Source organism: Trematomus bernacchii, unplaced genomic scaffold (assembly GCF_902827165.1).
Source record: "Trematomus bernacchii unplaced genomic scaffold, fTreBer1.1, whole genome shotgun sequence".
NCBI classification, from domain to species: domain Eukaryota; kingdom Metazoa; phylum Chordata; class Actinopteri; order Perciformes; family Nototheniidae; genus Trematomus; species Trematomus bernacchii.
In genome coordinates, this window is record NW_022987714.1 from 1,025,133 (window position 1) to 1,313,490 (window position 288,358).

Here is a 288,358-nt window from a genome sequence, read left to right on the forward strand (position 1 = left end):
TCATGCTGCGCTTCCATTACAGTTTAGGAACTGGGGTAGTTACTATAGTAACGCAGTGTAGGCGGAGCCGTGACGTCATCTTCAATGAGAAATCCAGAAACACAACACAGCCGTTAGCTGTTAGCACTCAGAGCTCACAGCTCCTTATATATGTTCAGAAACTCGACAAAAGTTAAACAAGTACACACCACAGACTGCCTGTGTCATGGTGAATACAGTCGCTGCTTTATTTATGTCTGTATAGGCCGTTGTTGTGAGTGTGGACGGTCGGGGCATATACTGCGTTAGCTTAGCCAATCTCCATCTAGAAAAACACGAATTTTAAAAGGTTTTTCGCCTGCCGTCTGTCTGCAGACTTGACAAAGCATTAATTCATGGTTTTTACTAACCGGTATCAGTATGTTGTTACTTCGGCATCATTTTGAAACGTGTATTACAATTAAATCACGGTCAAATATGTCCATCTTGTTGTAGTTCTAGCCCTCTTGCCAGCGCTCCTCTCTCTAGTTTAGCATACTCAGCCCGACTCAGCCCTGTTTGTTGGCCCCGATAGAACCACAATTTTCTAGGGCCAGAAAAGAGGTGAAAAAGTGGCCCCGCGCCGTGCCGCGCCGGTAATTGGCCTAGTGGAAGCACAACCAAAAAAGGGGACGGCACGACACGGCACGCTTAAAGCGAGCTCCGCGCTGCAGTGGAACTGCGCCATTAGACAGTCTATGGGCGGTGGTTATTTAAACATTTCAAATTAACACACAGGTTTCATGAACTATTTACCAATCCTTACATTAAGAATCCGTTTTAAATCATGTATTTTGCTTTTGCAAGCATATTTTGTTTCCCAAAGGATTAGCTAACTGTTTTAAACTAGTAAAAGCAAGTGTGCTTTAAAATAAGGTAGGTCAGTCTATCTATATACATAATTTAATTTAATTCATTTTTTCAGTTGTATCATGTGTCGGTTTCAGACATATATTTAAAAACCTGCCTTTGGTCTGTGTTTCCCAGTCTATTTTGGTCTGGGTCTGACTCAGCCAGTGTTTGCTCATGTTGTTGCCTCAGGTGTGGTCTAGCTCTCCCTTGAATTGCTTGCCTTTTGCCCTTGTTGTGTGTGTAGACTCTACTCTTTACCGATTAGCAACGTGGTATAAAAAGCTACAAACAAAGAACTGGAGGCAACAAAAACACGGTTTAAAGGCCCGGGGCCTTTCTCATTTCGCTAATTTCCCCTCCTCGACTCCTATCCTCGTGTCTTAAGGCCCGGACACACCAGTCCGATTTTGGGAGTCAGAGGCCGTCAGAGGCCGTCAGAGGCAGTCGGGCATTCGCGGCGCCCTACTCAGGTTTGTGTGTCCCGCACCGTCGTCTCTTTACGGCACCTTTTCACACCTCCGGACGCCTCCCGCGGCCGATTCAACATGTGCGGGAGGCGTCGGGAAAGTCATGTACATTTTGCGAGAAGTGGCCATTATTCAGATAGTGTTTCTGTCTGCCCCTCTATTCTTTCTCCCATTATCCTCCACAATCTGCCTAGAAGTATTTTAACGTTGTAGCTGTTCAAGATGGTCATTTTAAAATGTGTTAAAAATATACTGTTAGTAGTTAAACCAATAATAATGTGCGGCTGCTACTGGCAGTTATGTAGGCACATTTCTTATTTTTTATTAACGCTGTGTGATTAAAAGAATAAACACAAATAGCAGGATAGGCAATACAAAACTTTATTTCGTACCTTGATACTACAGCCATTGATAACACAGCATTAGACATATTTGGCAAACTCTTTTTTTTATTGTATTGCACACTATTTTTATCGTATTGTAGTCGATTGTTGACATTGTACAGTTCTTTAGACATATTTGCTATATCTTATCCCACTGAAAAGGCACTGCACCGACACCGTTAAAATATTGGCATAGTTCAGTGAGAAAGACCCGAAAACGGTTGGCTAGGATGCCAAAGGCATTTTCTACCACCCTCCGAGCCCACGATAGCCTGTAGTTGAAGATGCGTTGCTCTACAGCTAGCCTGCGGTTCGGATAGGGCTTCATCAGGTGCTCCTTCAGGGGAAATGCCTCATCTGCCACAATGGAGTAAACCACCTGGCCAGACGCTGGGTGTTTCTCAATCGCGAGTAAAGCTGCTTCAGAGCCACTATTTCAAGCATACTACGTCATCGAGTGCCGCCGAAGTACTGTTCCAATCTCCATCATACTTGGAAATCTACCGAGCCCGGCGTACCCGTTTGGAGAAATATCGAGGGCTGCACATGAGTAGACTCCGCGGTCTTAAAATCCCCACAATGCTTTGCGCACGGACCAATTTCCCCAAATCTGTGGCGGAAGATGTAAGGCGGGGCCTCTCATATGACGCACACCTGCACACTTGCTAGCGTGTTCCACTCTTCGTTTTCCGAATGCCAGGAAGTATTCTTGACTCGCTTCTGAAGCAAGATGCTCAGCAGACATGTGCTACCAAGCAAGCGTACTCGCGATTGATGAATGATTGAGAAACACCCGTTGTGTTTGTTTGTTTATATCACTCAGTCTGTTCTTCTTCTCTTGGTGTATAAAAGGCAGTCTGTCTTCCGGTTGTTGCCTCTTTTGAATGACGAATACACACTACCGCTGCCTGCTGGTAAGGACAGTTCTTGCCACTCGTCGACTGAAGTATTTGCGGTGTGTTCGTAGGCGGGCTGCGTAGTGGGCGACGTAGCCGACGCAGCCGACACAGGCGACGAAGCTGACGTAAAAGTCGGGACAGTGTAGTGCACTGTTTACAAGTAGTAAGCACTTCTGGACCCCGTCTCGCCTCAACAGTTTCGGACGTCGCCCATGCTTTCATCACGTGGCACGTTTCGGGACCCTGTCTGGCCTCTTCCCTCGCCTCGGCAACAGCTTTGGGCGTCGCCCACGCCTTCATCGGCCCGTGGGTGGCGCAAAGACTTCAGCCGACGGCCAAGAAGCACGTACGAACTGTGCATGCGTGAGTGGCAATAACTCTCCTTACCAGCAGGCGGCGGTAGTGTGTATTCGTCATTCAAAAGAGGCAACAACCGGAAGACAGACTGCGTGATAACCGAGAGAAGAAGAACAGACTGCGTGATATAGACAAACAACAAATAGCGTGTGCGTTCCATTTTCACTCTACAACGAGAAGCTCATGGGGCTTTCCCGAACCTGTGTCGAGAGCTGGAGTTAAATGAAATCTCAGATTTGCCTTCTTAACGGAGCGTCTACACAGCAGCGTTAAAAAAATCTTCTAACGCTTCTGCCCATTCACTTTGAATGGGGTGACGTCACTTTGCCTCACTTTTCGCCGAACTGCATTGTGGGAAGCAGAGCGGAGATTTTCAGGATTTTCAGGATTCAAAGTTGAGCAATGTTCAACTTTTGAAGCTGAGGTGGAAGCGTCAGCCAATCAAATCCCGTTAATGCAAATCTGACAGTTCAAGCGCTAGCCAATCAAACTGCGTGTAAGCTGGGAGTGACATACCGCAGTTCATTTCCTCATATTCCAAAAAATGGAGGAGAAATTAGCGGTAGGGAATCACCCGGTGCTTTAATACCAGTCCCTATTTACCTACCGGGATACAAACCGGAGGAGCCAGGCATGGAGGGAGGTGGCAGAGACAGTGGTAGGTTTTCGCCTGTTTGGGGAGTTTATATCCAGTTTACTTCGGGTTTTTTGCTTTGTATGTCGGGGGTGGGAGATTCATGTGATTGGTTGTTGGTCGCGTTGCTCGCAAAAAATCCCCAAGCTTCAAATACACCCACCTCCAAGATTTTTTTAACGCTGCTGTGTGGACGCTCCGTAATAGTTTGTTTGGGTCCCTCACTTCCGTTTCGCTTCTCATGCACTGATTCGCTAGCTGAACAGCCAATCAGAGTGATTTCTTTTGCCTACTGCCTTTGACCGACTGCCCGCCGATTCGGCGGGTTTTTGGCCGAAAAGGCGTCGGCACGGCTGAAAACGCTCATCGTCGGCCTGACGCCCACCGACACCGATAATCGGCCTGGTGTGTCCGTGCCTTAAGTCTCAACAGGCCATCTGCCTGCAAATGAATTTAAATGTCTTTATCTATCTGGCACACACATCTCTGGTTGAATGCTGCTATTCTGTTTGCAGTGGCGTTTTTATATGTACAAAAGTGGAGGGGCACGAACAACTAATGGCGCATTTCCACTACAGCGCGGTTTAAGCGTGCCGTGCACAGCCCGTTTTTGGTTGCGTTTCCACTTGGCGTAGTACCGGCTAGTGGGTACTATTTCACAGTTTTTCTGGCCCCATAAAATCGAGGTTCTTAGCGGGCCAACAACCAGGCTGAGTCGGGCTGAGTATGCTAAACTAGAGAGAGAATCGCTGGCAAGGGGGCTACAACTACAACAAAATGAACATATTTGACCGTGATTTAATTGTAATACACGTTTCAAAATGATGCCGAAGTAACAACATACTGATACCGTTTAGTAAAAACCATTAATTAATGCTGTGACAAAAAGGCGGAAAAAAAAAATGCGTGTTTTCTAAATGGAGATCGGCTAAGCTAACGCAGTATATGCTCCGACCGTCCACACTCACAACAACGGCCTATACAGACATAAATAAACCAGCGACTGTATTCACCATGACACAGGCAGTCTGTGGTGTGTACTTGTTTAACTTTTGTCTAGTTTCTGAACAGATATGAGGAGCTGTGAGCTCTGAGTGCTAACAGCTAACGGCTGATGTTGTTTTTCTGTGGTTCGCATTGAAGATGACGTCACGCCTACACTGCGTTACTATAGTTACTGCCCCAGCTACTAACTGTAATGGAAACGCAGCATAAAGTGAGCCAGTCCTAACAAGGCCTAACTATACTGTACTAAGCAGAGCGAGGCCCTGCAATGGACATGCGCCATTAGTCCCGCCCACAGGAGATGCGAGCGGAGGAGCCGTTGAGGAACCATCAGTGTATCCTCGATTATAGCTCCTCCAGAGAGCCTCCTCGATGCTTGATGCTCGGTCCTCGATGTGCATTTAGAGAAATGAGATGTCCTTCATGGCGCGTTGAAATCCATTTCCGGGTCACTACCGGAGGACCGAGGAGTCGAGGAGGGGAAATTAGAGAATTGAGAAGCCTTTATTGAATAGAAAAATACTCTGAGCATGCGCAGTGTCGTTTTTACAGCACCCATTCACTTAGACAGTGAGAGAGAGGGGCTAGATCGGGGCTTGACCCACGTCGCTCAAAACGGCTCAATAGGCACACTGTGGACACTAATTAGAAGAACACAGATTAAAACAGCAATGTACAGACAAATCAGATGATTAAACATGATCTTAAAATATATTTTAAGATGTATTTGTTTTGCATTTATTTGCATTTTTTAAAAATTATTATTTGAATTACTTTCTGCTGACACTAGGTGGGGCTGTGCCCCACCTAGTGTCAGCAGTCGCCACTGTCTGTTTGTCTTATCATCATTCATGACTCATTAATAGTATATATATCAAAAAAAGTGTAGCCTATATATTCTACATGATTGCATCTGTATGTTGCTCTCCAATTTTAACAAGACTTAAAAACAACAAGATATTAATTTGTACCCATGTTTCCTATCAGGCTAAATCTTTCTTTTGCATGAAAAATTACTTGAACATCTAATTTGATTATTGTCGATTATTTTTCTATCAATGGACTAATTGATAAGTGACACAACTGTTGCAACTCTAAAACATAAACACATCTACTGAGGGCTAGGACCATGGATGTCTGATAAGGACTTGTAGGATGTGGCTAGGACGTGTGCTGGTTTGACCCACGGTTTTAACCCTAGATTCAGTTGAGTAATTTGACAGAATAAGAATAGAACATAGTATTTATTTACACACATTTATAACAAAATATCATATAAAACATTTGTAATATTTGTGTTTTTTTTAGCTGTCCATAAAGTTGAATTCTCTTTTAACAGAATAATTTACACGGCCCAACTCTGAGTCTGTAATATGGAAGTTTATGGAGTTGAATGCTGTGGAGCAGAGTTTTTTTGTAAAGTTCGAGAAGGGCTTCCAGTGGGGCTTCAAACAGGTTGAGGTCGGACTTACAGTAGTGAGTAGAAGTGAACAAATATTACATTGCATAGCAAAACAAGATCTCATAGAATAGCCTAAATGTGTATAATATGGTTAAAGAGATAGTAAATATACAGTATTTTGGGGGTAGTTTAAGACAAACCTTTTTTTTACGTATTTGATCTAGTCTGACAACAATATAATGCTGTCTTGGCTGAATGGTTGAGTCTCTATCGGATCAAATAACATATTCATGCTCCCATTAGCCTCCAGGAATCGAGCAAATCCAAGTAAACTAAGAGGGCCTATTTTTCAAACTTCCTCTGATTGGAGGTCCACAGTCTTAAAATGCTTTGCCAAAGAGGATATACACTAACATCCAAAATAAATAGGCAAGAAAACTAGGCAGTAAAACAAAGTCAAATTTGAAAACAGACAAAAAGCAATCATGGCTAGTTCAGAGATTTCATTGCGATGACAGACAGCCTTTGTTCCCTGATCAGTGAGGATACTGACGTAAATAGAGGTTCCTCAACACATCCTCACTGAACTGGTAGGTTAGCTTCTTCTTTACTTTCTTAATCTCTCCAGATTTACCATAGTTCCTCAGAGCTCGAGCCATTTTTTGATAGGTCATTTTTTTGCGATTTCCTTTCTGAGTACCCCAGTGGCTGGCCAGGACTTCTTTGTGTTTTGTGGAGAACTGAAAGATGCCCTTGTCCTGGTCCACCCACCAGATACTGTCACTCATGTCACCTTTTCTTAGCAGGTCCAGGAGGAACTGGTACAAGCGGATTTTCTTCTTGTTGCCTGTGTTGGAAAATATAAAAGTTGTTTACACACTTTTGTCCGGCATTCATCAGGTTCCCCAGGTTTTATGTGTATGTGTGATTTCAGGACATTAGTCATGTCATAAGCCTTGGAAATACTCACTAGTGTCCCTCCTGAAGGAGTGTTTGTGCTCTTCTCGTTCATCCTCTCCTTCTGATACTTCGAACGGAGGGCTGACTCCTCTCTGTTCCTCTTCTGAGTAGTAACGTCCAGGAGAGGCAGATGCCTGGTACTGGTAGCACATGGATGGGGTGTAATATGGGATCTTTGGGAGAAATGTAAAGCATGTCATAGTTTGAAGTTTACACAGAGGAGTGATAGAGCTGCACATTTATTTTGTTTTGCAATCGCCCAACGTCTGACATTTTACCCCATTGTACTAAAAGAGGAAGTAAGTCTGCCAAAATAGAATTCAATGCTCTGTAAGACCATGTGATGTAGACGACATTTAAGCGAAAATATTCCAGACTGTCCAAATCATGCACTGTATTTGGAAAGATAAAAGTGCTTTTATGTATTATCTAAATCCATGTCGATTTCTTCAAGAGTTTTTCCTAAAATATATGTTGTTATTATGGTTGCAGCAATAGATTCAGTCCAAAGAACCCTCTCTGATTTACCTAGTAATTTATTCTGGAGCATATTCCACACTTTTATGTAAAGTATCAGCAAAAATGTTACGAAAGGAGTGTTTTTTTTGTCTGTGAAACAAAAATTCCCTGGTTTCAGCTTTTATTTGTGCATGCTTTGAATGAGTCAACTTGGGCTTTTTGAAAAATAATCCTAGACATTTTCCAAATTGTTCTGACATGTTATGGACTGAATGAATAATCAGTGGCTTCATTTGAACACTTGACAGACATATTGCTACCTCAGTGCAAAAATTAATGCTACTGTTTATAATAAGATTACATTGAATACATTCTTTAACTTACTGAACCTCTTCTTATCATTTCAAAAGTCACATATGTAAAGATTTAGTCTTTTCACAGTAGTTTCCTCTCATTTCTACACATGAACTCACCTGTGGTGACACAGAGAGAGGAACGAGTGGCGGGTCCAGGTGAAGGGGCAGCGACTCGCTGCTGAAGCGGTACGGCTGCACCAGCTGCTGAGGAGACACGGACTGAAGCTCTATGAGGTGATTCACCGGAGAATTCTCAAAGTCTGCCGGGTGGACACGCTCCGTGTGGAAAGTCCATCTGTGGTCTGAAAAGTGACTGAAGGTAAGGCACTCAGTAGTGTGATGATTTTTGCTACTGTTGAAACCAATCGTCTCACCTTCATATATCTCCCCCACATTAGTGAGGTAGGGGTACAGCTCTGTAGGGGGGCGATAACTCTCTGGTTCATTTGGAATGATTCCCTCTGACACCTTTTATTGGAGAAAAAGTTGATTTTGTTTGAGTCTCTTTGTACTGGCAAAATTAAGAAAAAATATTTCAATTAGCTGATGCACTAGAATTTACATGGCTTGATCGTTATTAATCTCAACACAAAGACAAGAACATTAATAGAATAAAGAAGCCGAACAGAGGTCCCCAAGGGAAATATATAAGTCCACATGAGGGCAAGTACTGCTAGGAGATAATTTCACAGCAACAATTATAATTTTCACAGCAAAAATAAATATACGTCCGCATTAAACACAAACAAAACTCACAAACAAAGCCTTCATGTTAATCAATCAACTAAATTCAATGCCACACTTTGGTCACTTGAATTACTTGATTACTAGCCATGTTAACCCAAAAACAGTAGAACAAATGGAAACATATCCTACATTTCACAAACTATGATCAAAGACAAGCCAATTAACAATGAAGCAGCAGCACTTACAGATGATATGACATATCCCTCCATCATGTAAACAAGACAGCATGAGAGTCTTGGTTCTTAAAGTTTGTAATGAACGTTAACTTTTTCCTATTGCTTCACCGAAACACGCGACGTCGATGGCTTCACCAGACAAAAGGGAACTGAAAGTGAGAAACAAGCTGGACCCTACACAGTCTGCGTTCATATCAACCAATTGTCGAATTCATATGATCAGATAGTTCCTGATGGCCGAATGTCATCTAGCCAATCATACGTACATACATTTCCTGCATTATAAAAGAGGTATTTGTGCAAGGGCTCACAATGATTCCTCTTTTTTGAGAGTAGATTATAGGCGGTTACAGTTGATCTTCAATTATTTAAACACTTTGTTATTGCAGAGAAATGGTTATAGCAGCAGGTATTGTGTAGTTTAAGCATTATGTTTTCACTTAACTGTACAAAAAAACTATAGGCATATATAAACTATCCAAAAATGATTGTGCAAACAGTCACGCTGTTAAAATAGACGTTTCTTGTTATCACACATACTCAATGGTGTGCCCTGTATGCCTCAACTTCCCCCTTTGTCAGGATGCAGTGATGTGACCTTAGAAAAACCTTAACACATTTAAATTGTTATTTAATTTAACACAAATCAGGCTTTCTTACACTTGCGGTACAGGAAAATATGATTTGCTTTTTTTCTTAATATTAATCACAACTAATCCCCTGCCAAGTTTACTCATGTAGCACATGAGAGCTACTGCACATAGGAGCTGAAACCAAAAATAAAGTTTGGATTCGAGCTTGTTCCTCTTTTTAGTTTGGCATTATGGTTTAAATTGAGGAAGTATTGACCATGAGAATGAAACCAGTGAAACATGACTGAAATGTCCGGAGCCACTGTGTCCTTTCTTTGTGTTGTAATATTCCTGTTAGATGTTAGACATTATGATCTTAAAAGTAATACTTTATGATTGTATTTAATAGATACTAGACGACTACTTTTTAAGGCTTTACAAAGAAATGATACTTTATGTCAAATCAAACAATGATAACAAATGATATTCTATTATTTGATATGTTTTGCCTTGTTGGGATGGAAAGCTACCAGAGGAAATCTGCTGGATGTGATGAAACTGTTTCCTGTTTACCAGACAGAGGACAATGAGGCCCAGTGTTTGGTTTCATTTGGACTGTCTTCAAATGTTTCATAACTGAACATTTTAGACAACAGCAGCCGAGTTGATACAACATGAAGCTTGAGCTGAGGGTGGGTACTTCCTGTAGTGACTGTGTCAAACTTCAGCCATCCTCTCAGATCATGCTCCACTGTAAGTGCAGCTCTGGGGCTTTTTGTGCTTTCAAACATTTGCTCTGGCTCCATCTACTGGGAGGAAATATTGGACTGACCAGTATCTAGGCTAGACTGAGTTCAGAGGCAGAGAGGAGACAACCAAAATAGCTCATCGAGGCCCATATTTATTTATCCCCCGCATCGGAATGTGGCTTATTTCGTCATCAGTTGACACATTTGAGGAATGATGGCTTCGGGGATTCATCGGAATTTCAGATTTCCATGTATTGCTGAAATTGCTCCCCACCTCAACTAGTATAGTGACAGCAGCAGCAGCAGCAGCAGCCAGGAGCGGAGCCCTGCTGTCCCGTGGATCTATCACGGTACCGAGGCGAGATACGTATGGAACATGGCTGCTATGAGGACTTTAACCGTGGCAGGTCTCTTTTTGGCATTTTGCGCGTTGGGACTGATAGCAGTGGCGATCAGCACGGACAACTGGTACGAGACTGATGCGAGGAGGCACCGGGAGCGCTGCAAGAATTACTCAAACAAAAGAAACGACCCCGGCTACATTTACATCTCCAACAACAATCTTCCACTTCGCATGTTGCCAAAAGAGAGAAATGTGGAGTGGAGGAGCGGCGAGACGCTGCTGCGGGCTAAGCGGCACTTCTTGCCTCCTGCCCCGGCCATGGAGTCCCTCTGCAGTCGGCAGTTCAACTCCACCATCACCGGGCTGTGGAGAAAGTGCCACCGAGGGGGATTTGACTTGGAGATAGAGGATTTTATCTTTAAAGGTTTGGCTTCTAATGGGCATATTTTCTGCTGAACTGTGTTTGTTCTGCACATCTGTGTTGTTGTGTGCGAGGCGCTGTCAGTGAACACTTTGTGCACGAATGCGCTATCCAAGGTGCTGATGCTGCGCACAGACCCTCGAGGCCTACGCAGTATTACAGTACAGGTTGACGTGCCGTGTTGTTTCCAGCACGAAATGGGCAAGCTATGGTAACAGAACCCGAGAGATGAGTACAATAAGCTACTCCACAATGCTGTGTGGGTGGATGGGTGGGTGGTGGTAGAAGGGGGTTGTGTGTGTTTTTCTTTTTTTTTAGGGAAGGGGGTGGCAGCAGAGAGCCTTGTGATATCCTCTTCATCTGATCTCAGTGCTTATGTGACATCCTCTTTGTGTTGTTTACATCCACAGGATTGGTTCCACGCTGCACACGAATAAAATACTACTACTCATCTTCAACGCTGCCCAAAAACCTGCCAATCAATCTGACTAAGACAATAAGGCAGGATGAGTGGCACGCGCTCCGTGAGTTGCTCATTATGCGTTTTTTCCTAATCTGATGAATACATGTAGACACTTGGCACCAACAAACACTGTCGCTTCTCTTTGCAGATCTCCAGAGGATGACTGCCAGTTTCATAGGCATGGCCATATCCATCATCCTGTTCGGCTGGGTCATAGGCGTGCTGGGCTGCTGCAAGGAGCATGATCTGATGCAGTATGTGGCCGGACTCCTCTTCCTCATGGGAGGTAAGGTATGAAGAGAGAGCACTACCCTGCATCACCACAGAGGGGCAGTAAAGTCTTTGTGAAAGAGAGGGTGATGCATCAGAGGAATTAAAATGGGTTGTCTGACTTTGTATTCCTTCTCCTCTCTGGCAGGGACATGCTGCATTATCTCCCTTTGCACATGTGTGGCTGGCATCAACTTTGAACTGTCCCGCTATCCTCGCTACATGTTTGGAATACCAGAGGACATCAGTCACGGTTATGGCTGGTCCATGTTTTGTGCCTGGGGCGGACTGGGCCTGACGCTGCTGGCTGGCTTCCTGTGCACGCTCGCTCCTTCCCTCTACCCTCCACACACCCAAGTGGTGCACAAGCCCAGGCCAGAGAACGGATGTGTGTGACAGGCCGACGCACATCTAACAGACACCTGTCTCATCCTGAAGCCGTGACGAGCCCTGCTCCACAGACAGTTACACACAGGGACTCAGAGCAGGAAAGCCTTCGCACAGCTTGGCACAGAGAAAGCACAGGACTCTCGCTCACATGAAAATAAAAAGAGGAGACATTTGGCTGAAGACGATTTCAGTTCCTCTGGTGCTTTCCCCCTGTCCTCTCTTTACGAATGAACTGTTCAGTGTTAATTGCTTGCTCTTCAAGAGGATAATAGTTATACAAAATGTCCTCCTGTAAAGTCTGCCAGTGGGAGAAGAAAAAAAGAGAAAAATAAACACTGGCAGACAATCAATAGCACAACTTTGAAATCTGTATCAAAATATGGATGTGTAACGTCACATTTGAAAGGGCAACTGTGTATCATTATGTACCCATTTAAAACAATTATACATGTACTTTTTGAATTGTATGCAGATGCATTTGTGTTTATTCAAGGAAAATATGAACATTAAGACCAAACTGTGTTTGAGGAAAATGTGTTGTTGTTCTTGAGGTCTTACTCCCATCAAAATATTTTTGAAAAATAAAACAGCCTTGCAAAACAATTCTTTCTTGCTGTGTAACACTGAACAGACGCCATATAAACGTATTTGAGGTCATCTTTTCTCTTGCATTATGACATGAGTCCACTGGTATGTCAGCAGAGAGGCTTGCTAATGGAGTCAAAGCATCAACAGCAGCTGTTTCTGTTAGTGTTACAAGGAGTCTATTTTGTATAACCACTTCTGAACACTTCAATGTGCAAATGTAAGCAACCCAAACTTACAAAACCTCCAAACTTAGTAACTCCTTTTTACTATTGCGTTGCTAATATCCCATTTTGTTATCTTTACAGATTTATAATGTTCCGCTGGAGCCTAGAAGGACATCCCTGTCGTTGGATTAAACCATAGTGGCCACTGGACATTGTTTTTGTAAGTATTATACATTATTTGATATGTTTTAAAAGTAAGAATGTAATTTGGAATAACATATACATCTTAAACCTATACTGAAGAAGAGGTCCTTTTGCAGTGTTACATTGCTGCATTGCTCTGAACTCTGTCTGGTAACAGTGACACAGAACACCTGCACCTCCTGGATGTGCTCACTGTATTAAAAAGTCATTTAAGGCCCTCTTACTTATACACAAAGTCCTGGCTATTTAAAGAGTGCATTCAATGTCATGAGCTCAGTCATATGTCACAGTTCACTCTGCACAGTGACTACTGCTGGCAGAAACATGTCGTGGAAATAATTACCCTGAACTGTGTTTTTTTAAATGCCCAGTGCTTCAAAAGTGAGCATGAGTGCATGTCTGAGTACATATGGCTGACTGAGCAGTGCTGGAAAGCAAGTGCATTTACACCAAGTGTTTTACTTAACTACCATTTTGAGGTACTTTGTACTTCTAGTCCACTACATTTTGGAGGTTCAATTTGACCTTTAACCCTACTACATTCAACTGATAGTATAAGTTACAAGTTACTTCACTTCAATACCAAATATATATATAATAATATTGTATACAAATCATAAATTATATTATAATATCATATAATGTATTGTCACCAAAAGTATTTAAAGTTATGATAAGCTCCACCTGTATCGGCTGCAACATTAATGTGATGAACATTATTTTAAGATGGGTATTTCTTCATAAATCACACTTTTACCTTTGGTAAAAGGGGGTCTACTTTATCCAGATTTGAATTGAAGCAGTTTAAAATGACTGATCTTAACTCAAGATCCACTCCTAAACCATTTCTAAAGCTTTTAACCACATTTCATGGTCTTCAGAGAATGTTTTTTGCCCAGTGGGAGTTTTTGAAAGCTCCGGGAAAAAAAGCTTAGTAACCAGGTTGATGAGGACCATGAGATAAGGTCAAAATCCTCCTGAACAAGCCAGAAAGTTAACCTTAAAGGGAAATGTATCTGCCATCTATGTGGATGTCCAAACAGGGCTAATGGTAAATACAGCCAATTGAAGCATTATAATTCTTAGTGTGTGTAATATTGAATAAAGAGTTCTCTTACGGGTACCAGAAAGCATTGCCTGAAGGCTCGGCTAATCCTCTTGCCTCAGCCTCAGCCTGTCTCTGACTTCTTCAGCCATACAGTCTGGCGCAAACAAATATGGCTGAGAATCTGAGCCAATGTGAATGCTGTCAAATGTATCTCTGTCCACAACATTGTCATTGTCTGGGGTGTTCTTTTTGCAAAATGAGCTAGTTTTCAACACGATGAAGTTTTGTTTTTGATTGCCATCGAGATCCCAGGCTCTGGTTACTCAGAGGCGGAGACTAAACTCTACCTAACAACAAATGTATCATTGTCAGGTCAAATGATGCTGCTGGATGCAGGAAGAACAACAGATTTTGCAGCAAAAAACTCATCTTTCTTGATCAATTTAGCACACACTGAGGGGCTGATTGCTTCAAATGTATACATTTACCCTCAAATCTGATTAGATATCAGATTAAAGGTGGAAACAATTTCCTTTTAATTTAGAATTATGTTGTCAAAATCATTCTATTGTCATTCAAGTGTGAGGTTTTTTTTCAACAAGGACTCCTGCATACTGTAAAAAATATAGTGGCAGATGTAGCTGACAGATGGTTACACTATTAGTAGTATTATCCGGTAGTATTCATTGCAGGGATAATAATGGTGGGACTAGTAGCAGCTCTCAAATAGCTCTCATCTTTCTAATAATAACACAGTAGAGGCCTGTGGTTTCGGGGCTTCATTTTCTGCACAGAGAGGGATCAGTGCTCTCAGGTCAACCTCGCTCTGCATTCCTGACCTTTCTTTGTTTGTCCTTAGAATTATTTCAGTGAGGAGAATTAATTCTTCTAACAGCGTCCTTGAGGCTCAGACCTTCCTCCATCTCAGCATAAGGGGCCTTAAACAAATCAATGGAAACATTTTTGTATAGGTGGAATGAACTGTTTGAGCCAAAAAAGACAAATTAAGTAGCATGCGTGGGTTTAGTGAGACGCTCTACCTTTTCCTTACTCAGTGGAAATATCTAACTTTCAATCATTCAATCAAATCTTGTGAGCCCTGTGCAGTAGCTCTGGAAATTAGGAGCCATATAGGGTTTCTCTCTGGGTTTTTTGACAGGGTTGGCCAACACTGTGCTGAGCTACAGAGAAATGTTTTTTAAAAAGGGTCCCCAAGGGGAAGCTGGGCTGTGAGGAAAACCAGACAGAGGAAATCACACCCAGTTGCGCCCATCTGGCTCCCTCACATCTGCACAGACACGACCTGTAAAAGTGGGCACGCTTATAGCAGTTACTCTGTGGTTGTTACAGACTTTGACTGGAACAAGAGAGTTTTAAACGGTATAAAAACAGAAACCACACTTATTTCTACAAAAGGCATTTCAAATATTAAATGAAAGACAGTGCAAATGAAAACATCCTGAGAGTAGGTTTATGTGTCTGTGTGGCCCTGCAGGGTAGAGTTAATGCCTTTATACGATTTTAAAACAACTTTCCTCCTATAAACAATGTCTCTAAACATAATTTGTATGTCGACAGCAGAAGAGCAAGAGAGTTGAATTTTTAAGAGATTTAAACAAGCTGCACGTCATTTATAAGTATATTTTTTAGTACAGTGACATAATCCAAAACCACTCAGAATTTCAACACAAAGACATTTCATATAAACCACACACTTTATAGATCATGAAAGAGAAAGGAATAGATAATGACGACAGTGGTCGCCTTGGACAAACATACTTTATATTCCAGTAGATGACTTCCAGATGGAAATGGGAGGCAATGACAGACTTTAGACGTCAATTAACCAAGTCCACTCGATGGGACAGTCAGGTCTGCCACTTTAAGTGCCAACTACACTTGTGACATGTGCTATATATATAGCACTTGATTTGATTTGATTTGATTTGATGTGACGGACAAATCAAAAGTTCCGATTTTTAACATTTTTATTGTTACTGTTTATGTAAACCTCAAACTTCAAAAGGTGGAGATTGTTTTAAAAAATAAAGTATAGTTTGTGTCTCAGGACAAATAAGTAAAGTATGAGTAACATTTGTTAAAGTAAAAGGGGAAATTAAGATATTGTATGAATAATAAACATTGTATCAGTTAAGTTGTATATACACAACATAATTTAAACCATTCAGACAAAACAATTGCTATAATATAGATTTAGATGCTGATAACTCCACTTGAAAGTCTTGGCTCCATGCAGATATAATTTATGTTCACATTTCCCTCATGACTCAGAGGAATGCCTTCATGTTTGTGTTATAGCTTCCTTCAATGTCACATGTTCAAGGGGTGGGTAACCAAAGGTCAGAGATATTCAAGATATTATTCATAAGCCACACATAACTTTCCAGTTGTTTGTTGAACTGGAGGGTCTGTTTCTCAAACACTCACACACATTCCCTCACAAACACACACACTAAGCTTTCAATAAGCACACTATGAGCCAACATTGAGAAATTCTGTCTTCAGGCGGCTCAGTCTGGTGCCATGGCTGCGGATGATGAGAGACAGCAGCTCGTGTTTATCTTTCAGCCCCACGGAGATGTCAGTAGTCTCCCTCAGAGCTCCCCGGATGTCACTCACTTGCTTCATCACATATCCGTTCAGCTGCTGCTCCTCTCTCAACTCTGTTTCCTGACTTTCTTTAAACTTTACCTCCAGCTCCAGCAGAGACTTGTCCACGTCTGAAAAAGCCTCGCCGATCTGAGAGATCTCCCTCTGGAGGAACTTGCCGTAGCTGTCCTCTCCGTCCAGGTCTTGCGTCACGGTGCGGCCGATGCTCTCCAGCAGGCGCGCCGTGTCCTCCGCCTGCAGCTTGGAGATGATGAAGTCGTCCCTCACTACGGAGTCCCTCTCTTCAGAGGCCCCACAGGGATAAACGTCCGAGAATTTAAACAGCATCTGGCACTCCTCCGGGTCTACCGTCTCCTCGTAATCTCCGTCCGGGACAAAGAAGTGGTGGAAGGTGCCATTGGAGATCTCCGGTTGGAGGGGCCCGGTGTATACTGCCGAGGCGCACGGCAAACATGAGAGTAGGACGAGCAGCAGCGGGACGGGTTCCATCATGCACCTCCTCTCTGTCTTTGGCGAACAGCATCTGCACTGGCTGCCGGATCCGGAGCATAGTTTTCATCCCGACTCATGTTACACAGTCCCCCGTCACTAAAAGGCGCAGACCGCCTGTTTAAGACCCGTGGGCCCCAGCGGAAGTCCCAATGAACATTCTGTCTCAGTTTACACGTTTTAAACTATTTCTTAATGTTTGAGTTATATTACCACGTAAAACAAATGTTATATAACCAGAGCTTGTCGTCATAATCATATTACAGACAGAAATCACGATCTTCAAGATCACCAAATGTTGACATGAATACTTTTTTCACATAAAACCATTCTCTTAAAAAGGATTTTTGTCTTCAAAAAGTTTTTCATTACAGAAAAGACAAGTCTTTTCAAACAACAACAACAGTGCGGTAAGATGCATTAAAAGGAAAATATAAATTACAAAGCAAATACAAATAACAGAAGACTTTAAATAAATATTTAAAAACAAATCCTTGAATGAAGTACAACCACATGTCCACAGTCCACTAACTTAGCTCTGATTTTAGGCTCCTAGCCATGGAGGAGTGTGAGGGGGAAAAGCTCTCCTTTTAAGGTGGTCCCTAAAAGACCCTGCAAGGGATACTGTACACTCATAGGAGGCCATCCAGCATTCAATCATCAGAAGTCTGGGGAGAAAGCAAATGATCAGTTAGGTCTCTTTAGCTGCAGTAAGCCCTGCCAGCTGCAGTCCACACTGCTTCGAAGAGAGGGATAAAGATGAGTCGTCATTAGGAAGACATTTATTGGTGTACTGCTGCAGTTGGACCATATTATTTTCCAATCTAGTTCCCGACCGTCGCTGCCAAGCTCCCTCTCCCATACCCTTTGGACAGCAGACATCTTAAGTGAGCAATCAAGTAGATTGTTAAATATGTGTCGCTGTCCCCCAAGAGCCTCGGGCCAAAGCCTTTTCCAGGACATTTATTTTACACTTTAAATATTCAAGGCCTGACTGAATTCAATCCACTGCACACAGTCAGTCCAAGTCTTGCATTTATTACCTTATTCTCACTCACTTGTAAAATAAATATAAATAAATAATATCTCTTATTTAATAATTCAGGAATGATGCCAAAAAGTTACATGTATGGTATATCTATTCTACCATCAGCTTTGTGTTATTGTCATAGAATACATACACACATTAATAATTTAAAAGGAAATTATGGATCAGTTTTGCATTTCATTTTCAATTAAATCGCGTAAATAATTCCAAAAAACCACATGCAATAAAATACTAGAGGGTGACGTTAATACTGTACATGGGAATATCATTTCCAAAAGGTTACTTTGAAACAATAAATATAGTACATTTCAAGAGAGAGGGGCTCTGAATTGATGCATTTCCATTGTATTCTCAGTCTTAGAGAGTGTAAGAGCCCACTGTGATTACTTCACTCAGGTGATTACATTACTGGCCCCTGGGCTGCGATACCCTCTACTGCACATCCTGTCGTGGGTAATTACACAGGGTGGTCTCAGATACGGCTCTCATCATGTTTTGCACAAACTGGAAACATATGGCAAGCTATAAACACAGAGCTGGATAAAGCTCCTCTGTTTGATCCATCCATTCATGTTACATCAAGTGTTTAGAGCAGCAGGGGGGATGTGTCTGTGTTGTTACACACAACAATATTAAGATGATAAAGTTCCTGGAAAAGTATATGAATCATCTGATAGTCTGAAACTAAATAGGATGGGAAATCAAATGTTTGATCACATTTAGTACGATTTTACATCAAGCAGTTGCTGTGTATGTTTTATTCTCTCCAACAGTTCTGACTTGAGAGGCGCAGCAGACTCCTCAGACAGCTGTAGAGGGATGAAAGCAGGATTTACCTCGTCAACAGGCAGGATACAGGTCAGCTGTCAGCAGCTACAAAACCAAGAGATTGTGCAGGAAGAAGTCCAACAACTTGCTGGGATCAAAGGCTCAAAAATAAAAAGGCAGTGCAAGACAACAAAGCTGGAACACTATGGCTGCGAGGCACAATCTGTCAGGAGTAATGTGCTGAAGGGCAGACCCACAAAGGGAACTGATGAGGTAATCAGAAGCAGGTGTTTATGTGGCGGTAAAGGTCAACAACTGGAGGAGGTGGGCCTTTTTTTTTAGACCAGACATGGGGGGTGTTGCTCAATCAAAACAATAACAAAGAAGTGACGTCAGGAAGTAGCGTAGCATCATGGGAGTTGTTTTCACTACCATTGTAGTCAGCTTCGAATGGTCAGGATTCCTTCAGTGTTAATCTAATTAAAATTAATTTAATATAAATTACACATTTCTCAAGGCTTAAAAAGAAGAATTTTGAATAATGTAAGTACACAACTAAAAAAAACCCTTATACAACGATCTTGTGGTTTTATTTGGACAATATCAGTGCACACATATCATACCTTTATAGGGTATTAATGAAACAACATACAGTCAAAGGGCCTTGAAACTAGCAAAGATAAATAGAGTGCACCTCATATCGATATTATTAATGAATACTGTGTGAGGAAATAGGCCCAAAGCAGACTTTAAAGATCAGGAGAGTTTAGTGCAAACAGGGTGATTAATCAGATGCAGATCTATGTGAGATGATATATCTGGCTCTTTAGCTGCTAAATGCTGCACTGTGTAACCAGACAGTCACTAACTGTGTTTGTCTTTGGGTTAGTGCTGAGCAGGTAGTGTACAGAGGGTTATGGAGCTGCTGTGTCTGGATGTGACGCTGGTTAGAGCGAAGGGCTGAAACCCAAACAGTGAAGTTTCTCTCAGACAACCAAAACACTGAGCTGAGGGATGAGTGAGGGAAAATGCTACTTGGGTTTGTAACTATAATCATCCTCTTTCCATTGGTAAGTCATGTCCTAACAGTATTAGAGCTTGTAAACCACCTAGACGTCAACAACAACAGACGTCAGTATCATGGTAATTATAAAGGTTGAATACACCAGAAACGAGCAGCGATAAACACTCAATATGAAGGTGTAGAAATATGTTGTAATCTTCACAACAAGCATGTGAAGCCTCGTACGTGCACATGTTTTGTATTTGACACAAAGCTTTAACTTTGGTTCACCAGAGTGGAGCTTTTTGTTTGTTTGGAAACCACAGTTGTTCTGCTTTACACTGTTGCATGAAGGATACAAGGAAAGACAGCTTCCCGGCATGCAGCCTTTCTCTGTTTCTTCTGCTTCAGTTACACACCTGAATAAATAGAGCGTCTCAACATAAACACACAGAGAGTAAACTGACCGGCAGTCAAAGCAGAGCCGCCTGAGGCCGATGTAGCAACAGATGTGACAAATATAATTTAGAGGAGTTGGGAGGGGTGTTGTTGTTGATCCTCTACTGTATACTGTTGTCCTTTGTGTTTGTGTGAGTGTGTGTACGAAGACCTGAAGACATGCAGTTTGGACAGATGCCTTTCTGATGGTGGTAATGCATTCCTCCTCAGATCTGATGTGAGGCAGCAGGAGGGTGAGAGCCTGCAGGCTGTGGGGGAGGCAGCTGACTCACTATCTCACTGTGACCCTTTATGACCCCAACATGATCATTTCAGACAAGTTTTGATCTGTGAAGCAATTGTTTATTCATGTAGACCTTCATTAAAACAAGGCTCTAGTCTAGAGGAACAGAACTCCTACTGTACTAATCAACAATCAATGTAAAAAAGCACACAGAGAGCACACACCTCTGCACGATGTTGTTTTGAATAATGCAATAATGAACAGACAGACAATCAGCCTGGCCGGTGGTCGTTGTGAGTTTTGGAGCTATTGGCAGTATTCAGTAAATCCTTATCTGTAAGCACACATTTCTGTATTTATTCCTAAAAATAAGTGCTTTTGTTAAGATTATTATTCTGTAACGATGTTCAACAGTGAGCAGAGGAGGTAATTTTACTCTGTCAGAATCTTCAATAGACTATAATGCATACAGGAACAAGACATATCATTTAGTGCTATCTTTCACCTACCATAGAGTTATAATCACTGTCACAGCATTTTCTCTCTCTTCCTACACACAGATCAGTGAATGATGACATGTTCACAAGCCCACACACTCACCATTGTTTAAAAGCGATAAAGTCATAAATGTTCTGCAGAGTGGGAGCACTACAAATGGCTCCGCTGCTACTGAAGGTTACATGTATGCATTCAAAAGAGAGTGGAGGTATTCATCATGCTGCTGCTATAGTGTTATTCAATGGAAGAGTTTTGATGATAAATGACTCTCTAAGCTCTCAACCTTGACACCAACTCAGAGAGGTTTACAGTACGTTTTCATCAGACCATCATCCAGAAAATACACCAGGCTTTGAGACCCTGACTCTGTTTATTATACGCTATGGATATATACAGAATTGTTTTGAAATAATGTCTTTGCTTATTCTTCACTACTGAAGATATTCTAATTGTTTGTCCCTCGGCCTCCTGCACTGCTCATCCTGCTTTTCAGTGATATATTATTTTCTCCGTTGACTAAATCTTTCCCTTTCCATGTCTGTTTACATAAAGTATGCTAGTGTTGTTTAACAAATGATTTCAGGTTCCCTGGCTCACCAGCTCATGCCTTATTGATTTTCAAAGAGGTTGTTTACAGGTTTTCAGGACTGATTTTTATTGGATTTTTATACAATTTGTCATTTAAAGTGAGGATGTTGATTTACTTCCACTCTTTGGCTGTATTAGCATCAGTGTCTTTACAAAAGGGTCCTAACAGGCATGTCATTTTCTCCAGCACTGCCAACACCTGGACTCAAAAACATTTGTGTAAACACAAAACCTGCTCAATGCTATTTACACATTATTCTGCTCAATGCTATTTACACATTATTCTGCTCAATGCTATTTACACATTATTCTGCTCTGCAGAGCATAAACACAAACCAGCAGGACAGGTCTTCAGACAGCCAATCAAACGCAATAAATTACATTTTACAGGCGAGGAAACGATGTTGGATCGACTTGCAGGTGTTTACTCTGCAGCCTGCACTTTATTGCCTCTGATTAGGAGACATTGAACAATTAAAATAAATGTGTATTGTTTGCAAAGGCACAGATGTTCATAAATTACTCATATGTTTCTAATTGTTTTGTTTTCCCTATAATATCAAATCCAAGATATGCTGAACACAAAAAGTATTTATTACACTTTTACTGCTACAACTTACTATTACAGCATTGATGGTGATGTTTCATATGTCTAGTTGTGCAGAATGTCTTTAAATAACTGTGCTGTTTTCTCGAGATTTGATAGCGGCATTTTGCCTTGACCCTCTGTACATGTGTCCGTGCATTCCTCCATCCGTCAAGCTCCGCAAAGTCATTTGAGTGTGCCACTTCTCCCTGCGAAGCTTTACTTAGGTCAACTCATCTGTCACTCATGCTTCGCATCTTAATCTCACCCCTCTTTCACCCAGCTATGGTAACACCATGCCTGCTGTACTGTTATCTTCACCAGCTGCTGTGGAAAATGCATTATGCACAAAATATTAGAATTTGGATGCATTTTTTATTGCTTGAAATGGCTCACTTATGAAAACAGATTTTCAATTTTTCCCACTTTCAACAAGCTGAACAAGGCTTGTCTTAAACTGTCAGCTCAAATGCTTATAGGTAATCTTGAAAGGACCTCACAGGAGCCGGTTTAGACTCAAATCCAATGAATTAATGAAAAATATGCTGACAGCCTGAGACAGGGATACGTTTTTTGAAGGTGTAACAACTTAACAAGACTTGACAGGAGTCTACAGACAGCGGCTCCGTGAGGCTTCACTCAGGCACAGTATTGCTTAGAGCTACTGTAAAGGCTAAATGCTGTTATCATGTTTACCAGGTTCACCATCTTAGTCTAGTAAGTTTACATAAAGTACAGCTCTGTGTCCGATGAGAATGTCAATACTTTTGCATGTATTTGCTCAAAAACAAAAACCTGAAAGTATCGGGGAACTTCGATAAGACATGTGGATGGCGCTAGATGTAAAATCAGGATATCACAAATCAAATTTATATTGAAGTCTGAAGGTGAACATCTACAAAATGGAGATTTTCCGATTGTTGTAGAGACAACGGGAATCAACAGTCAGTGGGGTTCAACCTCTGGAGATCATGAATGTCTGTGAACAATTTCATTGCAGTTCATAATAGATGCTGAGTAGTTGTTGTTGTTTTGAACCAAAGTGCTGGATAGACCAAAAGACCAACAGACTGACTCCAGAGCCAAGCTGCCACTCTGGCTAAACATTGACTGGGCCTCCTCAGGTGGAGTCAGTGAGACACATTTTAATCAACATTATTTGTCATTTATGTTTGTGAAAACACATATTTTCCATTCCTATAAAAGATCCAATTCAATTCAGGTTGTAGTCCTTCATTACTGTTGGAAACAGTTTCTTACACTCAGCTAGCTGATGATGATTTGTGGACGTCGTTAATGTGACTCTTTTGTCCCCTGCTGGTCATCCTTGGCCCTTATTCCTGTTTTACACCTTAGCTCTGTTGGATTTATGGCCACACTCTCCGCGAGCCCACTGATTGCCTTCCTAACCCGCACTGTAATCTCAGCGGAGCTATAAATAGGGAGGTGCTGTTAGGTACCGAGATCTAATGTCTACAGGCTGTATGAGACTGAGAGTGGTTAACAAAACTGATTTATGAAGCCTTGGTTTGAGTTACATCTCTGGAAAAATGCTCAATATGTGAAAAACGCCGCTTGAGGAACAGACCCACAGGTTAACCTTCGCCCTGCAGAAAGCCCCTGACTGTGGCAGCAATGTGCAACTGAGCTTTACAGTAGGTTACATTTTGTACATTTTGTGTTAAACCAAAGCATTTTTCTTTTTGAAGGAAGAAGATAGCAGCAGCTTCATCCTATTCGCCCAGCATCTGTTACTGTGCAAACACATGTATGTGATTATGTTAATCATAGCATGTGATATAACATAACATGTGATATAACATAACACATGTCTGTGTATTTAATTATTCAAGGTACACTGCTGATTGTTTCACCATTGAGTTACTGGGATTTCTTTAGGTTGGAGTCACACCTTTATGTGTTCCTGTTCCTGTCACAAAAAGAACAGATAAAAACCAGTGGTCCTTTTTCTACAAAACAAGTACTTTTACAAATGATACTTGGAATACATTTTGGTGATAACACATTGTCTTCTGTGTGCAGGATGAATGTATTTAGGAGGAATACTTGCAATGATGCATTTTTACACGTTACTTTTACCTCTCAAGAAAGTTTACTTATTTCTTTCCCCACATTTTAAGTTGTGTTTTGCCTCATTTTCATTATTTTTGGTCAAAGAATGTATCATGTTTGCTTAGATTGTGCCTACACCTAAACTTTTTCAGCATCCTCTTAAATGTTTTCCAGTACCACACCACGACATCTACCTTCCTTAATATGGGACAGTTGCACAACAAGAAAGAAACGCAATAAATCTTTATCTGAAAATGTTTTTCTGTGGGACCCAACAGTGGTACGTTTGTGAAATCAAAGATTTTTTAGGCCAGTTTGTGACGTCTGTTGGTTTGAGATGTGAAAGCAAATATCTGGGTGTAGTCATCCAACAGAAATACCGAACAGAGGAAATAATTAAAGTATTAAGCATTTTTCATCAGAGCTTAAAGTAAACCATTTAGTTTTTTCCTCTTTAAATGTCATGACATGAGCGGAAAAGCAGTCTGAAGTGAGGGCTGAGCAGCAGCTTCGCATAAAGAAGAGGGAAAATCCTACATTACTCAAATAGTGGGTTTCTTCCTTGTTTCAACAACATGTCATATGAACTCTCTCTGGCAAGAAGATTTGTGGTTTGTGATAATAGCGAGGGGGAATAAAGAAAACAATCCCTGCTCTTTGCTGCGCTCTTCTTTGTTCTGTAAGCAGATTTAGTGAAACTTCATGAAGAAGACACCATCCAGGCCCTGCGGCTGTTTGTCCGTTGTTAATATCATAACAGTAACACAAAGGAAGAAACCAGATTTGCTTTAAAAGATACAATCCATGATTTATTACAGAAAAGAGTGATATCCAAATAATTTTATGTTACATTATTTTTATACATTTCAATATGGTTTTTACATGTAAACAGGAACGAAGTAAACAATGTTATTGATACACTTCATGTCACGACTGGTACCACCTTATAGTACAGTTGAATCCACGCTCTGACTTCACTGTGCTTCCACGTCAAGTACATCACTTGCTCAAGCTCAATCCTATTAGGAGGCATACAGGAAGCATAATCCCCCTAGACTGCTATCTTTTCAGAGATGTGCAAGGTCATGCCATTATTACTCATTATGCAATACCCATATTGTGCTATCGCCAACAGTGGAAGGCATGAAGGCAGCCTTTCCACCACTGTGCAGCATGTGTTATTGAGAAAGTGAACATATGCCTTTAGACAGGAGAAGATAAGAAAGGATAAGTGGCTGGGTAAGTCAAACATCCAAGGTCTTTTACATTTATAATATTTATCTCTATCCCATTAGCTCAAACACAGCTGTTAGAAAGTAAACATTTTCTACAATTCTCATTCCCAGTGGACACATCTTAGGATTCAAAAGTGTTGTTTCCAGACCAAAATATATAAATCAGACTGAAACTTTTATTTAGAAAATACTCGTACTCTTCTGCTTCATCAAGAAACTAGACATCATGTCCAGACCTCCAAGAGGGATTAAATGAAAAAGGGGGGGGTGATATGTTTAAGACGCTGTTAATGACTTAACAGGTGTTACAGTAGGTCATGCAAACTCTACAGTACAAATGTACCAGGCCATAAACATCTGCATCTGTTCAAACTCAAGGATACCAACATGCATAGATCTTTCATGTTCACATAGCAGGGAAGAAAACCTGGACTAGTTTTTGTAAATACTGGAACGAGGATTAAAAAATCTCTCTAGTGAATGACATGATTGCGATCAATGGATTGAACACTATGACCTGAAAGCATCATTACTTCTTAACCAACAACCTGCAGTTTGTCTCCATTTTACCTGCGATTCTGCTCTGATATACTTTTCGGGATTATGCAAAGTAAAATCAAACATGCAGTATCTGTGAGTTTGCATTATAGTCATGCACATGGACTACAGTGCAGAAAGTATATTTCCTAAAAAGCAGGACACCTTTGATTACATCTTAGAAAATATAAAACATTCAGAGGACACCTGAGAAATGTGGACGATACTTTGTTTATCTGGGGGTGAATACGGATGAACTCATACTGATAGATCATAAAAGAAAGTATAAAAATATGACATACATCATAAAATGTACATACAAATGCAAAATAAATAAATACAATGAAATAATGTAAAATTATAAGTAAGTTTGTCAGTGTTCAATCTAGTGCAATGCGGTCAGGGTAGTGATATCTTTCAGTCGTTAGTTTGGTGTAACTTTCACATCTACTTAATATTATTTACTGTCATTTGATCAACATGACCTGTACTGAAGCTCTCGCGCCGAACCCTCTCATCAATACTACTCACTCTTCAACTATGTGTCTCACCATGAATGAAACAGGAAATCATTTTGACTCACAGATGGACGTGTCGCTCATGCTGCCCATTTTCCTGAGTTCCCAAAAACATGCTTCTCCCTAACATCAGAGGTGACCACAACAAAGGTCACAGCTTAAAATAAAACCTAATTTCTCAGTTTATCATGAGTAAAAGTCAGGAAGCAGCTGAAACTGCATTTGTCCGTGTGCTTAGCAAAGGACTATAAATGTATGTTGGTGTTCTTTGTGAGTGAGTAACAGTGGATGGATGCTCTTTGCAAGCTGAACATCCAAGCCACAGGTATGTCTAAGTGATCCAAGTTTCAACCATGCTCCAGGGCTTCCAACAACAAATGAAAAACAGGCTGCGAGTGCAGAACGGAAGAGCAGATTTGTGGCTCCTGCATGCGAGTGTGTACATTGTTCATGATGGGAGTCACGTTACAACGTATGCCGTGTTTCAGAGCCATTATCTGAGACCCGAGTAGGTACTGTGGTGTGACTCGCATCCAAAACAAATCCTAACAGGAGAGTTCAGAGAGATTCACAGAAGATCACACGACAGAACGACGAGAGAATATTTCTTGCACTTGAAAAAAGCACGTGCAGCACAAACAGGCACACGTGATGTTGGTGACACAATTGCGGTGCGCACAACTGTAGGCACAATCAAATCGCACTAAAGTTCACATTTCTTCACCTCAAGACAGTCAAGCTCAGCAGTAGCACAAACAGAGTAACACACAGCTCACACCTAGAACAGACACACGTGAACCAGGCTTCATGACAGACACGGTCTATCAAAAGATACAAAACAATATTTCCATGCACTTTATATATTGTCATAGATCATTCTTTGTCAAAGTACTAAATGGATGTTTCACATCCTCCACGATGAATGCTGTTTTTTGTTTTTCTTGCCACAAATATTAATCAGCATGCTTCAAGGGCAATATACAGTCGCTTTGCAGGAACAGTGTCCGTTGTACTTGGTTAGCCACATCACTAGAATCTCTTTTGCAACAAGAAACGCTAAGTGCTAAAGTAGCTCTGTCACATATAACCAGCAGAAGTGTGACAGGAGGAAAACACGGCCATGCTGCGAGCGGCACCAAACAGAGTCGAAGCGGAGAGCTAGCTGCCACATAGAGAGAGTGCAGGGTGGGTGCCAAAGGTGAACAGTGGTGATCTGCAGCCCTTGATCTGCATAGTAAACATTACAATTGCACAGGTTTTTCCAAGTGAAGCCGAGACACAGCACAGAGCCCGGGGCAACCTGCTGGGTGAAGCCGGGCGAGGGGTCGGGGGGCAGGGGGAGGGTCAGAGCTAGAAACCAGGAGCAGCGCCAACACTGGACGTGGAACAGATGGCGAGGGAGCGGTCAGTTCCAGGAGCCTGAAACAGGGTTCGGGGTGTCTTTGGTGTACAGAATCAGCCGAGTGGAGCTACACTCTCAAAGCTACAACACATAAGTAAGCAGGCAGGGGGAGGTTGTGCCTGTGAGTTGGGGGCTGTTTTAGTGGAGGGGTTAAAGCTAAGGCCACTCATGGTGATAACGCCGTCCTTTCTTCTTCCGCTCCTTCTGCAGGTGAGTCAGCTCTGATTCGTACATCGTCTCCTGCATCAGGTACTTCTCCCTCCTCATACGATCGCAGAGACCCTTGGGCATGTCTGGGATGAGGTACGCTATGAAGGACTTGATGCCATACACCAGGTGCTGAGGGAGGCATTAATCAGTTATGAGTTACCGTCCACAGATCTGACAAGCTTTAGTTGCCAGTATGTGTTGCACAGTTCGATAAGCATGAAAAGGATAACACTGTGGGCACCAAAAGAAGCACTTTTATGTTCCCTGTAATGTTTTATAGGTGTATGTTTTGCCAGTTTTTCGGACTATATAAATCATTGCACAAGGCAGTGTTGTTAGAGGAAAATCTTGACAACTATTCAAGGAAAGAAGAAAGAAACATGGGGCCTATTTTTAGCGGGACCACCATGCCATTTGGGATTTATTTCTGTGGGTTTTTAAGTGAAATTCCTCAAAACAGGATCACAGCTTTTAACTTACTAAAATTGGGCTTGTGAGGTTTGCACAGAACATCAATTCATTAAAAATAAAAATACAATCCTACAAAACAGTCACATACTTTGTACATTTAGTTTTAGCTGTTTGTTTGGCTGGAAACCACAAAAAGGAAATGCTGACTGACCTCAAAGACGATGATGAAGGCCAGCCTGGCAGCCAGGACGTGCCAGAACTGCAGCGTGAATTCGTACGGCACTGAGCTCCAGGGCGGCGCCCGGTAGTCTCTGTACCGGCAGTATAAGGACTGGTTATTCTTCGGGTCCCTCATCTCAAACACAGACAGGCTGCTGTTCATGTAGCCTCGCAAACACCTGAAGGAGGAAAGGAGAAGCTATCAGACTGTAACACTCTGCCGGATACACCTCAAGCTTTCACATTATTTTTAGTGCTTACTCGTTCTTGTGGTGGTGTCCTTTGTCCACACACGGGCCATATTTGAAGGCATAAACAAAGCGGGGGATGTAGTCTGAAGTGATGGCGATGACGAAGGCGTTGGTGATGACTGCCAACACGCCGATTCCTTCCAGGATCCCATGCCAGATACCTGGCAGCCCAACCAGAGGAGAGAAAAGAGTCAGAAACCGGCATGTCCTCATACACAACAATTTGGAGCTTTAGTTCTACGAGTCTTGCAAAGCCTTTTAAATAGAAAGTGCATAATGCAGAACATATTGATAAACAAATGAAAAGGAAAAAACCTAATGTACTTATGCACAGTAATAACAACCTAAATGAGTTTAACAACGCCCTGAAATGCAGACTCAAAATACTTGTTTTCTGGCAGCATTACAAAAAGTCTGTACAGGCTACTGTGCTGTCAGTGAAGAGAAATCATCTCTCTGCCCTTTCTGCAATAGATAAGACTGTGTGATCTGTAAATGTCAGCTTGAACTTAGAAGCAGCTTTTTTTCTCTTTGATTCAGTGTGAGTGAAAGATAATGTTTTCATTACAGCTCAAGAATGGTAAATGTTACAGCGTGGATTCCTCCTTTAATGACAGGGCAACGTGCCACAAAAAGCATTTGGTCATATATTATATGGCAGTTGAGGGAGTTGTTAGTAATCATATGGGGAGATGGGCTGGTGGGAGGCGAGAAGCAGCATGTGGCGGGCACAGAAGCAGAGGAAACGGGAACATAGCTAATTCCATATGAAAAAAAACGTGTTGTTCCTGCAGTGTTTTACTGTTAGAAGAAGTGTCTGTGATCTAAAAATACAACAGAGTCACAGAGGAGAGGAAGTGTGGGGGCAGTCAGAGATCACATTGACCTATGTCAGTGGCGCGGGCCGGCATGGGTCTCCTCCACTGAGTGACAAACTTGTAGGCGTCAAGACGAATCTCAATGATGTTGTTGAGCAGAGCCAGGAGAGGAGCCAGAGGGAAGGCTGCTACGAAGATGGTGGTGAAGCCAAACTGGAGAACTGTAGAGAAAAGAGGCGTTTGGATGAACTTCAGAGGAAGTCCGTCTTAACTTTGGCACACACATCGTACATTCTTTGATTTCTTCCATTCCTTCTTAAGAAAAATATGACATTTAAAGAGGGTTTAATGTTTTACCCATTTCAAGGTATTCATCCACCAGTCCATGGGCGTTCATGGGCTGCAGATTCCAGTCTTTGTCCCACTGAGGAAGCTGGGCTTTGTTCTCTACGTTCGGCCCTCCGCCACCTCCTTTCTTCATCTTCCTTCGAGACCACCAGTTCTGCAGCAAACTGAAAACGTAGCGAGTAGCTAACTGTCAACTCAAAGCAATTATTTCTGACAATTGACTGAGCATTGCAGGAAGCCTTTTCCTAAGCCGCACACAAGAGGATTTAATGTGTTTCTGCAGGAGAAAAAAACCTTTTCATTTGCTAATGAGCTAAAGGACAACAAAACTAAACAGAAATGACAAAAGGTTTGTAAACTGCCAATCACTGGAATATACAGCACTGGTGGCATTTCTAAACGGTTCATAGAAAGAGAAACACATGATTATAAAATAATGTTACTTACGGATAACCGAGCTCCATGAAGTTGTTCCAGATCTGTTTGAAGAACATGATGACTCCCATTTGCAGGCACAGATCAATCAAACAGCCACTGGGGTGACACTGAGAAAAATACAGTTAAATTACAAAAGTGTGAAATCCATATTTCATGCCCGATAATTCAAATCCATGACTGAATCCTGGGACACACTTTATCCCATTCAAAACCCCAGTAATTATATGGGAGATTAATGATTCACACAGTATTATATAGGCTGATCATTGGACAAATTAATTTATTGACAATTATAAATATATTTTATAAAAGAAGGCAATGACCACCCCTAACTAGAATTAGTGATGCCTACTTGCACTCACCTCCTCCAGTCTCCATCGATTAAAGAGTTTATTGTATTTTCCCGGCCGGCCAGCGAACCTGAACAGATTGAGATTGGCAATATTAGCTGTGAAATCCAATCTGAGAAAATGAAGGTACTTAAAGGTGCAAATTATGTCTGATAAACCACTGATTGGTTATATTTCTAGTCATGGCAGTTTATGGAAATACTGAAAGATGAGGTCCAAAGAACAATACAGTGAGGAGGGAAAGGGAAGGAGTCTTGGTGGATGACATGACACTTTGAAACAAAACATCTTTTCACAATCGCTTATTCAATTCACTGTAAACGGAAAGAGTTCATGGCAGCCAGCCTACCTTCCGAGAAAGAAAGCGATGTAAAATGTGGAGCTGTTCAAATTTACAAACTGGAACAGGAACATCTTCAGAGAAAAGCTGTTCTCCCACTCAGACTCTGTCCGTGGGTGCTCTGAGAAGGGGAGAAAAGGGGGTTGTTGGGGGTGGACAAGGGAGAAAATAAATCTTTGTCAACCATGTTAGAGAAAACAAAAGGTATTCATGCATGCAGAATGTGGACAACACTCACCTAAATTTGTCAGCAGATAGGCCACCTTTTCATACACCTGACAAGATGATAGTACTCGTAAGCATCAACATGGAAAAGGTTGAGGAGGATTATGAATATGAAAAAGAGAGGCAAACAGGAATCTCAGCAAACACAAAAACAAAGTCTCACTAATTCTCTCTGGCAGTGGATTTGATATTTCCTTGAACAAAGTTCGGAGTAAATCTTTCATGGCATTTGTTTGACAGGATATGTAAACATGCCAGATGATGCTTGTCCGGACACCCACCACATTGAGAGACATGATGATCATGAAGTTGATGCAGACGCCGGTGCCAGAGGTGGCAAACTGCCAGTTGTTCTTCACAAAATACCAGTTGAAGGAAGCAAACTTCTCCATGGCAATGAGACGGAAAACCACCACCGCAAACACGGCTGTCAGAACGAGGGAAATCTAACGAGAGGTGACGAAGAAAAGGAGAAATAGAGGAGGGGATGTTATATGCATGTGTGTGATGAATACTTTAGATTAGGTTGTTTGATGTCATCTTATAATGAATTACAGTGCAGAATAAAGAGGAATCCTATTGATTAAGAAACAATGAACTATTCAGGTAAACAAAAAACTCATCATTCAAATGTCACCAGTAAAAAATACATCATTAAGACATCCTGTTTATCAATTCCCTTTTCCTCCAGCAGGGGGAAATGTTATGCCGCTGCTGGCACATCACAACCCTCCAAAGGTAGCACAGGGAACACAGTGATCTCACTCTGAGCCTGAATCCCAAAAGGGGAGATTATTCAAAGATCAAAGGGTTTACCATGAAGAATATTCCGGACACAGACACCATAAGCCGGCTGAGTTTGTCTGAGAAGGGCTGGAACGGCTCGGGCTTCCCGGAGACGGGATTGACTCTTTCCACCCTGGAGTACTTGGCTTCAAACTGAGGCCTCAGCTCCTCCTGATTAACAACACACATTACAGTCAGTGCAATTCATTCCACTTCTTCTTTTTCATAATTGTGCAATCAGTGTCAAATTTAAAAGATGTGCTGCATGAATTAAAACTGTGAGGTAATTTATTTGAGGATATGGCTGAATGACCTCTTCCTCCTCCCAGTCGATGAGATCCCAGTCATAAGTCAGTTCTGCCCTCCGTCTTTTCCAGAACTCCAGAAACACAGTGGCTGCAGACGGGATCAGGATACACTCACATTATAGTTTGATATGTAACAGACAGGGTGATTAATATGAATGAGACTGCAGTTGGCCGTTCACTGTGGACACGATGCAGAACCAACACCAGATATCCTGAGTGAAACACAGGCTGCAGTGACGTCCATCGCCCATTAAAGAAACTGATTACACAGCCATCAGTTCACAGACCGCTTAGCTTCTGTGGGAAGATTGAGGAAGAGTGGCAATAGCATACAAGCTTTACTTGTACAATATTTCACTCTAAGTTGTGTCTTTGTCAGGCAGGCGCCTCTTTGTGTTGACTTCAAAAGTGAAGCTTTCTGTGGGCAGAATTCACTTGGGAGGCATTGTTCCCTTTGTGTGGAAATCTTTTGAAACTCAAGCTGCTCACCAGAACTGATGTTGGTAATCTTTCTCTGTGAAGATTTCTCATGTATTCTGGTTTATCACAGATATATAACACAGAAAGAAAAAACATCTTTCTAAAGGCTGAATGGCATGCACGCTCCAGCATCAATATTAATGTGGTTCAACGGTACCATTAGGGCAAAGGTAGTGACAGGCGGAGCTCGGAGTGGAAATGAATACCGCAATCACATATGAGCTACGTGAGACAATGTAACACTATAGTACTGATTCAGCCCTTTTGTCCGTTTTCATCGAACATACACATTATACACATGGGATTTTTCAGCCGAGGAAGCAACTTCTAACAAAGACTGACAGGAGTATTCAATCAGTGCTGTGCAGCCTTAACACAGCACTTTTATACATCTGAACATTTACATTTGCATTTGCTTAGTGCTTAAACAGTTAATCAATCTACGTCAATTAATCAATTAAGCCACAACAATCCTTAACAATTTGAACAATTATGTAATATTTCAAACAATATTGACAAACATATATAAGTTCCAGATACTGAGTTATTAGAATTAATAGCAATACCATGACATCGACTCAGGGGTTATGGCATTTTTTACCAAAATTACCAGCAGATTACATTTACAGTAAATGTTAGTTGTAGCGAGGTCAGCTCATATTTTCACTACCCTATAAATCATAGCCAAATTAATTCACAATAAAGATATTATCACAGTATTGATATATTAAAAAAAATATAAATAAAACGTTATTTTGATAGTCATATTCTTCTTTAACCAAGTTTTTCGGCCAATTAATTACACTACAAATATGAGAGTTGGGGTGTGGACAGTGCGCCTGAAACCATAACTGTAGAAAAGATTACAAAAAGAATAAATACCCTCAGGGATAGTGGAAAGACGATATTATAATATGTCCATTATTATCCTGATATCAAAATCTCCTGTTTAAATATCACAGTTATGGTCAATACCTGCATATTGCCACAGGTATATTCCAGCTGTACACAGGTGCAGTTATTTGTGATACAATTAAAGTAAATGTAAAGGATTACAGTGATAAAGATAAATGTAGGTCACACAAAGTAATTGTAGCGTTTAAAAGCAGCAAAAAGTGAATCCTCAGTCAGAACAACTTAAACTGCTGTTAAAGAAGTGTAACATAGCTTGACCCACTTTTGTGTGAAGAGAGAGAGAAGAAACGTTCTCAGATGCCGACATTCGGTCCCTTAGGCCAACACATTTTTCATATCTCTCTCTACCACACACTCACACACTCACACAGACAGCAGAACTAGTGCACTCACTGAGTGGTGCAGTACTGTTATTTTGGCCCACATTGCCAAAAGCCTCCATGCAGGGTTCAGAGCCGCGGACCCCCCCGGCCTTCAGTTAGCCCAGACACAAACACAAGTGTGTCCTCTTGTTACAGGTGATTATTTACCACGCTGTCAGGAAGATGGATGTGGGCCAGACGCTGCTCATACTCTACATCACCAGGTTATTATAGCTGTGGGAACCATTGCTGCAATATACTGCTATCAGTGTACAATCCCACAACTCTGTCAGCCGAACGATACCGACTCCCCCTGGAGAAATGTTTAATTATCCGACTAATTACATCAGGATGGCACTGGGAGTGTCAGCACAGACGTTCAATCAGAGAAAACCTGTCCACGATTTATTCGCTGACAAATGATGAGCAGAGGGAAGATTCTGTATTTGCATTGCAGAGGGTTTTACTTGAATATTGAAATCTCAGCTCATCGCATTTGAAGGAGTTGAGTGGAGAGTAGAAGCATGAGCTCGGGCACACTGTGGTAAAAATAGATTTGAATAATAGGAGGGTTTGAATCAAGCCAAGCATAGAGTTGGTGTCAGACAACAAGTGTTCACAAAGTCAGGAAAAAAAGGACAAAAGAAAGCCTCGACCTACCCCAAATAGCCATGAAGATGGCAAAGAACACAGTGCCGCCATTATCAAACAGATGGGTCACCTAGAAACACAAGCACAGGAAGAGCTGCTCTGAAAAAGTGCTTTTGGAAATGGTGGACTAACAGATGAAACAGAAATGTGAGTTTGAACATTTTCCAATTTCAACAGCCTCAAATACATGTCAGAACTTTGTGATGATCAACACCGTGCTGCAGAGGGGCTCTCATGAGACATTTGAAGGAAAAATGTTGACATTTAGAGGAAATAGGTTTTCTTGCCGAGTTAGATTTAGACTTGAAGAAGATTGATACCAGTCTCAAATGAGTAAGTAACTATAAGGTATGAAGCCACATCCTGCAGCTTAGGTTAGGGTGAATACACTGACATCAGTTTACAAGAGGTAGCTTCAAACAGACATACATGAAGGTAGTGTTGATCTTCTTGGTTAACAGTTGGTAAATAAAAAAATAAATAATTGAGTGTATTTCCAGAAATGTCTAACTGAACCTTTAAAATATAGATTTTGTTTCAAAATCTGAATTAAATACTTAAAAAGAAGATATAATCCCTTTAGAGCACCAGGCTTTTTTTGATAATGAAATACTCTAGAACGTTTTCAAGTAGAGTTAGCTTATGGGGTGGCGTTTTAGTCCTAAACATGTTTGTAACACGTTTGTAAGGTGCTAGAAGCGGATGACTCTTACACACAAAAATGTTGTGAGTACTGACCTTGGCGTACACACAGCTGTCACTCAGCGTCCACGGGTCACAGGTGTCCTCACACATAGGACACATGATGGTGTTGTTGGCCTCACAGATCTCTTTACTGGAGGGACAAGGAACCACAAAATGACAGCAACAATCAGGAATGTTCACGATTTATACATTTTAATAGAGCTTTCGATCTTTAGGTATCTCACTATTCAAATTCAATTGAATCAAAGTTAAAAAGATTCACAGATTCTAAAGTAATTTTTTTATTCAGAACATAGAGGTGTTCATTTCAGGATGTCCGGTCCACTGATAATTCAAAGATTTTTTTAAATGTCATATACACAGCTACAGTGTAGTTGTGTAATGAAAAACTTGGGTCACAGGTTTCTCAAACATTGCAATATAAATATATACATAACAATACAAAACTGTCCCTGGGTCTGGTGGTCTTAGGTTAAATAACCAAAGACAAAAAATAACATGTATTCATGCTGAAATTGCACATAAAAACACCTTTGAATAAAACATAAAAGTTGTAATCAAATGTTAGTGTCTGCAAGAATAACAAATGACCCATGCCTGTTACATAAATAAGATATGTAGGTTTACAGTAGGTTGGCTTTTCTACTCAAAACATTTCAAAAATGATTTGAACACTAATAACCCTTTATACTAATATTCTTAGTGATACTTCATCCAATCACACAATAATGCCTGACACACTTTAGACTTGGTGTTTAAGATAACTGTCCATCAGCAGCAACATCCTGGTTCTTTTGTAAAAAACATTTCCAAAAATCAATTTTTGGAAAGCGAAAATCGATTCAGAATCTTAAAAGATAAGAACGTGGATTCTTACACAAATAGATTTTTCCCCAAAAAAATACAATCATATATTGTAGGCAGGTTGTGTGTACTGACCTGACTTGGCTGGAGTCCATCGTGAAGAGACCGTAGAGGAAGACAAAAACACCGACCAGGGCGGCGGGGATCAACATGCCGGTGTACCAGCCCAACCACGCAAAGTACAGACCGATTTTCTCACCAAAGTAACGCCTGCGAGAGAGACAGAGAGACAGAGAGACAGAGAGACAGAGAGACATCGAGGTCAGAATTCACCAACAAACTGAGTTGATTAAAGCTGGCGGTGTTTACTTGCAGTGAAGTTGAGTGTGTCGTTAGTGCACTGTGACTGTGACTGTGGTGTTCTAATGGATGGAGAGGCTGCTGGGCTAAAAGTATAATGCTGTGGAGTAGCTGTGTCTTCTTCCTAAACCACAGCAGTCACGGTGCCCTTGAGCAAGACACGTATTTCACAAATGCTCCAGTAAATCAGCTCAGTATCAGACAACTCCTAAATCTGTACAGTATGCATCACTCTATTAACAATGAGGAAGTCACTCACGTAAATTAGTTTATATGCACACTAGTTTCAGGATAATGAAGTTACAAAGGTGGGAGATAAAGATCTTCTATCACAGCATCAATTTATAACTTTATAAAACAATGTTTAATTGAGTAACCATTTAAAGATGAATTAACAAGATTTAACAAGATTAGTGAACACAGCATGACATACAGTATCATCACCCATTTAGGTTGATACGCAGGTTGATAAGGTGCTTCTTATATGCACACCCAGGAGATATGTTGCCACAATAAAACAGTTTTTAAAAATCTCTCACACCAAAACAGTTAATCTCTAGTAGTGGTTGACAAATGTTTAAAATGTCAGGAGGAAATGAGCCTGTCCAAAAGGTAAAAATAATCTGCCTCCAATAAGAAATCTACATGAAAATGTGAAATTTAATAGGGAGTTATATCGTGCTCTCCCCTGTTTCCAGCCTTAATGCAAAGCTAAATTAATCATTTCCTGCATCCAGATCTGTACTTCACACAAAAGAGTGTTATCAATCTTTTCATCTAACTCTTGGCGAGTGTGTGAAGTGAATAAGCGCATATTTCATAATGTCAAACTGTGCTAAAACACAGCAGTGCCAAGGCAGCTTTAAACTTAAGTGAAGTCAAACTTCCACAATTTCTCAACTCGTAAACTAGCTCCATGAGTTCAGAAATATCCGACATACTGAAACATTAGGGAGGGAAAAAGCCAGTTCAGAAAGCCGACTGTGATCAGAAACCTCAATATCTTTATCATCAGGGAGATAAACAACTGGGTTACAACATGTTCTATTTAAACATCTTATCCTAGAGAGGATCAAAGACAGAACAAGGCTTATAACCAGGACACTGCAGCATGTGTACGTCTTCAGAAAGAGCTCCTGAAGCTGTGTTGGTTACCTGATGAGATCCAGAGGCTGGTATTTGTACCACATTCCCCAGCGGGCCCAGCGCTCGTACAGAAGATGCCGGTGGTTCTGGGCACCGTGCGTCTTAATTGGATGTCTGCTCTTGTAGCCGCCCTGACGAGACAAAGAGAAGGACATTATTAATTACAGGAGAAACTTTATACTTTGACAATCTGTTCATCTCTACAGCACAAAAAGAAAACCGTTCTCACCTCATGTGGAGGAAATGCAGCCTCATATGTGTTATTTCCCAACAACCGGTTGATACCTAAAGCAGGAAAAAAGCACGTAATGTTAAGAATGCAGAAATACCAGGTAGAAAAACACATACAAAATTCAAGACCGGTCACAATTACGAGAAGGGTCCAAGGGGAGACTCATTTAAAGCAACTCTTCCACAGTAATAACAATTTACTGCATTATGTAACCAGCAAGCTGCATTAGCAAACACTTCAAAATAACCTGCTCTGTTTTTGCTGGACCCTAATTACTTGGTGTAAAATGACTCATCGCAATACACAGTATGAATTGGCTGCAGGTACTGGTGATGAATGAAATGTTATGTAATGTTTCCCAGGACAATACTGCACTAATTTCCATTGTTGTCCCCGGACCCTGACTCAGACTGTAGTAGATAGTGCGAACAGGAGCTGATCTTATTTGTCTGAGAGAAAAGTGGTCAACAGTGTTCAATTATTGATGTGAAAGAGGTTCTTGCCTTTCAAGGCCAAACTTTCAGCAGCAAAACATGTTGGCGGCAGACAGAGAGGAAAGTAGATGTGGGAGTGGACGGGCAGTTTAACAACCGACACCAAAAGACAAAACATCCAGGAGCAAAGAAGGCCGTAAGTTGGAGGAAACCAAAAGCTTTTAATCATCCCAAAGCAAAACAATAAACAAATAAATAATTCCCCCTTTAGCTTGCATGTGCTCCCTGAAGCCGAATCTACAACAAAGTATAGACAGTCTCTTTCAGTGGTGCCCTGATGGCTCTGCTAGTGACACAATAAACACAAACCCACCAGCAGGAAAACACAGCGATAAAAATTAAGACAGCATTACTGTGTCCTTTCTTCCATTTCCTCCCATTGGTATTTATTATTCAACGATTATTCTACCCAACACCAAAGTTTCTTTTGAATACAATGAACCACATTTATTTCTGGAATATGTAGAGTCTTCTCAGTGAATGCAGTTTCCTAATAAGGTCATTATGATGGATACTTGTACTTTATTATATCCATATAAATGAGCCTAGGGAACCCCCCCGACACTAATGTGACACCAGTGGAAATATTGTTCAGTACATGAAGAGCAAGAAGAGAAAGCCTTACCCATCTTTGATTTTCCGTCCTCATACTTGGTGCGCTGCAGCACGTGATGAATTATTCTGCTTCTGGTGGAATTGGAGAAGAAGGACTCTCTATTGTTGATAGTGAAGCTGGAAAGTAACAGCACACTCCTTCAGTTATTCATCATGTAACAATATATCAATATCATCCAGTCACACCCTCTAATGAGTGCAGAGCCAGACAATGAAGCAAAGCTCATTAAAACTCAATTTGTGGGGAAAAGTTTGTTTCATTCCAGCAGCGTTTTTTTAAAAGAAAAGCCGTCAAGGTTGGCATGCAAAGTAAAAAATTAGATATGAATCACTGAGAAATGATTAGATGGATTCATTAAAGCTACATCAAAGTGAAAATGAAAGGAACAGGGAGGAATTGGGGTGAAATCCTATCGTGTCATGCACATCTGCAGCTGCATTTCAATATATTATTTATGATCGGCTTGTCTTTAGAGTTCTGACTCAAATATAAAATATACAAGACTGATGGTTTATACATTTCACATTCAGAGCTCAGGGGATGAATGGATGATATGGGTGAGAGGGGAACTAGGGTTATATCAGCTTAGACTACTGATACAGACCCAGCCATTATGTGACACCCTGATCATGTGCGTGAGTTTCTGAATGACTTGTGAACATTTCTGAATGACTTGTGAACATGTCCTCCTTACTGATGCATGCGGGCTCTGCTGAAGGGAGCGGTGTAGCAGTCCGTTTCCTCCAGGTCAGGCAACGCCTCTTTGTCCAGCTTCATGGGATTTCTGGGCAACCAGCTTTTTATCTGTCGGCATCTCAGATGAAACCTGCTGCACAGACGCACGAGAGGGTAAACAGGATTAAGGGCACAGATTAACATGAAGATTGAATTCTTTCATGTGGAACAGGGGCTCCTAACCTTGTTCTCTGACAACCCTGACAAGCTCGCACCGCCTCACACCCACTGAAAACAAGTTTACACACACACATGCACACGCACGCACGCACAGCAGGCATCACTATGCAGATGTTATTTTTTATTTTCATATTGCTCATAAATCTTGAGCCTCTGATCCAGGGAAACAGCTTGCTAAATCCAACTCAAAGGATTATTTATTTATTATGAGGCATTTCTTAAATGTGATTACAGTCATGATTTAAGAGTAGAAAATGTAAAGGCATGCATGGACTTCCTCAAATGTAGAGCTGTGTGTTAGCGGTTATCTGGTGACACAATATGGTTCAAGATAGAGGGATTATGAGTCAATATATTGCAATAGAGAGGCGAAGTCCCTCCCCTTCCGGTGGACCTCCATGGGACCTTATTTCGGAAAAATTATGTATTGAAGTCAATGGCGAGAGAAAGATTATCTTTCGATCCCGTTTGAATTGTGCCACGAATTACACATATGATGTTTGTCAATTTAAAAGATAATTTTGCAAGTCAAAAAAATTAAAATGTGTCGTAAAAATGTGAAGTAACACTTTTTTTTGTGTGAAACCGCTCAATGAACTACATCTCCCGTCTCGCACCACACATCAAGACGGCCGTCACGTTGGCACATTTCACTTCTTTCTTTCAGAATGAGGCGAAAAGTATTAAAAGAGGTGAAAATCACTACAAGTCTGGGCATGTTGAGAGCTGTACATACACAAAAGGGGAGTTAGTCGGTTCCGTAAGAGCCAGCATGCGGGACCGGGATTCTGGGATTTGTAGTCTTTCTAGTTGCGTATTTTTCATAGTCTTATATTTCAACAGTTTTACGACAAACTGTGACTTTTTTGACATGGAAATTATTATTTAAGATTGACAAACATCATATGTGCAATTCGTGGCACAATTCAAACGGGATCGAAAGATAATCTTTCTCTCCCCATTGACTTCAATACATAGTTTTTCCGAAATAAGGTCCCATGGGTCGGAAGTAGATGGGCGGGACTTCGCCTCTCTGTACTGTAAGCAATACATATATTAATATACTGCTAAAATATTATTAAAGTGAATCTTCATATTATAATAAACACATCTACGTACACATGATTACAAAGAGTTCACTTTTTGACTTAACTTATTGTATTTGCATCCATCACAGTTCCTGGCACTACTTTTCAAGCACTATGCCACGATTAATTGCATGTAAACGATTAATAAAAAATCAATACTGCTCAACTATCACAAACCCAATATATTCTTACACACCCACTAAATTAAATCTAATTAGAATGTTCTTGTCACGGTCTGTCTCTGTCTACCCTCTCCAGCCACATTTCTAATTCCCCAGGCCCCTTCATAATCAATACATACAAAGCAGAGTAAGAGTCTGCAGCCATGCACAGCTCTTTGAGGCTTTGAGCTGAATGCTAACATTTCAACCTTATTATGGTGCTGTGTGGAAAGTCAGGGGATCATAAAAGTTACAAGGATAAATCTCTGAGGGCACCTCACATCGGTGTACTAAATGTCACGGTGATCTATCCAGTAATTGGGATGTATGACAGTCTGGAACAAAGAGGTGACCCTACCATCAGACAAACATGAACCTCCGAGAGCTAACACGAGTTGGCTGAGTATATAGAATATTACAGATTTGCTGGAGAAGTCTCTTGTCTTGTCAGGCTTTGACCTGATATGGATCAAATTAATACCAATGTGAACTTCGGGTGAATAAACACCAAAGCCAGAGAGCGTTTTATAAATGTTCTTGTGAAAAAGACAGAAAGTAATGATATCCACCCAATGAGCTGTGACCGCCTGCACAGAGCCCATTTGTTCAGCTTCACAGGGACGCGAGCTAGAGACAGACCATTAGGAAACACATAAAGCATATTTACTACTCGGGTAAATAAGGTTTGGGAGCTTTGCAGGAGCTGTGAAGAAATCATAACGGTACTCATTGTTCACAGTGACTAAGATGCTTCTCACACAAGGTTTGAAAGTGCTTTGTTCTCAGTTGGACAAGTGGGCGAGAGATTCCTGCGATTTTGTCTGGTCTGTGTGTGTAGGTGTGTGTGTGTCCTGCAAGCACGACCATTTAAACAACATATAATACTGTATCTAAAGGTGAAAAAACAATGTTATCATTTTCAAATTAGCCATATTATCAACTCTTTAATTTTCTATCAATAATGTGTTTGTGAGTTTATTGAAACAGTATATAAAGCTTATGAAGTATCATAAAACACTAAAGCAGCCATGTTTATTGCAGTTACTTTGTCCTGTGGCAGCTATCTTGTTTATTATCATCAATAATCTCAGATCAAAACAGAGCGTTAAGGTGGAAGCAGCGTGAGTCACACCATGTTTGCAGTTTAATGACTAGCTGTCCTTCATGACCGGTAATATCACACTTCACTAACCGTTGCCTGTTCAAAGCTTTACAAGGCTCTTTCAAAGGTTACACATAAAAGTGTACCATCATTGGCGTGGTTCAAACATCCTTTCCATTTTCTTTCATCACCTGATGGACAATGCTGAGATAAAAAAGGAACAAATATCAAATGAGAAGCCTCTGAAAATGTTGTTTAATACGGATGTCGCATTAAAGTATGTGATAAGAAATGTTTCCTGTTCAAGTAGTGAGAAGGGCATGAGCAAAACTAATACAATGTCTAGATAATATTTAAATACTGCTCTAAATTTAACAGACGTTTCTTTTAGGTTCTGCATTACTCATTGTAAGATTGTAATTGAGAAACAGGTTTTAAAGGGCCCTCTGATGCTCATTTTCGGATTCATAATTGTGCTGATTAATGATGTAAAACCCCCAAAAGCATAATAATGCTCTTTAAGGGATGGTTTGTAGAGTTTGCAGAAATAAAATGTACATAGAGTTGAAGGTGTTTTAAAAAGTTCTCTCAGTGATGTTGTTTTCGCATTCAAGCAACATTGAGAGATGGAAATGTGTAATCCTTTCAGAGCATCTTGAATATTACATCAAAGCATGAGAGCGTCCCTCTAAAAACATTATGCTAATCATCCTGTGCAGCTCCATCTTTTTGATTAATAGATTACACATATTTTAGAGAAGAGCGCCGTCAGTGTTAAAGTATTGCACTCTTCTAAACAGGATGCTGTGCTTTTTTAAAGGTTATAAAGCTTAATTAATCACATTAATCTAAACAAACAAAGGTCAACTGCACTTAACCTTGATTTTTAAACACTATTTAAACCATTTTAGTTGCTGCTCTTTATCAGTGCTGCACACAGTGTGTGACTTTTCAATTAAAACTAACTAATCCCTGACGCATACCGTATATTTAATCAGTTTATGTAAAGGTTGATTAACCCTGGATTAATTAAAATGTACTCAATGGTTGGGTTGAAAAGGACAATAAATGTTTCACTCAAAGTTTCACAGTTTAAGTTTTTCACTGAGCTGAATGATAACTATAGTATTAAAACATTTAAACAGCATCCACAGCTCACATTACGGCTGACGCGTGGCAGCTGTGCCTCTCACGAATTTCATTAGAGGCAGTGAAGCATCCAGCTTGCTGCCCCCAGAGAGCGACACAGAAAAATAGTCCTATTCTTAAATCTACTTACCTGCCCAAGGTTTTGCTCTTCCAATCCGTGAAGTAACTTTTTTTCCTTTCAAGAAAAAAGAAGAAGAAGTTAGACAGGATGAATTAGGTTACCAGCCACTCAGAAAGAAACTGACCTTTCCATAAATTAACTTGTAATCGTTTTTTCTTTCTACAGTTACCTGAAAGGCATTCGGATGTTCATCTGCTCTGCATATTTGCAGAGTGTATCCCAAGGAGCTTGGACTTTCACGAACATGATGTCGTTGTTGGTCAAGGAGGGCTTTAGGATTAAAATGAAACACAGGACTTTGAGAACTGAGTTGATGAATCAAGGACATACAAGTCTTCTAAAACCAATATGCTTTACCTCCTTCTCCAGCATTAGACCCTCAGCCCGTAGATTCTTCTCAAAGGTGCACCTCTTTCCACCTGGGGACTGGACTTCTTGTAAACCAGGATGTAGTCGACACGCTTTTTCCCATCTCGGAAAAACAGCCCAGAGGAACCAGCTGAATTCTTTCCCTGTGGTGAGAAAACTTCATAAGACAATGCAGCAAGACGGCTCAGTAGATCACTGACAAAATGACTACAGTGTCATTTGTGGTAATAATGGTGGTTAACTGAGAGCCTGGTACCTTAACTGAGTCATTGCGGGCCTGTAGTTTAACTCGGGTTGAAGGCTTTTTCAGTGGAATTGACTCGTCTGTCTTTGTTTCACATGTCGTCACCTCCGACTCCTCCACGTACTGATCGTTCCCTTCCTCTGCTGCAAACAGCGTGATGAAGGAGACAGTTATTGAACAGGTAAGGCACCACACAAAGTATCCTATCAGCAATTACTCTTTTGTTGTTGTTAAAATCAATATTTTCCTCAATCCAGCTCCCACTTTGCAATCAGCTCTGAGCTAAATCCAAGTTATTTAATCGTGGTCGCCAGCTATAAAGGCGACACCTTGAAGCTATTTAGAAGACCCATGAATATGTTGAAAGAGGGCCAATTGTGCTTCCTTCCTTGCTAAATCTGTATGCATCCCACTGAAGTGCACAGACACAATAAAGTTGTGTTCAACCCACACTGTGAGGCAAGACAAACAAATCAGATTGTACAAATCTTTTCCTGAAGCTCAAAGTGTTTTGAGTCGTTCCAGAGAGCCTTTCTTTGCCACAAAAAGTCAGCCTTAATGACGAGTGATAACTATTTTGCAACTGAGCATACGGTGTGGATGTTTTTCTATTTTTAATGGTATGTGATATGCCTTCCTCTCATGTGAAAGTTGATTGAGGCAATGACTAAATCTCATACATACACTCTAATTGCGTGACATGGACATGCTCTTATAGCTATAGGGAGACGCATCATTTCACAGCACAGCTTGGCTCACATCTCCAGTCAAATGTGTCATGTGTGTACTTCAGCACCAGATCTGCTGAGTGAGACTGCAGTCAGAACATCTTTATACTGCTTTGCTGAAATATGGTGCAAGACATCTCAATTATTCCAACATGTGGAACTACGACAAAAAAAGTTGCATTGGTTCATTTGCTTTGTTTTTAGCACTTCATTTCACTGAAAGTACATTAGAGTCCCTAGACAATAATGCGTTTTTAAATGTGTAAGAATATTATTGGGACCAAAATAATTCAGTTGTAATGCAGAACCACTAGCTGTGCTCGTTTCCCTTTTTTCTATTTTTATTATCAACAAACACAAACTCTCTTATCTTCTGTCTATTTTAAGACCACAACTGAGCCCTGCTATTTTTAGATTCACTCAATCTCTGGTGAATAGTTTCCATTGATTTCATTATAAAAAAGTAAAAAAGAAAAATGCATCTTCAACCCACCACAAATCTGAACCATCAACTTCATCCAGTCACAAATACACACAATATCAAAGTGCATACAGTAGGTTTAGTTAAAAGGTATCCAAAAGCTGTCTGAATTCACACTGCTGGATTGTGCTGAGTTTTCAAACGCCAAGGAACCATGTGATGTGAGTCTATTGAAGCGTTTCAGTTTAAGGTGCTGCGTTACATAATTGATAACATAAGTGCAGGCAACAGTGAAATGAATACAACAGTACTGAAGCACTTTTTTGTGCACCAGTCAGTCAATGCTTGAATAAAAGATGGAGCTTAATTCTAGATCAAATGCATGTTAAAGGGCATTGAATATATTGTATTTGGTGATTTTAGTGTTGTGTTACAGTAAATCCTTGTTTCTCTCTGAAACCTCATTTTTGATGTTGAGCTGTGATGCAAGACAACTATAAGATCTGACATTAAAGTATTTGTATCACCATCAGACACATCTGTCACATAACACAGTGAAGAAACGGGTTGGTCTTTACTCTCTCCTTTTGTCTGCACCCTCCTCAGGCCAAGACAAAAGAGACCTGTTCCTCAGATGTCTATTTTCAGCACAACAACTGAGAGCCACTTCTTCCAAAAATAGCAGCACCTCACCTTGTGCTGCCTCATTTGCATGAACCTGCGTCTCACGTCCCACTTTGGCACCCTGCACGCAGCAGTGAAATACCAAAGGGTCAAATAAAGGACGTCTCAAGAAGATGAAAATATCCACATGATGAGTTGCTACATGGGTTAGAGCCCTCCCTGTCATTGGCCTCTGAAAATTCTTGGAGATATTATTCAAACTGAATAATTGTCTCTCTCCAATAGGCATTTGCATTTTTACCAGTTCAGGCTGTGATGTATTCGGAACAGTTTTCCCACCACACTATCTCACTGCCTCTGAACACGCATAAGACACATGTGATTATGTTTGCTAAATCCCCTGCGGTATTACCACAATCTGCTCAATAAATATTATGCACACGCCTTAAATATCACCAACATTATGAAAATCTGTGTTGCAACCAACTCTGTTTCTGTTGAGCACAGCATTCAATACAGTCAGGGCAGAGAAGAGAGAGAATACACATTCAACACGGACAAAATGTCAGTAACAATACATACAGATATACATAAATAACAGTGTGCATCACAGACATGATGCGGATTTGTTGCAAAAGGCTTCCTTGATGGTATTTTTTTTTTTAAATAGGAAAAATACTTTAACGTATCATAAAAAAGAGCTTCAACTTAGGATAGACTGCATACAAAGCTGGTTTATATGAAGTTCAATATTTGCCAGCTAAAAAATAAGTTTAAAGGGGCCCTATTATGCTTTTGGGGGGTTTTCCCTATCCTGTAGTGTGTTATATAGGTTTGTGTGCTTGTAAATGGTCTGCAAAGGCTAAAATCCCAAAGTTCCTTAACGAGGAAGTTTCTCTCTCGCACTCCCCCTACGCCTACTTTGTTTACTTCTGCGACATAGTGACATCACTATGTAACACTCTTGCTTCTACAGTATAGGCTAGCGCTCCAACACATTGTACGTGATAGGCTAAGGGGTGGGACATCTCTAAGTGGTTGACCAATCACAACAGAGCCAGCCAGCTAACCAATCAGAGCAGACTCTGGTGTCAGACAGAGGGTGAAAAGAGGTGCAGCAGCACAGGCAGTCTGAGGAAAATAAAGAGCTTTTTGAAAAATCTTTACATTCATGAAGCAAAACATATTTTTCTTTAAATCAACATAGAATAAAAGAAGTTAAATAAATAGTGTTATAAAAAGTAAATGTTATTTTTTTTTAAGTTGGAGGAAGTAACAATTCCCTTTTGGCTAGAATTGGTTATAATATGTAATTTACTAGCAATTTTAAAATATATTTCTTTAAATCTTTTTTACTTTAACTTGCCACTAAAGCCTCCAAAGTAAACATTACAATCCACACATGACATGATGCAAACTGACGTCTCCTCTCTCATGACTGAAGCATCTCATCATTAACAGCTTCAGGAAGACATCCGTCCTCCAGCAGACTGACCTGTGTGCGGCGGCAGGAGGCTGCAGGAGGTGCTGACGCTCTGACTCAGACCCTCGGCCTCTAGTTTGGGATCCGGGCTGAGAGGCACAGACAGGAAGTGGTTGAGGTTGAGTGGATGCGTCTGACTCTGGGCCAGACAGGGCAGGCTGCGGCGGGACGGCTTCGGGCTCTTCTCCTTCAGGATCTCGCTGATGCTGGTGTGCATGCCTGAGGACGAGAGGCACAGAGAGAGAGGGGAGAATATTATTATCACATTTCATTGGCTGACACTTTTAATAATGTGACTAACAATAAGTGCAATAAACCATGAAGTTAGAAACTCAGCAAGAAACATTACAAGTACATTAGTTTCAAATAAGCCATCCATTTAAACTGCTGGTACATTAGCTTGAAATAAGGAAAACCATTTCAAGTTCTAAATATATTTGTGTTTTAATAGGTTTTAATGGCCAAAAATGTGGGTTTTCAGTCTGCAAATAAAGATTCGTTCTGGTATCAATGGGGAGCTCATAATAGCAAAAGCCTTGTTTTTGTTGATGAGTATCTGAGTCTAATATATTTTTTTCATATTAAACATCATGTTGTTTCATTAATTTATGCTCCCACTGATGAACTTAAACTATATTTTAGTCACTAAGCCATTAACTGAAGGATTGGGTAAGGCCCTGCTCTTTAGTGAAGCTCTGCTGGGACATACCATTAAATCATGTTGTCAACAATATACAAATGTATTACATAGGGAGGAGGTCTGGGTTGGGCCCTGAATTAAGGCAGCAAAAAGGATTGCTCTCAAGGTGACAGAAACTCCAGTCCACAAGTTCCTTTTAAGTAATACTCAGCCTGTGAAAACATTTTTGTCAATGCTGCTTTGTAGCTCTGAAGGGAGCTCTAAAAAGTCTGTGAAAATAACCCTAATGATGTCTTCAGGTTTATCTCTGACAGATCATTTATAACAGATCTCCAAACAGACTGGGGGCCGTTGAGTTTGAAAGATGTGGGCAATCATCAGGCAAGGAGGGTTTCACTAAAGACCCTGCTGGATTTTATTATGGCAAATGTAGGAGCCAGTGATTTTAGAGTTGGCCCAAGGATTGAAGTTAGGTTTTCTCAGTCTCTGCTGCATTAATGTTGACGATTCCCCGAAGCCCGAGGCAGGTTAGCTCTGTTTCTACTTTCAAATCTCATTTTCAGAAGCGCTTTCTCTTGAACTGGTTATTATTCTGTTTTTATTTCTCTTGTTTTTGCTATATTTAATACAGTAGTTCATACCTCCCTTATCATTATAACAGGATGAGTTATATTTATATATAAAAGTTATCTGTTCATTACCCTTGTTTTTGTTATGTATTTGTAACTTGTTATTGGAAATGCAAATAAATAAATAAAATAATTATAATTATAATTAAAATGTGGCTCTTGTGAGTCAGCCAGCTGTATAAAGGTCAAACACTAAATTACTGGAGTGCCCTTAAAGTGAATTAGCTGTAATAACAATAAGCTAAGGGGAGTGCAACTTCAGCACTTCAATTCAACACGCGTCATGCATCATGAATATTTATGCATTTATACAGAAGCCAAATAATATTTTAAGGTATTCAGTAACTCATACTCAGGCGAAAGTATTTAGGATTAAGTTAAAATAACAATTCTAAAACTCCCCATTAGTATTTTCTTCTTCACTCATTTACATGTATAAAGCTAGGCTGAGTGTATAAGAATTCTTTTTTGTTATAGTCATCAAAATGTTGTTTATTTCTCCACAGCAATCAATAAATCAAATGCTTTTAAAAGAAGTCTGTACGACCGACCCGCCTGTCTACCTGTGCACACTCAGTTCATGCACGCATTGCACATCGCAGCAGCTAGCATGACAGCTACAGTATAAGTACTCACAAAAGCCATGTTTGTTGTTTAATTTCAAAATGGTAATTTGGGGGTTGCGGCTTTGCAGGAAGGACCGGAGGAACAGGCAGTCAGGGTTGCCAACTTGGGGACTGCCTCATGGATCTTCTGGCGTTTGAAGCTAGTGCTGCAAGCTACTTCATAGCAAAAGAGTTGGCATCACTGTGCTGGGCTTTAGGGTTAGATATATAATTATAGCCTACTTCCTGGTTTCTCCAATGTTAGCTACTCAAGCTTTTAGTTTGATTTGTCAAAGGAGCATGTTAACAACCAATATTACTTTTATAGTTTAATTTAGCATTTTCTCTTGTTGTTCAGCTATTTTGCATCTTATCATTTCCCATTATATCTAATCTTTCATTCCAAACCATAAAACTAACGAGTCACTTAAAAAAACATAAATGTACAATAAGCAAAAGAAGACGATAAACTAAATGTAGAAAAACCTTTTTACCATTCTCTATAGATCGAGTGCCTGAAATGAGCGAATGGAAAAAGGGGAGTAAAGGAGAAATCACTTCAACTTGTCCATCCTTTTATGGGCTAGTGGTAATGTATGTCCTTCATAGAAGAGTGCGTTAAAACCATCAGCCCTCCTCCTCCATCATCACACAGCTCGATACCTCGAGACGACCAGCGGGATGGTGCACCGCCAAACGTAAGCTTGCTAGTGCTTCAGCCAATTTCGATAGAAAGATGCACGTAATGACAACATTCAAGTGTGCCGTTACATCTTTCTCATTAGCATGTCATTGTTCTATTAATACCAGCAGAGGTCATTATCAAGGTTATTTCAGCAGTACAGAGCAATAGGCTGAATGAATAACTCGACGATGCTGTAGTGATGAATGGTAAAGAAGAACTCTGAGGTTAATAGCGATAATGGATGTCCAGCAACTGGAGCAGGTTATTGTTCCCGACCTTCACACCAGGCAGCAGCTCCTGACATGTATCCATGGAACGAAGGCACTCTCTTTCAAATGAGATCTTGACTCACTTTCACCTCCAGTGAGGGATTCTCTCAGTGACCTTCCTCTCGACGTTCAGCTGCATTGATAATTCACTGCCTGCATCCTGAGGGTTCCCGCTGCAATCTGGGCAATAACTCACGCTCACGACATAAATCCCAATGGAATCCCCAGAGCTGCAGGGTGAGAATCGAGCCGGTTAAAGATGTGAGTTTGAGGGCCTTTGGGAAACACTCGGCAGCCCCACATAGATTACATTAATACAAGTTCTGAGCTCCTGTTAAAAGCAATACAATACATTATTGAAAATGTGAAACTGTATAAATCTTAATGTGCGTTAAGACTCAAAAGTCTGGAACAAAAGTTTGAAATAAAGGCCTTTTCAATTAAACAGTAGCATTACTCAGCACAAAATACCACAGGAATAAACTTTAAATGGATCAATTAGTCCAAGTCAGAAAGTTAATCTATCTTCAGGGTAACAACAAAGCTTGTTTTCCCAGTGCTTTAATTATCTCGACACAAGTTTACACAAGCGTTCAGTGCCCCCCCGTTGCTTTTTCATATTTTAATACATTTTACGAAATCCAATTTCTCAAATCAATACTGAGCTGCAGGTTGTCACGCTCTCATTAAAGAGCCATATTGGGCCGATTACATCTGCTGTTAAATCGCAGAAGCCAGAGGTTTTATGATTCAATGAACAAGAAGGTTTGCATTTCTCGGCAGAAAACTCAGGAGCAACAACTTTTAAGAACCTCACAGATAATCGAGCCATTACATTTTACCTTTAGATCCAAAAACAATTACTCCCCTCCAACACTTACTGCTTTATTTCCTATAGACACACAACACGACAAGATGGGAACGCATCAATAAATCCATTTCCAAAGCACTTATTCCTGTACTGCCTTGCCAAAACAAATATGGTCAGATTTAACACACACTATTTTATACTGCAATGCAAGTCTTTTATGTGCTGCAGAAACGGAAACTGCTGTAATAATAATAAAACAACAACAACAACAATACTAATAATTATAATAATAATAATAATAATAATAATAATAATATTTATACCAAGAATACTACTACTAGTATAATAATAACAACAATACTAATACTGATAATAATAATACTAATACAAAAATATATTAAATACACAAAAACAAGAAATGCTTAATGACTATCTGGTAAAACAGTTTGATTGGTAATAATAATAATAATAATAATAATAATAATAATAATAATAATAATAATAATAATAATAATAATAATAATAATAATAATAATAATAATAATAATAATAGTAATATTTAATAAAAAATGAAATACATAATGACTGTCTGGTAAATCAGTTTGAGTTAAGAGCATCCAGTCATCAGGCTATGGAAACCTAAAGTGCCATCATTTCAGCGTCTCTCTGGATTTGACTGAAGAGTGGATGCTTTCCTATTTAATATACCTGCCCACTTTCTCTCCATTATTCTGATCAATACATAATGGCTGCTTGTGTATTTTCAAAAAGGTGCATTTACTGGACTAGCTGGTCTGGATAATCCCAACGGACGTCGTCAGGGTTCAACATGTGACTGAGATGATACATCAGAGCAGAGCGAGCTAATGGGCCTCTAATGAGAGACTCCCAAGGGTTTGCACATTTTAAAATAGACTCACAAATTGGACGGAGCTGGTGTTGTGTGAAATTGCTTACATGGACATTTCAGGGTGGATGGAAAAATAAATTCACAGGTTAAATCTCTCAGCCTTCGGATATAATAATGGTTATCTGAGACTGATTGCCCTGCTGCAAAGCTTTAGCTCTGATGCAGACTGAACTCTGTCCCACAGCGCGGTCTGAAGACAATATATAAAAGGGTTCATCTAATGTGAAATCCTGTGTTTAATCTCGCTGTGCACTAGCTAAAACTGGTTTATCAGGAGAAAGTTAATCCTGTGTGCGCACGAACTGCATATGTGTGTGTGTGTGTGTGTGTGTGTGTGTGTGTGTGTGTGTGTGTGTGTGTGTGTGTGTGTGTGTGTGTGTGTGTGTGTGTGTGTGTGTGTGTGTGTCTGTGACTCCAGCACAGGGAGGAGGGACGGAGGAGATGAATAAAATAATAAATAAAGGAAACAGATCAAAAGGCCCAGGGAGTGGATGCCCGCTGTGAGATGTGTGTGTGTGAGCACGAGCGCACACACACACACACACACACACACACACACACACACACACACACACACACACACACACACACACACACACACACACACACACACACACACACACACACACACACACACACACACACACACACACACACATCTGGTGGAGCTGGACGGGATTCAAGTAAGGTCGTGATCTGGGATTTAGAACTCTCCTGTGCAGCTTGTCCATGACGGTCTTGTAATGTGGATTACAATGATTTTTGTCTTTGGTCTATGAGCGTGTGTGTGTATGATAAACAATTGTAACTCTAATGTTGTTTGTTGTGGTCCTCTATATTATTCTGTCCTCAATAGTGGCTGTGTCACAACACTTTTTCACATCCGTCTCTGTGCCACTGTCGACAATTTAGCCAGAGCCAGCTGGAAGAACAAATATTTAATTTGAAAAACGTCAAGGATGTTATGATCAATTGCAGGGTGTTATATATCAGAGGGAGCAAAGCAACACTCTCCAATATGAACAATAAATACAGCGCAGAAAGTTAAGACATTATAATCAAAGATGTTGCACAAAGTAGCAACCAGAGAATTCAGGTCAGTGGGCTGTTTCCCATCATGCCTCTCTGTGGTTCTTCATTCTACCCCTTCAATAATTCAGCCATGTTCAACTCATTGCACTTTCCCTGTCGCAGCTCTAAACTGAGAAACATTCTGCATCAGGACCTTTTCAAGCACAGCAAAAATCTTTATTGCCTTCTCCAGAGGGCATTTCAGGGCATGCCTGTTACAAAAAAGAGTGGGCATAGACGAACAAAATAACACACACACACACACACACACGAGCTTAGAAAAGCAGGTCCAAAACACTGCTGCTGTGCATTTATAAAAAATGATCACATGAAGGCAGGACTGAGGCGAGGCCAGCAGCCTCTCTTTCAGAAACCCTTTCTAAGCAATTAGGAGTGTGTTACATCCTCCGCCTGGCACCTTATCAAAGAAAACATAGACGGAGCCGAGTTCACAGCGAGCATTAAGAATGGTATCATTAACGGCTACTGAATATTCAGCTCATATCTTTTGTACATGCCGAGTCCTCGAGGCAGGCTGATCATTCTTGCTGACCAAATATCAGTGAGAAAGAAAGACGGGTGTTCTCTGGTATGAATCGCTTGAGTGCTTCATGATGCAACACGTGAAAATTAATCACAAAATGTTGAAATTCAAACACTTTTGTGACTGCAAGACAGATCTAATTGAGGTTGGCAGAAACCCAGAATGAGCTAAATATATTCAGCATCTTAACAGTATGCTCAAAACAGTGTAAAAGCTTTTTGAAAGTAAAGGTATCTTTAAAGCCGAGTGGAGCGAATATTTGCAGAACCAGTAACACTGTGACTGCAGGTCTGCAGCTTCAGATTTCACGGTGAAAATTGAGTATCATTTATTTTCTATTCAGAACAGAGACATAAAGTACCAGTATTTTCTGAAATGCCCCACATCAACAAGTCACCAACATTACATTCCTTTCATCGAGTCCACAAAATATCTAACGAGAGAACTTCTGACCTTTGAACTCTTAGCGATTCAGAAACACAGACTGAACAAGTTATTCACTCAGAGTAGTTTGATACAAGCATTGCCACATGTGTTTTTTTCCCCGTCAATGTTTGTGGTACTAATTAAATACGAGTTGAGCCTTTTCATTTGGGATTTACCACAACAGTAATTCAGTCACTCAAGTACAAAAGCCTGCGGCTCATTCACTAATTTAATGGATATGAGTTATGGACTATTCAAACCTGATAGCTACAAAAGCTGTTGACATACGTGACTCCTATGATATTGTAGCAAATGGATGCCATGTTAATATCACAAGACAGCCTCTGAATCTGACCTGTAACTAATATAAATGTGATTAAAATATGAAGCATTATAGGGGCTGACCAAGAAAAACATTATTTATGCAGTGACTATATAACTATTCACCCCCTTGGACATCTTGCTGCTTCATTTTTTACCCCATTGAATCACAGTGGATGCAATTAGGATTTTTGGATACTGGTCAAAACTATATAAAAATATGAAAGAAAAGAGCCTCAAATAGCAAACAACGTGCTCAAACAAGACTGTTGTGGTCCGTCCGTCACGTGCAGCCGAGCCAGACAGGCTGACCGTGAACGCACCTCTGAGCAGCTGTCCCATTTCCCCCACACATTTAACGGTTCAGGACCCTATTATACAATCCTGGCACCAACTGTTGGTTGCATCATTTGAGCAGATTAAACATCTTCCTCCTATAATCTCTATATTTCCCCCCTGCTCCTTTACCCTCACACTATGTTCATATGTCCCCTGATTGCTTGTGATATCTTCTACGTCACAGGATTTTCCGCAAAGCCTCTGCTGTGCCCCCGCGGACACACCTCATCAGGGATTTCATATCAACACTGTCCACAATAAACACCAGCAAGCATAGAGGTCACAGTAATTCCTCCAAGACTCGCTTGTTTTTCGTAGACGTGATTAAACTGAACAATAACTTTGGGCTCCAGCAGAACTTCTGCCTGTGTTGTTCTTATAACCTAGCAACAAAGCGTCCGCTGACTATTTAAAGACCGAAAGTGTTAAAGCTGGTAACTGCAAGACCAAACACACACAGAACAAAACAGCCTCTTTGTTTGGTCATTTTATAAACTCTTTGTCTACAGTACATGGCATGATAGAAATTCAAAGGTACTTTTTATACAGAATTTATCAACTTCTATGATACTGAAGTCTGCTTAATATTCTGCAGCATCTTGTTTAAAGCACAAATTATACTGTTCATGTGCTCTCCCCAAATCTGCCCTGAAATTAATGTCTGTATCCATGAAACCATCTGCCTGCTTGCATAAGAGGACAGGTGGCCTGCTTAGGACTGTGCAACCAAAGATTTACACATCAACACACCCACACACCTAACACACACTGGCTGTATATGCACACACAAGTTCAAAAGTGTAATCTAACAGAAGAGGAATTATTGAATCACATCTCCATTACGTGTTTCCATGAGTATTTTGAGCAGTATATTGGTTCATATGCAATTGTTGGATTCTTTGGAAACCATAAGAGAAGTTGTTGTTAGTAATAATACTCAGGAGGTAAATATAGATGCGGCTATAAGTAATTTCTTATTTCCAATCAATTTGTTTGGTATTTTCCAGACAAATCAATGAATTAACTTTGTCTATAAAACAGTCAAACGTTGCCATCACAATATTCAACGACAAAATATAACAATGAATGTATTGTTGTGTTCCTTTTTCCGTAAATGACCTAAATGATAAATCAAATGTTTTTCATGGATAGAAATCAAGACCAAATAAACATATTTTTTCTGCAGCTATTGAATAATGCATTGAGTTTGTCTATAAGTTTTATCCAAAAAGTTTATGATTAGTCTGCCAAAGAACATTTGAAATCCAGTCAAATCCTGGAAAGATGGATCAGATGCTTGTGAGTCATTTTTGTATTCAAGTCCAAATGGAGCTGCATTTTCTAGTTTCTACCAACTGAGGGATATTTTGTTAAGGAAAGTAACCCATTTATAATCTTACTGTAGGTTTATCTTTGAAATCAGACACTGTCAAACTCTTTGTATTTTGTCTATACCCAAAACATTCTTTACCTGCAGCCTTTTAAAGAAAATTGGATTGCATTCACCTCCCCTACAAACCCCTAATCTCGGCTTCCAGTTGATAGACTCCATTTTCAGATTTCACTGATTTCCTAAAAAGCAATCAACATCTTGGCTCCAGCAACGTTAATAAAGGTTTTCACCTCTTGTGTACGGGAACACAAAGACACACATTTGAGCTCCCAGCCTTTAAATGCTCTCACAGGGTGATGCTGATTGTATTTGAGGAGGTGCAATATAATTTCTGAGATTTGCTTTAGCAGGACTTTGTGAGCCATCGCTTTGACATCAATTTAATGGTGCACTTAGCAGTCACTGAAATATTGAGTGGGCTTTCAGGCCTGTAGTCAGATGATTTTAAAATAAATCTGATATAATGTTGTGCTTTGTGTTTCCTGTTGGCTGGACTGGAGCCAGGAAGAGGTTCACTGTCAAATATAACAGTAAGCTGTACAGGAGGAAATTACTGCATGGGAGACAAATCACATAATTAAGCAAATCTAAAACATTATTACAAATAAAAGTAGTCAGTATGGATTTATGTGGTTCAGGCCATATTGCTCATGTGGGTCATAGGAAAAAAACCTTTTTGTAAATAACCTACTTTGCACTCTTTTTTTGGATCAACTCCATCCGTTTGTTTTCACACTCAAAACCAACAAACAAGCATGAGCTGCATCAGATAATGTAACCCCCTCCTCAGCTGGGCGTCCCTCTCTCATGACATTTCTACATTCAGCTCAGCTTCCTCTCATCTGGAGCCAGGGGAGAGACCCGCTCATCCTCCTCAGCCAGGTTCCTCAACAAAATAGGTCATCACTCCCTGGTTATGAGCCTGTGTCAGCATGAAAACAAGTTTCTCCACCATTTTTCCAAATTCAGACAGCTATCCCATTAATAATTAACACCAAGTATTAAAAAAAACACTATCATGTTCTCTAAAGAGCCCTACTTTGGGCTCTAAAATCAATCAGCGGTGTAATGAACATCGAATGGAAGACACAGGTCGATGACATGATATTTATTAATAGATTGAAGAAATCTAATGCTTGGGGACCAATTATCTTTCTTTTACTCAGTTTGATACATATTCTGGTTGTCCTTTGTTCAAAATCCTGATATGCCAAATGTACTGGAGTCTGCCTTCTTTTTTTAAACTTGCTTATAGAGGAGATGTTGACAGGTACTTTTGAGAGCCTCAAATCATTTTTTCATTACTGCCAAAGCTTGAGTGCATTTATTCTTGGCAAGCTACTTCACCTTATTCTGAAGAGATTTCTATGGAACAGTTTGTATCTTTCTTCGAAGCTCATGCACGATATAATGCAATCACTGAGTATACCAGCCCACTTGCTGGGGATGTTGAAGCAGACTCATGAGCTGAGGCGCATCACGACTTTGAGTGCTGTTCAAATCACTGCAAGTTGATACTAAAATCAAGCTTTCCAAGAGAGGCTTGTTTGGGGGAAAAGGTCATACCTTTGTGCAGCATTAAAACATCCACTGTATTATAACCATCGTGATTTCAACAATAACTCAAATTTCTCATAAATGTTTTGAAGGTTTTAATTATTAATATACAATTTTAATTTGTTGTAGCCTTTGTGCTTAACATAAAACGACCCAAGTCAGTGTAACAAAAACTATAAGGTACAATATCAGCGCGTAAAAGCTTCATAAACATGCTCCAAGTGTGCGTCACAATGACAGCAAGTAGAGACACCGATACCTCGGAGTTCCATTTAACACCACAAACTATTTAACTACAGAGAAAAAGTCACCACACATCACACCTAGTGCAACACATAATCACTACCGGACGCGAAATCATCAATCCGGACTAACCTTTCTGCTGCTTGAAGGACTGGATGGAGCCCGAGTGGTGCACCATTGCAGCGATCAGTGGCTTTCCAGCGTTAATTGAATCCCGTATTACGAAAAGCAGAACTGCAGGATACATGGGAAACTATGATGAGGCTGTGTGGGTGTTTCTCGCAGCTCCCATCCTGCCAAACCATCTCGCAAGCGATGCGCAAACCCCGGCAACACCTGTGTGTCTCTAAAGCTCCGCATGTGCCCCCCCCCCCCCCCCCCCCCCCGCCACGGTTGTTGTCATGGTGACGGGCGGGAGAGGAGGTCCTGAGATGGACGCCCCCCCCCCCCCCTGTCCTGATTTACTGACTCCTAATAAACTGCAGGAAATTACCAGGGGCAGCAGGTCTGAAATGGACCGACAAGGACATGCATTGATCGGCCATCAATCATCATCCCTTTTTAATCCACACGTGCTGTAAACTGCTGTACTCTAAGGCATGACATGGTGTAATGTGTGCTGCCATGTTGGAAAAACACAGTCAAGCTAATAAACCATGTGCAGTCAGTGCTGGTGTAAACAATTGCAAGATTATGTAATAGCATCTTCACATTTTAGACACTACAAGACCCTTTATATTTTTTCATCGGGAAGTGTTCTGCTTTAAATAAATAACTAAAACTTCATAATTTATATTGAAAGTCATTCTAAAAATAGGCTTTACAGACATGCATTATTTAAACAAATAAAGGATCTCATATGCTCACAAGGGGATCAGATGGGACATCATGTCAATATAAAATACAGATAATAGTGTTGTTGACTGTCAAGAACCAATAAACGAAAAGCAACAATAAAGAAATAATGTGGAACCTTTATATTTGTTTCAAGACTATCATTTGCTTTGGCATGCATTAGAGACTGCGAGGCTGTGAGAAAAACTCAAAACAATCAATACTACTTCAGGGCTCAGCTCAGCTGTGCTGACACACTGCTGCTGTATGCAGGGGGATCCCTCTCAGGAACTAATGCTACATCAGTCATAAAATCCATCAGGGTGTTACAGATGGCTGCAGTATTTGATAACCTAATGTTAAAGGACAATACTCAGCTAAAATGATGAGGACATTGTATTTAGTTATTGAAACTGTTTGCACGTTATTATGGGAATGTAAACAATACAAAAATGTTTTTTTCATACATTTAATTTCCTTCCAATTTCAGTTAATGGTTTCTTTATATGTTTTAATGATTTTACTTCTAGTGCCCTGATGTGCATCTGCTATCACCTCCATTTTGCTGTTGTTTTTGACTGCTTCTAACATGTATATGTCACATAGAAGAAAATGGATCAGGGAGCATATAGTAGTTCATCACACAGCACATTTATGTGGTATAAAAACCTACACCTTAGAGAGAATATATAAATTAAAACAATCCGTATTGCCCCGTTATCGCTTTGTCTTAGGTCTTCAGTTGCACAGTATTAACCCGAACGGAGATCTTATCATGGATTATCTGCAAGGTCACTGGTCTTATCTCAATGTCAACCACACAGAGTTACAGACCAGCAGACCACCAATCAATTCCTTAAGCTCATGAGAGGTAGAGCCCTGAGTCGTTCATGTTGTTGCTATGTGAGCAGACACTCACTGACTGCTGTGATCTGGTCCGTCTGCAAAGAGTCACAGTAACACGAGTTGCAGTTCGGTCTGTGACCTTACTTTTGTGTATCAGTCTGTGTCTGTGCTGGTATTCTGGGGAGTAGTCTGGTATCTGTCATACTGTAGATGAAAAATACCATCTGCTTTCTTGCTGCTCAGCACGCCTCTCCTCCTCCCTCTGTTCTGATGTTAATTAAGGACTGGTGGCAGGACTGCGTGTGCCAACATGTCATTGAACCACCAGGTAAATGCATCCTTCCATCGGCTGATAAATAAGAAAGTAGCTCTTATACAGTCGGCCCCGTTTATCTTTTCCATTCCTGCCTAGTTTAGAGATTTAGGTCAGATGATGGCTCTGCAGAGGGAGCAAGGTGTTAGGATGAATGAAGCACTGCCACCTTGTGGTAAAAATAGTCTTTTTAGGTTTTTATATATTATCATAGGAATTATAGGAATAATAATGTATACATTATGCATGTGCTTTCATAGAAAAGTTATTTTCTAGAATAAGAGATTTCTCTTTCTCTTGTCACATTGTTTTCATTTGTTTTCATTTGCATTTATCATATGGTAAGTCCAATTTAAATAAGACCAAAAGTTCCATTCCTGCTTAGTTTGGAGATGTAGGTCAGATGATGGTTCTGCAGAGGGAGCAATGCACTTGGCTCCAACTGAGAACCAAAAAGAGTTTTCGCATTATTTACCTCAGCCTATTCATTTAAATATAAAACTCATGGAATACTTTTGACAAAATGTAGGTCTTGCAGCCTCCAAACTAAATGGTTAGTCTTAGTCAAAAATGCCAATATGAGTAAACTAATCAACTTAGAGGGGTCAGCCTTATTGGTTTGTCCAACAGAAAGTCTGATGCAAAGGTTATTTCATTTTCAGTGACAAGACAGACAAGCAGTAGATCATCACCTGTTAGACATCAAAGACACTTTTTTGTGTATTTGCTTGATAAATTACTTTCACGATAAATCAATGATCAACATTTTTGCCAATTTAATCTGACTAATTGACTAACGCATTAATGGCAGAGTCAGCATGGTCTAAGTGCAATAGGACTCATCTTAAATCTTAGTATCATCCCGCACTTAATATTCACATTAGCTGTGCAGCAATATGTCAAACAAGTAATGGCGGATCTTAAATGTAATGCATTTAAAACCCTTTATTCACAAGTGCTCTGGCAAACTCACCGGAGAGTTGGTCGCTGTCCGTCTCCGTGTCTCCGGAGGGGAAGCTGTTGGCCAGCGAGGAGCTCAAGGACGCTGAGTGGCTGATGTTGGGATTGATATGAGCGTGCCTCTCCAGCAGAGGCACAAACATATAGTTGTCCTGGTGACATGATCCTGCAAACACACACAAAGTGAGAGGGTATAATATTATAATGTTATTAAAGTATCTTTACTGTTGCTTTTTCCTGGAGAGCATCCTGCCACTCAGCCTACTGTATGAACACTGTTTCTCAAATTATCAATGGGAATACATAACAGCTTGTACATTATGTTCAGATCAGTAAAAATGATAGGTGATCACAGCACACTCATTACTCAGCTCTCTCGTGTTCCTGCACTCATACATTTTTAACGTGTATTCAATATTCCTTTTTACCCTCTGATACTTGACACTAATGGGGAACTATTTGGCCTCTGTCTTTTCAAAACCAACGGAGAAGCATACTGATCAGGTTGGATGTCCTTTTAAAAAGCAGTTAAATGTAAAATAAACACTACACCAACAAGACACATGATCTTACTAATTCAAGCTGTTGTCCGATACATATTTATGATTTCAGAAATAAACAAATTGTTTTTTAAGGTTTTTTTAATGTTTATTTGTTTTAGCAAATGTAAAAAAAAGTCTTAATATGATTTAAAGTCTATTTTATACTCCTCTAACAAAGTGTATGCTTAGATTGTGCTGAAAAGATCAGCACAATAGGAAGATAAATGGCCAAATGAATGTAATACATGGGTATTTACCTTTTCCCCGAACAACCACTACCCATTTTGTTGCAGTAATTGCTTTATTACACAATGTAGAGGCTACCATTGTGAATCCAAAACAGGTCACTGCTAGGTTAACCAAGTTAGCATACAATAATGCATTTTCATTTGTTTACAATGGGAGAAAAACATCTACAGTCAGAGATTTGTATTCAGTGTGTGCTGATGATGTGTGCTCCCTCCCTCATGTGTGCATTCAGCTTAATTAAAACCAACAGGAAGAGCCGGGGGGGCTGCACTCTGAGTCCAAACAACATGACTCACCTCCATCCAGATTAACATTACATCTCAGAAGTTATTCAGCACAGGTCCAACAGCAACATCTCCCCTCAGCATCCCCTCTCAAAGGAGCCCACAACAAAACAACAAATGTCTGCCAGACATGCTGGTGCGAACAGTACAATATTAAAATGCTAATGTTTATGGTTAACATTGTGACAGCAACAGCAATTACAACCAGAGGGCTGTGAAACCAAAGCCTGCAAGAATGGGGGTGTTGTAATTCATTTAAAAATGCAGCAGTGATGTGTTTGTGTGAATCCAAAGTAGAGTTTAACCAGGTCATTATGCGTTCACTGAATAAGTGCAATTTCTCAGCTCAAACACCATTAACAGAGATTACTGCACATCATTGCCAAAGAAATAATATTGCCAGGCAAACCTCTCCTACCAGAGCTTCAGACAACTGGTCAGACAGAATAACTTTCCCTGAAGAGTGCTTGGATTGCATAACAGCTGTGTGGTCTAAGTGCAATCATATACTGTCCTGGACATGTCTGCAGATCAATTGATGAGCAGGTACTTCCTGGCACATTGATTATTTATTCAAAAACATTTAAAATCCCCAGGCCCCTTATTTCTCCCTTAAGTAGCCGTGAGTGTATGATGAGATGTGGAAGAAATTGTGACCACACATGTATCAATACCAGCATATACCATGACCACCACAGCCACTGTCTATTACTAGGACATAATCACTGATCTAAAATAATACCACAGAGACATCTAGTGCTTTTTTTTATAACCTTAGGGGATAGAATACTATAATAACAGTATGTGTGCATAATTACTTTACAATATGGAAATATCAACAGCTGATAGAGCAAATGTAATTACTTTGAGTGCAACCAGGTGGATATCCTCACCAGCAACTTGATAATTAAATAAAAGAGGCATCAGTGTTTATCACATATAAGACAAGGGGAGTACGGAAGGCATTTATACTGCAGTATTTCCATTACATGATGGCTGCTTCAATTTAGTCTGTAAGCTGTGCATCACTTAAACAGCTTACATTAGTCGGCAGTGATTACTTAAGGCCACATAAATGTCTCATAGCACTCTTGTCTCCTTCTCTAATGCAATGTGTGCAGATACAATCTTGGGTTCTTTCATATCTTCCAAACTGCAATAAGAAGCAAACAGTTGAGGCTTCAAGCATAATTCTAAACAATGACTTTAAATGTCAAACAAAAAGGATCAAGACTTCATGCAGAATGTGATGCACCTGTCATGTCCCCCAAAACACCACAGAGAGCTTTCATTGACAAAAAAGGGACATTTTAAGTAGCTACTTGACTGTTGAGAGTCTATCTTCTGCTGCTTCTAGAAAATAAAATTGAATATAGTTTTCCAAGTGTCTATTAATTATGTTGGGTTATGTTTTCCTAAGACTATCAATGTATTACAACAAAGACCATTACACAAAGGTTTTTTTTTTTCTTCCGGGTTCACTCATAACTCCTCAATTAGTCCGAGGACGCACTCTTTGCCAGGGATTTCTTGGATATCTTTGCTACACAGTCACTTCTTAGGAGTGACCCAAAAACATGGGGTAAGGGGGCAAAAGCTGAAGGATCGACACCAGTGGCAAATTCAAGATGAGGTAAACCTTTGATCCAGCTTCCAGCAGAGCCACCACTCAGAGTCTCTGCACACCACTGAACATTATCCACATGGCTCAACACAGATGAAAACACTGTCCCATTAGCTATCATGAAATAACCACAGTTTGGCCCTTTTCATCTTCGCCTGGGGGAGTGGTGATTTAGATCAGCTAATAAAAGCCATGGCATTCATGCATTAGCTAGCTCATTAAACTGAATGATGTTGGAGATGTTTGCTGGATTTACCTCACAGTCACGCTCCCTTTCCTTCATTTCTGTGACTGACTACATCATCACAACATTACAGTAAGCTTCCCTGAATGCTGCTGTGCAAACATGCCAGTGTAAAAAGAGCACACAACACTGAAATGACACATAAAGTGCCTTTTGTATCTTCTTATTCTATTTAATGACCAATTCATCTGGCTCTCATTAATGAAAATGACATAAAGGAGGCGCCCATGTGTCGCTTCATTAATAAATAAATCATAAAGGATCAGTTTTCATCAAGTACAGTTTCATAATGCTTACTGAATTAGTCTGCACTCATGAAGCTTCTACGATTTAATTAATATATATATTATTATGGACAACTGCTAACCAAGTTAAAAAAAAGTACATTTTAAATAATTATAGCGCTGAGATGTTCTTGTTGCAGAACTGAAGCTGTGTCAGAGAACCAACATTATATTGAACATTTTTAAACATGTTGTAAGACGTTATTAAAACATATTTTTCTTTTCTTTTCAATAAATTTAATGCAAAAACACAAATCATTAAACAAACATATCAGGTCATATTTAGTGCTATTTGTTAAAGTTAGTTTTATAGCAGCAGTTGTAGCCTATTGTCAATCATTGCTTAACTATTACTCAGTGTGAGTTAAACCTACCTGAAGAGCTGCCAAGAGCCTGGGACACCTTGACTTCCATTGCATGAAGACTACAGGTGCCTTCAGTACAAATCCCCCTTCAATAAGTTTCTGAGTGAAAACTTGTAGAAAAAGCTGTGCAAATTCATGATGCTGCCATTCACCGTGCAGCACTTTGAGCTGTGATGAAGCCCCGGCTGTGCAGCGAAGATGAATGGGTGGAGTTTAAAGTGTTGACGGGTTAAGCAGGATAGAAACAACACTAAAACTCTCAGGTTATTGATTGTACAGCATTGATTTGGACGGAACTGTTGTATCGAGAATCACTCTCATCATATGGGGCTTCCTCCTTTCGTCTAAGCCACATGATTGATAACAAATTATAACCAGGAGAGGAGGGATACACTCTTTTAAAAAGGTAAGTTTGCCTTGAGTTTAATGGCTTTCATTAGCATAATTATATTATATATTATATTTATATATTACTACCTGGCTTATAGAATCGATTATTTATTATTTGTAGTGTAATACCATCAACTAAAGCATTCAGCTGTCTCTGTAACTTTATTATTACTCTCTTTATGTCATGAGTGAATAGCTAAATAAACTTCATCAGCGGCATTTATGTATTAGATTATCATCATTAACATAGTGATTATAACCTTAGTTTTTTCCTTTGCCACAAGGTGCTGCTGTTGCATCAGCTATCAGAACACCGGTGTGTAGCATCCATCCACCCATCACCTGCCACACCGAGCTACGTTCAAAATCACACTATGAACACATGTTAACACAATAAGGTGGACCAAGTATGTTATAAATAAGACCACTGTAGCTTAAGATAAATCGTGTACAAATACAGTAGCAGCTTCGTATTGTTTTGATGCGGTATTATTATTTGGCGCTTAGTTATTTTTGTGCATCTTAGTAGAACAATGTTTAGCAATATCGTGTTTGTGAACATAGTTTACACTGGCAGATTAGTCAGCTGTGTCAACAAACTCGGGGATAAACATTTAGAATGGACGTCTGACTTTATAACACATATTTGTCATATGTCGATGCTTTTAAAAAGAGGTTTGGGAAGAAATGAAATAAAATAAGTGGCTGCTTGGATGAGAAAATGTGCTTGTAGCTAGTGGTAGCTAACTGTAAACTGGGATGCTATCGTTACCATGAGCTAACATAAGCTAACGGTAACGGTATGCGAACAGCAGCAGTCGCTGGGTGCTGCTTCCTCTTCTGCCTTAACCATCAGCACAGCGGTTTGACTGATTACCAGCTAGTAAGTTAGCTTGATAATCTCAACCAAGACACTTGTTTCCATTTGTTACGTGCCTTTTACTTCCTGGTACTCCAGTATGGGGATGTGCTTGCCGTGCCTTGGTGGAGCAGCGGACGACGTTGTTGCGGTCACACCAGATCCAGTAGGTTCATTTTACTAAAACTTTTATTACCAGCTGTGTCACTACAAAATTCAGAATGTCACACGTGTATAACGACATAAAATGTGTATTTTCACTAGTTAAATAAACCAAATGCCATGTGGATGTGATTAATCGTGTATAGGACATCAGTAGGCCCTACTAGGTAATGTTCAGGAGTTGACTGTTTAGCCTCTGTAAACACTGGTTGTAAAGCATGCTGCAGGCCCAACATACTCAACTAGCTAGCTTTATATAGACTGTGGCTAACAGATGTAGCTGACAAGACTAACTGATACAAGACCAAACATTTGTGTGTGATGATAGTTTAGCAATGTTATTTGTAAAGCATGCGTGTGTGCATGTATCTCTTTAGGGGTGTGGTTTTCTGTGTGGTTGAGTTTATAAGGATTTGACATCCATCAGGACAGCCCTGAGTTACTTAACTATTGTTAGGATAATGCACACAACTTTTGAGTGGTGATTTTGTGACACATTTCCCTGAAAAACTGAGGTTTTCTTTTAGAAGTTTTCATATAAAGTATTTAATGTTAGTTGTGGGTTGCTGTAATTTACCTATGGTTTCAGAAATGAATACAATAATCCAACCATAATACTTAAAAGGTTTCGATGTATTGTTACTTTCAGGACGCAAGGAGACGACAATTGGCTGAGGCTGCTGAGAAAAGACAGAAAGAGGTAGGTTAATTAATAAGTGTTTGTGTGTGTTTGTCTTTGTGTCTAAAACCCTTTTGATACTGTTTTCCAGATTATTAGGTACATATTCACTAAATCCACTGTTTTAATTGTTCCCTATATTGCCCCTATGCCCTGTAAGGTGTCCTTGGGTGCTATGAAAGGCGCCCCCCAAATAAAATGTATTATTATTATTATTATTATTATTATTATATTACTAAAAGTAATGTTTTCCATAATGAGCTCTGCAATACATCCTAACATCATGAAGGTTGGATTAAATGTAGGCTGTTGGTTTAATGTTGTTAAATTGTATTGTGTGATTTCAAATATTTGTCAGTATTACCTTTTTATAATTCAACAACAACTAAACACACCACAGCCTCCAAAATAACCACAAAGCTGAACAGTTCTCTAAATCGTTTGATCCAAAACTGGACATCATACTCTTTACAAGGATCACATTTACTGCAGGGTTGTTCAGACTAAATTAGTTTAAGTGAGATTTACACAATATACTGGAAACTGGGTGTGGTATAAATTATACTACATCCCATCTGAGGTAGATGCATGTGACAGTGTGGTGAGTGTTTTCATTATCATACAGAAATGCCACTTGAAAGCCCGTAAGAGCCATGCTAAAGTTGTATCAAGGTAAGTAGACATTGACCAAAATGAAAACTCTTTTTGACCAAAATGAAAACTTTTTTTTGGCCAATTGAATCTTTTGGATTGGCTCATTTCTAATCTACCACATGTTTCACCTTCAATTTCCCTGATGATTCACACTTTCAGGACTGCAGATGAAATCACTCGGCCCTAACACACACATGGCAGTGAGCTGCTTCATCCTTTATCTGGATTGCTTTATTTGGAAGTTGAATGCCATTTTGCTAGCTCTGATTGAACATACCTTGTGCTTTTTAAAGACGTTTCTTTATTAAAGTAATCTTTGGGGAAAAACATGCATGTTTTTTGGACTGTACATTATATATTTGAACGTATTAATAATATTTAAGCTCCTTTTTTTTAATGAAGCCATTGTCAGTTATTGCTTGACCATTTTCTACTCTCTTTTTCAGACAACATACAGGGGGGTTAAAAATCCAGAAGCAGTCGAGAGAAAAAAGAAGAAACAGGAAGAGATGGAAAAACAGGAGATGACCGGCTCTGTGTCTGGAGGCGGCGGCGGCGGGTTGAGGGTTAGTTTTGTTATTTTCCTCAAGCTGTGTGATTTATAGAAAAACAGGATGATCATGGGTGTCACTCTAGAAAGTCTGGTGCAAATATAACTTTGAATGTATCTCTCTATTTGAATAGTAAGATGTTAGCCAACAATATGATAATATGTTGTTGATATAATCTGTTACCCAGTTAGCGGTAACACCAAAATATCACACTAACCACGTTTTCTATATGACATCTACTCTCAAACGTGAGACATATCATTGATATATAAAATAGCACTTTGTCTCAAAGACTGAATATTGTTCTGATAACCTCCCCCCTCTTTGTTCTCTAGTGGCAGGTGGGCTGAAAATCAAGATGAAGTCAAAAACAAAGTGAAGAATTGAAGCAAGACGACTTGAAAGATGTTTGAACTGCTGTCGGGTTTTGTTTTTTTTTGCTTTTGTTTTGATATTATGAGACAAGTGGCTACAGGTGTCATGCTTTATGCAAAACAATCTGAAGTGCTTACAGACAGAACAGCAGGAAAACCCTCTTGTTGCCAAGTTATACAAGCCAGCACAGACGTTTGGACAGGGATAACAGACATGTGCAAGTAGATACAGGTCATACTGTATTAGTTTTATTTAAAAATAGATATGACAGTCTTACAGTGATCACCATTAGATAACACTAAATAATATGATGATTGAGTCCAGCTTTCACTCTGCTGGCTGTTGTCATATTAAGACAAAGCTGTCATTAACCACTTTTTAGCTTTTTCACTTCACTGCTTTTAGTTTTCACTGTGGAGGATTTGTAAATCCACATTGTCTGCACTGCTTTTTGTACGACTTTTTTCAACAATCTGTCAAGGAAAAACACAGTTTATGTTTACAAACTTGAAAGTGTGCTTATGAAGGTTTTTCATACAATTAAACAAGCACCCAGTTAACATGTATTTAACCTAATTGAGGGCTCTATTTATGGGCAACATAAAGACTTGTGCAAGAAGTGTTATAACGTATTTACCACCCGGTGGATGGTTCTGTGATCAGTGCAGTGCTCATGTCACATGGGAATCCCAATGAGGCATTATGCTGAGGAAATGTTTGATAACCAGGTCTGAACTCAATGCAACATCACTGAGTTACAAACTTCATACCTTAGTGATAAAATATACAGCAGCTTCCAAATGTTGCTGTTAATAACCCTGTGCACAAGTCTTTGGTATAAATCATTTAATAGAGCCCTTTTAGTTTTTGCTCTGCACAATTGTGTTGCATTGAATTACAATGTGTGCAAACCACTGATGTGATGCCTGCTTATTTATATGATATGATATGTGTTTGTGACAAACAGAAGCTTTTGTAAGACATCTATTTGCACACAGTGGGTGTGGGCAGCAAACATGCTTTCTAACACTATGCTGGAGATAGAAATGTCAGCTGTTATAGAAACGGGAGAAACCTTTGGTAGGAAAAACAAGTGAAGTATGTACGGTACACAGGGAAGTATTTACTTTGACGTGCTTAACTAAGTGCATTTCTTAAAGCCTTCACTTGATCCTTAAAGGCTTCTGGTGCTCCTACCATTTTGTAGAACAGCACATATAGCCAATGTTATTTGCTACAATAAATTAAATTTCTGCTACTCTTGTGTGGACTCTATGTGAATTACAGTTTTACAGAAAGTTAAGATAAGTTAGATTTGGTTAAAATGATCAGTAAGGACATTTGCAACATCCTATGAATATATACTAGCCAGTATATAAAGCACACTCAGTTGAACACACTAGTCTACACGTCAAATGGCTACTTACGATTTGAGCTTTGGGTCAGAAAACGTACCCAGTCCTAATGAAAAAATGTACAAACAAGATAGATATTTCAAATTATGAAGATTCAAATTTATTGAAAATGTACATCTAAAACAGAAATTGGACCCATCTACTTTACATACAAAGCTGTTTGCATAGCAAGTGATCTCATGCCAAAAATATATTCATTTTCCAGGTAAAAATGTCACAAACAATTAAATTGAATGATGAGGTGTGAATCTATTAATTGTAAGAAACTGAATTGAGATGTTCAAGTTTAAATGACTGCACTACCTCTAGAGGTCAGTAATACACAACAAATTGAAGAATTGCAAAACCTCAAAGTAAGACTATATAATTATCAATCCTAAATCAATGAGGATCTGTTTCACTACATGTTGCAACTTGTGCAACGGGTGATTGCTCATGCACTTACAATAGAAATGATATAAAACAGGAGCAATCCTAATAATGAATAATGAGTAAAGAAAAAATGGAAATAGTATAAAAATGCATTTCATTGAAGAATCATTCAACATGTAAACAGTCTAAGCTCTGCTTAAGCCTAATAAAAAAATACATCATGAAGAAAAGGGCCATAACATTTTATGACCAGTTTGGTTTCTATGGGACATGTAAATAGTTTGTAAAGTATATTTCTTTGGACTGTAAAGTTTCCACCTATTCTTCAAATGTCATATATATATAGTTTAATTTGCAATTTGTGTGAGGACCAGTAAATCCGTCTGAGTATTTCATGTACTGTTAAGGCAATAAGAATTACAATATCAGCCAAAAGGCAAATCAAAAAATGGGGTAAACAAAACATTAAGCTCAGGGAAATTGTCTAACTGCTGTCTACTATCACACACACCAGTTGTGTCTGTAGCCATAATAAGTAAAATAACAGGGACAGGTTATATAGCCACGTCCATAAGAGAGTAAACAATGGCAGGAAGTCCCCCTCCTTTTATGAATGAAGAGTTTCAGTCTCATGTCTTCACTTCTTGCTGCGGTAGTGGGAGGCCACCACCAGGTAACTGTCAGGGGAGAGGTCCTTGATGTTGGGAGACTTGGTGCAGATCGGGGACGACTTGCCCTCCACCCGGGAGATTTGGAGCATGCGGCACGGATCGTGTTTCATCAAATAGCTCTCAAAAGTCTCCCAGCCTCCGCCAACACGCACCATCACGTGCTTGTCGTGCAGCATCTGCAGAGAGAAATAGGATTACAGTGTCACTTCTGATGTTGCTATGTCAAAGGAGAGCTTTAAATGGTTGTTGCTGAGCCCCTTCCTTCAATAGCACTAATGTCATTTCACTGATTAAGGCTTTGGTCCTCAGGCAGAAGCTGAATGAACACTTAAGCATAGCCTTGATGTCAGAGGTTGTTGATTGATGTTAGGGGCCTCAGACTGGACAGTTTTTCCCCTGAGAGGAGCTCTATCCATCTCTCACCAGCACAATGCCATGTTGAGAAGACTAACAAACTCACAATGATTGATTTCTCTCACAATTGTATTTGTGAAATTACATAATAAGCAACACTTCCATGCTAGTGTCTAGTGTACCCTGCCCCTGCACTGGTTTCAGCTAAGTTAATGAAGCATTTTTAAAAGCTAATGCTATAGGAATAGTTTGTACAATGATTACCATCTTATTTTACAGTGGTATGCTGTCGGAGAGAAATCATTATTTATTTTATTTTTTTATTATTTGCTCACTAGCCTTAAACACAGCTGAGGCTCATGCATTACATGTCATGCACATGTCATTTGTTTTGCAGGTACTGTAGTATTGGAAGTATTGGGCATATACATGTTCTTGTATTATTTATTTCACTGATAATGGCAATAGATTAAAGGCAGATTTTCCCAAAAGTTTGAAAAGTTTGAACATCTGGGGATCATGAACAGCTGTATGAAATGACATAGCAGTCTAATCAATAGGTGTTGAGATGTTTCAGTTTTAACCAAAGTGGACGACTGCCTGACACACACACACACACACACACACACACACACACACACACACACACACACACACACACACACACACACACACACACACACACACACACACACACACACACACACACACACACACACACACACACACACACACACACACACACACACACACACACACACACACACACACACACACACACACACACACACACACACACAGTTAGCCTGGCTAAAAAACATTCAGACAAATGACATCTTTATCATCAATTTACAAATCCACTCTTAACCAACGTTTAACATGCAGTGTTTCTTCATCGTTCAACATTTACTTTGAATGTTGCCACCTGCCACCCATTCTCAAGGTTGGGTACCATGGCAACGTTGGCCGTTATAATAGAGAGCGGAGAAAATAAGGGCTCTGATATATTGGATGCGCCGACACTCGCATTCCCCAGAGGCTGTGCACATAAAAGATGTCCGCCTCAGTATGGAGCGTTATCACCTCCCTGCCTCATTAACACGACATTACACCTCTACTAAAACACGCTTGTTTAGCGAGGCCCATCTCTGATAAAATAGGGAGTAACATGTCAATATTAAGATTTTAATGATGCTATATTAGTCCTTAAAACAAAATCAGTAGGAGTGTGATTCAGACAAATACAAAGCTGAATCGTTTGATAAAAAGGGTAAACCACCTCATGCGATTGTCACCTCAGTCCGCCCTCCAGCAGCAAAACATGCAACATTTATAAGCCTCTCAGAAGAATCAATCAAAAGGGCACCAGTGGGGCAGCGCTTCCAATCACCAGCACCAGGCCTTCAGGCTGTGTGACTGTGAATTTAATGGACCTGTGCCATGCAGAGGGTTTCAATCATGCTGCTTTGGGACGAGACCAGCAGCCCAGAGAAGGACAGAGGCCCGGGGCCGAGCTCGGACAGCACTTCTCACAAAACCTGCGATTGTTACTCTGCCCCCTTGTTAGGGCTACAGCCACCTAATTTGTTCCAGGAGCTGAGAAGGTCAGTCTCAGGCCTGTACAGATAATTGTGGAGTAGACCCTTATGGGCGCTGCATCCCACTATTGTCCTTGCTCCATGGCTGCCTACAGACCTCACTGTATTCCTTTTCAGTGGAAGCAGCTGCTGGAGGGTAATACCACTGGAGGAATTTTAATTAAAGCATTTTGACTGTGAAGGCTGCTGGCTGAGAGACAAAGGGATAGAGGTTCTTTGGTCTGATCAAAATACATATCTCACACAATGTATCTGTGAGTACACTTTATAACGCATGGTAATACACATGTGTAATTTTACTGTGACTTCTGTCTTCTAGCCAAAGTTGCCATCAGTGGGGGTCAGAGGGTACATATGACCCTGGCCTAATGCCCAGGAAGGGTTATAGGTCTACGGTGATAACATTGCTACTTAACATTAGCTGTCAGCTGTTAGCAGCAAAGTCCTTAGCTTAGCTTAATAACAAACTAAAAGCTAACGCTAATGCAGCTCCATTGAGATACATTATGATGCATTCAAGCTCTATTCATGTTATAGTGAAGGCTATCATTTAGTTTCGGGCAACAAGCTGAAACACATAAGTTGTTTGAAGGAAGTGTTTTTAAAGCAATATTGAAAAGATACTGCTAAAGGAATTATTTTATTTATCACTAACTCAAAGCAACTAATAAATCCTGCGGAAAGATTTATTTTAATGAAAGCATTCAAATTAAAATAGAATAAATTGTGTGTTTTTATACAAATAATCACTTCAGATGACAATAACGGAATAAAAGCAAAACATTTAGAAGTTTTGCCGGTTTACACTTTGGGATGGTTAATCATTTCTCAGACGGTTGTGGGACCGTGGTGAAATAAATAAGTCTGGAGCCTTGGATGAAGGACCCAATTTGGAAAATGTTATTCCCATGTGCATAATTCCAAACGGCTGGCCTGCCTGAGGTTTCCTTCTTTTTCCCCAATTAAAAGCTTTTTTGTGGGGAGATTTTTCTCATTCAAATCAATGGTCTACGAATAAAGCAAGTCATATATTGTACAGATCTTAAAGGTTTAAGGTTCAACTCTATTATACCATGCAGGATTGCACAGTAAAATGTAGTTGTATACCTACTCTATGCTACACAAACAGAAAATGTATACAAATATTCAAATATAAAAAAGAAAACACAGATAAATTGAGTTGAGCTTACACAGAAGTAAGAAATAAAAAAGGAAAACTACATGTTATACAAAGAAGCCCACACAAGGTAGTGTGGACTACATAACAATAGGCAGGCTGCGTCGGACCAACACTCTCAAAAATGTGTCCTTGGTTGCTCAGCAACACAAGGAATTCAGAAGCATTCAGTCTTTGGACGAGCATAAAGTGATACATAAATCACAAATCTGATACATATTCAGAATAATACAGCATCACATGTTATATAAGCAGGAAAGTAGAGTCTTCATGTCTTAACTAATATTTTAAAACATAATTGTTAATCTAAACCTCACACTGACTGAGATTTGGGCGAGATTTGACATTCTTAGTTGCAGTGTGATGTGCTGACAGCAGAGGACATCCACGAGTAAACTCTCTTTTGAACGTCTCCACACCCGGAGCATACCGACCGCATGAATCACATTCTTAGAGGTGTGAATCCTGGTTGTGGGTTGCCAAGTAACCAGGATCCCAAGGGGACCAATGCTACCTCTTTAATCTGAATCTGTGTTAGCCTCCATTTATCCTCCTCCAACATCCTTTATCCCTCCACTCAGAGAGAGTCGAGTTACATTTCCTGGGCTGACGGATTCAGTGTCATTATAAGATGCAATTAATGCTACGGCCAGCATTGAGTGATGAAGCTCAGTTAAATATTTTCCTAGTAATAACTTTGGATCATATGGAAAGACGTGGGTGTTATTTTCCCTTTTATAGCCGGTAAGTCACATTGTGTTTGGCTGAAGATGGACATTGTCTGCATACCATTACCAGTATATGAGACCTCACGAAGGCGGCTCTCCAGACACAAAGGCTTACTTTCATCGCAAAGCCCCAAGTATCAACACACTGCCATACGCTGTGTGAACGCAGAGAGGCTGGCACTGCAGCGTGAGACCTTATTGTTATCAACCACCAACTGATTTAAAAATGAATAGAATGGAGGAAATTTGATGAGCAATAGTGTGAACTTTTTGTGAGGTTTTTCTCTGTCCTTTTGTTTTTTTAATAAATATTGCAACCCATTAAAAAACAAGGAGTAATAAACTGAGAAAAGTACATCTCCAGCCCTGTTCATTTTATAGACACGGGCACTTGCATGAGGTACTGCATTTTATTGGGCAGTAGTATACTTTTTACTCAATGATAGATATCAAGCATTTTCATTTATTATTTACTTTTTCAATCAAAGATGCATAGGTGACCAATAAGTTCGCAAACAGTATATTAAGTACAGTATGAAGCAGGACAAAGTATTTAGACTCTTTACTTACAGCAACTAAAAGTAGCTATTTGATGTTCAAATATTTAATTCTGATTAAAATATTTCAACTTTATTGTAAATACTTAAAGTACTCATTAGGCAGGTCAATTTTCAACTTTTTTTAAATACTCTTGAACACAATTATTACTTTAATTTTACTGTCAATAACTCACCCGGATGAAAAGCATCTTCTCCCCAACACGGTATCGACCCTGGGAATGTCTCTCTACACAGAATTTGTTCGGACATCTGCAGGGGGGATCATTGGAAATATGCCTCACCTGTAAAACATAAAAAATAAAATAAATGAAAGATGTGTAGTTACTGGTATTATAAGTTGAAACAGAGGGTATTTAAGGCTGACTCACAGCATCATCCAACAGCTTCCCTGTGCTTTTCTTGCTGGAGGCGACTTTAGTTGGAGTCGGTGATGGGGTAGGAGACGGGGAGGGAGATAAAGAGGGAGAGGAAGGAAGGGGCGGTGCTGGGGATACAGGTGATGGAGGTGGTGGAGGAGCTTTTTCTTCCTGTTCAATCTCTTTCTCCAGTTTTATGAGGCCAGGAGGCTCCACGTTGTACCTACACCAAGGAAACAACGAGTGATGTCATTCTATAAGTGAAGAAATAAGAAAGGGATGGTATGGATTTTTTTAAAAGCATGATCATACCGTGATGCTATCCGTCCCAACTCTAGAAGACAGAGACACACTTCTCGGGGCTGCTTATGAAGAACTATAGGAAGAGATCAAGTTTGAGCTTTACATCAAATGGACATTGTATGGTATCTGGAAAAAGGTAATGAGTAAGAATGAGTAGCTATGTGATGGTGAAATGCACATACAAATGAGCTCATGAACTTCATGCATTCAAATGATACTCTCCTCCGCAATTCTGTGTATCTCAGATGATTGTTGCTCAGAATGGAGGTGTAAGCTATGGCTTGAGGTGTTTATTTACACCGCATCCCAATAAATATATGAGCAGACAGTGAGACAAGATGTGTGATACATGTGACACACCACACCGTGCTTTACAGACACAATATTGACTGCATGATAGCAAACCTGGTGTTGTTACATCTACTGCTGAACTGATAAATCCATCCAGAGAAATAACAGAAGAAAGAGAGAAAGAAAGAAGACAGCTGTTACTGTTTTCTAAAGTCTTTTCACAACATTTTATATCACAATTCACCGCGTGTGAAGTTGCAGTGTTGATGAACTAATGTGTGTGAGTGACTTGGCTTTCAGCAATGATTTGCATAGTTGAAATTGCATAGCGATGGCCTAGTAGCCATTAGTCAGACATCACAGGAATGTAGGAATATTCTCGGTATTTCAGTTACTTGCAAGGCTGCATGCTGTCCTTCTGATCATAAGGGAAACATTTCAGTCCAGACATTTCTTAACAGAGAGCACATTTCAGTGACATACTGTAACACTCAAAAAAATCCTTGCAATAGATAGAAGGGACATTGATAGCAGAGTGTGTGAATGAGGAAGAGAGCAGAAATGGGCTGAGGAAAACATTTGCATAGTGTTGGCCTACTTTCTCTCCAACTCACACCCTTCTGACTGTGCTGCCTTTGTTTTACTCCTGAGGATTGGTGCAGGAGTATTCAAGATGCACACATCCTTATCTCCATGGTAGAGATGCTCCCAACAGACTGCTGCCCTTGTGAGCTTTGTGTAAATGTCAAAAGAGTTAAAGCACGATCTGGGATTCAGTCCAACCTGCGTGATACTCTACCTGAACAATCACGCCATTCACAGGAGAAAGACATTTGATTCCAATGCCCTGGTAGTGCCAGTGAGGCAAATTGTGTGGTGTTTATAGACTGCCCTTTTTTGTCTAACATTCAGATTTCATAGTGTTATGATGTTTATGGCAGAAAAATAGTAAACTTACCTAAATCCTCCGATTCAAACAGACATGTTTCTCCAACTCCAACCTTACGACACCAGGACAGGAAGTTGGCCGTGTTGTCCCGTGCAAAGAAGGAACCAGAGGGAGCGCTCTGCCGACAAGGTATCCTCCGAGAGGGAATACTATGCTGGAGACATAGAAGGGTTAGAAGACTTCAACTCCAAGTACTTCATGTACTTCATGTACAGGCGCCGTTAAGGAGGTAGAGCTCCAGTAATCGGTAGACTGGTGGTTTCCATCCCTGGTCCCTGAAGTGTCCTTGGGTATGATAATGAACCACAAATTGCACCCGTATCGTTGTGCGAGTGTGAATAAATGAGCTTTACATTGGATAATGGGCAGTTATGGCCTGCCATTAGTGAATGTGTGTTTGAATGGGTAAATGGCATAGAAAGTAAAGGCACTTTGAAAGAAAAGCGCTTTATAAATGCAAGTCATGCAAATTAACCTCAGCAGAAAGAAATATTCATTGACAAATAAGCTACAAATGAACTTTTACTTTTTGTTTGACATTGGAAAAAACAAAGGTCTGCCCTTGTGACTTGCCCAACCCAACCCCCTGAGTTTCCATCAAAGAATAGAGCCACATACTTCCTATCTACACTGATTTATTCTCCATCTGCTGCTTTCGGCTCCAGATCAAGGGCCTTATACAGATCAATATGGGAGATGGCGTGTTAGAAAAGTGGAGCTACTTCACCAGGCCTTCTATGATTTGGGATCAAATGACAAGCTTATGGGTTTCAGCCCCCACACGGTCTGTTCGGGGAGATTTATGCGCCTCGCTGTGGTTTTATACAGGATATGTGCGTCGGTGCTATGAGAAAGGTGCAATGAGCTCATGCTGGAAATATGTAGGCTTTTGTGGGTATTTTTCTTTTCTTTCCAGGCTCTCCTTTTGACTTTTTCTGGGATCCTTTCTGTTGTTGAATTACTTTGCATTCCTAGAGGAATAATGTCGACCACATTGCCAGTTTAGTTTGATCTAACAATCAAAATGCCACGTTGTTGTTTCTGTGGCGGCTTGCTGAATTATGTGCATCTTTACCTATCTAATAATTGCACAGAAGGCACAGTACTTATAGAAGACATTATGTTTAAATGGTTGGGAATGAATGATTAGTACAATGCCTAGAAATCCCATAATTTCCTTTCAATCAGAAAAAGTAATAACTTTTACAATTGTTGAACACTTTAATGGAATAGTTTGGCATTTTATAATGCTTTAATGCTGTTGTTTGCTTTTTGCTGAGAGTTAGTGGAGATTATACCATTGCCCATCTTTAAGCAGCCAGATAGCTTAGCTTAGCATAAAGACTTGAAACAGAATGAAATGGCTAGCCTGGCATCGGTTAATAATATCCATCTACCAGCATCTCTAGATCTTTGGGGGTTTTGTGCAAACTATTTCCTGCGCAGTAACTTTGTGGAGTCTCGGCTGGTTGCCTGCCAAGAAATAATCGACATGAAACCCCTTTTAGTTCACTTTAGCATTGATGGTAGGCAGATTTGCCACTTTGGACATTGACAAGCTAGCTATTTAAGTTAAACTAACCAAGTGTTGGCCGTACACTTTAGCATAACATTTAATGAACAGATGCTGAAGTGGTTTAAATCTTCTCATGTCATTCTCAGCAAGAAGCAAATAGGCGTATATCCTAAAATGATACTTTATCTCAAAATGTTGTATGTATGGTCATAAATTATAACAATAATTTAGGTTGTGTCACATGACAGGAGTTGACAAGAAATAAATATAATCTGATATTGATTGATGTAAACATGTGGGAAGATGTGCGAGAGACAGCATGTACAAAGGGATTTATTGTTTCTCTCTGCTGGAATCACTTAGTCCCTCTCCACATACACAACTTATAATGAGCTTTAAAACAGATGTGAGTCCTCTTTAAAGTAGTAAAACATAACAGTAAACAACTGTAGCCTAATAAAGAATGAGAAGCTGAAAAAGCAACAATTGTTTGATATGAATCATAAACCTTAAATGACATCAGGCATGGTGAACCTGGTTAATCTTTTAAAGGCACATTAAACTGAAAGTGCTTAATGGTAGCTGTAAGGACAAACTATTAATCATCATAATGCAACTTTGTTTGATTGTTTAGCATGAGTCGCAGGTCAGTGTCGACCACTCTCTCCTTTTTTATTTGCCCCAGGACTCTGGCTGTTGGCCTCCACGATCAATAGGCCCCTCTATTTCAGTGGATCATCTGCCGTCCCACGGTCGCTGACCTCAAGCATTTCCTCACATCTGTGCTTCTACACTCACACTGAGATCAGGAGACTCACCGTCATCAGTAGCATCAGGGAGCACAGTAATGCCTCAGTTCAAACATCAACAAAGAGCCAACAAAAGAGTCTTTTGCTTCCTTTCCTCTCAACAGGAACTAATCAGAGTTTCCCCCTGTCGGAAACATATGACCCCACTGAGCAGACCTCATGTTCAATGTGTAAGTCAGTATGAATATCTTAAACTCTTATTAAGCCAAACTTCAAACTATTTGAAGGCTTTGAAGTAAAATACATTTCTAGAAGGTCAACGCAAAAATGCTGAAAACGAACAATATTTAAATGTTTTACTCTGACTTGTCAGAAATAAACTGAAGACTTGGAACCCTTTCGAAGTAGCTGATACAATCTGGGTTTTTTAACCCTAATTGCTCTGTTTTCTTGAGCACTGACCCAGTAAAATATCTGATTACAACTTGCAGGGTTACCCTTTAATCTTATACAATTCATTAAACCCTCAATCAAGGGTCACAGAAATGAACATTTAACGTAGTTCTGCCAATTCTCACTGGGGATGTGGGGCCCCATCCGTTAATGTGTCGCTGCCAACCTTATTTTTCCTTTGCCTTTTTTGCAAAAGGCTGCAAGCCCCCATCCCCCATCCCACCCTTTGTGCAGTGCTTTCTGAAATCATGGAGCTCTTTGCAAAGTTGGGGTTTAAGGTCGCTGTCAAAACCAATCAACAAATAAGATCTATGTGGAAGGATATCAGTTATAAAGCTTTCCACCAGTTTTAAGCAATGGTATATTTCTTCGACATGGGAGGGACTCGCTGGTGTAGATTTTATTGATCTTATTGAGGGAAACCTGATGTCAGGGTATAGCTGTTCCCTGTTTCAGAGAGTCAATAAAACGTCAATACTCTTGTCTTCAAGCAGTCTGGTTGCAATAAATTATGCAGGTTTCAATGGATAATTTATGGGGCAAATCAAAACTAATATTAACCTTAGATTTGAGTTTTTTAACACGTCTGGATTTCACATTATTTTGTAATCAAGAAGGATCGTTCAAATAGTTAGGACCATAGTGATTGTAGGTCAAAATGATCAAAAATAAATCTGCTGTAGATTTATTGAACACTTTCAACATTTTGCTCCCAAATTGTTTTTTTTTTACTGTATCCTATATCATGCTAGACTTCTATAATCACCAGGTTTCTTGGTACCTTTTTGTCGCGAGATGCAGGCAGGTCTTCATTATTTTGCCTGAACTTCTCCTGGAGTGTCTCAGCCAGCTGGCACAACAGGAAGCCATTGTCTAAGCGATCCATGAAACTCTCAGCAGTGATTTCCAGACCTGACCAGGGGACACATAAAGAAAGCAAAGAGTTCAGCAATAAATTCAACAAAAAGAATCTCATTTAAAATATATGCATTCGGCATAAGGAAATAAAATGTATTCTCCAGTCCAGTCGCAGTTATAGCTGATTCAATGTTATTGACTCTCAGAAACCGCTTGGCTTGTGCTGCTGGGTTTAAGCATCTCTGCAGAAGCCAAATGTTCACATATTACAACTTGACTTTGGGGAATCGGTGGGGGATTTTCTGGTAGTACACTGCGGGGGGTGCAACAACAAGATCACATGAAAAGGGGGCATCTGATTGTACGCATTATTCATCATTATCCTGCACAGTTGCAGAGATAGATTGGTGATCAACATGTGGTGTCCAGTTGACTGACTTCCAGAGGACCATTCCTTCATAGTTAGATCATTGTGAAATGGGAGGTGGTGGCAGGGGGGTGTCTGTGGAAAGAAACCCGAGAGATTTTTTTTTTTATTCCCTTTTTCTTTTTCTTATAGGAGGAGGGGTCTAGGGGGTTCGACATTTAATGAGTTCCAAATGTTGTAATTGAGCCAAGAAAAGAGAGATTCAAATCTTGAGAAATACTCAGTGAGCGCCCGTCTTATATGCTCAAACTCTAACTTGCTCCAGGCTGTGTGAGGAGAGTCTATTCAAGAGGGAAACATATCAACTCTACTTACTCCTATAAATTGCTCTGTTCCTTCAGGCTCCCATCACAACAACATGACTCATCATTATGACCACGCATCCCGCTCCCACTCAATCAGTGCATTCGTTACTACGCACCGCTCCTCCCACCTAAAACTGCAAACTCTGCTAAGTTTTCATGATATCTTTCTTAGAATTATACGATGCTGAATACACAGGGCATGAGTCAAACCAACAAACTGATTTTCCACTATGTACTGTATGTAGCGTAAACATGTGGATGCACATCTTTTTCGTCCTTGATTCCTCACCGAGCGGACCAGACGTTTCTAGCTCGGCTGGTTCCAGTGCAAACACACACGCCGCCAGCGATAACAGGCGAGATACTGGAGTTGATTTAAGTTTTCCACACACTGGTAGGAGTCAGTTTCAGGAACTGAATTGGCTTCTAGTTGCCTTGAGAAATGATAATCTGCAGGAGGTCCCATGGAGTACCTCTCACTTTCACTAGATCAATGTTAACTATATTCATTGCAATTTGAGTTCAAGAAAAGTCTCAAATAATTGGTTGCTTCAGCAGACTGCCTCTCTTCTTTCTATACACTCGAACAAAACTTAAAATGCTGATGCATTTATTCCGATGCCTCTTAGAAATGCAGCGAACAATTGATGAATTCTTACACTCGGAGGAAGGAATGTAAGACTTTGTTTTTGCTAACGAGTACATTTTTGTGAGGACACTGTTGCCACATGAGCCGGCAAATTAGCATCTTTTAGAGGATCTCATGGAAGAAGGTCTTTAAGTTTGCCCTTTAACTATTGATAACTGACTTTAGTTACCAAATAAACTATTTTTTACGATGCTCAAATAATAAACCACAATGAGTCCAACAGATGTTAACCTGAAACTTAACGGACTGCACACACCCAATTAAATTCAGTAATGAAATTTAAATCAGATCCTCAGAGTGCCTTGGCATTTGTTTTGTGACTGCACTGTTGAAGAAGTACACTTCACAGGGTGATTTATTATGCAATAGCAACCTTGCACAAAGCTGCTGATGTTCCCTCTGTTGCTTATTCTCCACCACAGGCTGAGCATTATTCAAGAACTCCTAATGAGGGCCATTATTCAATTAAGGAAAATCTATGAGGGAGTGTGCAAACCTGGGACCTGGTTCACACATTGCACTTTAAAGTTGTTTGTAATGAGGTTCAGATGGATTTCAGTCCCTTGCAGAGCTGTTTACATCAGCAATACCTGTTTAACTTATGTGCAAGATGAGGAAATGCCGAGCTATTTCTAGAACAGTGATTTGAATGACTCAGCAATAGCACCTGGTATTTGCTTACAAACTTAGCAAAATAGCACCTGAATAATAGAGGGAAAATCACGTGTATTGCTACATGTCCTTCTTATGCATACCAACAAATGAAAATACACATTTCAACAGGGTCTATAGGCCCACTTTTTCAATGTAAGTCAGTGATTTAATGCTAATTGGACTGATACTGTGTTTCCCTACCGAGAATATGCGTGAGCCACAGGGCCAGGTCTTCCTTCATGGGCAGCAGGCTGGCTTCATGTCGACTGGCGAGCCACTGCTGGTACTGCTGCATGTCTGTGAGGCCGGGGCCCCCGGGATGTTTGGGGCTCAGGGTGCTGCACATGGTTCCTTATCGACAGCCTGAAGTAAGAGAGACAAAGAACAAAGAAAGATTATTACCTTAATGTTAGTTTGCAAAGAAAACTTAAGACATGTCTATATGCAGGCCTACTGTATTTGATAAGAAACACAATGTAAGTAATATCTGTGAAATACAGTACAGCAAATGTGCAGTAAGTTCTTCCAAAAATACATTGAAGAATATCTTCTGACAAAAGACCGATAATCTAATTCAGATAGTCTACATACAAATACACTGTAGTTGTTTATAAAACCCTTTTGTAAGGGTTGTGACATAGGCTTAATATGATGACAGTTAGAATCACTTTTGGAGAAAAAAACACCTGAACATGTTTGTTTTACACTAATAACCTAAATTATAATTTCTCCACAACATCTGACATTCAGGTGGCCAAATATTTCACAGAGGAGGATCAAATGAATGAAAGCGATCTGAGGCTTTTGTACTTTTGGCCAAATCCTGGTTTGATTTACATCCACCTGATAACATGAGACAGCACAGTTCCTGTCCGCCTCTTCACTGGACAAGAGCCACTTGTATACCAGTGAGACACTTACAGTTGGACTTTTATTCAACAATCAGCAGACACAAACAAAGAGCTCCTTCATATTACAGATACAGTCTATCATAGAGACTAAATCAATCCCATCCAGCAGGAACAGCAGCAGGCCTTACATTACAGCTTGATGGAGAGACTGTGTTTGACATCAATATTCAGAGCGACATTTAACAGCTTCTCACTGCCTGCAAAGTGAAGTCAATGAGTAAATGAGACATTCCTCGCAGTCTTTTTCCAATATCTCGCTGCAGTGTGCCAAGGTTTTTTGTCTGAGCTGTAAAGTGAAAATCTTTCACATAACAATCCAGTGTCACTCCATTAGTGCAGTGAGTAACTGACCAAACAACTGGGCACCAGATGTAAGATCTGACATGAAGAGTGTATGTGTGGACATCATTTTAACAAGTTAGAAGACAGAAATATGAATACATAAGCAAAGAGTCTTTATGGATTGTTTAAATGTTGGGTTGTTGTAAAAAAGTGTTTGTAATGCATCACAAAAGCATGGTCTTCTGTCATTACAAAGACATGGATGACGTTTTGAAAGATGATTTTGTTCCACCTTATCAATTGTGTGATAAGTGGGCCAAACATACTACACATGTTAACAATGGAATCAAGTTGCTGCATCTAAAAAGTGATGCCTCCAGCCAGGCAGCTTGGACACACGCAGGAACATCATACATAGTAGGCAAATACTGTAGCAACAGGATATTTGATGCAAATTACAAGAGGAGTTTATCAAACGAAGGAAGCATAGCTGCATGAACAATTACTTCATAGTGTGTGATAGCTACAAATGTCCTCTGAATACTGAGGGAGTGTCACACAATGTGAGGAATCTGACCTTAAAAAGCGGTGTAACATTTCAAGGTCCCTCTGGAGCTGGCTGTACCCGAATCACACTGTGGTGCAACGCAGGACCTCAGGACCTTGATGTCCGTCCAAGGTTGTCTTATCTTCCTGAAGACAAGAGCTCCTCGTTGCGTACACACACTAAACCCCGGAGCTCAGCACTCACACACAGGTGCAACATTCCCCCGTCCACGGCAGGCTGACGGACAGAACAAGGGCACTGGGATTCATGTCCCACAGTACAAGGCCCATTCATACGTTCACCGCTGTCCATAAAAACATAATGTCCTTGACAGGAAACATAAAAGATACTTTTTTTCTTGCACAATGAAGATATGATATGAAATATGTTTCAGTTATTCTTTGAATATCTTTTAATATGCTGTTGAGATACCAGTATTGATGATAAATGAGATATTTAGAATATGAACTATTGATATTATGTTAACAATGCATATATAATAATATTGTCTTTGCATATGTCCACTATGGATTTTTGGATTTTGGAGGTTTTTCTTGCTGCCTTTTCACTATCCGATGTAATATAGTGTCATTTTGAATGTTACATTTTGTACAATTATGGTAACAGACTCTCTCTCCACCTCCCTACGCTCTTCTTGTGAATGTTATTCATTTGCCAAAAGAAAGACAACATTCACAACAAACAAGTTAAAAATAATTAGATTTTTCTTCTCCCTGTGTTATATTAATTAATATCAAGATAAAATCTATATTGTGAGTTATTTTGGCCATATTAATCTTGAATTGAAATCTGATTGTGACAGACAGTCCTTCTGCACATTACACATATCACCACTGTCAGATGGAAACAGTTTTCTATGTTCTCCTACTTCTGAAGCTAAATAATAATAAATACATGTTTTATTGGAGTTATGAGTAAACATCTGTCAATGAACCACATAGCCAAATACTTAATCTTAGTTGAAACGCTATATTCTTCTCAATAGGATTATGAATAAACATCACCCAGGATTCCCCTTTTCTGTTCCAGGAAAGAGTCCAAAAGAAATAACCAGCTGTTGTTAAACATACCTGGTCCTCTCACCACACTGCAGCCTGACCTTTCCACTGCAGGCCAGAAACACAGCCAACACCATCTCTGTGCTACTGTAGGCTTCATGTAGCATATACAATCTGCTGAACTCAGTGCTTCATCTTTGTTAGTTTTCAGAATCAGAATCAGAATTTAGGCTAAGGATTAAAACTAAGAAATAACTCAACTCTATTGCCCAGAGATATTAGATCAAACTGATACACATGTACATTTTCTTACTGGGAAAAGCCTTGTGACTGCAGTAAACCTGTCACAGTGGGCTGCAGATTGCTCCAGGATAGACATATGGATGGGGATTTCGACTGAATCACATCAACTAGAAAAAACAAGAGTGGCTCTGTCCTCCACCCTCACCGCCCTTTATGCCTTTCTCCTCTACAACAGTAAACTGATACGGAGGCTAATTCGTCCATTTAAACTCAGCAGGCTTACTGCAGATAAGTACTGTTAGTGTTGGGAGTCGGGGATAAGCATATCCACTGTGGTCAGTAAAGTTCAAAGTCTCTTGCGAAAAATATCAACAAAAGCAGAATATTCTGATGATTCTGCATTCAACAAAATAACATGCATAAAGAACAATGCTTGTATGTGCACAGGAGTATATCACAATTTCCAATAAGATTGTGCTTGTGTGTATTTCTGCATAAATCCTCCACATCCATAAGCCATGATACTAAAATGATTTATTCCAGATTGTTCTAAATGTGCCTCAGGCCTGTAGTAAAAGAACCCTGTGTTGTAAACATTTTCAGCATTAACAAACTGTATTTCAGACTGAAAACATGTCTACACTTATCCTGCACCATACAGATCTTTCATTCTGCAATGTCTGAAGTTAGTGCAATAAATTAGTCATGGCCTGTATTGTCCCGTTACTGTAAAACCCTTGGCAGCACATTTAATTTACAACTGCTTTACGATTTTAAAGATGTCTCCTCCTTTACATCTGTCACAAATAAAAACAGCCACAACAGACACTTCACTTCTCTGAAAATAGGATCAAGGGGGGAACGCCTGATGAGTTATGACTGAAATCCAGCAGAGCACCCACTAATTAAAAACCAAAGAAATTGCTCTGAGCTGCAACTGAAGAAAATATGTCAGATTCTGTAAAAAAGTGCCTTGAATTGCTTTGAAAGAAATATAAAAATACAAGAATAAAAGAGTAAACAGTCAAGAAGTAATACTTAACTTTTAAACACAGAATATGACATTTATCTGCAAAGCTCACATCCCTCTGGTCAGAAGAATAAGTAGTACAAGGTACAAACTCAAACCTGAATATGCATGAAGACATTCCAAAGTTTGAACTTTATTTCATCAATATAGAGACTTTAAAAATGCTCCTTACCTGTGCTCACCCAGAGGGTTCAGCTCAATGGTGCACACCTTCCTCTCACACGTCCTTGGAGCTGCTGGATCCCAGTTTTCATGCTTTTCACCGCGGTGCACCGACCCACAGGTTAGACTCCAAAACAATGAACCAATGCAAACCGGGGAGGTCTTTTTCGCTGCGCATTTGCACAAGGATCTGACTGCACACACACACACACATGCACACTCACACACTCTGCTGCTGCTGATGATGATGATGATGGGAGGGAAGTTTGATCCTGCTGCAGCCTCGCTCGTCTTTTCGCTTTATGCTGTTGCCTCAATATGACATTTTTAGAAAGAATTCGGCAGATCAGCCCGAAAATTAAATCCTTCAATATTTTTGATTTAATGGATTATCTATTTGTTGTATGCACATGCAATTTAAGCCACATGAAAGACCCTGACTTTTTCAAATCTACAACTTATTTTAATTGATACCGTTTTACAGTTGTGACACAACACAATGAAGTAGCCACAAGAAATACATTCTGAAGTGCTCTGTTATTAAAAAAAATGTTTTCTAAGCTAAATTAGATGTTTCAATGATATCGACTACAATATAGAATGTATTAAATAAATACTGTATAACTGGAAAATAAACATTAAAAACTAAATGATCAAATGGAAATGCTGCTGTTACCTGATTAATTAACTATGTTTTTTGTTAGGGCTTTTATTTTGAAGGGAAAAAACAAAATCCAGCAGTCACTCACGCATGCGCAGTGGTGAGAGCGGCACAAGCGGGACGTGAGAAAATGAAAAGAAAAGTGAGTAAAACAACAACAACTATGTTTATAGCTACTAAGTACCCCTCTTCTAGTATGCCATACTGTCTTTTATGTATAGCTAGATATTACCTCAGCAACAATTGTTAGAAAGGGCTTTGTTTTGAAACGTGTTGCCGGAAGTCCTACGTTGGCTTCTGTAATTCGAATGTCAGTTAGCCAACCTGTTGCTAACCCACTAGCTAATATAAACAATGTTTAGCAGGTATTTCGGGGGAAGAGGACACTCAGGTGGATGTTTAGCTGGATAAGTTGTCTCTCCTCCACAGTGAGCGACCTCCACCGGCTCTCAGAGGCTGGACAGTGAACGGGGAGAGCGCCACATGGAGGCGGTGCTCAGAAACCTGTCCAGCACTGCGGAGCTGCTGGCCGTGGCGGCGCGAAGCAGCGCGGTGGAGCAGTGGGATAAACAAACCCTGTCCAGAGCCTTTCACTGGGCCCGCTACTGCGAACACCTATTCTCCAGGTTTCACAATAACACCACAATAAAGAAGGTGATGGAGAAGCAGCTAGAACTCACAAATGAAAGTTTGCGAGCTGTCTTTCCTGGATACACTGACATCTGTTTCTCAGACCTCTTCCAGTGTCAGCACCTGTTGCTGATGGGGCTGCTGAAAAATCCTGACCTGCCCATCTCCATCATGAAGATACTCTTTGACACTGCGAGTCCTGTAAACAATCAGCAGAGTGACTATCAGGATGTAACTGGCTTCTGTAGCCACATCATTCAATGCAAATCTGCTTGTAAAGTCCTGAGTCCTCTCACAGACTTGTCAGGTGCTGATGCTGAGGTGCAGGGAGCCGTGCTGATGGAGAGGCTGGAGGATCTGCTGAGTGGAGGCGGTGAGGCCAGCTGGACAGAGCACATTGTAAACTCTTTCCTCCAGGAGGGTGAAGGAGCATCGGGACATTTCTGTCTGGCCATCGCCGCTGCTCTGCTGACAAGGAAAAACTCTGCTGCTGCACAAACTGCTTCACAGGATTGTCTCTTAGACTGGCTGCAGAAAGAACAAAATGTGCTGCAGCAAATGTGTTCTGCACTGCCTACTACACTCATTATAGACTTGGCAAAAAGACACCTGAAATGTAGAGATGCATACTGTGATGTGCTAAAAAAGTGGGCCTCTAGTATGGAGTACAGCATGAGTGAGGGTGAATGGGTTCAAGCAAACACAAACCGGACCGTATCCTTCCAGAGACTTACGGAGCATTTCCTGGCCTTGTTTGCGGCCTGTCCCTCTCTCAGAGAGGATGTGGAGAAAGAGCTAAATGTTTTGAAGATTTCTGACGGGGACTATGATGTCAGAGGTCTTAGTGTGTGGGGAGACCTTCTGTCAGCAATAAACAAGTGACTGTCAGTCTCAGAGCTGAAGCCAAGATGTAGCTACATGTATTTGCCTATTTGTATCTGGATGCAATGGTTGAATGCAGCTGGGAATTAAACCTCAAAACGTTTTGATACCAAACACAATGTGTCTTTAGTACAGATTATTGAAAGCCAGGAATGACCATACACTGGCATCAAATATTCACATTCTTCTTTACTTTTGATCAGACAGTTTCTATTATAATGTGGCCAATTAAACGTACTGTTTAAGTTAAGTAAGGCCCTTGTTCTTGGGTTTAGACATGAATACAGACACTCAGTATTCATGTATACATTCATATCGACAGTCGTCCCAGTGCATACAAAAACTAAACTCAAAACAAACTGAAATTCATTCACAGAGGTTTCTTTTCAATTCAATTCTTCAATCATGATCATGAAATAATTGTATGCAACTATCACACATCATAAACACTTGCTGAGTATTGGAACATGTTTGATTTATATCAACATCAATAACACTAGCCTATTTATTTACAACTATAAATATTATTACTTTAAATTATGAAAATATTTTTTTTTTAATGTACAGCTTATACTATCTGGACAGATGGTAGCATCACATGCTGTCTTTTATTCACAAGCAGCGTGTGACTGAATTAAATGGAAAGTAAATGTCAGGCAGTGAATAGTTTACACTTTATAAATTGGCCTCTGGAGATATAAAGCTCCTTTATCATCATAAATCCCACCTTAGTACCAAATTATATTTTAGATGTGCTGTTTTAAAATCATTCTGTAGCAATTGATGTAATAGGGGAAACTAGACAAGAGAAGATCAACATTTTGCAAAAAGCAAAGAAAGCAATAGCCATGGTGGAATCCAATTGACCTTTTCTGACTGTACACACCTCAATTCATTTTCATTTTCACACACACAACCTGTCAATAGTGCCTCTTTGCCCCAAAGCTGCCTCCCTCTGAATCTAAAATGTTGATTTGCTGAATGCCAGTCATGTGACTTGACTACCAATTCACACATCTCAGAGCTGGCCGGTGTGTCAGAGCACCTCTGCGGCGAGGGATCAGTTAGTCAGATCGGGCGTCGTCAATCAAAGCTGCACAATAGCCGGTGTGTGACATAAGTGTGGCAGACAGCGGATTAGAGAGCCGGCCGCCGCGAGGAGGAAACACCAACACCACCACGGCTCGTTTAACACGCCATGAAAGCAATTCACGTTCAGACAGACAAGGGTCACTGAGTAAGGGGCAGCATGTACACAACCAATTTATTTCCAACCAATGAAGAACATATGCATCAAGCTGGATGGGGACCAAAAATGATTAAAGGGATCTCATCTGCTCCGAGGATAGAAATATATGAACATTTGTGCAATTTCGATTTTCATCATGTTTGATCAGCTTTTACACAAGTCTGGTATTTAAGAATGTGCGGAGATAATTGAGGCTTTTATTTTGAGATTACATTGAGAATTTTGATCCTTTATTTTACCGAGATGCACATTTCGTTCACCCTTACAGATTCTCTTCATTTTTAGATGTTGTGTTTCACACTCTTCATCACAGCCTCACACATAACTGGCAGAGCGAGTGAGCAGCCGTGATGATGATTCAGATGTGTTAGTCTGACTGCAAACTACAATCCTATAAATAAGTCCTATGCCTGTATCTTTATACTAAAAGAAAAAACGTTTAACCTATTATTTATAGGATAAAAAACATGTCTATCGTAAGATACTAAAAAAGAAAAGCATTTTATCGTTGATGTTCTTTCCAGGTGGAGGTGTTTTTTTTTCCATTTAAAATAGGGTGTTGTTAAGTAATAGACCACCCCTCTAAACCAGCAATTTACCTATCAGTTTTTGTCCCATAGATGTGAACAAATTGCCCTCTGCTGTTAACCTGCAAGGTGAAAATGACAGGGTTGTATCACTTCAAACAACAGGAGGGCCACACCGCCCCATAATAACCACCAGCCCACTTTAAATGTGTGACATTGGCTGGTAGCATCTATTATATTAGTTCAACTAGACTACTTTCAGTACGTTTAATAATTTAGGAATATTATGCCTTTCTGTCTTTCATAAAACCACTTTCTTTAAGTGTGTAATTAGAAATGAAACGTACAGTACTTCCTGCTCTCTTGTCTTCTCCTCGGCTTGTTTCTGATTCTCTGCAGTGTATTGTTGTTGTGTGTCAGCGTGGGGTAACACACTGCAGTGAGACGTGCTGAGGGGCGTGAAGGATGGCATTCATTAAAACTCACATCCAGCCCCCATCTGGTGGTGAATAGGGAATCCTCTGAGGGGCGGGGCGGAGCGGGGGGGGGGGGGGGTAGAGCCCTCCCTCGGCACGTGCCTAATCCGCCCCAGCCCGGCCCCGCGTCTGGCAGGAGGGCCCCTCCGCACACCTGTGTCCCACTTACAGGATGATCAGTGGCCCCCGTCACCAGGCATGCACCGAGGACCAGGCATTCAGGCTTTCATTTGGGTGGTTTTTTTCAGTGTAGCTTTGAGGACATTATTGGAAACTAATGTACTGAGTTGTGTGAAATGTTGGTGCAGCTTCTGGAGGATAAAAGAAGTTCACATCGTCCTCTCAGGACATCCCGTAAAAACTGCCCTGTCAGACACTCCAGTCTGGTGCTGTGGTTGCAGAAACACTACTGTTTTTTTACACAGGATGTAAAAAGAGGGAGAGGGTCAAGATGTGGGGAAACAAGGCAGAACCAAAGAAAGTAGAGCTGCAGTTAGTCCATTATGAGAATAATCATGAGATGCTACCCTTTCAGTAAGGTGAATCTAAGTTGTAGCTGTTTTATGGTCAAATAATGCTTATTTTTCATAAGGTAGGAGATTTAAAGACAACTTAAGCTTCAAAATATTTTCCCTTATCTGCAAACTCTGTCATCATTTTATCCAGATTTCGAAGCAAAGGACTCCCAGTAATGAGGATATCGTGTAAAATCTTATCAGCCACTCATCCTTTGTCTGTGAGCGATACGAGCATGATATGAGCATGTTGTAGAGCGGAGGGTATGAAGCTGTCAGCGTAATGTGATATGGGGGAGGGGAGATGGTAGGACCTGTGATAGATTACCTCACATGCAACTGTAGGAGACCAGTTCTGTGGAGAAAACACAATTGGATGTAGCAATCTGCCTCCTCTCCCTCTGATCGTGGAAAATGCAATTCTCCCTCTGAACATGGCGGGACTGAGAATGCAGCCCTTGTATGGCATCACGGTTCTCCTGCCTCAGTACGGTTTATCAGTAGCTTGGTGCTTATAAATGTAGAAACAAAATAATGATTCTTCATATTCGTTGTGGCTTTTTGGAGCTCAACAAGATTGACACTATTAGCATATCACAAAAGGATTGTTGTACTTCCCAAACTGAGAGTCTTAAGTAGAAGTGGAATGCAAAACAAGAGATCTTTGAAATAAATGATCACTGTGTGGCAGTGGATGGACAGAGGCATAAAACATGTCTGGTGAGACTGACTGATTTTGGGTCCAAGCTCTACATTAATAAAGCTGTTAGCAAGGGAGGAGGAGGTGTGTATACATTCAATTGCCCCGAGGTAGTGAAATGTCATGCCATGGGGTGCCATAAAACAGTAATTACTTCAATACTGCTTTGAATTTTTGGGCTCTAATTACTTGATCGCTTTGCATATGAGGGGGTTGCATTTCAGCAATTCAAAGGATATTCCTGCAGCAGTGTGGCGAGAACGCTGTGTACATGTTGGGCTGCAGACTGGAGAAGAGAGAAGGGATCAGGAGGATAATTGCAAGCAGGCAGAGTCCCAGGGGAGGAGTCCAACCCCGTCATCAAACACTCATTCGGGCTGGGCCTCATCCCGTTACAGTCCCCCAGGAGCCAAACTGCACCTGCCCCACTGACTGACAACTACTCAATCCCCCTTCACTTGCCCTCAGGATTACACAAACAGCACCAAAAGCCTCACAGTGACTAAGTCTGATGCTGCACAAACAACTGCAGGTAGAGGATAGAGGCAGGTTCATGCAGAGAGGAATCCCACCTATGAATGAAATGTCGACACACACACATTTTGTCCAATTACCGAGCGCCCCAACAGGCACGTCACCGGAGCAACAGCCATGACCGCCCCGGCTGGTTAGGCATGAGAAAACATGTTCCATGTGGCTGGTGACACAATTGTGTTTTCTGTCAAATTAACATGTGCACCGAGGAGTAGGCGGAGGAAAGCGTTAATGGTTTCCCTCCTCAGCCGGGGAGATAATCGGATAGGAGAAACCGAGATTTATTGTAATTGCTGCCACGGGAAGTGTTTCAGACATGGAGCCGCTTCCTGTGATCGAAGCATCAGTGGACACAGAGCCAGAGTACTGAACACATTTAATTGATTCAGACTGTCCATCATGTGCATAAAACTGACGGCCAACACGTTAACCCCCGCCCCAACAAACTTCATGCCTGTCTATCATTTCTCCTGAGGAGAGAGGGGGGCTCGAAGTTGCAAGAGGCTGCTGCCTGCTTATATTAACCCTGGCCTACAGTCAGAGGAAGGTGGACAACCTACCAAATGTAATGGTCACCAGTTGGTCACATTGAAATAATGAGGACCTTCAGGAAGTTGGTCAGACCTCTAATGATGGACTGCTCTCAGATCTGCTCCATATGACTCATGCCCACCTGCAGAGGCTGGAAGACACGTTCAGTCTTTGATTTATCCAGGAAAGTCCTTCCTGCTGTAAGGATGAACGTGGATGTATGGACGCCATGCTTTCCTGAATTATTTACCACCTCACTAACAGGCTGCACTTTGTCGATATCCAGAGCGTCGTGTTTCACAAACTGCAGAGCTGCAAAGAGGCGCCACAGACGGTTTCATCACCTTTTTTGTACACTCTGTACAGCTCTGACTTCAGATTGAACTGTGAGTCATAAAACCTCACAGTTCTGTCACGACTCCCTGGATGTGGAGTTTGGGGCTTGGAGCTGTATATAACATGTTAAGTATTGTATATAAGCATCTGTGCATACCAATATACAATTTCCTCTATACATATGGGATCTAGAAATTACAATCCCACTATAAAGCTTGTAATATGCACTACATAATTCATATTGTATTTTTCTATATTATATCCTCCCATTTTGCCTTTCATCGACCTTCCTTGTCCTTTTGCTGAATTCAAGCTGTCATTAGAAGCATTTTTGTTTTAAAAGTCCAATATGCTCTAGAGTTAAACAGTATTGATTTGTCACGATTTAATGCAGGAGCCGGGTCAATAGTTGAATATGTTACATGTAACACTGTTGACCTCAGCGGTGTAGAGGAGGACACACTGAGGAAAACAGGGTGGGTTTAATATCGCCACAGTTGTTTGTCAAAATGCGTGTTTGTTTCAGTTAGGCCTCCGATCCTTATTTTTTCTCTACAAGTGAGAGAGGTGTGAGATGCTGCTGACAAGTTTAACAGGCTGATCACACTTTGTGCAGCTACACAACACCTCACCATCTACACTGCATATCAAGTCAGGACTCTTTGGGAAGACAGACAATGATCCTGGTTTGTAGGGATGTACACTCCAGTAATAGCTCTAACATTGCTATTGCCTTTTACCAATTACCAAGCTACAGGGTCCAATACTCTCCCCTGGATTCCAGAGACCTCAGTCATTGATTTACTAATGAGAAACTTGGAGAGAATTGGAGATGCATAGCACTGATTAGAGGAGATGGTTAACTGGTGTGGTAGTCTGGATCCCATCTCTGATGATTGCCTTTAAAATAAGGTTTTACAGTACATCCAGTTGTGGAGGAAAGTATTTAGATAGTTAACTTAAGTCAAGGTAAAAATATCACACTGTAAAAAATTATAGTATAAGATCTTAATTAATAAATAGTACTTATGTAAATGTAAATATCATCAGGAAAAGTTAAGTATTAAAAGTAAGCAATGCAGATAAATGTCCCCTGTGACTGTTAAACTAGATTATTTTTCCTCATCAATGTAATTGTTTGTACTAGTTGAGGAAGAGCCCATTTTCATTATTGGTCAATATCAGATTTTCTTGTTAGTAAATTATAATTTTTTTGTTTGACCTTTTACACCTTTTACAAAGATTATTCAGCCAGCAGTTCAAACTTAAACAACACGGATGTTCTATCAACTAAAGAAAAAGGCCCACAATATAAATACAAATGTCATTAAAACTATTTTAAGAAAAATTACCAAATCTTCACATTTGAGAAGTTGGAACCATTCAATATTTTAAAAATAAAAAATGACTTAAACTATAATCATTGTCATATGGAGTAGCTCTCCACCTCTAAGCAGATCACATCAACAGACAAGGTGAAAAGATGACGAGGAAAGACCAAAACATGATTTTTGGTAAGTTTTTTTTTATAAAATGATACGAGTATTTTTTACAACACTTTTGACATCAACATACCTCTTCATTAAACACAATATTAGAAGCCATAAAATCACATTTATCTGTTTACATAAACTTTAGGCACAAAGCCGTAATAGCATCTTTTGGTCATCTTAAACATTCTTAAATATTCATATATTTTTAAACATCCTTGCAGATTTCATACAACAAATGAAGAAAGTGTTCAATATTAAATAAAGTCAGGTGGAAGAGCCATCTATTAACTCATGTGGTCCACTCAAACGTGACAATATTAAAGTGTCAGCAAAGTAATTTTGGTGACAATGAGAACAACCAAGAAACATCAAGAGATCACAACACCCTGGTCGTTCACATATATTACTGCATTCCTCGTGTCAAGATGCAACAATATGTCTTGCATCATGAGCACTAAAGCTGGATTCTCCAGACACTGGTAATTTGTTAAAACACACACCTTAATGTTGAGCATCACATGACTTCAAAACAATTACAGTTAGATACAGCAAGCTAGTGTCACATTACCAAACAGGATGTGATGGGTGGCGGCTGGTACACAGAATTTATTGCAGTGCACACCAAACATCAATAAACAATGTCTTCTGAGCAATCGCCTTCAACACTTTTTTGATTTGTCTCACATCACGACTGGCACCTGATTATGAAAGTTCATTTTATTATTTATAATGGCAGAAGACTTATCTAAGAACAAAGCATTGAGCCGGATGAGGACTATCAAGGACAGTGAGGCTGCTGCATCGGAAAACATTGATCTGAGCAAATTCATGCAAACAAACACACACTAAAACTCTACGGATCAACTTCACTCACGCAATTTTTGTCTTATAGTGTATTACAGGCCTCGCCCGATGAGAGGGAGACCTTTTTTGCAAGCAGACATCTCCCTGAAAAGGTACTGTCCATGAAAAATATGGCCTTTTATATTAATGTTAACACAGATCAACGACCCAAAATTCACAATAGTCTCACAGAAACAGTATACAGGTATATACAGTACATAAAACACACTTGACAAACAGAATATAATCTTGTTCTAGAATACCTAAAGTTTCAGTGCAATCAGAGTGGTTTTTCAGAGAAAGACCCTATATGATGGTCAGCTGCAGTGTCATCTGGCTCATGTTGTTCAAGTAGATTGATGAGGTTTGGGTGCCTAAGGAGAAGTACAACATAGGCCTGCAGCTCTCTGTGCAATCTGTATAGTGAAGCCCTATAGTAGGTAGATGTAATGAGAGACATGTGGTCATCTAATGAGGATTGTTCTGCATTGCAATTTACTACTCCTTTACATTGGCTTTTTGAAACTAGTTACCATTTTACTTGAATACACAGAATGGATTTAGATATCTAAGATAATGTTGTGCAATCTGTGATGGAGAGTCAGACTCACCACATCTGGCGGCTCTAAGAGTAGCCGCGCTCGGAATATATCTTTCCGGCCGGCTCCTGCACATACTCTTCCGTCTTATCCCAGTCCGACACCCACCCTCCGTTGAGCTGCGAGGTGGCCCCGTAGCTTTTAGCGGGGGCCCCCATGGCGCCGTAGCTCTGCGTGATGTCTCCCGTCTCCTCGGCCAGCTCGTCCTCATCAATGAAGCCGCACTTCTCATCGCTGGTTTCTTCAGGGTCGGCCCATGGCTGCTTCTCCCCAGATGCAAAGATCCCATAGAACACCACTCCCCCATAATGCACCAGGGCAGCAATGAGGAAGACGTACTGCCACTCGTCCCGGGTCTAAAGACAAAACAGTTGAGTCATTTCTGAAAACTTGTTTCTGTCGAGCAGTGGATCTTAAAGGTCCCCTATTATACTGTTTTTCATTACTTTATTATAGGTCTCACATATATACAAAACATGTCTCTGAAGTGCTTGGCTCGAAATACCAAACAGATCATGCATTGCAGCATCCCATAAACCCCTCTGTTTCAGCCCTGTTTCAAAAGTGCTGATTCTCTGTCTTTTATGACATCATAAAGTGGCCAAAATCTGATCAGCTCATTTTCAGCCAGGTTTTTATATAAATGGATCAGGACAAAAAGAGAGAGAATCTTTTTTCCTGAAACTTTCAGAATCTCTTAACACAGAGGGGACACATGTTTATATATAAAAGGTGATTCACATGATTCCTGTATCTGTCTGTGCTCATCCCACTGGTTGAAGTGAGTATTTGGACACATTTAAAGTCATGCATCCGATCTGAGTTTAGCTACATCTGAATAAAAAATCTGATGATGGTTGTGAGGTTGCCAGGCAACTGTTAAAGGTCCCATGTCATGCTTTTCTGGTTATTACCCGTCCCCTTGTGTGTTATGAAGGTTTTTATGCATGTAAACGGTCTGCAGAGTCAAAAACCCTCAAAGTACACCCTGTAGCGAGTAAAACTCTAACACAGAAAAGACCTGTCTATGCTGCCCCATAACGCCTCGTTGAAGATTTCTCTTTTTCCATTTGTTTCTTCCGGGAACCGCATGACGTCATGCGGTTCCCGGAACCAAAATGGACCAATCCGCGGAGCTCCTCACACACCAGGACCTTTAGCGTACATTTTCAACTAACAGGGAGTCCCATTGAGTTGCATAGAGCTCCCTGGTTGGTAATAGACGAGTTGGGATCGCGGAGAAATGCTCTCCGCAGACCCATTCTCACAGCGTTTATAAACCTTTTTCTTACTCAATATCAAGCCACACTTATTGTTTTTACTTCGGTTGTGAGTGTTTGTGTGTGCTCAGGATGAGTTTCGCGCTGTCTTGCTGTATAGCCGACCCGGAAACCACACCAGTAAGCCAGCTCACTGAGCAGCGAGCCTCGCAAAGTCCCGACCAATCAGAGCACACTGGGCTCACAGGGAGGTGGGGACAGGAGCTCCAACAAGCCGTTTAGGACAGAGAGTGAATACCTGGTGAATACACATACTTTACAGAGATGCTGTATGAGAAACCAATGTGAGTTTGGAAACCTCAACAATGGAATTATGATCAGTAGAAATGGCCATGACATGGGACCTTTAATATCAAATATCATATGTCAAATTTCATCAAACTACTCCCACTCAGTCCTGATAAAGCTGGACTCTGAGTGTTAAAGACACAGTGGCATGAAAGAAAAATGTAATACAATTCTGTGTAACTTTTCTTACATGATAGAAGGGGGGAATTTTAAAGTAGGCGTTATTAATTGTACAAAATGTCTCTCTTTTCTTTTCCAGTTTTACAACAAACTACTATTTACTACTATAAAAAAAAAACCTTGACATTAAACCACTTTTCAGTACAAATCTGAATAAACATTCACTTCACTGTACGACTAATGAATGGCTCACCTTGTTCTTTGTCATGGCTCCCACGATCAGAGGGCAGACCATCCCTGACAGAGTCCCCACCCCGTTGGAAATTCCCATGAGGATGCTGGCATAGCGAGGAGCGATGTCCAGATGGTTGACGTTGAAACCTAGGCAAAATAAAGCAGGTATTTTAAGTTTTTGGCTATTTTCAACAACACAAAGTAATTATAATCCATTTAGCTTTGAGACTCACCTGATATTGCAAATCCACTAAAACCCACCGCTAGAACTAAGAAAGAGATGGCCACCCCCTTACTGTGAGAAAACCCGACCACCAACAAGAAAGTGGCCTCCATACCAAACCCTAGAAACAACAAGAAGAGAGTTCAACAATCAGGAACACCTTTATAATTGTATGGTAACAGACAGAGCTGATTATCAATGCCTTACCTCCGCAGTTCATGATCTTCCGGACCATAGTGGTGGACATGATGTTGTGAGTCCGCAGGTAGTCGGCTAACATGCCTCCTAACGGCACGATGATGGTCATGACCAAGTGAGGGAGCGCTGACACTATTCCAACCTGAGAACCCATCAAACACTTTGTCTGAAGCAAATGTGACAACTACAGAGAAACTGTCAAAACAAAAGTGATTCTTCTTTCTATTCTCGGACCCAATCTTTGTGTCCGTTTCAACCTCTGACTGCAGCATCACATCTGAGCAATAATTCACCTGCAGTAATCACAGCAGCCCGTCCTGAGCCACATTACATCTGCCAAACCATCATGCATCACACTCTCCAGCGAGGGTAAAGATTACACTCATTTACTCATGGACAGCAGGTTCAGAAATGTAACAAAGCCCTTTCCTTTTCAATAGGTTATTCAAATTTGACAAGATAAATAACACAATTTGTTTCAAAAAAGTTTAAAATATTAAGAGTTTATATTTTGTCACATTAACCAAGCTAAAGTATCGTTCTTTTGGATTTATGTTTCTGATTCACTCTCTTTTAGCTCTGTTTTTGGTCCACACCAACTTCTACCTAATGCTTTACTACGTTCAGTTTACTGTGTCTATCTGCAGTTTGGTGTTGACCCTATAGCGGCCTTTAGAGTTTTAACACTGAAAACAGATACCTAAAGTGAGTGAACCAAAGCAGTACAGTTGTAGGACGGACAAACAATGAGCTAAAACTCATAGCGCTCTGTAAATTCAAAGAGCAGCCGCTTTAATAGTTGTGTTCCTTCTGCAACCTTATTTAATCCCAATATGGATTAACACTTCTCAAAATCTAGAGTAAAATTTGTTTGAACATCAGAATATATACTCCATGGCAGAATAAGACAGATCGTCATTAGCATCAAAAACATTCTAAATTTGCATTTTATACCAATTGAACTGCCCTGAAATTAAGCAATTCATATGTTAGACAATCTTAACTTGTAATCATGATGTTAAAAAAATATTTTTTCCTGAGACCAAGCATTATTAGGGATTTGTTTACCTTGCTGATTTCAAATCCAAACACTTCTTCAAAGTATGCAGGCTGGCTGATGAGGAGCAGATAAAAGGTCCAGCTCCTGCAGAAGTTGGCCACGATGATTGCATAGACGGGCATGGAAGTGAAGAATTTCTTCCAGGGGGTCTTGTATTTCTGTTCAAACAAACAGAGAATCAGCTGGGCGTACAGCACGTGGATTATTGGTACAAATGAATTGATACAGTTTGAGATCTCACCTCCATCGCTCCCATCAGCTGTGCACTTTCCCCGATGCTCTCCTCGATGTAGCGGCGCTCCTCGGTGGTGATGGTCGGGTGCTCCGCTGGGCTCTCATAGGACACCAAGACCCAGAAAATGTACCAAAATATCCCAAAGCATCCTGAACAGATCATTAGTCAGTCATTACAAACTCATGCTGTGCAGCCAAACATTACTCAGGGCTTCAATTCTAATGGAGACCCCAAAGTCAGCAAAGATACCAAATATCTGTAATAATGATGAACAACATATCTAAAATACTTAATAAGAGTCTTGGATTTAAATATTTCACTCACACACATTCTTTTTTATTTTCTTCAAATTGATTATCCATATTGTAATTGTATTATGTTGATCTATCCTGTACACACAACATCTATTGCACATATGTCTGTCATAGGAGAGGGATGCCTGCTCTGTTGCTCTTCTGGAGGTGTCTTTTAGCCTGTTATAGTTTTTTATGGGGGAATTTCTTTAGTTGAAGCAAGGGTCTAAAAACAGGCAAATGTGTGTATTGTGATATTGCACTTTACAAATAATATTGACTTGACAAAAATGATTTTTCAAACCTTAAATATAGAATTAAAAGGGGGAATATATTTTAAAGCTAGACAGGATGTAACTGACAGTGTTTCTGGCTGCATGGGACAGCAATTGACAATTATGGGATAATAGCTGCTATAACATAGGGACACAGCCTGCCTGTCATACCAGACCCTGTAAATCTCTAACAGCAAAACTCCTGAAGCTATTGGAGTTCAAAAAGATGTAAGAATAACTTTATTTTTAATTTGTAAGAAAATGTTTTTGTGCTTTTAATACAGTTACACTCACCATACACATAGAAGACAGAGGACCAGCCAGTGTACTGCACCAGGATCCCCGCCAGAGGCATGGCTATCACTGCACCAGCATAGGATCCTGAACAAGAGAAAACATTACGACCAGGCAGAATCTGATCCGGCTGTTTATTCAGAGAGCAGCGTTGTCCCAGTTCATGGTGACAAATGTGTTCAGTACATGTTTGCATACATTTCAGGGGCAATATTTTGTAAGTGTATAAGGTAACATGATGAGTTAATCTATAAGGAGAAAACAGAAACATGACGATATGTGTAGACTTTTTACCAGCGAAGGAGATGGTTGCCAGACGACTTCTCTCCAGCGGTGGAGCCCATTTACTCCAGATCCCGTGGCAGGCTGGGTAAGTCACTCCCTGCACGAAGACAAATGATATTACAGTCACAGTCTGAACACACAGAGATCATTTTATATTAATATGTCTTAATCAATCTGAGGCAACTCATCTTTCTGTATCAATATATTCTACATCTATTTGTCCACTTTCATTCAATAGAATTTACACAATAAAACTGATTCTGCCTGATTGACGTGGTCCGTTCTCTACAAATTGTAGTTAATAATAACAAACAAACTGACATGCATTGCAGCTGACCTTTCTAATAGAGACTAATGGGTTAGGTGTGAGTCAGTGCAGACTCAGGATGACTGCCCACTTCGGGGGGAAAAACCTGAGTCGCGCCTATTAAATCTTCATTATGCACTAAGTGGCATACAATCAACTATTGATAGACACAAATTGCTGGGGCTTGCAGTGGGAGACACCCTGAAATGCTAATGTTTAATTTGCAGTAATAAGTCGATGGGTGCTGAACGCAGGCGGCTCCCTCTCTATGGTCATGAGCTGCTATTGAAGCGCCAGCACGCAGCAAAACAGAATCACAAAGGAGGATGACCTTCAGTCTGATAATAGCCTCCCTCCATGAAATATTTTCTTGTCTGTTGAGTTGTGGGAGCCGCCCGAATCGAGCGCTTTTTATCTCTTTTGTTCTGTGTGTTTCTATGTGAACATGGAGCTATTTAGGCCAGGTAAACCAACACACATAAGCCCTGCTATTCATCATATTCTCTTAGCTTTGTGTGGACTAATATGATAATTGTATACAGTATAATTAAATGGATCTTTTTCATAATGGGCTTCATTTTCCAATGCAAATTTAAATAGAGAGCCAGGGAGTTTATTGTGAACAAGAGGATTTCTGTAAAGTGTGGTCAAATACAGAATGTCAGGACAATTTCATTGGGGGTCGAGTTTGGCTCTCAGCTTGATAATAATGAGGCATCAGTTTCGAGTATTTTAAAGGAGGCAGGATCTGATGTGCAAACTGTGTATCCGTACCTCCACCAACCCTTGTAATATCCTCACAAAGATTACACATCCATAGTGCGTCCGGGCGGCAGAGGGAATGAACATGTTCAGGATGGATGTCAGCACAATGGCAGCCCCGAAAACCCTGGATAAACATTGTGTAGGGATTATTTGTCAGAATATTATCAAAACAACACCAACACATTCATTCGAAATACATGGCAGCAGTATTAATTCAGACACTTCAAAAACAATAAAACATCAGATATGCAATACATAAGCGTACGCTGTTCTACTGTATGATTCTATGCAAAAAACACTGCTGAGGAAGATGGATCCTAATTGGATGCCACACACACACACACACACACACAGGCAGTTATTCAGTTTCCTTGGCATTGAGGACAGGAGGTGTTTGCAGCAGAAGGCTCAGCTGACTTGGCATGATGAAGCTCTTCAAAGATTTGCATCTTATTTTGGCTCCATTTCCCTCATGAGAAATATAAATGTCATATTATCTATATGTACAAGGCCTTATACTGGACCCCTTTGGTTACCTTTTTAAAGCATCAATATTATAACATGATTTTGCATCAGGTATTTTACAGATTGTTGTTAAAATGTGTTTTTTCTTCTACATTTGTTTTACATATATATTTCCCTTTTTTGCATTCTGTTCCTTGTCTAATTGTAGCTGACTAATCATCTGTTGGTAAAATAATGGGAGAGGCTGGATAATGCCATTGAAATCATTCTACAATCATTACTTAGACCCACATTTCACACTTTGGCTGGTGCGGTTGCCATGCCTCTGAACATAAAGGATTAGACACGGTGGTCCCATGGGAGCTCATTAACACGAGGAGGCACGCCTGGTGGGCATCAGCCAAATCCCCTATCTGCTGTAAGGTCAGACTCCTCCCGTCAAACCATCAGATATCCAAATATTACACCTACATTTTCATTGTAAATTTCAATAATCGTTTATTTATACAACAAGAAAAACTGGTATTTATAAATCTATTTCCTCATACAAGTGTTTATCGTAGATTTTTGTCCAGATATCGCTTGCAGTTACCTGTTAGCAGCCAGTCTTGAGGAGATATATCCTCCTGGTATCTGAGTCACTATGTAGCCCCAGAAAAACGATCCATGAATCATCCCCACGGTCTCTGGGTCCCAGTTGAATTTCGCTTTCTTTCACACACAAAAAAACAACATAATTAATTTAATTTAAATTAAGAGCTCTTAAATCTTTGAAGAGACAACATTTTATATAACATGATCGATCAACGAATTAAAGCACAACAGTATCAGCTTTTGAAAACATTAAAAAAGGAAAGGCAACTACATCTTCTAACTAATAAAACATAAAGGCTTAGCACAATAAATACAAAGTAAAAGCACATGCTCAATGGAGGTTCTCCAGGGTAGTGTAACCCTCCTCTTGTGTTTGGGTAATCTGACCGATTTACTCTTGTAAACTGTGTTACACCGTCGATGGTGTTCTTACAAAAATGACCGCCATAGAAAATGAATGGGTAACCCCAATCAGAAAGTAGCCTACACTAAAAAAATCCACAAAATGTTATTTTTGGAATACATTTTCAGTGTCTATTCTTTGCACTGCAGCTATTCATATAAACCAGTCTGAGACACTGTTCACAGCTTTATAGGGTGTTAAATAACATTTGGTGATGATTCATATTTTTTATTTTAATGTAAGAGCAGTTAAAACAGACCGGGAACACCAAATTAAGGGGGAGAGACGAACACGACATAATATCATGAGTCTATTGGCTGTGGCCCTCATCTTAATAAATATGTGGAGTGGCGGGGCGGGGTGTTCAGGCACCTCTAAGATGATGATCTTGCCGTCCTGGTGGATCGTGCTGTTATTAACCATGCTGACGATGGCCACACCCAGGTTACACCGGATACCGAAGGAGATGCAGAAGCCCAGGCCGCTCAGCATAGCGATGATGTATCTGCGCGGGGCCCCAAAGCACGTGCAGTCACACAGGGGGGTCTTCCTCTCCTGCTCCTCCGTGGGTCTCCCATCCTCTGTCAGCTCGATGCCCTCAGTGGTCTGCTGACGCTTTTCCAACCGCCTGCACGACACGTTTATAAATGTTGACACTTGGATTTATGAAATCAAACATCCATGCACGTTCAGCTGCATTTAAAGGAGCTATAACTATCCAAATGGAAATGTGTGATTTCGTTGATTTTCTGCTAAAAAACACACTATTAATACAAATGCATTTATTCATATGCCTCTTAGGACGTTTGCATCTTGGAAATAAGCTTGCATTTTTACTCTGTGCTCTTGTAACGAAAAACCTTTACAATGTCACATTTCCTGCATTGAATTTGGCTCAGGCCCCTCAAAGCCTGCTCCCTTTTACACGAAGTCAACTACCTTTTTTCGTTTCGTGCGGAAATTCTCAATGATTCTGTAAAAGAAATACTTGTTGGCAAACGAGGAAAGAATAACCTTCATACCGCATTGCAGCATTATCAGCATCCTCGTTGTTCAGAGTTAATTTCTCCCTTTTATTTTATTAATTAGATCTTAAAAATGTGGCTTTGGCTTTCCGATTTGGCTTTCAATGCAAATGTGTACGAATAATTATAAGGTTCATTTAGAAAAACTAAACATTGAAATGTGAAGGCCTCATCCAGTTAAATACCAGGCCTGCTCCATCTTAAATGAAACGAATAGATTTTTTTTGTAATGCTTCCAGTCACGTTTTTGTGTTGCAGCATGGAATCAAGTTCAACGACAGAAAGACATTCAAAGATTTAAAAAACAAAACTGCACAAGTGTTCATCTGGGCATATTTTATAAAAGATACGTGTTTCCAGATGATTTGTGTAAAAAAAAACGTATTTTTCGGCTTAATGTTCAACCGAAAGGAATTTTATTCGCATTTCCCATCAGAGTGAATAAATAATTCAATATAATATGTGTGAAAACGTCACCCTGCTTCCTGACCGTGATTTTAAATTAAAAATGTTTGCTTTGCAGTCTGATTGTTGCTTTGGATTACATTCCATGTAAGTCCTTCTGACAGTATACATAATAAAGTGAGTCAATTGATATGAAGTCAATCGATCTTGGATTAATACACATGGATACATAAGGTAATAGATATCCTCCGACCTTGTGTCACGACTCGCTCTGTTTCATTAATTATTAAAAAAAACACACACAGCAGCTGGTGGAGGGGATCATCCTCCAGGGAAATATCTGATCCTTAAATATTCGGGCCACACGACTCTGCCTTTAGCATCCTGTCCGTGATTCATCTCATAAAGAAGAGATTTCCCTCTTGATTTCATTGTAAAAGAGCAATAGGCTTATTTAAATCCAGTGCAGATGTTACGCTTGATTTTAACATCTGGGTATTTTTCTATGTTATAACAGATATAATTCTCATGATTAAATTAGAAATTGGGAATGTATTCGCCTTACTTGTAAATCTTTCCCAGGGCCTTTCCTGCGATCTGTTTTAGTCCCTCCTTAGTGGTAGGGGCAGGTTTCTCCATGCCAGGCTCCATATCCAAAATATCTTTAAAAATCTACAATACTATAACAAATGGAAGAGCTGCTTAATGAGCATATTGTTAAAAAAAATAATCCAAATAACGTGCTGCTGTCTTTCAAGCAGAAAACGTCTCGATGTCCTGAAAAGATGAGCAGGAAAATGGAGAAAGATGGGGGAACACGTTCAGTCGGAAAGGGCTGGTTTCACAGTCACAAAACAGCAGTCAAATAAGTCCGCTTTTGCCTTGCGCAATGTTAATCCATGCAGAGCCATTTTAAGATCCAGCCAGCGATAAGAAAACAGCAACACAGAAAATGGAAAGTTGAATTATTTTGTGAGTATTCTTTGAGAAATCGAGATGGGAAAAGTGGACAATCTTCAGTATGCGCACGTCAGTGGAGCTCGGGTCTAATCTGAGGTGAGGATCTCCGGTGAGGTAGCAGTCGGTTCAGCACCGCGGACAGCGCACAGCTCCTCCACCTGTCAGCAGCTCCGCGCAGCGCCCCTCCTCCTGCCGCTCCTCTCCCCTAATTCAATTACTAGCCTACTACAAAATACATGTTAAAGGCGAGAATGACCACTTATACAACCACTGTCATTCACAACATTTTTAACTGAATTAAAAACTATTCAGGATGAGAGCAGACCCCTTATCAATCACTTGCTGCAGCAGGCACTAAACAATGATCCCCTCCTCCCTCCATATCCGGCTATTTCTCGGTTTTTTGTTTGATTTACTACTCTCACATTGTTAAAACTTAGGGGAAGCATTGCAAAGCTTTAATTTCACTAAACTGAATAAACGGAGTATTGTATTGTTGCTCACGTAATGAAAGAAAGACACGCTATTCACATGCATGTGTTAGTAGCCTACAGTATATGAAATCAACCACGCAGAGGCAGTGTTGTGTAAGGAAAAGGGAGACCTTGATATGAGATGACATTAGATAAAGGAGACTGGAAACCATTGTTTTACGCAGTTTTTTAATCTTATCTCCAACTGATAAAAACATGTGATTACACATATGATTATTTAAATATTTAAACACATTTTCATTAACTTTTTATTAATTTATATTTCTCCAGCTCATCAGGAATCAGTTTCAGGCAATGCGCACACAGGTGTGACAGTAGACATCCCTTGCCTTTTCCTCACCGTCATCCGGGTCCTCTTAGATAGGCAAAACATGACCGCAAAAGTGCCATGAAACTCCTTCCTGAACTTGCGGCCAATGAAGCAGCTGAACAGAGGGTTGATGCAGGTTATCAGGCTGCAGAGGCACATTTCCAGCGAGAAGACCAGGTCTGCGCGCCCCCAGGAGGTGGGGCTGTTGGGGTACAAGACCCGCATCACTACGGCGGCGTTACGGCTCATGTGGTAGGGCAGGTAAAACAAGGCAAAGAAAACCAGCGCGGCGCTCAACACGCGCCGCACTCGGAGCCGCTGCTGCTTGTGATGCGGGTCGGGGCGGCTGTGCAGCTCCATGACGCTGCGCAGGCCGCAGTAGCAGATGGAGAGCAGCGGGAAGAGGAAGCCAAGGATGGAACACATGAGGGAATAAGGGAGACTCTCCTCAGTGTGGCTCAGAAATATGTATATGGGGCACACGGTGCGGTTGCTCCCGGGGCAGGTCTGGATCTCAGTCATGGTGGCAACAGGTACGCTGAGCAGCAGAGCAGCAGCCCACATCACCACACACAGCAGGTGAGTCTGCCTCCGGCCCAGCAGCACCAGGGAGCGCAGCGGGTGCACGATGGCCAGGTATCTGTCCACACTGATGCAGGTGACGAAGAAGATGCTGAGGTAGAAGTAGTTGTGGTAGAACAACCTCACAGTCATGCAGAACGACCGCCCCAGCTTCCAGTAGAGCTTGTCCAGGTGGTAGTGGATGAGGTAAGGCAGGGCCAGCAGCCATGAGGTGTCCGCCAGGGTCAGGTTGAAGAGGAACACCGTGCTGCGGGTCCAGCGCCCCAGCCGGCGGCAGAAGACCCAGAGGGAGAGCAGGTTGAGAGGCAGGCCCAGGATCAACACCGTTAGGAAGAAGGTGGGCATCACGTAGAGCTGGATTAGCGGGAGACCTCGGGTTGGGTTCAGGTCGCAGAAGGCTGCCTCTGGAGGCTGGATGGTCATGGGCAGAGGTTCAATTTATCCATATTACAAGATGGTGTGTTTCCTGTTATTCTTCATCGAAAGCTGCATTTAACTGTTAACACTTTGGCTTCAGTGTAAAAACACAACATATATGGACAGAATATTTGGCCTAATAGAAAACAAATCTTATAAACAATCATAATTACGACACAAAATTAAGGTTATTTGTAGTGTCATAAACCAGATAATTTTTTTTTAAATGACAGTGATCCATTACAGCCTACCTGCACCTGAGTGTTGCCCATGTCTTTGTAACGGTGGCTTTGCGGTGTGCCAAGTGAAACAATCATGCCAACATATTTTGGTGTAAAACACACCCACCAGTGTGAACAAACACTGAATAGTTATCAGTGTTCTCTCGGCCATCTGTTATGTAAATGGGAACTTTTCTGTCCTCAGCAGAGGAGCCCACGGCAGCAGGACGGATCCAAACAGGTCCAACACTTACTCAAGTTGAACAGCCACTTTATTTTGGAGATTTGTCTTTTTACATATTTGGATACATGACAATTACAAAAATTACAGCAACGAATGAATGAAACATAACATTGTAACTTAAAGCTTACAATAAACAGATTCACCTTTTCCCCAAGCACGATAATAGTATCAAATGAAATATTATAAGTAGAGAATAAAAAGACTCAAGAAAAGAAATATTCAATAAAATAAAATAGAAAACACAGGTATTAGATGTGTTAAGGCATCAACAGGTAATAGTTTAGCTAAGCGCAGAACATGTGTTAGGGAAACTGTCCAACATAACAGGATCTCATCTACATGCATCACGATCAAACATAGATTTATCGTTGCCTGAGTTTGTAGCACAGCAGTCAGCTATTTTACCTAACATTTAAATACTTCAACAACAGATAAGTATCACATGTTTTCATTTAGGCAGCCATGAAATGTCCTTCATATAATTTCAAAACAAAAAAGCTACATCTTTCTCCCGGTTGTCATTTAAGCACAATATAAATATCAAATTCAGACTTCTTTTTCACCTGTTCCATATTAGTGAACACAAAGTATCACACATTGTTGCTTCAAAACACTGATTATGAATGCGTAGCATCATGACGACAAAGACACTGACATGTTTACGTCTTGGTAATCACGTTTCATTAAGTGCTTTGTGCAAAAAAAAAGAAAAAATAATGTGTATCTTTCCTTCACACAGCTGAGGAAAAACAGAAGCACAAGAAGTGGGCGATGGCTGACGTGCTTTGTGTAATGGAGCAAACATAGTTCAGTAGGTAGGGGCAGCTTTCATTAGCTCTGACGTGTTGGTAAACAGAGGCACATTAAAAAGGGATCCCTTCACTCTCTCAGGGCTTCCCGCTCCTCATCTCCAGGCACAGGACTTACTGTCAACAGTCAACACACACCAGCTGCTGCTGCTGCTGCTCAACAACTGGCCACTGCAGGACAAAAGCCGCCTTCACTCACAGTACTAACAGCTGCACAGATTTCTCTTCACAGAAAGCTACTTCACATGTCAGATTTGAAGCTGGAGAAACTGCTGGGCAGTTATGAGATTAAATCTAAATGTTACTTTGCCAGAGAGAGGATAATAGTTTTGTTAAAATTGAGTAAGGGGTAAGGATTACCTCAATGTGAATACAATGTGTTGCTGTAACTTTACAAACAAAAAACAAACTCAAATTGAATATAGACTTACAGATACTGGAACTGTATATATCATATAGCTGCACATACAAACAAGGGAAAACTCAAAATCTCATAATAAGCAAGCCCTCAGTTAAATGGCTGTTATTCTACTGGCAATGATAAGTGTGTCATAAATTAAGGCACCTAGTCTTTGGTTACTTATAGTGGCACTTAAATAAATAGTCATATCTAAACAAGAGTAGTTGTCTGGATTAGACACAGTGTTTTGGGATTTTTTACAGCAAATGTTGATTATCATCAGCGCTTTCATTGCAGCATAGAGAGTGTAGGCCAGAGGTTTAAATACATGTGTTTCAGCATGCATGGAGACTTGGTCGATCCACTCTGTGCACTTTAACTATCAGCAGACTAGTAGAATAGGGATGGCTTTTTATATATATGTTCTTAGTTTTTGTGTGTATGTGTACTGGACAAAACACACAGGCACTACAGCAAAGTAATGGTCAGTATCATCATACCCCAGCAGGGTAATCTACATCATGTCCAGAGGATTAGCCAGTAACTCTCTGGGCTAGAGACACTCTGACAGCACCTCATGTTTGGGTAAACACGGGTAGATCATAGGCGAGCAGTTACACTCTTCATGGACGTTTTGGCTGAGTTGGATCTTCAGCTTCTCCACTTCATAGTTATGGAGATACTCCTGGACCAGGTAGCGCTCTCTCTTCACTCGAGCCCTCACGTCAGAGGGAACATCAGGAATCATCCAGGCAACAAAGAACTTGACCAGGAACGCAACGTGCTGTGGAGCAGAAAGCAGGTTTGTTTTAGTTCCGCCATTTCCTGGCAAACGCTTTACACAAGCTCTAAGTAACAATCTTTGATTATATGGACTATTGATATTGAAAATACTAATTAAACTTTTGGGGAACAATTGCTTATTCAGAAAGTTTTTCAGGTAAGGTCATTGGTAAAGTCAGCTGTCAGTCAGCAGTTGGCAGGAAGTTGTTCAAAACAAAAAGGCATATTTTGCAGTTGAAAAACATTAATGACTTTCAATATATTTCAATACATGTTATGCGAAAAAGTTAAAAATAGCAATAAAGATTGTATGGTAACACAAGTGTCAAGATAGTATCATGTCATGGGGCCTCTGGATATTCCCACCCCTATTAGTTTTACTTTTAGCTGGAATGAGCAAAAGACAAATATCTTCATAAAGGTATACCGAGGTAAGAATGTGTAGCTCAGTTCAAGTTGTCATTGAGTGTGAGTGATGCTGGTTTTACCTCCATGATAATGATGAACGCCAGCTTTGCTGCCAGAATATGCCAGAACTGCATAGTGTGAGTGTACTGCTTCTCGTGGCCGGAGGGGTAGCGGTAATCACGGTACCTACAGAGAAGGAAGAAATATGTAACACTCTGAAAGGGGACAACTTCCAAAATGATACTTAAATGCTGGTAATAAATCCCTACTTTTAATCCAGTTAAAAGATTACTTTAACTTGAGTATTATGTCATATTATTTCTACTTTCATTCAAGTACAGAATCCGAGTACTTCTTCCACTAGATGTATTACCATAGAAGTGGAAACATGCACTACCTCCACATGCACTTATATGTCACACACAGAGCATTACAATCACACACACCTGCAGGTATCGATGGTCGAGGTGTTGAACCAGGAAGGGTTTTCGTCGACATCAGGCCTGTTTACGTCTGGGATGACAGAGATATTAAAGGAAGACAGGCTGTTGCTTATGTAGCCTTTCATATTCAACTCCCCATCCGGCTGGTAGGCGTACATGTACACGAGCCGAGGGATCATGTCAGAGGTGAAGGCTACGATGAACGCCTAGAAAGCAGGGAAAGAAACCGTGTCAGGCAAAGTAGAGATACAACTTGGTGATATTGACAAGACTCAAAGCACACGGATGTTGTCCAGCACTCACATTTGTGACCACAGAGAGAACGGCCATCCCGTTGAGGATCTCCTCCCAGGCTCCGATGCTGTGAGCCTTTGCTGCCACCGGACGTCTGAACTGAGTGGTGAGCTTCCAGGCATCCACTCTCACCTCGATGATGTTGTTGATGAGTGCCAACAGGGGTGCCAGGGGGAAGGAGGCGACGAACAGCGTGATGAAACCAAACTGGATCACTGGGACACAAAGAGGGGAGAAGATAGTGAGAGACAGGAGGAGGGAACACAACCATCTGCAGAATCTCAGAGGACAGTGCAGCTATCATTTTCTATCTGTCTGTTGTGTATGTGTCTTATTTGATCTATCTTATAATATATATCCTTTATCCATCTATCTATCTATCTATATTTTAAAACCAGTTCCTCAGGGTTCTTTAGGCAATTTTAATTGTCTCCCAGCATTACAAATGCGTTTAAAATCAGTGTTTGTGTGTATTCCTTTACGTGGCAGCAGTATATTAAGGTACTTACTAATGTTTGTCTTGGTTTCGCTCTAGGTCAGGTCTCCAGACACTGGATTTCTCATAAACGGTCTTCACTGCAGCCAAGTCTGTCTCTTAATCTCCCTCTTTGTGTGTAAAGGATCGAATATGTAATGAATGTTTACCCATTTCCAGATACTCGTAGAAGAGGCCGAGCTGTCCGAAGCTCTGCAGGTCGTGGTCCTGCTCCCAGCGGCTGTACAGACTCTCTGGGTGGTTTCGTGCCTTCCTGCTGCCCCACCAGTTCATCATCCATCTGAAGGACACAAGGGGGCGATGAAGTCATTTAAAGGCAACATAATTCACCCTATAACAAACATGTTAGAGGCTGTTGTGAAATACAAATAAAAGCTGTAAAGAGATGAATAGTTTTTAAATAAATGTTGTTTCAAATGTAACAATATGTAAAAGTTAAGGTTTATTTCTGTAATCGTTTAGATTGGAAAATGATTGTGAAGTCACTGATGAATGGCTTTTTCACAGCAGACTCTTCAGCAGGAGCACAACTGTTACTGAAAATGAATGACGGCTCTGTTCTGTTTAAGTGTCACAGTAAGCAATGACAACAATGTGAGAGAGAGCCAACAAGCGATGCAGCTGAATGACATTTTGCCATCAAAATGTATTTTATATACACTCAAATGTTTTCTTCTGATACAAGTTAAAATCTACACATGACCCATCTTTCTTTAAATGTCCTAATCTTATTGATTTTGTGTTAAGAGTATGCATGAAGGACATTAATGTCACTACTTTTCCAAACCAGGATGCAGGATGACTACAGATGCTGAATTTCAAAATAAAATCAATGATATTGAAATAAAAACCCCAGCCATGGTCTATGAAATATGTGAAGCAGATGCGAGCCTGTAAACAGAGTGTGAATGTAACCATCTGTATGTTCGGACGGTTAGTTCAGTGGAGTACTCACGGGACCAGAGCCTCCTGGATGTTTCCCCACACCTGTTTACCCGTCATCACGATCACCAGCTGCGTGGTCAACTCAATCAAACAGCCACCAGGGTCACACTGAATGTAGATAGGTTGAGATTGAGGAGGGAAGGGAAAGAAACAAACTCAAATTCAAACCCAGGCTGAAGTACCAGTGCTAATATTATACAATGTCATGTTTTTGTATATCTGGTACCTCTTCATTTCTCAGTGAGCTGCCAAACATATAGGCATAATTTCCAGGATAGCCGACAAATTTGCCCTTAAAGAAAGCCACGTAGAAGCAGGAGGAATAGTAGTTGACAAATTGGAAGAGGAACATCTTCACCGTCAGTTTGTTCTCATACTCCAGATGGGTCTTGGGAATTTCTGCCACAATAAAAGATATAAAAACATACATTTTGAATAAATAATAAAAAGGAAGACATTTGTACACTCCAGGATCAATATGAAGATCATAATGGATACATAAAGACACAGATATGCAATACTCTGGCTCACTCTCACGCTCTGAGCCTCACCCATGTCAGTGATCCAAACAGCCACTCTCTCATACATGAGGTTGAGGATCATGATGATGACAAAGTTGATGCAGGAGGCTGTGACAGAGGTGGCCAGCTGTGGCGTGATGTAGGGGCCGACCACCTGCAGGTTGGTGGTGGGATTGTCCTTCATGATGCTGGCGAAGGCTGCGTAAACCGCTAGACGGTACGCTATCACGCCAATGATGCAGGCAATGATCAATGAGATCTTCAGGACAGAGACAGAGACAACATGAAAGACAACTACATGGCAAAACACAACAGTACAGTGAGAACACCGTACCGTTGTGATTCACGTTAGACACCAACACAAATGAGGCCATGCAAATAAAGTACACATAAAAATGATATATTGCCTACATAGTGTAGATGTAAGGAATAACTGTCATGCTAATGCAGATATTCCCAATGGAAGGGAATTATCTTCCCATTAGCACATTCACAATTTTCTTAGTAACAACAGTCATATTATGGGCCTGTATGTTAAAAGCATTTGGTTTAAAATAGTCCATATTTTTAAGAATGACATAATTTCCCCCATATTTTAAAAATGTAGATTAAGTGCAATAATCTCAGCTCCCAAATTATTAAAAACAGGTTCATTTCTCAAAAAGCTTTAAACATAGTGGCCCTGGTCACATGGAATTAGTGAAGTTGATGAACAGTATGACAGGAAAGACAAAAAGACACACGATGGAGGAACAGGTAGAGGAATGAAAAGCGTTTAGATTCATCAAGTTTACCAAAGAAACAATGCTCACCCATAACAGGACTGTGGCTCCAGACAGACACGTGCGTGCACACTTGCTTGTTATTGGTAAGTACGGCTCCATTTCCTACATCATAAGCAAGCAAAGCATGGACACAGGAGTAAGTGTTATATCCTGAAAAGACAGCTCTAAAAGGCCATGTTCCTTTAACTATCACTAGCCTCCGATGCAAGGCAGAGCCTGGTCACCCAATCACAGCCGTCTGTGTGTAGGTGTTTCAGTCCCAGTCCAATTCTTTCATCTCCTATTGAAGCTAGCCTTTCAAGATACTGTTCCACCAGACAAACAGTAATGCGGTGCAGGGGTACATTCGTGCCTATGGGTCTTTCCAAAAAAGTCTGTTATCCACACCGACTACACCACACCAAAACCTCCTTCTCAACAATGCGGCATTTCACGTTAAGTGCCACCCTTACCCAGAGTGTCACGGTGGCCCAGCACAGCAACAACTTCCCCATTAAATCTGTGGGAGTCCTGTTAAGAACCAACTCCATTTCCTGAATATGGGTGGGATGTGGTTCAAGTCACATTACAGCAGCCTGTTTCTGTTTATTTAACACTGTGTCTGTCACTTTATTAACTACACATTCCTGACTCAATGTACACAGTTTTAATAATAATAATAAAAGGGTCTCCCTTTACACAATCTTTTTGATGACTGAATGCCACCATCTAAGAGGGTAGTTATCCAGTAAAAACAGCAGATCCTGTAATCTGTCCAATGCTATCTACTTGTCTGGTAAAGCCTGTGAAAGTTACACAGACATAGATCTGTACATTAGAACATTATCATAAAGCATATTAGTATTCCATGAGCCCACAATCACCTGAGTGATTCTGTTCAGCTTGCGGTTGGTGCACTTGGTCTCATACTCGGGCCGAAGCTGCAGCTGCTGTTGCTCCTCTTCAAAGTCCACCAGATCCCACTCGTACTCGAGTCGAGCCTGCCGCCTCTTCCAGAACTCCAGGAACAGCGTCACTGCAGAGCATACGAAGTGAATACAAATATGTTTCTTTGTGATTTGGTGAATAGACCCTTTAATAAATAGTGAGTAACAGTGTTTAATAACAATATATCAACTCCCACTAGGTGGTGCACTGGGTTAGAGAATGGAAAATGCAGAGAGGCATATTTACTCACCCCAAATCGCCATAAATATGGCAAAAAACACCGTTCCCACATTGTCAAACAGGTGCGATTGCTGAAAGGAAAACAAGTTTGAGAAATAGTGAGATAAAGGAGAAAATGAATTGTTGAGATCTAGCTTCAAACCACTTTAAAAGTCAAAAGTAAAACATATTAATGATTAACAAAAGCAGATAATCCAGGATTTGTTACCCATGAGGAGTTGCATGTTGAGTTGAGTTTCCAGTAGCCACATTTCTTGTCACACAGCGGGCACATGACAATATTCCCTCCGATTTCAGCACTACATATTTCTTTACTGTAGGGAAATGAGAGTGATTATTACTATATACTAATAATAAAAGCAACAACATCTGAAAACCAACAATACAGGCGTGTATTCTTGATAAACTCACCTCCACTCGTTGTCACCGAAGGTGAGGAATCCATAGACGAAACAGAGTGTTCCCACTATCGCAGCAAACAACAGCATCTCAGTGTAGAAGCCCAGCCAGGCAAAATAAATACCTATCTTCTCCCCATAATACTTCCTGTTGAAGGGGAAAATTACATTTCCTTTAATTCTTTTAAACACATTTTGAGTAAACACACATCAGATATGACTTCTTGTTTGTGTTGTTGTACCTTATGAGATTGAGGGGCTGCTCCTTGTAGAAACAGAAGAATCTGGCCCAGTGTTTGTGGAGATGGTATCTCTCACTTTCGCAATTAGCATCTTTCGCTTTTGTCCAGTATCTACACTGTACGTACACAAGAGACACAGTTCACTACCTTTTTCATACAGTAACATCATTGAAGGAATTATTAATTATTGCATTGCAACACCGCACAGTGGACATCCAACAGAAGGAGTGAAGACTAAAAAGCTAAAAGTTCACCAAAAGACGCTCACATCATGCAGCGGGAAGGCAGCAGTGTAGGTGCAGTTGTTGAGTAACCTCTTGATTCCCTTCTTGTCTTTATCTCCGCACTCATCCTTGAAGTATGAACAGCGGGACAGGATGTAGTAGACCTGGGCAGAGAGAGAAATACAAGGAGAAATGTTCCGAAGCTTGCCAATAAGAACATTTAGTTATGAAGAAGTTTATTAAATAGTTATTCAAAAAGTATGTATGGCCTGCATGCACTCAGCATACTGCATTTTATGTGTAAGTGATGTTTCATTTGAAAGTCTCAAACAAGATAAGAAAGTCATGGTCAAAGAATCCTTACTATCCTGTTGCGGACAGATGGGGGGAAGAACGTCGCTTTGTCATCGATGAGGAAGAAGTCGGACTTGCTCTTGTCGAATGGAGCCGTGAAATAGTCGGGCTCGGGGTGCATGATGTGCTCCGGCAGACGGAAGGGGGTGGACAGCCAGTTCATGGGCATGTCACCGTTGTCTGGGATGTCGTTGACCTTGAATGGGACCTTGATCTTCAGCACGTCTGCGTAGGTGGCCAAGACTTCCCATGGAGTGTGGATCTTCACAAAATAAGTCTTTCCGTCGTCCGACTCCTAAATATAATGACAGCGAGACATGAGTGCAAGGATATTGGATCATAAACTTAATCAAATTCAGTGATAAAAAACATGCTTGAATGCCTTTTACAGGCTTTATGAAAAATGCATGGTTTATTGGCTATAAAGATAAATATCAGTGTTTGTTTTGGCTGCTTCAAAAATACACTTATTGTTGCTACTTAAATAAAATATGATTAACCATATATACATATTATAAACACACAAAAGACATTAAATGATAACTGGACTTTTACCGATTTATCTTCTGTCTCCAGTTCCAGGCCGACGTTCACTAAATTAGCTTCGTACATCTTCCTCCTCTCCTTTAAAAGAAAGCAAAGCATATACAAACATTCAGGGCCGGTTTTTGGCATAGTAAGTAAGTAAGTAAGTAAAGTTTATTTATAAAGCGCTTTTCACAGACAAAGTCACAAAGTGCTTGACAAAACAATAAGACATCCACATACAAAACAATGATCAATGAACCCACATGTTAAGAAGTCATAAAAGCACCAGAGCATAATTAAGACACAATAAAAACACAATAAAACAAAACGTACAAATGAAATTTAAAACAAACAAAATAAAAACATAGTATTAAATGGAATAAGATCAATAGGCGGTCGCCTAGGGCACCAGATCTGGGGGGGGGGGCGCTCCGCTGGTAGCTCTGGGAGGGAAAAAAACATTTTTGACCGTTGGTGCTCATCCTAATTTTCGGCCTTGACAACATTCATAATTAAGTTAAGGTAACACCCTTTTCACCCCGGTTACACTTTTCATTTGCCCTGTACGATGGGCGCTGTAAGTGATGAAAGTGGGGGATGTTGGCTTATCAGGCAGCCGCAGCTCACGGCCAAAGTGCGAGTGAGCGTGGGAGCGAGGGAGAGAGAGAGAGGGTGCACCGGTACCGGCGCTGTGGTTATTAGCATCTGGTGCTAGCTGCTCTAACGGATATAAGAAGAAAAATCTGCTAAAATCTCGCCTAGGGCATCAAATTGTCTAGAACCACAAAAAAAAAAACACAAAATGAAATACACAGAGTGTCAAATAACATTATAAATGTTTGAAAGGAAAGAGTCTGAATAATAGGAAACCTTTACACATGAAATCATAAGCATGTTTAAACAATTGTGAAGAATATGTATGTGGATAACATTGTACAGTATGGTATGATACACAAAACAGCAATAAGATTGAATGGATCCACAGTCAATTAGCTCTTTGCAAAAGTAGCAGTCACTGAGTGCTAACAGTCCTTGTTAGAGCTGAAATTTACGGTCATATTTAACACCACATGTGGATAACACACAGGAACTGGCCTCCCGTTTGCCCTTCCTCATGCAGTGGAACAAATGAGCAAGTTCCTGAAGAGGCCAGAGGTCTGACTCACTGAGGGCTGCGGGTAAAAAGTGAGTCGGCCGCTACACACAGCCTTATTCCAGAGTGATAACACAGAGCTGTGAAGACTAACAGCTCCGTATCAAACACTAGTCACACACAAGTCTTTCAGCACCCCACAGCTGAATAATAGATGAGCCACAAAACAAATCTGGCCAGCAAAAGTAAAAGAATACTTCAAATTGAATTTTCCAAAGAAAAAGGGCTGTAAGTATATCTCTAGAAGTGACCTTCTCAGGGAGATTCCTGGAGAGGATTACTGACACAAGCTGAAAATAACAGTTTATCTAACTTTATCAGTGTTTTGGTATTTGGAGTATGCCGCTGACACACACTGTGAACTCTGAGGATATCTTGTAAGAGACAGTTCTTACTGTTTAAGTCAAAACATGGAAATAACTACAGCTGCTCTTTTGTGCCATATTATGTCTTTAAGATCATTTCTTCTGGAAGTAGAACAATACATCTTAAAAAACGTTTGTCGCAAAACAAAATATAATAATTAATTAAAAACAACACATATGGAGAGAGTAAGCTAGGGAAATACTATACTGTATATAAAAAAAAAATGGCATAGAGTTTATTTTCTTACCTGCTTTCTCTCGCCATCTTTATCATCAAGATAGGACAGGACAAAATCAATCCTGCGCACCCCATCACGGAAGAACACAGAGTCTTTGCTGTGTTGTTGTTTGTCAATCTATAAAAGGAAAAGGAACAAAGGTCACAACATTTAAACACATACACAGGTCCAGTATCAGCTCAACAAGTCTTTGGATGCATTTACCACAGCAGACAGTCAATGGGTCAGTGGCAGCAAAACCCAAAGAGCAAGGCACCAAACCACTTCATACGGAACTGCTGGACTAAATCAGCAAAAATACTGATTATCAAATCTTCACTCCAATCACAAATAGCATTCTTAATGCAGGGCATCTGCTATTGTGTGGTGTTTCATTTTACTCATGTCTCATTTACAGGATGTATTGAACACGATGAGAATAGGCTTTTAGAGACATCTTTGTTCACAGAATTGAATGCAGAAAATGACATAAAATGTTTTGATTTTAGGTCATCAGTCAACTCATTTACCATAACCTTTGGTTATATGTCATAGCAAAGGATATGCAGAGAGGAGTACACATTAATTAAAAACATTATTTACACACAACAAAGACATGCAGCAGCCATATCTGGGTTAACACTCCAACATTGTTTCTGTATAATCTGTAATCTATAGTCTTTAAAAACACCTGTATTGGTGGCTAAAAACATTCAGAACATGTGCTAGCCAGTAAATGCTAGCCCCTGAGTGTGTGTCTCTGCAGCCACGGGGCTGAAGGGAAATTAACTACACAGAAATGCTTTGAGGGAGGAAAGGAAGGCATGACTGCTTGCTGCTTCAGCTGTTCGGGAAGCTAAAAATAACCATGTGCCAGTCGTTCTGTCATCACTACAGTAGCTACCTACACAGACAATTCAGAGAATTTGTTAACATTTAGCATCACAAATACTATGACATAGCTCTGTACTGTAATTCCGATAGAGCTGGCAGTTTACGGATAGGGAGGAAAGGAAGAGCACTCTACCTCCATGGTCCACTCCTTTTATGGTTATGATGCACCAGCGGAAAGGCTGCCTGTCTGATAGAGCAAAATTGCCTTTCTCCAGGGAGCAAGCTTCGGCCTTAAAAGCGCTACCTCCCTCACTCTCACTCCTCTGTTCCCCCGGCTCCATCCAGTCCCACTCCCCTCCCTGGACAAGCCCTCACTCACTCAGATATCCAGGAGAGAGAGAGGGAGAGACAGAGGAGGAGGGATAAAAGGAGAGAAGTAGAGGAGACTCCTAGAGATGACATCAGCACAGGATAGCATGGCGGCTGCCAGCTAGCTAACTAATGTAATAAGATCACAGCGTCAGGGGAAGCGATGTAACTGCACAACACTGACCATCGGGTTATATTTTTTAAATGATATACATATTTCAGGGAGAAAGGTCAACGGACACCATAAGGACATTTCCTCTGACAAAACTGAATGCTGGTGTATAATCTCCCCGAGTCTGACTGTTCAAAAAGAATCAATTAAACAATCTGGACCATTTCCCAACACTGTACAAAGTGCAAATGGGACACTATCAATACAAGTACTTTGCCTCAGCCAATCAGTGCTATACTGTAAGTATGACAGCTGTTTTTAAAACTACAGCTCAATCTACCACCCTGATTCATACTGTACTAACATGTAGAAAAATATGCATGTACGTGTTCAACCTTTCTGCGGTTCTCCCAAATCATGCACAGTGCTAACCGCTAGTCCACGTTACCTCCCAGACTAGATTGGACCATGTTGACCATGGCAGGGTGGGAGCTTTCTTTAACTGGGACATAGCTGTAAAAACTCTCTCATTTTCCATAATTACAGATCAGCCGCATGGAACCGGTGCATCTGCTTGGAGCCGCGTCTGCTCAGTAAAGCTGCTAGAGAGCAAACCCTAACTACTGGGTGTTTTGACATGTGTATGTCTTTTATCTTAATTAAGGAGAGTAAATGTAGAACATGCCGTAAGATAAATATGCTACTAGTTTCAGGGATGGGTTTCTATAAGATATCTCTATTTTGGGGCTAAAAGAGTTTAAAAAATAACTTCTTTGAAACTGGTCACCTCTTTCATTTTAAATAGATCTCAGCTGCTTAATTGTATAATAATGTATCATCTTCTCTTCAGCCAATGACACTTTTAGGGCCACAATACGAAATAAGGTGCAATGCTGTTCTTTGTGTTTATTAGTATATTATTTAGACAGAATATATTTAATTTTAAAAAACGACAACGCGTGATATTTGTTGTCAGCCATATGTAGTAACTAGTGGCCTCTAGATCTCTAAGTTATAGGTTCATTCATCAATGCAACCTCCAGATTTGTTTCAAACACAAACACATAATCCTCAATAGCTAAAAAAGGAAAATCGAATACTTAGATTTGCAAAACAAAATGGTATCTTGAACGGTGAGACTCCCTAAAGTTTCACAGAGGCAACCCTTTTGAAATGTTGCATGCATTTTAAACTAATTGTATTTCTATTCTTCATTATAGATACATTTATGCAGCTGCCTCCCCTCGTAAAGTCCTTGAAGTGATCTTCGTCTCAGCTAAATCGTAGTCTTTAGTAAAGGGAGGCAGATTATCAAAGTATCTTATTGCAGGGTTCTTTTTCTTAAAGATTAGCTGCCATAAAGGGGGTCATTGTTCCACTATTCATTAAAAATGGGCTGCACACAGTTTAAATACCACCACATTTTAGAGTATTCAAAAGAAGAAGCCTACAGTACGTTACATGGTTAGCCACAGCAAAGAGCAGTCCTGTCATGAGCACTGGGCAGGGTCATGATTACAGTATAGACTGTATACACTGAACACACGTAAATGCACACACACAAAAAAAGCTGGGCAAATGACAGATACAGTAAATGGTGCATTTGTGTGGGAGTGTGCACTTTCTAATTATGCTTTAACACCAGCAGGCTGTTGATTTCTCTTCAGTCAAGTGGACAATTATCAAAGGTGAGAACAAAGCAAGTGAAAACGCCTTTTCCATTTTTAATGAACTCCTATGATGCATCAACACATAGCTCATGCTGCGTTTTTCTATTGCTCTCTGCAGTAACAAGTGCTCTCTAAAAGCCAGTGTCAGCTCTCTTCTAAGAAATGTGTATTGATTTCAGCTCTGATGTCCAAAATGTATTCTCTGAACATCTAATGTCAGTGGAGAAATTCAACAAGGGAAAGACAAGAAAGAAAGAAAGGCTTGCAGCCAGACATATGCATGAAGTTGCATCACATCACAAGCCTGTTTTACCATGCCATACCCTGGAACGAAACTTCAGGAATAGGGCCCGCTTTCTCCACTGCTGTGAAGGAACCAAGATAGTGAGGGAAAGCCCAACAACAGCACAACAAATTCAACAACACACAGCTGAAACTGTAGCAGCCACCTTACAGAGGTCTTTAAATGCCAGACTACTTGCATTACATTTACACAGCATTACACATTATGTCCCTTGTTAACACTCTGGAAACGACTAACTGTTATAAGTCAGGGTCAGAAGGGTTCAGGTCTTTCTCCGTTTTAGGTTTGAGTTCAGAGACGGTGTGAGACGACACAAACACGCAGACACAGCAGCATGCAGCAGTGTCCTTCACTGGTGTCTTACCCCAGTCAAAGCTTCGATTCGCTCTAAAGTCTCAGACTCGTGCTGTGGACTGTCGCTGTGTTCAGACTGGGCCAGCGAGGCCAGGCTGGTGTTGAGAGAATCACAGGTCTCTACACACACATCAGGCGTTAAAGGAGACTTTAAGTGTGGTGTGAAAGAGGGAGAATAGACAGGAGCATGAGGGTTATTATATATCACTCTCATGACATTTGAAAACCGTAACTGTTATGAATGGACTGGAAAAAAATGAGTAGTGGGCTCTAATAAGATAGAAAGGTTGACCACAAGTGGGCAGGAGATTGATTCATAATAGAAAAGTCATTGAGTGTATTAAGTGTTATTATTTACTAATACACAATGTACTTCCTGATACAATTCTTTATAGAAGACATACTGGAAGTGATTATACTGTCAAACAGAAATCTGTCATGAATGCGTCTTGTAAAGCTGAATAGAGCACATTTTCACATATTTAAATAGCTTGAATAAATTCAAATCAGCCAAAAAATGTGATTACATTTCGGGTCACTTGCAAGCATGTTTAACTACATGGGAAGTATAGAAATGGCTATTTGGAAATTGTATGAAAATAAACTGTCTCGGAGAATCTAGGGGAAAAAAAGGTGCTTTAAGTCATGTCTGTTGTGTGAGTGTAAGCGTGGTGAATTACCGGTGATTGTTCCGGGTGGAGGGATCCTGTGCTCGATGAAACATGTTGGGGGTAGCCATTTACATCATCTGCAAGACAGTAAACAAAGCAACATTACATTAATATAAGCTATAATATTCTTTAACCAATGTAAAATGATCATAACAAGTCAAATGAACTTTAGCCAGGCAGGCTGGGGGCAGTAAAGGGAAGTTTCAGGCATATGAACAGCTACCTCAGTTAATAGAGGAGCACTCACAGACGTTGTGGTCTATATTTGAGCAGCATTCTGTGGCAGTGCTCCCATAGGCCGGACAGCATGACTTGACAGGATCACTGTGGGAGAAACGCACATCCATGGTGCTGTGCTTTGAGAAGTGTGGGAAACCCCATCCATGTGATGAAAATGAAAACTGCCCATGTGATGAGACATGACTTTAATCATTACAAAATACTGCTGTTACCTGCCAGTCATTGTTTGACGAGAGCAATTCAAGCCTTTCATTAATTCAGAGAAAGAGATTTACATAAACAAATAGCAGGAGAAATGGAAAAGCAGGGACAACTTCAAGTACAGTCTGTGACACTATCTCCCAAAAAGTAAAACAAGAACACAGAACAAGGTTTCAGACTCTGTGTCTGTGTTTAAATAGAAATGCAGCCTTCCTAATTGATGGTCTATGTGAGGTTATATTTAGTCTGGACTCAACACAGTTAAAAGTGCTTACACTGACCTGAAACAAGCATCGAAACCTTTCTGTCTCTACGTTATTACACACCAAGTCAGCCAAGTAAAAGTTAGTGGTTCAAAACTAAAATAAATGACATTTTCCAGAAACAGAATACCAAAAATGTTTAAATTAGTTTTGCTCTAAATTACTTTTTTCTATTTGCGTTTACTTTTTGAGTTAAGACAGGATGTGAAAGCTTACAGGGGACAAGCAGCGACCCCCTAAAGAAGACAATACGTTCTATACAGCACAATATACAGCATATTTTAAACGTAAATCCCATCAGCCACTGTTTTATGCAATATTTTATTGTCTTTAAAACAACATAAGATCCAAAAAGGATTGTGAAGTTGATTTTGATTGCCGTCAGAAGTTCCAAAATGTATTTCTTTTACAACATATGAGAATGCCTCTAACAGACGAGCATATTTGTGCACAGTTGGACTCAGTATTTCAGCACTCAGTATAAACCTCTCAGCAAACATTCTTTTCCAACCTGACCAAGAAGCCTCCACAGTTAAGGCTTTGTTCGAGAGACAGCAGCTGATCACAGAGGAAATGCCAAAAGGCAGCTTCTGTCTCATTCTTTTATTACCACAGCAACCCAACAGATTCCAAACTCCAAACATCAATATTTATCCTAAACAAAGAAAGTTATTTTACAACTCCGCTATACAAATACTTTAAGGCAAATCCTGCTAAATCAAAAAACAGTGCCAACAATTACAGCTTGTATATTGAAATAAGAGAGATATGACTCCCCCTCCTATCGGTGTAGATGTCTGCCATTTTGCACCTGTAGTTTTTCAGTGTTACAAATGCCACCTAGCAAGGTGTAAACGTAAATTCAGCAGCCTTACTTTCAGTAGATATTTTTGTATACAAATACAGTGGGTGGGTTTTGTCTAATTTCCTACGACAGGAAGCTGTAGTCTGTCCTATTTCGATTTGTACACCACAGGCCAGTTCACCAAGACAGTGCCAGATAAATGTAATCCATATTTACAGTAAGGATGCAACAACAAGGTATAATCCAAGTAAGTCTGAATCTAACCTTCTCTCGTCTGTGTGTTTTGACTCATGTCTTTGTGCAGTTGAATTTACTTTATAATGACATTTAAAAGAGTCTCAGATAGTTATGTTTATTTTGTATTCATTAAGAATCTAAATTGTTTGGGAATAATAGCAGTCTGGGGATATTTACCATTAACACTACAAGTTTTTGAGTGTATATTAACAACATGAAAAATAATTTTTGCAGGCACTAGGTCATACAATTATTAAGTTCTGATGTTAGTAAAAGTTACGAGAAAAGCGTTTTTTCATCACCATTGTTTAATCTATTTACCTCTAAAAGAATCAACATTTCTAGTACTACAGTCATTTTTATGTTGTAGAGCTGAGAGTGTGAATTGTGAAAAACAGTCTCCCACTTTATCACTACACACCATTAACACAGAGCATCATGTAACATAAATTATAGTTCATGATTCTGCAATGATCTGCTATAAACATGATGAAAAACAAAACTATCATATCAACTCCTTCAGATAAGGGCTTCTGGAAAGCATCCATGGTGAATCACCCTCAATTCACCAACACCATAAAAGGCTAAAAATCACAAACCTCTTAAGAGTTTGTTATAAAATCCCTTTAGGCCAGAGGCACTGAGAGGTTTGGGGTTTGTACTGGTGGATGAATGTGAGCCGGGAAGTGACAAAGTATTTCCAGAAAGCAGACCAGCTGCCAGAGGCTGGCTGGCTGGTCACTGTTGTGTCCAAATAAAGAAATACAAACTATGAGGTTGTTAATGCGTAAGGGGAAATGTACAGGGTGGGTCCATTTTAAAATAATAGCACTCTGTGATAAACAGTGTAGTAAACACTGTAATTTGCGAGTTATGCCAGAAAGGGCATGCCATAGCATAGCCAACCAGTGACATACATTACATCTAATTAACTACTTACCTTTTTTGTTAAATAGAAGTGTTATGGTTATGTTGTCAATTGCCATAGAGCAATCTTAAAAAAGGTTGTAGATTTAGTCCAATGTTTAGTAGTCCTTGACAAATACATTTAAAGTTTTTTTTAACACACTGGGGAACACCCGACCTCAGTTTAGTCTTAGTTGGTTTCCCAGCTGTAGGACAGTAACGTTATCTCACCAACACTAATGAAACATAACACATTTAGTTCATAGCAACATTTTGAATGCGAAACTACGGCAGGCTGGTTGAGGCTCTCCGCTAACTCACCATTGAAAGAGTCAGTTGGGCTCATCTCAATCAGACTGTCGCCTCCCGCTCTCCCCGTTATTCGGTGCATGTTGAGACTCTGGTGTACGGTCCTTATCGGTCCTCATGTACAGTACACCAAGATATCCCCAGCAAGACGGTTTAACTCCAAACAGTGCTCCTTCAGTCTCTGCTAGTCCACCAGGCTGCTCCCCACAGGCCGCCCTCCTTCACCCACTGACCGCCGCCTGCTGCATCACTTCAGCCCGGAGGGAGGTCCGTGAGGGCGGGGCTAACAGACCGTGTAACATGTCTACAGAGAAAATAAAAATAAAATAAAAATAAAAATGTCCGCATCCTGAAGTTGTATCGTTCAAAACGATACAACTTAAGGATGCGGACATTTTTATAGATTTGAAAGGTGATGGATTTTGATACTAATTGTTTTTTTACACAACCAATTGTATTTTAGGGAACACATCACATTCACAAGAAGAAATGGACTGACCCTAACCCAAATGTTGCACATTTTTACTTACAATAAGGACAATATGGCACCACTCTTACAAATATAAAGAATAAGGCAATAAATCAAAACCTAATGTGTATTTGCTAAATATGTTTACTTGAAATGTAACTTTTTTCTGTTTATAACTATTATCTTAATATTTGTTAATTGTTTTGTATTTTTTCTTCTTCTATTAACCCGTGTAGCTACCTCTCACATTTGATGTACATATATACATGTTTTCTTCAATAAAGAACAGAATTAAAAAAAAACGTACATGTCATAATTGTAGTTATTTAACATTAACGGACATTAATGGATAGGTGAAATACTGTATGAAACATTAACCTATAGCTGACAACATTGCTAACAATGTGAGCTGCATACAGAAGCTAACATTAGCTTAGTATAGCCTACATTTGAAGCCGAATTCCTCCATGGACTTTATTAAATCCAGACAACTGCAGTTAATGTTTGCACTTCAGTATTCTACTTACCAACAAAGAACATTACACAGAAAATCTTTCGTCGGCTCTTTTAGTTTAGTTTCCAGTAGGCATTGCAGAGGTAATTTTTTTAGTGGGAAAAAAGTTCGGAAATAAGGTTGCCACAGTAACCAGCCGTTGAATACAACCCAAAATACAAAGACTACAAGTCTACAAGTGTTTCTTGGGTCTTGACGCTGCCGTCCCTGTGTTTACCTTAGATCATTTATTTGCTTAGGCATTAATGACATTTGTTTGGCAAAATATCCAGAGAGTTTCTGAGACTCCCTCTACTGAAAAAAACAGCTTGGACCAGCTAAAGATTCTATGTTTGAAGAATAAAGCAATTTTAAATTCCTGCTTCTGAACTTAATGATATTATCTGCCCAATCTCCCCAGACCATCTGTCAGATAAAATTACACAATAGTCATTACGTATTTTTGTGCAAGGACACAGTCACTGTCTGCATCTTGAGTGGAGAATTGTTGAACAGCTCTTGAACTGTAGCTAGAACTTGTTAACTACTTAAACAACACATGTTGTTCAATTCACCATTTTACTTAACAGGAGACTCCCATTTCCATTTTCAAAAACAAAAGCTGAGTGTGCCCACAATGGATCCAAAAGTTTCACAGACTTGGCCAGATGAGTAAGGAGATGCATATTGAATGTGATCACACACTTCCCATACAAAGACTGACACCTCAAAACATATTCAAGGAGCATGACATTTGCTTTGTTCACTTCATCATAGGGAATTTTGACCTTCCACAGGACAAAAAACAGCTGCAACTCGTTTCCAATTGTTTGTTTGTTTGTAGCCTTTATTTATCCAGGTAAAAAATCCCATTGAGATCAACGATCTCTTTCACAAGGGAGACCTGCCGCACATTGGTTACACATGTAACAGAAAACAGAAAGGACACATACAACATAATGACAGGGGTACAATTTACAAACGTATTCACAAAGACAGGTACCAGGAGTATCAAATATCATTTCATCCAGCTGTGCTTTAAAATGATGCAGGGGAACCAAAATGCTCATTTTCAAAATGTTTTGCAGAGTGTTCCAAGCTAGAGGAGCCACGCACATAAAAGTTTTAGTGCCTAAAACAGTCCTAGCACTTGGTACATGTAAAAAAAAACACATCCTGGGATCTTAGGCAATAGCTACTTGCGACTCTCTGTGATATCAGTGAGCAGATGTAAGGTGGTAGTTTACCCAGCATGGCTTTATAAATGAACATGTACCAATGACTGAGTCTCCGAACAGTAAGTGATGGCAGACTTGCCCTGGCATACAGGGTACAGTGATGAGTAAGTGCTTTAAGGTTTGTAACAAATCTCAGCGCATTGTGATATGCGGCATCTAATTCATATATATATCAAATCACCATAGTCCAGCACAGGTAAAAAGGTCACAGAGACTAGCATTTTCCTGGCCTCAAGTGAGAAACAGGACTTGTTTCTGAAAAAGAAACCTAGCTTCACCCTTAGCTTTCTAAGCAGATTATTGACCTGAGGTTTAAAAGAGAGACAATCATCAAGCCAGATACCAAGGTATTTATAACAGGTAACCACTTCAAGTACTTTTCCTTGCGTAGTAACAATATCCAAGGTTGTCTCCGGTGCCTTTTTGGCTTTTGAAAATAGCATTACCTTAGTTTTATCCACATTTAAAAGAAGCTTAAACTCAGAGAGCTGCGTCTGAATAATATTAAAAATAGCCTGTAATTTAACAACCGCCTCCTTAATGGAGGGACCTGCACAATACATCACGGTATCATCAGCATAAAAATGTAAAGTTGCTTCATCCACATTTTGACCTAAACTGTTGATATAGATGGAGAATAAAAGTGGACCTAAAACAGAACCTTGTGGTACACCATTTGTAATGTTTAACCACTCAGAAGACAGCCCATCAAACTGAACACATTGGGACCTTTCAGAGAGGTAATAATAATATAATAATAGCTTGGATTTATATAGCGCCTTTCAAGGGACCCAAGGTCGCTTTACAAGTAATAGGGCAAAAACAAACATAACAAAACAAAAGTCAGACAGACAAAACAACAGATCGATTAGGGGCCGAAAGCCTTGGCAAACAGATGGGACTTGAGGGCCCTTTTGAAGGCGTCGAGTGTGGGGATGTTGCGAATCTCCGCAGGGAGAGCGGTCCAGAGGGTGGGGGCTGCCACACTGAAGGCTCTGTCCCCGAAGGTTCGCAGTTTGGTGCAGGTAGTTCACAAACCACCCCATTGCATGGCTGGATATGCCAATACTGGCCAGCCTCTGCTTCAGGATTTGATGATCGACGGTATCGAAAGCTTTGGAAAGATCAATAAACAGAGCTCCACAACTCTGCTTTTTGTCTAAGATATTAGCAATATCATTCACCACTTTCATTGTCGCAGTGATGGTGCTATGTTGCTTTCTGAAACCTGACTGATGTTTACATAGTAGGTCATTGTTACTTAAAAACACCTTTACATGCTCACTCACTAGGCTTTCAAGAACCTTGGCCAGAACTGACAATTTAGAGATGGGCCTATAATTATTTAATAAAGTAGCCGCCCCACCTTTTAGTAGAGGAAGGACATAAGCTGACTTCCATATTTTTGGAAATGTGTTCGTGCTGAGGGAGAGGTTAAAAAGAGAAGTAAGAGGTGGTGCAATAAAATCTGCAGGTATCTTTAAAAAGAAAGGTTCTAAGTTGTCCGGACCAGTCGGTTTTTTAGGATCTAACTTTGTTAACGCTTCATGAACAACTTCAATAGAAAAAGGAGAAAAACTGAAAGGGTTTTCCAAACCACGTTTTTCAGAGTCACAGACTGTGGTGTTCACAGTAGCAGAGTTAGAAACAGAATCAAACAGAGAGCCACAGGACACAAAATGCTCATTAAAACAATTTAACATAGTGGCCCTGTCCGATATAGTGCCAGATGCTGTGGTAAGGCAAGGAGGTAGCTCATTACGGATTTCACCGGTGGATAGCGATTTTATGGCTTTCCAAAAATGTTCTAGGATTATTCAGGTTCCTTGTGGTAACTGACAGATAATACTCAGACTTAGCACTTTTGATTTGTGATGTGAAGCTATTTCTTAGCTGCCTAAAACGAAGCCATTCTACCTCTAAGCCTGATTTCCTAGCCTTTGCCCAGGCCTTGTTTCTCGGAGACTAGACAATTCAGCAGAAAACCAAGGATTGTCTCGTCCCTTCACTCTAAATGTACGCATGTCTATCAATAATTTCCATAAAACCAAGATAAAAATAAGACCATGCAGTTTCAACATCATCACACATCGATTTTTCCCCAATCAAACCCAAACAGATCATGAACAAAACCCTGCTCCACAAAATGTTTTGTTTACCCTTTTGGACCTTTGTGTCCCTAATTGTTGCTACAACACAGTGATCACTCAAATCATTAGCAAATACTCCCACAGATGAGTATTTATAGGGAACATTAGTTAGAATGAGATCAATTAGGGATGATTTATTAGGGGACTTAATGTTAGGGCGAGTAGGACTGTCTATAATCTGAGTAACATTTAAAGAGATACAAAGGTTTTTTAAATCCTCTGACACTGCAGTTAACCAGTCCCAGTTAAAATCTCCAAGTAGCACTATTTCCTTGTAGTCAAGTTGAGATAAAAGTGTTGCCAATGAAGACAAGGAGTCCTTGACAGCTGAGGGGGGTCTGTAACAGCCCACCACCATGACCTGTTGACCCTTTGCCACTTCGATATTTAAGGCTAAAAATTCTAGTTGTTTACTAATTGATTTGGAAACCAATGTGGTTACACTAAACTTATTCTTCACATAAATGGCAACGCCACCACCTTTATTAAGTCGGTCGGTACGATATACATTGTAACCATTTAAGGAGATGTCAGAGGCCAAAATAGATTTATTTAGCCACGTCTCTGATAAAACAATGACATCAGCGTCAGTCGAGCTTGCCCAAATGCGGACAAAATCTAGTTTAGGTAAAAGACTGCGCACATTTAAGTGGATGAATCCCAACCCAGACCTAGATTTAAAATCAGCAGGAGTAGCGATCTGACTACTACTACTGGGCGGACCAGGGTTAGGTTGTACATTTCCTGATAGCAATAATAACAAGAAAACCAAGTCCAATAACTCCTTCACAACTACATTAGCCTATCAAGCCTTTCCAAGACCTAACACAGAACACATTATATATCAGACAGCTTTAATTGAAGAGTAGACCCTCAGTGAGTATTTTAGGCTATAATTCTCAAGGTAAAAATCATTTACATATGACACTGTTTGCTAGGAATGTGTTCAAGGGCTGTGAACTCTGGTGACTCTTTCAGCAATCACTCGGATGTTTAGTTTAGTGTTTTGTTCTGTATTGTTTAAAGCAGCGCAGTGTTTGGATTATCTTCCCAGTCGTTCACCTCGTCTGTCTGTTTGTTTCCTCTATAACAAGGAGTTCAGGAAAGGGTCCATCAGCAGCTTTTCCCTGCACCTCCCATCCACCACCCCTCTACCCTGTACTTCCACTCCAGGCAAATTTAGCCGCAGTGGCCCCCTCTGTCGCTTTTCAAGTGGTTTACACAGTCCTGTCCTGCTGTAATTATGTTATCCTCCACTGTGGGGTGTGGCTGAGTACAGAAATACAGCTGCTTATTTTCCTGACCACTTTTTCTTCAGCCTCACATCGCCTCTCCTCCTTGACATGTGGTTCTTCCTGGGTGTGCACGGCTTTCCAAGGTTTCCAAGACTAATGGTGAAACTCATCTTTAATAACAAGGCACGAAGGGCCACCCGTTTGACATGTTAGTCTTTCTTTTTTCTGTCAAAGAGAAGGGATGGGAAACATAAATAGGTTCACGGGACAGTACTGGGAATCACTTGGAGGACATTCAAAGCAAAACTTGCACAAGTACATAATCATAAACTACACAAACAAATCAAGTTTGCCCTACTGTATACAGAAAACTATATTGTGAAGCATAATTTAGAGCAGAAACATTTTGTTATGATATGTTTTAGAAATATATAAATGAACAGTTACATTCGAACAGCAAACCTTAACCTTAAGTAATTTTACTAGTAAAGTCTGAAGTAGCTTTACATTAAAGTCGTTTGTTTTCATGTTGGTTTGGTTACTGAAGTATAACACATATTCTAATGTAAAAAATAATGTAAAAAAAGTACATTTACTCAAAATAACCATTTTGGGGTACGTATGCTGCTTTTTTTCTACTTCTCCACTATATTTAAGATTCAAATATTCTACTTTTTACTTTACAAAATGTGTCTGATAACTTTAGTAACTGCCAGATTCCCAATATCAACACACAATATAATCACAGCCCCACCTAGTGTCAGCAGAAAGTATTACACATAATGATTACAAAAAATGCAAAGAGATGCAAAAAAAGAAATAAAAAAATATATAAAATATATTTTAAGGTCATGTTTAATCATCTGATTCGTCTGTACATTGCTGTTTTAGTCTGTGTTCTTCTAATTAGTGTCTACAGTGCCGTTTTGAGCCATGTGGGACAAAACCTGATCGTGCCCCTCCCTCTCACTGTCAAAGTGAACGGTGACTGTAAAAACTACACTGCGCATGCTCAGAGTATTTTTCTATGTAATGTGTGTGGCAAAAAAAAAGGCCATAGGGGCACAGAGCTGCCATCCCCACCATACGTCATCTCACATCATTCAGAGCTGATTGGCTGTAAGTACGTGTGCCGCGAAAAGTGTGGTGCTTGAAGAGGAGACGAGAGAGCTGCAGTGACGCGTCCTAAAACCAGGAAGTAAGCTGCAAAAAAGCAATGAGGTTTCTCCATAGGATTTTAGAAAATAGCTCGAAATAAGATCTGTGGGAAACGTACCTGTTAGATAAATGCACGTTTTGATCAGCCGGATAACATCCACATGTCTACCCTACTTTTATAATTTTTTTATCATAAATCTATCGATTAGATTTATGATAGACTTTTGAAACTACAAGAAGATAAGGAGGACTTTTACAAAAAGGTAATAGACATTTTTGTCCAGAAGGATAGGCAAATGGACTTCATCTTCAAGTCAAGGTAAGACCGCAATTTTTTGAAAATGGGATCTTACTAAGAGAGAACAATTCAATATTTAAATGATAAAATTACATTTTTTGGGTATCCTTTTGTTGAACTGTCTGTTTAAAATTAATCGAAGCATCAGACAAAAAAAGCTTTTGAAAATAATATTATATTTTGGTTTAGGTCAAAATATAATATTTGTAAACCTGAAGAGTCAGTGCCAGTGCCTCAGCAGCCATGAACCTCACTGCACGTCACTGCAGAAGCTTATATATAGACATCTAAGTTTTTTGTGCCCCACCACTTTTGTACATATAAAAACGCCACTGTGTGTGGTATGTCTTCAGGCGATCTAAACTCATGTGGATAGATGCCAGGTGTTGGGATCGGACGCGCCATCTGTAAAACATAATCATATGGTAGGCTACGTGATTAGTGCCAATTTATTTTTGCGGCTCAATCTACTGTAGGCATTTATAAAAAACATAGGTGTTTTCAAAGGAGTTGGGTCCGTTTTTGTAATGATGTAGATGTATTGAACAGCGTATCATGTTCCAAACACTTACCTGTAATCTCCTAGCTGTCTCAAAACTCAGGGTGCGCGATTAAAAACACCTCTTTATGGTTCCGGGTAGGGCTACACCAAGTGAGTATAGTGAATATGTTAAATATATGTTTGGTAAATAAACAGCTTAATAGTGTATGTTTTGTGATGTCATGTCCGTTATGTTTGACTTTTGTTTCAGTATTTAATGTAAAACGGGTCTCACAGACTGTAAATGCCTCACTGTAGCACCCCTGTGTTTTTGGTAGCGCCTAAGGGTGGGCTGTATAAAATGCTGCTTTTTGTACTAGCAGGGCTTGCTGCATATGCCTTGTACATTTAGGTTAATGGTTGTTAATAACACATTTGGGGTTTGCTGTTTATCCTGCATCATTACTTATGGTCTGGACTGCTCCCAAGGTCAGTCTAAGAGGGACATTCTGCAAACTGAGTACTCTTATTTTTGATACTTGAAGAAAACCCTATATTGCTGCTAATACTTCGGTACTTCTACGCAATTGTTATGAGTTTCACAGGCTGTTGGCAGTCAATAAAATCACATCCAAGCTCTTAGTCTTAACCAATGATGTTCACCAGGATCCATCAATACATTACCGTTTGAATTACAAAACAAATGTCATTTTCAATACCTCCATGAATTTGTAATGCATGTATCTTATAACTGAATTCATGAAGTAATTCATTTGTATTTTTACCAAAATAGAGAAAATCATTTCAGTTATTATTGCTTTTTCTATTTAATAAACATATTATTATCGAAATTCTGGTGTTTTTTATTGGAAAGTTTTTATTTATTTCAATAAATGTCATGTGACCTTGTGACTCCAAATAAATGCAGCTTGTATTACAACTCTAGGGGTTATGACACATTTATTGGATTTTAGTGCTTATTTTTTATAAATATTATATGAAATCAAATTTTCGGGGCGGGTCTCATTTCACTTCATACCCATGGTTTGTGACCCATTGACTCCCAATCCATACCTGATACTAAAACAACACTGGGCAAGTAGGAAACACCTTTTTTAAATTAGATTTGAGTGCTTTTTCAATATTGAACATGTTGTGAAAATTCATATTCTGTATTGATTTGGAGTCATGGGTAACATAATGTACATAACAATACAATATAATAGAAAAAACACTACAATCTGATGAAAAAAACCACACAGTAAACACTAACTTGACTGGGGTGGTGAACCTGTGTCTGGAAGCTTCAGACACAGGCAGTGATTTACTTTAACAGCCTGTTAAACTCACTGCTTCCACCTAGTGGTGACTATATGGTATTTTTGCAACAGTGAGGAGGAGGAAACTAAAATATTTAATTCCATTGCACCTGACAAACCACATCGAGATTATCTTTGTACCTACTCTGCAGCATCTGGAACATACAGTACACCTGTCACTCAGTCTCTCAGTCAGTCAGTCGGTGTGTTTGTTTGTTGACCGCACTGTTGAACCTGAGAAAAAAAGGTGGTGGCGATAAATACAAATGCAGTGACACCAGCAACAGGTAGAGTCGCTTTTACATTCCTTAGCTAGGAGGAATACAACAACACGTTTGTTCATAGAGGAAGTACGGAAGTATACGACTGCCTGTTCAAGAGGACTCATGTCATATTATAGTTGAGCATATCGTTGAGCTCACAGAAAGCCTCCGGGATCATTGAATGGGCACTGGAGATTTTTTTTGAATCCGGGAAGTCGCATCTGCATTCAGAGACTACTCATCATGCGCGGCCACAGGAGGCAGGTAGGTGATCCCATTCACATACACTAACATTATATCGATACATTATAGAGCTGTTCTGAATCCAGATTCTTCTTCAAGCTTCATGTTTAACATAGGCCTGATGTTTATCCAAACCTGCACTTGTCAGACTGAATACAACAGAGGCTCAATCCAGTGCTGTAAGAGCCACCTTTAAGAATATATAATATGAATTAGCAGTGTATGTTCTTCCATTAGTATCACACTGCTCAGATTGTATTTCTATGTATGCCACACCTTCACTGTACGTGTAAGTGAATAGCATGGATAGGCATGAAGGTTAGAGTATGACAACATGCCATGCTCTTTGTTCAATTATGTGATATTAACCCTCTACTCTGTCAGTACACTATAGTGAGTCAGGATCACCACAGTGGCATTCACTGACACATCTCTACTGTATGTCAACTGGATTCTTTTGGAATGATGACTTCTGAAATGATCACACCTAATTATCTCGTAATAGAATCATTATGTGTCAATCATTAGAGCTGTAAGCATTAGTCGAACGAAAAATAATGGTAAAAACAAGACATTTAAAGACACATTTCCCTGTTGTGGGACTACTAAGGGATTATCTTATTTTATCACCTTGGACTTTGAGTCACTGGGAGGGAAATGTTTAACTTTTATCATACATTTTATAGACCTTCAAGAAAAAAAAGGTGCTATATAATAAAACACAATCCTCAGTTGTAGCCCTATCACTCATGCCCTATATAACATTTTCAAGAAAAATTAGTTTTTATTCATGATGTGTGGAATTTCATATTTTGTGCTGATGACATCTCTTTGTATTATTTTTCAATTTGTTGTTGTACAGCCCAGTATTGATCTACTGGAATTAATGGGTGTGGTGAAAGAGAATGGCAATGATCAGTCATCAATCCCTCCTGTGGTAAGAAATGATTGTGTCCACTTTAAAAACATACAAACTACTGTAGTACTGGCCACCTTAATTCACAGATTAAGATCGATCCCTATAATGTCAGAAAGTCTGACTTTCCATATTCTTTTTGTCACACAGCAAACGCCTCTATCATACGATTACGTCCTGGTTGCCAAAACAAATGATCACCAGGACAGGAAGCAAATTGAATATATTGAGGAACTGAAAAAAAAGAAATTAAAAGTGACCGTAAGTCTTTTGAAATAAACAAAAACGTTGAATGAAATTAAAGGTTACACAACTCTTGAATTTGTCTTGTCTTTATTCATCCCCGTTAGAAAATTATAGATGATGATCTCGTCTTCTATGGGATCCAAGCGCCTAAAGAAATGTTCGAGAGGTACAGATATCTGCTCAAAGTGTCTGATGCTTGTAACTGGAGCTCGGATCAGAACATTGTACCACTAAGCACCAGGTAAAACAATTTGTATTTTTAAACAATCACAGATGCTATTTGAAGTATCTGTGACGGTTTACCCGCTACATAACACAATATTCCTTTTCAAAATATGGTATTTGGACATGAATGAATGTGATATTCTAAATACCCTCTAAGCCCTGCTTCTCTTAACCATTACTAACAATCAAAATGTCAAATACTTCATTGATTTCAATTAATGAAGATTTGTTGTTGCAAAATCAGCTTCATAAGCGATACTTATCTTTGTTTCAGGATAAGGATTGTTCACTTCATCTTGAATCACACCCCTATACATTCAGGAGGTGAGCAAAGTATCTTGATTTCCAATCCTCTTAGAGTACCTGGCACCTAATCTTGTTGTTCATGTTATTCTTGTCACCTGTTATTCTCCTCAGAGAGTTTGCGGAAACTTATGAAGATGAAGGTTTTTGAAGCAAAGTTCTGCTTGCACGAGGTAAAAAAGAATCCATTCCATTTAAACCTTGTTGTTGTTCAGCATCTATGATTTATCACTATGGTTGCAATATTGTCACCATAACTGGCTTGATGAATGAATTATTACGAAGTCTTGGACAAGAACTGCAGATAAAACCGATTGTATGAATAAAGAAGTTGAATAAATCTTTTTCTTAAGGTCAGGTGTGAATAAAATGATTAAACCCAGTATCTTTTCTCCGTCATCCACACACGATTAACATCTTTTATTTAGCTCCTCATTCTTAAGATAGTGAAACTATTATCTTCTGATAAATCTTTCCTCTTCATGTGGCCACTAAAGTGTTATGCTTATATTAAAGAGCATCAGTAATTATGACATGAAACTTGGCAGTGTCCTTCCAAAACAATACTATGCTGCCAAACAACAATCTTTTCAAAGAGAAGCTAAGGGAGTCATATTATTGCAGTGAGTCATTCAATGCTGGGGCTATGTGGGAAAATGTGTGAACATACATTGACACATTTGCACATGTAAGCATGTACAAATGTGTCCTTGTGTGCTTTACAACACCGTGGGAGGTGAAGGAGTTTCTACCAAATGTAATATCTAGGAGATTAAATGTAAATATATTTTGTCTTATGATATAATATAATATAATAACAAAATATAATGCCCATACATAATATGTAGCAGCATTAATTGTGGATTTGTTTTCATTGTAAGCTCAAGTTTTACTGTACAGTATGTTGTGTTTTGAAACATGTACAAAGCTCTTCCTTATGTTAGAGATTTATTTAGATTTTTCTTGTTGCTCTTGCTTTCAGAAAAAGAAGCAGAGAGAGCTGAAAGAGAACTGGGCTCGATGGACAGCCTGTCTCCAAGGGCAACCCATCACTGCTGTCAGGTTTGGACTGCAACACAACAGCCTGTTCATAATCCTGTTTTTCTTTTCCTTTTTTCTTCAGTTGTGGTTATTCAATTTCACCTCACTGTGAAGTGGGTTCAGCTTTTAGAAAGACAACAGCATGCATGTCGACCCCCACGCATGATGCAGGAATTGTTTGGAAGCATTGTTCAAAGATCATGCTCAGTAATTACTGCTGTTGTCTTTAGTTTCAGTTGTTTACTTAGTCCAAACACAATGCAAACATACATCAAGTCTCCAATTTCATGTAGAAAGGTAATTGGATATGTGTAAGCTTTATGTAAATATGTAAGCTGTGATATTACCGCACTCAGCTTTCAGAAACCATAGAGACAAGATGTGCTGAACATCATCACTCGACCTTTAGGCAAAATCATACAAGTACTTGTTGTCGTCGAACATTAATCTTCCTCTTCTAAAAACCAGGAGGCTGGAGTAGAATGAAAAGAGAATTCATGTTGTAAAGTGTAACATTATATTATCATTGATCAAATATAACATTATAAACTGTACATACACAAGAAAATGTACATTTCTTAAAAAATGGCAACATTGTGTGGAGGTACACACAAACTACTCCCGTATATTCTTCTTCTGCCTGGTTTTGCCGCATTTTGGCTTGACTAAAGGAAACTATGGATACCATCTTTCAGTGCACGATCCTTTTTGGACTCAAACAATTATGACTTGGCAGAACAGCGCAGCCACTCTCTCAACAAATTGATTAGTGTCTCACTAACATTTAAAGAGCAGCAGCTCTTAAACAGATAACAACAACTGGCTAAAACCAGAGGAGACAAACTACGCCAACAGAAGGACACATTTCATGCAGCTATAAAAATGAAGGTCTAGCTGAACTATGTTAGATAGAAGAGGATACAGAAAACAAATATTATACAAAAACCTGTATAATATAACATGCAGAGTTATACAGTAGCTATTATACAAAATGTTGACACCCTTTTTCTTCTTTTATGAGATATTTCTACTGTAAGGGAGCACAATTCAACAAATAAAGACTATGTGTTTTTTTTGTTTACAGTTTCATAAACTTTCTGTATAATTTGTTAATATTGATTTAGTACCACATTGTGTTTTTAAATGTATGTCTTAAACAGCAAGAAATGTAAAGAAACAAAAATGCAAGGCTTTATCTTAAATGCAAGACAGCTACAGTTTATTTTTTTGCTATTTAAATCTCCCAGGCTCCTCCAACTATACAATTCAATAAACTTAAGACATATAGTGCAATAGATAAAATGGTGCAAGTGAAATACAGGAATCAGAAAAAATATGTACATACAAAAAAGAATGTAAAATACATATGTAATTATGATTATCCTGTGATGGACATATTATACACATTATGTATGATATTAACATTCTTTGTCATTTTCTCCATCTGTGTGTTTTCATGTCAGGAACTACTTTGGGGAGAAGGTGGCCTTGTACTACCTGTGGCTGGGCTGGTACACTTTTCTGCTGATCCCGCCTGCTCTCATCGGGGTCATCGTCTTCCTTTATGGCCTCGCCTTCTTTAACAGCTCACCCCTCATGTAAGTTTCTCCACAATGCCACAGTGTCACAGCAGACCATTTCAGATGTAACAAATGAAGTGCTTGCTGTGTTGCAGAAAGGAGGTTTGTGAGGCTGACACAGTCATGTGTCCACTTTGTGACAAGAGATGCAAAGTGTGGCAGCTCTCCGAAACCTGCACATACGCCAAGGTACATCAGTGCTTTTCATTAGACGGATGAGTGTTGTATTTGTCTGTTTGTGCTCACTGCTGGTCTGTCTGCCTACAGGTGAGCCTGCTGTTTGATAATAATGGCACAGTGCTCTTTGCAATGTTCATGGCAGTGTGGGGTGAGTTATTCAGTATGACATAGTTATTCTTGTGATGAGAGAAAATGTCACATGTTTTTTGATGATGAGATCCCTGTTAAAGATAGATTAGAGTGAAGATGCAATTTTGCCTCATAGCGATTTAAGCCCATGTATTAGACAGACACATAAAACAGAACTGTTCTCCCATTCTGTCATTTATTACTTAAACATGTTTGGCTTTACTGTATTACATGTACACATTGGTCTGTTTTATATTTGGTATATCTAACTGTCTGAAAGCTTTAAGTTTACTGAGATATGCACTGCCAACAAGATGCCCCAGAGAAAACCTACCGGCCCTGGCTTCTCACGTCTTAATCAACCCAGGCCATCTGGCCGTGGGGGTGGTCAGGCAGTCATCTATAAGAACATTTAAATGCTCTTTCACTGAGTTTTTCAGTTATTATGCTTTTAGTATCTCTGTGTTTTAGTGGAGTTTTAAAAATATGCTGTCTGTTATCAGACCTCTTCTAAAATGCATAATATGTAATAGAAAATAAGAATCCAGGCAAAGTGACAGTGACATTATGGATTTGAAGTGAAGTTTATAAGAAGGGTATGATTAACTAGAACAAACACTAAAGTGACTGCATGAGTGCATTTTATGAGAGGACTTGTGTAAGGTAGTGATAAGATAAAATCAGAGTAGTGCATAAATGGGCTGAGAGAAATACATTAGAATTTTGAATCATGGTCTAAAATAGGGCTGGAGCTCAGATGGTGCAATTTCCCGCCAAGTATTTCAGACGCAAAAATCTGGATTGGTCCCAAATTGGCTTCCTGCTTTCATGTTTTTTGAATAAGCCCTGTGTCAAATGCTATGACCAAAAGCAAATATGTAATGTTAAGCCTTGAATGAAGGCATGTAGAAACTTTCATGCATTCATAAAAGGGTGAATGCAAAACTGTTACCAAATATCCCTAAAGTTGGAACAGGCATAACCCAGATCTATGTTTACAAAAACTCTCCCTGTGCATTTCTTATGATGTAGTTCCTGTTGGCTTCATGATCTCATAACAATCCTTGATCTTTACAGCAACATTGTTTTTGGAGTTCTGGAAGAGACATCGAGCTTCGTATGTGTGTGAATGGAAAGTGTCGGATTGGTGTGAGGAGGAGGTATGATCAGTTCACATGTTACATCCCATTTCAGTAATACCTGCTCAGTGCTCATTGGAATTATAACTGTGTATATTCTTTTATTATATTTAACTGTAGGAGGAACTGATTCTGGAAATTGTGAACAATGCCAACTGTGAACCAAAAGAATATAAGCACTCCTATCTGCGCAGCACTCTGGTTCTGATCTGTGTCACAGTAATGGTGGGTGACTTGTCATTTTTACATTTGTTACATATGTTCTTCAAATGCTTCGTCATCTTTGGATTTCAGGTTAAAATAGGATTCAGGAAGGAGTAGGTTCAGTTTTTGGTATTTAAATGGGAATTCTTAATTATTCAGTCCTGGTTCATTTTAGTAATTTCAATGAAAAGAATGGGATACTGCACTCAGGAGTGTGATATATGTGCGTCAGAATTGTGTGCAAGGTTTGCAATACAACATTTTTTCCAGAGAATGTTGCCACGGACACTGAATTTGTAATAATGTAAATATATCAATATTGCAATATTTTCAGTAGGCCATAGGCTCAATCCCCATTGTGTTACCTCTTTTGCGGAAACATAGTGGCATATCAGACATGCATTTAAATTAAAATATGTTGACTTGCTAATTTAAAAGTAGTTGAGGGTACTTGTTTGGATGCCCTCCAAAATATAGTGAAACAAATGAGTGTTTTTTGTGTTTCCTCAGATATTGGTGATCATTGGCCTGACACATGCCTTGGTGGTGTTCAGGGTGATCGCAGCGGTGCTCCTGGCTGAAGGATCATGGGAGTTCCTGAGCACCCACTCCAACAGCGGAGCAATGATGCTGGGGGCCGTCCTGCATTACCTCATCATCACCGTCATGACACGGGTGCGCAGGTCTCTAACTGTGTCTCTGTTTGACTTTTACTTATATTCTCTATGGCTCTTACAATATTTGTATATTTGCAGATCAACAGGATTGTTGCCATGAAGCTCTGTGAAATAGGTATGTTAACTGTACCGAATTACTTTTCCTTTTTATATACTACATTTGAAAGAGACGCTGATACACTAATATGACAAAGTTGAATGTTTGCTTTAAAAGCTTTTCATTTTTATAAAATGATTTGATAATATAATGTGTTTCAGTAATTGAAAATGTAAATGAGCAGTTATTTTAATAGTCAACAGCAGGTTTGCAGGTGTCAGTGTATTGGGCAGTGAGAACTGGCAAACACATTTAGGAGGGCTGATGCAGCCAAGCATGTAATCAGACAGGAAGCAGGAGAGACACACAGATAACACACTGATAAGTAGTAATGCCTTGAACAATACAACACCTTTGCAACATAGATCATGTGACCAAAATCCAATGTCCACACATAGACCTTTCTGCATGTTTTTTTCAGGGTTTAAGGCTGAGACTCTGGAAGGGCTTGAGGGCTTTGATGTTATTTATTTTTTACCCCGTTCTGCACACTTTCTCCCAATTTCTTTTTTTCTTTATTCCCAAAACTCATTATATAGACAACTTTACATTTCCAGAAAGCACAGTGTCACCTGAAGGCATTATACATCAGCTCTATATTGGACATTGGAACTGGGCCACCATGTACTCTAATCAGGGCAAATAAACGGGAGTTGTAAAAACGTGTGATAGATCAGGTGATATTCAGAAATCGGAAACTCACTGAGAATAATTGAACTGAGGTGGAAGAGGAAGATCATCATGAATTAACTTTTACGAGGGTCTTTGTGTTTAAATCTAGTCTATTGGCCCTGTCATGTAGAGCCCCCAAAGAGTCTTTTTCGAAAACTAAAGGTTACCAAGATAAACAAAATTGGCTAAAACATCTCACGTTTGCTTTTGTAGGGAGCCAGTCGTGTTCAGATGGGTTTCTAAAAGCTTCCTGTAGAAATGGAAGTTTAAAAATAACAATATCTGAAGATTTGAACACTACAAATTAAATTGTAATATTGCTGTATGTGCATCAACATAACATTATTTTGAATAATAACATGTATATTAAGGCAAACTATATAATAGATGCAAAATTATATTCTCGTTTGTGAGATTGTGCCATCCATTGGCCATCTTTTGAACTGCATGGACACTGACATGAGTTTGTTTGTATTTTTTAGAGGAAACAAGATCATTTGCAGCCACAGAGAAGAGTTTCACCGTCAAGATGTTCACCTTCCAGTTCTTCACCTATTTCTCCTCCCTGTTCTACGTCGCTTTTTTTCTCGGCAGGTAAGAACTAGTGAATTGAATTAGGCCTGTACAATAATTCAGTATTCACATTTTGGAACTTTTGTTGTTACCCTTAAGGACCCCTGAATATTGTCCTTTTGAAAGAAACTCATATCTATATATATTTATTATAATAATAATGTGTTTTTGTTACACATACAAAAGGATAAATGGCCATCCTGGTAGTTATGTGCGAATTTCAGGAAAATGGAGGCTCGAGGAGGTTAGTAACAAAACTCTTTATCCCATTCAGAAAAACATAATTTTTAAGTAATAGTTGATATTTAACATTTGAATGTTGTTAATTATTGTTGTCCTATCACTTCTTCTGTCCTCTGCAGTGTCATCCCAGTGGATGTCTAACAGATCTGTTTATCCAAATGGCTATTATAATGGTCCTTAAACAAACCATTAGCAATGTCTTTGAGTTTACTGGCCCGTAAGTATAAATCTGATTTTAGATTATATACTGTATAAAACGTTATTATTCACTCTTCTCAACTAGCTGTGTCTCTCTGTTCAGCTGGTTCTGCAGGTGGTTTAAGAGGAGGAAAACCAAGAAGCTGCAGAGGAAATGTGCCCACTGCTACCTGAAGGATGATTCAGAGGTCAACCATGGAGCGGAGCTGTGTGAAAACTGCAAGCTTCGAGACTGGCTCAGCAACTACCGCCTCAACGACGTGGACTCCTTCAGCCTGTTCCATGAGTTCCTGGAGATGGGTATGTACTGTAGTATGCATACAATTTTAACAACAAAAACAGGACCCATTGGACAAATGCTAGACTGGTTTTCATTAATAATATTCTTCTCTCCCTTTCCTTAGTGATCCAATTCAGCTTTACCACCATATTTGTGGCAGCGTTTCCTCTCGCCCCTCTGCTCGCCCTCATTAACAACATCATTGAGATCCGCCTGGACGCCATTAAAATGGTCACTCTGGAGCGCAGGCTGGTCCCCAAGAAAACCAACGATATTGGTGAGCACCACTTTCAAACTGGAAGTGTAAATGTTGTTGGCGTGTTAGGTGTTTTGTAGGTTGTAAATATTTTGGTGTAATAAAACAACATTGTTTCAACTTTAGATGTGTTAGAAAGATCATTTTAAAATGCTCTCTGTTCAGTGTCTGTGCCTCTTAAGCTTCGGATAGCTTATCGGGGTGTCCCATTTCACACTTCTCTATTATGTCTTATTATTTTACTTGTTTGTGAATAAAATGAATTAAATCGAAATAAATTGATTACATTTTCATCACATCAACCTTTTCTTCCCTCAGGTGTGTGGATAGACGTGTTGGAGGCTATTGGTGTCTTAGCGGTCATTGCTAACGGGCTAGTCATCGGCGTGTCATCAGATTTCATCCCTCGATTGGTTTATCGTTACCGCTACGGCCCATGTGCTAACGGCACAGAAGCAGATATTGAGTAAGAGTACTTCTAGAAAATGTTTTATTCTGTCAACTCATGCGACACACTTTAAATATATTCTCTCTATATTCGTTTTTTTCCAGCTGCATGTCCGGATACATCAACAACACTCTCTCCGTTGCACATTTAGATGATCTAAACTTACGCAATGAGTTTTCGGCCAGTCAGATGATCACTACTAGTGGCCTGAATGTAACTTCTTGCAGGTTTGTTATTCTTATATCTTTTTTGTTCTTATATAAAATCTCCCTTTTCTTTGGATATAAAAGCCTGCTTTTCTTGTCTACTTCTCTCAAACAGGTATAAAGACTACAGGAGCAATGAGGACTACAATCTAACCCCACAGTTTTGGTTAATTCTAGCTGTGCGTTTCGCTTTTGTCATCCTGTTTGAGGTGAGATTTAACCATAACCAAAAACACTAACCTCATCTTCCTACTTTGATTTCTTTGAGCAGTTTTTCTGTACAGTAGAAGCAACCAATAGAATACACACAAAGTCATCCCAGCACACTGTGAATGTATTTTGATTGACAGTATCGATCTAGGCCAGGGCTGCCCAAAGTGGTCCCCTGGAGGGGCAGAGACAGTGGCACACAGACAAAAAGGGAACTTGGCATTCTTGTATCGTAATGATTCAAAACAATACAAAAGGTTGCTTTTGGCTCGTGGCCCATTATAAAGTCTCAGCTTTGACACTCGAAGAAAAACATGTTTACGCAACCATTATCTAGGCAATAACTAAATCCGGGTGTGTTATCTTATCTTTAATGAAACCACCTATTCATTGAGAGGAAAGATGATAACATTCCTAAAATACTCTCTGTTTTCAGCACGTTGTCGTCATATGCAAGTTCATTGCAGCATGGTTTGTGCCGAGTGCTCCCTTGCAGGTGAAGAATGAGCGGCTCTTTGATAAACTCAAGAGACTGAAAGAGGAACTCAGGTGAGTCTTAAGCAGTGTGAAGTTACACTGTAAAAAAAGAGAAATCAGGCTCATATAAAGAATATTACATGAGCCTTTTAGGATTTTATTTAAATATTCTCAACCTTTTTCTGTGGTGCCCTAACTACGCATTCACCAATCATAAACTTGATCCCTATTTGAGATAATACTGATCTTATTACGTCGGTTGGGTTGGTCCATGACGTAACACATCATTACCAGTTTTAACACACAAAAGACACAAGTTGCTCCCGCTACATTTGCAGTAATCGCAGGAGAAGAAAAAGGCTTCTTTGTATTTTGAATTTGCCTTTTGTGTATTGTGGATTAGCATCTCCACTGTACTTATTAAGCTGAAAAAAGTCTGTCTATATATATATATATATATATATATATATATATATATATATATATTTATGTAGCTAAGATGAATCAGATTAAATAAATCAGGCTCACAAATGATTTTCATTTTTTTCAACAGACATTCCAACTTGTGGGAACCAGTGCATTAAAACATTTCTACCTGACACTTGAAACTGTTACCACCACATAAGCACTTGCATGTAACAGTGTTACGTCTTAAGAGTTTCTGAACTAAAAATAAATTGCAGTGCGATAGATATACTTACAGCCAGTATTACTCTACATTAATGCGTCATAAGAGGTATACATTGACATAAATATTCCACTCAAATGTAATGGTTTATAATTTAACTGAACCCTAATATCCCAAATGATGACTTTAGTTATTTTGTAACTCAAATAATGTGTGCATTATATACTACTAGTATATATTAGACGTTTTTAAAGATTTGCTTTCCAGTGTTGTGACCACAATTATTTTTCTGCTGCAACTCACCAACCCTTGTTTTATTTCTCACAGTTCATTTCAAGCCCGACTTCGTTCAGACCACCCTTAAAGGTTACACATTTTCTCTGAGGACATGAGCACAGTGTTGCCATTAAAGTGTCCAGACTGTCACAGAATTGAGTCAACGCCAAAGGCATTAATCATCTCTCTGAAGAGTTCAGAAGGAGGGCTCGCACTCTCTTTACATTTTTTGCAGCCAAATGTTAAGTGCTGCCTATCTGGATCCTCATCTCTGAAATGGACTTTGAAGACAGACTCATTTTTCTTGGATGAAACCAGTGGACAGTGTATATACAGTCTATGACGGTGACCAATTTTACTGATGATGAGATTGTTCTTATTGGATTGTATGAATGCACTGATAGCTTACTATTGGATCTCTTTATTTGTGAGACGCATGTGAGTGTTTTTAAGAAAAGCCTAATGATAATTTATACTGCTACGGCACATACAGTACCGATTATGTGTTACATTGTTGCCTTATATTTTAAACAAGCGATGTGATGATTGCCTTTACTGCAGACAAATAATGGTGGTGTCTTTTGTGAAGCAGACACAAGAATGTTTTTGCATTATAATATTTTATATTATTGAATAAAAGAGGAAACATTTGGCCTCATATTCTGTAATGTCTACTGTATCTATTTTTCAGCAAGATTCAAGTGTAAATACAGTATTATTTCTGTGATAGTTACAATCATGACAGGGTTGTCTTTGTGTCACGCCATGGTTTCTTTTAAGGGCGGATAGTAAGCCTTAGTTTCAATATCACACGATACAACCACATGTTTTTTTCACAAAAAATGTATTTCTGGGAATTTGAAAAATACCTTAAAAATGCAGTTTGAACATCAAATACATGGATCAATTGTGAAAATGTTTTAGTTTATCACTCTACGACTATTATAAAGTCCCATAAGTTGTAACCTTATTAATGGTAAACAGAAATATTACTAATGCCTCATGGATATGTTATAACCAATAATAATGACATCATTTGGGTTGCCAGATTGACCCCAAATAATAATATTTTATAATAATATGGGAGCCAATCTTCATAATGAGTAATTTTGAATGTTTACTCCTCTGAGAAACGTTGCTGATAAATCTATAGTTTTCTTTAAAACAAAGTTTAAATTCAGGGCTTTAACATGTAATGAAGAATGTTCAGTAGTGATGTGTCGGTCGCGAACGAGCCGATTCTTTTGAACGGCTCTTTGGTACGAACGAGGGGAACCGAGTCGTACTTGGTGAGAGCCGTTCTTCTTATCGTTCAATCAAAGTTGGTCCGCACTCACTGCCTGCCAAAATTCACTCGCCTTTTAAAAAGCTTGATTTTGTTCCCCAAACGTATTCTGTGAAGACCCGCCCCTACTCTGATTTGTAGGTTTCAGCACGAGGAGTTAGGTGGGGTGGGTCTTAACGGAATACGCGAGAGAGAGAAGTCATAACAAGTGGTACTGGACAGATAGACGACGTGTTTTTCGGATGTAAAATGAGCCAAACGCGAAAACGCAGCAGCATTTGGATGCACTTCAACCAAAACCCAGGCAGTGATAAAGCGCACCATTTGTAAAGGCAAAATATCCTTTAAAGCAGGGTCAACAAATAATCTCCATCGCCACTTAAAAACACACTACTAATATTAAGAGTTGCGTGAATTTCATTCAAGGCAAGGCAACTTTATTTACTTAACACATGCAGAGGGTAAATTCAAAGTACATTCACTGACATGAATGACATGGATATGGCGCCACCTTGTGTCATGTTTACAATGCAGATTATTGACATTAGGTCTGGCAATGCAGTCAATCATTATCCTGGTGATTATTTCGCAGATAAACCTAGTAACCCCGCCCCCTTTTTAAAAAAACGGCTCTTTTGAACGGCTCTTTTGAACGGCTCTTTGAAAGGAACGGAGCCATAAGATCCGGCTCCCTTCAAAGAGCCATAATTCCCATCACTAATGTTCAGGCTGCTGTATTGTTACATTACTAAGGGTAAAGTTGTGAGTAACTTCCTTGAAAAACTGGAAACTGGGATAGACGTAGATCTACTTTTCAGAATTTCCTAATATTATCCATTCCCAGGTTTGTGTAAACCGGTGCACACGTCACATGACCAAGTTCAGCCAATAGCAAGTCGAGTTTGAGGTACCTTACCAGGTGCGTGCATATAGAAGGCTGTTGTTAGTCACCTCTGTGGCTCCGTACAACGTTACAAAACTGTATAAATCAACAGGTACACTCATAGAGGTTTAGTTAATTCGCTTCAATCGGTTCACCTGTCCCCTGAGGAAGGAGGAAGACGAACACTGCGGCTCATGGCTCTGATTTTAGTCGCCTGCATTGTGGCATTCTCCGGGAACACTTTACTGGCAGACGGTAAGGATGTAGCCTACACAATAAACTCTATTCTCTTGTTTAGATTTCACAGGTTTACACGATATTTAGAAATCTAGTTTGACTTATGACTTATAATGTATTGTTCCTGGTTTGTTTTTGTCTATTTAAAACGTACTGACAGCCATGTTTTCGGGATGCTGGCTGGGTAAATACCAGGTAATGCACATGTAGTTCGTGAGGGTCACTTTATCTGTCACAGTCACATGCTGTTGCCTGGCAACATAAGGTGACACGGACTTTGGACCCGGATGTGGGTCACCTTTTATGAAAAACTGTTAAAAAACGGTGGAATAAATCGAAAGTTTGACAGAGAGGAAACAGGGAGGAAAGTTGTGCAAGTGTTTTGTGATTTTAGTCATAGTCATAGGCACGATGAGCGCATGCGCTGAATATCCTGAAGAACAGGTCCAGATTCAATAGAACAATAGATCTCGTTAGAATTAGTTCTATTGTCTGGGATGTATTTTACATCTGTCCTGAAAAGGGAGCAGTTAGGCGTGATATTAACTTGTTGTTTGCTTGGAACATGTCCTCAAAGAGAAACCGGTATTCAGTGATCTTCTCTTTTCATCTAAGTCAACAAAACAGCCATTAGAGTCTGCTAGGTTGACAAAAAGTGTAAACAGGTTCACCTTCATGCACCATTAGACACTCAGTCATTGCTGAAAGCTGCCCTAACACTGAACTCAGCCTCATGAAGCTGCACAGGCTGTATGCAAAACACAGACACACGGTAGGCTAAGTGTTTTCTCCAAAGGCTTATTGTTTGATCACACAACATAGAGTAGAGATGAATTCAAACCTTTTTATGCCTTGACCCGATATGACCGACACACACAGTTGTATTGATTCATGTACTGATTATAATTCAGGAAAGCTCATGGCGAATAGTTCAATAGCAATTTGTAATCTGCAATTTTCTCATATTAAAGTGAACATTTTAATATTTCTTTCAATGATAATAACATTAATGATTAGATTCAAAAATGATAATTTCCTCCGACAGGTTAAAACGGGTAAACATGTTCACTTATAGTACAACACTCGCTGAAACATTTAGCCTATTGTATTTCTTTTTTTTGACACACATATATATATAGTTTACTTCATCTGCATTACTTGAACATTGGTCTTGCAAGATACAGTAATCTTGCACTCAGTTATTCTACTCTGTTTCTTCTTGCACTATTTTATTGTTTTTAAATCAGTGTTATTGTTTTATGACTTATATATATTTATGTTGCATTGTTGGAGGAGCCTGGGACCTAAGATTTTCATCGCCACATCTACACTACACCACATCTAGCTACTGTGTAAATGACAATTAAGCCTTTATATCTTTGAATCTTTGAATCTTGAATCTTTAAATAGTATCACATTTGCAATATCAGTCAAAAATAATCACAATTAGATATTAGTTGAAATAGTTTTGACCTAATTGAAATATAACAATCAGTTTTGGGATGGATAAAGGTGACTTGTTGCATCTCTAATGTGAAGGAGACTCTGAACTCGCTCTGTGTGTCTCTATCTGTAGCTCAGACGTGTGTGGATGGGAGCGTGTTTAAGGAGCAGGTGCTCTATGTGGGGCAGCAGGAGCCCCCATACCGGCTGACCTGCCCTCTGGAGCCCCAGAGCCCCCCCCTGCCCCGCCTGACCTGGCAGAAAGACTGCCGGCCGCTGCCATCCATGGAAGGGAAGGCCTACCTGGCGTTTGCCAACTTCAGCTCGGCAGACCAGGGGAATTACAGCTGTATGCAGCAGGGCAACAGCTCATCCTCATTCACTACGCGCCTCATAGTTAGTAAGTACTACGTCTATGTTTAAGTGTAATGGAGGCTATTTGAACAGGATACTGTAATTATGTGGCTCTCACAGTAAGCTATTTCTTGCAGGGTTTGGAGGCAACAGACCACATATATAACTTTCCAAAAGATCTGTTAGAATCTCTCCTCAGCCCAGATTATATTTGAATTGAAGTATTGGACATGTTTTAAAAGTGCTTTCTATGTTTGATTTTAAAGTATAGAAAGGTGTTCAAATCAAATGTCCTTTTCTTCTTGTAAAACAATTGATTATGTAGCTAATTAAAACACTACCTGTCCAATTTGAATGCAGTAAATAATTGCATTTTAAAGTAATCCCCCCCCAACGTTGATCTTGTTATCCCTGTACCAGACATAACGTTTGTATGGGGGTTTAGGGAGCTAGTTGAGTGAGTACACCTACAAGAAGGCATTTAGTTTCAGCTCGCCTTCCAGCTGCAGTCTCAGCCTGTGCACATGAAAGACGCTATTGTCTGCGTTTCCTACAGCGAACACAGATACCGCAGGTCCTTCCTCCCTGCAGCGGTCAGACTATACAACCAGCACAGGCCCTAGTAGACCCCCCCCCCCCACACACACTCAACAACACAACAACGCATATATATGCCGTTAATAACTGTGCAATATATACCTGGCTGCTCAATCCTAAGAACTGTTACAGGATGTGTATTTTGTAATTTGTGTAACTTTTAATTTGTTGTATTATATTTTTTATTATATTATAACTTTTTTTTAACTTTAATACTTTTTTATGCATGTGTAACATATGTAACATTAAGCTGTCTGTGGCTCTTTTTCTGCTGTAACTATGTAAATGTCCCCTCTGTGGGACTAATAAAGGTATTTTGATTCTAATAACAGTGGTTTGTCTTTTCTCAGAGTCACGGTGCTCCAAAGACCCAGAATTTATGCGAAATGAAGACAGACTCCATGGAAATATAGGATCCACTGTGACACTGAACTGCACGGCTCTTCTCTTCTGGGATCCCACAGAGGAGCACTGTGACACCGCGCTGCAGTGGAGTAAAGATCACTTTCCCCTCCCCAATCACATATATTACGCGCTGAATGCCTCATGGTGATTTGAAGTTTTTTAAAGTCAGGTTCAAGCATCTTCATAAAAAAAGCATTTGAGAGTGGAAGTAAGATTGAGTTTCCTTTCCATCTCATCAGGTCTCCTGCAGCCGGCCAGCTGATGGTAACCAGTCTGCTGGAGATCAACCTGGTGCAGGAGGATTTTGGGCTGTACATCTGCACAGTGAGGAACTATTCCTCTCTATTTAGAGTTTCGGAAGAGGGTAAGAAAACTACTTATTTATGTTGGTTTCTTACAATCCGTCCTGCATCTTTAGATACACTCTTTAGATCAAATAAACTTCAATGTTCTGCAGGAAAATGTGTCTTGGTTTCAGCCCTACATTAATATTGAGTATAGCACTTAATTGTTTTAGGAATCAGTCTTACAGTCACACTCCACTGACGGAATTCATATTCTGCAGTTTGCGATGATCAATTTGAATGAAAGTATTGGTTTATTGGGATTTTTCCATAGGCCACATTATTTCATGCGGTTGGCCCCACGGCCCCAACCACATATTTGCTGTTTTGGCAGCCATCGTCCTCCTCCTGCTCCTGGCTGTCGCTGCTGTTGTGTACTCCAGGTGTCACCTGAACATCAAACTCTGGTACAAGAATTCCTACGGAGACTATGAACTCAGTGGTAAGTGACATAATGTTGCTATAACCATGTGAGACTGTAAGAATATAAAGTATCAACATCATTGGTTTGTTTTTTTGTGTCTCTTCAGATGGCAAATTATTTGATGCCTACATCTCCTATGTGAACAATGACCACGACAGGAAGTTTGTCAACTTCATTCTTAAACCTCACCTGGAGAATAAAAATGTGTACAAAGTGCACCTCAATGACAACGCTATCCTACCTGGCTCAGGTAAGCCTAATGTCTGTTGTTGTTGTGGAATTAATGGGAGAGTGGGAAATGTGGACTCTCTTTTAACTAGTTTTTGTTCTCTTAACAGTCAAGAATGTTCAGATCCTTCTGAACCCGTTGCTACGAGTTATTCTGGGGCCCCTTTCACCCAATATGCCCTTGAGCAAGGCACTGGACAACCCCCTTCCCCCCCACTCCCATTGCTCCCCGGGCGCTGTACAATAGCTGCCCACTGCTCCTAGTACTAGACTCCTGGTACTCGGATGGGTTAAATGCAGAGAACACATGTCACTGTGTGTGCTGTGTGCTCTGCATGTGTGACCATTAAAGAGGGGTTTCATCCCTCCGATTCTATTCTATTCTATTCTCTGTTGCAATTTGCAACCATGAGTCCATTTTCTCATGTTAATCTAAATAATCTAAAAACAACAAATGCCATAACAATTTGTAAACAGCAATGATTTGTCTGACTATTTGTTATCTGTGTGTAAGCACTTTTTTTCTTTAGTAGCACATTCCTTGGTAACACATTTGAACCTAAAGCAGCCCATTTTTAACAACGCTCTACAATATTTTGTGTCTCCAGAACCGTCTGCAGAGCTGCTGATGAACTTGAGTCGCTCTCGGCGTCTGATCGTGTTGCTCTCTCATGCTTACCTCGAGCAGGACTGGTGCTGCAATAACTTCAGGTCACATGAATTCAATGTTGAACTAACACTGTTCAAACAACCAATAATATATACAGAATAAAGCTTAGTAAAATGAGTGTGGCATCATCACAATATACCACTTGAGGTCAGTGTTGCTGTCTCCACTATGTCCTATCCTGACACGGTGTGTGTGTGTGTGTGTGTGTTTTCAGACAGGGTCTTCTGCACCTGTTGGAGTTGTGTCCGCAGCCCATCCTCATCCTGTTGGAGGGTCAGTCCAAACGCATGAGGCCTGAGATCAAGCAGCTGCTCAATGATCACCAGCACTGCCTCACCGTCCTCACCTGGAAGCACAACTCTGTGGTAAGACCCACAAGAGTACCTAGCAGAGCGATCAATTACCACCAAAATACTATAGGACTTACTTTAAACAGAATTGTGTTTCACTTTTTACAAAAATAATAGAGATACATTATATTTTAGCAAAAATGACAGCAATATGAGTACAAGAAAAAAACCTCTTTAATTATATTTGTGTTCTACTCTTTACCGGCCATTTACATCTACGCAATTAAAGATATGTCTATACTATATATAATGGAATAGGGCTTCTACAGGTGAGACTACAGTTCAGTTTGACTCTTAACAGCGCAGTGTAACGTGTCATGTTTGGTTTCCACAGACTCCTTCCTCCGTCTTCTGGAAGGAGCTGGCCTTAGCGATGCCTCGTAGAGTCGTCTTCCGCAGCTCGTCTGCCTGCGAACCGCAGACTTTGCTACACAATGACAAGGACCCCATGCTGACCCTCGACTCCAACTACCGGGACTCCTATTCAGACACTGACCCTGCTGGAGATCTGGGTAAGAACAACAGTCACTATTAAGTTTGGAATAGTCTTACCTCTATCTGCACATAAAAGTAAAAGTGCCAGGTGACTGTTGTAATTAAAAATGCCACAACATGCTAAAGCAGGTTTATTCGTGTTTAACAACCATCTGGTAGTGATCCAGAGGTGTTAACACTAGTTGGTTGTCATGTACTTTTTCTTGAATAGCGATTCAAATATCAAACGTAATGGCCTATATTCAAGTCTCAACCTGACAGAGTCTCTTTTGTCTTTTTCAACATGCAATACAAGCTGACCTAGTTTGAATAATCAAACACAGATTCAACAGTTCATCTTTAACTAAAATAAACAAAATCCTTCGACATGATGAGCTTGCACATATTCTCTTTAACAGTTTGTCTGTCCTGTATCATATCAGGACATTCCAAGCCGATATGAGACAAATGCTTTCATGTCAAAGGAATAGCTCAGTATTAGCATAGTTGCCGAGATTCTTGATGAATAGATTAGTTCAACTTTTATACTTTACCTAAATGTGAAACTACAGTCAGTTATCTTAGCACATTAACTGGAAACAGGGTCAAATACCTAGCCTATCTCTGTCTGAAGCTCACAAATCTACACCCAAGATCTTTTCTTTCTTAATTGTTTTAAAAACATAATGGTTTAGACTAAAGGTTGTCTCAAGGTGACTAAAACATTTAAAAAAAGCTTCTCAATAACTATTAGTCAGTCACCAAACCCCATGTATACTACAACCTGAAGTTTTTGCACTGCTGGAGATGCTGGTTGATACATTTATTTATCTTTGTGCATAGCCAGGCTAGCTATTTCCCCCTGTTTCTACTATGTATGCTAAGCTAAATTAACAGCAGTTGTTGATTCACCAATGTGAAACTGATATCAACAATGTTATCTTCCTCTTGGCAAGAAAGCAAAAATGTCACCAGATGTTAAACTACGCATTTGATGTCTTAAAACAAAAGAATGAAACAGCCCTAACATGACAGCATTTCCGCAAATGTGTACTTTGCATTAGCATGTCTCACTCTTGTCTTCCTGCTGCAGGCCTTCGCCCCCCGCTATACAAGGCTCTGGCCTCTAAAGCTCCCGTCCTGCCCGTCGCTCACATCCCGTCCGCCGAGCCCAGACCCACGGACATCGACGTGTCGGACCTGGGAACACGCAACTATGGAGCGCGCTCAGACTTCTACTGCCTAGTCACTGAGGATGACATCTGATCGAAACCCCCCCACTGATCTCTTAAAAACGACTCTACTGATGCATTGCTTTATTGTTACCCAAGTCAATATGGGATATATGTGTGTCTTTTACAGTGTTGTGTTAAATCAAATGGTTAACTTCTTTTACCTTGTTTTTTCTATTTACCAAAGATTGATTTTTACATTTTTTATATTTTTGTTTACTGTTGTAAAATATCTAATGAGAAATTGTACAAGTTATTATCTGCTGTATTTGTGTGAATCAGGGAAAGAACTGTCATTTCACTGCTTTGATCTCTCATGAAGTCCCCAGCAGAGGGCAGAGGGCTGTCAGATAGATTGAAGGGATTTAGCTTTTCAAGCAGTATTTCAAAATATGACAGTTGACGGATTGGGAAAGAGAAACAATAAATGTAACAGTCTTAAATTATAACTCCGGACATCTGTTTGTGCACGTGAGGCAGGGCAATGCTCATGACCGATGAACTCGTAACATTTCTGTACATATGGGAGCTTTGTTTGTTTAATGTAAAAACACTAACAACGCAGCAATAATGCTAATAAAGCAGTTTGACAAAATACCTGGCTATTTCTCTCTTTTGGGATCATGATCTCTGTCTTCATGGGGTGATGATAGCAGTACCTGCAGTGAAATGAGAGCCTGAATAAGGGTGCAGCAGGGCAGGTCTGGTGCTGTTCTTGTCTGAGCAGGAGCAAATATGTAAACAGGGAGTGGCGGGCATTTCATCGTGATAGTGTCCCTTTATTACAGTCACAGCGAGAGTGTGCAGCACACACACAAATAAGACACACTTAATAAATGACATTTCAAATCGGTCTCTTTATTAGATGAAAAATATCATGATGATACATCTGCCTGTACACAACAAAAGCAAATCTTAAAGCAGTTAGAAATCCTACAAACTAAAAGGGAAACCATTTATGCCAGAGCAATAAATATTATTAAAAATGTAAGTTTTGAACAAAAATCTTTGTATGAACAATTACACATTTAATTAGAATATCCTACTTGCCAATTTATGAGTTTCAATGAGGTCTGGGTTCCGAGTTAGATTTTGCTATAACACCTCAAAAACAAAACATCATTATCACCATATGATATGTTTTGAAATAAAGTGAGCACTGTATTCTTTGTACACTCACACCACTTAATAAAGTACGCAAACGGGCTAATGAAGAAACATAAACAGACATAATGAAACTATGAATTGTGTTTGACAAAACAACTACAAATGTATGACATGACTGCGATTTTGCAATTTTAAAAAGCACATAACTAAACACAAAAGTCAACTTTGGAGATACATTCATTATTCCTAGATTTCTTAATCATAAGTATTAACATCCAATTTGCTATAAATCTCTGTGGCTTACATTCAATTATAACCATGTTATAATATTGACTCATTTATAAACACATTTATCCATCCTTAAACTAAAAAAACTAAGTACATAGTGTAGGTGCAAAGTATAAAACATTTGATTTCTTTGTAAAAGAAGAAGCAATATTTACAAGAACAGTATGTTTGTACCACACTTCAATCCATTCATTCTGTGCTGGAGGTGCGACAGTGAGCGGTCCATCAACAGTTGTCATCCGCAAAAGAAAACAGCTGAAATTATATCTGAATAAATGTTGCTCTGAAAAAAATAAATCCCTGATTCCACACTAAAACATACAGTGTTTAAACAAAAAGAGTAAATGGTTAAGGTAGTCGTGCCGGATCTTGAACGGTCTGTTGAGTAAAGAAAATACACAGGAAGTTGTTTTCCTCTGTGTAGATCCTCCATCACTTGTGTGTCCATGTTCTCATCCTAAAAAAGTATCTTTGAATAGTACAAACAGTCTCTTTGCTCCACTGGGGGCTGGTGGAGAGCAGGCCTCTTCACCACTGCCTTTTGTTTTAGATCATCATATCTACAAAATCTTGTCTCGCATACCCTTTCTGTAACACAGAGAAACAAACAAGACAATGTTATAACGAATACATAAACACATATTGTGTTTATTTACATTATAGAACGTATTCAAATACCACACAGTACACCTCTGTAACAGCTCCCTTGATTTTTAGAATTGACCTGAAGTTAATACCCTACTTTAAAATGTGTTAGCTGTAATTTGGCCCTTCATAGTGTTTATTTGACAGTCTACGGATTTGTATTTTTCATGGTCAACTTGTATTTACATTTTTAGTTCTGTTTAATTTCTATTTTGAGTTGTTTATATTTTACGTTTGTTTATTTACTACTATTTATAGATTTAAAAAAAGTATGACCAATGCCTTGTTGCCAATGCTGCTGTTACAAAAACATGTCCCAATTTAGGATCAATAAAGTACATCGTACCGTATCTTAGCGTAAGTTACCTCAGAACTCACGTTATAGCACAATAGTCAAATAGTCTGATGTTTGCCTACGTACAAGACAAGCTTTAATGCATTTTTGGTTCTGTTGGGACCTGTTTGTTAGGAAATAAATCTGCACACCGCACCCTTTGGGAGGGGCAAGTTGGAATCTGCAAAAGTCAGAACATGTAGGGCACCTGGCCCTGCCCAAGACACGCCCGAGTGGCTGTGTGTGTGTCGGTGTTGAAAGATAAGCAGTGTGAGCAGTCAGAGACAAAAAAAATGGTTTTGAACATGTGTCACCCAACTATTGAGGGAAACAATAGTTACTAACATGTCATGTAAAACATGAATAGAGAGGAATGTACATAGGCACACACACACACACACACACACACACACACACACACACACACACACACACACACACACACACACACACACACACACACACACACACACACACACACACACACACACACACCACACACACACACACCACACACACACACACACACACACACACACACACACACACACACACACACACACACACACACACACACACACACACACACACACACACACACACACACACACACACACACACACACACACACACACACACACACACACACACACACACACACACACACACACACACACACACACACACACACACACACACACAAGAATGAGGGTGTGGTTCAGTGACTATTGTTCGTCAGTCGACAAACATAATCGGACCTCTTGTTACTTCATTACATGTATTAATGTTTAAAATCTTGTTGAGTGATTTTATTGTTTTGTGGCATCTGAATGGATTTGAATAACACTTAAAAACTCTGCCTAAACTCTTAATAGACTGTTAGAAAAAAAAATCATAACTGATGCATTATCTCTAATATGTTATTGATTATCCCTCAGTTTTTTGGAGGGGAAATCATTAATCATGCAGAGCTCCTGTTTACTATCTTACTATCTTACCTCTTTGTAGCTTTTGTGCAGTTTCTTGTACTGGAACATGTTGCTGAGAACTGTTGATGCTGCTTTGGCTGCTTTCATCCTCCCCGTGCTAGGAAAAAACAGATTTATCCAAGGTTAACACTTGGTACAAATAACTTTATGTGAGAAGACGGGCTGAAATATTTCATGCAACATTCAACATGCAAATGTCATGCGGATGGAGAAATGTCAGGGTGAGAACACATTTATTCAATACAGCATGTTTATGCCACATTACAAAATCTTACCTGCAGGTGCCCGCCATGGTCTTGATGCCGATAAGTTTTGGCAGGCCGTCAAAGTATGTGATGTCTCTGGCAGCTATAGAGCTGCTGGTCACCAAGTTATTGAGAACTCCACAGATGTTCACCACCACATCGTTAGAGGGGTCCTTCTGGTTCCCATCGTCAGGCAGCTTGGTCACCAAGTTGTTCACCACCTTTGAGGCTGGATAAACCAATAAGTAATGTTAGATTATTCGTTGGAAACCTATATTTACAATCAACTTCCTGTTAAGGACTCACACTTTTCTTCTAATGTTCAAGAGTTTGGTTAAAAATGGTAAATTGTTATTTTTTTTAAATGTAGGCTTTTTCAATAACTTAAGAAAAAAAACTGACCCATGTCATTCTTATCCCTGGCATGGCGGGACAGATTTCGTAAGAAGCCTGAGAGGGATCGCAGCTCCAGGTCATTGGTGGTCTGCATGCGGTTCTGCACCTGCGGCAGGATGCGCTCCTGCTCCAGAGCCACCAGGCTCAGCACTGACGCCCACTGCGGGACAAAGAGGGAGAGACAGTTTAAATATGATGTAGATTGTTGCATTTGAATATGGCAAGATGAATATGCTTCTCACCCTGTTGTCTCCAGCGGTGATGTTCTGAAGAGCTCCAGCAGCCGCCTCGCGGGTGGTAGAGTTGATCTCGCAGTCTTGCAGCACACGGTTATAAACGCCCACAATCTGTGGATGCCACAGCCACTCTGCGCCTTTTGGCACCCGGGCCACCTCGGTGAAAGTGGAGATGTCCTGGTTCTTTCTCTGTGGGGAACATTTTAATTGACCAATTGGTAAAATTGGTATTCTCCACAAAGAATCATGCCATAGCACCACTTTAAATGTTGTGTTGACCAAAAATGTGCTCATAAGTAAGGATTGGAAATAATGAGTTCACCATGAAAAAAGTACAACCTATTAGTTGACTACAAAGGAGCAGACCTAACATGCACACAAAATGCTGATGGGTAAATCTCACGTGTGCGTACATTTTTGGCTTTCCGTCCCTGAGGTGTATAGCAACCAATGGCGTCGCCCTTTCCTGAGCCCTGAGCTCTAGTTGGTCCTTCCAGGCGCATCAGAGTAGTTGGAGAGATCTCGCTGTACAGCTGGTAGGAGAGGTTCCTCAAGACACACATTGCATTTTCCACCCCCTAAGAACACACAGACAAATAAATACACAATCCTTGGGTTGAACCAAAAAAAACGGATTCAATTCAGCTCCATCTCGTTTGATCTCACCTTGTCTTCTGCCTTGCTGTCCTCGAGGGAGTTCTTGATGTAGCAGACCAAAGAGTCCACCAGTCCGGATTGTTCTCTCATCTGCTGACGGGTGTTCTTGTTCACAGAGCTCATATTCCTGAGCAAAGAGAGGGGTCAGAGAGATATTTTAGGTAAAATCCAGATATCATGCATCATATTATTTTTAACAAACTGGGCTGGTATAAATCAAATATCACAATATTTTCTACAAAACATTATATTGATATTTTGACAATATTGTTGGCTTTACTATTAATGATCTCATAAAAATATTAACAGAAATGTTGTTTTGATAATCAATCATTAGTATTGTGGGTCTATTCACTTAAGGGTTACAGACAAATAATACAAGTTATACAAATACATCACTCTACTGTAATGCAGCTTTTAAAACCAGGAAACGAAAACACTTATGAAATATTACAATTTCAAAAATCTAAGATGATATCTAGTCTAATATCACACCATCAATATAATATCTATGTATTGCTCAGGTCTTAACCCAGCCAAATATTGACAAAATGAAAATGAGTTTAGAGATTAAAAACTCTTCAGCATGCACATAAACAGAGTCAAAGCGCCGGGGGCCTGGAGTGGCGCAGGCTTTCACACACAACTGTGAAAATAAATGGGTGTGGTAGAAGCTCCACTAGCCCGGAGCCAGTGAGTTGGCGTGCACTACCAGAACAAGTTCCCATACAGAAAATGTGTTCATGGGAAGGAAATCAAACCCAGGTGAGCCAGGAAGAAATACATCTTAATCAAAGGAGCATGCTGCAACCACACAGAGAAGACACAAATAGGTGAGGTGTACCTGAGGCATCCTGTGGTGTTGTAGAAAATGTCTGCCTCAGAGGCCGTCTGCTGGTAGCCATCAGTGTCTTTGCCTGACATAGGGATGAGGATGTTCTCCGTCAGCTCTGGGAGGGTCTCCTTGGCCAGTTTCTCCTTCAGGTTGTCTTTGGAGGAAAGGTTCCACAAGATACCTGCATACACACGAGAGGAGAGTCAACAAAACAGACTTTTATGCTTTATTTTACATATTAATTTGTGTTTTACTTCTCAACCTGGATGTGAGGATATTTTCACTTTAATCTTGGAGTTTTTGATGCTTCACCCTAACCTTATTTTAAATAAACAGTTCAACATTTGGGAAGGCAGATTAGTCACTTTCTTACTTAGAGCTGGATGAAAAGCTCGGTACCACTGTTATAGCTGTTTGTTCAGTATTTACCTAGCAGTTTGTTAGCTTAGCTTAGTAAGAAGACTGGGGGGAAAACAACTAGCCTGGTTACAAAAAGTATCTACCAGCAACTATACAACCTACAATAGTTGTTATTATAAGAAAAGACCTCTGTGATAGTTGGCAAAACTCCAGAAAAAAGGTGCACAGGTAAGCTACAGTTGCTCTGACATTTATCACATTCTCACAGAAATGAGTGATTAAGCGCCCCATCAGTTACAAATCAAGGTGTAACGGCTCAAAGGACTGACAAGGCCATCAGTCATAAAAGGGAGCGGCAGGTATACAGTACTGTTAGACCACAGGCCCAGACAACTCCCTCATATATATTACCCCTCTCTTCAAACTCCATATAGAAAACCTGCAGCTCCACCTCCTTTTTCTTTATGCCTTCAGACACACAACATGTCAGGCAAAAATCTCTACACTGTGAAGTTGGAGTTGTAAGATCAATTTCCAACATTCCTACAGTCTTCATTTTATGAGTGAATGACTGCCAGTTCTGCTGACAACAGATAATTGCAATAATGTCAGCGACTGAAGTTGTTGGAATGTAGTGCTGAGGGGTGGGGAGATGAGTCAACTGCAAACAAGAGTTATTCAGTTGTGAACTGTAAATATACATAAGAACTGAGAATAATCAACAGTCTAATAATCCAATCTCCTCTATCTATCTTAAAAATATGGAAGTAACTATAATTAGTTTAATTAAATGCTCACAATGTAATGTTCACTCAGGTATTGTAAGGACACCACTGTTAATATCATGCTGTATTCAAAAACTATGATAACATAATTTGCACAAGTTCTACTTGAGGCAAAAGTCCCAGCTCAGCTCTGCTTGTTGTATCATGTTTTTTATGTTTTTCCTACCAGTGATGTTTTTGTGGAGCTCATCATCTTTTTCCTTCAGTGCTTCGACCAGCTGTGGGATACCGCCCTCCTCGATCAGGGCCACCTTGTTGTCCATATTCTCATAGATGAGGTTGCGTGTTGCACCGGTGGCATAACGCTGCACTTCCTGGTTTTTGGAGTTGAAGAGCTTCACTAGCTCACTGATGCCCTTCAAATGACGCACCTAGAGACGGGGTGGCAGGGAAATAAATCGTCAGCTTAGGATATTTCATGTTTTTCACTCCATTTTACCCCATAGCTAGGCGATCTAGGTTAGATATAGGTCATGGATTAAAGCCCCTATGTTCCTGTATATTTGTTGAACAAATTATGGCACTAGGATTTGCCAAGTTCTGCAATAGGTTTTGGACGAATTGTTCAATTGTTCCGAAAGATATGCATGTTTTTGCTTTCTACCTGAGAGTTAGTTGAGAAAGATATTACACTGTAGATTTTATTAACTTGAGACAAAGCCAGGCTAGCTATTTCCCTCTGTTTCTGGTCTAAATATTAAGCTAAGCTTTACAAACATGCAAGAAAAGGAAATGGGTTTATTTGCAAGTAACTATTTGTAAACAAGTTGTTACAACACATGCCACATACCACAATAATTTAATAATCTTCCAACATTGGGACCTTTGTTGCATGTCGTACCCCTTTCTGTCCTATAACACATCTTTCTTTCCTTTTAATACAAAAACATCTGGATTTATTTTTTACAAAACTCATTAAACACCGAATCCAAACCTAGAATATTCTCAGAGGTAAAACACAGATGTAGCTCTCTATCACATAAGATAAGAGTGGTAATCCCTTCTGCAGTGTATAACTGACACTCAAAACAGACAGGGCAGAGTCCAGGTATGTTGACAGTGATAATACAAATGGACCAACATGTGAAGCAACCGGAGCACACCAGACCAGAAACAAAGGCGTAGCTACTTTATGACAAAATAAATGAAATACCCAGAGTTATGACCACAAGTTTAACTACCTCGTTTTTGGCATCGTTGTCACTGTAACACTCATGTTGAATGTAGGCGGCACCCAGGACCTGCAGGTCATGGTCCTCCTCTCTCAGGTTTTGCACTGCTGAGGGCATGTCCAAGGAGTTGATCCTAGTGAGGGAGCAAAAACACAAGTTCAACAAAAGAATCTAAAACATTATAATGACCCCATTACCCTGTTTTCTCATGTATGGAAGCACAAAATATGTCAGCAATAGTAATTATTTATGGATGATTTATTTGTTGTATGCAAAAATCCAGCTTCTGGTATTTTTTCCAAAGCACACAGTGGTCTGCAAATCTGCTCGGGAAACCACACGCTGGGATGTGTGAAATGTGAGGCCTAAAACTGAGCTGCCACACCCAAAACCAGTCCTGCAACTACGGAGCCTCCTCCCAATCCACAGCTCTTGTGAAATACTGCGCTCACATCACACACTCCCTGACTTAAACCTCCAGGCACATGGAGGTTGTGACATTTTCTATCATATCATTAATGTAAGAGAAAAAGTCAGTATTTACAGCAGCAGGAAAATGCACGGGGGACTGAATCAAGAGAAACTGCAGTTCTCCAGTTCATCTAACCTAGGGACATGTCATTGCGTGCAAAAGTGTGCCTTACTGATATGTTTTTAGGTGTTATATTAATAAGTGTTTGGACAAGTATGAAGGCTCTCTTTAGCAGGGGGGATTGAGCTACTGTATATTAGGCTTTTCTTTCACAAAATAATTCAGGATCAGTTGATCAATTACTGGATTTCTTAGGATTTGTTGACAAAAGGAAAAAGACTACACAATATCTACACACAAGTTACCCTCTAAAGATCTGTCAGTAATACAGTATGAAAACAAACAAATGAGTCATCATTGTTTTAAAAGTGAAAAAGGTGGGGACTTGGGGCACAATGGGATGTAATGTAAGCTTCTCACCCGCTGAGGTTTCCCATGCTGGCTCCCATCTCCATCTGCCCGAAGACGTTGACGTCCATGCCCCTGCCCACACTGTGCATGCTTTTGATTGACTGGGCACGAGACATAGAGCCCTGACGCTGGGCCATTCCATATCCATCCATTCTGTCCCCCCCACTACTATACACACTCCCACTGGACATGATCTGCTGCCCAGGCAAGGAGCCAGTGCTCATCCGGTTTCTGTTTGTAATCCTGCTGATGGTGCGGTGGGCCGGGCCTTTGTAGGAGTGCTGCTGGGTGACCTCCACCTCTCCTCCTGTCATTTCTTCGCTGCGAGCAAGAGTGCCACTAAGAGATCGGCGCATGGGAGAGGTAAAGGTCATGGAGCCTCCTCCTTGCCTGACCTGGGTGGCGTAGCCGTTGACTGCGCTTTGTGCATACTGGCGGCCATAGGTGGCGTCACGCTCCGAGACCATGCTGCAGGCATCGCTCATATCAGCCCACCCGGGATTCACCTGCGCCGTGTGCTGCCGCACTGCGTTCGTGGAGAGGGTCTCTGGGTCCACGTGTCTTGTTTGCATGACGGTCGTTTGGTAGCCGCCACCTTGGTAGCCGCCACTTTGTAAGCCGCCAATTTGCATGCCGCCAGTTTGCATGCCGCCAGTTTGCATGCCGCCACTTTGGTATCCCCCACTTTGGTATCCCCCACTTTGGTGTCCCCCACTTTGGTGTCCCCCACTTTGGTATCCTCCACTTTGGTATCCTCCACTTTGGTATCCCGCACTTTGGTGTCCGCCACTTTGGTATCCCGCACTTTGGTATCCGCCACTTTGGTAGACAGCCCCACCGTTCCCACCACCACCTCCCATTCCCCCAACACTGATCCTGTGCAGCGTGGCCAAGTCTGCACCAGCAGATCGGGCACTGAAACCCGTTGTCTGGGAGATGCGTGGACCCTGAGGATGAGGGAAGGAGTGACGATCACAATCAAATGTGTAACCAGAGATACTCATTAAGCTCTAGTGAACTGTGTGTGTGTGGGTGACTTTGTGGGTGACAGAAATGGTTCCTCAATCCGATCACAGCAATTCTACTATCTTGCAGGTCAGCCCTAAGACTGTTTTGTCATTTTAGTTTCCTTCCCTCATACAAAAAATTATTTAGTTTAATATGCAACTTCAGGTTTCTCTTAGGCGAAGAGCTCAAATATCTGTGGCCCAAATCCAGCATCTTCCTGTTGAATCACTAAAATGGAGGAATCTAGAGGGTAGACTTGAAAACCTGAGGTGATCTCATCACAGCGTACAGTGAAATACCACACATGCTGTGTCCTGGGAGACCCGCTCAAGCACTGGCAGAGAGTCAGTGATGTGTTTGTTTTATTAAAACACCTAGTTAAATGACATATTACACGATCAGCTGAATATTTTTATAGAAAGTGTGAATACACGCTGAAAGAGTGAGATAATGCAGCAGTACTCACCATTGTTTTGGAGCCTGAGTACATGTATGATGACTTGGAGCTGTAGTTTGGATTATTGGTCTGATGTTTCAATGTTGAAGCCCCGCCGTAGTCTGGAAGGAAGCAGAGAGAAAGAATAACAGATGAATACATTAACACGATCACATTGATTTCAGTGATAGGCTTTACTGAAAGACTAGCTGGTTTAAATGACAAAATAAAGGCAATTGTACTCAGATACAATTACTGAGAACAAATATTTTATTGAATGTTACTAATGAAAATGTTTACAAAGGGGGATACATCTGCATATATTATTTTTGGTAAAAAGCTTATAATATAGATAATTAGCATTCATCTTGTTGATCCTATCCAGAGTTAATTCCAGATATTTCAAAGAACTATTAATAGAAGTTTGACAGTTTTCAGTGTTGAGTACTCTTAAACTGCCTGGTTTAACTTTTAATGTTTTAGGAAATGTCAGCTTAATTGCCTGCTCAAAACATTTGTTAGTTAAAAAAATAATCAAATGTAATAAGAGAACTTTGATAAATTAATTAAAAATAGTAAAAATGACCTCTGATATTTTAGAACAGGGGAACTAGTATCTGTAGTAACCTTTGCAAAACCGTGAATTGTTAGTAATTGACCCTGAAAATAGATTTATTTGACAAATGCCTTTTACTTTGGTTTAATACGTTTTGTGAGGTCATCCTTCAGTGATGAGATAATTTTCTTTTTAAATTGATTGATTGATCCAAATTTCTCAAAACATGGAATACTAAACTGGTTTTATAATGATGTAAAAGAAGGACAATGTTGACTACCCTGCCAGTGGGAGCAAATAAAACGTTTGATTAGTGCTTTGTGTTGTGTGTTTGATGTGTCAACTGATCATTGAGCTCTGCCACAAAATAACACACATGAATAATACAGCATCAAGTGAAGCCTGACCTTCAGTGGCGCTACTGCACGTAACCACGCGATCAGGAAAACAGGGAAAATTGAATCCTGTTAACTTTACAATGTTGTTTCCAAATTAAAACAAAAATCCTTTGGGTTATTGTTCTTTCATCCATTGACCCTCATATAAGCTCATTTGAATACAACAGAGACTGACTTTTTTTTGTCTGCAAGGGTAACTGTAAACATGGAAACAAATCTAAGTAAAATAATGATGGAACAAACAGCACAGTGGATGAAGAATTCATCACAACATGACAGCCGTAACAAGGTGTGTAACGCCCTTACATTTGTGATGATTTGCATGAAAAACATACAGTTGCAGGTGTCCTGTTGCCCTGAAGCCTGACGTTTCAATTGCACACAGTCAGTACCAGCAGGACCGACCGGTCTCACGTCTCTGGTTACCCTTCACAGACATAATTGTCTCTTTCTGGTTTAAATGGTTGCATAACAGTCATGTGATTTCACTTTCTAAATGTAACACACAGCTAAAATAAAGTAACCTGCAGTCAGTGTTTGAAGAAGATCTTTAACATGATCTTAGCCAATGATCAGTATTATCTCCAGGCAGCATATCATGTTTCAAAACCAACTAATCCCTTTGCATTTAGGAAGTGCAACACTGAAGGACCTCCTACTCTAACTGGAGAAAAAAAATGTAATTGTACTGTAGGTGGGCATCTGTTTCTCACATGTCTTATGCTTCAGAGGGGTGGAGTGAACCGCCTTCCACGCCTTATTGCTTTAGAGCACTTACACCACTTAGTGTGGGGGAAAATGACTGACATGTTCCCTGGCCACGTCCCAACCTGGCAACGCCCAAAGCACCTTTACAACACACAGAGGACACACCTTGAAAACTGAACTTTCCGATTTCATTTGTTGTTGTTTGAAAAATTAACTTTGGACATGAAGTCAAATCTTAAGCATACACTCTCTTTTTCTCGCTCTTACTCTCTGCCAGGACTCGTCCACCTGTAAACATTGGTCCATACATGCACATTTTATTGCAGCATTTAAAACACAAGAGGAGGCGTTCCTTCCTCTTGGCGTTTTCCTCATGTATGAACTGTGATGCATTCATAACGAGTCCTTCTAAAGCCACAAACCACTGAAATGGCAGCATTCCCTGTTGTATTGTCAGGAATCCTTCTTTCTCTCTTATTCAGGTTACAAAGAATTTGACATAGCCACAATTTATGACTGTCCATCTTCCTCCCCCGGCAAAGCCCAGAGCAAAGGACAGGCAGAGATAAAAGTGTGCAAAATATCATGCTCAGACACGATTTTCATAAATTGCGGCAATATTTGACTGTTTGTTCCAACAGTTAAAATGTCACGAACAGTATGTGTTTTCTTTCAAGGCAGGTGCTGTTTGTGCCTCCGGGAAGTGCTCAAACTAGACGAGTGAGAAAACATTCTCCTGCACAAACCAGAGCTGTAAATATGATGCAGACAAGGAGCTGTCATTGCACTGCTCCCTGTAGTTTGGGGCAAAGCAATGAATTATGGGACAGGAAGAAATGCCTTCATGCATCAAGCAGGCATACACGTTCTTCTCACCATTTTGTGTAGCTAAACATGTTACACTGAATCAGCTTCTTAAATTCAGTAATGTCACAACTAAGTCTACTCATTCAAAACTCCCATGGAAGACTTTCCCCTGTGAGACTCTGGGGGAGTCTCACTGCTGCTTACGTAACAACCCCACCTTGGCTGTGTCAAGCTGTGTCAGACAGATGCTCTTTCACAATGTACAGTATTTTACCAGACACACAACTGGTTCTCACCACACCGTCATCTCTCAGTATCTCTTCAGCCCTCACCTCTTAAAGCTGAGTAAGACCTGAAACCCAATCCCACAGTGGAAGGCTTTTACCTGGCTCTGCTATCAGGGAAACTCATGAAAGCAGGGCTTGTTTGAGCCTGTTACACATTAACCCTTTCTCGTGTGAGGGTACGAGGCATAAACACTGTAAGATCAAATGTGAGGATTCAGATTCAGGTTCTACCGCTACGGACATGCAGAGGAGCCGAATAGACAAATTCCAGACAAATTGTGCTGACGGCAAGCAATGAACAAACATGCGCATGAACACACACACACACCCAGATGAATGATAGCTTTTACTTTCAAGAGTGTGTACACTCTTGAAAGTAAAAGCTACTTCACTGATCTGAGTCACCAATCTAGGAACATTATAAAATCGTATCCACAAAAGATAAATTAACTATTTTCTACCCTAAACAATAAGTATATTAATCTATTTGTCAGCCAATAGGTAATTTATTGTCCCCTCTTTTTTAATGTATATATTTCTTTGACTATAAGTTTACTGGTTCCAGCAACTTAACTGAACCAACTGATTTATCCATTAATAATCCATTTGTATAGCAAATATTTAGTGGAATAACAACAAAATGAATAAAGTACTTTGCTTTCACAATCTATTGATACTGTATGCGGGTGTGCAGTGTGACTAAAAAACAGAGATTGGACCTTACACTGTAGGGGTTTGACATTTTTAAAACACAGCAATATGTTGGGATGTCCAGTGTCTATTTCAGTAGTTTGGAGTAAGGCTAAAGGAAACAAAACACGTCTGACGGATCAGATAAGAACTTCCATTTCTCGTCTGTAACACAGTTAAGAGGTCAGTTTTTAGGGTTTTAGTGTCGGACCCATGCACCTGTTTTTGTTCCTGAACTTTGCCAGTCCCTTGCAGAGCACAGGTCATTCCTGTTCAGGTCATCCCTGTACTCTGTACACGGAAATAAGCAACTGTCATGACGCAGAAGGTGGAGACACTTGTTAAAAACAACGAAAAACACTTGTTGGTGTTTACCTGACATGGCGTAGTGTGAAGTTGATCCATTTTGACGCGGAAGTGTGGACTTCTCCGCCAGTCTCATCTGGACCTGCTGCTGCACGCGTCGCGCTCGGGTCATCTCGTCCGACATCGTGCCCCCGTTCCCCAGGTGGATCTCCGACGGGAGCCCATAGGTGGTGACCGAGGTGTTGGGCTGTAAGGCGGACAAAAACACACTCTCAGAGCCCACGATACTCATGGTGAAAAGTTAAAAGACGCGCGTAGGGCGTCCTGGTAGAAACAGTCCGTGCTGCGGCAGGTTGTTTGTGCAGCTGAAAGTGTGTGAGGGGCGCAGAGAGAGCAAGGCGATCAGAGTGAGCAGAGCTGCCCATCAGGGGGAGGAGCCTCGGGGCAGCACTACCTGCACAGGTGCTCTTCTTCTTCACTTTTACCTCTGGGACGTTACATTACTGCCTCCCTCTGGACGGTGTCCCTCTCAATATTCAGCAGTTTACATAAAACCAAATCGCCATTATCTTCCTGTCCTCCTCACTGACTCTACTCTCTAATATACTTTCGACTGGCCTCTACTTGACCTGGTGACCTCAATCACACATAGGTCTATGCTGCTGGTTGAGTCACATTCTTCCCGCACACACTGTTTAACAAATACTCAGTTTAGCATGTTCAGTTATGGTTGACGAAAGCAGTAACTGGATTTTTATTTCATTTGAATTACATTAAAAACAATTTTTATTGGAAAATAACTGAAACCGGCATGAATCCATTTCTGGGGGAAAAAAAAATATATATAACAATAATGTAAATATGAATATGAAAATGTTTTCATTTTAACTTTATTTTTTAAAGGTTAAATACATTGCAATCATGTATGTGACAAATAAAAGTAAAACAAAGATCCATCTTGTAACACAGTGAAACAGGAAGTGTCAGTGAGGATGAACCAGGTCAAACAGCTGTGAATAGACCTGCCTGTGTCAGCTCTCTGTGACTAATTCATTCACACTATGATGCCACATGTCATCCAGTGTGACGGCACTGTTATTAACAGTGGTGCATAGCAACAAAGTTATTTTACTCAAGCACTGTACCAAGAGATATTTTAAGGTACTATTTCCATTTGATGCCATTTTATATTTCTACTTTTGTTAATGTTAATGTTGAATTTCAAAACCCTCGTTTTTTTTCATTTTTTCACTGCATAGTTACTAGCTCCCAGTCGTATATGGAGTTGACACATTGGTGGTGCCTCCACATTATGCCTACATTTTCTTTATTTAATCATAGTTTTATTCTGTAATGGGCCATTCTTGTTAATGCGTGATTTTGCTACTTCAGTAATATTACAATACTTTTACTTAAGTCACTTTTGGAATGTGGGAATATAACTTGTAACAGAGTATTTCTACACAGTAGTATTGCTGCTTTGACTAACGTAAAATATATATGAGCAGGCTACTTTTCCTTCCAACGACTTTTTCGTTTTTCAAACATTGTTTCATTTATTGGTATATTTTGGGAATTAAAGATATTCCTCTGGTTTTTTTCAAACTGCAAAAGTTAAGTTCAGACATTTGTACCCTATGCCTCAGTGTTCAGAGTTGAAAAGCTTTCGGCTCTCAGTAATTAGATAGATTTATCTGTGACGTTTTCACAAACTGGCCTGAGATTGAGTTCAATCTTGCAAATGACGTTGAGTGTGAATGGAGGACTGTTACCAGGTGTGGCGCAGTCTCACTCGATTATTAAAATGGAGCTACACCTTAGTTTTATCTGGTTTGTTTTATATGAGTTTAGCAACAATGAGTCATCACAGCCGTTATGAAAGCAACATGAAGCGTGGGAGTAGAACATGATACATGCCGAATGCCTGCAGTATACTGTACACCTGTCTAGATACAGACTATATGAAAAAGTCACTGTTGGACAGAGATGGGAGAAGTACTCAGATCTTGTACTTAAGTAAAAGTAGAAGGTAAGGTAAGGTACGTTTATTTATATAGCACATTTCAGACGCAGAGGCTATTCAAAGTGCTTTACATGTTCATTAACACATAATAGTAAGACAACAGAGAGGAACACAATAAATAAACATAATGGAATAACAGATTCATAAAAACAATGCATTAATGAGATACAAAATTGTTTAAAAACGACATTGTAAATACGGTAAGTGCTAAAACAAGTTAAAAGGCTTCTGGGTAAGCAGCTCTAAAAAGTAGTGTTTTTAGCCTCGACTTAAAAGAACTCAGCGTTGGTGAAGACCTCAGGTTTTCTGGAAGTTTGTTCCATTTGTGGGGAGCATAAAAACTAAAAGCAGCTTCGGCGTGTTTGGTTCTGAGCCGGGGAACAATGAGTAAAAAATGAGTAAAAAATAAGTACCAGAGTGTAGGAATACTCAGTTACAAGTAAAAGTCCTGCATTCAAAATGTTACTCAAGTAAAAGTACAAAAGCATTAGCATAAAATTACACTTAAGTAACTCAAGTAAAAGTACTCATTATGCAGAATGGCCCATTTCAGAATAATATATATTATATGTTTTGATTATAATTATTGATCAATAAAGTGTTTATCAAAGCTGGTAAAGGTGCAGCTAGTTTTAACGACTTTGTATACTGCAGGGTAGCTTGTGAATTTACTCCAGGTGGAACTAAAGTCTTATTTAAGAGTTGATTATATTTCACATCATAAATCCAAATCTGCAAAGTAACTAAAGCTTTAAGATAAATGTATTGGAGTAAAAGTAAACGATTGACCTGTGATTTGTAGTGGAGTAGAAGAACAAAGTAGCCAAACATTGAAATACTCAAGTAAAGTACAAGTACCTTAAAAGTGTACTTAAGTACAGTACTTGAGTAAATGTACTTAGTTACTTTACACCTCTGCTGTTGGACCAGTTAAAACATCTGTAATTGAATTCAAAATACACATCAATGCTCTTGTTGCCCTTCTTCATGACTGCCTTTCTTTGTTTAGGTGCAGCTAAGGAGAAAATGTTAAACTGCAACCTCTCTGAACCTTTCCCAAACATTTCCCTCGAAGGTAGAAGAGGATTTCATTTCCCCAAAGCAGATCAAAGTTGATAGGTTTACACTGGATTGGATGAAGAAGGAGATGTATAGAAGACACCTTCCTATGCCTATCATTTCAATTATAATCCTCATTTACCCGAAAAAAAATCACCTTTCTTGTTTTGACTAATTTCTTCATACTCTTTCCAGAGTCTGACTCCACCCTCATGTATAATGTTTGTTGATGGAAACAATCAGTCAGCGGAAAAAGGAGAACTCACAGCTTCACACGCAGACGCCGAATGTCTCATTGAGTTTGAGATGGTGACAAATGTTCTTAGTTTGTAGTTGATACTTAGTACTTGATGATTCCAAAAGATTTAATTAATTTGCTACACTTTTTCTTTAAATCACAGATTTTGACTTACCATAACCATTGAAGTTGCGTTGATTGAAGATGCTCTCCTTTCTGGTGAAGTGTTCCTTCTCGTCTCACCGAAAGATCTGATATGGTGGGATTAATTGAAAGTATTAAAAGTAATACGCAAAGTCACCGCCCTGAAATGTACTATCCTCCTTTCCATCCCAGGTAAATGCAGAGCGTGCACAAGACAAAGAGATGAGTCACCGGAGAGCATGTCACCGCAGGGTGTGTACAGAGGAGGGGGGCAGACAGTCTGACTGCCACAGAGGACACAAACTTTGATTTCACTGTTGAATTTTGTTTTTTTTACCATAAAGATATTTACTTTCTGCTGTATAACTGTTCTGGGAATGTTAGGGAGGTTATGTATTATAAACTTGGACAATATATTGTATTTATGGTGTGTGATTCAACATCAGTGCTGATTTTTTTAGGATGTTGCAACATATCATTTATGACTCGCGTGTGTGCGTCAAAGAAAGTGATTTCATCGGAGAGAGAGAGTGACACCCTGATTCTAACTGTCGCATGTGTCAGGATCCAACTGTCTGTCTGACTGATTTACTTGGTAATCTTCGAAACCTTGCAACATGGCAAAGTATGTGGACACTCAAAAATGAGAAAAACCTAAAAAGAACAACGTGTCAAGTAATGTTTAAAAATCTTCACCCAATACACATAGGAGACTCTCACAGAGGTTTAAAGAAGAAATATCTGCAAATATGGCAGCAGATGTGGAAGGATTATGAGACAATGTGCACAGAGCTCAACACCTGCTAGAGGACTGACGTGTCAATATTATATTAAAAAAGGAACTATTTTGTGTTTGTATATGTTGTTCAGGCAATACACGAACAGATATGTATTTCTCTTGTTTGCCAAAAGTATGTTACCCTACATGGAGCTGTCACAATATGCTTTTTGTAGCTCCAACATTAAATTAATGTTCTTCTTATTATAGACACAGGCATTTCCAAACATTTGGTCTACCTACGCTGTCAAATGTATTATCTCTTCGATTTACACACGGCATCTATTGCACGTCTGTCCGTCCTGGGAGAGGGATCCCTCCTCTGTTGCTCTCCCTGAGGTTTCTCCCATTTTCCCCTTTAAACTGTGGGGTTTTCTTTGGAAGTTTTTCCTTGTACGATGTGAGGGTCTAAGGACAGAGGGTGTCGTATTGTCATACTGATATTCTGTACAAACTGTGAAGTCCACTGAGACAAATGTAACATTTGTGATATTGGGCTATATAAATAAACATTGATTGATTGAAATTAATATGTACAATAAAATGTCAATAAAATAATAATAATTATTATTATTATTATTAACAACATATTATTATTATTATCATTATGCATGGGGATTACTTGATGCTAGTTTGTATTGAATTGAAGCAATTGTTTGCATATTGATCTTGTCTTTTACATAAAATTGTGATTTTTCCTCTTCCTGCACTTTTTTATTTGTTATCTGTTTTGTTTGTGTATTATTAAATTGTGTGCAAAACCAACACAATAATTAATCCAGGTAACATTTGGATTTAAGGACTTTTATTTGTAACACATTATTTTTAAACTGTCATTTTGCTTCTTTTACTGAAGAAATGTTCTCAATCCTTCTTCATACACCGGTATTAAGTCTAGCCTGGAAGATAAAGAGAAAACGAGAGAAGTTCAGCTTTTGTGTATTGTGTGTTAATGTACTTTAATTCTGAGTATCCTGAATACTAGTTAGAACTCAATCTTCAGTACCTGAGAGCTGTGTGACCTCTGATGAGAAAGTGAACCTGTGAGCAGAACAAACACTGAGTGTGCTGGGTGTGTCCGATGCGATGCCACAAGGCCAGAAATACAAGTCTGTTGAGTGTTTATAATATTCAAATGTGCTGCTGGGAGAAATGTTGTGCTGATTGAGCAAGAAGGGCGTTGATATGACACTCACTGCCCCCCTGTGGTGACACACGGCAACATACTCAAGGCCTTTGTGAAGGTTTAAAGGGCCCTATTATGCTCTTTTGGGTTGTCCCTTTCTTGCGCATGTAAATGGTCTGGAAAGGCTTAAATTCCAAAGTTCCCACAAGAGGGAGCTTCTCTTCTCTCTTCTCCTTCTTTTTCTCTTTTCCTTGCTCCCTCTTTTCATAGTTTTGCCCCATATGCCTTTAAAATGATTAGAATTAGATAATCTGAGAAGTTTAATTTCCTCTCTGATTATGTGTATTTCATTTTGTAGATGTAAAAAAAGAATTTGCTTCATCTTTCGGAGTCACAAGCAAAATGAAACCCTGTGAAAAACCAATGTGTGTACTTCAGCAAGGAAAATAAAAATGACAATTTATTCGCATTATTAAAAAACAGGTTGAGTAAGAAGACTGTTTATTTAAGGACGGGTGTTTCACAAGTATGAAGATGGTTCACTAGACACAAGGAAGAGACAGTCAACTAAAAAACTCACAGGTTAACTTCCTGAAAATCATTAGAGTAAGACGGTACATGAGCTCAAATTATATTCTAACAAACAATCAATCAGGGAATACATGCACCCTCCTTAGTGTTATTAACATACGACAAGTATATATACAATTTATACATCCGTAAAAACAGCATTATGACCTCATCGAAATATTTCACAACATACCGTACATATAAAAGATTAATATGAATCGTTGTGTGATAAATTAAGAACATCTGACTTAGAGAAGCTACATTATTAAGTAGAAAATGTGAGTTTCGATGGATAAGAAATATTAAAAGCAAGTTGTATTTTCTAATCTAGAATAAAAAAAGAGAGGTATCCATCTTGTCGTGTCATATTCATAAGGAGGAGGAGGTGATGCATAGAACAAATGATAAAGAATCCCATTAAGGCTGATGTTGCCTGTTGGATGGACTTCTAATAAACCCCCGGGCTGTTCCGGATGCCGCAGCACAGCACCATGGTGAAGATCATCTCGAAGATCTACATGGGAAAAGGACAGAATGACTTAATTCACAAGGTTTAACCTTTAGGGCTTCAATAGATGATTATTTCCACTAATGATGAATATGCCAATTATTTTCTGGATTCATTTATTCTTTTAATAAGAATTAATTAATTTAATCTATAAAATGTCAGAAAATATTGAAAAAGGTCCATTCAAGTTTACACAGTCCAGGGCGATGTGTATAAATGTCTTATCAGTCAAAAAACCAAAGATATTCAATTTAATATGATATAAAACAAAAAGTATGAAAATATCCATATTTGAGAGGATGAAAATAGCAATTTCTGCTTTTAAAATTACTTTAACGAATATCAAAACAGCTGATATTTGGATCAAATGATTGATTAGTTTAAATAATAAACTACGACCTGATCAAAGCTGATAAAAGCAGTAATGTTTCAGGGACGTTGGCCATGATCTGAGCCTTTTCACACTGCAGCTGTGTGAAATATCCGTCACATGTCCAGTCTGACACTCACCATGATAACAGCAACCACCAAGGCAGCCAGACCGATCAGGTAGAGCTTCTCTGAGAACAGCTCGATCAGCTTATAGTGACAGCTCTGGGAGGACACAGAAATAAAAAAGTTGAGCGTGACACTCGGATAAATGACAAGTGTTTACCCCTCACACTGTACACACACTGTACGGGAGCCCATGTAATGGAGAGCTGCGTCTGCTGTCAAAACAATGGGCTGAATTTCAGCAGCTTCTGACCGCATGACTCTGAATAATTAATGATGTAATAATTATGTTATCTATAAGAAACATAAATAGAAGCCAGGAGTGGAAAAGGATAAAAGTCTTGCTTTGCTGCTTTTGGTTGAATATAGCTCCAACTCAATACGGGGTTACATTTACCAAGAATACATAGGCAGGAAAAATGTGATGTTTTGAGTGAAATGTGAAGTGTTCTGTTATCTTTTATATTACTGTAAGATTATTTACATAAAGCAAATAAAGTAGTTGTGAACAGTTGTCTTTTTAAACATTCATGTCAATACGTGTAACTGCTTAATAATAATCTCTGTATCTGTTCCAACTTTCAGCATCATATAAACATTGTTGACAATAACATTAAAATAAATACATTTGTGACAGTCTTGAGGTAAATGCTGAGTTTTTATTTTTAACACTGGATCATAATGTTCATATTTCGGTATGTATTAAAATAATACAACATTAACACAGTGTCAAATTAGGCCATTTGCACTGTGTAAAGTTATCTAATTTTTGCATAATAATCAAAATATTTGATGTGTAGAACATCTTCTGGAAATGTAAATGGACAAAACTAATCAATAAACTAATCAGAAAGGAATTTCTATTCTTGGCAACTATAGTGAATTAAATATCAGACAGTGTAAAAAAAAACAATATGGCCAAAGAGCAGTACTGCTTATGCATTTAAAACATTGCCTAGTTTGTTCTTCCTGAAGATTTATTTATAGTAAACTAACTGGAAAAAATTGTCAAATTGTTTCATAAGTTGATATTTTATTATTGGCCACGATACTACTACTACTACTACTACTACTACTACTACTACTACTACTACTACTACTACTACTACTACTACTACTACTACTACTACTACTACTACTACTACTACTACTACTACTACATTAAAGGTAATCAACATATTTTCCCTTTTTCAACCAACCAGATCCTTGCTATTTCACAAAACCATAAATGTATCTCTTTCTAAAGTTGCTAATAAATAAACGTGAAATGTATTTCCGGGAGGGTAGACATTCACCAACGAAAACCATTTCTGTACCAGGTATTGTGAAAATGTTTTAAGCATACCTGAGATTTCAGAAAATCTTCCTGAGTCTTTCTGGGACACAAGGTGCCGACGACTTGTTTGAACAGAGCGGTGTCGTCTCCTTTACCGCAGCAGTCGAGCTGAAGGGGAGACATAGGAACATATAGCATGATCAAAATAATAATTTCACTTATACATGTTACAAAATATCCGTAAAGTGATGTTGAGTGACGTACCGTAGAGTGGAAAACCTCCAGCACCTTGATGGCAGAGTCTTTGCTGGGAGAGCCGGAGACGTCCACAGCTTTGATGTATGCAGAGTCGTAGAAATTGATCAGTTCCTTAGAGATCTGAGTGTCAGAGACAGGAAAACAAACAGAGCAGGTTCACAGGAGCGCAGAGGTGGAAAATCAATGGATACATCAAAGATTCAGTGGAGTTTGTGTTGCTTACCGTGTCCTTGTTCATGAAACCCCACATCGCTGCAGCCACTTCACAAGCGAAGAGGATAATCAAAAAGAAGAAGAACTAAAGAAAGAAAATAAAGGGGAAAAGATTATTTATTTAAACAAAAACAACAATTTCCTGCTGGATAAAAGAGAAATACTCACAGTCCCCAACAGGCACTGAGATTCCTGAATGGCACCGTAACAACCGAGGAAGCCCACAAGCATCATCACAGCCCCCACAGCTATCAGTATGTACACACCTGGAAACACAGAAACATAATAATGTAAAATAAATGTATCTCATCATGGCGGCAATGTGTCCTCAGCACCACTAGGGGGCAGCAGTGTCAGAGCAGTGTGCTGATCATTGATCCAAGTTTTGTTTGGTAATGGACTTCCTGCATGATTTCCTTGCCTTCCCTGTAGGATGACATGACACTATCGACATCCTGAAGCAAAACGACCCCAGGATACTGAGTAAGAGCTGACTCTGTTCAGCTGTCAGGCCACGAAATGCCTTACCCACAACCCCCTCTGCTGTGACCTCTGCCCCCAAGCATTATTCTTCCCCAGGAAAGAGGGGGACCCACGTGAATATACAGTCGCCCACCCACGTATACACGCTCATCATGGTGTGATTAAACTGAAATAAAGAGAAGTGTAAACACATTTACACTCGGAGGTTGAGCGATGTTTTGGCTGTTATACATAGTGATGACAAAAATACAGTTTCCATGACTTTAAAAGGCACAGCCGTGTGCAACAAGCTCCAGTTCAGGTAGTCATGTTGCAGGAAAAAGTCAATGAAGAGAAATAAAGCTCCAGTTACAGCAGAGGTCTGGATTATGTTTACACTTAAAGGAAAACGTTCAGGACGGAGTCAAGCTGGAATGAAATATCTGTTGTAGAACAAGGACGCACTTGGTGACATGAAGGAATTCATTAGTGGCTATTTATATCTAATTTCCTGCAGATGGGAAACATGTGAAATGTGTTGTCAACTGCTGTAAAGACTGCAGACTGTTGCATATATTAAGAGACCAAATGACTAACTCCTCTGATCTTTTTCTTTTGGTGCAGTGAGGTTAGAGGTTGGCTGGCTCTGCTCCAAAAGGAATTAATACAATCAATAACCTGCATGAATAAATTACCTGAAGGTGATGAAGTTTCAGAGCGGTTACAGTTTGCTTTGAATAATCTAATGACGCAGCAACCTCACACCTTGAACATTAAAACTCATTAAATGTAAAATCCCTACGGCCAGCGGTGACAGATAATCAAATGTGTTCAGATTCATGTACAAATTTGAGATGTGGACATTTTCGAGTTATTTCTTACTTCACTAGTTACTTTTCAATTTCAAGTAAAGGCCGCTATTGTTCACACAGAAATAAAAAAGTGTAAAAATAAATAAATAAAAGTAGGACTGATCAATTAAATAAACACATTATTTACAAAAATGGAGCCTTTTACAAAAATAATTAAAAAAAAACAATGATTAAAGCTTATAAACTAATATCTCTCTACAATAAAACACACATGATTAAAACAGGTCTTACATTTCCTTCTGATAATGCACAGGGGTTTGGTTTTTACAAAAATAAAATCAACATAAGTACAAAAAAATAGAATTACAAAATACATTGTTAAAGATTAGATTGGTTCTAACAATGTTGGCCTCTTACATGAAAGCTAGTCGGGGCCTTTTATCTCGTATTTCCTCTCATCACTTGATATCATTTAGATAATCAATATTTCACATAAAAAAGCAGGATTGGAGAAAACTATGAATATACATTTATGTTGCAGCAGTTTCATTCCCCCAAATAACTACCTGACAGTAGGTAAAGTATCGTTGCTATGACTCAAGTGAAGGATGTGGATACTTTTAGGAAGACGGTGCGCGGGGGGGGGGGGGGGGTCTGTTTCTGGGTTTCTATACTTACTCACAGGCGAACGAAACACACGCAGGCTCTAAAGTATCCTGACAGAGAGCGACAGACAGGCCCGGGAAGAGATCCTGACTCCTGCTGTACCGCACACATCACCTACATCTACACTTTCAACTCTGTATGTCTCTAATCAACACCCCTCCTGCTTTATCCCCCTCCTCTCTTTCTCTCTCAGGTTTTGTTGTAGTGAGAAACGGCTACCAGGGCCAGTTACCCAGCAATGCGGCAAAGCAGCCATTATTTCCACTGCCTGCCATTACTATGACAACACCCTTTGAGGTTTGAAGGCCATAGGGACTTTCAGGGAGACGGGCAATCTTATTCCACTGGGGAAGTTCATTTATTTCTTGTTTCCCAGTGTAATCTCGAGGGGGAAGAGGGGGAGGTTAGGACCATCTAAAAGCACCGCTCGGACTTTTCTCATCCAGTATCTTAAACAAAGAGCCAGGAGTCTTGTTCACACTGTCAGAGCATGACACCAATGAACTAAGATGAACACAATCATACTGTGTGTCACTGAATACATGTTGAGTAGAAGATTAAATATATAAAAAAGGCTCCATATATGCATTTCCTGTTGACACAGTTGACTTCCTGCAGCGAATATACTCTCAGTTAAAGCTACAGTATGTCTATAGCCCACCTTACTGTGTCTTTAAAGTTTAACCCATTGACAACTCAGACATCATTGAAGAATGTGTACTGTAAATAGTTGCTTTGTAGCAGTAACGCTTCTATAGCTTAAAGGAATAGACAAACGTTTTTATCTCTGCCAAGTACATTATGTTTTAGGCCGGATGACAGAAAATAAAATACAGGCCAGATTTCATGAAACTTGGTGGGATGGTGCAGCATTGGCTAAGCAAGCACCAATTACATTTTGGAGCGAATCCAAAACACATGACAGATACTTTAATCATTTCTGATTTTCTAACCATTGCAAGATATGGGCGTTTTTGCTGCATTCATGTGGTTTGGGACTAATTGGAAAAATTAACTACAGAATGGGAACAAGTCAGAACAACAACCAAACATTTACTTTAAGCTGATTTAATTTATTTGAATGACGGCAAGTACCAAATGTCCAACCAACTACCGACATATTACTCTGAAACTATGACAAATGGTGACACATTTATCATACAAGAACATTTTCTTTGTGTCAACGTTGTTTTACTTTTAAGGTTTAAAGTACAAACATGAGAGTGGAATACTCCTCATTAATTTCTTGACAGTAAAGCGAATAAGCACATTTTCATAAATATGAACCTTTTCTTTAGATATGAGGTAAAGTACTTCAAGTTAAAGAGTAGGAATCAGTAAAGTGTCAGTTGATGTAAAGACAGGGAAAGCAGTTGCATGAAATGAGAGAGAATCAGAGTACAGCTGTTTGAATTTTAATATACAGCTTTTTTATTGATACATTAAGCTAACGAGGCAACATATATGACTTTAAAACCCCAAATGTCTTTGTTTATTGCCATTTCCATGTGGGAGATGTTAGAAATGTCATGTTTGGATTAAGCTTGTTCCAGTATCTGTGAGACTTCAGAGTAATGTTTTGCTTTTGTGTACAAAGACACACAACATTTTTCTGTCAAACTGTTTCCTCACACTGCATCCTTCTAGTTTAGCACTTTGGGCTATGAAATATTGCAGAAAAGTCCTTCAGGCCGAGGCTCTGCATTACACATACAGTGTAAGGTACTGAAAGAGCTTGTGTAACAAAATCTGTCAGCCTTTCTGCAGCTCCTAGAGTTTGAGCGGCTGGAGCCCTAACCCCACCAGACTCCTGACAACTGCCACCGATTTCAGCCGCTGGTTAAGAGGTGGGAGTATGTATATTTTCAGCCTTACATAAATACCACTTTGGTGTGCCAGTGTGCTAAAAACATCCACTCCAAACTCTAATTTGAAGGGCAATGTGCAGATGTACAAGGTTATTTGAATTATTCAAGGGCGTATGTTCAAGGGAGGGTTAAAAAAAAAAGAAACAGTCCCTTGATCTCGTCTGGGTGGGCCTCTCTTGCCGCCCTGCCTTTAAAATCACGAGTGTGCTATTCCTCTATAAAAAGCACGGGCTCGCATTCGCTCTGTATACTTACTGAGGGGTAAGTATGGGAGTGCAGCAGGAGCCCAAATGTAAATTAATGGGCTCACTAGAGTTCACCACCACAATACACCGAGATGAGGGACCTTTGATATGTTCACATCGTGTATTGCAGGTTTTAGGGCCAAAGTCTGGCAGCAAAGGAAACATGATGATGATTTATGACTTTAATACATGATGTGAGCCAAAATCTGAGGCCCAAATCCCTGAATTAGTTTACAAAGACATCAAAACATGTATTAATACAGAACCTCTTAGAATTCCTCAGGTTCAGATAGTTTAAAGTGCGAGCGACAGTAGGCACATAAAAGCTTTGTTTATGCACAAGAGCCCACATGTCTCAACATCTGTCTGAAACATCTGGCCCTCTCTCAAGAAAGGAGTTTGAAGCTGAAGTCATAAACATATTTTTGTATCTGAGTTAGAGAACATCACCTACAGTATGCAGTGATCGGAGGGACAGCTGAGTAAAAACACTGAGGTGATACCTCTACGCAGGTCCTGTCTCCTGGTCTTCTCTCAGACGTCACACCACTGTTACTATTTGTGGACTGGATCCAGCTGAGTGTGAAAGACAGGTATTTTCTGTCAATTAGGTAAATTGCATCACTCTGGTAACAGTGAGCTTCCTGACGACAAGGAACAAGGACATAATTACCAAGGACCTTGCAAGGAAGCATATCTAGTGTCTCACAGAGGACACACGCTTCTGAGGAAATAGGAAGGAAGTAGGAAGGTGACCAGGCAAGTCACAGGAGGCTGCATATAGTAGCCCTGAAGTAAACACTTATCTTGTAAGGACTTGAATCCAGTAATGTTAGGAGGAGTTTACATGTATGGTATTCTTTTAATGTTCTGTTGTAGTTGACTGTTATATTTTAAAAGACGTTGTTTATTTTGTTGCACCCTGTTTGTTTCTCTAACCTGGTACTCCACTCAGTGAACATTTCAAATTGAAGTGGTAAATATGAACAGCTTTCCCAACATTAAAAATGAATAAAGTAATGGAAGGTTGAACGTTGATGTGAGGGTGAAAAGAGAAACTTCTTCTCGTGTTTGGAGTGGTTGTGATGCGTTTCTCGGGGTGTTGAATACTCACTGATGTAGAAGGTGCCCGGAGCCTGTTGGCCTTCAAACTGCAGGATGAGGAGGTTGCTGGTCTGACTGTCATGGCGGAGCCACAGGGCCACTGCTAAGATCACACCTCCGGCCAGCTGTCCCAAAGAGAGAGAAGGTTTTAATTGATTTTCTTTCATGTTTCTTCACTTTGATATTCAAGAGAGACGTTAGCATGAATATTAAAACCAACCTGTAGTTATCAATTTTTTAGACTTGAAAAAAAGACCCATCAAGAGAGAACGTACAAGGCCTGACTCTCCTAAGATCAAATCAGTGTTCAAACCTTTCTGCTAAAGCGTCTCTGTGTTCAGCAGTGAACTGTCCTCTAGTGATGAGAGGACATCCTGACACCTCGCTGACCTACAGCACAGACCACGTCAGCACCACATTGTTTAAACCAACTCAAGAACTTTGTTGTTCAACTGTATCCCTCTTGATCTCTCCTCTACTTCACATCCATTAAGGCAGAAACATCCTGATAAACTGTTATCTTGTAAAAGCTGATGGAGCATAACTACTGAAGGATCAGGGCCATATATTGTTCACATGCTGTCGATTTCTTCTATGTTTATATCAAGACATATCTGCACATTTATTCTGCACTCCATTGTTCTCAAAGAAACAGGAAACTCAATCCTCGACATGAAAAATAGCAAAACAAGGAAGAGAGGGCTCATGGTTTTCACAATGACAGGCACAGCGGCAAAACCAACAGAGGAAACACTCCATCAAGTGCGGCATGTCCAGGATATGGTGACTTGTCTAAAAAAAGACGACTGTTCTGTACGGGCAAACTCAAATGGAAATTCACAAACAAGTGATCCATTCAGTGGGTAAAGGGTGAAGTTAACATCTGCAGGAAGTCTGATATGATGTAACGAAGTGTAAAATACAGACATGCATTAGGAACAACTGTGGCAAGTCCCTTGTTGGTGACATAACTTTTTAGAAAACAAATCTCAGATCAATCTGGATGGTCAAAACAACAAATAAATAAAAAATACACCAATGCAGGAGGTGTTTCCTGAGCTCTTTAAAAGCTTCAAAGGCACTAAATGAGTCTGGTGACCAGGTAGGAACAAAGGAAATGACAAGAGGAAAAACAGCCGCCCCCCTCCCCCAGAAGCCCTTTTAGTCCTGTTCAATCTCCCTCTTCACATGTCTGAGGAGAACAAGACTTAGTTAAAAAACAAGAAACGGTCCAATATTGAAGGAAGTTTAGTTCAGTGTTTCATCGGAAACAACTTCAGAAATCAGTGTTTGGAGTGTTTCAATAATATGAACACAAGTTAATGAACTGAAACGATTGATCTAAAGCAGAGTTAATGTGAGGAAAAAAACTGTTTTATCCCAGCAGTGACAGACTGAAGCCCAACCAGTGTGAAGTGCTGATCTCAGCCACCTTGCCCTGCCACTCGGTCATGCAGAAAATACGTTTCTGATGAAGCGCGTTACCACTCCAGCCTGGACAAGGTTTGTGCTGTGCCTCTCCTATTGATGCTGAATGTCACATCAGCATAATTAGTACAGCAGGGCAGGAAACTCTCCAGAATGTATCATTTATTAACCTTAAACTCTGAGCTTAATAGACTATTAGCCTTAACAGGGAGAACAGAACAAGTTAAAAGAAAGCAACTCAGACAATAAAAGAACAAACAGAATAGAAATCCAAAGTAAAATATGTTCAACTCACCCAGAAAATAAAGTTAAAGAAAAATAACATGTATTTGATGCATTTCGTGCAGCCTGCCACAACCATGTTGCCAGTTTTTACCAATTCGTCCTTTTGCAAATCAAACACACTGTGAGGTCAGTCTACTGTCCCGGATCACACAGTCTCTGTCTCTGCCAGGTTTTATTCAGGCCGGCTGGGTATAAGCGCCTCTGTGTTGCTAACTCCTCCTTGATAATGAAGATTGAAAACCGAGACCGGGAACTGCCCACCGAGGGAAGAGGACAGGAGGAGAAGAAGGCAGAGGGAACAACACTGAGAGCCCTACTTTGTTCCTCTGCAACTTTAAAAATGGGTTATGGTGAGAATAGGACAAAACCTCCCTTGACTCTCAATGGGGGAATGAGTGGACAGAAAGAAAGGAAGGAAGTGAAATCCACAGTCCATTTGAATTATTAAACCAGTTTTAAAAGACAAAATCGACATCAAATATGTATAGAAATAAGACATCTTGGCACAGGATTTTATTTCATAAGAAAAATCTGATGTAATGACTCATTTTACAAAAAACATTCAAATGTTGTCCCCTTATGGTTATGGAGTGGTGGATAGAAAGTACATTTACTCAAGTAAAGCATCATTTTGAGGTACTTGTAGTTTACCTGAGTATTTTCAGCTTACTATTTTACTTCTTCTCAACTACATTTTAGAAGCCAATATTGAACTTTTTACTACACAAAACTTATTTGACAGGTTTGACCTTTTAGGTTTAAATTATTAGCTAATAAAAAAACAAAATCAATTATTAAATCAACTTTGACTTTATAGGTTAATATATCCAGCAGCAGTATACAGTTATTCAAATTAGCTCTACCTTTACCAGCTGTAAAAAAAAAAAACAATAATAATAATGGGGTAACTCAATATATTTAGATTCTGAAATTGGCCATTAAGCATAAGGAGCATTTTTTTGCTACTTTAAATTTGCTTTGATGCTGATACTTTTTAACTTTTACTTAAGTAAGATTTTGAGTGCAGGAATTGTACTTGTAACAAATTACTTTTCAATGTAGTATTGTTACTTTTACTAAGTTAGAAATCTGAGTACTTCTTCCATCACTTTGCTTGTGTTTCATATTTTTTATTTAACAGGCATACAAAAGGGGAGTACAAATGACTAAGTGACTAAGGGCGCCCTCTGCTGGCACTTTAAACACAGGTGGAGGCTAACGATTACAAGCTACAGACCAGGCAACACAAAAGAGTTGTGCAAAAACAAAAATAATTTTCTCAACTTTTTGCTTCAAAATATTTCCACAGTTGGTGCAGCGACCTGCACATGCAGACTTTCAACACGGGTCTGCATCTCACATCCATAAATCACGGAGCTACTGTATAAGGAAACATTATGATCAGACTCTTTTGATGGTATGGGCGGATCTGCGCGTGCATGGCTCCAGGGTCACACCTTCTCCAACCAGCTGTGCATGCGATAAGTCCCTCCTGACTGTGACAGACGTCCACCGACCATAACCCTCCGAGCGACGACGTTAAGTGAGAAAAATTGGGCAGCAATGACACCTGCTGCAACAGCTTTAATTTGAGGACTTGACAGCGGGGTTTAACAAACGCAGGGTCCACTGGGCATGCTACATGTGATCTGAGAGGAGAGCTGGGCACGGTGTGAATAAACAGGCAGTTTGGGCGTTTTTTAGGAGGCTTGTCGTCCTCTCATCTCTGACTCTCATTTTTTTTGTTTAACCACGCAGCACAGAAAGCAGCGTTTGCCTCCCTTCAGGCTGTGGGTGTATTTTTCTTCATCAGCAGTGCATGGAGGAAAGGGAAAGTTCCTGATCTGGGGAGCATCTTTGTGCTGAGACAAAGAGCTGTGTCGTTACTGAGCGTCGGTGTGAAGGAGGTGAGTCTGTAGGCAGCAACAGAGGAGGCTGTGAAGGCGCTGTCCGCTCAGCACCACCGCAGTCACCTTGCTGTGAAAGTCACAAAGAAGCTCAGCAGTGATCTGATCAATTACCGCAACTTGGGGAGTGCAATGAGCTGGATGTGTTCTGCTGGCGGGGGGGAGATGTGTCAGCGTTAGTGCTTTTATTTCGACATCTTGGATTTACAGACTATGTGACGTCCATTCTTAGGGTACTGCCGTTGGCTGCAATGATTTTTGGATTTCATATCCTCCAGTGAGTCCGGCAGCTATAAGCGTCTGCAGTTGCATGACAGACCTGTATAAACCACAGGGTTTAGAGTGGATGTAGCCAGGTGCGTGTCAAGCAGCCACGATTTCTTTATTAGTTGGTGAGAAACGACAGGTTGTTCTGAGCCTCATTTGTGTAATAGTTTCCATCAGTGAGATCCCTGTGGTGCATGGTTTCACTCCTAGACTTACCTTTGCGATGAAGGGAACTTATTGGAGAAATGCCTAAGGGACGCAATGGGCCTGAGCGACGACAAGGATCGCATTGTGATAAACGTGGGAGGGATCAGACATCAGACATACCGCAGCACCCTGCGTACCCTACCTGGCACGACCTTATCCCAGTTAGCCGAGCCTGATGCCCCTAACCACTTTGACTATGATGCCAAGATCGACGAATTTTTCTTCGACCGCCACCCTGGCGTGTTTGCACATATCCTTAATTATTACAGGACAGGTAAACTGCACTGCCCGGCTGATGTCTGCGGGCCCCTCTATGAGGAGGAGCTGGCTTTCTGGGGCATTGATGAGACAGACGTGGAGCCATGCTGCTGGATGAACTATCGCCAGCACCGGGAGGCAGAGGAGGCCCTTGATAGTTTCGGCGGGGGGGGGCCTGTTGGACCTGGTGAACGATGACGCGGAGCCAGATCTGGAGCATGGCGAGGAGGATGTGGATGAAATGACAAGGAGGCTGGCGCAGGGAGACACTCACGATGCCCGGAGTGGAAGCCTGTGGAGCCGGTGGCAGAGACACGTCTGGGCTCTGTTTGAGGACCCTTACTCCTCTAAATATGCAAGGGTGAGTTGCATTTAAGTAGTTTTTCTCATCGAACCAAAGATCTGAAACTTCATTAGGAGTTGTCATGGGAACATTCTGTGGTAAAACAAAAACGCAAATGTCATAACTTTCAAAGTTGCATTACGAGAACAATTTAGTTGTAATTAGGGGAGCAACTTGAGTAGGCCTATGTCAATTATCGATTTATCTGGTCATTTTCGAAATGAATTGTTTGGTGTACAAAGTCAGACAATGATGAAAAGTGTGCTTCCCAGTTTATCAAAGTCCAAGGTGTTGACTTCAAATGTTTTGTTTCAACAGAATTCAAATATATTCACTTAAATATGATATTCACCAAACGAAATCAGTAATTGTCGATATTAGAGAAGCTAAAGCTTTTTAATTACATTTTCAATGAAAAATTAATTTACCATAAATCAATTGTGAAAACATTTAGTTGGGGATTACTTTTAGACGACTAATGGTTGCAGCCCTAGTGTATTTGACTGCCTTTGTCTTTTGATTGTGACACAAAGATGGATGGCTATATATAGGAGGTTTAAAGAGGTTCACAACAGTGAAGTGACTGTACAGAGAGGGGGGGGGGGGGCGTGAAAATCAACCAAAGAGCTCATATGTCAAAATCATTTACATGCAAATCATGACTCCCTCCTCCTCAATTTCACAGGGAGGGCTAAAGAATGATTGTGGCTGTCATCAGTTTTTGGATTGATATTTTCAGGACAATCCCAGGCTGCCTTGTGGTTAAATAGGTTAGATACACTAGGAAACCAGATATTTGGCACCATCAGGATTTTAGTGGTAGACCTCCAGACAAAAATTGGGTTGGTCAATGTTATGGGCACTTTTCCATCTGGGTGTAATGCCTCTACGGTGACAATGAAATGACTTTACTATGGAGCTATATCAGGGTCATACGTTTTGATCATTCAAAAAAATACAATTTATTTGAAAGTTCAAGTTTTTATCCTGAACTTCGAAAAATACAATGATGTATTCAAAATAAAAATAAGTATTTGAAATAATTTTTCAGGTTGAATATTATTTTTGATTCAGTTCAGCAATTCTTTTGAATAAAATATTTATTTTCATATTTCACTTTTATACATATTTTGATATTTGAATCCTTGTTTTGTTTTTTTTCAAATCTTGTTTTTTCAGGTTTCAATTTTTTTTTCGCTTTCAGATCTTTTTTCACTTTCAGATCTTTTTTCACTTTCAGATCTTTTTTCACTTTCAGATCTTTTTTCACTTTCAGATCTTTTTTTTTCGCTTTCAAATGTTTGGCCCTAATGTTGCTTGGGGGGCGGGGCTTACCAAAGAGTAGTTTGGCATCCTGAGTGACAGGCCTCCCTCTGTCATGTTGCCTTCATGGATATTAGGTAGCGCGAGAAATATAACTCAACACATTCTATACACAATACTCCCGTGATTGGTGGTAAACAAAACTGATACCAGCGTCAAAGTTCTGTTAAGCGAGCTGTTGAGCATCGTCAGAATCAGATCAGAATCAGAATACCTTTATAGTCCCACAGAGGGGAAATGTACGTTGTTACAGCAGAAAAAGAGCCACTGACAGCTTAATGTTACATAGCCTATGTTACAGATATATGCATAAAAAAGTATTAAAGTAAAAAAAAAGTTATATAATAAAATAAAAAGTTATACAATTTACAAAATACACATCCTGTAACAGTTCTGAGGATTAAGCAGCCAGGTATATATTGCAGTTTTTAACGGCATATATTTAAGCAATAGCTCACGACAGGCCGTGGTATATGCTCATTATATCACAGCTAAGGGGCGTGGTTCAACCCCGCTGTGATATAATGAGCATATATCACGGCCTGAAGTGAGCTATTACCAGGGCCGTCCCTCCCTACAGGCCGATCATGCAGACTGCGTGGGGCCTCACCTTGCGGAGGGGGCCTCATCTTGCGGAGGGTGCCTCTGTCGCTGCGAGGCTCCACGAGGCTCCACTAGCACCAAGCAAGTTTGAAAGCGAAAGAAAAAAAGATCTGAAAGCGAGAAAAAAAGATCTGAAAGTGAAAAAAGATCTGAAGGCGTACACAGCTTGGGGATGTCTTATTGTAACGCACCTTAATACATGGGGTAAAGGGCACCATCACAAAGTAATACTTAGCAATAACAACACCCGTAATGCTTCAGCATTAAAACACCATAGACTGTAAATATAAGGAAAACACAGACACTCATCACCGAGGTCACAATCGATCCAGCAGAGCAATAGCCTATAGGCAAAAGACAGAAGATCAACAAAATATATGACATAAAATTAACTGACACTAGGTGGGGGCTATGTATTGAAGTCAATGGCGAGAGAAAGATTATCTTTCGATCCTGTTTGAATTGTGCCATGGATTACACATATGATGTTTGTCAATTTAAAAGATAATTTTGCAAGTAAAAAAAAAACGATTGTCGTAAAACTGTGAAGTAACACTTTTTTGTGTGAAACCGCTCAATGAACTACATCTCTGGTCTCGCACAACACACGTCACCAACACCAAGCTGGCCATCACGTTAGCACATTTCACCTCTTTCTTTCAGAATGAGGCGAAAAGTATTAAACGAGGAGAAAATCACTACACGTCTGGGCATGTTGAGAGCTGTATAAACACAAAAGGGGAGTTAGTCGGTTCCATAAGAGCCGAGGTGAGTGTTAAACGAGTGTAATGTGTAACGTTAATGTCAGCTAGCTAACATTAGCTAACCAGCTACACTCCTGTGTTTTGTTTCAGAAACTGGTTTTCTCGTTAAGAACTGCGTGATCGCTGTGTATGCTGTGGATAACATTAGTGTTGGCAAGGACAAGGTACACAGAAAACTAGTTGCTAAAACAAAACACGAGAGTGTACCTTGTTATCTAATGTTAGCTAGCTGACATTAACGTTACACATTACACTCGTTTAACACTCACAGAAACATTGTACAGCCGGTCCCGCATGCTGGCTCTTACGGAACCGACTAACTCCCCTTTTGTGTAATAGCAGCTCTCAACAAGCCCAGATGTGTAATGATTTCCACCTCCTTTAATACTTTTCACCTCATTCTGGTGTTGGTGACGTGTACTGTGCGAGACCAGAGATGTAGTTCATTGAGCGGTTTCACACACAAATAAGTGTAACTTCACAGTTTTACGACAAACTGTGACTTTTTTTACTTGGAAATGATTTTTTAAGATTGACAAACATCATATGTGTAATTCATGGCACAATTCAAACGGGATCGAAACATAACTTTTCTCTCGCCATTGACTTCAATACATAACCCTTTTCCGAAATAAGGTCCCATGGAGGTCCACCGGAAAGGGAGGGACTTCAAAATATGTATAAAAGTGAAATACGAAAATAAATATTTTATTCAACTGAACTGAATAAAAAATAATATTCAACCTGACAATTTTTTTCAAATACTTATTTTTATTTTGAATACATCATTGTATTTTAAGTAAGTTCAGGATAAAAACTTGAACTTTCAAATACATTTTTTTGAATGATCAAAACGTATGACTGATATAGCTCCATACTTTACACCTTCTGACTCTTTGTTTGTTTTTTAGGCCACTGCCCCCTACAAAGACCGCTGTGCTGCCTGCTGGTTTAACAGATGTAGCACTGATATGTGTAATTAGTTACTGGGCCCCATCCAGCAGGTGTAAACTGTATTGACATGTTCTCACTAAAGAAAGCATTAGTGAAAGCAGTAAAATCAACACACACACACTTTTTCAGTGTGCATGCAGGGACATTTCCCGAAGCTGAATACTCCCCTGATGTGTTCCACATTTAGCAGTGAGCAATACAAAGCAGAGCGAAGATTGACAGAGCTCCACCAAGACAGGCAAGAAGATTAATTATAAGTGGCCCCAGAGTTAATTACAGACTCTATTCACAGTGGATACATCAGTGGAAAACCCTTTCCCTGCATATCACTGTAGGCCAGTGGGTTGCCGGCAACAGTGAGAATTAGCCAATAAGAAGCAAACAAATCCTCCGCCTGTCACCCTCCCTCCAGGCCACACTGTTGCTATCTGTCACAAAGAGACACAATTTACTGGAAGAGGCGATCACGTTTGTTTAACAGTTTGAAGAGCGGGATGTTCAGAGCCAGTCAGGTGTCAGGAGGCTCGACATATACGAGGCTTTATCACACTGCTGGCAGCAAGGGTGATGTTTGTTTTCCAGTTCCCCTGCTAATTGATGTAAATAGGCTGGAAGAATAAAATACCAAGAGCACTAATCTATTATTTATTTCAAAATGTCATGTTGACTTATTTAAATAGCTTGATTTGTCAGTCTAAAAACAAAATAGATTCAGTTTACAGTCATTGAAAACTAGTAGACCAACAATAATTATTAATGTAGAAGGTAGAGACAGTTGATTTTGGGGCATTTTCCCAATTATTATCAAAGTTGTTGCCAATTTATTTTTTGTGCAATTACAAAACAATGAACGCTCAATGGATTATCATATCAAATCTTCTGTCAGTATACATAACATTTCTGTTAATGCTGTATTGATAAGGCATTGGCAGGGCTATATTAAATCAATAGGAAAGGAGCTGTGTTATTAACCTTTTGATGTGACTTAGTTAAACTTATTTAGGAGTATGATCTATTTACATTTAGATAGATTAGTTGACAATAAACCTGCAGCTTTTATGGGCCAGGCACAGTTACCCACTTTGCTCAGCTGGTAATATAGCCATTGATTTAGTTAGTTTTCCAATGTGGTTGAATTTGATTGTATTATAGTCTAGAATGTGTTATTTTGGACAGTACATGTTATAGAGGGGGTGGACAAAACAACAATATTATGCAATCCAATAAAACACTAGATACACTGTACTCATGCCTCTTTCTCTCTCACTGTACCAACACAAATGGAATATCTTTAACTCGATAAAGGAACAGCTTTAAAAAAAATTAAAATGTATCCGACTGCATTGAAATATTAAATCTCCACATTATCTATCTGTACTGTATGTTTAAAAGTCGGACATTTTGTATCGAATTCAAAGAGGATTGAACGAGTCATTCACATGCCATACTGTAAATTGCAACAAGTCTCCTTCTCGGTCTAAACTGCGTCCTCTTTGCTCAGCGTGAGTCGTCTCTCTGAACAGAGAGGACAGCCCTGCTGACAGAACAGAAGTCAGTCAGCGTGCTGCAGTCTCTGCTAACACACAGCCTCCCTGCAGACCACCATGCGATCACGGATGGGAAGCAGACATTCTTAAGCAGCAGTGATTTCCTCAGCACAATGCGATGAATGGCCAGTGATGAGATGTTATGATGAGGCCTGTTTTATATCTGGTGCTGCCTGCCTGCCTTGGTGAAACGCTGTGAATAAGACACTGTGCTTCCTTTGCTCAGTGGAATTCATGTTAGACGTCCTTGTGCACAGACCTCCTGATAATACTCCTCCCTGCTATTAACAAGGCAGTGCATTAGTTTGAGCAGCACAATAAATCGTCCTTCTCTTATGAAGACATCTTCATGCATCTAAAAGCTGATATTGATCGAATTGTTTTATTTAAAAGGATAATTAATAAGCTCAATTGACCTCCGATTATGATATCCCAATACTTCTGATCATATACCTTGGAATCGATATTGCCACAATATTGTAGGGTTGACTGTTGGTGCTTTCACAAAATAATTGCCCAATCATTTATGGATAAATAATCATACGCAAGGTGGATGTATAGAGAACCACAGTGACGCGTCCTAAAACCCAGAAGTAAACTTCTTCCGGTTCCTTACAATGCAATTTCTCCATAGGATTTTGGAAAATAGCTTGAAATAAGGTCTGTGGTTGACACACATTTAAGAGACAGATCACGTTTTGTTCAGCCGGGTAATCTCCACATGTCTACCCTACTTTTATAATTTTCTAATCATAAATCTAATCGATAGATTTATGATCGATAGATTTATGATTCGAAAATTATAAAAGATGGGTAGACAAAACGTGATCCGTCTCTTAAATGTGTGTCAACCACAGACCTTATTTCAAGCTATTTTCCAAAATCCTATGGAGAAATTGCATTGCATTTTTGTCGAAGGAACCGGAAGAAGTTTACTTCCGGGTTTTAGGACGCGTCACTGCGGTTCTCTATTGACCTAGTGGGTAAAGACCAATAATAGAACAGCTAAAACAGTCTTAACTGTCAACATAACTTAACTTTAAAACAAGGAAGAGATACTTTTGCGATATTACAATATCATAATTTCAAAGACGATATCTCGTCTCAAATCATGATTTTGATATATATCTGTATGTTGCCAGCCCTATAAGCCCTGCGTTTTTTTGACATTACAACTTCAGCAAACACAGTTAAAGCAGTTTGAGGAGCAGGATAACATGAGGGTAGCAATCAATACCCAGGAGAGAATACTGTATCTGTTACACCCATGTAGTTTGCATCAGACATATCAGAGCCTAAATATGATGAAATGTGATCATCCAATCAATACATAATGAAAGCTAAAGTACACGTTTTCCATTGAGGGAAATGTATCATACAAGGTTCTCATCAGCTCAGCAAGCCTCTCAACTCACCACATGTCCCAAGAGTTGATCACCCGGATTGTATGACCTTGTGTAGGGAACACCTTCTGTAATGAAGGGAAGAGCCCCAGCTAAATGTAGTCATGTGGGTTAATGTCCTGTCTCCTCCTGCTGCTGCTGCTGCTGGCTCTTTGTAATTATAATGTGGCAACCCCTTGAAAATGCCATGACCTTGAGGTACAGCAGGGGGATGAGAAGCAAGAGCATGCATTGATTGTCCCTTTTACAATGACATTTCTCAATCAGCACGCATAGAGTCGCAAAGAGAGGGAGTGGGGGTTGAGAGAGTGTTTCGATGTCACAGTCACTGTCAGATTGTCTCTGATAATAGATTGAATTGCATTGTGTTGTGCTATGAATGGCTGCAAGGCGTTCAGCTTGATTACATTGCATGAATTACTGTGCTCCTCTGTCCTTCTTCCCCCTCCCTACCTTCTCCCTCTTACCTCCCCTCTATCTCTCCCCCATGTCCTGCTCAGTGGGTGGCACTGGCCTCGCTCTTCTTTATTCTGGTGTCCATCACCACCTTCTGTCTGGAGACCCACGAGGCCTTCAACCCCATCATCAACCGCACAGAGGAGGAGGTGGTGGACAACGTGACAGTGGTGCGCACATACCAGGAGACTGAGACTGCGCTCTACCTCACCTACATCGAAGGCGTCTGTGTGGTGTGGTTCACTTTTGAATTTCTAATGAGAATAACTTTCTGTCCAAATAAATGTGACTTCATTCGGAACGCCCTGAACATCATCGACTTTGTGGCCATCCTGCCGTTCTACCTGGAGGTCGGCCTCAGCGGGCTCTCCTCCCAGGCAGCTAAGGACGTGCTAGGTTTCCTGAGAGTTGTCCGATTCGTTCGGATCCTGCGTATCTTCAAGCTGACGCGTCACTTTGTAGGACTGAGGGTGCTGGGCCACACGTTGAGAGCCAGCACCAACGAGTTCCTGCTCCTCATCATCTTCCTCGCCCTTGGTGTCCTCATCTTTGCTACTATGATCTACTACGCTGAACGGATTGGAGCTAACCCCAACGACCCTCGAGCCAGTGAGCACACGCACTTCAAGAACATCCCGATCGGATTCTGGTGGGCTGTGGTGACCATGACGACCCTCGGCTATGGCGACATGTACCCTCAGACGACCTCTGGTATGCTGGTCGGAGCCCTGTGCGCCTTGTCGGGCGTGCTGACCATCGCCATGCCCGTCCCTGTGATTGTCAACAACTTTGGAATGTATTACTCTCTGGCCATGGCAAAACAGAAACTACCAAAGAAGAAGAACCGGCATATCCGTGCCCCACAACCAGGTTCTCCAAACTTCTGTAAGTCAAGTGTCAGCTCCCTACAACCGAGCCCAATACCCCATGACGACGTTTTCGAGCTAAAGTTTCAAGGTAAGAAAAACAAATAATTCTGCATTCTGTGTTGTCTCATCACTCCTCTTGATGCAGCCTCATCACCACTCAGCTGTTTCATTGTTTAGCGTTTATTCCACGCTTCAATCAGCTGATGATTCAAGCATGAGATTAAATAAATGAGTTTCCCACAGAAAACAATCAATAAAATATGTGATGAAAAACAAGTTTGACTTTGGATAGAGAATAGAGAGATTGAGGCAGACCCTGAGTAATCTTGATATTGATTTTGCAATTATTAATACAGTGATTCACTCCGCCTGTCGTTAAAGACTAACTAAGGGTCTGTAATCACCATGTACTTGTAATGTCAAGAACATGCAAGTAGACGCAGGAGTCACTTGAATTACTCTTGAATTCCTCAAGATAAATTGACCTTTGATACAAATGATGCTAAAAAAAAACATGTAAAACCAGAAGAGTGCTCAGAAGAATGCAGTCATCCACCAAGGATACATGCCCAATCTTGCAATGTTAACGAAAATGAAAGATAATTTGCCCCATGATTGGGATCTGCTCTGATATTGAATGGGTTGTTCCTTTGCCAGTTTCATATAAATCAGGCGAGTATCTTTTCAGTATTTCTTGCTAAGAAAGAAATAAATAAAAATGAAAACACAGCCTCATGGTGGACAGCAGAGTGCGAGGCAAACATTAGACAACAGCTGTTCTGTATGTAGTAGTAGTCACGTATTCCAACCTGATTTTTCTTCTTAAATTGTTTTCTTCTAAGATTCAAAGTTGAACGGAGAGGCAGCTAACGCAGCGCTGGCTAATGAAGATTGCCCTCATATAGACCAGGCCACATCTCCGGAGGAAATCTTCAGCCCCAGCGAGAGGGAGCGGCCCTGCTTCTTGGTCACCACTGCTGAACGCCCCAACCACACAGGGGGCAGAGTGAGGAGGGGTACGTACAGTAACAGCCAATCACAGGCCCCTGTAAGACACTGACACCCTGTAGACCGTAGACAGGACACGCTCTTTTTTTCCCTCTTTGCTGAGTGTTACGCCTCAGTTTTCCACAGGCACACACACACATACACACAAACACAACAACAAGCCTCTTATTACACGCTTTCACAGCAGCTGCTTCTCTTCTATCATCCCTTTGGGAACTGTATATATATTTAGTGTCACACTAACATCTGTTAAGGCCAAGCACAATCATCACAAATGTCAATAGTATTTGTCCACATCTACATATTATATTTTTTGATACCATGCATAATGTAATACCCCTATTTATTTACAAGAAAGAAAGCTATTTTCGAGATTTATACGATCTAGAATGTGTTGTCGTATAAGACAGTATTTATGTCTTGCGTGAGTGCCATGTATGTAAATGTATTTAATGCAGGATCCTGAATTATGAGTACATTGCTCTTGACCATAACGGTGCATGAAGTGTCTTGCTGATGGGTGCTATCAGTATGGTGAAGGAGCACAACACAAATAGATATTGTCAAATGTTATTATTTATGTTATTAAAAGCCACATTCTAATCTACTTAATTTACGTTTTAATACTTGGGTTAAACCCTTTGTACTTAATGTAATATTGCTAATCTTCAAAAACATTCCTCTCTCACTCACGTGAGTCCAACCAGCACATCAATAGTACATGGCGTGCGGTTTGAAATTCTACCTGTAGCTGAGAATACATTCTCTGCCTGAGGTGCCTACCTTTTTAGAGTCTGTTATGGTGTTATACTCCGATCCATTCCAGTACCACCCGGTGCATGCTGTACTCCTGATGCTCTCAATGCATGGAGAATAATAATCTGTCGCAAGTCTGTGTTGACCTGTTTCTTTGGAGACAAAAACAAGAAAGCAACAGGTGTAGTATAACCAGTGAGGAGCAACCAAAACAGTGTCATGGATTCAGTGCTGAAGTGTACTCAGAACGTTCTCTGTTTTTCAACTAAAGGTTATGAAAAGCCTTGGAGCCTTAACAGCATGTCTGGCATGAGCGGGGACGCCTCTGGAGTGTCCTCAGTGTCCGCCCTGCCCTGCAGCCCACCCTGTCTAATGCAGCACTCACATTCTCCCATCCCATCCATTATGTAGCATGGTTGAGTAGCAGACACAATGACATTGGAAGGCCAGTCAACACTCCTCCTTATCTTACCTGTCAAATTTTGCTTTTACACTTGCCTTCACTCTTGTTTTTTTCCATTTTTATTTCATTCTTTTTCTGGAAAACTGTACCTTAACTGTGTCTAATACTCAGCGTTCCCAAGTGTTCTCCTTGGGTGTGTCATCCTATCCTAGACTAGAAAACATTGGCACATGCCACTCTGCATGGGTCACCTCACTTGTAGACAAAGCACTGTTCTACTTCTACCACAGGCTAACCCCACTCTTTCCCTGTGTTTACATCATTGCCTGTTGCTCTGTTGCTTTTGATCTCACTCTTTTGCCAATAACTTTTATCATCTGCTTTTTACAACTTTGTGAAAGAGTCTTTCATAAGATGTAACCCCTGCTAATAATATGCTGGACATTAACAATACATGGCTCTGAAACATATCCAAAAGATCCCACTACCAGCTGTTAAGGGACCTTCTCTTAAGTGCTTTGTACGTTGCAAAGTAGAGACGTTATCATTCTGAAAGTGCAAACCAGACAAAGCTCAATGTTATCCGCGAAAAAAAACAGTCAAAATGATGCTCATGGTGTCCAATGCAATATGGAGATGATGACGATTCCTATCATAGTAGTGAAGAATAAGTTTAATGTTAGCAGAACTTTTGTTCATTTGCATGAACTGCATGAGAAATTATGTTCAACAAGAAGCTAACTGTATCGCAGTACCTGTAAGAAAAAAAAAAAGCTTTTTTCTTTCAAAGACTTCTAAAGCTTTGTCGTTTGTTATGCATTTTGAGACAGCTTTACAAGAGACTCAGTCATAGCAGAGATTTTTATGTAGCTGCCATTCTTTGCCTTTCCCTAAATTCATATTTTATTTTTTTTTGCATTCATTTAGCTGGGGCCTCCAACTAAACTAGCATAATTTGACTTGAACAATCTGTTATAAAACCAACAAATGCTGTTATGAGCATAAATAGTTTTTATACAAATATATTTACTGGTAGTTATTAGTTTTTAAACAGTATCCGTAGTCTGCAGCAACTTCTATTACTGCTGTGATGCCTAAATTAAGGCATTTAAAACAATGGTGCCTTTATACCTGGTGAGGCAAAGTAAAAGTGAGTTATTATTGACATGATGTAACATAAGTCCTCTCAGTGTAGCATCAATACACTTTATATCATGCTCATAACAGTGTAAGGTAAGCTTTATTTATAAGGTGCACTTTTTACACCATCCTCGTACCTTAAATCACAGTAAACTGGTTATTATCGTAACACAACTCCACAAACACTAGGATTTAACCCTAAGCTCCAAGCATAAATAAATAAATGAAAATACTAATTTTATATTCCTCATATCAAGATTGTTTGTATGATAAAAGCACAAATTGTTTACAAAAAAAGGGACAAAGCTGTTATATATAGCTGTATATATCGAGTTACAAGATGACACACTGGCTGCGGCAGTATCTATTTCTATTGATTTAAAACGTCAATACTGTTTTTGTCCCAAAAGAAGTATGCACAATTATTTTAGGGCACTTTAAAAGAAAAAATGATCAGAAGTGTTCATTTCTAGAAGAAGATATAAGTACTGCAACTCATTTAAGTGTTGTTTTTATTCTGAGAGAGCAGAGTTTTACTTTTTGAGTCATGTCTCTTGTGGTAATTAATGGACGTTATATATTTAAGAAAAAAAAACCTTGTGAAGATTTGATGTGAAGATGGAGATGAATTCTATTCTCATGCAATTCAAGTGGGGGGAAAAAAGTACAATGCGACACAGCATGGGATGTGGGTCTACTTGGGGAAAGGTACATGCATGTATTTTCCATTTATGCAACAGAAAAGTATTAAAATAAAATATGTAAATATAAGTCCTTGCATGAAATAAATTTTATACACAACTAGCGCTTAGACTCCGTTTTTATTCACCAGCACATGCATACTGTACATCTTTCCTTTCCCACTGGCTTACAGCTAGTACTTTGAACTGTTGTTCGACCCTCTGTTTACCTGTGTCGGGGTCAAAGAGAGTGTACAAAAACGAGGGGACTGAGAGAGCATGACGCAAAGTTTACAAACGCATGACAATGACCGAACTACTGTACATCAACGTGTAACACGCAGCATGACCGGGCATGTTTATTAACCGACTCAGAGTGTGACCTCTGCACACAAACAGTACACCGTTGTCTGATGCCTTGGCTAAGCATGGGAAAAACATGGTAAACCGGATGTTTACCATGAGGAACTAACGGAGCACATTTTCTTTACTCTCCAAGCTAGTGTCATGTCTCGCCTCTCGCCTCTCGCAGAGGTATTCATCATCGCCATCATTTCCACCATTATACATAATTTGTGTAATAATTTATTTATGTTATTGTTTTTTATATGTTTATAGAGACCCAGCGACAGCACCGGAGCAGACAACCAACAGAGTCAGTTTGTGTTATGAACCATGGTGTCCCAACCACTATGTGTATGACCCATAATGGCCGATCACCCACCTGATAGTGCTGTAGCATTGTTGTGTGTATTACTTAGTCTTTTTAAATGGGTGTGACAGTGACAACCTGTACATCACAAAACTCAGCATAGATGTAGCACTGAGGAAGTTTTGTTGTCAAGCCTTATGTAGCTCAGTATCTTTGACTGGTTACTGTGTTGTAATTTGTGTGCCTATTTTCGGTTTGTGCCTGTGCTGTAAATACGCTTTTTTGTGTGCTAAAGTTGTGTGTACCAATGTTTTTGAGTGATCATCAAATATCTGTGTGCTTCTTCTGTTGAAAGAAAAAAAAATGTTGCTCCGATTTTAGTCACCCAGCAAAAAAAGACAAAAAACACGTGTCATGTCAGCCAGACAAAACAGTAGAAAACCAATCGTTAACTTTGCACTGTCATCATCACATCTTTGTAGACTTTTGCACCGTTTTGCACTATTACACTTTTAACAATCCTTTGATATGTTTTGCGGCATCAAAGAGATCACATCCACAAAAGAGGTCCTACTTTAAACACCACCACTCTTACCTTATGTTTAAGAGGCATTCAAATGGCAAAGTGTGCAGTTAGGAATGTGTAATGAATTGCTTAGTTTATCAGATCGTATAAAGGGTTATCAGAAAGGAATAATGTATTTTTAACATTCATTAAACGTTGATATATTTTCATATATAGCTACACTTTGATTAACAAAGATAGCTCATATGTAAATTACATTAACTCATATCTCAGCTCAGACATTCATTATTCTGTAGTTCATTTGAATATTAATTGACAATCATGTAGAATTGTTTTTTATACTTTTTCTGCACACATGCAAATTGGTTAGTATGAAATGCAAACCAATGCCAGAACATTACACACATACTGGACAAGTGCCTCTGTTATGCAAATTCTTCTAACTGTTCACCATGTTGAATTCATGTATATTTAATTCGACATTACTCACCAGCCACCAGCCATTGAAAACACACATCAGTTCAGTACTCAACAAGCACAAAGATACAATACGTACGTACCCCCATACGCATCAGCTTCTAAAGGCAAGCATTGAGCATACCTAATTAAAAAAGAAAGGAGAGCCATGCAGTTTAAAGTAGAGCTTAATAGTTTGTGTGTAAAAGTTAGTGAAGAGGGACCAACTTTTTACCAAACAACTGCAAACACACTGCCAACAACTTACAGAGATCTGTGTGCAGTCAGGTTCAGCAGATATGAGTCTGCCAATAGAGCTGAGCAGGAATGAGGGGACAGTGTGCTGGTCATTGTCCGACACTGAATACAAACAATAACAGCAGCTGTTATTAAACGAACCCAATAACGCAACTGAGAGGCAACCAATGTGCCGCGTAGTGAGACATGAGTGTGTGTTTTGAACACCGTGCATTTTGTGGTTAGTTATCTCAATAAAAGGTGTACAGTGATCGTTTGGTTTGTTGTTTAGGGATTTTTGTGTCTTTTTTATTCTATACAGTTCAGGCTTGTAAAATAAATAGTGATAAATAAAAAAAAACACAGAAATGACCATTTTTCAACGAGTGCTGATTTATTTTTTTCAAACTAATCCAGGTACAAGCATATTAATTGACCTTTCATTAATGCATAGCTTCAGTGATAAAGATGTTTTTCATGTTTAATTTGCATCATGAGGATAAAATAGAAACCTTTAAATGAATTGCATCAATGAGCCATCGCCCTTTACTACTGCACAGCTTCAACCTAGTTTGTCCCTGCACTGCGGGCGCCCACAGCTCGTAAATATGTAGGTCGGGTCAAATACAGCGGACACATTTCCCCCAAGAGGGATTTCCGAAGAATAGAGTTTGAAAGTGGTGCAAATGAGACAAAACAGAGCATCACACAGGGTATGACACAGACTGCCAAGTTAATAAATAGGTGATGGAAAGTTGCAGAATAAAAATGTACTGTATGAGGAAGTGGTAAATCATGTGATGAACAAGATATTTTCAGTATGAAGTGCAGAGATTGAGTGCCTTCTGACACTCAAGATCACAGCAATAAAACCGCTGACATTGAAAGATGGAGCTCGAGCACCAGTCTAGCCCATCCCTCACATGAGCCATAACGGCATCCTTTAGAGAGAAGACATGCAGGTGCACCAGGAGCCTAGGCATGGCCCTGTCCTGAAAAGCCATCAGGCCAAATCATGTCCATTAAAGTGATGGGCTGGTCAGAGAAATGATGGCCTGTGTCCACATGTAACATAACTCAGCCGGTGTCCGGCCACACCACACTATTTATGACGACTGCAGTTTGAAGGCTGATCTTCTCAAGTAGCCTTTTAGGAGGTGAAAGTCAAAGTAAATTCTAAGGCTCTTAGGCTAATCATTTGTTGGCTTCACAAAGGCATCCTGCTCTGCTATATGCCAAATGAATGTTCCTGCTCCGATGTTACTGAGGTGGTTGCAGAGTTTTGAGTCGAGTCAGTCGTCACAGGGCTCACTGCCATAGAGTGTCCGGCTCCGCAGCCAATGAGAAGAGGTCTGACACCAGAGACGAGCTGCGGCTGAAAGACGTCGCTCTGGGAACCGTCGCCACACATCCCATGTTCGTTCCAGCCCCAGGAGAGGAGACGCCCCCCTGAAAAGGAGAGGGGTCATGGGTCAGTGGAGCTGACAGGAGGAGAGGGGGACAGGGCTGCAGAACTGCACCCTAAAATTAGAAGCCTGAAGAAAAAAGGCTGGGTACAAAAAAGCAGAAGGCATGCAATATCCCACACATAAACACACACACACACATAAACACACACACACACACTTCTACTTCTCTTTTTGTCCCCAACACTGACACTCAGGCAGCACAAAGCCTCACTGCTCTTCACAGCTGGTGAGCTTGTTGGTGGGTGTGGTCAGGTCTGCATCACCGAGGAGACACGTGCCATGGCAACACAGTTACCTAATAGGCTCCATTGCCATGGCAACAGAAGCGAGCTTGCTTTCTCAAGGGTAACACATCTTCAAGCTTTCCCTGTCCTGCAGTTGTGTGTCTTTCATGCCTTCTTCTCATTTCTTTCATCGTGGGGTTTCTTTGTCTCTCTGCGTTTTCTAGCTCGTCTCTCAGGGGCTTGAAAGATTTGGATTCTCCATGTGACAAATGCTTTCCTTTTACCAGTTAAAAGACTGAGACATCTTGCCAGCAATTAGTGTCAGTGTGACAATCTACCAGTAATGGCTTGTACATAACAAACAGAAGCCACTGCATCTATTTATAAGTGTATTATCCATCTTTGATTAAGGTTGCTCAGTAAACATCCATTAGCTGGTGAGCAAAGTGTGTTGATATGTTTGCTTCACTGGGGGAAAGCCTTGTTTTGGTGCCGTGCTTAATTCATGGACTCAGTGACTGGAGTAATACACATTGGTGTTTCCATGGCAACCAAGTGCTGCACAATATTCGGCACAACAAAAGGATTAAAAACAAGACACTAGAGCCAAAAGACATTTCCTTGTAAACAAATCCTGTCTTTTGGTTTTATATTCAACTACTAATAAATCTCACCCCTGAACTAGCGATAGCATCGTAACAATATCTGCAGGGATTACATCATACAACACTTATGAGTTTGAACAGGATCTAACATTCATGTTAAGTTCAACATTTTCACATAACAAACAAATCTTTCCTCAGATTGGATGAGCTGTGCCCACAGCGTCTTTGGCCTTACTCCCACGTCTGACCACGATGATGAATTTCATACATGAGGAGCACTTGCTCAGGTGAAAATGGGCAAGGGCTGAGCAGGCAACAGATATCATGAGCAGCATGCAATGCTCTCCGTTCCTTTCCGCCTGACCTACTTCAGGACCAGAAATAGCAGCACTCAGGTCTCTGCTTCCAATCCTTTTTTGCCATTTCATTGCTCCTGCCGCCACGCTCCAGACAGGAGGAGAGGAGGAGAGGAGGAGAGGAGGAGAGGAGAGTGCGGCACAGGTTCACAGGAGCTCTGCTTTCTCATCACATCACTGAACTTTTGAAAGCACAGAGCAATGCTTTGTGAGAACTGCCATAATGACTGACACTCAGCATTAAGAATTTCCAATGAACTCTTCTAATTGGTCCAAATATTTAAAGTGGGGCTTTGCCTGCAGCAATACCAACAATGTCAGGAGTTTCCTCTCAAATGGAACCCAGTGCCTGTGTTTTCGTGTTCGTCTGCGGTACTTATACTCAGGCTGATGTAAAAAAAGTGGGTCAGTGTTTAACATTTTATGGAAAAAAGATTTTACTTCCAAAAGATCTTTGGTGATTGTCGCTGACTATGGAAAAGCGGGAGACTTTGGGCAACCCTGTAAAACACGCAAATTAATTTCATCTATTTTTAAATTGGAAGAGGAAGCCCAATATACATCTGTGTTTGTTTAGTATTATTTAAGGGATTTGAGCAGCTGCGATGTCTATGTTCTGTTCTTATGTAGACAAAGGGAGATCGCTCTCCAAACACTCTGGAACTGGAAAAACATGCCTGTAAATGTTTGCGGGTAATTCAGCTCTTTTGCAGGCCTGTGCGGGTCATTGCCTCTGTCAATGATACCCATCTGTCCATGCTGTAATTACTTCCTGATGCAAAGGCCACAGAGCAAAGAGCTGACCTCAGAAATCCTCCGCAGCATTAGCAGAAGGATTAATATTTCACACATGTCTAACTGTAAAGTAGACAGTTCCCTTACTCAGCCTTTGAGCCAATATGTATTCCCTACTCTTTTATTTAGTAGGAGCCAGAGTCATGTGAGGACAAAAGTGGAGTGTCTTGTGTAAGGCACTTACACATCCTGAAAACAATACTGTATATTTAAAACATTCTGCTTTAATTCCTCAGAGTGATGCCCTGATTTATTTTTCGAGTACAGTTGTCTATCATGTTTATGCTTATATTGTTTCTAGCAAGATGACAGGTTCTGATACAGGAAAATAGAGCACATTTTGAAAAGAACATACAAAAGAAAAAGGGAAAGAAACGCCAATAAATCATGTGGATATTTTTTTTTTTTTTTTTTTAAACACTCACCTAAAATGGCAAGGTTATGTTCAGATCCACACGCAATCTGTGGAGAAAAATATTTGAATTGTATAAAATGTGAGATAAAAGCAGACAATTTTACAATTGTTATATTCACAAAATACTTTACCACCATGGATACTGAGATGCTTTGTAACCAAATGTTCTCCAAAACTGAAATAAAATTCCATGTTTAAACAAGTAGACTCCCAACTTTTATTCAGAACTGCATGGAAACGCAAATTACATGGGTAAAAAAAAGATTCTGTAAATAAAAGCCCCACACAGCATTCTCAGAGAGCAGGGCAGAAACTATGACAGAAAACCTGGATCATTCATGAAAGCTAGAATAAAATGCACTAGTAATGCAACGGTCCTCAAGGCATTTATTCCAGTCCTTCTTAAGAGCACACTATTAAATGATGATCCTGAAACAGGAGAGGGCGCTCTCTAGATTCCAGTTTAGATAGATAAAACGTAGTCACTAGCAATAAAAGGTCACTGAATTGAGTATATATCATTGCTAATGCAGTTTAAAGCTGCTATGATGAAGCAATGTCTTTGATCAAGCATAAAGCTGTAGCAAGCCATACATTAAAACAAATCCATTGAGTCCTGGACCCCTGACAGGTTTTCATTTGTAACTCCAATAGTGTTCATAGGCTTCATTAAAACGTGACAGTTTAATAAATATTGACTCAGTGGGTGTGTATAGACGGTGTTATGAGGACCAACACTGTACGCTGGACTGAAAGATTCATAATCCCAGCGGCTAATCCATCTTGCCTTTAGCTTTACACGCAAGGTGACTACGCCTCGACATCGCCTGTGCTGCTGCATCATGTGTGCATTGGAGAAATGATCTAGAGCTGCTCCCTGACATCCACTTAGGAAGTAGGAAACAATCTCCTACAATATAGCTGCCATTTAGGCTTCAGTTAAACTGCTGCAATCCTAAAATGCTTTCATATAATTGCCCTCGTGGGAGAAGAGATCTCCGCCTTCCCTAAATGTAAGTGGTACTCTGAAAATCTGTGTGTGTGCTTTACACGATAGATGTAGAGATGCAAAACATTAAGAAGCTTTTCTCAGTGGGCTTGGCTCCCCCTCAGCTTTGTTTGTGGGTCTCTGTTGCCCCCTGCTGGACTGAATCACTTATTTTATACACCACAAGGGTGATGGCAACAACAATAGGATCCAATACAGTATATCTTCAAACCTGATAAGAATAAACATATGCAGGTGAAATAATTATTAAGATACGTATTTCTTAAGTAAATGTATAAATACCACAATTTAAAAAAGACTATGTTCCCAGTTAAGCCCTCCATTGAAAGAACTAGTATACGTGTATGTGGGATAAATGTTTAGAAGTAACAGTAGGCCTACTCATACCCAGTGTTACATTTTTATGTTACAATATTTGGTTATTATTGTTATTGATGCAAGCAGCACTTCAATGATGTAGCAGACAGAAGTAACTTTACTCATTTTACATACCACTAGGGGGCTTAATTAGCTTTATAACAGTGGGTTTTATTTTATAGGATCACTCTTGTTTTTTTCATTATTAACCTGAAAAGTATTTTAAGCTGTCACATAAATTAGTAAAAAGTATAATGTTGGGAAATATAAAGCATCGGAAACTTTAAATACTCAAGTGCAATATTAGTTCTTAAGGGTAAGAACTCGACTAAAGTAATCAAGTCACAACGATGTACGGTCTACATATGCCTTAAGGTGACTTAGAGGTGAAAAATAGTGATAAATCGTACCTGTGTTGCTCCACAGAGGACTTTAACCTCTGCAGGGAGGCTCACCACAGTGTTCCCACTTCCTGCTGAAGGACCAGTCATCTGCCGCTCTGCGTGATGACAGGTTTGTCTGCCCAGCTGTCCATAATCTCCTCTGCCCCATGTGTACACTCTCCTGCTCTCTGAAATGAATAGGGACATTGTTCAGATATGGCAACTGTCCGTTAAATCTCAATAAAAACCTGTGAACATTGAAAACATAATATCTGTTATTGTGTTTAACCTGTTTGAGCAACAATGTGTGTCCAGCCGCTACACACGAGGACAACTTTCTCTCCACCCAGCAGGGATCGCTTCACCAGAGTGGGAGAGGACAGGAAGGGCTCTGTGGAGGTCAGCTGGCCATGCTTGTTGCTTCCCCACAGAAACAATTCTCCGTCTTCTGCACAGACACGACAGGAGAAGCATCATTCTTCCTCAGCAGAAGCAGCCACAGATAGGCAGTAATTGAGTGTTGCCGTTCAACTAATTACAGACAGACATGATGTATGACCATGAAGTTGAGGACAACATGCTCGTAGAACCTGAAACTCTGAATGCTCCCTCTGAGGAAGAACAGCACAAAATGCTTTACATATCTGCTTTTAAATTATAGCCTTGCTTCTGTCCAGAAAGTACAATGATACACTTCCAATGCATCAATAAAATGTTTTCCCTGCTGGAAGACCTGCAGAAAACCCTTTCAAACTTAACTTGAACTGTGCGGTTTTCTTTTGTCTTTGGTAAAAAATGTATTGCTGCCTTCATTGCCGAACTGCCTAATGCCTACAATCAAAATCACAATGCAAATCAAGCCTTTATTTGTATACCTCAACATGCTAAATAAAGTTTGTTTCTTGTCTGTGTCAACAATCTTCAGCAAGTTGGGAGGGTACAAACTTCCTTCCTGCAATTTCCCAGGTAATATAAATGTCATTCTCCATAAGAGGTTGTACTTAGGCTAATTACATTTCTGGTGTCATACCTGTGAGGCACACACAGTGCGCTAAGCCAGCAGTTACCATGTGTACAATCTTCTGATCCAGACCTGCAACAGACACATTTATCGATCATTACTGAAATACATAAAAACATTCCTTTCATCAACTATTTCTATTCAGTAGACCACTCACCTGGTACCAGAGAGGGCACCGTAGAGCTGAGGTGGGGGGGGACAGGCCGGGGGCTGAGTGCTCTCTTAGCGTGACTGCAGAGGCCAGTTCCCCACTGATATACACAGCCTGAGACTGAGGGTTGAACAGAACATTAGGATGTGTGGATTGACTGCTTAATGAAAAACACTGATGATGTTTTGGTGCCAGCTTACCTGTAACAGCTAATGAATGTCTGAGTCCTGCTGCTACACTCACTACTGGATCCTTCAGACTCTGAAAGCACAGCAACATCTGCTTAGTAACTGATCATAAGGTTAAGTAAGTCTGTAGCAATTTTTGCTAATTTAGGATTGATTAAATAAAAGGTATGGCAAAAAAAGTAATATTGTGATTTAAATATGTAAAATATATACTGCTCATATGCTCACCTCAACAACCAGTAGATCTGCAGAGTGTGATACAGCTTTTCCAACACCTAGTTGTCCAAATGCATTGGAGCCACATGCCAACACTCGACCAGAATCTGTCAGTTTGACAAAAAAAGAATATCTTTATAAATAAAAAGTACTGAAATATTCAATATTTTTGGATGGGTGGTTTTAGGTTTTGTCTTTCATACCCATATTTAACCTCACCCTGATATGGATTCTGGGTAACTCCCTGAAGTGGTGCCTGAGGGGTGAAGCTAGTGTGCATGAGAGCCCTCCAGCTATAGCTGCTTTTAGGACAAACCCGATCACTTGGAATGTGAGTCTCATGCTGCATTTAAGTCGTGTGTGTGTGTGTGTGTGTGTGTGTGTGTGTGTGTGTGTGTGTGTGTGTGTGTGTGTGTGTGTGTGTGTGTGTGTGTGTGTGTGTGTGTGTGTGTGTGTGTGTGTGTGTGTGTGTGTGTGTGTGTGTGTGTGTCTTTAGACAACTGAACACAGTTGTATGGTTGCAATGCAGAGTCTGTTGTGTGAGGGTTAAAAAAACGTACACAGAATATATTACCCTCCAAACCAAAAATGTGGGTTGCATTAACTTGAAAAGTGTAAATAGCTGACATGAAAGTCTGTATTTTGTGCTTTTTCAGGCATGTCTGTATTATTAAGAAGTTCCAAGATGGATATGTCAGCGCTTGTAAATAAATGACCTAATTGTAATTTCAACCTGGATGTTAACATGAATGGTGTTTACAAGTGAGAGATTGGTTATCAGAGTAACCTTCTTATGAAATGAATGCAGCATGATGAGTTTGTTGGTCTGTGAGAACTGTTCCTTGTTCCCCCTTACTGCCCTCTACTGTAACCTACTTGCATTACATTTTTTATTATCAAATTGTCACCTAATTGCATTATTTTAAATATCCAACCGTTCATTTTACCAACTGATCATATGCTATTGCAAATTATCACATAAAATAAATCTCTTTGTATGCATTTCTATTTCTCTCGGTCCCCTCTTATATAATGCAGCATGAGACTCACTCATATAAGGCTGCTCTGATATCTAGATTTTTAACTTGGCTAATGCCTAATATTTTTTTTCATAAAACGTATATGGCCCTTACCTACGGAAGGGGATTAGGGCCACTTGAAAAAAAAAAATCATAAATCATAATTCTGAGAAAAAAAGTCAGAATTATAAAATAATTTGGTTGTGGCCCTAATCCTCTTCCGTACTTACCCTTATGGCACAAGTAAGAGATCAACACATACTTAAATACAAAAGTTCTCACCAGTAAGACAAATTGTAAATTCCCAACCACAGGCTACTTTTGAGACCCTCTGAGTCAAGCTGGGGCAGATCTGAAGAGTTGTGATGTCTGCAATGTGGCCAAGTCCCAGCTGGCCTCTGTTATTCTGTCCGCACACAAACACCTCTCCATTCTCTGTTCAACACAAAAACACACAGAATATCTTACATATTATTCTCTGTTAAAGTAGCATAACTATAGGAATCTTTACCAACTGATCTAAAAATGAAGCACAACTGTAATGTTTTCATCATGTCTGAAAGAGAAACAACATTACCCTCTCTAGACCTCCCTGTACTGTTTGTTTTTTAAAAGCCTCCTGTGAACAGGTGTTGGAAATTAACCGTTGGCTACAAATACCTACAGTATATCACTGATATGATATCAAACTTAATGTCATTTAATGGCCTAACATAATCTCAGTAGGGCAGTTTCAGTCAGTTTGCTCGGAACTTTAAGTATATTTGAAGCTAATACTTTTCTACTTTTACTTGAGTAACATTTTGATTGTAGGAATTGCACTTGTAACAAAGTATTCCTACACTAGTAGTTATAGTTTTACTTAAGAACAAGATCTGAGTACTTCTTCCACCTCTGCTCAACACAACACATGTTTCAGTCTTGCAAGTAAGTAACAGCACAGTTGAGGAGCAAACGGTCAAATACCGGTGATAACCACGGAGTGTCCCCCGCCGCCGGTGAGAGTCCGTACCGCCTTGTGTTGTAGAGCAGTGATGTCGGAGAACCGGGGCTCCGGCTGGTCGTCCACATGTCCCTGTCCCAGCTGGCCGTAGCTGTTGGCTCCCTGACGGACACCAAATTATGATAACCGTGTTAATATGACCGACAGTACTCCTGCCTTAACGTTAACCGAATCTTAACGGCTGTTCCTTGTCGCTGCTCTTGTACGTTAGAGCTAGTTTGCTAACTGTTTAGCTAACGTTAGCAAAAGTGCTACGTTAAAGTCCCCCAATTTAGTGTCACTGTGTCGTTGGTGAGTATTTTAGATACATCAAATATACGTTGAATCAAACAAACCTTTAACGGTGAAGTTAAATAACTTACCCAAGAGTGTAAACAAAACTCAGTCCTCGAACTCGTTTCCATGGAGAAATACCGTATACTGCACGGTTTGCGACACTGTCGTGAACCATGCTGCAGATAGAGGTTTCTCGTTTTTTTTCCTTCTCATTTCATAGTAAATAATAAAGACAACTTATATCTTACAATGACGTTTAACATATCAAAAGAGAACAGATAATAAAGAAAACATAAAATACATATTTATGGCTAAAATTGAATGAATGTTGCACCTATATTTTAACTTGCTTAATTGTATGTCTTATTTCTCATGTTGCTTTAACTTGCATGGTTTTCTTTTTAAAAATACAAATTTTATCAGCATTTTTCAACAGTGAGACTAAAGTATTCCCTGGAAATCGGGACATACAGTAGATCACCAATCTTATTTTTTATTTTGAATAGAAACTCCCCTTTGAATAGAAGACCCTTGCAACAATGGGATGTTATTCTTTCGACATTTAATTAAGATTACACAAACTATAACCTGAACTATTGTCATCACTATCAGTGTCCTCGCTGCCATTCTGCATCTCAATGATGATCATCAGCCATCATTATCCATAACATAACCACCAATATGAGGACATTGAAAAGTACCAAGTCAAAAGGTAACAAAACCATTTCACACGCTGAAGACACGATGAACATATCATTTATTTATTTGTCTCAATACATATCCCACTTATAATGTCTATATTTCTTTACAGTACAAAAATAATGTTTTGATTTCAGGAGTACTATATAATCACTTTAAGAGGAGGTATTTCAAATCATCACTGTAAAATGAAATGGAACAAGGGACAAGTCCGTCCTAATCGATCAAGAAAACACCAGGTACATTTTATAATTTCCCTCAACAGCAGACAAATGGAAACATGATAGACACACCAAAAGAATACAAACAAGGTACATTTTATTCAAATCACTGAAGTGAGGAAGATTAAATGTTAAATGTGAAAGAAGTACAAAAAATTCACATGATATTACACAACAACAGAGTTAACAATTGGATGAGGAAACCACATCTGCATTTATCACAGCTGGGGATGTTTTAAAAGGTTGCGTTGCCTGTTTGCAATACAGAAGCGGTTGTTGAGCTATTTAAAACCGAAGCAAAACTATTTCTCAGGTTAAGCAGATCTTTGGGTTTGTGCAATTTACTGATTTCAGCCTTACCTAATGTGTGTCTGTAAATTGTATAAGCCATATACCATGCAGTGAGGACAGCAGAGCTTATTGCCAAAAGCAGTGCACATTCATTGTACTGAGGAAAGTCGATACAACAGAAGTATCTCTACAGCTTGGGGCGGGGACACGGTGAGCGTTGATGGACTGTAGGTCATAAACTTTAAAATATGTGCAGTCAGACTCCCAGCTGCTTGTTCAGCCGGCTGAGGGCGTCACCGACGATGTCAAGCTCGTGCCGAAGCTCCTCCACCACGCTGTTGATGCTGGGAGTGTCCTTCAGCACATCCACACTCTGGGTGTAAGGGTTGTATCGGACTGTGAAGGGACGCTTGATGGTCTTGGCAAACTCCCTAAAAAAACAAAATATCATCCATGTAAAGATATGAGGGAAATATTTTATAATGTACATCTATCCGTGTAAGATACATCATTATGTACTGTACATCTTACTGAGAAACCAAGCTCACCTCATCTTGACTTTGGCCTCCTCAAAGCTGTCTGACACAAAGTACACATCCTGAAATGTTGTGATGATGCATTCTTGTTTGGATGTAACTTTGGGGTCAAAAGGCATTATCCTTGCCTTGCCTGAAAGTGCATGCTGTAAAAGAAAAACAGTGTTGGTATTGCAACCATTGTACCATTTCCATTGTTTCTCAACGGTTGTGTGTATTTCATTTTATAATTTTGACAACAAGAATATATCACGCAGTTTACGCAAAATACGAAAAAATTAAATATTATAACCCCTTTATCATGATATCGTATTGCTAGATTCTTGCCGAAACACAACTCTAGCTTTACCTTCAGCTCACTGATAGATGACAGCAGTCCTGCTCCATATGCTCGCAGCTGCCCTTCTTGTTTGCATAGGCCAAACTCCACCGTAAAGAAATAGCACTGTAACATAAGAGTGGAGAAAACAGAAACAGATATGACAATTATATTAGATTATACATTTGTGAATAGGAAATTGAATTTGAATTGATCAGTGTCACTCACTGTGGCCAGCTTCTGAACGGAGTCATCTGAGGCCCCGAGGGAAGCGAGACCGATCTCCTGAGAGAACTGGGCGAAGCTGGGCTCTGCCAGCAGCGGGACGTGACCCAGCAGCTCATGGCATGTGTCCCTTAAACATTAAGACAAACTATTAGGACCAAAGGCTTTTATAAACATTGACATCCCTTATTTTAGAATATAGTACTGTATGTTACTCACGGCTCTGGGGTGTATAAGGGGTCGGAGCTGTGCCGCACATACTGGGTACAGTGGAAAACGCGGAAGGCCAAACCAGCGAGGAAGTCACGAGGGGACAGATAACCAGCCACAGGCCTGATGGTGAATCCAGTGCGCTCTGAGAGAATGACACAGACAAGTGAGTGACTACATTTGAGTTGCGACGATTAGTGGATTGATTGATTGATACAAATTACATTTTAAATTATTTTAAGCAAAACTTAAAAAACGTACCCTTGAGGAAGCGTGACACATCTTCCAGTTGAGGAATGTTGTCCTCTCTACATTCACAGTATTTGGACAACAGTGGCAGGTTCTTCAGGTATTCCCGGCAGGCGTGGGTGGGGTACAACTTGTTGAGCTCCCTGTACACAACTCCCCACGTCTTCACTTCTTCCTCTGTGAACTCAATCCGAGAAATGGGATCCCCACTGCCACAATAGAGAATAATTCTATGAGTATCAAGTAAAAACTTCACAGATGTTCACAATAACCATTAGGATATACAAGATATACTCACTGTTTGTAGGCCATGGCAAGATCAGCAAAGTACTTTCGCCTTTTCCGGTAGACATTGTCCTTAAAACCCTGTTGCGGAGAGACATAGATGGATAAGAGAATGCTGCAAATGTAAGAAGTTTGCATTTTTTTAATTGAACCAGTTGTCTGAATTGTGCTGACATACCGGATGATCCGCATCCAACTCAGAACCGTACATCAGGACACGGTTTGCACACTTGTCCAAATCCGAAATCTTCTTTGGAAACCAAGGTACGTTAGACATATCTGAAAAAAGAGGGAGAATAAAAATGTATCTTTTTGCGGATAGTACAGCCTAATGTAACATATTTGTAGTACAGTATATTCGGGATTTAATTTACCTTCCTCTTCTATACAGGAATTATCTGGAGGATCCATATCAACCACGTTCACATGGCTACTAAGCAGCTGGATTATTTCATTCAGTTGTTCGTGGTCACTGTCGCAGTCCACAAAGATTTCAAACTCAGAGTTGCGTCTTTTGGATTTTCTGGACTCTATGTGTACAAGGTTGACATGGTTTTCCTGCAAGAAACATGGACAATCATTTTCGAGTTATCTACATTTGCTTTAATGCACTGTACACCAAATAAATGTATACATTCTTAAATTCACAGGAAGGAACTGGAAACAACTTTGTCCACACCTGGAAGAGTTTGAGCGCCTTTACTAGTCCTCCCACTTCATTCTTGAGGGAAAAGATGATTGTAGCTCTCCCTTTCTCTGATGTATTCTTTTTTTCAGTGTTTTCTTCAATTTTTGTGAAGGTGGATTTGTTTATCTGAAAAAAGTAATGAAATACTTAGATTTCCATTTGAGTAACCGCAAGAGATCATCCTCATTTAACAACCAAAATTGGTCATCTGATAATTAACGGTTCTTTTTTGTGCATTATGTGAATACACCCACAAATGTATGGACAAAATGTAACATGCTCCCCTGCTGCATAGTTTTGTTAACCCTTCATCAGTACAATTAAAGAGAAGTACACTGTTGCCTTATTTGGTTTTTACCTTACTTGCAATGGGAAAGAATTATAACACAGAATACATGAATCCATAACTTCAAATGAGTTAAGAGCATCTATAGCCAGCCAAAACATCAAATATGAACATCTTAAAGGACATGCAACACCCACAACAGGTAGCCTGTATTAAGTAGGGATCCCTACAGAGAACTGCGGCACAAGTATCTAAATATTGTGTCCCCCTGTTAATAACTAATAATAAATAATTAATAACTAAAATTACATTCATACTAATGACACAGGTATCATTAATGCATTATACACTTGGACACACGGTTGAGATTAGTGAGGCTGCCCACCCTCTCCTGTGTGTGTGTGTCAACACCTTGGACAGCGATCTCACGTTGAGGCATAGCTGTACGCGCAATGTAATCCTGTATCACGTTTTAGATGCAGGACTGTGAAATGGCAAAAGCTCATAGAAACTAATCACGTTTGATTGACTTCACCGTGTTCTAGTTCACTTTGGTCGTGTTATTCAGACAGACTTTATTCCTGTAATGCGCATTTTAGGCTCTCCAAATATAACATCTACACAGCCTAATGGATAATGCTGACTTTTGGAAAAGCAGTGTTGAAATTCATTAATATGCTGCCTACCATATTCCGCCGTTCGAGTATTGTGTAGACAGCGCGGCATGCCAGATTTCGGTGGAGCCCTGTCAGTATTGCTGAAAACATTATGGACGCTCCAGGGTCAACACTTTGCGTCTCGGTTTAACGAAGATGAACTTGTCCCGGACAAGTTCATTAAAGTAAGGCGATTCATTGAGACGGACAAGTTGTCCGTCTCAATGAATCGCCTTACTTTAATCTCATTTACACAGCGGGGAAGCCTATTATTAGCCCCCTGCATGTTGTGATCTGACCAGACATTAGGCAGCGTTTAATCAGCGCAGCGCGCAGGTCTGCAAAGTGAGATGATTTTACGCACAGACGTTTTATCAAATCGTTATCGCTAAACACAACAGTCCCTCTTTTTACCTTATATTCCCCTTTGGGCCAAATAAAATTCGAAGGCCTAAAAACAATTAACACATCATTTCATTTAAAGTTGAATATCAATACAAGTTCGCCACTAAACACGTTTGGGTGTTTTCGTCTCAGACTCTTTGTTCTTAAAGTTTATGTGAGTATACCTTCAAATGATAAGTCTCCTGTCACGTCCTTTTTCGTGCGCGCAATGGAGACACTGCTGGTTGGCAGTTTATCTTTTATCTCTTCTGTCCTTCATGGGAAAATCAGTGAATGGTGTATATTGAGCATTAAACGTATTTTATGTCATGCAGTTTGGAGGTTTGCAGCTTTAAACCTCTTAACCCTTTGACGCAAACCCCACTATAACAAAACAGCTTAACTTAATCTGCGCTGACGAGAAAGTGAAGGCTTATTCATTAAGACGACCTCTGTCAAAGAAAAAAACATGAGAGAAATTTGACCTTCTCGGGTAGCACGAAAACATGATATATTTGTTATCGAAGGTCTTACCTCATTGTTCAGCAGTTTTTCTTCTAAACCAATGTTCATGGAGTCAAAAGATCTTCCTCTACGTGGTCCTTCGTTTTTGTTTGAGTACATGTTAAAGTGATGCTCGGTTAGTCGCCTTTTTATGTATTTCTTGCAGGTGGAATAACCCTCGCTATGTAAAGTGGGATATGTACCCGCGAAGCAGCGGGCTTTGCTATTTAACCACAGAGGGAAACAGGAGGGGGCAATAATCTCACCCACTGCAGCAAATGGAAAAACAGCGCAGGTCTCACGTCACAAGGGACCTTTTTTAAATGTTACATTAAGGCCTGAAATAGCTTGAATGAGATACATGAAATTCTTGTTTTATGAGATAATAACACATCCAATATAAATGTTTTTATTAGATATATCAATGTGTTTCTAAACAAATATAAATGTGTATGCAGACCTGATAATTCACTGTGGACTCATGTTGACACAAGCAGTCAATAATCCTTGTTTGTTGACACCTTGAGACTATGACAAGGTCAAGGTTTAACGGGATTTAAGCATAGCCTTCATTGTACAGTGTTCAAAACATTTCAAAATCCTCTGACTGTAAGCACCTCTGGGTTTTTGTCCACATAACACAAATAGTCTGCATGTTTTCTTGTCTTAAACACTCTGAAGCCTTTTAATAAGCTCAGGACAATCAGTGGAAAGAGCTTTAGAGGCCACTGCAAGCAGAATCAAAATGAGGGAGCCCTGTACTTAAAGAGGCCTCATTACTTTAAACAGATAACACCACTGTTCCCTATAAGCCCAGTCCCCTCATAAGAAGAGCAGGTGTGATGTCTTTGTCTTTCAGTCAGTGTGTTTAGCTTCTCACAGCTCTAATGAAAACATGTGGCTGATGCACATGCAGTGTGTCTCAGGTGGTCCTGTCCTGTGTCACTCGTGACATGGACTGATGCTTTACACAACAAAGGAGGCAGTGAAGAGGACTTCCGCCTCCAGGGACTGAATCTAGATCTACTCTCAGATGTTGTGTTAGACAGTAGCAAGGCCCAGCTTTAATTATGAAGCCATGTTTCAGAATAGTGAAGCATTGTTAACTTATGGCCTCCATTTTGTTGGTGTTTTGGTAACTTAAAATGCATCGTCTCGCACCGTTAATAACAGAGAAATCCTTCTTCTTTTGTACAAAGAGCCCCTTCAACAGTCGACCTCCCTTTAACATCAGCAGCACATGAGAGCACATGTTTACTGGATTGTTATCTTAGCCTTTTATCACCTCCACCTACAGAAGGCAAACATTTCTGCTTCAATATGCAAACACAATATACACTAACTCGGCGACAAGACACAACCACGAGTTTGCAATAATGACTCCAAAAAACAATCATGTACTATCACAAAGTGATCTTTTAAAACATAAACTGGCACCCAGCAGTTACTCACTTTCTGAAATGTTTGCATCACAGTAATTATTATGGCTGAAACTATTTTACGTTTAATTGACCGGTTGATAGATATATAATAAATTGGCAACTTCATTCAGAATTGATCAAGTCAAATGAAAACTCAAACATTCTCAGGTTTAGTCGTTCCACTTTTGTATTTGCTATATAATAATTAACTGAACATTAATTTCTGCACTGTTGGTCTGACAAATAAAAGACTTTGAATACATCAACACTCACCACAAATTGTGATGTTCATTTTTGACTTTTCTGATATTTAATAGACTAATCGATGAATCTGTTGATTGAAAAGATAACTGTACAAAAATCAATGTTGTTAATCATCAGTGAGAACATTTAATTGCAATGCTAACAATAATAATAATGATCATTTGCTGTTCATTCACCTCAGAATATGCAAGTGAACGTCTCAAGCGTTAACTATGCTGCTGCTGCTGCCTAAAGCAAACACGCTGCAGACCTTATAGACACGTTAACACAGTGACTAATACATGGAAGAGGTTGACATTTTTTTCCAGGAATGGGTATTGTAGCATATAACCAAGGAGAGAGAAAAGGCAGGGGAGAGGACAATGCCTACTGACCGTATGGCCGTGGTATTGTTAGTGATTCAGTAATGAAGGGTTGCTTTCAGGACGCCTCCACTCAGCAGCATCATAAATATGTTTGCACTTTTATGTCGCACATGCTCTGGTCTTTGATCCTCTCACCCCTTGACAGCTCCTGGATCAGATCTCCTTTATTTGATGTCAGTCGCCCAGGTTTTCAAATCAAGCATTTTATCTGTTATGTTCTGCAACACACTTTATTTTATTATTTATTTTGTTATATAAATGTGTATTTAAACAGTAATGACTCTTATTGATAATGATGTGATCTTCAGTAATTGAAGCAGATGTTTTGAGATGCTTTAAGACAGGGGTCAGAGAGTGCAACATGAATAAGATATCTAGATGTCTCTTTGTGGGTCTCTCGTCTGACATGACATTATGTGGATGGTGGTCTCTGGATAATTAGCTTTAAGGATGAGAAACTATAGCTGAACCAGCCATTACAACACTCTCAAAGGGAAAAACATGCTTTGTTGTCACCACTGGTTTATTTAACCAAAAGCTAAATATTCTTCCCCATTACATTCTATACATTTTGCCAGAACTATACGTTACAAATTCAAAATATCTTAAGTTAATTGTGTTCTTTAAATGTTATTTTTTGTATTTTTTATCAAAAGACATGTGCATGAACTGTCAACAAAGTCTGCCTTAGTTAAAGCTGCACATACAGTATTGATTACTTGATCCTCCTAATGAAGCTCTACGTGCTCTACTGCAGTGAGACAATGAGAGTACTCAATTCATTCACACATCTTATTATACATAACCTACTTTCGAGGAAAAACAGCCATGGAAAGGCTGCCTCTAATGCTCCCATATATTCTAAAATATAAACAAAATGTTCTAAAACATTGCAAACACCCTTATTTCTGATCTCTTTCTGTGTGTTTTTGAAGATGCTGCGTGCGATCGTGAGGGCTTCAGCGTGTCGGCCAGTCTGTCCCAGTCCTGTTCACTTCAATCACAGGGATTTACTCTCAGAGTCTGAGCATCAAGCTGCAAGAGATCTCTCCGGCTAATCTCACCCCTGGTACTTCCTGGAGTTCAATGACCGCATGAAGGCGATACACAGGGTTGGCAGCATGTCCTTTACCCCCGCCCCTCAACGACGCCCACCACAATAACCGAAGCAGAGACGCGCACCATCTCCCCCGTCTTCATCACCATGCCTACGTCAACCACCCCCCCCCCCCCCCTTCAAGACAGCATCTGCTGTATCCGAAGCCTGATAAGGATGTGTATGTACAAAACGCAGCAAACTCTAACTGATATGTGCTGGGTCCAGGCTCAAGGGCGTATGGCACTCTCAACTCTTTCCAGGACAAGCCGGGGCCCTGCCTGCCAGTAGCTTTGCCGATATCTGTGTTGATAGGTAATAGATTAAGAGCGGTGAATCATCTTAGAAACAGGAAGCGCTCAAACGTTTGTGAGTTTATCAAATTTAGCAGTGATTCCATGTCAGCCACAGCTTGTCACAACAAATCTGACTGATAGTGTATTTAACGAACTTAAACTAGCTTTATTAAATGTCAGGTCTTTGGCAGGAAAAATATACATTTTAATCAATGATTTTATCACTGAGCACAATCTCGATTTTATGTTTTTAACGGAAACTTGGATTGAAGAAAATAACAGTGCAGCTGTTCTTATCGAATCAACCCCTCCCAACTTTAGTTTTATGAGTCAGGAAAGAATGCATAAGAAAGGAGGTGGAGTTGCTATTTTGTTCAATGATTCCCTTCAATGCAGGAAGACATCTTATGGGAACTTTGCTTCTTTTGAATATGTGGCCCTTCAGCTCAAATGCTCCTCTCGAGCTCTGTTCCTAAATATCTAGTCATGGACTCTGACCTGAGTTTCAACAGTCACATTAAAACAGTTACTAAATCAGCCTACTATCCCCTAAAGAATATATCTAGGATTAAAAGACTAATGTCACAGCAGGATTTGGAAAAACGTGTCCATGCTTTTATCTTCAGCAGACTCGACTACTGTAATGGTGTCTTCACAGGTCTCACTAACAAATCAATTAGAAAGCTGCAGCTGATTCAGAACGCTGCTGCTCGAGTCCTCACTGACACTAAGAAAGTGGATCACATCACTCCTGTTCTGAAGTCTTTACACTGGCTTCCTGTGTGTCAAATAATAGATTTCAAAATACTGCTGCTGGTTTATAAAGCTTTGAATGGTTTAGGCCCAAAATACATTTCTGACCTCCTGCTAAATTATGAACCATCCAGAACTCTCAGGTCATCAGGGACTGGTCAGCTTTCTGTCCCCAGAGTCAGAACTAAACATGGAGAAGCAGCGTTCAGTGATTATGCTCCAAATATCTGGAACAAACTCCCAGAAACCTGCAGGTCCACTATAACTCTTACTACTTTTAAATCCAGGCTGAAGACTTTTCTTTTTGTCGCTGCTTTTAATTGATATATTCATATCTTAAACTGCACTGTAACTTTTATTCATGTATTATTTCTTTTAATGTTTATTTTATTATCTTTGCTTTTTAATGACTGTTTTTAAATGCCATTTTCTTAATGTCTTTCATTTTTGTAAAGCACTTTGAATTGCCTTGTGTTGAAAGGTGCTATATAAATAAACATGCCTTGCCTTGCCTAATAAACTGCCCACCATGAGCATTACAACGTATTAAGACTTCACTACATGTCACTGGCATTTAAGAAATCCAGACTCAAGTAATGACATTCACACTTTCTACTGTAATTGCAGATACACATTGAAAAATAAGTCTTACAACAGTGAAGCTTTTAGATATATTTACACATAAGAAAAACAGAAAAAAACGTGTTTTCTTTCTAATTTAAAAATAGAAATTGTTTACAAAGATTACTCGATTATTCAATAAGTCAACTACTCAAAGAATTGCATGTTTGGTGTGTAATCTTTAAAGAAACAATTTAATGTGAACATTCCCTGTTGTTTTTTTTGTACTTCTCTATGATATTTATATCTTTAGATTGTAGACACACACATTTCTACACTTAACTGTCATTTTATGACCAAACAACTGAACGTGTATTGAATAAAGTAATCACTGTAATAATCACTAAATAAAATAATAATCAGTTCCTAGTTTACATGTAAATCCTAAGTTAGCCAAAACCAAACAATACAACACTATGAAAATACCTAAGTATATTCCTTTCATATATAAAAATAGGGCAGTTATACATTTTCAACATCAGATATTACATTTCACACACTAACACGTATTTGCAAATGAATGTATTGTAGTAGTTTGACAGCATCTCTCTGTTAAAACAAATCTAATGACAAAAACATTTTTTAAATAATTTGTTTAATTAAACAATTTGGTGGTTCTAATTGAGTGCATGTTCGGTCTTTCTTTCCGCTGCACACTGGTGTTATTTGAATTTCCAGAGACTTCAAGGCCTCCAGGTCATTTCTCCTGATCTCTGGGGACATTTCCAAACCAAGAGGGTATCCCAGCATCACCGTGTCTGCCTGCTTCACTGGATGACCTGTGAGACGTACACAAGACATTCTCAACATGTTATGGTGTGAGGAAGCGCACACACTCCCTCACTAACATTTTGGCTTAACAATTTGTTTGTTAAGAAAGGTAGTACACGTTTCTTCAGAGTTGTCTTTATTTCAGTTAAAGTTATAAAAACAGTTTACATAGAAAAACTAGTAAAGTGCATCTAAATTAATTTGTCAGTCTGTAAAACACACAATCACAAAGTAATCACCATTTCCTTTGTTCAGACCTGGAAGCCATTTTGTGTCACTGCTCAAAGGGGGAGCACGCCTCCAAAGTACTCCTTATATGTGCCGTATGAGTAGGCGGAGTCTTGGACGTGATTGGTCAGGAAATGTGTGATTTTATGAGTGTCAATTAGGTTAAAAACTATCCGTTTTAAGCATAACTTGTTGTTTTTGAAGGTACAATGTTTATGTTGATGCAATTATGAATTTACTTAAGCCTTTAGGATTGTATTAAATGTAGACCACAGTGTTTAATCTTGTATTTAACCCTTCACTCCGCTTTCAGAACCATGACCTGATTGGCCAGGTTGGATTGGGAAGGCGGGCAGTCTCCTATAAATGTGGTTGGGAAGAGAGGGGAAAGGGGATTTGGTGTTTGTTCCTTGCTGGTGAACGCAGCACCAGGCATGCAGTTTTTGTTTCTGTGGAATAATGTGGAAGGCTAAGAATAAAAAGCCTGTCTATTTTTTGCAAGAAAACCCTCTCTCCACGTATCGTTCTTTCACCTGCACCTCACTTTGTAACAATTGGTGGCAGTGGTGGGATGTCATAGTTATAAACATGCGTTATGTCATGGACCTCCCAACACTGAAGAAGAACTTTTACACGGTGGCAGAGAGTGTTTCCATACTCTCAGCGGAGGAAGTCATTGAATGGAGGAAAGAGAATAACAATATCTTTGTGGATGACCTTCTGGAGGATGGGGAGAAGCGTCCCTTCCCAAATCCCTGTCGCACCTTTCTGGAGGCCTTCAAGCTTTTCCCAGAGATCATGGAAAATATTGATCGAGTTGGCTTTGAAAAACCAACACCTATCCAGTCTCAGGCGTGGCCAGTGTCTCTGAGCGGAGACGACGTGATCGCCATCGCTCAGACAGGAACGGGCAGAACTCTGGCCTACCTGCTGCCAGGCTTCATCCACATGGACGGACAAGTTGTGCCCAGAGCTAAGCGGGGGGGTCCGGGCATGTTGGTGCTGACTCCCACCAGAGAGCTGGCACTGCAGATTGAACGGGAGTGCAGCAAGTACAGCTTTAAAGGCTACAAAAGTGTCTGTATCTATGGCGGAGGGGACAGGCGAGCTCAGATCAACGCGGTGAGGAGCGGCGTGGACATCGTGATAGCGACACCAGGCCGACTGAACGACCTCCAGATGAACAAGCTCATCAATCTGCGCTCCATCACCTACTTGGTCTGCTGTCGGCTTTTATCTGTGCTGGACGAGGCCAACCGGATGCTGGATATGGGCTTTGAACCCCAGATTATGAAGATTCTGCTCGACATCCGCCCCGACCGACAGACTGTCATGACCAGTGCCACCTGGCCCACATCGTGAGACGATTGGCAAAGTCCTATCTAAAGAACCCCATGATGGTTTATGTGGGAACCCTGGACTTGGCGGCGGTTAACACAGTGGACCAAACGGTGCTGATCGTCCATGAGGAAGACAAAAAGTCCTACTTGTTCGACTTCATCAGGAACATGCTGCCCGAGGAAAAAGTCCTCATCTTTTGGCGCGTTTCCACTACAGCGCGGAGCACGGTTTAAGAGGGCTGTGACGTCAGCGGCCCGTTTTTGGTTGCGTTTCCACTTGGCCTAGTACCGGCTAGCGGGTCCTAATTCACAGTTTTTCTGGCCTCATAAAATCGTGGTTCTAGGGCCAGGGACAACCGGGCCGAGTGTGTGACGTCAACACTCTCGACTGCTGATTGGTCGGAGAGAATCGTCACAATCGGCGCGCGACATAATCCCTAGCGTCGCATATATATATATATAGCGAAGCTTGCAGCATTTTTGTTAACAGAGGAGCTACAACAATGGCAAAGAAAAGCACGCCATGGTCGGTCGAGGAAGTGACGACGTTCCCCCATTATATTGCAGATGATAAGGTCCAGCGGGAGCACTGGACTCTGCAACGGTAAGTTTTTGCTAACGCTCTGTTATTTGCTTGAAAGCTTTGTGTCCCTATCTGTTCTAAAGCTCACTTCTAACAAATAAGTCTATTTTATCCTTACATTTATGTTCGACAACCCATGCTTTTATGGAGCCCCGAAGGCTAGCTAGCTAGCTAAGGCAGATAGCATTAGCTAGAGCTATTGTTTGCTAACACCATATATGCCATTGTTTACGTTCAGTTTGTCTTTTCTATAGTTGTTGTTGCTATTTATAGTATTGTGCTGCAGTAGTTTGTGGAATTTACAAGTCATGTTTCTGTTCTAGATGATTACATTGGGACTAGCGAGGAGGAACAGTTCCGAACAACGTCCTCTGCATCGACATCCTCCACATCAACAGCACAAGCTCGACCACAGACACCAACACGAGCACAGACACCAACGCCGAGTGCCAGCTCGACACCGCTGCGTGTGGTTCTAGGTAAGAAATAGGCTGGAATTGTGACTTTAAAAAAAAAAACTTTAGACCATCCATCGTCAGTAAGTAAAATAAGCTGTACCACTGTGTGGGAATGCTCTGTTACAAGTAAAGTAACTAGCTAGTAAGCAGCTAGTATCTAGGGCCGGAACTTTCTTTAATTCATCCTTACTGTTGTTCTGTTTATACATTTTATTCTTATATCCTTTTGTGACCTGTACCTGTCCTGTGTTTTTTCATTCTTATTGCTAATTATTATTGCTATAATTATCTTGTCACCCAGGCAAGAGGAACCGAGGAGGAGAGGATCTGGCCCTGCAGGAACGGCAACTGGCCCAGCAGAAGGAACACCAGGAGCAGAACCTGGCCCAGCAGACACAGAACCTGGCCCAGCAGAAGGAAGACCGGGCCCTGCAGGCTCAGCACATGAACCAGACCTTGGTGGAGGCGAGGCTGTTGGAAGCAGCCTTGAGAAGGGAGGAGATTGCTCACGCAGAGACCTTTAATTTATCCTTCCTGCGCACTCTTGGCCAGATGCTAGGGGGAACGGGCAGCCGACGTGCCCCGTCTCCTCCGCCTCTGTGATCGAACAAATAACCTCTGGCTGAGATTATATTGTTTATTTACATTTGTACTTTCTTGTTTATTTTTTATCTTTAAAATGTTTATTTTTTATCTTTAAAATGTTTATTTTTACAGTCAATGCCATGTCTTTTTATGCTGCTGCAAAACAAACATTTTTCTTTATTTGTATTGTACAATGCCATGCCTTTTTTATGCTGCTGCAAGAAAACACTTCCCAAATTGTGTTAAATAAAGTACTTCTTTGACTTATCTTATTGCTTGTTGATAAATAATTGCACCCAACAGTGATCACACAGAAAGATGGCATCATCTAGGCGTCCCTCTGCAGTCAGAAATATCATAAACACCATCATCGTCCACAAAGCACTGTACAGGGGTTTATGGATTTAAGAGAATACTTATCACAGTGAAACCTTTATCATCTGTTGCAATTAAAGCAAATAAGAGAATAAATACTTGGTTAAATAATACATTTTAAGTCTTTAGCAGGACAACTCTGCATACTGTTTGAAATTGAGTTTGCTAGCTTGAGGTCCTAATATTACATATTTTGTAATGGTATTAAGAATACATGATTAATACATGTAACAATTACTCAATTGTAATACCCTCGTTGTGCTAGACTCAAACACATTGCTTGTATATTTCGAAGAGAACAAAAGAAAACACCTATACAAAGAGAGCGGTGCACAGCGCTTAATATTTACTTGCACTATATTTCTGTTTATCTGGGTTATTGTGTTGCACTGTTGGAGGAGCCTGTGACCTAAGATTTTCATTGTCATAACTACACTGTAGCTATGTTCGTATGACAAAATAAAAAACCTTGAACCTTGAGGCTTTGTCTTTCAGAAAAACCATCATAATCATATTATTTTATGCTGTGGATACTTTAGCCTCCATCCATGTTAACAATTTTTTACACTTGCATTTATGAATATAGTTCTGTGTTTTACACTTTTGTATTTATGTTTATAGTTTGCTTTGATATTTGCTTAATTTATTAGATTATTATTATTATGGGGCAGTAAGTACTGGTGCTTGAAATTCAAATATTTACTAAATAGTCAATTCTGATAACATTTTTTTGGTTTAAATAATTTGACAAACACATGTATGTGAAAAAAAAAAGATTTATTTATGTTCAATAGCACTTCATCAATAGAGTTGCGGTCTTTCAGCTTATCCTGAGCCTTGTTTGAACAACTAACTAATCAGAGCAGTGAATGGTCTGCTTACGTACACTTCCTGTGGCAGCACTACATCTCTTTAATTAGCTCCATTTCTTTCATTGCAGAACAAACAACAGCATATGCCGCTTGGTGACAGGCGTCAGCGGTACACAAGGACAGGACAGGATAGAGCTGTGCCCGTAAACACTAGCCACATTCAAAATAGAAACATGATATGCAAAAAAAAAAAGCCAGTGTTGAAGAAAAAAAGGGGTCATTGAAAGTTTTCTACATTTCATCTGAAAGGCTTTCCCTTGCGTTTTAGATACACATTGGTCGGATGATAATTCGAGAGTTATGTTACATTTTACATTTAATCTCCTAACACTTTATAATTTCTTCAATTAAAGCAATTTGCAAATCATTTTAAAAAAGAAAGTCAGTTTTATGGAGCATACTTCTTTTAAAAACATGTACATGGATTTATTGTTATATTACATTTCAATCCTGTTACCACAGAGTTGTGCTCACAAACTCTTACTATCTCCAAGTTTATTAATGTCTTCAATAATGAAAACATAACACATACATCCACACTTAAGAATAGTGATACAATTATTTCATTAATTTTAATTAGTAATTTAATTGTATACACAACATATCTTTCAGTTTTTATGTATAGGCAAACATGAGATTAATACAGTTATGAAAATAACTTGGCATAAAAGAGTGTTGGTGACGAAGGGGGGGAAATGTCCTGCTATTGACAAAGGTTGTACTCTACATCGCGTCCTTGCTGTATAGTTTATTGTAACAGCAACCTAACAGATACGGTGGTTGAAGAAGCAGAACCGGAAGTTAAAGCAATGCAAACACAAACGTCACCGCCTCACTTTTTCACGAGCAGAAAACGTCAGTGTCTGTGATATTCTGTGTTCAGGAAGAGGAAAGTTTCATTGTGATTCTGTTGACAAGAGATAGAAAGCCAGGGGAACTCAGGAAATGAGGAGAAGGGGGCTTTGATTGCACCCAACAGCATCATGTGTCTTTATTAACACGCCTTGGCCAGGTGGTTGTGAATAGGCCGGGCCTTGGAATCAAAGGAGAGAGGACGTGGCGTTGCGCATGCATTCTTCATCCCTTCATTATCCCTCCTCCTCTCCCAGCAACAGGTATTAAACCAGCGCCAGGGCCATTTTACACACTCAAGAGGTGTTAACATGGATTATCAAGCCTTCACAAAATAACACATTGGAAACATCAGTCCAAATTTCAGGGTATGACTGAAGAATGCTTGAGAAGCCCAACAAAATGTAAGAAAACATTCTTGTTATGTTGAATGACTGTTTTCCCTGATGAGACTTGATCCCAGGTTAGCCTGTTAAAACAGAAGTGTATTACCTATAAAATTACTTTTTGAACCTTATTAAAATGTTCAAACACAAAATATGTATGAGCTTCATGGCTACATCATGCAATCATTTGTGAAATATTCTTTCCAGTTTACATAAGAGCTTGTACCGGATGCGAATTTTCTTACAAAATTCTGAGACAAAAATAGAACACATTTCACTGTAAGGCAAAATGTCAGCGAACAGCGAGTTGTGTGGGCAAACTGAAAAATAAGTAACTGACATCCAGCATCAGCGTCAGACAGCCCTGATACGCCTCAGTGCCTTTGATGTGAATAAAGCACTGCGTTTCTGCATGGAGTCAGGTCATATCAAGTTACTGTGAAGAATGGCAGACTGACAATGAAGTTTGGCAGGGAAGCAGGAAACATCCGGTCTTCATCCTGATCTCTGTGACATGACACGCCCGGGAGCCCGGCCTGAAGATGGAGCCACCCGACAAAGTTTAAGTCACTGGCCCCGAGCAACTTTGAAAGGCCAAACATGATTACATCTACATCGCTCTAGCCATTTACAGAACAAACAGGACATGACTCGCAGATCAGGGCACCAGCCACCTATGTGCATCACACGTCTAGTCAAGGTTCAGATCGTGTCTGGAGAAAGCAGGATTAAATAAGACAGTTTTTTTCCCATAGGGGGATCTCTCTCAAGCCCTATGACCATCTCGGGATTTCCATTATAAAGAGTGTTCTACATATCAATCCAAGCTTTAATTAAAAAGCTGCTATATTCACAGAGCCTTCTTAAGCTTGCTGGAAATGCGCAGGTTGCCCTGCTCTTCTCCATGAGTGGGCGAAATGGTGCATTTGGAAACCAAATGAGCTCGTTGTTGCCAGGCTCGAGCCTTTCATCTCATTTTATTGTCGTTACCGAGTGACTGTCACCCTCTGGTAAACACTTGATGTCTCATCAGCATTAGTACCATTACTCATATGCTTGGAAAAGTGACTCAATACAAGGTCAATGCACTTTTATCTTGTATAGAAATATATATGTTCCTCGTTAAACAAAGCATGAAGAAATAATAACTTGATTGATGTGTTTAATGATCGGCCTATTTTTGGTTAAAGATGTCATATAAAAAGCTGCAGTAAAGACTGATATGGTCTATGTCTGACAGACACTAATGAGAACAGAAAAATATACAGCCAAAACAATGCTATCATTAAGATAAATATATCATGTATGTAATTTAATGTAAAATATACAAACTGTTTACTGAACCGGTGTTCTGTGGAGTACCAGAACAAAGGGATAACATGTAATTGTTTAGATGTTAATTTGTATTATTTGTAGATATTGTTACAGACCAGTTAGAGTACATTGCTTATGGGAATGAAACGATTTCAGTTTTGAGTTAACCATTTTTTTTTTTTAAATGTGTCTTATGTCTTCTATATATTTATATTGCATTTTTTAGGAACCTGTAACCCAAGTTTTTCATTAACTCGTTGTGTATGACATTAAACCTTTTGAATCTGAATCAAAATGAGTATTTTCAGTCTGTATGATTACATCCTCCAGATTTATTTGTATTTATTTATAATATTTGTATATTATTTTATTTAGAAAACAGATTTATCTCTCGATTGGAAAGACTGGGTCGATGCAAGTTTTTTATTCATTTTATTGCGGACTAAATCTCTCACCACTGTACGGGTTTCTAATTGTAATTTATTTAACTTTATTATTTTTTGTATTGCCTTTTGTCGGTAAGGGACTCTCCGATTGCCAAGATCATGATAATAATTCAGTAAAAAAGTCTATGCAAAAAGAAAGATCTTTTATTAAAAGACTGTCAATTATTTCATACAAAAATAGCATTCAAAGAACAGTACAACACTTTCAACAGAAACACAATTGAATTTTGCACAAAAGAAAGACGACACCATTTCTGAAACACTGTCCACTCATGATGTCTCTGACCCTGTGGGACTTCCTCGTTTAGTCTTTCCAGTGGAAATCCAAATAGCACGACCTGAAGCAGGACCTTTTGTTGGAAATAGAGGCATCTATAAAAAGCAGCGATGAGTCTGGACGAGTGCTGAACACTGATCGGCCTCAGACAGGAAACTGTTTCCTCACCACGTCTGCCATTTGGGGATCAACCTGAGACAGCATGGCCTGCAGGTGCTGAAACTGCACAAGAGGAAGAAGGGTGGGGTGGAAACTAAATGTTTATTTTCCACTGGAGCTGGAGGCGTATAGCGGCAGTCCATCACACGTCTAAACCTAAAATAAGCCCTAAAACTGTTTGCACAGAATTAGGCCATAACAGAAAATTCAAGGTGTAATTCATTTGAACCAATACATCTATTTGTAATATTTTTATTTGATTTGATTTATTTCGAATGTGTAAAACAATAATACAAAAATCTAACATGAGAATGATTATACAATACAAAATTAAGCAGTGTCAAATTGATATACAAAAATATTACTGATTCTAAATTATATATAAACAATATACATTTACAATTGTTTTAAACTTGCATGACAAATTATAATAGCATATTTATTTCAACTCTAATTTTATAGATTTTATTTTTTTAAAAAGCTGCAAAATGTAAGAAGCTGTAGCAAAGCATCTCATATTTGTACCTTAAACAAATATTTTTGAATAAAATTAATTATTTGCTAAAATATACCCTTCCCTGGCTATTGACTTTTTCTTACTACACGTTCACCATTAATAACATTAGGAGAAAAGGCATACTTTGATATTAGATGAGAAGTTTAAACTGTTATGTGGAAACTTTTAATCTACAGTAAAAAGCATACAGGATGATTTAAATTGCTCCAAACTAATTTCATAAGACTTTTATGAAATAAATCACTTACTGAAGTCTTAAAGTTGGGAACCAAAGTGCTCGCAGCTGAGAGAGCAGTCTTCTCTGTAAGATGACCTTCTTTCACCAAATCTGCCACGGTGTCCTACAAAGGACAACAAATACAAATTTGCATTAAAGAATCTTAGTGAGAAACCTGAACAAACAAAACATTTCACTTGTTTTTTTTACCTGGGGAATCTGAATGCAGATGTCAGCTAGAAACTCAGCTGTGATCTCTGCTAGGGTCTGCAGCTGTTCGTCTTTTGTGGCGTCTCTGCTGGTAGCGTCATCTTTGCCCTCACTTTGGTACTGAAGCACCCGCAAAACGGTTCCAATTAGGGAAATACCTGGAGGAAAAAGACAACTGAAAGTAAAATTCAAGCCACTATATATATATATATATATATATACACGTGTTTGCCTTTTATTGATGGACAGGACAGATGGATTAAAAAGTGTAGCGATAGGGAGGATGCAGCAACAACAAAAATTATCGGATTCAAACTCAGGCTGTTGATATAAGGACTCAGCATTGGTACATGGGGCCAGGATATTGTCATATCCTTACATTTCAATTTAAAAACAATTCTGAAATGCAACCATTTATAGAAAAAGTCTTGAGTCCAAATTAAACTGACCAGAAAATGACATGATACACTGAACCTACATTAGGGCTGCTACAGGCATTTCAAATGGTACATCTCAGGGTTGATTTCACTCTGGTACAGAACGTACTTATGTCACTTCTGTCGCACCACTGCTCCTGGCATCTATACAGAGCCTGGAGCACAGCGAAGGCCTGAACCAGGATGCTCTTCTGCTCCTGCAGGACAACAGGGAGATCCGTTGGCTGGCAGAGATCCTCACACACAACGTCACTGACAAATTCCCACACTGCTTTGCCGGGTCCATCAGGTGCAGCTAGAAGACACAAGGAAACAACGCCTTGCCTGTTGAGAGGTCACTTCAGGCTCCTGTTTTATATGGTAACAACTATTGTGAACACTTCTGTAACGATGTGCCGCCAGCTGAGCGGAGATACTAACTGTGTTGATCGCTCTTACCAAAAGTCTGAATGCCCTCATCTATGGTGGTGAGGAGTTGGAGGGCGTGAAGGTAAACCTCCAAGCCATTCGGACTCTCTGATCTGTGAAAGAATACTGAGCGTCAAACAAGTCTTTAACATCATTAAGTACTTAGTTTGATTGTCCAATAATAAATAATAGGTTGGTTTTTTATGGACAACGCAAATAAATATAAATGTAAATCTGAGCATCCAACTGGGATAAAGCCTACTGTTATTTATTATTTCTTCTCCCTCTCTGGATTTACTTATCTTCCTCTTGATTTTGTATTTTCACATGTGGTCCTTTTTATGATTTAGAAATGACTGACATTGGTTGTTGCTTTTTGTTGTTCTTATGTCAAATGTGCCTATATGAGTATTCATAAAATGGTAAGAAATAGAAAAAGGGGGGGGGGGGGGGGGGGGGGAAGCAATAATACAAATATCAGCAGATATACAAGTGAATTGCATCAATGTTATTTATGATTTATGAATAAAGAGCAATTGAAAGCATTTATTTTTTATAGACACAACACAAACTCCTTGTCACATTTGTGTCAGAGAGTGGGAAAGTTTGTGTCATGCCACGTTTTGTGTGCCTTAATGTGACAGTGCAGGTAGAGGGTGACAGTAATCAAGGATGTTGTTCAATGCAGTTTGCAGATCCTGTCTATTCACGCACCAGGTGCAATATAGGTAATGAAGCATACCGAGTCACCAAATTTAAACAAACATTTAACTAGAAGGAACTTCCAGGGCGCATACTTCCGCCAGGACTATATCTCAAAATGTTAATGAAAGAGAAAAATAAATGTGTATCCTCCCTGTGTGATTTGGCTCAACTCCGTCTTTCCTAGTTACACCTTACCGCCAAGTTTTATGAAAATCAGTCGAAGTAGTCTTGTCTATAATCATGTTGACAACTAAACCAAGCAAACAGAGAACATGACTTCCTTTGCAGAGGGAAATATAGGTTTCATTATATAAATACCAGCAAAAACACAGACATTTCTAAGCAGATATTCTGTCTGGCATCTTTAATATAAAAAATAAATCAGGGAAACATTGTCCATAAACTTTGACTTTTGAGCACCAATCATCATTGATGTAAACTCAGAGTCTGAATCCTAATGTCCCACATTGTTGCTTTTTGTTGTTCTTATGTCAAATGTGCCTATATGAGTATTCATAAAATGGTAAGAAAGAAAAAAAGGGGGGGGGAAGCAATAATACAAATATCAGCAGATATACAAGTGAATTGCATCAATGTTATTTATGATTTATGAATATGAATACAGAGCAATTGAAAGCATTTATTCACAACTGTTTGTTTTATTCAGACCTGCAATTAATTATCTCTCTATACTGTATGTATATGTGGTACGTATATGTGGAAACTAAGGAAACATGTTTTTTTAACCTCAACTCAAGATGCTTCCTATGGTAAACATTTCTACTCACATTATAGGTAAACATAATCATGAAAACACTTTTTCATATTCTTACCTTAGCTGTTTGGCTGCCTCCAGGAGACACGATGCCATCTCCAGATGTCTCTCACCATCCCCCTCCTTCTCCTCCTCATTTTGTTGAGCTGTTATCCAACTCGTCATCAGCTCTTCATCAAGGTCAAACAGTTTATCAACCAGCTCCCCAACTTTCTCAAGCAGGTCAGCTGAAAAACACACAGGGTTCTACTGTTACTTACCTGGTACCCTGTGGAGTTTGCGTGTAAAGGTTAAAGGGGACCTATCATGCAAAATGCACTTTTGTACGTCTTTTATACATGAATATGTGTCCCCGGTGTTCCAGGGAACTCACCAAGTGTCAGAAAACACAACCCACTCTATTTTCCTCCATACCCAAATCTCTAAAAAAGGGGCTGCAACGGATCTGATAAAAACTGATCCAGATTTGAACACTTTCCTGACGTCAGGACAGTGGCGCTACGGCTATTGGGCCAACTCCACCAATCAGGAGGAGACAGCCATGGCCATTGCCGTTCGAAAGCCCTGGAGACGCTGTAGTACATATGCCAGGCCTGTAGATGGTGCTGTTCTCACTGAATCAGCCCTTGCTAAAACAGAGCTAAACATTTTCAAATTGAGCGAAATGAGGCATGGCTAAAATGCATGATCTGTTTGGCAAGTATAAATATGCCTTATATAGGTATGGTCCTATGTGAGGGTATAAGGACAGAGGGTGTCGTATTCATTCTACAAACTGTAAAATCTCCTGAGACAAATGTAACATGTGTTATATTAGGCTATATAAATAAACTTTGATTGATTGGTTGGTTCTATTGTGTACTTACTTACTACCCTGTGGAGTTTTTGTGTAAACAGACAAGTCAAAGTAGAGTTTACATACAATGTTAATCCCTTAGAAAGCAGTGTGTGTGTGCTTGAGCTTCCACAGGGAAGACTTTATGCAAGTCATCTTGATATGTCGAATTGATTTTCATTTCTTCCTAAACCAGTTCCACGTCATCAGCTTATTAGAAAGGAATGAGTGAAAGCATGTTTACTGTTCGTGGAACTGCACATGACGAAAAGGAGGTTGGAGCGCACAGACGTCTGCTGTCGTATTCGCTGAAGCCACAGGGAACAGACATCTTTCTGAGAGACGCAGGTCAGCAACAATCTGCAAACATCATCAGAAAATAGTAATGCTTCTATCTTGGTGTTTCTGTCTCACATGTCTGCAGAAAACACAAAGGTCACCTGCTCGTTTCCAGAATGGTTGGAGGATCTGTATCTCCAAGAAGAAGCAACAGCACAGCCCTGTCGACACAAAGGGAGTTGCATTAATGAATCACAAAAGGGTGACAAATTATATTCCAACATTACAGAGAATTACTTTTACTCACCCTAGGTCTTCATTTTGACTTAGAGTCAGACAAGTGTCAGGGAAACAAGCAATGTTCCCAAGGATTCCCACGCAAATTTCCTAGAGAAGCAAAATAAAACATACAGAAATTATTAATGCACAGGAATAAAGCACAAATGAATACATTACATAGGATTATATTTAAGCACAGAACATGTATGAACAAGAAACTAATTCACTCACTGTGAGGCGTGGACAACGAGATTTGGCTATCACCCCAAGAAGGATATCTGTAGCTTTGAATTCCTGCAGAAAACCAGCCACATCCTGCAGACAATTTGTTAATAAAGCGTCATTAGTAAATATTTAAACATGACTAAAGGGTATTTACTTTCACGGTAACATACACTCTGGGTTTCCAGTGTATTAGGCACACCTAGCTAAACACATGCTGCAATGAACCATAGCTTTACTACGTCACTTTGGAGGATGATTGTGCTAAATTCTATTGCATTACACTGAGCATTGTTTCAATTATTTGTCCACCTTATGTATATTAACAAGAGGAGGCTGAATCACAGAAACATCTGTCAGTACATTGCAATATAGTTTTAGGGCACCACAGATCACATTCTCAAATGATTATTTAATTGAAATGTTACCAATAATTGATGGTAAAATATCATTAAATTCACAGAATGTAGATCTATTTGTATCATGTTGTTGTTGTTGTTGTTGATTTGCCGCTAGCGTAACTACAAAATAGGAAATGATCCACAGGAGGCACATACTGTTTAATTTCATTAACATTTGAAGCCTATGAAGACCTCTACCTTATCCATTGCCATATCCCAGACTCTACATAGATCTTCCTCATCATCATCAGGGAGTTGCATCTGACCTTCAGAGTCAACCTCCGAATGCTCTGTGACCATCTGCAAGACACAAGAAAAGTTAGGTTTATGTGACAGCCGAGAGCGACAGCAAAGAGGGACATGTGTTATCCAGAAAGATGCTCCTATCACATGAATAGAAAATAACTTGGAATACTTTTTTCATTCTCACTGACTCGGAAGAAGCCTTTGTTAAATAGGTAAACTAAATAAAAGGCAAGTCTGTCTGATCTCCAGTAACCCCCAGAGAAAAACAGTGCTTAGTGAAAATGTCATGCCTATAGTATCAAACCTACATGGATGAGACGAGTCAGGGTGCTGAAAAGCCAGTGCTTGCTGTAAACAGTGTCTCCAATGGCATCCAAATCGCCGTCCTCCTCTCCATCGCCTGCGTTTGGAGGGGGTGATGGGTTGCGGTCCATTACAGGCGACTGTGTTTCAGTTGGAGATGAGGATCTCTCAGGCTCCACTTCCTCAGCACCATCGACACTATAGTCTGGGCAAAAACAGAGAGAAACAGGGATTAGAGCTGGGTGAAATGAAGTGATAAAAGATTTGTCAAGAAAAGAGACTGTCTTCTTTCTTTTTTTACACAGGTGAGGTAGTAAATGGTTTAGGGTCCCAGTTTATAATGTACAACTAGCTAAAAATGTAAAGCCTCTGCATCGTAATAGAACACCCCTGCAATTAAATCCTAGGCTTTATTGTCATGTTAGTAACACATAAACAGTATATGCTGACATGGTATAATGCAGTACTGTACTACTAATCTTCACAGTATTTCAAGTCTTTAAACTGCTCCACATTGACCAACTACAATACTGAAATGCACGTACGTATACAAATAGGATAATATACATGATAATATAATACGGTGAAAACATCCATTCTGCAACATGTACTTTTACATTTGATACTTGAAGTACTTAGCTGATAATACTTCTGTACTTTACATTATTCTCTGAAATACACATTTTGTACTTTAAGTATATTTTGATGCTAATACTTTAGTAGTTTTACTTGAGTAACTTTAGTACTTTTACTTGAGTAAACATTTTGATTGGAGGATATTCTGTTACTTCTAACAGAATATTCCTACACTCTGGTACTTCTACTTTTACTTAAGTACAAGATCTGAGTACTTTCCCCACCTCTGCTTTTACATAAGTAAAGGATCTGAGTACTTCTTCCAACACTGAATTTGACCCTGTAAGCTTTAACTTTTAGCATTACTTTTGTATTAAACACCCTTGGTTTTCTAGCGTTAAAAGCATCAATGGATGCAAACTTCGATTCAACATTCACTATTTGTCTCGCAGATGCACATTTCGCTTTTATTCCAACGATAGCTGTCATCAAAACGATTCTCACTTGAGAACTCACCCATGGTCTCCGCTGTTATCAGTCGTACCAACTAGGTTAATGCAATATTATGGCATGTTTTTAATAACTTGTCACAGTAACGTTACAGACATTTCAAACAGCCTCCATTTAATACGAGCGACTGGATGCGCATGTGCGAATGTTGTTCCCTCTGTGCAGTCTTGTTCTGTGGTGGACAGACCCGCGCGATGCTGCCCCCTGCAGTGCGCAGGCGCAACTACAGAGCCAGCATCAACGTGGTCAAACTGTGGAGTGTGGTAGGTAGAGATTAAAGAAGTACTTACTGTTGATCGTGTACTTAAGTAAAAGTAGAAGTACCAGAGTGTAGGAATACTCAGTTACAATCAAAATCTTACTTGAGTGAAAGTTAAAAAGTATTAGCATTAAAGCTGGAAAACATGCATCTAATTTCAAGTACCTTGTACACTGCAGGGTAGCTTATGAATGTTACTCCAGGTATAACTAAAGTCTTGAAAGTGTTGATTATATTTCACTTAATTAATCAATGTATGCACAGTAACTAAAGGTACTAAATACATGTAGTGAAGTAAAATACATAATTTACCTCTGAATTGTAGTGGGGAAGAAGTGCAAAGTAAAAAAAGGTTAACTTTATTACCTTGTATGCTGCAGGGTGTGTATTTACTCCAGGTAAAACTAAAGTCTTATTCAAGTGTTTATTATATTTCACATAAATAATTTAAATCTGTAGGGTAACTAAAGGCATTAAATAAATGTAGTGGAGTAAAAGTACAAGATTTACCTCTGAATTGTAGTGGGGTAGAAGTAAAAATAGCAACGATGTAAATACTCAAGTAAAGTTCAAGTCTCTCAAAATTGAACTTAAGTACAGTACTTGAGTAAATGTACTGAGTTACTTTATACCACTGGTGGTAGGACGGTAAGGTAAGTGGAAATTGAAAAAAATGGACAAACACAGTGAAAACATTTACATATCTGTTGAAAATGTGCACAAGCTAACCACGTTCACACAACGGGATATAGGCATCAATGTATTAAGAGAATATGCAACTTTCAGACACTGAAAATATTTTTTGTAGCCTTTGTTCACACTTTTAGCGCGTTTGTGCTTGTTTTTGCACATTTTAGGAACCCCTTTTTTCTAGAAATCAAGTTAAAATATGCAAAAATCGGTTGCTCACAATAAGACAGTTATCCTAAAAAAAATTCAAGACTATCATGCAAATGAACTTTAAGCTAGACTAACTCTCACCCAGAAGTTTGCATAGGTAAAAACTGATTCCACTTGTTCCTGCAATTTGAAATAAACGAAATAACAGCACTAATGGCCTAATTAACTCGAGTCAAGTAATTAGCCATACTCAGAAACTAATGTGCAAATATTTTTTTAAGGCACTGATGTCCAACATTTACAGTGACTTTTAAAGCAGACCAAATGATGGATGATTAAATAATTACTACAACAAGTATTCATAGTTGCAAATGTAATATTTACTTTAGCACTGGCTGCTCATGATTGCATTACTAATTAGACAGTGGTAGTGTTTTCAGCCAGACGAAGTAGAAATTGTTTCCGTTTTGTGTTTTTACAGCATACAAATTGTTATATTTACATACTTTACGTAACATAGAACTTTACTTTCTATACACATATTTCCTCTCCAAATGATTGGAGACAGCATAGGCCTGGGGTGTGTTTTATACACAAAATATGAACCGTGCTCAAATGTCCATGTATGCATACATTATTTGTTTTTAATGGCAAATAGCAACTTGTGTTTCATGTAATGAGCCTATTAAAGTATGTGTCAACACGGATGAAAACATCTGGAATAGGCCAGCTATGAAACCAAACAGTTGTGAGGAAATTTGGCAAAGTACAGTCCTCCCTCAATCAACATCCTATATCTGTCAATCTGTATAAGCTGTCAGACAGGAATAACTATACACCTTTCTCATCATGCAGCTGTCCCCCTGTGGGAGTAGCCCAAAGCCCTGTTTGCACATGGAGGAGCTTCTACGGTTATGTGAGGTAATACTAAATGGCGATGTGTTTGTTTCCAAGATATAACCTCACAGATAAAACCAATGTACAGTAAGGTCGAACTTTAGTCAGATGTATCGACCAGCTATTATTTAATAATTGAGAAATATCTGTTCAAACATTTGTTTATCACTTATAATTACGTGTTCATAGTTGTTTTAACTTGTAATAATATTGTCTCTTAAGGAGTGTTCTACCTTTGAATGGTGTTTGATCCAATAATGACTGTAATCACAACACAAACTCCTTGTCACATGTCCGTCAGAGAGTGGGAAAGTTTGCCCATGTCATGCCAAGTCTTGTGTGCCTTAATGTGACAGTGCAGGTAGAGGGTGACAGTAATCAAGGATGTTGTTCAATGCAGTTTGCAGATCCTGTCTATTCACGCACCAGGTGCAATATAGATAATGAAGCATACTGAGTCACCAAATTTGAACAAACATTTAACTAGAAGGAACTTCCAGGGCGCATACTTCCGCCAGGACTATATCTCAAAATGTTAATGAAAGAGAAAAATAAGTGTGTATCCTTCCTGGGATTTGGCTCAACTCCGTCTTTCCTAGTTACACCTTACCGCCAAGTTTTATGAAAATCAGTCCAAGTAGTCTTGTCTATAATCCTGTTGACAACTAAACCAAGCAAACAGAAAACATGACTTCCTTGGCAGAGGGAAATATTGGTTTCATTATATAAATACCAGCAAAAACACAGACATTTCTAAGCAGATATTCTGTCTGGCATCTTTAAAGGTCCCCTATTATACTGTTTTTCATCAATATATTATCGGTCTCGGATATATACAAAACATGTCTCTGAAGTGTTTGGCTCGAAATACCAAACAGATCATGCATTGTAGCATAATCCCCTCTGTTTCAGCCCTGTTTCAAAAGTGTTGATTCTCTGTCTGTTACAGATGAAAATAAGGTGCCACTTTGCCACTGACTTTTGAGCACCAATCATCATTGATGTAAACTCAGAGTCTGAATCCTAATGTCCCACTAGGGTCCTGTGTTCTATCGCAAATACAAATACAACATTTAACCAAAAAAGAAAACCATGACTACAAACATACATCACAACAGACACTATGAATAGTGGATGATAAACTGCAGGTTATTTCATAGCTTACTTAAAGCATTTATCCCAGGTACACTGAGACCTACTTATAACCCAAACTGATCTTACAGACTGAGGAACAAAAGAGTTCCTCAAGCTGATTCTTGAAGTACTCTAAATACAGTTTGAAGACTTGACTAAAGCATTTGAACCACACTTTTTGAGCAGAAGTTCCTTAACAGCTTAGCTTAAAGATGGACAGAAAGAAAACTGTGTGTGTTAAAGGGAGTTGTTTTTAAATAGCACCTTTCCAGTTTTCCGACATTTTATACTACATGCTTACATTGAACCAATTCATACAATAATGGCAGGTCATACAAACTGCTAATATTCTTTGTGTATAGTGGGCTAGACACTATACACAAAGAATATGAGCAGTTTGCCACTTCGAAATGCATAACACTTTGTGCTGATTGAAAGAAAAAAGCTTGTTTTGCACTGATGACATTGGATCTGTTTTTTTATCAGTAATCTATGCCTGCTTACTACAAACTGTGTTGTTTGTTCAAGCATATACCGGCAGTCACTGGTTGTGACGAGGTTGGATCTTAATCCGATAATAAAATAATAATCATACCATAACACCATTCTCATACCAAGATATGATACCTGATAAGTTCTCCTCACTTGATTAAAAAGCAGAAAAAAGCTGATTTCTACTAAAAATGTGTCCGAACTCTGTGTAACTGATGTATTACCGATTTAATCCAAAAATAAGAGAGCGTATTTTTAAGAGAATTAGTTTGATATCATTTAACGAGCACACTGTCAACAAAACCCTTTTATTGCAGCCCATTTCTTCTATGAATTGTTAATCAATGTGCATATTTGTTCAATCAAGCAATAAGGAGGATGTAGGAATGATTATATTGGACTTGTGAAATGCGTCAGACGTCCATTCAGCATATGTTGCCCATGTCTTGGCAATAAAACTTTGGACAAAAGGCGTCCACAAGAAAAGTGCAATCTCACTATAAAAGCCAGTCAAGTGCAGTCTAACTATTATCTGCTCCGGTGACCAAAAGCCAATGGCAATGATGAGGGGGAGAAGTGTGTGGTTGTGTTTCCTTGCTTTGTCTGTTGCAAGTGTCATCAACGTGCAAGCCAGACTGGGTAAGATTGTTAAGGATGCTGTGTGGAGGGACTATTCTGCTTTTTTGTTATGAATATTGTAAAGCATATATCATCTCTTAAGTCAGTCTTTCTGCCTTTAGTAACTTGAACTGTTTTCTACACTCAAACATTTTCCTCAGTTCACAACCATGTGAGCAGCATCTGCAGCACATGGGGCCGGGAGCACTTCAAGACGTTCGACGGAGATGTGTTTCAGTTCCCTGGCACGTGTGAGTACAACCTGGTCTCCGACTGCCACGAGTCCTACCAGGAGTTCTCCGTGCACATGAGGAGGAAGGTCAAAGATGGAAACCCTACAGTCAGTCATGTGGTGGTCACCATCAACGACCTTTTGTTCTACCTCAGCAAGGACATGGTCACTGTGAATGACATCCCGTGAGTAGAACATCAAACCGCCTTGGAAAGAAACTGTACCACTCTTTTCTACAATACAAGTTCATTGTAATAAGAAAAACATCTTTATTTTCCAGTGTCAAATTGCCACACTTCAATGCAGGAGTACAAGTGGAAAAAAATGCTGGTAACATCAAGCTCCAATCTAAAGTCGGCATCACTGTCATGTGGAACGGGGACGATGCAGTCATGGTAAAAACTTAAGAAAAATGTTTGACTGTTAAACCATTTAACTATTCAGCACACAATAATGCAACTTTAAATTGTAATATACATGAATTTGGTTAAGAATTCTTTATGATTTTTTGAGGCAATTACAATTAACTGGTGTTTTGCCTTTTTTGAAATTGTGAAAAAGCCAAACGTGTCATAACCTCTTGCTATGCTGCAGGTGGAACTGGATACTGATTATGCAAACCGTACTTGTGGTCTTTGTGGAGACTTCAATGGGGTTCCTGTCCACGATGAATTCATTCATAATGGTATACTATGCTTATTTACTTTATGCATTAACACATTTCCACAATCATCGACCGCATCTTTGACATTTGGTATTATAACAACAATCATGTGCAGGTCGCAAAATCAGCCCCATTGAGTTCGGCAACAAACAGAAAGTCCACCGTCCAAATGAAGTTTGTGAGGATCCGGATGAAGAGGAGGATGAATCTCGGGAGGCTGTGCTGGATTCATGCAAGGAGTTTGTGAGTGTTAGCATTTGTGATATCTGGTGATATAAAGTGCTCACATCTTGTACTATGATACATTATGTTGGTAATATCTTATCTGTAAATAATCTGCAAAGTGACTAAACTGGTCAAATGAATAAAGTTAAGTAGAAAGTACAAAAGGAGTGGAAGTACAATGTAGCAGAATATTTAAGTACAACAGTCTCAAATGTATACTATGTACAGTTCTTGTTAAATGGAGTCAGTTATTTTCCCACACTGTACTCAGGTGGTATTTGCTAACTTTGTTTCTTCCTCCCGTTTAGCAAACCACCTGTGCCCAGATTCTGCGTTCAGAGCCTTGGAGCTCCTGCACCACACTGATCAACCCTGAGCCGTACATCCTGACCTGTGTGCAGGACATGTGTGGCTGCTCCAACAGTCCAAATGACTTCTGTGTCTGCAGCACACTCTCTGAGTTCTCCAGACAGTGTTCCCATGCAGGGGGAACGCCTCCCAACTGGAGGACTCCTCAGTTATGTGGTAAGGTTTTAAGATCTCTTTCGCTTTTCTGTTTTTGTATTATCCTTATTTTTTATATGCAGTGATGGAAAGTAACTAAGTACATTTACTGAAGTACTTCACTTAAGTACACATTTGAGGTACTACTTGATTATTTTCATTTTATGGTACTTTATACCTCTAGCCAACTGTATTTTGGATGCAAATATTGTAATCTTTACTAGTAGGGTTATTTTGAAAAGGTACTGTGTTTCTGTTTATAGGGGATTTTTATCTCATGCATCCAAAGCATCAAAGAATTAAATATATCACCCTTGATTCCCTATTAAAGAATTCCCACAAACTCTCACTTACATCAGTTTATTTAAATCATGTCCTTTCCTCACAGCCAAACAGTGCCCATTCAACATGGTGTATGAAGAGAGTGGCTCCCCTTGCATGGATACATGCACACTTCTCGACACAAGCTCTCTGTGTGAGGATCACAAGATCGACGGCTGCTTCTGTCCTCCTGGTTAGTGCCATTCACATGTTTTACTACCCTTATAGATACCCTAGTCTTAGTCTATAAAAAGTTCATGTTACGTGTGTCTTCTTCAGGAACTGTGTTTGATGATATTTCCATGAGAGGGTGTATTGCTCAATCTGAGTGTCAGTGCAAACACAACAAAATCTACAACTCTGGTGAGGTTTACCGACAGGACAGAGAGGAATGGTAAGTTTGAATATTTAATCAGCATTATATTTCATTTTGCCTAGCTTAATCTTGTTTTTTATTGTTAAGTGACTTTTTTTGGGTTGTTTCAGTACATGTGTTGAGGGTAAATGGGCCTGTAAGAGCCTTCAGACTCCTGCTACCTGTGCAGTGGAGGAGGGCTCACATGTGACTACCTTTGACGGGAAAACATACACCTTCCATGGGGACTGCTACTACACCCTAGCCAAAGTGGAAAGCAAGGTGAATTAGCTATAGCTTTGTACAATTACAAAATAAAATGCATAATGAGCTGATTTCAATAATACCATTTGTAAATTAATATTTTGTTCTCACTATTTATATTTCAGGATAAAGCAAGTCCAAAGTTTACCATCCTGGTTCAGTTGGTGCCATGTGCAAATCAAGAGTTTGACACTTGCCTCAAGGGTCTTAAAATCGTGCTGAACAATGACAGAAACAATGTGAGTTAAAGTCTGTCAGGAAAGAAGACATTCATAGATTCAAATCTATCCCTGCAATGATCAACTCTGTTTATATCCAGGTAATAATGTTCACCTCCGATGGCACAGTGAAGCAGAACATGCAGACAGTCAGTTTGCCATACCACTCAGGTGGGTCAGAAACCCTTAGTATAAAGGTTATTGTAATTTAAATGTGTGCAAGGACATCAGCGAAAACAATCTAACTTATGTTGTACTTATCTTTATCCAGGTGACATCAACATATTCCACGCCTCATCCTTCCACATCATGCTCCAGACAAGTTTCGGGTTGCAAATTCAGATCCAGCATGTGCCCGTCATGCAAGTCTATGTCAGCCTTGACCAAAGCTACAGAGCAAAGACACGTGGTAAGTTGTACATTTAACTTGATATCAGAGTGATGTCAGAATACTGTACATTTAGAATAATGAATAAATGAAAAACCTGCAATACTTGTTGGACAGGTAGTGCTTGACAGGTGGAAAAATAAACATGATGATGTTTGGTAATACACTTTATTAAATATGTATTATTCATTACAGTAACAAGTTTAACACAAGAACATCTGTATAGGCTGATTGTCTTTCCATCACCTCTGAATCCCTCCTAAAGAACTAAACAATATACATGAAATAGATACAAACATCAGTTAATGTAATAAGTGGTGAGTTGGATTTGTGGTTAAATTCACTCTTCTTCTCTCTAAACAAACAAAACCTCAAATCTCAAATTGAACCCCACACTAGTAACCCTCAATTCACAGTGTATAAAATAGTTTTTTTCTTATGTAAATTTGTCGTAATTCAAATAGAGTACCCACATTCCTAATCATATACATTATACTCTCATTACAGTAATTGATACTTTCCTTGTAACTATTTTTGGTTTTAGCCAATTGTTTGCACTTGAGTATAAGTGCTAATAAAATATTCATTGTCTACAGGTTTATGCGGGAACTTCAACATGGTCCTGTCTGATGACATGAAGACTCCTCAGGGGATCGTGGAAGGAACAGCTCCCACCTTCAGTAACTCGTGGAAGGCTAACTACATGTGTTCAGACAGAGAGGAGAGACTTGAAGACCCTTGTTCCCTCAGTGTGGAAAATGGTAAAAAGCACTGCTTGATATTTTATTGTTTGAAAACAAAATAATTGAGGCATTTGTATTTGGAAGAGTGTTGTAACATGTTGAAATATGGAATGCATGGCATTTCAAACCATTACTTTCTCAGTAAAAATAAAATTATACAATCATTAAAAAATATATTATTATTAAATTGCTTCTAAAATTCCAATTGAAAAAACATTTATAAATCGAATGTCTCTGTCCAAAAAAAAAAGTTTTCTCTATTACCCAAGATAATCCACAGACTGTCTTTTATAGGAAATATTCTCTTTCTAGCTAACTTTCTTAGCGTCTCAGTCGTGAGTAGATCCACGCTTCCTTCTGCACAGTGATACGTTTGGCGGGTTTTTAAAAAGATATTTTCTTGCCGCTATAAGCACCACACGACGAGTGCCATTTGATTTTGGGATGAGCTGTCTCTTTAAGGAAAACAGAATTTTGAAAATAAAAGGCTATTGTTTCTGCAGAGTGGTATGCCAAACACTGGTGCGCCTTGCTGCTGAGTCCAGACAGCAGCTTCGCTCAGTGCCGTTCAGTGGTGGATCCTGAGCTGTACTACAAGGTACTGCAAAACCTTTCTGTTTGTCTTTCATTCAATTACACTTTGATGGGGATGTAATACTCTAAAAGTGCTTTCTGTCTTCTCCAGAGATGTACTTATGCTAGCTGCAACTGTGAGAAGAGTGAGGACTGTCTGTGTGCCGTCTTCTCCTCCTACGCTCGGGCTTGTGCATCTAAGGGAGTGTTCCTGGAAGACTGGAGAGAGAAAGTGTGCGGTAAGGATTTAAAAACTATAAAGTAACTAGGTAGCACTTAGTAACAATCAAAATCACTAATAATATTAAATTGATTGTTAATTGAACTGTGAAACTGATTAAACAATGACATTATGTGATGACACAATGATTATGTTAACTAATTACAAGGTAATCTATCATTTATGTTTTAACAGTTAATAGTTGCATAATATTGTATTATACTATATGACGTATTTGTTAATGATGAGCAACATTTGTTGTTACTTCTTTTGAAATATTTTGTAAAACTTTTATAACTAATGAAATAATATAATATTCTGGTAAATGGTTAACAAATACTTTAATGCATCTCCAATGATTAAGAAACAAGATAATCATTCATTATTTGTTGACAGTATAATTACTATTATAATGATGGTTATAAAGTCTTATCAGTAACAGTAATCCTCTCATCCTGTGCATAAAACAGATAAATACTCCAGGAACTGCCCAGCGTCTCAGATCTTCTCTTACCAGCATCAGAGATGCCAGCTGACCTGCAGATCCCTCGGCTCCGTGCAGCAGAGTTGCATTTCTGACTTCCTGCCTGTGGACGGCTGCTCCTGCCCTGATGGTCTCTACCTCAATGAAAACGGCATCTGCATCCCCATGGCAAAATGTCCCTGCTACCATAACGAAGTCTACATCAAGTCAGGAAAGTCCATCAGCATCAAAGATGAGCACTGGTGAGTCAGCTGCATGCCATTTGGTTACATTGGATTTGAACTGTCCTATATTCAAGATTCAAGGCTTTTATTGTCATTCGTACATAGCAAAAGTGTAGTTATGTCGATGAAAATCTTAGGTCCCAGGCTCCTCCAACAGTGCAACACAATAAAACAGATAAAATAGTGCAAGTAAATACAATAAAATAGAATAGAAGTAGTGCCATAAGAGTCTATATACAAGTGATACATACGATACAAACCTTACAACACTTGTAATGCCTGCAGTATTAACCCACCAGAGGTTGAACAAAAACTGAGTGAAGTGAAGTGAACATGTATTAGCATCAAAACATACTTAAAGTACAAAACTTAAAAGTACTTATTTGGCAGAATTACCCATTTTAGAATAATATATGTTATATGTTTGTATAATAATTGTTGATTTATAAATATGTGTGTTGCCGCTGATAGCGTTGGTGCTAACTTGGCTAACTTGTAACTAAAGGTTACAAATTAATGTAAGTGAGAGAATTATAATATTAACCTCTGAAGAAAAGTGGAATAGAAGTATAAAGTAGCTGAACTACAGCACAAGAACATCAAAACTGTACTTAGGTAGAGTCCTTATATAAATATACTTTCCACCAGTGAATTGAATACATTGTTAGTTTTCAGGTACCTTTGTGTTGTATTTAATTTCATATCCTTGGTGTCTTTTCTAGTGTATGTAACAATGGAATGCTTCATTGCCATTCTTGGAGAGCCCGCTCATCAAGTACGTTATATATTTAATTATTTATTTTTTACCACAAGACAAGTATTTGATCGATTCTGTTTCTTGTGTTGTTGATACTGGTATGTTGAATCTTTTTCTGTTACAGCATGCCCTTCTTCAAAACAGTTCTTCAACTGCTCTGCTGCTGGCTCAGGGGACCTGGGCCTGCACTGTGCTCCAACATGTCTGAATCTGGACAGCGATGATTGCGTAAGCTCTCAGTCTAAAACATCTCAGTCTATTGTCTATTTCCTTAATTTCATGATGGATGCTTTGTTACATTTAAGATGTTAAACAATCTGTTGGGTTTCACTAGTTCCACAGAGTTTCTAGAGTCTTGAACAGTATTGTTAGAAAAATATCACTTGTCACCGGCTTGATCTTCAATATCAGGATACATGTATTTATTATCCTTGCAAGAATGGAAGTAGTCATCATACTGTATACAAAGCTGCATGGTACAACTAGTTCCATGAATAGTGTCCTTGACATGCTTATATACAAGAGAGTGTTAGAATACTGGTTCAAAGCAGTATTCAATGTTTACTTCAGATTAGCTAAGACCTGCGTAAGCAATAAACATGACAGTCATATGTCCATCTCCATAGAGGCTGAATCATCATGTTAATAGTTGTCACATAGCTATCATAAACCTAAAAACAGTGTGTCCCGACGCTCTCGTAGGTAATCATACATCCTGTTACGTACACAGCTACATAGGGCCTTTGTTATCATGTCCTACTCTGATATTAGAAGAGTACATTCAGTATTTTCCCAACAAGTATTATTCATTTTTCTCCTTTACTATCTATGTCGTCCTTCTTTCCTCTCAGGACTCCACTGAGTGTGAATCTGGCTGTCGGTGTCCAGCTGGCCTTTTCGATGATGGCAAAGATTCCTGTGTGCAAAGAAATCAGTGCCCATGTAAGCACGATGGCCATATTTATGCCCCTGGATCAGAAATCCCCGAGCAGTGCAACACCTGGTATGACCTCGTTTTTAAATCAGAAGTATACTATAGCATAAACATTATTATATTTATATATTACTATTATTAACATTTACATCATTGTGGTATTTTAAAACATTGTATTATATCTTACCATTTCTGATCTAGTACCTGCAAAAGTGGAAGCTGGGTGTGCAGCGAGAAAAAATGCCCACAAACTTGCACTATTTATGGGAGTGGCCACTACAATACATTTGATCAGCAAACATATGGGTTTAATGGAGATTGTGCCTATGTTGCTGTGAAGGTAAACAAATGTTGAAAGTCAGTCATGTATAAATGTCTAACTTTTTTCTAATCTTGAAGACTAAACTTGATATACTTTTTGGGATGATATCTACATTTAATTTACTTAAAGACATATGAAATATGCATTATATAATCCTACTCTACTGAGAATTAATTAATGTGTTTGTGTTCTAGTGTTTGTACTAAACTATTGTGGAAAATTTGAGTCCAAGCCAAGGTTTAATTTTACCATTGGTACATGTCTAATATAAAGGGAAAATGTTTAATGAATCAATACATCTTTCTCTTTTAAGAACAAATGTGGCAATAAAACAGTGCAGGACAGCTTTGGGGTCATCACAGAAAATGAACCTTGTGGAACTACAGGCACCACGTGCTCCAAAACTGTCAGAATCTATCTGGGGGTAAGACATAATACCAACACCTGATATATTGGACTCAATCCAACAAAATATTTATTTTGTCAAACTAACAAGAATCTCCTTAACATTACAGCGAATGGAAATTAAACTATCGAAGGGTAAATATGAAGAGTTGAACCTGGGCCAGGGTGCTGAGATTCAGTACAGAATACGAAGGGTTGGCTTGTTTGTGGTGATAGAATCAGCCATTGGTCTGTCGGTGATGTGGGATGGAAAAACAACTGTTCACATTATCCTGGAACCAATGCACAGCGTAAGTCTCGGAAATTGTTCATATGATGACTGAAATCTGTTGGTTTAAGTGTTTGAAACGTTTAAATATTCAAGTTTTGATATGATGTAAAACATTTTTTTAATCTGTAGTCTAGCTGTCTGCTTTCTCTTCACACCACTTTGACAAAATACAGTACATCTGTTTCAAATGCTTTTCAAAATTATTGTAGAAATTAATTTACTGGACTGTTTAAATAAAAATTCACCTAAATGCAATACAGTACCTACCTACTGTATATAACATCTGTTCACTGTAGTTCAAATTATATTATGGCTATACATGTAACTGTGTTGTGTTGTTTACAAAAACTCTAAAATGTATTTTTATAAATTCAACATGTTGTAATGTATGAAAAGCTCAAAATGAAAAGTTAGTGGATGACTTGATTACTATACACAAATCCTGTGCCAAAGTTTTATTTATCTGTTCTATATAAGCAGTTGATCACTGTAACCTCGATCACTATAAGCGGTTTACACCATATTAACTTTCTGAAATTACAATTATAACAATATTAATAACATATTTAGTAAATAGGTTGTGGAAATAATGGAAGTATATTAAAGCCTGGAAAATGTCTGTCTCTTGCAGTGCCAAAGGGTTTGTTATGGAATAAAATGTGAAAGAAATCACTAACTCCTTTTGTATGTCTTTACAGGGAGAGGTGTGTGGTCTGTGTGGAGATTTTGATGGAGATGGACAGAACGACTTCACCACCCAGGGTCATCTGGTAGTAAGCAATCCTATAGAATTCGCAAACAGCTGGAAAGTGTCAAGCAATTGCCCAGATGTGGATAAGAATGCTGACCCTTGTGGCGCAAAACCCAATCGACATCACTGGGCAAAAATGATGTGCAGCATTATAACTGGGAATACGTTCAAACATTGCCACAATAAGGTGCAGACATATTGTTAATCATTTATGTTTTTTTTTTAAGTGTGATGGTTGAACAAATGTAACTAATTTGTTTACGACTTAACAGGTTGCTCCCCTTCCATATTATGAAAACTGTGTGAAAGACTCATGTGCCTGCGACTCTGGAGGAGACTGTGAATGTTTCTGCTCAGCAGTTGCAGCTTATGCTCAAGCGTGTAATGAGGCTTCTGTATGTGTTGCATGGAGAACTCCAGAAATCTGTCGTAAGTATACAACAATGTGAAATATATATGCCTTCGAACCCTAAGAATAAACTCAGGTTTCACAGCTTTTCTGGTGCTAAGAAGCTGTTATGGGACCCGATGCAATGATTTATATACATGATGCCTAATAACTTCCCAAGTTACCTTAAACTTCTTTCAATCTTTATTATTAATGTGAGGATTCGTATCAGGTTGACTTTATGTTTAAGGTCTTTTTCACTAAGAGATAGCCTACATCAGCAATTACTTTGTTTAAAACATAACCTTTTTTTCATTGTTTCTTCCTAGCTGTCTTTTGTGATTACTACAACAACCCAGGTGAATGCAAGTGGCACTACAATCCTTGCCACAAACCTTGCTACCAGACCTGTATGAATCCAGAAGAAAATTGCAGCACACCTTTACCCAACCTGGAAGGTGAGAGGTTAACTCACACTTTCTCAGCTTTATGTGATGGTTAAAATCTGAAATGTAGAAATGATCCAATTTGGCTTATTTTATATGTGACAACCAAGCAATCTTCAGTTTCAAGTAGAATAAATAACTATTTTAAAAACAATAATGATCAATTACACAAACAATGTATTACATTTAATGTTGTGATTTGTACAGGCTGCTACCCTTTATGCCCAGAAGAAACGCCGATATTTGATGAAAAGACTGGGTTGTGTGTGGAGGAATGTGATGGTTGCTATTACAACAATACTAGATACGAGGAAGAGGAAGTTATTTTCAATGCCACTGACAATATGGGAATGTGCTACTATGCAATATGCAGGAATGGGACAATGATATTTGAAAATGAAACTTGCATATCTACAACTGTCCCAACAACAACAATTGCCACCACCACACCTGTTACAACACCAACCGAATCTCCTACAACAACCACAGTATATACAACCCCACAAACTCAAACTCCTACAACAAATGAAACACCAGCCTCTACCACAGCATCTACAACCCCACCAACTGAATCCACTACACCTTGTATTAAAACATGTGAGTGGTCAGACTGGTACGATGTGCATAACCCATTAGAGGACAAAAGTGACTGGGAAACGTATGAGAACATCACAAATAGTGGGATACAACTGTGTGAAACTATCACAGAAATTGATTGTAGAGCAACAAATAATCCTGAAATGGACTTCAATGACTATGTAACTCAAACTGGCCAACAGGTTTCTTGTGATCTAGGAATCGGTTTAATATGTAGAAAGGAGGACCAATTTAGACCTCCACGGAAATGTTTCAACTATAAGATCAGAGTATGTTGTGAAGTAGATACATGTGTGACACCCACAACAACCACAGAATCTACAACCCCACCAACTGAACTCACTACAACAACTGTAGCACCCACATCAACTACAGAATCTACAACCCCACCCACTGAACCCACTACAACACCTGTAGCACCCACAACAACTACAGAATCTACAACCCCACCAACTGAACTCACTACAACACCTGTAGCACCCACAACAACCACAGAATCTACAACCCCACCAACTGAACTCACTACAACAACTGTAGCACCCACAACAACTACAGAATCGACAACCCCACCCACTGAACCCACTACAACACCTGTAGCACCCACATCAACTACAGAATCTACAACCCCACCCACTGAACCCACTACAACAACTGAAACACCCACAACAACTACAGAATCTACAACCCCACCAACTGAACTCACTACAACAACTGTAGCACCCACAACAACTACAGAATCGACAACCCCACCCACTGAACCCACTACAACACCTGTAGCACCCACATCAACCACAGAATCTACAACCCCACCCACTGAACCCACTACAACAACTGTAGCACCCACAACAACCACAGAATCTACAACCCCACCCACTGAACCCACTACAACACCTGTAGCACCCACAGCAACCACAGAATCGACAACCCCACCCACTAAACCCACTACAACACCTGTAGCACCCACAACAACCACAGAATCTACAACCCCACCCACTGAACCCACTACAACACCTGTAGCACCCACAGCAACCACAGAATCTACAACCCCACCCACTGAACCCACTACAACACCTGTAGCACCCACAACAACCACAGAATCTACAACCCCACCCACTGAACCCACTACAACACCTGAAACACCAACTACAACCACAGAATCTACAACCCCACCCACTGAACCCACTACAACACCTGTAGCACCCACAACAACCACAGAATCTACAACCCCACCCACTGAACCCACTACAACACCTGCAACACCAACCACAACCACAGCATCTACAACCCCACCAACTGAATCCACTACACCTTGTATTAAAACATGTGAGTGGTCAGACTGGTACGATGTGCATAACCCATTAGAGGACAAAAGTGACTGGGAAACGTATGAGAACATCACAAATAGTGGGATACAAATTTGTGAAACTATCACAGAAATTGATTGTAGATCAACAAAGGATCCTGAAATGGACTTCAATGACTTTGTAACTCAGACTGGCCAACAGGTTTCTTGTGATCTAGGAGTCGGTTTAATATGTAGAAAGGAGGACCAATTTAGACCTCCACGGAAATGTTTCAACTATAAGATCAGAGTATGTTGTGAAGTAGATACATGTGTGACACCCACAACAACTACAGAATCTACAACCCCACCAACTGAACCCACTACAACAACTGTAGCACCCACAACAACCACAGAATCTACAACCCCACCCACTGAACCCACTACAACACCTGTAGCACCCACAACAACCACAGAATCTACAACCCCACCCACTGAACCCACTACAACACCTGTAGCACCCACAGCAACCACAGAATCGACAACCCCACCCACTAAACCCACTACAACACCTGTAGCACCCACAACAACCACAGAATCTACAACCCCACCCACTGAACCCACTACAACACCTGTAGCACCCACAGCAACCACAGAATCTACAACCCCACCCCCTGAACCCACTACAACACCTGAAACACCAACCACAGAATCTACAACCCCACCCACTGAACCCACTACAACAACTGTAGCACCCACAACAACTACAGAATCGACAACCCCACCCACTGAACCCACTACAACACCTGTAGCACCCACAACAACCACAGAATCTACAACCCCACCCACTGAACCCACTACAACACCTGTAGCACCCACAACAACCACAGAATCTACAACCCCACCCACTGAACCCACTACAACACCTGTAGCACCCACAGCAACCACAGAATCGACAACCCCACCCACTAAACCCACTACAACACCTGTAGCACCCACAGCAACCACAGAATCGACAACCCCACCCACTGAACCCACTACAACACCTGTAGCACCCACAACAACCACAGAATCTACAACCCCACCCACTGAACCCACTACAACACCTGAAACACCAACTACAACCACAGAATCTACAACCCCACCCACTGAACCCACTACAACACCTGTAGCACCCACAGCAACCACAGAATCTACAACCCCACCCACTGAACCCACTACAACACCTGTAGCACCCACAACAACCACAGAATCTACAACCCCACCCCACTGAACCCACTACAACACCTGAAACACCAACTACAACCACAGAATCTACAACCCCACCCACTGAACCCACTACAACACCTGTAGCACCCACAACAACCACAGAATCTACAACCCCACCCCCTGAACCCACTACAACACCTGCAACACCAACTACAACCACTGAATCCACAACCCCACCTATTGAACCCACTACAACAACTGCAACACCAACCACAACCACAGAATCAACAACCCCACCCCCTGAACCCACTACAACAACTGTAGCACCCACAACAACCACAGCATCTACAACCCCACCAACTGAATCCACTACACCTTGTATTAAAACATGTGAGTGGTCAGACTGGTACGATGTGCATAACCCATTAGAGGACAAAAGTGACTGGGAAACGTATGAGAACATCACAAATAGTGGGATACAACTGTGTGAAACTATCACAGAAATTGATTGTAGATCAACAAAGGATCCTGAAATGGACTTCAATGACTTTGTAACTCAGACTGGCCAACAGGTTTCTTGTGATCTAGGAGTCGGTTTAATATGTAGAAAGGAGGACCAATTTAGACCTCCACGGAAATGTTTCAACTATAAGATCAGAGTATGTTGTGAAGTAGATACATGTGTGACACCCACAACAACTACAGAATCTACAACCCCACCCACTGAACCCACTACAACAACTGTAGCACCCACAACAACTACAGAATCTACAACCCTACCAACTGAACCCACTACAACAACTGTAGCACCCACAACAACTACAGAATCGACAACCCCACCCACTGAACCCACTACAACACCTGTAGCACCCACAGCAACCACAGAATCGACAACCCCACCCACTAAACCCACTACAACACCTGTAGCACCCACAACAACCACAGAATCTACAACCCCACCCACTGAACCCACTACAACAACTGTAGCACCCACAACAACTACAGAATCGACAACCCCACCCACTGAACCCACTACAACACCTGTAGCACCCACAGCAACCACAGAATCGACAACCCCACCCACTAAACCCACTACAACACCTGTAGCACCCACAACAACCACAGAATCGACAACCCCACCCACTGAACCCACTACAACAACTGTAGCACCCACAACAACCACAGAATCGACAACCCCACCCACTAAACCCACTACAACACCTGTAGCACCCACAACAACTACAGAATCTACAACCCCACCCACTGAACCCACTACAACACCTGTAGCACCCACAACAACCACAGAATCTACAACCCCACCCACTGAACCCACTACAACACCTGAAACACCAACTACAACCACAGAATCTACAACCCCACGCACTGAACCCACTACAACACCTGTAGCACCCACAACAACCACAGAATCGACAACCCCACCCACTGAACCCACTACAACAACTGTAGCACCCACAACAACCACAGAATCTACAACCCCACCCACTGAACCCACTACAACACCTGTAGCACCCACAACAACCACAGAATCGACAACCCCACCCACTGAACCCACTACAACAACTGTAGCACCCACAACAACTACAGAATCTACAACCCCACCCACTGAACCCACTACAACACCTGAAACACCAACTACAACCACAGAATCTACAACCCCACCCACTGAACCCACTACAACACCTGTAGCACCCACAACAACCACAGAATCTACAACCCCACCCACTGAACCCACTACAACAACTGCAACACCAACTACAACCACAGCATCTACAACCCCACCCCCTGAACCCACTACAACAACTGCAACACCAACCACAGCATCTACAACCCCACCCCCTGAACCCACTACAACAACTGAAACACTAACCGAAACTACAGAATCTTCAACCCCACCCACTTTTACACCTGAAACTGGCCCCACTTTAACAACACCACCAACTGGACAAGTTATCGGTTCAACTACAGAATCTACAACCCCACCAACTGAACCCACTACAACACCTGTAGCACCCACAACAACCACAGAATCTACAACCCCACCCACTGAACCCACTACAACAACTGCAACACCAACTACAAACACAGAATCTACAACACCACCCACTGAACCCACTACAACAACTGCAACACCAACCACAGCATCTACAACCCCACCTATTGAACCCACTACAACAACTGCAACACCAACTACAACCACAGAATCTACAACCCCACCCCCTGAACCCACTACAACAACTGCAACACCAACCACAGCATCGACAACCCCACCCCCTGAACCCACTACAACAACTGCAACACCAACCACCCCCACAGAATCTACAACCCCACCAACTAAACCCACTACAACAACTGAAACACCAACCACAACCACAGAATCTACAACCCCACCCACTGAACCAAATACTATTTCAACTACAGAATGTTTCTGTATATTTAATGGAACTCATTATAAGCCAGGTAAGAAAAAAGTACAACTATACTTTCTTTGAGTTCTCAAATGGTTATTGTAAGGGTTTCCACAGTTTAATCAATTCCTTATCTTTATTCCCAATTTTAGGGGATGTCATACCAGGCATCGAACACATCGGATCCAATATATGTCTCACAATGATTTGTTCGGATATTTGTGAGATTCACAAGGAGCCTGTACTTTGCTCAACCACAACCATGCCTCCAGTGACACCCACGACTTATATACCTACCTGCCCTGAATGGGATGTAGCAGTAAGAATCTTAATGTATCTTGCACGTTAAAATCTATACTTGCATTTATTGCACAATACTGATTTCAATCATTTTTCCTCCTTCCATCAGCAAAATGAGACGTTCTTATTATGTAACTGCACTATGGCTAAATGCATTGAGAACAACACCATTGAAATCGTTCCATATGAATGTCCACCCCTTGAGATGATCACTTGTGCCAACGGAAAAAAACCAATTCTTGTGGATGATGAATACAAATGCTGCAAGCTTTACGTTTGTGACTGTAAGCCATTCTGTAGTTAAAGGATTAATATAATAACAGGTTTCTTTTCTGTTTAAAATGATTTCAACTTTTGAACTGTATTTCTTTTCAGGTGTATGTGAAGGCTGGGGAGATCCTCATTACATCACATTTGATGGATTATTCTACAGTTATCAAGGAAACTGTACTTACGTTTTGATGGAAGAGATTTCCCCAAAACATAAGTTGAACATTTATATTGAAAATGTCTATTGTGATCCCACTGAAGATGTTTCTTGTCCCCGATCAATAATTATATCATACCAATCCGAAGTTGTCACACTCATTAATCATAATCTTCTTGGAGCAGCGCAGCTGGAGGTAAAACAATATATATAGATAAATGCATATTTGTTTTTTTGTTCTTAAAGACCAACCAGAAATACTTACGTAGATTACTGTAAAATAGGTGCAATAGCATTGGTGAATGCTTAGTCACAATTTATAGATCATTTTTATTTTGATACTGTATAGTTGATTCCCTTTTTCTCCTTGTAGGCACGGAAAAATGGGATACGTCTGAAACTACCTTATGCTCAACAAGGTGTTAAGATCCTGGATACTGGCATCAACTTGGTTCTAGAAATCCCTCGACTTAAAGTGGTCATTACATTTGGAATAACTGGCTTTAGTGTCACCCTTCCATATAGTGACTTTGGCGGCAACACACAGGGGCATTGTGGTAAGAACATACATCTCTTCAGTGCACATAACAATAATTTATTTGTTTGCAAACTGTAATATTAAGTGTTTTGCCACTCTACCATCAGGCACATGCAATAACAACCAGGCTGATGACTGCAAGTTGCCTGGAGGTCTGCTGGTCGAAAATTGTGCAGTGATGGCCGACTTTTGGCCTGCAAAACACATTGAACAACCTGACTGCCAAACACCATCTGTACCACCCACCAATAAACCTGGACCACCACCAACTGTAACTCCCTGCAAGCCAGACTCCATATGTCACCTTCTTAAGAGCAGGTACACGTTTTCCAATCTAAATTGGAAAGTTCACATTCATCAGCATACATTTCACATACTGTATTTAAAACACCATTGTGAGGTTTTGGTGTGTGTTTTACTTTCACAGAGTCTTTGAAGCGTGCCATCCAGTTGTCTCTCCTGACAATTTCTACCAAGGTTGTGTTTTTGACAGCTGTCATGTTTCCAACCCAGCAGTGGAGTGCACAAGTCTGCAGACTTATGCTGCTGCCTGTGCGCAGGCTGGGGTTTGCCTGTACTGGAGAAACCACACCACTTTGTGTGGTAAGCAACTCCTCATTGTTTTTACTGTAAATTCGGAGATCAGAGGAATCAAGGAAGGAAGCGCCTTCTTACTTTTGTTGCATCCAGCACAATTTGACCAGGCTGTTGTGCATTTTATTATACTGCTAGGGGTGTTGCGATGCACTGCTATTGATGCTTTTTATTTATGTATTTATTATGTTTTTTCACTCACAGAAAGTGGCTGCCCTTCAAACAAAGTTTACAAGCCATGTGGTCCTGCAGAACAGCCAACCTGTGAAGACAAGTAAGTTTAATCAAAAAGTAAATTTTACAGCAATCTGCACATTAGATTTCCTGAGATGAAGATCATAATGGATGGTAGCAATAGCTATTTGGTTGTGAACAACATAGTTGCAACATACAGTGTATTAAATGTACTATGTTTTAGAGATCCAAAAGAAATAGAGCAAACTAAATGTTCTATCTTTATTTAATATTACAGTTCTAATGAACCAAGAATGAACTACACTACTGAGGGCTGCTTTTGTCCTGATGGAATGAAACTATTTAACAAGGAGTCTGGCATATGTGTTGATAAGTGTGGTAAGTGTGTTGTATATTCTGAAATATTTTCGTCGAGCAGAGTCTATCGTATTAATCATTAAGTGACCATTTTCCAACAGGATGTCTTGATCCTGAGGGAAATCCTCGTGAGGTGAGTCTTGTATTCATTTTAATTTGAAATCCCAAGCAAAGTTATTTACTTGCAAAAGACAATTAAGTCACAACTTTGTTTCATTCTTCTAGTTCAATGAGCGGTTTGAGTACAAATGCCAAAACTGCATCTGTGACGAGTCCACCAAGACTGTCTCTTGCAAGCCTAAAGAGTGCCCAACTGCACCGGTTACAAACTGCATGGGTCCCGGGTTTGTCCTTGTCAACGCAACTAATCCATCAGACCCCTGCTGTTCTGCCTTTGTTTGTGGTAAGTCATGTAGCATCAATGCATGTTTGTCCTCCAGAGTTTGGAAAATGATACATATTGATAAGTATATTCATGGCTATTAACTATTTTCTTTCACCGTTTTATCTTCTCCACAGAATGTCACAGCAACACTTGCCCACCTACAAACCTGAACTGTCCTGTAGGATTTATTCCAGTTGTCAGTGTTCCTGACGGAAAATGCTGTCCAGAACGTATATGTGGTGAGATCATTATTTTGTAATAGTTTTAATGTAATATAAAAGCTAAAGATGATTGTAATACGATTTAACTTGTCTTACTCTTTTCTAGAACCAAAAAGAGTATGTGTCCACAAAAACTCTGAATACCAGGTAAATAAGAAATGCAAATATGTAATTATTGTATATACAGTCTATATACGTATATTTATATATAAATAATGATTTGTTAATATACTGTATAACTTCTGACATTATAATTTCTGCTGAACATGTTCTGTATGGCTAAAACACAAGTATGAATACATTTCTTCTTTGTTTGCTAGCCTGGCTCTGTAGTTCCTGTAGCACCATGCCAGGATTGTCTCTGTACCAATCAGATGGACCAACATTCTGAACTATTCATGATAACATGTGCATTGCAGAAATGTAAAACAGATTGTAGCATGGTAAGTCAAATTACACCTATTTTACACATACACACAATACATTTTATACATGTAGTTTTTCTCACTTTGTTTTCTGTAAGAGTGAACTGGACTTTACTTCTGCAACTTAAATTCACCCTTTCCCTTAGGGATATGAATATCTGGAACCTGAGTCAGATGAGTGCTGTGGAAAATGTGTGCAGACCCACTGTGTTGTCAGTCTAAACGAAACTAAACAGCTCTTGAAGGTAAATTGGATCATCTCTTCTGGCTACTACCTCACATCATAATGTTTAAAAAGTACCTTGTTTTTTATATCAGTCCGTAATCCGGCTTCGTCGTGTTTGTGTGTGTGTTTGTGTGTGTGTTTGTGTGTGTGTGTGTGTGTGTGTGTATGTGTGTGTGTGTTTGTGTGTATATCCTTCTCTCTTCTCAGCCAGGAGAGACCTGGTCACCACCTGAGAATAAGTGTCAGCATTACACCTGTGTTGAGGTTGGTGATACTTTAACGACGTTCAATTCCCAGATTGTGTGCCCACCATTTCAACAGAGCAACTGCCAACCTGTAAGTATCATTTATCAATTTTAACTGATGACACCGAATTGTCTGTGTTTCTGAGACCATATGTTAAAACAAATAATGTCAATTTATTTCTCTGCAGGGCACAGTTCAGACTTCAGCAGATGGCTGTTGTAAAATTTGTGAGTGTGACATTTTCTTTAGTCTTGGACAGAAAGTAGATGCCTTCAAAATGAAATGTTTGAATTAGTAGTTGTTCAATATTGCATACAATTATATATATAATATATATATAACAAACCTACAGTCAGACCCTTAAGGACAATTCAAATCTGAATGTTTGATCCCACAGCCACTATAGCATAAAACCATGCATTATTATATCACGGCTTTAATCTAGAGCCCTGACTTCAGAACTGAAATTGTAACTATATTTACACCATATGAAGCCATATCAAATACATTTATTAATTTTCTGGTTTTCTTCACAAAATGTCCCTGGATTTTTGTTCAAAAAACAAAAATTCATCAATCATGTTGTTTCTCATTGACTTAGCATTTATTATACGGATTTTAATAGCATGTGGTGTACAGATACACATTTGATAAAACATACTGTAACGAGCATTATGCAAGTAAACTGTTATTTAAAGGGTTAACATTCTGAAAATAAATAAATAAATACTAGTAATGATCAGGTACAGTATGACGTTTGAAAACATATTTCACTCTGTGGTCCTCTAAGGAAAATGGTTATAATTGTGTGTCTGTTTCTAAAAGGTTTGGAGAAGGAGAAGGGCTGCAAGACTGTTTCCACAAAGACATTTGTTATGCACAAGGGCTGTCAGTCATACAATGAGGTAGAAATACCATATTGTGAAGGAACGTGCAACACTTTCACCAAGTAAGGATGATATTACTAATATTTATCTTTCCTCTAAACAGTGACAAATCCATTAGGTTTTGGACAATTCAAAAATGTTTAGACATGGTTTATGTAGGTTTTAATCAACCTGTCTTTGCTATCTTTAGGTACTCTAAAGCAGCAGCAGGTATGCAGCATTCTTGCTCCTGCTGTAGGGAGACCCGCTCCAGCAATCGCACCATTGACCTGCACTGCTTGAATGGAGATGTGGTTCCCTACACGTACATCCATGTGGAAGAGTGTGGCTGCGGACACACAGATTGCACCTCAGCGGCTGCACTACCTGCTCGCAGGAGGCGAAGCTCCACACTGGTGTGAAAGAAACGTCAGTCGTCACATTAATGGATAGACTGTAAAAGTCTCTTTTCCCATACTGTCTTAACAATCATTGTATTTCTTTCAAAGCAATTGCCTTTGTAGAGAGAATATTTATCATTTAATCTAATAAAAGTATGCAACTCGATTTATGTCTCATTGTTGTCTTGTTTGCGTCAAGCTTTTATTGATTACAAACAATTACCTACAGACCTAAGAATACTGACTGTATTTAGTTTTAGTTAATAACACATACAGAGAATCTGAAGGAGCCTGTATCGACAGAGAACCTCTGAAAAATAATTGAAGATATAGAGAGACCCTTTTTCTGTCTAGTCCCCAGTTCACCCTGAATGGTTAAAAGGTTCAGCTAAGGTTTACTGTCTTGACAAGTTTCTGTTTGTTGTGCATCAGGGCAAGCTTTTCTGTTTGCTTTGTGTCAGAGTAAGGCTTTCTGTTTGCATGACAGCTCTGTATGCATGGACAATTAAGAAAGCACTGTTACAACACGCAAGAACACTGTCTACCTTGAGGGAATGTTTTGTTAACAAAACTATCTTTATAGTCCAGCAGATATGTGAAAGAATTGTGCTTTTGATGATAAAAACATGAACTTTGGCACACTGTTAGAGCTTGCCCTAAGGAAGATTTGTGGCTATAGGGCCATCGCATATTTGTCCAATGGCGCCAATGGTGGCCATTTAAAAAGATGGCCGCCATTGGTTGTTATTTTACCAGTAGCTTAGGATCTAGACCACCTAGGATCTTGATTATGGTGGCTAATCCTACATTTTCAAGGATGAGGAATGCAGTGGTGCTAGTGGAGCCTCGCAGCGGCGAAAACTGTGACGCGTTTACACTGTAGGTGCGCCACATTTGCGCTTCAGATGAGGCTCCCTCCGCAAAATGAAGCACCCTCCGCAGTCTGCGTGATCTGCCTGTAGGGAGGGGCGGCCCTGCGATTAAAGTAACGAGTTAAGTAACGAGTAAAGTAATTAGTTACTCTCTTTATGTGGAGAGTAACGAAGTAAAGTAATATATTACTTTTTTTTTAAAGTAATATGTAATATATTACTTTTTTTGAGTAACGACCCCATCTCTGGTGAGGCCCCCTTCGCGAGGTGAGGCCCCCTCCGCGAGGTGAAGCCCCTTTCGCGAGGTGAGGCCCCCTCCGCGAGGTGAGGCCCCCTCCGCGAGGTGAGGCCCAGAGTTGGGTGTAACGCGTTACTGTAATAATATTACTTTTGTCGGTAACGGAGAAGTATAACGCGTTACTTTTATAATTCAGTAATCACACTACAGTTACTAACATTGCCCGACACGCGTTACTCCGTTACTTTTATAAAATCAGTAATCACACTAGTTAGCCTACTAACATAAAGAATGACTAGATTCTCCCTTTGACAGACAAGAGGGATTTCCGCCGCAGGTTTATATTTACGTAACATTTGCGCGACTTGCGTGTCCACACATGCAGTGCATAAACATGGCTGAGTCAACAGCGATAACTTTCAAGGGGTGGAGCGGAGGTATGCCCATTATTTTGAGTTTGTCCGAAGAAAGGACAGGAATGTGACGGTGAGGTGCAAACTGTGTCCAGGCCAGAAGCTTTTATCCACTGCTGCAAACACAACGTCAAACCTCAACAAGCACCTGCAAAGACAACATGCTAACGTGAAGCTAATAGCTAAGGAGGACCTCCGAATCCAGAGTGAGGATGTCGAGTAAAGTAACGAGTAAACAGCAAAAACGCAAAGTTATATGATGAGGCCCTCTGTGTCGCGAGCGTCGACGGTGGGGGTGGGGGGGGTGCTAGTGGGCGTATCTGAAGCTTGGGGATTTTTTGCGAGCAACGCGACCAACAACCAATCACATGAATCTCCCGCCCCCGACATACGAAGCAAAAAAGCCCGAAGTAAACTGGATATAAACTCCCCAAACAGGCGAAAACCTACCACTGTCTCTGCCACCTCCCTCCATGCCTGGCTCCTCCGGTTTGTATCCCGGTAGTTAAATAGGGACTGGTCATAAAGCACCGGGTGATTCCCTACCGTTATAATTCATTTCTCCTCCATTTTTTGGAATATGAGGAAATGACCTGCGGTATGTCTCTCCCAGCATACACGCGGTTTGATTGGCAAACGCTTGAACAGTGGCGGCCGGCCCATAGAGTGGCGAAGTCACGCCCACTTACTTCCGGGTAATGGGACCTTATTTCGGAAAAATTATGCATTGAAGTCAATGGGGAGAGAAAACTTATCTTTCGATCCCGTTTGAATTGTGCCATGAATTACACATATGATGTTTGTCAATCTTAAAAAATAATTTCCATGTCAAAAAAGTCACAGTTTGTCGTAAAACTGTTGAAATATAAGACTATGAAAAATACGTAACTAGAAAGACTACAAATCCCAGAGTCGCGTAAGTGATGTCACAATTGTTTTCCTCCACCATTCAGATACCTAAGATCAGCGCAATATAGATATAATCTATCTATATGGCGCTGGCTAAGATAAGATAACTTTAACAAGATGCCTGTGTGCTTAGTACCAGGTTGTTATTATACCAGCAATGGGTCTTGCTCGTTCTTTTGCTTCCCGTCTGATGAAAGGACCAGGAGTGGCTTGATCAAGTTAGCTACCTAGCTAGTAGCTAGCACGTTAGTTAGCATTACAGCCTTGTCATTTTTATTAGCCTTAACATGAAGTAACATTAAGTAACCCAAAATGTTAAACAGTAAGAGTAGTAGTCATATTTCGTGAACCCTTTGAATAGTACTGTCACCGGTGTGATCATTCTATAATACACCATTTAAGCCCGGGGGAGAAATGCTAACGCTAACGTTAGCATCGGCGATCTTCTCTACTTCATGCTATCTGCACAAATGGTTGACATTAAACATTAAAACGACCAGGCAGTTCAGAGAGAATCAAAGGAAGGCAGGCAGGCAGCTTTGCATGACATTCTTCAGGACGTGTTTCATTGTGGTGATAGTGAGGATAGTCAATCGTTTTGTTGACAAGACAGTAGTGACGGCCATCTTGGTGACGTGTGTTGTTGACCAGAGATGTAGTTCATTGAGCGTTTCACACAAACAAATGTGTTACTTCACAGTTTTACGACACATTTTTTTTTTTTTTACTTGCAAAATTATCTTTTAAATTGACAAACATCATATGTGTGATTCGTGGCACAATTCAAACGGGATCGAAAGATAATCTTTCTCTCTCCATTGACTTCAATACATAATTTTTCCGAAATAAGGTCCCATGGAGGTCCACCGGAAGGGGAGGGACTTCGCCACTCTATAGACTTCGCCACTCTATAGAGTGGCGAAGTCACGCCCATCTACTTCCGCCCCATGGGACCTTATTTCGGAAAAATAATGTATTGAAGTCAATGGAGAGAGAAAACTTATCTTTCGATCCCGTTTGAATTGTGCCATGAATTACACATATGATGTTTGTCAATCTTAAAAAATAATTTCCATGTCAAAAAAGTCACAGTTTGTCGTAAAACTGTTGAAATATAAGACTATGAAAAATACGTAACTAGAAAGACTACAAATCCCAGAGTCGCGTAAGTGATGTCACAATTGTTTTCCTCCACTAAGATCAGCGCCATATAGATATAATCTATCTATATGGCGCTGGCTAAGATAAGATAACTTTAACAAGATGCCTGCCTGCCTTCCTTTGATTCTCTCTGAACTGCCTGGTCGTTTTAATGTTTAATGTCAACCATTTGTGCAGATAGCATGAAGTAGAGAAGATCGCTAGCGTTAGCGTTAGCATTTCTCCCCCGGGCTTAAATTGTGTATTACATACCTGCCAACCCTACCGATTTGGGCGGTAGTCTACCGCTTTTGACATGTTTCTACCGCCTACCGACTTAGCTGACTCTCCCTACCGATTTTCAATCTTCCCAAACTATAACAAATAAAAATGACACTACATAGACACTGGACTCGACTTTTGGCGGACACCGTTTGCAGCGTGTCTGTGATCCCATCATACAAACAGTCCTCTGTGTTTCAGTCGATCGCGAGATGTGTCTAAAAATAGAACAACAATATTCTTTTTTATCGTTAATGTCCTATAACATAATCTTCCTGTGCCAGAATAATGCACTTGAACGCATCAAAGCTTTGTGATTGGTGTGACCCCATGTATCGGGGCGTGGCTGGTAGGCAGTGGGCACTAGTTTGCTGTGCAGTCCGCACACGCAAGACCACAATTATGGCAGAAGCAAAAGAGCCCAAAATATATAATTTTCACTCCGAGTGGGGAGGATGATTATTTTTGTATCTATTCCAATTCAAAGTCCATCTGTCTCATCTGCAATGCGAGCGTGGCTTTATCGAAGAAGGGTAATTTAGGAGCGGCATTTCAAAACAGTGCACAAACGCTACAAGACGGAATTCCCTCCTAATTCTGCCCTACGCTCCCAAAAGGTGAGGGACCTGAAAGGACAGCTAAATGCACAGCAGTCCATTTTCACCAGGCCCAACAACAAGAGCAAGGCTGCTACCATAGCATTTTATCGTGTCAGTCACGTTCTTGCAAAACACATGAAGTCTTTCAAAGACGGCGAAGTTGTGAAAGAAGCATTCCTGGAGGCTGCCGACGCGCTTTTTGGGGACAGTAAAAATAACAGTAGCATTTCAACAGGTTTTTGATATAATAAAAACTCAAGTTAGATACCGTTATTAATCAGCTGTAAGTTTTAGTTTGTTTGAACTTATTCATTATAATTATTGTACAAAATGGTATAAGAATGCAAACTTTAAGATCTGTTCTGTTTAAATTGATTATAGTCTATTATCAATTCAGAAACTAGTGTTGCTTGCATCCTATTTTAAAGGCATTTCTTTTTATACTCTACTAAAATGCAAAAAAAAGAAAAGGGTTTGATTCTATTAATTTTGTCTTTTTTATTGCACTTTGGCAGCAGATTCCTGTGTAGCTTCAGATCTGAGTTGTCTTATTAGTAAAACTAATTTATACTTTTGTAGCAACACTATTTTTATATAATGGCAAAGAAAGGGTTCAGTCTTTTCTTTTTTTCCTGTATCATATGTGGCAGCACTGTTCAATGTTTCTTGAAAACATTACCCACTGTAGTTTGTGACGTGTGAATAAACTCCCAACTCTGTATCAACAACACTGTTGTGTAACTTCAGTTAAATACTTGTATGTGTGTAGATTAGAAAGAGGTAAGATAAAGGATCTGCAGTATTTTATGAAGTATTAATCGTACAAAGGTCAGTTTTATACAAGTAGAAGTGTGTATTTACCTGGTAGTAGGCTGTCAGTAATGGCTACACCTCTCTATTTGGACTGGTAGATCTCGGCAGACTGGCAACTTTAAAAGTAGCTCTCGGTTCAAAAAAGGTTGGGCACCCCTGATCTACACTGTCAAGGTTCAAGGTTCAAGGTTCTTTATTGTCAAACTAACATAGCTACAGAGTAATTATGTTGTTGAAAATCTTATGTCACAGGCTTCTCCAACAATGCAACTGAAAGAGGACCAGAAACACATTAAAAATATAATAAAATGTGGAGACTTTGGGATATTTATCTCCCATTCTTTTACTTTTCGGGCATTTTACAGACCAAACATGTCGTTGATGTCACTGTTTAGTGTTTACCAAACTACCACTTTTTCTGAAAAATGCATAAAATGATGCAATATATGTTAAATACATGGTTTATACATGTAATTACTGGGGTTCTGATTACCTAATTTGGGCGTGCACATTTGCCGCGCGCAAACCTACCTCTTTTGGATTTGGAAAGGTTGGCATGTATGGTATTATAGAATGATCACACCGGTGACAGTACTCTTCAAAGGGTTCACGAAATATGACTACTACTCTTACTGTTTAACATTTTGGGTTACTTAATGTTACTTCATGTTAAGGCTAATAAAAATGACAAGGCTGTAATGCTAACTAACGTGCTAGCTACTAGCTAGCATGATCCAGAGTACTCCTGGTCCTTTCATCAGACGGGAAGCGAAAGAACGAGCAAGACCCATTGCTGGTATAATAACAACCTGGTACTAAGCACACAGGCATCTTGTTAAAGTTATCTTATCTTAGCCAGCGCCATATAGATAGATTATATCTATATGGCGCTGATCTTAGTGGAGGAAAACAATTGTGACATCACTTACGCGACTCTGGGATTTGTAGTCTTTCTAGTTACGTATTTTTCATAGTCTTATATTTCAACAGTTTTACGACAAACTGTGACTTTTTTGACATGGAAATTATTTTTTAAGATTGACAAACATCATATGTGTAATTCATGGCACAATTCAAACGGGATCAAAAGATAAGTTTTCTCTCTCCATTGACTTCAATACATTATTTTTCCGAAATAAGGTCCCATGGGGCGGAAGTAGATGGGCGTGACTTCGCCACTCTATAGAGTGGCGAAGTCTATAGAGTGGCGAAGTCCCTCCCCTTCCGGTGGACCTCCATGGGACCTTATTTCGGAAAAATTATGTATTGAAGTCAATGGAGAGAGAAAGATTATCTTTCGATCCCGTTTGAATTGTGCCACGAATTACACATATGATGTTTGTCAATTTAAAAGATAATTTTGCAAGTCAAAAAAAAAAAAAATGTGTCGTAAAACTGTGAAGTAACACATTTGTTTGTGTGAAACGCTCAATGAACTACATCTCTGGTCAACAACACACGTCACCAAGATGGCCGTCACTACTGTCTTGTCAACAAAACGATTGACTATCCTCACTATCACCACAATGAAACACGTCCTGAAGAATGTCATGCAAAGCTGCCTGCCTGCCTTCCTTTGATTCTCTCTGAACTGCCTGGTCGTTTTAATGTTTAATGTCAACCATTTGTGCAGATAGCATGAAGTAGAGAAGATCGCCGATGCTAACGTTAGCGTTAGCATTTCTCCCCCGGGCTTAAATGGTGTATTATAGAATGATCACACCGGTGACAGTACTATTCAAAGGGTTCACGAAATATGACTACTACTCTTACTGTTTAACATTTTGGGTTACTTAATGTTACTTCATGTTAAGGATAATAAAAATGACAAGGCTGTAATGCTAACTAACGTGCTAGCTACTAGCTAGGTAGCTAACTTGATCAAGCCACTCCTGGTCCTTTCATCAGACGGGAAGCAAAAGAACGAGCAAGACCCATTGCTGGTATAATAACAACCTGGTACTAAGCACACAGGCATCTTGTTAAAGTTATCTTATCTTAGCCAGCACCATATAGATAGATTATATCTATATTGCGCTGATCTTAGGTATCTGAATGGTGGAGGAAAACAATTGTGACATCACTTACGCGACTCTGGGATTTGTAGTCTTTCTAGTTACGTATTTTTCATAGTCTTATATTTCAACAGTTTTACGACAAACTGTGACTTTTTTGACATGGAAATTATTTTTTAAGATTGACAAACATCATATGTGACCTGCTCTATCGAAATCAGTCGCATTGACCCGAAGACACATTTTGAGTTGTATACACTGTTGGAAAGAGGAGATTCCTAGCTTTCTAATGATATCAAGATTTTTGTTGTACTCCAAATATTAAGCAAAATATGTCACATTATATAATGACTGTCACTGAGTCATCATTTTGAGAAAAAGGCCTTCAAAGTTTCTTCTTCTCTGGAATCCATCGATCTGATTGATTATTAGCGGAGCAAATGATCAAAATAGTCCGGAGGGAAAATATTTCCGTTTGGATTACTAGTCTGGGGGAAGCTCGCGAGTGTGTGAGTGTATGTGTGTGTGTGTGTTTGTGTATTTTTGCGTTAGTGTATATTGTGTTTGTTTCCCGGGGAAAACACTCACGAGAAACACCGGCTGTTGTTATGCTTGCTGTGACGTTAAATTACTCCGTTCTCCGCTTGTAAATATGCCGTTACAAGCTTCATAGTTGTATTTATCATCTAAATTTGCCGAAACAAGTTTAATATTCTGAAAGCCAAGACTTTGTTTAATTGAAATCAGATGAAAACAAACTGTAACGGACCCTGCCGTGTTATCTATGATTACTTATGCCTTACATTCATAATTTCAGCCGGAGGGAGGGGGAACTGCGCTACGGAACAGCAGACTGCGATTGAGAGGTGCCTGTCATCTTCCCTTTACAAGCTTCACAAATGTATTTATCGTGTGATTTTGGAAATAAAAGTTTCATATTCTGAAAGCCAAGACTTTGTTTATTTAAAATCAAACAAAACACCCGAACCCCGAAAAAATAGTTTTTTCCGCAAATCCACGTTTATTTTGAAATGAGCCGTTGCGACATCCGACTGATTTCGATAGAGCGGGTCACATATGTGTAATTCATGGCACAATTCAAACGGGATCGAAAGATAAGTTTTCTCTCCCCATTGACTTCAATGCATAATTTTTCCGAAATAAGGTCCCATTACCCGGAAGTAGGTGGGCGTGACTTCGCCACTCTTCCCACATTAAAAATAAAAAAATATATATTTAAAAAATATATTTTTTATTTTTATTTTTATTTTTAATAAACAAGGTAAATATTATATAATTGGTATCAGTAAAATGTATAATCTACAATAAAATCTCGTTTAAAATTGTGTTACGATGTCTAAAGTTACTGATAAGTCACATGTTTCCTGCCTGGCCTTGCCCGTGTATCATTACTCGAGAGTGCAGCAAGTGCAGACTGTGCAGCAGAAGCCAACTGTTGCTATCTTTAAACTATGCCGTCGAAACATAATTTCAGCCAATCAGCATCGTCAAATCTGATGGTCACAGTGCTCCTACGTCAAGCGGCAAACTCTGGGGAAGAGTCGGGACGCCAATACGGAAGTGCCACAAACTGCAGTTCATATATTGGCCGATAGGCGCTGACTGCAGAAAGGAGCAATTTCCATAGACCCCCATGTTAAAATGCCCAATTTTACAGCCTAAAAAAACATGTTTCTACCCATGGATCCGATAAATATTATTATAGATATAGTTAGATTCCACCTTCATGATTATGGATCTGTGAGTGAATTGTTTTCTAACATGACCCTTTTATTTATATTAGGTCTTAAAGTTTTTGCATAAATTAGGGCGTGGTCACATTGAGTGACAGCTCTGTCAAGTGACTGCTGCTGTTAGCTTCTTGTCTCTCTGCTAGCTGCTCCGTCCGTGAAGCTACAGGGACTCTGCCTGCCCAGTTCATCCAGGGAACACAACTTGACCCCGGCCGTGTTTGTTTGTTCTTCATGCTTATATATCGGACTATTGTGACTCGCTCTGCGGTTAAAACAGACGGTGCATGAATGCCGTTTTGCGGTAAGTGAAATTTGAGTACTTTATTTATGTGTTTATGATTTTAATCAGCTACGTAATGAATGTTAAGGCTTGGGTTAGCGTGTAAGCGAGTGGTAGCTACATCGGTGCTAACGATGCTAATCGTATCCTCCAAGTTAACTTAAAACCATAGACTGTATATATAAAGGTTAAAATGAAATAGACAAGTGTTAAGCGTTAAGTGAGATAGTACTGTAGAACAAAAGGCTTCTGTTTGAGGTTGATAAAATAAGGTCATCCTTGTAACTTAGAGAGATATTTTATTATGTAGGTAGGAACTGTATGCATCGCTAAGGTTCATTTAAATTGGCTATGCTCAAGTATGTAGACAAGGTAACGTCGAAGTAGTGTATGTGAAATCAACCTCACAATAAGATGTGTGTATATTACAATTATTAATGTCATATTTCAAGATGATTACTTAGATATTACAATATGGTTGGTTGAGCTGGAGTTCATTATTGAGCTTACACGTTAACATCACAGTCATCTGAAGAACGAACCCAAACCTTGTTGTTTTTATTAATTGCATTACCAAATTGGTATCAAATAAACAGTAAGCATTGGTAACACAACTTCCAAAGTTACAGTAAAATAAAAAGGACCCTGACTCGTACAATACACAATCCAACATGTTCAACAGAAGAGAATAAGTTATATTGTTTGTACACATGGTTCTTTACATATATATCTGTTTGTTTAAAGTTTCCAGGTTATGCAGACAGGCTGGACCAGAGAGTGAGAGACAGAACTGGACTCCTCACAGCAGTGAACTTCAGCACAGGTACAAATACTCTTTTTTCATACTGTACAAAGAATCAAGAAAGATATTGGTTTAAATAAATGAAGTATTGACTTTAATACACTGATATACATTCCATTAAACAATACTAAATACTAGATCACCTACACATCAGTGAAGTTGAGGGTTTTTTCCCTGCAAAGGGTTACATGTTAACAAGCAATATTACTTTGTCAGCTTTCTAATTTAAGGTATTGAAGGCAAAGCTATTAGTGAGAACTGCTACTATTTATCTCTCAATATTGTCTGTAAAAAACGTGGTAAAAGTTAAGATTTCAGTGAGAGAACAGAGCAAGCTTCTACAGTTGCACTACGTTTTGATAAGTTAAATATTATTTTGATAATAAAATATATTTCAATGTTGATGAATGTCATACTGTTCATTCATAATCTGATTGTCTTTGTAGCTCACTGTTGAAATAAAATAAAACATTACAATTACAAAATAATTATATCTACAGCCCCTAAACACAAGCACACCTCTTTCATAAATAACACACTTGTTCTGCAATAATATGTTTTATGTTTCCTGTAATTTTTGTTAGGAAAGGACCTGCCTGAAAGACACGACTCAACATTTTCTCCTTCTCTGAGGGTCAAGAAGAACATCCAAGAGGAAAATTAAAAGCTGATGTTATGAGATTTTAAGACCAGTACAGGACATTCACTAAGAAACTACTTTTATTGTGAAGTCAGCTGATCGAATGCACCTATTTCCACATCTACACTCCATCAGCTGATTAATTCTATTTGCCTCACTTTATGAGCTTCACAACACCTGTACCTTGTACCGCAGAGTTTGCAACGTCACAAATAAATGGGACCAATCTTCAGTCAGATGTGAATGTGTAATCTAACATTTTCAGTAAGAATAATGGACAAAAGGAGTGCAAATACAAATTCAATTTATTGAAATCTGAACCAAAAGTTAATCAAACATGTTTTAAATAAAAAAGCACATATGGACAGAAGGTGTAAACCTATTAAATGTATAAGTAAACACATTTAGTCAAATAAAGTGACAGACTAGGCCTGTGCAGTTGGTATCAGCTATGCCCAGCATGGGCTCCTCCATCAGGCCTGGTCCTCCTCGCAGAGGAAAGACCCTCAGTCCTCTCCAAACCAACAGACTGGACGTCCATCACACGGAGGTTTCTCCCTGAAGTCTCTGCAGCTCTCTGGACACCACGCTGTCTCAATCCGTCCACACTGAATATGAGTGGGGGAAAATGAAAATAATAAATGCTTTAGACAATAAGAAATATAAAGTTGACTGTTGAGTTGCTGAGTTTTTTTAGATTGTCAATACTATTACTGTATAACTAATATCCCAGGTTAAGAGGCACCTTCAAATAAAGATTGGTCTTTAAATACATTTTGTCTTTTGAATTGTTTGTCTAAAGTCAAGGATCTAGAACTGGTACTTATAGTTTTAATGATACAGTCTGGTTATAATGCTGTTTGGAGGAGGCCTCACAGGTAAGAGCACTAACTAGCTACCATCACATGTACTGTACCTTAGCTTGACTTAAATGTATTAAACGTATAATTAAGTGATAGCAAAATATAAATAACTAATGTCATGCAAACATATTAATTTGCTTGATTCCAGTGTTGCATTTAGCACATTGCATACAAACGTTAAGGGATTTTAAGATTCTGAAGTATTATGCTAAAAACTCAATAACTTAGATTATTATTTATAGTTTTGCTGAATAGTTTCATGTCCGCTTACCTTAGAAACGTAAAATGTGACGGCAGTGTGCAGATGGAGAGCATGTTAGCTTAGCTTCTTAGCTTGAGCTAGCTCTGTTACTTCCCAGCTGGAGGCAGCAGGTCCCGCCTCGGCTCCGCCTCTTTGCCCTTATTTGGAGCAGGCGGGAGTTAGACTCAGACGTCACTGTCGAGCCGTTAGTGGCCGACTCCGCCTACTAAGGGCTTCTCGGCAACTCTGCAGAATCCTATGGGTGACGTCACGGACCCTGTCCTACGTGAGCGCCCGGTGCAGTCTGTGAGTTGTTTGGACTCGTATCCAAGGAGACAAAACAGGAAGCTGTCATACACTCTGGAAGCTACCATTAGCAGCTAATGAAAACTCCGTTTTTGACATAAAAATGGAATTATGGATCATCAATCATTTTTTCAAAGTGACAGACACTTTGGATTAACCTTCAGCTGCGTTTTTCTCGTTTTTGATCAGAATTGTTATTCTGCAAAAGGTGAGCATATCTCCGTGTTTTGCTACCTAAATTTATGTTGTGTGATGTCTGTATTTGCTTCCCCTGTCGCGAGTTCTGATCGCTCAGTGATGATACTTATATTTCTAGAATCTGTGGAATCTCAGTTTGTTAGCACAGTTTATGCTGTAGAAACTATGTCCAGGACAAGGTGTTTGGAAGTTTTGGAAGATTCATAGCTAACTAGGGCTGTGCAATTAATAGTTTTTTAATCGCAATTACGATTTTGGCCTGCCACAATTACAAAAACAACATAATTGAAAAAAACGATTATTTTGCTTTGCTAGGTTGTGACAGTGCACTGCAACATATTTGATCTAATTTATTTTATAGTCTAATTTATTTATCATATTTATATATGTTTAGTAGCTTGTTGAAGTGCGCTCCAAAATATTTGTTGATCTTTTTTATTGGTATTTATTATTTTGATATTATTTATGTAAATGTAAATATAAATGTATCATTTATTTTTGTATTGGTTTTTCAGTTGAATTATACGTTCAGGGTAATCAACAGTTAAACAGATACTGTTCAAATTATTGTTTGTTTTAAAGTTCAATAAATTGAAGTTTTCAAAGTCAATGAATAATCGTATTTAATAATCGTGATATCAATTATTGACCAAAATAATCGTGATTATGATTTTTGCCATAATCGCACAGCCCTATAGCTAACCACACTGAAGTTATGGAGGTATTGATCAGTCTTCTCATATTTTTAAGCCTCAAATTGTCCTTCCCCCCCCCCCTCTAACATCACCAGAAGTCATCATTTAGGGGGTCTTTTCTCAAAAAAAATTACCGGACCCCCCTAGTATTGTTTGATCACCATTTCCACAGCCCCACCTAAAATATTTTCCACCAGCCGCCACTGCGCTTGAACTGTCAGATTTGCATAAACGGGATTTGATTGGCTGACGCTTCCACCTCAGCTTCAAAAGTTGAACATTGCTCAACTTTGAATCCTGAAAATCCTGAAAATCTCCGCTCTGCTGCCCACAATGCAGTTCGGCGAAAAGTGAGGCAAAGTGACGTCACCCCATTCAAAGTGAATGGGCAGAAGCGTTCCAAGATGTTTTTAACGCTGCTGTGTGGACGCTCCGTGTAGGTGCGCCGCATTTGCGCTTCAGATGAGGCTCCCTCCGCAAAATGAAGCACCCTCCGCAGTCTGCGTGATCTGCCTGTACGGAGGGGTGGCCCTGCGACTAAAGTAACGAGTAAAGTAACGCGTTAAAAAAGTTGTGTTCTGAAATATGCTGAATTTGTCTCTGAAACATGATTTATTAGAAAAATGTTATGTTTGTTTGATAGATAAGTTTTTTCTTTGCAAAACTAAATGCATTAGTTTGTAGATGGTGTTTTGTATTTGCAAACCACATTGTGTTTGTTAGTGAATCATGAGGCATTTGTAAAACCTGTTTAGTTTGTTTGTGGAGTTATGGCAGGAAATTAGTTAGTTATCCTCCTCATGTGGTGCAAATACTGATTATTTGTTTGCCAGTGTTTGATCCATTATGGTGTCGTGTGTTACCAATAGTTTTATTGGTGACTGTGGTCCCAGCTGCCTTGAAATCATTAACAAGTTCCTCCTGTGTAGTTCTTGGCTGATACCTCACCTTTCTCATGATCATCAATACCCCACGGGGCGAGATCTTGTGTGGAGCCCCAGACCGAGGGCGATTGATTGTTGATTGATGCCCATTTTCTTTTTTTCATCTCAGAATAATCGCACCAACAGTCTCCTTCTCCCCAAGCTGCTTTCTGATGGTCTTGTAGCCGATCCCAGCCTTGTGCAGGTCTACAATCATGTCCCTGAGGTACTTTGACAGCTCTTTAGTCTTGCCCATGGTGGAGAGGTTGGAATCTGATTTATTGATTCTGTGGACAGGTGTCTTTTATACAGGTAATAAGTTGATATTAGGAGTACTTTCTTAAAGGAAGAGGACTTATTTAACCGGTCTGTGGGAGCCACAATTCTTGTTTTTTGCAAGGGGATCAAATACTTATTTCCCACAGTTAAATGCAAATACATTTTTATCTTTTATATAATGTAATTTTCTGGATTTTCTTTTGTATATTCTTACTCTCACTGTTAAAATAAACCTACCATTAAAATTATCGACTGTTCATTTATTTGTAAGTGGGTGAATAAAAAAAATCGGCAAGGGATCAAATACTTATTTCCTCCACTGTAGGTGTCATACTGGTCCTGTCCAAGTTTCTCAATCTGGTTCAGAGTGTCATTAGGCGCGTTCACACCAAATACTTTGCGGTATTTAGTGCCGGCACTTAGTGCCCCGGCACTTATTACCCCAGGGCATTTAGTACAGATCGCGTTCACACCGGAATAAATTCCCTGAGGGAAGATTACGCAAATGAGCCGCTGACGTCACTTCGTCTTCTTCTGCTTTGGGTTTACTGGCAGGCCGCAAACAACTTCACGGCGGATACTGCCACCCGGAGTCCCCGCCCGGAAGTCCCCGGCCGGAAGTCTCCGGAGTTGGGGACTGGCTTCAGTAGAAGCTGCTGGGACTCCCAGCAGCTTCTACTGAAGCCTTCCGAGTAAATCGCCAGAACGCCGACACCTCCTCATCTCCACCGCTCCCATGTTTTATTTTGTGTTGCCATAAGTTAGTCTTTCTGCGTTTGTGCGCTGGGCAAATGCTAATGCTAATAATGCTAATGCAAGGATAATAAAATGGCGGCTCTACAAAACATTTAAAAGTTGTACGGGGCGTGGTTTGCAATTCGCCCAGCCAATCAGAACTGGGGCACTTTTTTCCCCCAGGAAAGTACCATCTCTCAGCAGGCACTAAAAATGGGGGTAAAAGTTCCCGAGATTAAGTGCTCTTTTTGGTGTGAACGCGACATAAGGGGTACTAACGGAACTAAACGCGAAAAGTACGGTGAAAAGTACTCCGGTGTGAACGCGGCTAATGACTGCTGCATCGGCAAGATCTCTAGTATCCAGTACAAGAAGATCTACAATGCTCTTTTCAGAGCATGGATTTTCTCCCTCCGCAAAATGAAGCACCCTCTACGCAGTCTGCGTGATCTGCCTGTAGGGAGGGGCGGCCCTGCGAGTAAAGTAACGAGTAAAGTAACGTGTTACGAAGTAAAGTAATATATTGCTTTTTTTTTAAGTAATAAGTAATATATTACTTTTTTTGAGTAACGACCCCATCTCTGGTGAGGCCCCCTTCGCGAGGTGAGGCCCCCTCTGCGAGGTGAGGCCCCCTCTGCGAGGTGAGGCCTCACCCAGTCTGCGTGATCTGTGTGTAGGGAGGGGTGGGCCTGCTTCCACCCCTCTTCAACATCATCAAACGTCATCCATGTATCCCACGCCGTCTTCTTGCCCCTGCCATCAAAAGATGACACAGTGTCACATCCAGTAAATGCATGGAACATTGGTAAGGCTATGCATCGATCTTGACCTAGTGATCTCGCCATCTCATGAGCTGCTAAATGCCGAAAACTCTTCCCAGCTCCAAAGGCAACCCACAGCTCAGTGATGTTGAGGGATTGGGCTGCTGTGACTGCCAGTACTACCACATCCGTATCAACTGTGCGTATTGACACCTTGCTACAGTATACCCTTCCTTCACAGCATCTCCTAGGTGCAGTAGGATGTGGTTATCTATGGAGCTAATTTCCTGCCATAACTCCACAAACAAACTAAACCGGTTTTACAAATGCCTCATGATTCACTAACAAACACAATGTGGTTTGCAAATACAAAACACCATCTACAAACTAATGCATTTAGTTTTGCACAGAAAAAACGTATCTATCAAACAAACAGATAACATTTTTCTAATAAATCATGTTTCAGAGACAAATTCAGCATAGGTTTTACAAGTACACAACTTTTTTTTACAAGTACACAACTTTTTTTTACAACTACAAAACTTTTTCTTCTCACGGCGGAATATTACTGCCAAAAGTCACGTGAGTGAGTCACGTGACTTTTGGCACTTGTAAAACCTATGCTGAATTTGTCTCTGCATCTGCTGCATCGGCAAGATCTCTAGTATCCAGTACAAGAAGATCTACAATGCTCTTTTCACAGCATGGATTGCCCATGTCTTCTATAGCACCAGTTAGTGCTTTAACATCTCGTGCAAATGCCATTTGTGCATGTTTGGTCTGCTCATGGTGCCGGGTGTCAGTCTTCTTTCTCTTCTCAGTGGAGGCCTCAAACTCTCCAACCACACGTGCCATCTCGAGGCCAGACAGCATCCATCGTCGCAGAGCTGCAGGGTTCTCTGTCAGGCCTACAGCATCACTATCACCTTTCACGGAGGCATTGTTCTGCTCGTGGGCTTGGTCAATGGCAATAGCAGAGAAGCTGCATGTCGTCTTCTTCACAGCCTTTCCTTTCAGAAACTGCCCATGGACATCAGGATGGTTATCTTTTAGCACAATCATGTCACGCAAGTGGACTGGTGTCCATCCGGCATAGTGGGTGTGTCCCAGAGAAAGGAACCAAGGCACAATCTTGGTCAGGGCATTTATGAAGATTAGGAAGTCAGCCTCTCTTATTGATCGCACATAGATCATCAACTCTATTTCCAGCTACAGGATGATAGGCCAGAAGTGGAACTCGGGACATGACACTGCTCTTGTCCACCCGCTACCCCTCCAGGTACCTTGAGTGCTGCCATCTCAATGTGAAACCCAACAAACATCACAATAAAATTATCTTCACCGTGAGTTGCTGGCCAGCTCCACTGCGTTTGTTTTGCCACAGCGTATAGAGCAGGGGTGGGCAATTATTTTTTCCATGGGGCCACATGAGAAACTGAAAATATTGTGGAGGGCCGGGCCAAAAGGCTGAACTCAATTCTGCATAATATTAATTGTATTTCTTTATAAAAAGCAGTAAATAGCATTGTTTTGACAAGCTGGTAAGAGTATATGTTATAGTTAAGCAATAAAAAAGTGAGGTTGCCTTACAAAAAAATGTCATTTATTAAATCAAATTTCCCAAAACAATGGTAAACAAAATGAACGTTTTTCACCATTTGTGACTCATATTAGTGAACATTTTCAGTCACATTCACTCAAACACATTTTGAGTTTCATTTACTGTTGGAAAGAGGTTCTTAGCATTCTAAAGACATCACAATATTGTCTTTGTACTCCAAATATTAAGCAAGATACATCATATTGAACTGTCACTAAACATCACTGAACTGTGATTTTGAGAAAAAGGCTTCCAAAGAAAGTGTCCCAGTTCACTGCTAGTTGGTGCCTTTACATGCCAACATTTGTAGTCTAACCACCTCATTTGGTGTTTTTAAGTTCTCTTTTCTTGTTCAGTGAGAGAAATCTAGTCTCTGCTGGGCTTTAACGAGTGCATCAAAGTCAGGTTGAATGTCTGAGGTGGAGATGCGAAGCACAGCTGACAGATGATCATCAGTGAGAGAGGATCTATACCTGGATTTCGTAAACTTCATAATTGAAAATGTTTGTTCACATATGTAGGTCGAGCCAAAGAGAACCAACATCTTCTGAGCATGTCTCCTCATGTTTGGAAAGTTCTCCTCCTTGAGAGAAGAGTAGAAATCCAGCAGAGATCCTGACTTAAAGTGCTCTGCCAGTACTGCATCAGACTGCAGGTCGATGAGTTCCAGCTGAACATCACTGGGTGCATTATCCACACTGCAGGTAAAGGGAGAGGAAATCAGGTGCATTTCATCCTCGATTTTTCTGAGATCTTCAAATCGCCTTGAAAACTCACCATGCAATGCTCCCAACATGGATGAGTACCTGCGGAGGTGATCAGCTGATGGTGTGACTTCTTTCAGGGTTTGCATGTGAGTGAGATTGTTGCTCTCCAGTTGGCTTGAAAGAAACTGCATCTTTGTCATGAAAGCCTTCACCAGGCTGTGCATTTCATGAACAAAAAGGCCCTTGCCTTGCAGTTTGGTATTCAGTTCATTCATCAGTGCAGTCACATCAACAGCAAATGCAAAATCTGCCATCCAGTCCTCATCTGAGAGCTCTGGGAAGTCTTTGCCTTTCTTCTCACAAAACTCTCGAATCTCTGCTTTCAGGTCCCAAACTCTTTTTAGCACTTTGCCCAGGCTGAGCCATCTGATAGCTGTGTGGTAGCCGATGTCACGATGCTCAGTCTCATGCTCCTCCAAAAGTGCGATAAACTGTCTGTGGTTCAAAGCTCTTGCCCTGATGAAGTTTACTATTTTAGTAACAACATCAATAACATGGTTAAGTTTTAGCACTGACTTGCACAACACATGTTGGTGTATAATACAATGCAAAAAGACCAGTTTCTGATCCGCGTCGATTTCAGTCACTTTATCTTGCATACGTTTCAAAAGTCCGACATTTTTTCCGGTAAGATTTGGACAACCGTCCGTTGTGACACCTGCCAGTCTGTCCCATTTCAGTCCCAGCGTGTCCATGCACTCGTTTACCTCCGTGAACAGATCGCTCCCTGTCGTCGTCCCTTTCATCGACCGCATTGCTGCCAGCTCCTCCGTAATCTTGAAGTCCGGTGTTATCCCGCGGACGAATACGAGTAACTGGGCTGTGTCGCGGACATCACAGCTCTCGTCCAAAGCCAAGGAGAAAAAGTCGTAACTTGCCACTTCACGTTGCAGCTGAAGCTCCAGATTCCCTGCAATGTCCTCGATCCTTCTAGTCACGGTTCGCCTGGACAGCGGGACTTGCTCAAATGCGGCTTTTTTTTCAGGGCATATTAGTGCTGCAGAGTCCACCAAGCACTCTTTGACAAACTCCCCCTCCGAGAACGGCTTACTGTTTTTAGCAATTTTGTGGGATATCACAAAGCTGGTCATGGTTGCTGCATCACTGGATGTGTGAAGCTTGGTAAAAAAGCCTTGCTGCTTTTGCAGCTTAGCTAGCAAAGCTTCCGATGTCCGCGCCCTTTCAGCGTCAGTCAAGTTTTTATATTTCTCCGCGTGTTTCGTCTCGTAATGTCGACTCACATTGTACTCCTTAAACACGGCGATCTGCTCCCCGCAAACTAAACACATGGTTTTACCTCCGACTTCAGTAAATAAATACTTAGCAGTCCAATTTTTGTTGAAAACCCTGCATTCAGCATCTACCTTTCTTTTTTTAGCGGACATTTTTTTGAGGGCTAAAGTCGTCTTGTGACAAGGATCCAATAATGTGCACGTCTTGATATACGTATTGCGTCATTATGCACGTGAATAAAAAACAACTTCAAAATAAAAGCAATGCAGCTTTAGTCCATGCATGAGGTAAAGTTAGAAAATATGTTTATTTTGTAATTTCCAATTAGCCTTACACGGGCCGGTCAGAGTCAACCAAAGGGCCGTATGTGGCCCGGGGGCCGTACGATGCCCAGGTCTGGTATAGAGGTTGATCCAGAGTAATGACTGGTATCTGACCAGGATTCAGAATCTCCAATGCCTGCCTTACCACATCCATGGAATGACGAATCATGGCCACAGATTTGGCCTGGTCGTAGAAGAGGGGAAGTAGAGAAGTGAGTGTGACAGTGCTCTCTGGTATTGTATGACCGCACTAGCAGCCAGGAGTCAGTCAATAAGGCACGCAAGCAGCTCTTCACCCAGAAAGATAGAACAATTGAAGTACTCCCCCCAACATAAGCAGCATTGATTCAGCACACAAAGAGAGCTGCCTTCCAAGCTGGTCACTGCTGGGGACAGATGATGTTTGCAGCCCCTGAACTCCCATCCCCAGGTGACTGGATGCAAAAAGGGGTGCAGTGGACAATTTTCAAATGTGTCAAGGCAGCAATTCAGTGCACTGCCCTTGCTACTGTGGGGGACTGTGTTTTCAGAACTAACTCTGCATTTAGTTGAAAACCTGTAATATTACATATATATTATGTAACATGTATTACTTCACCATAATAAATATGTTAATGGTTTTATTGTGCATTTTGTTCCCTAAATACCAGATACATGGATTTAGCTATTGTGAGCCTCTCCGCTCACACAGGGTTCAAAGAGGGACGGAAAGAGCAGGGTTTGGGTTGAACACAGGCGTTTATTAGCACCAAAACAAAGTATACAACACGCGTTGCAAAACGTTGCCCGTGTGGGATCCTTCACAGGTCCTTTGGCGACCTCCCAGGATCCTGCCTACTGCAAGACCGCCCAGAACCAGGTTACCACATGCTTTTATTCAGTGACTGATTACCTGATTCCGATCAGCTGTCTGGCCTCCGGCCGAGCCACTCCCTTCACACCAGCAGCCGGCGCCCTAACCACACCCCGCTGCCACATACCCCCACCGCCCGACTCAGGCCGGGATCCCGCCGGCCGCAAGCTGACTCCCCCCCCCACTCCCCTCCGCCGCACCCGGGGGCGTTTCTATGCGGTGGTGTATGAGAGAGGTGCGCCCTGGCAGCGGGGAGAACACGTCGGCAAACTGCCTTTGCAACGAAGCAACGTCTGCTCTCTGGCCCGGTGAGAGATTGTCGCCACAACAGACCGGGGCTTTTAATGACCTCCGGTCCCAACTCATCTCTCTCAATCATCGTGGTGGCCAAAGAAACAGACGCCACCTCCCTCCATGCTTTCAGGAGGTTAAGGTGGTAAATCTGTGTTGCTCCCCCCCTGTCAGAACGCACCACCTCATAATCTACGTCCCCCACTCGTCGTGTGACCACGAAGGGTCCTTGCCACTTGGCGAGTAGTTTAGAGCTAGAGGATGGGAGTAATACAAGCACTTTATCTCCCGGTGAAAATTGTCTCAGTTTTGACCCTCTGTTGTACAGGCGCTGCTGACGTTCCTGAGCCTGGAGCAAATTCTCCCGTGATATCTGCCCCAGTGAGTGGAGTTTTGCTCGCAGGTCCATAACGTACTGTATTTCGTTTTTACTGGTGCTTGGACCCTCCTCCCAGTTTTCCTTAACTAGGTCCAAAACACCCAGGGGCTTCCTGCCAAATAAGAGTTCAAAGGGAGAAAATCCTGTGGGGGACTGGGGCACCTCCCGCACTGCAAACAACAGAGGATCTAGCCATTTATCCCAATTACGACTATCTTCGTGAACGAACTTACGAACCATGTTCTTTAGTGTTTTATTAAACCGTTCCACCAGGCCGTCAGTCTGAGGATGGTAAACACGAGTCCGTATTGAATGGACGCCCAATAGTTCATACAGCTCGCGTAGTGTGCGTGACATAAACTGTGTGCCCTGGTCAGTCAGGATCTCTTTCGGGATCCCGACTCGGGAGATAATGTGAAACAGTGCCTGCGCGACACTCTTTGCAGAGATATTACACAGCGGCACTGCCTCGGGATATCGCGTTGCATAATCCACTAGGACTAGTACAAAGCGATATCCCCGTGCACTCCGGTCTAATGGCCCGATGAGGTCCATACCAACTCTCTCAAAAGGCACCTCAATCAATGGTAACGGGCGCAAAGGCGCCCTGGGGGTGGCCGGCGGGTTAACCAGCTGACATTCACGGCAAGATGCACACCACCGCTTCACATCTGCGCGAATGCCCGGCCAATAAAATCGGGCCATTATCCGGTGTAGTGATTTGTCGTACCCTTGGTGACCTGACATGGGGTTGTAATGAGCCGCCTGGAAAACCATTTCCCGACGGCTTTTTGGCACCAACAACTGGGTATTTATATCTCCTGTCTGTGTGTCACGGCTCACACGATACAGCCTGTCCCTAACCACCGTAAAGTGTGGGTGAGTGAGTGCTGCGTTTGGGTGTAGCTGGGAGCCATCAATACTCACCACCTGGTCGAAGGCGTGCTGAAGGGTCTCGTCCCTCGACTGTTCGAGGGGGAAATCCTCCAAGGGAAACACCAGCGGGGCCAGAGGGACCTCCGCGGCCCCCTCCATGTCAGTTTCCCCCTCAACGTCGTCAGCCGCCTCCGACTCTCCACTAAACACAGCACACAACTCACATTTCCCTGCCGTCTGTGAACGCACCCCCATAGCCCCCGCTAGCTTAGCAAACCCCGGCCAATTCGTTCCCAAAATCAGAGGGTGCGTAAGGCGAGTGCTAACTCCAGCCCTGACTCTATGCTTTTTTCCCTTATAAGAAATTTCCAGCGTCACCTCCGGGTACTGGTGAATATCCCCATGCACACGCCTCACCTTCACCCACGACGCTTCAATCAATGCCCCAGGCCGAACCAAGCGCTGATGGATCATCGTCTGATTACAGCCCGTGTCCATCAGAGCCTGGTGTGTACCCCCCTGTATACATACCGGTATACGGTACGTCCCTTCCAAATCGGGGGAGGCAACTGGCGGTCCCACAACCCGGACCAGCTGTCCGACCTCCATGAGAGGACACTCCCGTCGGAAGTGGCCGGGCTGCCCGCACTGCCAGCAATCCTGCCCTGGCGTCTGAGGAGCCCCCCGTGGTGCCGGACGACCAGAAGCGTAGGCCGGACCCTGGGGAGAGATAAAAACAGGAGGGTAAGGTAGGGCTTGGGGGGGAAGTGTCGGGGCTGCGGGGTTGGGGCCGTGTGGTGGTGGTGGGGGAAGGGCAGCTGCTCCAGGAAACCTCCTCCTCGGGGCTGGGACGGGTCTGCCCGCTAAGACGGCCGGTGGTCGGGGCTCCTCTTTCATGCTCCGCCGGGGAAGCGAGAGGTGGTCCTCCGCGAGGACGACGGCTGCTTCCAGGTTGGCGGGGCGATGGCACTGGACCCAATTCGCCATCGAAGATGGCAGGGCGGCGATTAACTGCTCCAGCGCCACCTGCCCGACGACTTCCTCCGCGAAGCGCACCCCCGGCTGGAGCCAGCGGCTCGCTGCATCCAGGAGCTGCTGCGCGTAGGAGAAGGGCCGGTCAGCGTCCTCGAAGGGGAGGGCCCAGAACCGGCGGCGATGTCCCTCTGGCATGCTGCCAAGCCGGTCCAGGATGGCCTTCCTCAGATGTCGGTACACATGCCGAGAGGCCGTGTGCACCCCCAGATAGCAGTGGCAATAGCCGCGCTGCGCTGCCCACTCCTCCTCCGGCCACCCGCACGCCGCCGCTGTGCCCTCAAAGATGTCCAGGTATGCCTCCGGATCGTCCTCTGCCGTCAATTTCTGGAGGGCAATCGTAGGCGGTCGGGCCGGGTTGGTCGCGGGATCGGCCTCCCGGGCGGCCGGATGCTGCAGCAGCTCCCGTAGGAGGGCCCGGTCCTCGCGCTGGCTCGAGGCGATCCCGAGCAGAGCCTCGCTCTGCTGTCGCTGCAATGCTGTGGTGGTCTCCTGCATGTGGGCGAGACGTTGGAGGGCCTGACCCAGCGGGGTTTCTCCTTCCGACATGATTGTCCCTGTTCAGGCGCCACTGTGAGCCTCTCCGCTCACACAGGGTTCAAAGAGGGACGGAAAGAGCAGGGTTTGGGTTGAACACAGGCGTTTATTAGCACCAAAACAAAGTATACAACACGGGTTGCAAAACGTTGCCCGTGTGGGATCCTTCACAGGTCCTTTGGCGACCTCCCAGGATCCTGCCTACTGCAAGACCGCCCAGAACCAGGTTACCACATGCTTTTATTCAGTGACTGATTACCTAATTCCGATCAGCTGTCTGGCCTCCGGCCGAGCCACTCCCTTCACACCAGGAGCCGGCGCCCTAACCACACCCCGCTGCCACAGCTATATTCTAGCATGTTGTAAATAGTACCACTGCATTCCTCATCCTTGAAAATGTAGGATTAGCCACCAGAATCAAGATCCTAGGTCAGACCTGGGCATTGTACGGCCCCCGGGCCACATATGGCCCTTTGGTTGACTCTGACCGGCCCGTGTAAGGCTAATTGGAAATTACAAAATAAACATATTTTCTAACTTTACCTCATGCATGGACTAAAGCTGCATTGCTTTTATTTTGAAGTTGTTTTTTATTCACGTGCATAATGACGCAATACGTATATCAAGACGTGCACATTATTGGATCCTTGTCACAAGACGACTTTAGCCCTCAAAAAAATGTCCGCTAAAAAAAGAAAGGTAGATGCTGAATGCAGGGTTTTCAACAAAAATTGGACTGCTAAGTATTTATTTACTGAAGTCGGAGGTAAAACCGTGTGTTTAGTTTGCGGGGAGCAGATCGCCGTGTTTAAGGAGTACAATGTGAGTCAGCATTACGAGACGAAACACGCGGAGAAATATAAAAACTTGACTGACGCTGAAAGGGCGCGGACATCGGAAGCTTTGCTAGCTAAGCTGCAAAAGCAGCAAGGCTTTTTTACCAAGCTTCACACATCCAGTGATGCAGCAACCAAGACCAGCTTTGTGATATCCCACAAAATCGCTAAAAACAGTAAGCCGTTCTCGGAGGGGGAGTTTGTCAAAGAGTGCTTGGTGGACTCTGCAGCACTAATATGCCCTGAAAAAAAAGCCGCATTTGAGCAAGTCCCGCTGTCCAGGCGAACCGTGACTAGAAGGATCGAGGACATTGCGGGGAATCTGGAGCTTCAGCTGCAACGTGAAGTGGCAAGTTACAACTTTTTCTCCTTGGCTTTGGACGAGAGCTGTGATGTCCGCGACACAGCCCAGTTACTCGTATTCGTCCGCGGGATAACACCGGACTTCAAGATTACGGAGGAGCTGGCAGCAATGCGGTCGATGAAAGGGACGACGACAGGGAGCGATCTGTTCACGGAGGTAAACGAGTGCATGGACACGCTGGGACTGAAATGGGACAGACTGGCAGGTGTCACAACGGACGGTTGTCCAAATCTTATCGGACTTTTGAAACGTATGCAAAATAAAGTGACTGAAATCGACACGGATCAGAAACTGGTCTTTTTGCATTGTATTATACACCAACATGTGTTGTGCAAGTCAGTGCTAAAAATTAACCATGTTATTGATGTTGTTACTAAAATAGTAAACTTCATCAGGGCAAGAGCTTTGAACCACAGACAGTTTATCGCACTTTTGGAGGAGCATGAGACTGAGCATCGTGACATCGGCTACCACACAGCTATCAGATGGCTCAGCCTGGGCAAAGTGCTAAAAAGAGTTTGGGACCTGAAAGCAGAGATTCGAGAGTTTTGTGAGAAGAAAGACAAAGACTTCCCAGAGCTCTCAGATGAGGACTGGATGGCAGATTTTGCATTTGCTGTTGAT

General features: G+C 40.2%; 20 protein-coding genes across 28 annotated transcripts; 8 read left to right on the forward strand and 12 right to left on the reverse strand.

Annotated features, from left to right (window-relative positions):
• Window positions 1–5,840: 5,840 nt before the first annotated feature.
• spi1a (Spi-1 proto-oncogene a) lies at window positions 5,841–8,925 on the reverse strand. Its single transcript, XM_034142071.1, has 5 exons — window positions 8,725–8,925; window positions 8,167–8,260; window positions 7,910–8,094; window positions 6,988–7,150; window positions 5,841–6,864 (listed from the first exon to the last, which is right to left on the reverse strand). Exons 1-5 carry the CDS (start codon window positions 8,749–8,751, stop codon window positions 6,554–6,556), a joined length of 780 nt encoding a protein of 259 aa, XP_033997962.1. The 5' UTR covers window positions 8,752–8,925; the 3' UTR covers window positions 5,841–6,553.
• A 1,005-nt stretch (window positions 8,926–9,930) lies between these two features.
• Window positions 9,931–12,526, forward strand: si:ch211-87j1.4 (transmembrane protein 178B). Of its 2 annotated transcripts, none has more exons than XM_034142070.1 (4): window positions 9,931–10,803; window positions 11,211–11,324; window positions 11,412–11,554; window positions 11,682–11,839. In XM_034142070.1, the coding sequence occupies exons 1-4, from the start codon at window positions 10,413–10,415 to the stop codon at window positions 11,829–11,831; spliced, it is 798 nt and encodes a 265-aa protein (XP_033997961.1). In that variant the 5' UTR covers window positions 9,931–10,412; the 3' UTR covers window positions 11,832–11,839. The 2 variants fall into 2 exon arrangements, with proteins under 2 accessions (XP_033997961.1, XP_033997960.1); XM_034142069.1 differs by having other exon boundaries at window positions 10,413–10,803; window positions 11,412–11,549; window positions 11,682–12,526.
• Window positions 12,527–15,380: 2,854 nt separating this feature from the next.
• Window positions 15,381–17,238, reverse strand: fibina (fin bud initiation factor a). Its single transcript, XM_034142074.1, has one exon. The coding sequence runs from the start codon at window positions 17,048–17,050 to the stop codon at window positions 16,421–16,423; it is 630 nt and encodes a 209-aa protein (XP_033997965.1). The 5' UTR covers window positions 17,051–17,238; the 3' UTR covers window positions 15,381–16,420.
• Window positions 17,239–25,083: 7,845 nt separating this feature from the next.
• On the reverse strand, window positions 25,084–58,621 carry ano3 (anoctamin 3). Its single transcript, XM_034142035.1, is given in 26 exon segments — window positions 25,084–28,324; window positions 28,818–29,004; window positions 29,087–29,237; window positions 29,963–30,115; window positions 30,252–30,406; window positions 30,690–30,787; window positions 31,043–31,100; window positions 31,380–31,491; window positions 31,609–31,645; window positions 31,877–32,041; window positions 32,412–32,552; window positions 32,695–32,777; window positions 35,107–35,167; window positions 35,836–35,932; window positions 36,742–36,876; window positions 38,122–38,243; window positions 38,342–38,397; window positions 39,464–39,570; window positions 40,149–40,283; window positions 44,000–44,044; window positions 44,160–44,260; window positions 44,348–44,409; window positions 44,412–44,502; window positions 44,616–44,746; window positions 47,872–48,078; window positions 58,435–58,621. Coding segments are annotated over 26 exon segments (2,988 nt in total). The 5' UTR covers window positions 58,550–58,621; the 3' UTR covers window positions 25,084–28,141.
• A 7,198-nt stretch (window positions 58,622–65,819) lies between these two features.
• svip (small VCP interacting protein) lies at window positions 65,820–69,775 on the forward strand. Its single transcript, XM_034142079.1, has 4 exons — window positions 65,820–66,262; window positions 66,908–66,958; window positions 68,038–68,157; window positions 68,478–69,775. Exons 1-4 carry the CDS (start codon window positions 66,197–66,199, stop codon window positions 68,490–68,492), a joined length of 252 nt encoding a protein of 83 aa, XP_033997970.1. The 5' UTR covers window positions 65,820–66,196; the 3' UTR covers window positions 68,493–69,775.
• A 230-nt stretch (window positions 69,776–70,005) lies between these two features.
• LOC117491923 (growth arrest-specific protein 2) lies at window positions 70,006–87,314 on the reverse strand. Of its 2 annotated transcripts, none has more exons than XM_034142067.1 (8): window positions 87,117–87,314; window positions 83,104–83,265; window positions 80,791–80,921; window positions 77,301–77,445; window positions 76,061–76,124; window positions 75,761–75,971; window positions 75,566–75,673; window positions 70,006–71,151 (listed from the first exon to the last, which is right to left on the reverse strand). In XM_034142067.1, the coding sequence occupies exons 2-8, from the start codon at window positions 83,246–83,248 to the stop codon at window positions 70,942–70,944; spliced, it is 1,014 nt and encodes a 337-aa protein (XP_033997958.1). In that variant the 5' UTR covers window positions 83,249–83,265; window positions 87,117–87,314; the 3' UTR covers window positions 70,006–70,941. The 2 variants fall into 2 exon arrangements, with proteins under 2 accessions (XP_033997958.1, XP_033997957.1); XM_034142066.1 differs by having other exon boundaries at window positions 87,107–87,314.
• A 536-nt stretch (window positions 87,315–87,850) lies between these two features.
• On the forward strand, window positions 87,851–89,377 carry fancf (FA complementation group F). Of its 2 annotated transcripts, none has more exons than XM_034142064.1 (2): window positions 87,851–87,899; window positions 88,187–89,377. In XM_034142064.1, exon 2 carries the CDS (start codon window positions 88,241–88,243, stop codon window positions 89,267–89,269), a length of 1,029 nt encoding a protein of 342 aa, XP_033997955.1. In that variant the 5' UTR covers window positions 87,851–87,899; window positions 88,187–88,240; the 3' UTR covers window positions 89,270–89,377. The 2 variants fall into 2 exon arrangements, with proteins under 2 accessions (XP_033997955.1, XP_033997956.1); XM_034142065.1 differs by having other exon boundaries at window positions 87,860–87,899; window positions 88,120–89,377.
• Window positions 89,378–95,645: 6,268 nt separating this feature from the next.
• Window positions 95,646–107,031, reverse strand: slc17a6a (solute carrier family 17 member 6a). The gene is made up of 12 exons (XM_034142050.1): window positions 106,387–107,031; window positions 104,764–105,019; window positions 103,987–104,105; window positions 102,939–103,053; window positions 101,867–101,954; window positions 101,573–101,659; window positions 100,717–100,859; window positions 100,484–100,633; window positions 99,425–99,557; window positions 99,228–99,338; window positions 99,014–99,141; window positions 95,646–97,428 (listed from the first exon to the last, which is right to left on the reverse strand). The coding sequence occupies exons 1-12, from the start codon at window positions 106,470–106,472 to the stop codon at window positions 97,099–97,101; spliced, it is 1,746 nt and encodes a 581-aa protein (XP_033997941.1). The 5' UTR covers window positions 106,473–107,031; the 3' UTR covers window positions 95,646–97,098.
• Window positions 107,032–107,549: 518 nt separating this feature from the next.
• LOC117491487 (P2Y purinoceptor 4-like) lies at window positions 107,550–108,865 on the reverse strand. Its single transcript, XM_034141498.1, has 2 exons — window positions 108,836–108,865; window positions 107,550–108,578 (listed from the first exon to the last, which is right to left on the reverse strand). Exons 1-2 carry the CDS (start codon window positions 108,854–108,856, stop codon window positions 107,550–107,552), a joined length of 1,050 nt encoding a protein of 349 aa, XP_033997389.1. The 5' UTR covers window positions 108,857–108,865.
• Window positions 108,866–109,059: 194 nt separating this feature from the next.
• Window positions 109,060–127,087, reverse strand: ano5a (anoctamin 5a). 3 transcript variants are annotated; one of them, XM_034142038.1, is made up of 22 exons: window positions 126,870–127,087; window positions 123,906–123,973; window positions 123,236–123,373; window positions 122,891–122,932; window positions 119,613–119,720; window positions 117,874–117,942; window positions 117,329–117,613; window positions 117,009–117,128; window positions 116,741–116,856; window positions 116,512–116,646; window positions 116,309–116,414; window positions 116,111–116,171; window positions 115,797–115,948; window positions 114,961–115,035; window positions 114,179–114,407; window positions 113,854–114,026; window positions 113,638–113,735; window positions 112,832–112,962; window positions 112,196–112,401; window positions 111,896–112,098; window positions 111,530–111,635; window positions 109,060–111,042 (listed from the first exon to the last, which is right to left on the reverse strand). In XM_034142038.1, exons 1-22 carry the CDS (start codon window positions 126,937–126,939, stop codon window positions 110,812–110,814), a joined length of 2,922 nt encoding a protein of 973 aa, XP_033997929.1. In that variant the 5' UTR covers window positions 126,940–127,087; the 3' UTR covers window positions 109,060–110,811. The 3 variants fall into 3 exon arrangements, with proteins under 3 accessions (XP_033997929.1, XP_033997927.1, XP_033997928.1); XM_034142036.1 differs by lacking the exon at window positions 123,236–123,373; XM_034142037.1 differs by lacking the exons at window positions 122,891–122,932; window positions 123,236–123,373.
• An 8,773-nt stretch (window positions 127,088–135,860) lies between these two features.
• On the forward strand, window positions 135,861–148,073 carry LOC117491908 (anoctamin-9). 2 transcript variants are annotated; one of them, XM_034142042.1, is made up of 24 exons: window positions 135,861–136,225; window positions 137,067–137,141; window positions 137,271–137,381; window positions 137,471–137,607; window positions 137,866–137,915; window positions 138,009–138,067; window positions 138,877–138,956; window positions 140,399–140,533; window positions 140,611–140,704; window positions 140,783–140,843; window positions 141,902–141,984; window positions 142,084–142,188; window positions 142,678–142,842; window positions 142,923–142,959; window positions 144,096–144,207; window positions 144,373–144,430; window positions 144,549–144,646; window positions 144,731–144,927; window positions 145,032–145,184; window positions 145,482–145,629; window positions 145,716–145,838; window positions 145,933–146,026; window positions 146,464–146,576; window positions 147,460–148,073. In XM_034142042.1, exons 1-24 carry the CDS (start codon window positions 136,205–136,207, stop codon window positions 147,494–147,496), a joined length of 2,346 nt encoding a protein of 781 aa, XP_033997933.1. In that variant the 5' UTR covers window positions 135,861–136,204; the 3' UTR covers window positions 147,497–148,073. The 2 variants fall into 2 exon arrangements, with proteins under 2 accessions (XP_033997933.1, XP_033997934.1); XM_034142043.1 differs by lacking the exon at window positions 147,460–148,073 and adding an exon at window positions 147,058–147,453 and having other exon boundaries at window positions 136,205–136,225.
• Window positions 148,074–149,594: 1,521 nt separating this feature from the next.
• Window positions 149,595–157,626, forward strand: sigirr (single immunoglobulin and toll-interleukin 1 receptor (TIR) domain). The gene is made up of 10 exons (XM_034142053.1): window positions 149,595–149,831; window positions 151,390–151,656; window positions 152,558–152,756; window positions 152,852–152,976; window positions 153,231–153,398; window positions 153,487–153,630; window positions 154,217–154,319; window positions 154,493–154,643; window positions 154,963–155,140; window positions 156,196–157,626. The coding sequence occupies exons 1-10, from the start codon at window positions 149,771–149,773 to the stop codon at window positions 156,366–156,368; spliced, it is 1,569 nt and encodes a 522-aa protein (XP_033997944.1). The 5' UTR covers window positions 149,595–149,770; the 3' UTR covers window positions 156,369–157,626.
• Window positions 157,172–174,123, reverse strand: pkp3a (plakophilin 3a). 2 transcript variants are annotated; one of them, XM_034142041.1, is made up of 14 exons: window positions 174,018–174,123; window positions 170,592–170,769; window positions 166,801–166,892; window positions 165,336–166,273; window positions 164,393–164,516; window positions 163,378–163,582; window positions 162,076–162,247; window positions 161,241–161,358; window positions 160,988–161,152; window positions 160,581–160,763; window positions 160,345–160,498; window positions 159,973–160,171; window positions 159,707–159,794; window positions 157,172–158,317 (listed from the first exon to the last, which is right to left on the reverse strand). In XM_034142041.1, the coding sequence occupies exons 1-14, from the start codon at window positions 174,024–174,026 to the stop codon at window positions 158,276–158,278; spliced, it is 2,667 nt and encodes an 888-aa protein (XP_033997932.1). In that variant the 5' UTR covers window positions 174,027–174,123; the 3' UTR covers window positions 157,172–158,275. The 2 variants fall into 2 exon arrangements, with proteins under 2 accessions (XP_033997932.1, XP_033997930.1); XM_034142039.1 differs by lacking the exon at window positions 174,018–174,123 and having other exon boundaries at window positions 170,592–170,921.
• A 2,242-nt stretch (window positions 174,124–176,365) lies between these two features.
• LOC117491928 (CD81 antigen-like) lies at window positions 176,366–186,307 on the reverse strand. Its single transcript, XM_034142072.1, has 8 exons — window positions 186,091–186,307; window positions 184,378–184,492; window positions 179,379–179,476; window positions 179,221–179,295; window positions 179,004–179,117; window positions 178,809–178,907; window positions 177,479–177,562; window positions 176,366–176,974 (listed from the first exon to the last, which is right to left on the reverse strand). The coding sequence occupies exons 1-8, from the start codon at window positions 186,154–186,156 to the stop codon at window positions 176,909–176,911; spliced, it is 717 nt and encodes a 238-aa protein (XP_033997963.1). The 5' UTR covers window positions 186,157–186,307; the 3' UTR covers window positions 176,366–176,908.
• Window positions 186,308–187,515: 1,208 nt separating this feature from the next.
• Window positions 187,516–201,112, forward strand: kcnc1b (potassium voltage-gated channel, Shaw-related subfamily, member 1b). The gene is given in 5 exon segments (XM_034142046.1): window positions 187,516–188,893; window positions 188,895–189,080; window positions 196,157–197,069; window positions 197,824–197,997; window positions 199,017–201,112. Coding segments are annotated over 5 exon segments (1,791 nt in total). The 5' UTR covers window positions 187,516–188,515; the 3' UTR covers window positions 199,157–201,112.
• A 2,100-nt stretch (window positions 201,113–203,212) lies between these two features.
• sergef (secretion regulating guanine nucleotide exchange factor) lies at window positions 203,213–212,501 on the reverse strand. The gene is given in 12 exon segments (XM_034142062.1): window positions 203,213–204,288; window positions 206,714–206,750; window positions 208,480–208,640; window positions 208,742–208,900; window positions 209,483–209,545; window positions 209,631–209,744; window positions 209,825–209,885; window positions 210,041–210,135; window positions 211,330–211,482; window positions 212,014–212,152; window positions 212,413–212,468; window positions 212,471–212,501. Coding segments are annotated over 12 exon segments (1,290 nt in total). The 3' UTR covers window positions 203,213–204,067.
• A 600-nt stretch (window positions 212,502–213,101) lies between these two features.
• Window positions 213,102–218,044, reverse strand: tph1a (tryptophan hydroxylase 1 (tryptophan 5-monooxygenase) a). 2 transcript variants are annotated; one of them, XM_034142055.1, is made up of 11 exons: window positions 217,910–218,033; window positions 216,041–216,175; window positions 215,736–215,919; window positions 215,540–215,640; window positions 215,375–215,442; window positions 215,089–215,285; window positions 214,837–214,972; window positions 214,621–214,747; window positions 214,423–214,518; window positions 214,086–214,219; window positions 213,102–213,968 (listed from the first exon to the last, which is right to left on the reverse strand). In XM_034142055.1, exons 1-11 carry the CDS (start codon window positions 217,997–217,999, stop codon window positions 213,794–213,796), a joined length of 1,443 nt encoding a protein of 480 aa, XP_033997946.1. In that variant the 5' UTR covers window positions 218,000–218,033; the 3' UTR covers window positions 213,102–213,793. The 2 variants fall into 2 exon arrangements, with proteins under 2 accessions (XP_033997946.1, XP_033997947.1); XM_034142056.1 differs by lacking the exon at window positions 216,041–216,175 and having other exon boundaries at window positions 217,910–218,044.
• Window positions 218,045–224,282: 6,238 nt separating this feature from the next.
• On the forward strand, window positions 224,283–226,678 carry LOC117491488 (probable ATP-dependent RNA helicase DDX43). The gene is given in 3 exon segments (XM_034141500.1): window positions 224,283–225,042; window positions 225,045–225,238; window positions 226,436–226,678. Coding segments are annotated over 3 exon segments (1,197 nt in total).
• A 4,196-nt stretch (window positions 226,679–230,874) lies between these two features.
• On the reverse strand, window positions 230,875–238,406 carry saal1 (serum amyloid A-like 1). The gene is made up of 13 exons (XM_034142057.1): window positions 238,268–238,406; window positions 237,181–237,380; window positions 236,825–236,926; window positions 236,235–236,318; window positions 236,032–236,111; window positions 235,886–235,945; window positions 235,690–235,805; window positions 234,669–234,837; window positions 233,161–233,243; window positions 232,832–233,017; window positions 232,286–232,443; window positions 232,107–232,199; window positions 230,875–231,404 (listed from the first exon to the last, which is right to left on the reverse strand). The coding sequence occupies exons 1-13, from the start codon at window positions 238,269–238,271 to the stop codon at window positions 231,327–231,329; spliced, it is 1,413 nt and encodes a 470-aa protein (XP_033997948.1). The 5' UTR covers window positions 238,272–238,406; the 3' UTR covers window positions 230,875–231,326.
• A 4,018-nt stretch (window positions 238,407–242,424) lies between these two features.
• On the forward strand, window positions 242,425–263,045 carry LOC117491934 (mucin-2-like). Its single transcript, XM_034142080.1, is given in 45 exon segments — window positions 242,425–242,522; window positions 242,663–242,918; window positions 243,014–243,128; window positions 243,328–243,418; window positions 243,513–243,640; window positions 243,931–244,147; window positions 244,515–244,640; window positions 244,727–244,841; window positions 244,934–245,084; window positions 245,192–245,305; window positions 245,386–245,455; window positions 245,556–245,693; window positions 246,269–246,433; window positions 246,919–247,013; window positions 247,101–247,227; window positions 247,679–247,934; window positions 248,639–248,691; window positions 248,798–248,901; window positions 249,525–249,676; window positions 249,809–249,947; window positions 250,243–250,353; window positions 250,445–250,624; window positions 251,304–251,543; window positions 251,629–251,785; window positions 252,074–252,202; window positions 252,398–255,337; window positions 255,339–257,756; window positions 257,857–258,023; window positions 258,114–258,288; window positions 258,380–258,627; window positions 258,805–258,988; window positions 259,077–259,287; window positions 259,397–259,572; window positions 259,768–259,837; window positions 260,036–260,136; window positions 260,217–260,248; window positions 260,341–260,518; window positions 260,635–260,739; window positions 260,828–260,868; window positions 261,042–261,164; window positions 261,293–261,391; window positions 261,580–261,708; window positions 261,806–261,845; window positions 262,444–262,567; window positions 262,696–263,045. Coding segments are annotated over 45 exon segments (11,277 nt in total). The 5' UTR covers window positions 242,425–242,446; the 3' UTR covers window positions 262,907–263,045.
• Window positions 263,046–288,358: the final 25,313 nt, after the last annotated feature.

Coding starts and splice junctions, on each gene's coding strand:
- tph1a (XM_034142055.1), bottom strand. CDS start 217,999: ATGTACTCAAACAAAAACGAAGGACCACGTAGAGGAAGATCTTTTGAC. Junction 215,443..215,539: donor AGTTGGATGCGGATCATCCG/GTATGTCAGCAC, acceptor TCTCCGCAACAG/GGTTTTAAGGACAATGTCTA. Junction 213,969..214,085: donor GAGGCCAAAGTCAAGATGAG/GTGAGCTTGGTT, acceptor TTGTTTTTTTAG/GGAGTTTGCCAAGACCATCA.
- fibina (XM_034142074.1), bottom strand. CDS start 17,050: ATGATGGAACCCGTCCCGCTGCTGCTCGTCCTACTCTCATGTTTGCCG.
- LOC117491487 (XM_034141498.1), bottom strand. CDS start 108,856: ATGGGCAACACTCAGGTGCAG. Junction 108,579..108,835: donor TGGGCAACACTCAGGTGCAG/GTAGGCTGTAAT, acceptor ATGACCATCCAG/CCTCCAGAGGCAGCCTTCTG.
- svip (XM_034142079.1), top strand. CDS start 66,197: ATGGGGATGTGCTTGCCGTGCCTTGGTGGAGCAGCGGACGACGTTGTT. Junction 66,263..66,907: donor TTGCGGTCACACCAGATCCA/GTAGGTTCATTT, acceptor TGTTACTTTCAG/GACGCAAGGAGACGACAATT. Junction 66,959..68,037: donor CTGAGAAAAGACAGAAAGAG/GTAGGTTAATTA, acceptor TCTCTTTTTCAG/ACAACATACAGGGGGGTTAA.
- LOC117491908 (XM_034142042.1), top strand. CDS start 136,205: ATGCGCGGCCACAGGAGGCAG. Junction 144,208..144,372: donor GTCGCTTTTTTTCTCGGCAG/GTAAGAACTAGT, acceptor CACATACAAAAG/GATAAATGGCCATCCTGGTA. Junction 144,647..144,730: donor GTCTTTGAGTTTACTGGCCC/GTAAGTATAAAT, acceptor CTCTCTGTTCAG/CTGGTTCTGCAGGTGGTTTA.
- pkp3a (XM_034142039.1), bottom strand. CDS start 170,814: ATGAGTATCGTGGGCTCTGAGAGTGTGTTTTTGTCCGCCTTACAGCCC. Junction 164,517..165,335: donor AGCATGGGAAACCTCAGCGG/GTGAGAAGCTTA, acceptor CTCCCTCACTAG/GATCAACTCCTTGGACATGC. Junction 161,153..161,240: donor ACAGCAAGGCAGAAGACAAG/GTGAGATCAAAC, acceptor GTGTGTTCTTAG/GGGGTGGAAAATGCAATGTG.
- LOC117491923 (XM_034142067.1), bottom strand. CDS start 83,248: ATGTGCAGCACCCTGAGCCCCAAACATCCCGGGGGCCCCGGCCTCACA. Junction 75,972..76,060: donor TTGGGACGGATAGCATCACG/GTATGATCATGC, acceptor TCCTTGGTGTAG/GTACAACGTGGAGCCTCCTG. Junction 75,674..75,760: donor GGAAGCTGTTGGATGATGCT/GTGAGTCAGCCT, acceptor TATGTTTTACAG/GTGAGGCATATTTCCAATGA.
- si:ch211-87j1.4 (XM_034142069.1), top strand. CDS start 10,413: ATGGCTGCTATGAGGACTTTAACCGTGGCAGGTCTCTTTTTGGCATTT. Junction 11,325..11,411: donor GGATGAGTGGCACGCGCTCC/GTGAGTTGCTCA, acceptor TTCTCTTTGCAG/ATCTCCAGAGGATGACTGCC. Junction 11,550..11,681: donor ACTCCTCTTCCTCATGGGAG/GTAAGGTATGAA, acceptor CCTCTCTGGCAG/GGACATGCTGCATTATCTCC.
- slc17a6a (XM_034142050.1), bottom strand. CDS start 106,472: ATGGAGCCTGGCATGGAGAAACCTGCCCCTACCACTAAGGAGGGACTA. Junction 99,339..99,424: donor GAAGATCATGAACTGCGGAG/GTAAGGCATTGA, acceptor TGTTGTTTCTAG/GGTTTGGTATGGAGGCCACT. Junction 99,142..99,227: donor TAGTGGATTTGCAATATCAG/GTGAGTCTCAAA, acceptor TATTTTGCCTAG/GTTTCAACGTCAACCATCTG.
- ano5a (XM_034142038.1), bottom strand. CDS start 126,939: ATGCACCGAATAACGGGGAGAGCGGGAGGCGACAGTCTGATTGAGATG. Junction 116,857..117,008: donor CTGCCTTCCCGCTGCATGAT/GTGAGCGTCTTT, acceptor GTGTACGTACAG/TGTAGATACTGGACAAAAGC. Junction 112,099..112,195: donor TTCTCTCTGTGGTCACAAAT/GTGAGTGCTGGA, acceptor CCTGCTTTCTAG/GCGTTCATCGTAGCCTTCAC.
- sigirr (XM_034142053.1), top strand. CDS start 149,771: ATGGCTCTGATTTTAGTCGCCTGCATTGTGGCATTCTCCGGGAACACT. Junction 153,399..153,486: donor CGGAGACTATGAACTCAGTG/GTAAGTGACATA, acceptor GTGTCTCTTCAG/ATGGCAAATTATTTGATGCC. Junction 153,631..154,216: donor CGCTATCCTACCTGGCTCAG/GTAAGCCTAATG, acceptor TTGTGTCTCCAG/AACCGTCTGCAGAGCTGCTG.
- LOC117491928 (XM_034142072.1), bottom strand. CDS start 186,156: ATGGTTGTGGCAGGCTGCACGAAATGCATCAAATACATGTTATTTTTC. Junction 184,493..186,090: donor TCTTTAACTTTATTTTCTGG/GTGAGTTGAACA, acceptor TCTTTGGGACAG/CTGGCCGGAGGTGTGATCTT. Junction 178,908..179,003: donor TGGAGGTTTTCCACTCTACG/GTACGTCACTCA, acceptor TCTCCCCTTCAG/CTCGACTGCTGCGGTAAAGG.
- fancf (XM_034142064.1), top strand. CDS start 88,241: ATGGAGGCGGTGCTCAGAAACCTGTCCAGCACTGCGGAGCTGCTGGCC.
- saal1 (XM_034142057.1), bottom strand. Junction 235,806..235,885: donor ACCATTCTGGAAACGAGCAG/GTGACCTTTGTG, acceptor TGATGTTTGCAG/ATTGTTGCTGACCTGCGTCT. Junction 233,244..234,668: donor GAGGCAGCCAAACAGCTAAG/GTAAGAATATGA, acceptor ATTCTTTCACAG/ATCAGAGAGTCCGAATGGCT.
- spi1a (XM_034142071.1), bottom strand. CDS start 8,751: ATGATGGAGGGATATGTCATATCATCT. Junction 8,095..8,166: donor TGTGGGGGAGATATATGAAG/GTGAGACGATTG, acceptor GTCACTTTTCAG/ACCACAGATGGACTTTCCAC. Junction 7,151..7,909: donor CTCTCTCTGTGTCACCACAG/GTGAGTTCATGT, acceptor TTTCTCCCAAAG/ATCCCATATTACACCCCATC.